This window comes from Larus michahellis, chromosome 4, assembly GCF_964199755.1.
Source record: "Larus michahellis chromosome 4, bLarMic1.1, whole genome shotgun sequence".
Classification (NCBI taxonomy): domain Eukaryota; kingdom Metazoa; phylum Chordata; class Aves; order Charadriiformes; family Laridae; genus Larus; species Larus michahellis.
In genome coordinates, this window is record NC_133899.1 from 42,515,187 (window position 1) to 42,803,544 (window position 288,358).

Consider the following 288,358-nt stretch of genomic DNA (forward strand, 5'->3'; position numbering starts at 1 on the left):
CCTGACCTTGTCTGCTCTGTCAGCCTCCCATAGGCTCCCCAGGTGCTCTGGGAGTTAGCAATTAACTCAGTTTCCCTCTAGAAGCAGATAACTTGGTCCAATTTAAGATCAACCCAGTAAGATCTTGATGGCTACTCCGGAACCAACGGCATTTGGGAGAGCACAATGCCCTGCAAGATCCAGTTCTTCCTTCTGGGTGCTGACAGACAAGTTGGATCTAGGTCTACCCTTGGTTCCTGGGAAGAATGAAGAGCTCTCCTAAAAATGCTGAAGAGACCAGGTTGGACCTAGAACAGACCCCATGATCAGCTTGTGTTATTCCTTTTTATCGAAGAGTTTTAAATAAATGTGTAATCCAGACCACCTCTCTCATGGAAATACTGTCTAAAGCAGCAAGCATATTTAAGAGAGGGATTGCATCGTTTAGGAAAATGTAAAATTTTCATCAAACAATCCAGGGTGATTGCTTCACCTGTATTTTCTTGAAGATCTTACAAGGAATGTTTGATTAAAACAGGGATAGGATATGTGGCCGTCACGTCTGCCTACGCGGATGCTTTAAACCCTTTCTACAACATCAGTTCCAAACTTGTATTTCTGCACAGTTTTTTTCTCATGATAGGGATGTCTTTTGTGTGTCCTTTGTCAACAATAATAGCCTCTGTACCAAGTAGTTTAAAGCATGTTACCTGGGATATTATTAGGAGACAATTACCCAGTGCATCTTTAGCATATAGAAAAAATGCCAGGCAGGGACAGAGGTCATCCTTGATAGGGCTGATCCTAATTACTCTTTCTGTAAATGAAGGAAAGAAATCAAATCCTCTGAGAACTTTGTTCTGCCTCAGCATACACAGACATCAGGGTATTTTGTAAGCCGGTAGTTTATTTTATGCTATATTAGGCCATTAGCCAACAATTATTTCTTAGCCTTATTAAACAATTCGAGGTTCTGACTTCTCTGGTTGCAAGAGATTTGATTAGTCAAATACAAACCCTCTGGATAACCACAGGCACTGACTGGTTTTCCTCTGAGGAGGGGAAAAGAATAAAAAGGCGGCAGGAAAAACGCTGCTCTGGGCTCTTGCTTGGGGTGCAGTTCCAGCTGTGTGGGAGTGGGTGACAAAACTCTCATTCCTTAGGGGGCTGGCAAGTATTGTACAAAGGTGTTTTGGGGGTGGGAACCTAGGGGAATTAGGGGTGGGGGGAGGATGCAGTCACTGAAAGAGGAAGTAAGAGAGTGAAATTTCTGTGCTCTGCTGCAAAAGTCCCTTCAACACCCCCAGGACTTTGGCACTTGAATGTTTCACAGCTCTGAGAAAGAAAAAAGAGTTGGCCTTTTCCTGTGAACTCCCCACCTCCAAGTCACCCTCTACATTCAGCACCTCATTTGCAAACTGATTTTGAATAATTTTCTCCTGGTAGCTTATTTCTCATTATTACTGTGCCATGCTGCATGTGGCACCCACCAACACCATGCTGAGAGTAAGCAGCTATGACCATAAGAAACGAGAGGCAAAGCGCAAATTTAGCAGAGATGAGTAACAGTGTCTTTTGTACAGCACAGAGACTGTAATTTTTGTCTTTCCTGTCTCACCCATTTGGAGTAAGGTTAGCAACAGCAAGTTTTCAAGAAGATTTCTCTTCTTGCTCATCTTCCTGTTTTTAAAGTACCAGACTTACAGCGGCATCCACGTAGGTCAACTGTGCTGCTGCACGGGATTTTTTTAAAAGTTGAAATTGAAGCAGCAGATCCATTGTCAAAGAAGCCCCTTTGACCTCAAAGGTGCTGATTATTGTTAAAGCGCAAGTAAAGGAGAGGCAGTGAAAGCTTCATATGTACTTCAAACACACCCTTCTTTCAATTTTGTCTGGATGGTTCCAGCAAGCATTAGAAAGGCTTTGCCTGAGCAATACCTTCCAGGAGTCTCAAACGTTTTATTAAAACTTCTTACTCTACAGGGTTTTGGATGAATAAGTTGGTGGGTGAAACCCATGGTCATACATTCTCTGCCACACAAACTTGTGCATTGAACGCTGATGTGAATGTAATGAGTTTTGTGTTTTCTTTCAGAAAAAAAAAGAAAAAAATTAAAATGACGACGTTTTGGATCACAAGAAGTCCACAAAGACTGTGAAATGAGAGGATGACTATTTCTTGTTTTCAGAAATAGACATAGTTTTAGCTAATTCTAATATCCCAGATAGAAGATCTAGCTGTGCAAAATTACTTTATTTTTTGGAAGACTCACTACGCCTAATACATAATATAGCTTTCCCTTTGTACTAAAATAAAATTCTTACAAGTCATTTATTTTCCATTGGAAAAAATGTCTTTGTAAACTTACAGTAAAATAGGATCTGTCAAGTCGAATAGGATCTGACATAAATTTAAGTTCATCTATTGGAAAACCCTCAAGCATTTTTAAGAATGTTAGGGAGAAGTCTCACTCTGAAACGCTCACCTAAGTTAGACTTCAGCTCACCAGCAGCTTTTTTCCGGTGCTAAGGCTGAGGCAAGAGGCCGCCTTGTAAGCGATGCCAAAGGCACGGCTGAAGTTAGGGACCTGTAGGTTGACAGTGGAAAAATCAGCATATGGCAGTGGGGGCTCGAGGTTCCAGGTCTGCTGACTTAGTCCTGAGCTCCTTCAGACTCCCAGAGCAACCCATGACAAAGAAGGGTGTGATAAGGCGTTTTTCCATCCCTTCTCCAGAGGCTGTACATTTTGTAGCCGGCGCCGGAAAGCCTTGCCTTAGGCCATCAGGGTGGGGTCAGCTTTAATGCCCGTATGCTAGTCCCATGTTGCAGTGTATAAATGGCTTGGTTACAGCAGAGTTTTAGCTTTAAATCTAAATTTACTTGCCATCAAGCTTTAGCTTCTGGCACCACATACTCAAAAGGCTTTTTTTTGTTTTTTTCCTCTGGCTTAATCTGAAAAAAAAAAAGCTTGGATCATTTTCAGTGACCACATTTTCCTCGCAGGAATCGAGACTCCATGCTTTCATTATACCCAGAACAAACAGTAATAAACTGGGTAGATTTTGCCTCATGATTGGATGTTAAGTCTGAGTTTATATTCACCACTTTTTATCAGTCTCCCCTTTTTAGTAACAAGCACCTGGTCCAGGGCTGCTGCTGCGGATTGGTAGCAGCACCCTTCCTGTAACGAGATCAGAGAGTCAGTGTTGAGTAGCTTTCAACCTGAGCCCGTCTTTCAGCCTGAGTTTTTCTAAGATGAGCCTGTCATCGCTGAGTCTGGTATCCAAGACACAGGAATCTCAGCTGACAACAGCACAACAGGGGAGAGAAATGTATTCTGTGAGTGCTCTGGACTTCAACTGCCAATGATACCAGCCTCACAGCAAATCTTAAAAAGTCTTTAAAAATCTTGAAAATCTTCAAGATCTTTCTTTAAAATCTTAAAATGAACCCAAAAAGTTATTGGGTGCGTTTTGATTTTTGGATCTCCAAATGATTGACTGTTTTGTCTTTGTTCAAGCACTGGAAACTTGCGTCTAACTGCTGCCTTTCTATCTGTAGCCTGGTGTGCAAGTACATGGGGGTTGTTTTACTGTAACACTGGTTTACGATGATCCACTCAATTAAGTATGTTTTGTTTCGCAGCAGTGGGTCATTACGTTCACCAGCAAAGACAAGTTCATAGTTATCGGCGACTTCCCTGCAGTTATTTTGTGGTTCATTTTCTAATTAATGTTTCTTTCAGTCATCAAGAGAAAGTCTGAAATGAACACTAGATAAGGACGCTTGTTTGTTCAGCTAGTGACTTAAAAACCAAACATACCCTTTGTTCAAGAAGGGTGACTTCCCTCCCTGCGCAGAGGACAGATATAAAGCCTACCCATCGGTTACGTGACAGTCAAAAATAGGAGAAATGAGGTTCAGAGACAGCTCAGAGGGTCGGCCTGCTGCTGATTAACAGCAAAGGTGCCGGTCTTCCTCAGGGGGCCTTTTTTAGAGCAATCTTCATTCACGTGGAATAGTGCCTTCAAAAATCATTGCTAAAAAGTATGCGAAAAAGGTTTATTTGATCCTGGCAAGTTAGGTAATACCGGTAGCATAAGGTGAAACAGTTGAATGAATTTTGAGTGAATTTCCTAGCCTGGTCCCTCTTCTTTCCCCTTCAGAGTTGGGAGTCAGCCGTCTTTTCTCACTTGCACATCTCTATGGCAGCATTTCTCAAATGGTGTCTGTGGACCACAGGAGAGTGATCGATGGAGCACCTTAGGGCGCCCCAGTAAGAAAACGGCCAAATTGAGGTATATCAGTCTTATAAATGACTACAGGAAAGGAGAGCAGACCTTAGGCTGCTTTCTTAAATACTTGTCCGTGTACTGCAGAAGCACCATAAACAGTGTGAGGTTTAATTCCTTCAGATCCCATCCCTGTGAGTTTTGGTGGGCAGCAGTCAGCTTTGTAATTTATCTGCCTACACAGACACGTTTTGCTTATCACTGCAGAACCCGCCTGCCTTGCTAACGCCCCCACGACCGCAAGACCTGATCTTGCACGTAATCTAGTTTCCTTCCTGCACCTGCTGTAGCGGCAGAGTGCTTTCATTGCATGCCGTCCCCGCGACAAGCAGACAGCCACCCGCCAAAGCGGTGAAGCCGCCTCAGCTTTGTATGCCTGCACAGGGCTCTGCACAGCTCGGAAGAGCTTCAGCGGCACCGTGGCACTAAACCCTGCTGGCGCGCTTCCTGCAAATAACTCTTGCTGGCCCAACTGAGTGTCACTTTTAATGTTGTTTTCCTTCTAAAACACTGTCAGTTGGGGCCACCTGTTTCTTTCATATCCCTGTCCTGTTTACATGTACTATCTAATACAAAGAAGGCTGTTTAAGCTTTAGCAGCCCTGAAGTGTTCTCTCATTTTTTTCTTTCATGCCTGAGAGGGGATATAAAAATATTTCTTAATATGGGCCAATGGTTCATGACTCACTGCCTTTTATAGCACCTTATAGCAAAAGTAGAGAGGGACACATTCCAGATACAAAGACACGCCTGAAATAATATTTTTCTTATAAAAGAGAAAACACAAGGAGTTTGCGGGGGCTTAGAGGATCAGCCTTTGGGGTAGGTATTTTCAAAAGGGACAACTTCTCATAACTGCAGAATTGGTTCCTGCATGTGTTGGGTTTTTTTTAGGTCATTTTTGCAGAAACATTGCTTTGAAAAAAGCAACAAACATAGGTCACAGCGTCAAGCCTTCCATTTCAAACTTTTTGGCATGATGTGTAACAAAAGAATAACCATCTTTTATGGAAGGAATTTGAATGTACACAGGGCGCACAAAATATGTAAACAATGGGGAATCCTGAGCACAACAAACTTCAGTAGCATGCACTTATTAACAGCTGTTGTTAATGAGGCCAGATCAGGAAGTTTCCACCTCCGGCAGAAAGCGGCAACATGGTACAGAAATGGCAACAGATAGCCAGGGCCTCAGATTTATCTTTTGCCCTAAGATCTTCCTAGCACGGCATCAGGACTTGGTTCGTTACTGACTCAGAGGGCGGATCGCCAGGTGAAGTGCTGCCAAAGCCACTTCCTGCCATGCCTGGATTTTCTTTGGAAACTCCTCAAGTGGATGCTGGCCTTGGTTAGATTAGAAAGAAGTAAGCCCAGGTTTGTGCAGACTGTTAAACCTCACAAGATGGGTTTTGGTTACGTGTCTTGATCCCACAGCGGTAGTTAGGCTATTTCTGTACCGTGTGCTACTCTGAGCATAAATGTTGGAGCATTCTCTCCATACCTAGCAACCGCCAGTCCTCTGGGCACTCCATGAGCATCTCTTAATTCAGGTATTAAATAGAGTTGATTTCTCTACAAAGTGTTCCAAGGGCTCAGCTACAGGCTTTATTTATTATTTTTTTAGAAAGGCTACGAGGAAGAGATTTATTTTTTAGCAGCCAGGAGAGTGAAGTAGGTTTCCAAAGCAACTGCAACCATTGCATTGTATCCTCCTCCTCTTCTTCTAACATCTCTTCCCACTTCTCTAGACTTCATTGCCCAGAACTGTAGTTAGTGCATCCTGACCTTTGTGGCAAATGAGCTCAGTTGCAGGCAGCACCCTGGAATATTTGGAGGATACAGTGGGGGGTGAGATTTTCTAATGCTTTGGCAAAGTCAGGTCCATCTTCTACCCTGCCTGCAGTTTTCAGAAGAGGCAGCCTCTCACAACAGACTGCTGTGAGAGTGTAACTCCTACCCAAAACTAAACTCCTACCCAAAGCATTCCCATATTGAGCCCAGGCTGGCATTAAAACTCACAGATATAAGCCATGAAAATTATGAATCAACATTTATTGATGATATGTACATAAGAGGTACAACACTTAGTGAAATATTATATTCACGACTATTTCCAGCATAGAAAGAATGTCTAGCTTGTTTTATACATGAAAGTTACAAAAATCTGTTCACACTGTAAGAAAGCATTAAAAACAAATGACTACCAATCGTTTTAAGGAGGAAAGGATCTGAACTACAAAAATAGACTCAGTTTTCGAGGCATTCCAACTAACATATACAAGAACAGAGCCCAGAGTTGGGAGACAATTTATCATCTGCATTCACTAGTTTTGAAACAAACTGTGCTATAGATACTGTACAGTCTGTCATTTCAAAATTGCGGAACTTTTTGAGTGTAAGGAAAAGACCAACCTTATCCCTCTTCCTTTTTATTCTTTTTACACGAAACATGTCAAAACAATCCAGCTCGTGCCTGGTCACTTTCAAGAGGGGGCAAGGGCTGGTGGATAAGTAGTGTGCAATTCATACTGAGGCGTCGTAATGCGGCTCACGAAGCAGGATACGCCCTGGGCTTTGGGACCTGATTTTGATCTCTTTCAGCTTACACGGGAGGATTATATTTATGAGATCCAGGCCCAGGGTATTTAGGAATGAATCAGCTGCTTCTTGCTGCCCCGAGCTCTTTGAGAACCACCTTCAGGTTTTGCCCCAGAAAGGTCTTATTTTCTCACAGAGCTGAACTGTAGCCCTGATTTCAGATTTTTGTCACTGACTATACAGTTCATATGTCTGTTTCATGATCAGACATGCTTTATGTAAATTACAGGCCTGTGCAACAACTACAGTCGCTCAAGAAACATTTAGCTTTGCATTTAATTTCCACGAACTATTAAGACCCTTTTTTACCAATGAAAGAAACAGCATACCAGGAGCGTATTCATCTTTCTCAGAGACTGTTCCTGCCAAAGGGATGAAGCAGAGGTTCCTACTTTGACTTCTCGGGCACTCTGTAGAGAACTGGCAGCCCCCTGCTGCCTGCAGCCTTGCCCAGTCACAGCCCTGTGACTGCACTTGCTTTGCTGGCGTCTGTGGCAAGGAGGAACTGGAAGTGACTCAGAGATATCCCCCGATGCCATGATGTGACTAAAGGCTGAATGGTACACGGTGCACGAAGTGTCAAAAGCAGCCGCGGCATTTAGCGGGAATGAAGTTAGATCGATCTCCCCTTATTCATTTTGCCAATTTAAACAGTGACGTACTAAACTTCTGGTGATAGAGCGTTCCAACATTTCAAGCAGACAAGAATAAAACAAACCAGAAACTAATCATTCTAGGTGAACATTAATTCTTAATGTCATAACAACTGCATTCACAAGGCAGCAAATCTATGCTGGGATCGCTTTCACTCACTGCCAGGGAACTATGCACATGCAGGTACTAACACATACCACACTGGTTAGATAGCTGAAAACTAAAAATAACATATTTACAAGAAGCTGGCTGCATACATGATTCTGACTGTTATCAGAACAGGATACTCCGTAACAGACAGATAAAGCGGTTACTACGCTGTGGAACCTAATCAGTTGAATGGCCAAAAGGAAACAAATCCAGATACAAATGAAAAACAGAAAGTAGAACAGAACTTTAAAAGACAGTCTAGTTTTCTACTATGGCTCAATACACAGAAATCAATTCAATTAAATTAAAGCACTGCTACACATACTGTATACATCATTTCACTGAAATTGTTGAAAATGTTGATAGCTACGTTATCTACACTAAGTGCAGAGAGGCACTGGACATCATGCTTCAATAAATTGTCAAAACTAGTATCAAGAAGGTTTTACAGCTATTAGTAACTCAGCACTATTCTACCTGTGGTTCCTATTAAGATAATACCTGGTACATCTGATTTAAAATACAAAAAAAAGAGATTAAAATACAAGGATATATCAACACTTCCTACATGTATATCTACTAGAAATTTATTCTCCAAAACCTCAGCAGAATAACATGGCCCCATAGATTTCTGAATAGTTGAAGAGATACTCAGTCACACTGGGACAGCACTACTTGATATTCAATGTTTTGAATCACAGTCAAAGAGCTAGTAGGACATAAAAGATATTTTGTGATGTAATAGTTATGAATATTTATATTAATTTATTTTTATTCCTCTAAAAACAGTTCCTTGTTAATTAAATAGAAATTATTATAACCACAGCCTTAATGCCAACAGGTATTTGCCCAGTGATGAACAGATGACCATAATAGAGAAGCAGGTCTCACTTGTCCAGGTCAAAAAATATAGTGGTTGTTCTCCTCAAAACGCATAAAAAAGCAGGAGGATGCTACCCAATTACACTGGTCCCATGGTGGTTGGTCCCTTTTCAAGAAGGCAAAGGTAGGTGGCCAAATCATGAACTCTTTCCACAGGCTGAACTCACATACGCTGTATTGTAGCAAGGCAGACTGGGTACCTGATAACATATTTTTTTGCCTACCCAGATCTCCAGTTTTCTATAAGCTCTATTCTGAGTCAGTCAATTATGCGTGATCCGATCCTAAAAAAGAACTGCAGGATTTGGCAAAGGTAACACCAGGAAAAATGAGGGACGATTGTCCAAGACAGTCAATCTAGAAGATTGTTCAGATTATTATAACACTGTTCCATAATGAACTGCAGCATTTAAGGACATCTTGAAACTCCTATTTGCTTCTCACATTTTGTGCTTTGTTTATAATTCATCACTAAACACAAAAATATTTCATCAATCCTAAATGTTATAAGAAAGCTGGTTTTGTTCTAAGGTACAGGTCATCATTAATGGATTATCCCCCTACCTTGTATGGTCATATAGAAAAAAGTATAAGAAAATATTAGTGTGTCTGTAAATTACAGGCACGAGGTAATTTAGTTCAGTCTACACTGTAGTTTCCAGAGAACAAGTACAAATCCCTAAAACCTGTATTAATGACTAAATCAGTATTGAGCATATAATGTTTAACAATACAAATACATATGCAGCTTTGTCCTCGTGCATTCTACAAGCTAGAATTCACACCAGATCATAGGAAATGGGATATATTTAAGAAAGGAGCAGGATACGTTGGATGGAAGTGTATGCAATTGTCTTTAAGAAGGAAGGACAACCTGTAGTACACAAGAACTCACAAGCCTAAAATCTACAATACTGACTGCAAAATCAATTTGTAAACACAGTTTGCATACAGTCTTTGAAAAACTGTAGAAAAAAAATTAGAAAATAATGATACAAAAATCCCTGCAAACTATACTATTCATGTAGAAAGCAATATACAGATACCAGGCAATCCAGGATGTGTGATGCTGCCTATGACAGTTTCCCTTTGTGTAATGGTGTGCAGCACAGAGCATCATTAAAAACAATTACAGAACTCCTGAATTTTGAAAAATGAGACTAGAAGGATTGGACACTGGCATTGATCAGCATTGGCTCTGCAGCAGAATGTAGTTAGAAGCAAAAGGGGAGAAACAGTTGGATGAAGTGAGAAATCTCACAAACCTTCTTGCCTTCCCAAATCCTACATTAGCCTACATGTTGTTTATTTCCATCCTGCAGTAGTAGAGACCTACTCAGTGCCTCAGTCATATGTTCTAGGTTTTTTCAATGTTTGGAGCCTGTGTTTTCCGTAAAACTCATAGTTGCAAGTGCACAACCATCTTATCTGTTAGCAGTTGTATAAACTCAGTAGTGGGAAGTCACCAGGCTGCCCCTGAGCAGGGGGAAGGTGTTTCTGGGATGGTGGGCACGTGCGAGGGATGGTTCCTCAGAGCCTTGTGCCAGGGAGCCCACTCATATAAGAATTACCAGCACCTCAGCATCAGCAACGGTTTGACTCATTCATAGCAGCAGATTTCAATTTAACATCAAACATCATTAGGAGGAAAAAGTGAGGGAGGCACCCATTGTGCAGTCTGTTCCCAGGCACTATTGCTGGGGACTTTATTGGGAATCCTGCCTTAGGTATGCAGAACTGCAGAGTCCGCGCTTTGTCTGAGGACCACGGAGACACACAGCCTTGGTGTCTATGTGGGAAGAAAGATCAATGACTTTGGAAGGAATATACATCAAATACATTGTTTCAGGTAAATTGTGAGCAAGAACGTAACACTTCCAAAAATAAGGCGAAGCTGAACAATGTTTACAGCTGGACTGCCTTCTTTGACACTTCAGTATTGCAATTCCTTTTTTTTTTCTTTTTTTTTTTCAGTACTTGAAGCTACACTCTATATATCGTTATTCAGACAAAGGAAATTGGGTACATATTTTTCCTTCAGAGTCATCAATATGATTGGAGAGAAGAAAATAACTCATCTTCCCAAGAGTGCTTTCTGCTGGGAACAGGAGCTTCTCCATAGTCTTATATGGTGAATTACAGCCGAGGTGAATTGTCCCAATGGACTACACACCTAATACTATACACCACAATAAATTGTTGTGAATAGGAAAAATATCTTAATTGTGGCCTTAGAAGTCACAATAATAAAATCAAGCATAGTCTTCTGGCTCATAACAGATTAATATTACAGTACATTTTTATAAAGTGCTCTTATTTATCTGTCTGTAAATTAATTCAAATGCAGCAATAAAAATAGACGAATGGAACTGAATGAAATGAGAAACAGTTATACCTTTACATCTTCACAAAAGGGTTCTTCTAGCGTGGTACTAAAGCTCAGAGCCCTTTTAAAGATAATTACAGAAGTGACTGTCAGCGGTGAGGTTTAATACTGCCTGTGGTTTTGGGGATTTGTGCCATTGCTGCTGTATTGCTACAATGCTGCAACACAAGGGAAGGCGAGGAAGCAAAGAAAATCCAGGCAGTTGCCAGAATAAATGTGTTCAAACACTGTTGCTGCAGCTTCTCAGATGAACAGTTTGCTCTTCTGAGTATCTACTGATGGAAAACTAATGATGCTGGGAGGATGGAAAACAAATCAGAAATCTTTATTACTCATTCATTTTAAAGTGGCAAAAAGTTTGGAATTCCATGTGCTTTGAGAAAGAAATGGAGATCAGCTGTATCTCAAGGAAGAAATGGAAAAAAACATACTGATAGTGATCCTTATTTTTGTGCTGAGTTTTAAGTTCATTGCTGGACTTTCAGCATAGACAAAATTAGGCAAAAAAGAAGCATCTTGGCAGAAATCTTCTGAATGTGAGACTCAATATCATTATAAATAGTAGACAAAGACTATTCCCTAGGATAGGATTGTGAAATGTCTTATTTCACAATAAGACAGAGACAGGAAGGGACTTGACCTTTCCTGGAAGCCTGTGACTCCCATAGATCTCAGTGAGGCTTTCATGTAGTCAGAGCATTGCAAGCACAGGTTTTACTACAGCAAACACAGTTTTTCAGAGACATACTGAGTTTCACACTGATTCAAAAGGAAGGAGCACATCCCATAATATGGTTCTAAAGGCTTATCCCCTACCTATTTGAAGCACCTTCGTGTATAAGACCCACGCATGCTTCTTATAATGCTGGTGTAGCCTCTGTCTTCTAAGGGAAGCAATGAAGAAACATTCAGTGGCAAAGGGCTCCACCCTCTCCTACAGTTTTAACGAACAGTGTGCTTTCGTTTCAATGAACAGATACTCAGAGCATGCCGACCTAGCTGCAGCAGTAAACGCATAAAGCAAATGCATAAGCATGTAGTTAATTAAGCGTGCAATTAACTGAGTCTTTGCCTGGTCTAGACTTTTCCACGTGCTAGTGTGCTGTGAAAAGGATATCACAGTTGAACAGACATGGGTGGGGGGAACTGACAGAGCAGCAAACAAGAAGAATGTAGAAAGAAATGTTAATTTGTTTAGAACTACAGAGAAAACAAATCACTTTCCACTGTGCTTTTCCTTTAACTTTGCCACCCCAGCACTGCGAACAAATACAAAAGATTTGCCAGGTGCAAATTAATGCATCGACACTCCTGGTGAAACTAAAAAGGGACTGGCCAGTAACCAGCGCTGCCTGCTGAAACCTTGTATTAGCTGAAGTGGTCAGTCCCTGGGTTATTTTCTGTTTATTTAGTTAAATAGCAACCCAGCCTCATGTGGAATGAGCAAATCAAGAAATGCAAGCCAAGAGTGACTTAAATTTTCCCAGAGAAACTGAAAGCTTTTTGATGGTTAAATATAGTGCTGCGCTGGAGTAACACTGTATTAAATATTCATTCAGGCTAAAAGCAGAGGAGTACACCAAAACCAACATTTCTCCTTCTCCCACATCCACATTTAAATAGAGAAATACCATTGTAATTATCTTGTGAATCGTCCCTGAGTTACTGTATCTACAGAATTACTATTTTAAAATCACAGTCTGCTATTCCAGTCCTATCAAAAGACCCAAATTTATTCTCCCTTATGTGGGTGGGGTTTCTCTAGCATCTCATTCCTTCCTCCCCTTGTCTCCATCCAAAGAAGCACTCTTCAAAGGACAGTACGTCCCAAGTGGATAAGTATAAGCATATGCTAAGTGTTTCTCAACATGTAATTTTGTGGAGCTGCCTAGTCACATGTTGCTGGCATTCCTATTTGTTTCCAACTGCTAAATGGTTTCAAATGACAGCTAAAAGTGTGCAGGCCAGTTTTCTAAAGGTACTTTCAAGGCAAGAAAGTGGTGTGGCTAATCCTAAGAAACTGCTACAATGAAGAGGATGGAAAGTCACCTATCAGTGGGCGAGCTGTGCCATGAAACAGCTCGAGAATGCTGGATATAAACCAGAGTAAACACTGTGTGTTATTTTTGGATATAACTACCAACCAAGTCACAGCAAATTTCACTTAATGTGAGCCAGCATTCTCGGAATACGGAACATTTTGGAGTACCTACACACCGTCTCAGGCACATTTCTGGCACATAACCCCATGGTAAAAATGTCTTTGAATGCAAACCGGGAGAAGCAGCAGCTAGCTATAGGTTAACTCTGGGTATGCTAATACCAATTACTGAAGAAAAGAGAAGACAACCTGCCTATCACTTCTCTGAATATCCTATAATTCCATCCCTCAAAAAAAAAGCCTCAAGATGCTTCAGGAGGCCTCTGGAAATGTTCTCCACCTCTAATAAATGGTAGAGGCCCATAGAATTCACAGTGGTTCAATATTTGTTAATTTATATAGGCCATTTTGCTTAGGATTGTAGCCATGGCATGCAAGTGAGGACAAAAATACAATGGCAAGAAAAATATTCCAGAACAACAAATGCTTAAATGAGGGATACTCTGACAACGGACTTGATCTTTCACATCATTAATCATGCAAGTAGCCTTGGCTGGTTCAGGTCTATGTGCGTTTTTGTAGATATTTATATGAATGCAGATGAGCAAAAGCAGCTTATATTTATATTTTAATAGCTTCTACAGAGCCAAACTCTACAGTTAACACATTATTCCTGTTTAAACCCCTGACAGGTCTAAGCACAGACACTGAATGGCCTATGTCCGTAAATGTTTCGACTCCACTTTTAAGTTCACCATATGCTCATATTCTGCTTCATTCTCAGAACCTCTGAGAGCTCCCTCAAAAAATGCAGAAAGCTTGTTCTGTGGGTAGAGCCTCCCAAGGCCATGCGGCTCAGCTTTGCTACAGAACATTGCTAATAGTACAATGGCATTCACCAGTGTCTTAAAACTGCTGAGTATTAACAAGCACCTTTAAAAACATTTCACAAGATGATTATTGTGACTGTAATTTCTTCTGACAGGATGAGTCAGCCATATTATGTTGACAAAACACCATCTCATTAATTCAGACGCCATGTGCTCTAAGAAACTCTTCTCTGACATTAGAGAGCTATATGAATTGTTACTCTGTGAAAGAGAGAGGGAGAGATGTATATTCAATATACTGATCTAAATCCTGAAATTCTGGTTTATTCTTCATTCAGTCCTAACCCTGGCTAAATTCTATTAACCTTACATGGAATTTGGCTTTGCAATGAATTCAGGATTTAGCCATTCTCTGAAATATGACGCATACCTGAAAGATGGCTTTCACTTCATAACAAATGCAACTGATGATCACATTCAAAAACTCTCCCTTTCTTAGAGTAATGGATTCAGAATTTGTTTATAAGTCATTATCAAGTACCCAATCATGACATCCGTGATCAATCTTAGTCGTGCCTTACTTGAATAGTCCCATCCACATAAGGAAGCCCTCTGACATCAGTGGACAGGCTGAATAGTAAGGTGCTACCTACTTTGATTAAGAATGGCATAACTGAGCCCACGGTATTCTGTATTTTGTACATCAGGCACAGATTTAATGAAGGAACGACCACCCCTGCAATAATACTGTCTTGTATTATACGATGCATTGTGGTCACAAAGCAGCACAGCCCCATCGTACAATAAAGGCTGCACCTGCCCTGGGACAGCTGATAAAAATACATCCCATGCACATACAAATCTAAGGTCTTGTCTTGTTGGCAAGTATTAGTTGTACTGATGTAACAAAATGTCTGGGATAATTTATTGACTTCTATACATTAATCTTGTCCCTGGATCTAAGCTCAGTTTAAAGTACAGCTAGGCACAAAAATACAGTGCTTGTTATTATTACAACAAATAGAAATCTTTATGGACATTTTCAAAAGATATTTTAGCCATACAGTGCTAAATAGATCAGGTATGCCATAAGAGTCACCAAAACTTGAAAGTTTATGTAGTACTATATTTCTCCTGTATTTGTGACCCTGAGTCCCTGTAGTGAACCGTACTGGCACTTTGATCTTCCCATTTTGCAGCATTTACATTCTCTGTGTCTTGAATGAAAGGGGAGGTGGGTGAGAGCACATTGCACTGCATGGAGAATTCTCCAGCTGGATCATCCAAACAGTAACACAAGGGAGACAGATGGTTATGGATCATTGCTTGGCAAAGACACTACAATGACTTGATGAGATCTTTGCTAAGTTTCAGTTAAGAAATTAAGTGAGCAGGAACTGTAGATGTTAAACAGAAAAAAAGAGAAATCTTCTTCAATCGTGGTATCTTTTGCCAGGAGATAGCTTCAGGGCTTATTAAAGATGGAGCTAGGAATCTCTTCCCTTAGTTTTCACGTTTCCAAGGCTCTTCTTCAACAACACTGAAGTCTGCAGATTTGCCATTGGTTGCCAGTGTTACCTGCAAGTAATTACCATCAACAACCAACTTAAAGGCCAAGGCACTTTGACAAAAAGTCATGAATTTTATATGGAAGATCATGATACTTACAGGAATTACATACACCGTGGCTTATTATACATGTAAAATGTATTTATTCAGAGTTCACAACACTCCCAAATAGTGAGACTCCTGTTCACTTATTATACTGACTAGAAAACATTAGCAGTAGAAAAAAAAAGTTCCATATTTTCTTAGCCTTTGCTGTAGGGGTTTTTTTAATAAATATTTCAGATTCTACTCCTTTCTCTCTCTTATACATTTCTCTGGATTATTTCAAAAACAGATTACTTTTTCTTTAATGTAGAAAGTCATATTTTTTTCAGTCGAATTCCTTAGCAAAGCAGGATAGCTGATGCAAGGACATGAAAAATATGCAAGGCTAGAATAATCATAGATGTATACCTATACACTCACCTAAAATTACACTACTTTGAAAGAAATGGAGGAAACGATATGCTGTGAAAGTATTGCTCATCATACTGCTATTTCTGACAATGCAGTGAAAGATTTTGACTCTAGTCAGATGAAAAATTCACAGTAATACTATGTTTGTCTCACAGAAGGTACAGCAAAACATCACTTTTGCCCATAAAGATACGTGAGATATGTGCTAAAGTTTTTATGTTTTAAGTACGGTAGAAGACCTGTAGTGATCTACCAACTCACAGTAAACACTGGCCAGTATGTTGCATCACAGAAATCACTATAAATAAACCCATGCTTCAAGAAAGATAGCTCCATTTTTAAAAGGTAAAATGTCAATTTAACTTTACAAAAGTGATCTAGATTTTTATAATTGTGAGAGAACCTTTCACTTTATTCTAAATGGACGGCTCACTCTTTCCTAACTTACCTTGTAAGTTAACATCCTCAGCTTCAAATGTAAACTTAAAGACAGAGCTGAAATTCCCCATGCTGGATAAACTGGATGCATGGAAGCATTGGGACATGGAAACATGACAAAATGCACTGATTTTTGAAACAAAGTAAAGGTTTTTCTTACATAATTGAAAGGGAGAAACATGCAAATGCAGGAATGAACAGCTTAGAAGTGAAAATCACAGAGCCATGTGAAATAAGATAATAAAAAAATACAAAAATATCATGCAATAACAACCACTCTACCCCCATATAAAGGTAAATGACTTATTAAAAATATACACTGACCATGCAAAATTATAAACTACTAGCATTATACATGGAATATATTACAGAAAGTAAATAGAAAGGACATGTTAGTAGCTTAGCTTTTCCAAATTATGACCAGAGCTTCTGCAGTGAGCTTTTCAACCCACCAGTGCGTTTGACAGTATGAAGAGATGTCTCTTCAGATTTAACAGCTGGCTATTTTGAAGTCCCAAATCTTCACTCTGTTGCTTTTGCTACTCTAACAATTGGGAGCTGTAGACTACTTCAACATGATCCAAATGCTCCACAAATGTCAGCATACATTCATAGCTTGTAAAGTAGAGTGTAACATCACATCCTTTTGGCAGCTTCCAGACAGACCCACAGACAAGACAAGTGACTGCTCAAAGTCAGTCTTGTGCTCAATCCCGTAAACCTTAGCTCTTTTCATGAGTTTAAAAGTGCAAAATGAGATCACAAGCATAGCAATCCTAAAACAATGAAAAAGGACAAACACTTCTAGCTCATAAATCACTGGTCCTAAATTTTAATTAAAGGGTGTGCTTAGGATAAAATACTGCACCATTAATCCATGTTTTTGAGGTAAGCTAATGCCTCAACTGCGGCAGATGGTAAGAGAAACTGAACGAGACAAGAAAGCGTGACAAGTATCACACCAACGGGCTACTACTTTCTAGCCTGACTTGGATCTCTGTGCAAATCTGAAAGACTGGAAGGATATAAAATTATCAGTATTCAGTTCCACGAACCTGATTCAGGCTGATATATGGTAGCTGAATTTGTCTTGAACACACTGAAATTAGCATAGTCTATTTCACTGAAAAACAGTTTTCCAAAAGTTCCAAAAGAAGTTAGCCAAAGTGTGTTGGTGTGTGTATGTGCAGGTGCTTATTTTTAATGAAAAAAATATTTTCTTTTCAGGGAGTTTCTTTTTTCCTTTGAATTTTTACCTCTCCTGTGTCCTTTCATTTTTTTGAGAAATACAAATTAATGACAATTTTTCTTTTTGTATAAGCATGTATTCTCTTATCATTTAAAAAAAATTCTTTAATATTTCTCATGGAAAAAAGTGTGTTAGAAGAGGAAGGGGAGAGCTGTATCAGAACAAAAAGTTTGTTTTCATTTAAAAAAATCATTTTATTAAAAACTTGGAAGATTCAGGGAAAAATTGAGGGGATAAGATGAAAGTTTTTTTCTTTCCTGAATTCAGTATTATTTTTTCCCCTGAAAATTCAGGTTTGGCCTGACATTATCTAGAAGTAAGCATTAGAATAAAATATATTCTAAAGAATATTTCTAGCGAGGCTGGAGACAGGCAGAAGTGACAGAATAGGACTTTTATTTTCAATATATAAGGTGATCTGCTAACGGACATTAGGCATTCACAGTTAGGTACTGGCTCAGTTGTAGAACTGGAAGATGCAAGAGAATCTGTTTGGTTAAATGGCTAAGGTAGGCTCACTGGCAAATTCACTGTGTACAGGATCCAGTCAGAGTATTAATAAATAAAAAAAGACTATGAAATTAAAAGTTTCAGCTTATTTCGCTCTCTTTCTCCTCTTTTTCAAAAACTCTTGATTTTAAACTGTCCCGTCCTAGTGATGGGTCCTTAGTAAACTTTTAACCACTAGCCTCCCCAACTGTTTTCTCATTCAACTGGTGGGGTTTCTCAAGCTCACTTTGCTCTGGTCAAGACTTTAGCATTACTATTAATAATCCACGTTAGTTACAGCAAGGATTAGAGACAGAATACAATGTTTGTGCCTTAATGACTCAGGAATGATGACGGAAGCAAAGCGTAAGCATGCTGTATGAGTACAAGAACATTCTGACGCTAAAGTGCATTCAACATGTCCATCTCGGAACAGCATATCATGGAAGGCAGTCAGCAAATGACAACACCTGTATCTGAATCGCAGCTATCGTTCATTTGAGTTGGCAATTAAGTTCTTTGTTGCCATAGAAAATTAAGTAAATGTCCATAGAAGGTGATGCCATATTCTCTGCATCTTGGCATATTCCATAATACGCTGCATCTTGCCTTTTGATATGTAAACAATGTACATGATTTTTTCCCCTCAAATGACAACTTTTAAGAAGAGTGCAAAAAACCATCTTTTGAACTGCTCAAACTCATTCAAAATGTCTGGAATTCATGGATGTTTTTGTCACATTGTTATTTGCAGAACGATTTGAAAAATACATGCAGGTTAAAAAATAAGATGAAAAAAAATAAAGCATGCAGTGCTATATACATGTCTCAATATCCATAAATGTGAAAGGTACCTTGCACTCATCTACTATGACTGAGTTGTGAGCTGCAAAAACACATTGGTTTGAGTTGTTTTCCCTATGATTTTTCATGTCGTCATAGACTGACTGAGTCTTGGTCATTTCAATGTCTTCACGCCCTTTATGATGGGAATCAATGGTGTCAAGTTCTGCCTTGGAAAGGTGGTAGACAATGCCAGCACCAAAAGAATCCCCCACCACATTGACTGACGTTCTCATCCGGTCCCTACAAAAGAAGCAAAAGGAAGAGGCTGAATGTCATGACAGGAAGAAAAAGTAGGGCACGACAGCCCTGTTAATGTTATAGTTATTGCATTTATTTCAGGAAGTTTAAGGCATCTTTAGAACAGAAAGATGGGAGCTTTCAAGTGAAATTGAAAAAGCCTGCTTTCCCAGAGGACTTGTTCAGACAGGGAGGATGTGCAAACTCCCATGTCACAGCTGCTCATACTCATGGATTTTGGCAAAGAACTTGTGCTAGAGACACAACCGAACTGCAGAGCTGTGCTTAACTGAGATCTCCCCAGCATCTGCTTCTGGAGCTGGAGGTTTCAATGTCAGGGTGCCAGGCTCACATCATTGCCCTTTGTTTAATCTGAACTTATCAGAGCACTGAATTTAATGCAGCTAGAGAGAAGGATTTTGGACCTGATGAAGTGCTGTCATTTTTGGGGTGGATTAACAAATGGCTTTATTCTCAGCGAGCAAACTATGGGGGAAAAAATGCCTGAAATATCTCCATAAGGCTCAGGCTATCAAAGCTCCTCTCCTGGCACCATCTTTACAGATGGTCATCTGTTAGCATGGCAGCATGCCTACTCACCCTACTGTACGCCAGAGCTTGGCATATGATCCAACCAAATATAGGTCATGGCCTACAAAATGATGACCCTGTGACAGCATTTCAGTAATGAGAGCCTCTCTTGTAGAAGGGTGCCAACAGAGGCTCACGTGCTTCATTACAAAGAAACATGGTTTTTGGCACTTCCTGGAAAGGATGCCATTGGACAGACATGCCACTTTTCTCCTGTCTTGTTTTTGGAGTGTGGCGCTCTCTGTCAGCAGGGAATTGATGGTTGCGGATTTTCCCTGATTTCAGAATTCTGCCACAAGCCTACCCAGAATTCTGCAAAAATGGGAGATGGTCTTACAGAGCACTGCAAGTCTATGGGCTCCTGCTGTCTTTCCTACTGCAGGTAGGCCGGCGTTACACATATTGAAATCATTTAGAATCTAATTTGCCTCTTCCTATCTGAAATAAATATAAGACTCCTAAAAATCTTATCACCAACGGTTTCAATGTAAACCTACTGCAGCAACTGAGTCTAGCTTTGTCAAGTAGGTCAGAGAAGCGATTACACTGATTAATTCTCAGAGGTATACCCATGAAGACTCATTTACATAAAATGGGCAGGTTGAACAGCGTGGACATTTCCCAAGGGACAGACAGGCCAGCATGTAAGACCTCATTTCCTGTGGCAGTGATTAATTAGAAAGACCCCTTTCTAGTATTTCTACTACTACATTTATGTGATTAATGTGACATCTCCTTTTCCTGTAAAGCACTGAGAAATAAATAAATAAATAAACCCCAAACTGAAAAACATTCATTACACATGCCTATTCATGGCCATACAGACTTTTGAGCCCTTTTTAACATCTTTGCTCTAAATATCTGTAAACCTGCCTTTCCCAGCTGTGAAACTGTGTTCCCTTTCAACTTTATCCTCTCCCTATCTACATTATCATCCAAATATGTAAATATTTGGAGTTTGTGGAGTAATATCTTAGTTGAAGCAGGTTTGTGGAGTAATATCTTAGTTGAAGCAGGTTTTTTTTGTTTGTTTGTTTTTGGTTTTTTTTGGTCATACAATCATGGAATGGTTTAGGTTGGAAGGGACCTTAAAGATCATCTTGTTCCAACCTCCCTGCCATGCGCAGGGACACCTTCCACTTAGACTAGATTGCTCAAAGCCCCATCCAGTCTGGCATTGAACAATTCCACGGATGGGGCATCCACAACTTCTCTGGAAAACCTGTTCCAGGGTCTCAACACCCCCACAGAATTTCTTCCTAATATCTAATCGAAATCTACCCTCTTTCAGTTCAAATCCATTACCACTCGTCCTATCACTACACTCCCTGATAGAGTCCATCCCCAACCCTCCTGTAAGCCCCCTTCAGGTACTGGAAGGCTGCTATAAGGTCTCCTTGGAGCTTTCTCTTCTCCAGGCTGAATAGCCCCAACTCTCTCAGCCTGTCCTCATAGAAGAGGTGCTCCAGCCCTCTGATCATCTTTGTGGCCCTCCTCTTGACTGACTCCAACAGGTCCATCTCCTTCTTGTGTTGGGGACCCCAGAATTAGATGTAGTACTCCAGGTGGGGTCTCACCAGAGCAGAGCAGAGGGACAGAATCACCTGCCTTGGCCTGCTAGCCGTGCCTCTTTTGATGCAGCCCAAGATGCGTTTGGCTTTCTGGGCTGTGAGCAACCATTGCCAGCTCATGCTGAGCTTCTCATTCACCAACACCCCCAAGTCCTTCTTGTCAGGGCTGCTCTCAATCCATTCTCCACCCAGTCTGTATTTGTGCTTAGGATTGCCCCGACCCATGTGCAGAACCTTGCACTTGGCCTTGTCGAACTTCATGAGGTTCGCATGGGCCCACCTCTCAAGCCTGTCAAAGTCCCTCTGGATGGCATCCCTTCCCTCCAGTGTGTTGACTACTCCACACAGCCTGGTGTCATCAGCAAACTTGCTGAGGGTGTACTCAATCCCACTGTCCATGTTGCTGACAAAGACGTTAAACAGCACTGGTCCCAGTACTGACTCCTGAGGAATGCCACCCGTCACTGGTCTCCACTTAGACGTTGAGCTGTTGACCGCAACTCTTTGAGTGAGGCCATCCATCCAATTCCTTACCCACTGAGTGGTCCATCCGTCAAATCCATGCCTCTCCAATTTAGAGACAAGGATGTTGTGCAGGACAGTGTCATCAAAAGAATATCCAGAAGGAAAAAAAACACCTCCAATAATCCCCCCAAAAACCAAACAAACTAACAACCCATTGGAGGAAAACATCCTTCCAGTTTTGCTTCACACAGATGAAATGCTTTATACAGTTCTCATCCCATTCCTGTGAAGAGTGTTTTAAACCTGGTCAGAGTGGCAGGATAGGAAAATATGGCTTTCTGAGTGTAATTTTTAATTAAGATCATCAAATATACTGAACGCGGCAATATAGCTCCACGAAAAGAACATCTGCTTAATTTTTTTGTATGAGCGGTATTTAATTTTGAAAGGATTCACTGATGCCAGACGATGGAAGGATAGCATAGGATGCCAAAAAACAAGGTGGAGAAAAGACATAAATCTAATTGAGGCACAATTCAAATTCTGAAAGGGGTATTTGAGGAGATGTTTCAGCCCATATGCATGTACTACTAGCCAAGAGATTCAGCGATGCAAACTGCACACTGCTGCCGAACATGCTAAACTGCGTGAACTGAAGTAAACAAGTTCCTTACAACAGAAAGGACAAAGTCTTGGCTGTCGGGAATCAACAGCAAAGGGTCACTGACCACTTTTGGACCAAAGAACACCCCAAGAAGAACAAAGAAGACAAGAAGACTGTACTTATTCTTTTGTTAAAAACAATTGAGCAATTAATTCCAGCTATGCTAGAATGATGTAAACAAAATCAATATAGGAAAGTTGCAGTCTAGTAAATGACTTGCCCCAACACAGCTACTTCTGCGCTGTCCATAACAGCTACTGTGAGGAATCACGGGACTGAAAGTCCAAGTTCTCTCTCAAAAGCCAAGTCAACATCTAGTAAGAATGGGCTTTGGAATAACTGGGAAGTAATTTAACTCCTAGTAAGTGTTAATGCCTAATTTCCTCAAACTGGCATAAATCAGAAGAACTGGAAGCTTAACAATACAGATGAAAGGAACAGAAATGAGAAGAAATTAATTAAGTTCTCTTGTTATTAATGTCATAGTACCTATATAGCATGCTAGTATGAAAAAAGGTTATTTCTGTTCCCTGAACCCAGTATATCAACCTTACTAGATTTTAGAAAGGAGATTGAAATCTTAGCACACCTGCTCAGTCAAAGACCAGGTGACATGTTTAACTTGCCTTACCTCTTTGTCATTACAGGAAAGAGCTCCTGTTTTGTATAGCTTAATTGGATTTACATCAGGCCTTATCCAGACATCAACTGGGTCTGAACATTGTGAATTTACATCTAAGCCAAGGAACAGAGTCAGAATTCAAGCAATCTTTTTCTGAGCTACAGAATGAAGGTTTAAATACCGGATCAGCCATCCAAGCTTATTTTCTCTAATTCCTCTCTCTTCACTGCAAAATACCACTGTATTTGAGGTTGTGTTGTGATATTTGCTAAGCCTGTCAATCTCACATCTGGAAAGTAGCCAGCTTCTGGCTAGAGCAAAAGAAGCTAGTTTTATTCCAGCTGTTGGCATATAATTACTGTCCTATTAAATGTCAGCGCTGTGTTGTGCTTAGTTTTAAACTGAGAAACTATGAAAGTTGTGAAATCTTGGGAAGCTTGCCTGATGAAAGAACTCACACTGTGTATGTACGCATGGGAGGGGGAAAGTTTAAGAACCTAATCTCTAGATATTGGAGGGGCTTTAGAAGAAATCAATACAGAAACCTTTTGGCTCCAATTTGAAGGAGAGAGTGACAAGTTCAAGGACAATCAAAAGTCAGCTTTATGTTACACCATGACCAAATTGTGCAAAACTGGTTTTGGTAAGACCACAGTTTCAGATGATGGGAGTACTGTAAAATCAACTGATATTCTGATATTTTCTTTCATCAGAAATATTGAAAAACTCATTGACTGCAACATTTTTTAAAAGCTTTCATTATCTGGAATTGAAATGTTATAAAAGAGCTATTTCAAATATTTCTGGTTGCAATTACACACTGGTTCCAGAAAAGTGGCTAGAATTGGGTCTTAAATATTTTTATTAACTTTCTCTTCTACAGTCTATTAAAAATACTGATGTAACGTAATATGATGATCTAAAGAAATGAATAAAGATAATGTTTGTAAGTAAAGAAAACATCTTTCTATGAACTTTCATTTCAGATATTCTTTAGGTCTGGTTTATGTGCCCAAAAGCTTGCTAAAAAGTTGACTTGTGTGCCTTTTCTTAACATCAGCAGTGTCAGCAGCATTGTTTTCCTTATCTCATTAGATCATTGTGGCTACCACAATACAACCACTGGAAGATGGAAAATAAAGCTATTAGCTGTTGACATATGTTAATTAGCACAATACTTCCACCAGCAAAATTTGTCTTAACTTTGCAGCACTAGTGGCATGACACAGAGCTTTCATCTCCTTTTTTATCTCGTTTCCCATTAGCTTTCAATTCTGAATCATGCTGCAATTGCACTGTTTATTGCTAGGCCAGAAGGATCCAAACCCAACCATTTGTGCTGAAAGGTTCTTTTGCCTGGCATTTCTTTTGGAAAGACAACCTTGAAATATTTCTTTCAGAAGTACTATCCTTCCTATACTTACATTTACCACCACTACAGCTCCATACATAATGAGCCAACCATCCTGCAAAGAGACAAGGAGTTAACTGGGCTGGAAATCAAAGCAGTGATGGGATGGAGCCGGGAGATCGCTGGCACATCTGAGGCTCAGGGATCAGTTACTTGAACAACACCGTAAATCCCTCAAATAGCCCCAGAAGCAAAAGATGGTTCTCCCCAGGGATTCAGCTGAGCAGCTGGGAACAGAGAGCCTATTCCAGCCTTTCCTGGCAGGATGGACATTTTTATTTCCTAAGCAGGGTTGGATGAGCCAGCAGTAACAATGCTGCTGAAGCAAAGCCTGAAATGCAACTCCTACTAGTGGATCTGAACTGCTAGCAAACTTACAGCTCTGAGGTTTGATAGTGTGGGCAGAGCTTCTCAGTTCACAGAAATATTTTAAAATGACATTTTCCTAAAAAAAACCCCAACTATGGGCTCCTTTTGCACATCCTCCTACCAGCTGCAGAAACCTACCTATTTGCCTCACTTTGACAGCCAGTAAAAACATATATTTAAAAGGAGTATGTGCCTCTCTTTTGCTCTCCTCCTCCCAGCTGCAGATTCATATACTGCTTTCCTGTTTTCAACCATGACCTCATAAATATAATAAACCCACAGAATATCACATTTTTCCCTATACCAGCTGTACTCCGACTGCTGAACCCTGCCTCATTTCACCATTCTGAGTCATGATACCATGATATTCAGTTATATATAAAATATATGTCATCTTTTCCCTTTGCCTTCCCAAACTGTAAATTCCTCTTTCGTTGTTCCCTGAAGCAGAAATCAGAGCTGCGTGCTATTCTTACTCTTATTGCCTTATTGTCACTCTTAGTGGCAAGATAGGTAATAACAGAGTACAGCAGTAGATAGATACACGTCAGCAGGTGTAGCTAACATAGAGCAACAGCAGATACATGTCAGAGGACTGACCAAGTTCTTGAATTCTTCTCAACAAGCCAAAAGATAATGACAGAAAATTAATTTTCTAGTTTATCTTCACATTCTCGACTCTGCTATTCCTTCTTCCATAATTTTAGTAGTGTATCTGGGACTGAAAGCTACCACAAGCAGGCAGCTGAGACTGCTAGCCTAGGAGGAAACGCATAAATAGTACAGAGCGGTACTCACATCTCTCATTCCAGGCACTACCACTGGCGTAACAGAAACATATGTCTTTACCACATAAAAGAATATACTGTGCTGCAGCCATACGGGACAATGTAAAAGCCTCTAGAGGCCAGTACAACTTAGAGGACCACTGAGTCCCTGTCAGCTCTGTGCAGATGACAGAAAGATATCCACGTTGTCAAATGACAATATGAGAAAGGATATGGCTTGGCATATGTTCTGTCTACATTTACAGCTTCGATATTCAAATGAAGAATAAAAGTATTGGGTTAGCTATTTCTTGTGAAAGGACCTGAAATAGCACTGAAGAACTTCGGTCTCAAGTCCTTGAAAATGAAAGTCAGTCTTTCCAGTTTGAGGGATCTGTCAGTAAAATCAAACTATGGAATGACCTTCTTTCTTTCTGTTTCCTTTTTATTTGTCTTTGGTTTATATCCTGCTCTAGAACAGTTTCGTTCTTCAAAGTATTATACTTTCTTATGTACAAAAAGAACAGACTTTCCCCACTACGAGCATAGTACATTTGATACCACAAATGCCCAAATCACCCTGTAACTTGCTGACAACATCCTGATGGAACATGCATTTTCAGCATTCATCCTAAATTTTAGACCAGAACTGTAAGGAACAGAAATATGAAGGCAAAGATCAGAAAACTGCTCTTGAGCTATGTCTGTGATGGAGAGGCATCATTAGGAAGGAAAATATAGGAGTGTGAGCCCAGGGACCTTACCAGAAGATCCTTCGCTCATAGAAAATGACTTCAGTAGCTCTATAACCAGCTCAGAAGCTCCTTTCAGTGTCTCCTACTTCATCAAATAGCCTATTTCCTCCTCAGCTTCACCTGCAGAGGAGAGTCTTATAGTTCTTTAAGATCAACAGCTGAAAAGCACTACGGATAAGCATTACTTCACTACTTTTTCTGCACTGAGCAGTGGAGTCAGCACAACTTACAAAAGCCAGTCAACTGCAACAAGCAAACTGATGTCCTGGGTAGGGAGACCCACTGCAGTAAGGATCAGAAGCATAGTGACAAGTCCCGCGCTGGGAATACTGGCGGCTCCAACACTTGCAAGGGTGGCGGTCAAACTGCCAAAAAAATCAAAACCAAAAATCAAATGAGGGTAGCAGGAAAAGTAACATACATTTTCATTGCATACTCATATGATCATTAGGAAGGTCTTATTTTTAACGAGTTCTTCCCAGAAAACTAACTCAGGCTCAGGCCATGGTTTTCATGCTTGTTTCTCCAAAAATATTTATTAGTGGAGGTCAGATCTATGGGGTTTGTTCTGAGAGTTGTAAGAGAGTTTTCTGAGAGTTTTAAGTTCTGTAAGTTGGTTATGACATTCACATCTTAGGCCTGGTGCTGTTTTCTGAACTCTACTAACACATTCAGGGTTTTGAATCCCGAGTTTTGATCATCCAGACTTGCTGAAGTTTGGTAGCTACAAGTTCAATTTTGAGGGTGGTTCATTTCTGTTTATTTATGTTACATGAAGATTGAATTGTGAGGTAATGGCTGCAAGAAAATGGTTGTTATCAGATACAGAAGAGTAAAAGTCTTAGTATCCAAAATTCCTACAGTACAAGCCAGAGGTGTACCAAGCCTAGATACATTTCATTATCTAGGCTTGGTACACCTAGATGAAAAAGCAAAATTCATCTGACTGTTTCATAAAAACAAACCTGTCTTTGTTCTTGCCTCTCATTTTTTGATGAAGACCAATAGAGTGAATGTCTGTGCTCTGAATGTTTGTAAGAATACAACACAGACTATAACAAATATCAACATTGTTGGGCAATCCTATGAAGAATGGAAAACAAATTTGTCAGAGAACAAGCCAAGAGGAGGAAAACAGGGAAGAGAAGGAGAGGGAGAGAGAGGAGGAGATGGAGAGAAAGGAACAAGGAAAGAAAGAGTTCTCTCTGTCCTCTTAAACACAGAGATGAATAACACGGTTGTACTTCTGTGGGTGTACCCAAAATATCTGAAAGCGTTTCCAAAACAGAAGTAGGGGAAAAAGGTCTCTGTGGGGGAAATCCTCGGCCGTTAGCCACAGAACTAATCTGTGAGGATATCAGTCTGATTTAGAGCTGGCAGATGTCTGGGTCTGACCCAGACAATCCAGGTTGCAGTGTGTTTGTCAGGTGTCTGGGTTAGAGTGCAACCTGGTCTATGAAATACCCAGATAGGTCCAGCAGGTATGCACGGAGGATGCTCTGCTCTGCCATCAGGCTCTGCACGTGGTGCCAGAGCTCCTCAGGCACTTCCAGCCTGAGCTGGTAAGTGATTGCTTCCAAGCTCTGTAAGGAAATGCTCCTGCCAACCTTCCCACAGCTGCAGGGGAATGAAGTCACCACTGTTTGGGCCTATAGTTCCACAGATCTTCCTTTTTCCCTTTTTTAAAAATGGGGGTTATGTTTCCCCTATTGCAGTCAGTGGGAACTTCACTGGACTGCCACGACTTCTCAGATGTGATGGCTAGTGGCTTAGAAGTTTCATCTGCCAGTTCCCTCAGGACCCATGGATGAGTCTCATTAGGTCCCATGGAATTGTGCACCTTCAAATTCCTAAGATGGTGTTGAGCCTGTTCTTCTCCTACAGTGGGCGTTTCCTCCTTCTCCCAGTCCCTGCCTTTGCCTTCTGCAACTTGGGTGGTGTGGCTAGAGCACTTACTAGTGAAGACCAAGGCAAAAAAGTCATTGAGTACCTCAGCTTTAATTCTATTTGGGCTTTAGCTCTCCTAACCTGGTCCCTGGCTGCTCAGACAATTTCTCTGTATTCCTCCCAGCCTACCTGTCCTTGCTTCCACCCTCTGTAGGCTTCCTTTTTGAGTTTAAAGTTTCTCCAGGAGCTCCTTGTTCATCCATGCAGGTGTCCTGGCATTTTTGCCTGACTTCCTCTTTGTTGGGATGCATCACTCCTGAGCTTGGAGGAGGTGGTCCTCGAATATTAACCAGCTTTCTTGGGTCCCTCTTCCTTCCAGGTCCTTATCCCATAGTACTCTACCAAGCAGATCCCTGAAAAGGCCAAGGTCTGCTTTCCTGAAGTCCAGGGCAGGGAGCTTACTGTGCACCCTCCTCACTGCTCTAAGGATCTTGAACTCCAACATCTCATGGTTACTGCAGCCAAAGCTGCCCTTCAGCTTCACATTCCCCACCAGGCCCTCCTTGTTGGTAAGAACAAGGTCCATCATGGCACCTCTCCTCATTGGCTCCTCTATCACTTGGAGAAAGAAGTTATCATCAACGCATTCCAGGAAACTTACCTAATTATTAGGTTGTCCCTCCAACAGGTATCAGGGTGGTTGCAAGTCCCCCATGAGGACCAGGGCTTGTGAACATGAGGCTGCTGCTATCTGTCTATACAGGGCCTCATCCACTTGGTCTTCCTGGTCAGGTTGCCTGCAGCAGATCTCCACTGTAATGTCACCTGTCGTTGCCCTCCCTTTAATCCTGACCCATAAACTCTCAGTTGGCTACTCATCCATCCCCAGGCAGAGCTCCATGCACTCCAGATGGTCATTGACATAGAGGGCAACACCCCCTCCTTGTCTCCCCTGCCTGTCCTTCCTAATGACCCTGTATCCTTCAGGAAAGCCTGTCTTTCCTAAAGAGCCTGCAGACCCTATACTTCATGAAAAGAAGAACTAATGGTTTTCTTACAGATAGCCCAAAGTTGCTGCCTGCTTAGTAAATGTGAGTCACAAAGCTGACTACACCAGATTTGAAACTGTGAGATCAGGAAGAGGTAATGGGCCAGTCCCTCAGAGGAAGAGAAGAGGCGTAACTTGGGTTCAAGCCTACTAAATCTCTTGGACAACAGCTGATTCCTGACTTCAGTTTCCCTGGTCTCAATTTAGTTTAATATGTGGCATCTGTGAAATGACTGATTTCATTCTCAGCAGCAAATATGCATCATGCAGATCTAGCATCTGCCTTCATTAGAAGCAGCCCTGAGCCTTTTAGAAACCTTGGCTTTAAGATTTCAGGGGTTGGGGCAGGAGGGAAAGAAATGGAAAATGTGGAACTAGTATAGCTGGGCAAGAAATATAGAATTAGACATCCCTTTGCAGGACTTTCTTTAGTGTTAAAAGGGTTTAGTAAAAAAAATGGTGGGAGGGTGAAAACTACAGGAAAAAGGCAAACTTGGCAGCCTTCACTTGTGGTTTCCATTTTCACTATTCAAAATATTGGTCCTGGTGTCTTCATCAAGTTTTCCGTTTTAAATTAACTTTAGCTGCAGCAGTCATAACTTTGCCATCGCTTTTTTTTAGTCACCCTACCTAATAAGTCTTAAAACTCCATTACAGTAAACAAGTTTCAATCACTCTTATCAGTTTTTAATGGGTACTTTCCTTTGTCCTTCCAGATAATCAGCTTAGTCCTAGGTAGGACAATTTGATATGAAAAGACCAGAGCTAATATTTGCTGGGTTAGAGATAAAAATCTGAGTATCCAGACCATGCTGCAGGCAATCTCACCCTCAGGCTGGGATATTTTCAGTCCATTTTGTTCACCAAAGTCACAGAAAAAGAACAGGCGAACATAAATACATGGATACATTTTTACGGTACAGTTTTTCCATCCAATGTATATAAACAGACACATTCTAAAAAGTTAATGCCCCATATATCACTTGTAGCGGCCCTCTATACTGAAAAAGGCATTGCACTCGACAGAGAATGTGGTACTTCACATTGTATTGTCAACTGCAAAACTGCTGTAAAACATTACCAACATGCACTAAAGCTGCACGTGATAGAAAACGCATGTCACCAGAGAACAAGGACCTATGTATATGACATTCCTTTGCATATCACTATTAGAAATCCATGGATTTCACAGTGAATCCCACAGCTACTGAGAAAACATCCAAGCCAAAGTTTCCCATTTTACAGTCTGTAGAAACAAAGCCTACAGTACTGACCTCACAGTAACTATCTGGCCTCCGTCCAGCTCAATCCCATTCATCTGTGCTATGAAGATGGCAGCCACAGCTTCATAAAGGGCAGTTCCATCCATGTTAATAGTTGCTCCAACAGGAAGAACGAACCTTGTTACACGCTTATCAATGCCTAGATTTTCTTCAAGACACCGGAATGTGACAGGTAATGTTCCAGCACTGAAGGAAAGAAAGTAAAAAAGTAGAGAAGACATAACTACAATATAATGTATATATGTAAGGGAGCAAAGTCAGAAATTCTGCTATCATTGTTTAGATTTCCTACTTCCACTTTCTGCTATGATTCAAGCCGGTTTTAGCCAATTTTTAAATTAAGCCTACATTTAGCTGGAGGTGGAACTGAGGCTAAGACATGAACATGACTTAAAGTAGGGATTAGAGCTTGAGAGAGTATAGATGATTTTTTTCAGACTCATTTATGAATTATTTCTTGCATTTTGTTCAAAAAAGATGAGTTCCAGATGTTTTCTGATGGACAGAACTATGAATGTAGAGACAAATCCTAAATTTCTTTGATTGTGAATTTGCTCTGGACAAACCAGTGTTGCATTAAGGAATGAAAATGCCAGGCAAAAAGATACAACCCATGGAGTTCCCAGATACTGGAGGACAGGAAAGGACACGAAACACAGCTGGAGGACAGGAAAAGATGAGAAAGACGGATGGAAGAGGGGAACAGCTCCTTGCACAGATCCACAGTGACTTGCCTTCGTGGGAATACTTCAGGCTATTACATTTACTTGCTCAAAATAAAACACCTTTGTCAAAAAATACTGATGAAAACAGAACATACCCTTTCTTCCCTGTTGATGCAAATATCTTCTGCTTTTTCCCTTCCCTAGCAGGTCTGCCTGCCTTGGGCAAAGGACTTGCCACAACAAACATGAAACCCAATACAGGAACATGTTTTGGTTCCTTAGTTTTCTGTGTTATCTCTGAGGTCAAGTCCACCAGAAAATGAAGTTGGTTGTTGCCTGAGAAGCTGTTCTGAATAGAAAGCTAACCTGGGGATATTCCTTTTAATTGGTGTTTCATACAGACGCAGATGGAGCACATATGTTGTGGTTTATTTGCTTTTCTTCAGCTGAAGTGGCAAATTTCTCAAAGGTCTTCGCTATTGTGTCCCACTAATTCTGGTGTCACTGCCCCTACAAAAATACTAGCTTGCTCATAGAAGACTAAAGGACTCGACTCAGATTTTCTCAGATAAATATTCGCAGCATAGTGTTGCTAGTGCCTTGCAACTTCAGGGCCTTTCCAACTCATTCATTCATCCACTACCGTAGAGATGCTATTGGGTACAAAAAATGTAATCTTTCCATTTTACCAATAATTAAACCATGGAAAATGGTGATTAAGGAATGACTGAGATACCTAACTATAAAAATGTTGTTTCATAATAAATGTAGTTTCATAATAAAAGTCCTAGGATATCTGGAACAAGCACATGAGGCTGACCTATCTTGCATGGAATCTATGGAAAACTCAAACCCTTCTGGACTGGCAGATGCCTGAATCACTTCCTAAATGACTCCTCTTGTCCCACATCTATGGAAACACGAGTTAGAAGATATGAGCTTTTAGATCCCCACCTTGTGCTCACATGACCGTACCATTCTTTGTTCACAGAGGAGATTTTTTTAACAGATGTTGATAAGCGAGATACACAGTACCAATCATTTGTGTTCTAGCATCTTTACAAATATATTTGTAATTATGATTTATTTTACTAAGGTTTTAATCAAAGGTAATCAAATGCTTAATATTCTGTGGGTTTAGCCACACCAGAGACAATTAATACTTTGTAAAAACAATGTAGTAGATTCTCTTGTAAGTTACTCTAGCAGCTATATTTATAGCAGACAGTACAATATATCTAGTGAGTCATTAACCAATAACTACTATGCAGTTTTCAAGTCAGTCCCAGGATCACTTTGCCTCCTACAGCAAAAATATTCCCATATCTTATTAAAAGAAAAATAGAATAAAAAATGTAGTTCACTTACACACATTGAAACTCAGTCAGCTAAGATTCTTTTTCTTCAGAAATACAAGTCCCACCTTACCTTTATTGTTACAAATCAGATCATTGGCACAAGATGTGTACCAGCCATTGACTACCATTGTTGCAATGAACCCCAGTGAGCTCAGCAGGCAGGGACTATGCAAATATCTTCCCTCTTCAGCTCTGCCACCATGAGGAAGGACAGGTGGGCAGCCCAGGGAGACAAGGTTTCTTTATTAGAAGAGCACAACGTGTAGATGCTTTCCATGGTTCCTCAGCCTGGCCAAAGAGCTTTAATAAGTCCCTGAATAGGAAACATTTGCAATTTCCAGAGGTACCACATTAGATCATATGATGATGACTGTTGTCATGCGGTCACTTGTCTGTGTTGCTATGAACCGGTCTACTTCTGTTCAGCCAGTAATTTAGATCTGGATAGCAGTCAGGTGGTAAAGCTAGTATCCAGGTAAATCCATATGCTGGACTCACTTAGAATCCCCTAATTTTTTCCACTTTGGTACTCCAGCAGAAAAACATTACTTCATGCTAAAAAAAAATGTTGTGTATGGACACTGTAAATTTTGTATTGAAAATCTAAGTGGAAACTCAAACACTTCAATGAACAAAAGCCTTAGGGAAAATTGTGGTTTATTGAAACTCCTGGCCTGACTATATCTCCTATAATCCCACATTGTTTATCACAGAGCCACAGAATTGTTGAGGTCCTCTGGAGGTCACCTATTCCAACAACCCTGCTCAAGACAGGAGCAGATAGGGGAGGTTGCCCAGGACCATGCCCAGACAGGTTTTGTTTATCTCCAGATGGAGACTCCACAACTCCTCTGGGCAACCTGTGCCAACATTCAACCACCATCACAGTAAAAAGATTTTTCTTGTGTTCAGATGGGATTCTTGTCTTTCAATTTGTGCCCACTGCCTCTTGTCTTGCCACTGGGCACCACTTCCTTCATCTTCTCTGCACTGTCCCATCAGATATTTATGCACATCAGTAAGGTCCCCCCAGAGTCTCTTGTTCAACAGCGAAGAAGTTGTCCAGCGGAATCATTTGGGTTGACCCAAAGAGGCAGATTAATTACAGTTCTTTCAGGGCATTCCTGAAATCAAGACCGCTCAGTTTTCTGATGGTCAGTTTTGAACTACGTTTTTTTTGTTTTCACGTTTTTAATTAAAATGGAAGATTAAATTTTCTTCAGAAATAAACATTTATTGAAGAAAAAATATCTTTAAAATTTAAATGAAAACTATTTTCAGTGGAAGAGCTGACTGCCCCAGTGCAAAGCATCAATTTATTACTGAGAGCTGCCTACACACTTTGTTGAGTCTGTTCTGTGCATTAGCATCAAGTCTAAAATGCTCAGCTCTTCAGTGAAGTCCCCTTACTCTGCCAAACTGGATGAAAGAATAAAATGAGAGGTTTTTTCATTTCTTTCTTGAAACCTAGCACTGTTTCATTTTTTTTCCCCAATGCAACGAGACTGCTCTTACCATGCTTTCAAAATAAATAGAGTTATCATTGTTTCCTAGTTGAGGAAATAAGTACAGAGGTAACACAATTTGCACAAGTCATTTGGCCAATGTCAGAAAAGAAAACAAAACTGGGTCTCCCAACTCTCTGCAGCTGTCTGTACAACCTCTCTAAAAGATACCAAACGTGTGGTTATTTTTATTTATTTCAACATGGCTGAATTAAAAATAGTTTTTATTCAATGGCATAAAATGATTTTGCAGTGAAGGTCAGAACACCAAATGTATTATCTCTAAACAGCAGCTAATAATCTGCTAAAAAATAAAGCAAGCTGTTATTTCGGAAGTGTACCTGGAAGCTGTGCCTAGTGCTGTGATCCATGCCTGGAAAATCCCAGCAAGGAACGAAAATGGACTTTTCCTTGTTATCACAAAGTAGAGCAGAGGCAGGAAGATCCCTCCATGGATGAGAAGACCCACAATCACGGTGACCATGTACATGCCAAGTTGCCTAGCAACTACCTCTAAGTCCTTGATTGCAATGATTTTTCCACAGATGAGGCAAGCAATGCCCAAAGGGGAATACCTGGAGAAAAAGAACAAGCATAGACAGAACTAGTCTCTGCAGCGTACTCATAAAAATTGTGCTCAATTGAGTATAGACTGGAGAAGAGTAGGAGGATCATCTTTTACAAAATAATGGCCATCTCCAGCAACTTCCTCACCTACTTCATTTTATTCCATTCCATCAAATGGAATATGCATTTCCTGAACAGATTTTGATCCTGAAATAACATCATACAAGATGTTACACAGGCTTGGATCATTATGAAGGGTGGTGTAGTATTTGTTCTTAATACATAACTCTTGCAGACCGTTGCTTACACATTTTCAGAAAGTTGCATTACTTGTTTCATTTAAGCTATTTGTTAAATGAATTGCTTTTATCTTGAAGGCTGCAAATGTTTCCATTATGTTCTTTCAATAATTTGGACAAATTCGTTTTAGTTTATACAATCTTCATTAATTATGTGCTTTCCTACTTAGGGCAGGGTTTTTGTCATCTCAGCCATGTGATTCCCTGATGGCATAAATGGAACTTTTAAATAGGATGATAATGGTAGCACAGTTTGATAATAAAAAAAAAAAAAAAAGAAAAATTGAAATGAAGGGATATTATTTAAAAAACTTAATAATCAGCTATAGTGAAAAATGCCAGACAGAAGACAATATTTATACTTATAAGTATAAATAATTTTAAGTGACATTAATTTTCTCTATCTGTTCTATAAAACTTAAATTGGGAGAAAGTAATGTGTGTAACATGTGGAGAAACAGTAAACAAAATGCCTCTCTGAAAATAAATGGTAATGTATATTTTCAAAACTGATTAGTGATTTGGATGCTTAATTAAAGACAATACAAAGGTAACTGACTTTCAGAACAAAAGTGCTTCATGTTTTCTGTAAGAAACTCTCATGGTCTCTCAAGCAACGTGCCCAAAACCTGGAGAGCCCTTAGTCACTTGAAATGCAAGGCCAGCTGTTATACCAGTTATCATAAAAAGCCATGTTCCAATGAACTTGACGATGCATTTTTCTTATAAAGAATTACATGGTGTCAGAGCCAGATGTCTGATTTGTTTTATGTTTGTGTTGCAATGCCATGCTCCTGAGAGTCTGGAGTTGCCACAGGAGTTACAACACTCTGTGCAGAGAAATCACAAACCAAACAAAATGTGACTGCATAAAGAAGTGCATTTGTCTTTATAAACACACATAAAAACCCCGCTGCTTCTGGCCACAATAATTCTTTAAAAATTGCACTCAGAGATGAACAAGTGGAATTCCCAAAATCAATGTCCTTTCTCACAAAAAGAGAAATAAAAAGCATGTCAGTTACAAATAAAAATTTACAGTTAATGTCTTAAACTTGAATGATTTCCTGACATTGCAGCACTGACTACTACAGAAAATTTATACTCTAGGCAAGGTATTCTGTCTTGGGTGTACCAACTGGTGCTAAGTGAAGTAGGAGTGAATTCTAGCTCTTGGAGTGTTATGAGAGTATAGTCACCATCTCTCTATAGAGTCAATAGCAGCAGGTTACATTAACTATTGAAAGCAGCAGTGAATAAAAAAACCCTGTGTTTTTATGCAGCAAGATCACCTACCAAAAAAAGCAGAAGCATAACAGGAATGCAGAGTCATTGCTTCAAGTTTTTTCTTTGGTTTCTACACATTTTCACATCGCTGCTGCTATCTGCATCACTCTTGTGTAACAGTCTCCCTTTGAAACACTGATAATGCTGAAGACTCGTGCCTCAGGCACCCTGCTCCCTTTCCTATAAACTGTGCCTATCTACAGCCTCAGAGAAGAGGCATACTGCAGCCTTGTAACTCAGGAAATCACTTCCAGGGACACCAGGGAATCACGGGCAGCAATGAGCCATGATACGTGTGTTTTATTGGAGTAGCTATTTTTGCTTTCAAAGACCTAGGAGCTACAAAACACAGTTGTACAGTGCCAAACATAGCAATGGGTTTTTATGTTCTGAAAAACTGGTTTTGTGTGATATGGCCATGCTTGGCACTGCATACAAATAGCTCTGGGGAAGCCCTTGGAAGAAAGATCTCAAAAAAAAAAAATAAAGAAAAAAAAAGAGAGAATCCCTTTCCATCCATAAATGTAAACAAGGGCTCAGTCTTAATTGGGTAAAGTCACTCCCTTGAAGGCACTGCTATTACGAATAGGTATACTTCAAAAACAGGATGGATACCTTCTTCCAGTGACCCCATTGCAGTGAGGCTGTAAGACACAGATGCTGCAGAAACTATGGGTGGAGGGACGACACGTCACTGAAAACCACAGGAATTTTATTTGATGGTATTTTTATTACAGAAGACAGTGAATAAAGTGTGTCTCCAGGCTTCTTTGTAATTATACCTCCTAGCTAATACGGTGTGATTATGCAAACCTCCCAGGAAAATTTAGATGTTCTTATGTAGGGACTTGCTTGCTTAGCTGTCCTTCTATGCAATGAACTTCCATAATCAATGTGGTATTTGAACGCCTTTGCTGGTATCTGCATGCCTTGGATTTCAGTAAACAAAGAACAGAATACCTTCAGAAATACTTCAAATTGCGTCCTAAATAATCCTCACCAAATAGAAATAATGCTGCTGTGGTTCACAGAATCACAGAATGGTTTGGGTTGGAAGGTACCTTAAAGATCATCTAGTTCCAAGCCCCCTGACCTGGGCAGGGACACCTCCCACTAGACCAGGCTGCTCAAAGGCCCATCCAACCTGGCCTTGAACACTTTCAGGGATGGGGCATCCACAACTTCCCTGGGAACCTGTTCCAGTGCCTCACCATCCTTACAGTAAAGAATTTCTTCCTGATGTCCAATCTAAATCTACCCTCTTTCAGTTTGAAGCTGTTACCCCGTGCCCTATCATACCACTCCCTGATAAAGAGTCCCTCCCCATCCTTCCTGTAGGCCCCTAACATACCTGTAGGTTCTAACATACCTGTCACGGCTTTAAAAAATGAACTATTTAATTACATTATTTACTAACAAACTGTGGTCACTATATGCTATATTAGGGTTTTATGAGGTTTTTTGAAATCTTTTTTTGTTCTAAAGGTTAGAACTTCAAACTTACCACATGATCATAGTCACTAACTTCATTACAATCTCATTCAGGATGTTGAAGAAATCCACCATCATCTTGGCCTGTTCTCCCATTTTCCCCATAGCAATGCCAAAAGCAATAAAGAATCCTATCAAACCTATTGGGAAAAAATTGTAAGACAAAAAAACCCCAAGTTAAACCAAGTTTTTTAGGATGTTTTTGTGCCTAGTCAATCTCTTGATACTACCTGCTAATCCAGTTTTCAAAACTATAGTGTATTATACATCTCTTGGGACTTTTTAATATGGACTCACTCTCAGCTTTCATGATCACATTCAGAACATCTTTTATTCTTCAATATTTTACTAAATCCTAATTTCACAGCACAACTATGGTTTTTTTTTTCTTTTTTCCTGAATTGATCTGATCATCAAAAAAATACCTATAGCGTAATTTTCTCAGTGCTATGCAATTATTAGAAACCTCATAGCCCCTGGCAAGTGGGAGAGGCCGCACAGCGCCATATCATGACTCTGCTTTGTTGCTAAAACAGTCACTAGAGACCAGGAGTGTTTTTCCCAAGCTTTACGGAAGTCCCTTGACAGATTCAGCCTACAGACTAGTCAGTCCTGGAGTACAGAGAAAGGCAAAAGTTGCCCCAGAACATAACTTTTACAGGCCAGGAGTATTCCAGTTAAATGAAGAAGGTGGGGGTGGGAGGAGAAGGTGGGTATTGCACTTTAAGCTAAACCACAGAACTCCCATTAAACAGACTAACCACACTGAAACCAGCTATCAGTGGATACATAATCATAGAATTCAATGTGGGTAACATTTGGCTCCTAAATTTAAATGCTAAGGTGTGAAAGTCTGGAGTATTGGACTATCAGTGTGAAAAACCAATTTAGTGCATCTGTCATGTATTATTTTGGAGCTGTGTCTCCAATGCTAAGCTTTACTATCCGGCAATTTTCAGTGCCCAGAGTGGGATTATTAACTGATAGTGATAGATTGTTTGAAACTTCAGCCATCCTTTGAAGCTAAACTTCCAGTCATGATATGAGTTCAGTAACAAATGTGAACTCAGTTGGGTAATTCCAAAGGAAAAACCCATGAGGACACAAAAGCATTCAAGCGAAGGGAATTTCAGCTCTGGGAAAAGACAGGCTGTCCCATATCCTCACACTGGGCTTAGCAATTTCTTCCTTTTTTTTTTTTTTTAATCCAATCTCCTGGATATAAAGTCATTCTCATTCTATAGCATAAAGCTATCTTTGTTGAGTCCCTTGAATAGGGAAGTGAAGTGTATGTTTGTGTGCTGCAGAGCATGGAGAAATCATAGTATGATGAGAAGCTTTTCAGTCAAAGACCAAGTAACTTCCTGGAATTCAGACTCTGCATCAGAAAATGTTAGTAGGTGGTTTTGTTCATTAATTCCAAACGAGCTGCTACATTAGTCATAAGAGTCGGGTTGGTTCACATTTGCAGGAATTTGCCCAACATTTTCACTTCTTCATTCAAAACCAAACTACACCAAACCAAACGAAATAACTCTGCAACATTTGAGAGTTAGTGGTTAAAATACTACAGCAAATCCCCTACCAAAACTGTGTATTCCCTTTCTGTAGGAATTGTATTCAGCCTTCTAGTTCTTTTCTTATCCATGACAGAGCCTGCACGAAACCAGTCGAGTACTAAATGTAATGCATCTCTCACATTAGAAATACTGTTTCATTTTCATGCATAAGCAGAGCTCCAGGAGAGAAAAAAGAAGGTGAGGGTAACAGCATGAGCAACCAGCTGCTGCCTCACGCAGGGTGCAAAATGCCAATTTGCAGCTTTGAAAGGAAGTGGCTCCTCTGCCCACAGATGTTGAACGGAAGGAGGAGTTGTGGAGGCAGACAGAATACAGTGGCTCCTGGCTCTTGTAGATCAGGCTGTTTCACAGAGAAACAAATCATCTCTGATCAGCTTACTGATGCTATCTCCCCTACATATAAGCAAAGCAGCCACTCCCAACCAACCCACCAACGCCTGGAAAAGTTCTGCCCGCACAGCAGCCACTGCGTCAGCAGGAGCAGCTCATCAGCTGTAAGGAGTCTATAAGGGGCCGTTTGCTCCTAAAAAGTGATGGCCTAGTGGTTAGACAAAGCAGTGGTTTAGATACTGTCCCAGTTTGAGGATGACACCTATAAACACAGGTGTCAGCCTGGACATGCTATCACAGCGTATGTGTATCTTCAAGCATAGGCGTGCCAATGAGGCCACAAATTGAGGGCTAATTTATGGCTAACTTCACCAACGTCAAGGAAGTAAGAAGGTGAGGGGGTGCACTCCCCTCTGGGCTGACAAACAGTGAGTCTAGGCACAGAGGAGAAAATAAAAGTGGTGTGGCAGCTCTTTGCTCCCCCATGCCCCTGCCCCAGTCCAAACAGGTGCTTCAGGAAGGGGTAGGAGATAGGCAAAGCCTTCGTACCACCCCCACTTGCTGGCTTGTCCAGACAGGATGGCATGATGGCAGTTATTCATAATTTGTAGCTGGTAAAGGTCAGCAGCCAAGATGAAAAAATGAGGGAGTTGTGACTCAGAGCTGTGTCAAGCCTCTCTGGGATTTTTTTTGGGTGGTGCAGTTAACACCCCACCTCTCACTTCAGGCTCTGCCGCAAGCCAAATTCTAGTTCACCATGCATGAGACACCTACTGGAAACAACTGAGCTCGAATTCGTCGGGGGGTGGGTAAAGCACTGGCCCTTGAAGCTCTCCCCCATACTGTTTTGCCAATATGTGTTAGTATTAGTCTAGGTAGTCTGCTTCTAGGATGAAAGGATATTTTGGGTACCTCCTACGTGCCTCCCCACCGTACTCCAATTAATACCTGCAAAGGTGCCAATCCAGAATAATTCACTTGATTGTTTCTGTGATACAGTCATATTTCTAGTAAAACTATTAGATTTTCACCTCAGAGACCAATGGGCAGCCAATAATTGATAACCTTTGATGATTATTTGGGGAGACTAAACTTGAACTGAAGAGCAGATCATGCAACATTGGTTACCCAGTCACAGCCAAAACTGTGTCATACATATAACATACATATTTGACAGGCAAAAATTTTTCCTACCCAGGACATTCATGCCATCCTTAAATTCAAGTCCCTTCTTAATGACCAGCTGGGCTTCCGGTGGTGCTTCACGCACTGTCTCATTCATCATAGCAAAAGCAGAGTCTGTGACATTAGGCGGTTCTTCAATGGGTGGTGGCACCAGCACTTTCTTGGTGACAGTCTGGATCTGAACGCAATAAAAAGGGAGGATGAGAATGTAAACAGAGTGAATCTAATCCATAAGGGAGATCAGGAAATAATAAGAAAAAGAGTCTTCACTTGACATTCCAGGGAACTATATTTTTAAACAATTAGATATGCATTCCACTACGTCTTACCCCCTCCTCCAAAAATAAGTTTGCTTTTCAATATTTCCAAGTGTCACAAAGTCCTGAGAGTATTTCTCATGATTCTAGTATGAAAACGGCAATTACTTGTTCCTTACAACTACAATGTAACCTTTTGCCGATCATTAGTCCCTTTATACAGATGGTTCACAAATGGTGCTTCACAGATTGTATGTTACATGTTGATACCATTTATTTAGCACCAAAAGCCAGGCACTTCTAAGATCAGTCACAGCGTCAGTAAGGCTTGTTATTCAGGATGGTCTGCCCAGCTGAAGTTATCATAGTTGGTTTGATGGTTAACTTGAATCCAACACTTCACTTGGTGACTGAGAGAGCTCAAAATGGAATACGCACAGTCCCCTGAGCTCTCTAATTATGAGCGACAGATAACAGGAAAATCATCAAAGCTGCCAGATACCTATTAAATCTGGCCAATTCAAAAAAGAAGACATTAGCATCTGGATGGATCTGGACCCCTCCTGGCACATGAAAGGCAGGGTAAAGGGAAACCTGGGAAGGAATGGTAGGGGGAGAAATGGACTTGAGTTTATGGCTAGGAAAAAAGGGAGGAAGGAGTGGAAAAAGAGAGATCTGTGACTTGCTGCTTTTAGAAGGGATGTTTTCCTCTCACTTCACACCTTGAACCTTTCCCCCTTCTTCATGGCTCTGGAACAGGGAAAATAGTCAGGAAGCTATGACCAGTTTGCCATGGTTTTCCATCTGCTCCCTACCTTCCTTGTTCCTAGAAACATGTTTGAGCAAGGCATCAGAAATGGTGCATTAGCCTTTCAAAGAACATTTGCACCTCTTTCCTCTTGCGATGGACATTGTAGTACTATGGATGATGATCCAGATTCAATCCATATATTTTAAAACCATAAGATTTTAAAGTACTGTACATCTTTTCTCTCAAAACCTGCTGTCTAAATCTAGAGAGGGGGATGTAGAAAGAAAACTTAAATAGCTTTGTATGAGAAACTCTTTAGTTGTCCTGAAACAACTGAACATTCCTGCACATTTTCAGAGTTAAACTTTATCTGAGCGATGCTGTCAACACAGTATTTTTTTTATGTATGTGAGGTATCCAGATTGTAAGAACAGAGTCATAGAAATTAATAACATTAGACTACACACTCACAAATTCCACTACAGTCACTTAAGTCAAAGGTCTTCAGCCCTTCTTTGCACAAGGCCACAGTCACTAAAAATGCTGAGCCTAAAAGCAAGTTTAGATTCTGACAACAACATCTCAGGCCAGAAAACAATTTAAATGTCACTGTCATATTTATAGACGATAGTGTCATTCTCTTCCATGGCACATCTTAGGTCTCTGCTGGAATAGCAGTTTTCATTATAAATTAAGACTTTCTTACGGACCACACAAAAATTCAAGAGATCCTGAAATCCCATGATGGTTCAGAGTGCAGTTTGCAAATGAACTGTCTCAAAATTGCAGGCAAATCTCATCATTGCTTTCTGCCTGGTCAAAAGGGAATGCAAGAAAACTTCCCCACAGACCATGGCTACACAGTACCATTGCTGTGCACCCTTCAAAATCATTCTTCACAGGATTTCTGCAAAAAATTGCTTCCTCCCAAGGCAACGTGGAGACACTGAATGCTCACTGAGAGAGTCTGTATAAATGTAAGAAGAGAAAATATATGCTGACACCATTAAAAGCAGTCAATTTTCCTTCTAAATAAAGAGACAAGTAAAGCCTAACTCTCTACTGAGGAGTTAAGGGATAATAGAAGGCACAAGTTCCATTTAGGAAGGAGCATGACTTTGCAAATGAAAGGTGGCTTTGTGGCAGAAGCTTTCACTTGCAATTAGCTTGGAATCTGGTAAAATCACACACTGGAAAGCAAAAAGCTCAGTACCTTTTTTGACTAAGTTTAAAAAACAATCAATGGCATTGGTGATCCATAACTAGTGAAGTGACCTGAACATTGATATATCACACCCTGGAAAAGCAATATTAACGTCCCAAGAAAACTATCTGACGTGCGTAGCTTAATTCTTCTTTCTTCCACTTTCTGTCCCTTTGTCGAGATATATGACCACTTTCAACCGACCAGTAATCTAATTCTCCTCTCTTCCACAGTTCAAACGAGGGAAAGGAAGAAAAAAATACAAGCACCCTGTTCTCCCCTCACTTAGTTTTGCAAAAATACATTTCACATTACATGTGATGTTTAGCCACCCGCAGTTTGATCACATGACTGACATTCCCATGATGATTTGGAAACACTGAGAACATTCTTTAATGTTCTCTCTTTAAACCTCCAAGGACTATGTGTTTTTATGTGGAAGTCCATGGAATAAGTGAAGCAATCCAAGCACTTTTCACAGTTTAGGTTGCCCTCCATTCTTCCACCCTGCATGGCCTCTTCTCCCTTCACTTCACTTCATTCTTTGGCCGTAACCCCAGCTCCAGCTACAATGCAATTTCACATAGGAACACTTAAGAACAGGTTTGGCAACCAACGCTGTTTCACCAAAATAATAATAATAAAAAAAAGGTCTGCATTATTGGCAAAAACTTTAGCTGTATGGAAAAGCAGCTTACAGAAAAGAAATATGCTTAAACAGAAAATTGAAAGCATGCATTTTTCATTTATTTTACCCCTCAAAGTGAAGCTGTTTTGATTAAGCATTGGTAAAAAGTTTTTAGACAAAAATATCTACCTACAGAGCAAGAAACACACGGTGCAAGCATCCTTCTTTCCCAGCATGCTTCAAACCTGGCCTGATGGGGCCACCTGTAGGTGGGTCAGCCACTTCATGGTATTATCCCTACCTAGTCTGGACTCCTAATACAGCAATAGAAGTTATGAGAGGTTTGGGTTTTGGCTTCCACTGTCGACCAGCTGGAATTAAGATCATCTATATATTACAAACGGGGCATTGCAGAACCATCAGCTCTGTAACTAATAACCAAGATCAAATTCAACCTGGGTGAAAGATCCCATAATTCATCAGCTGTTCAGCCCAAGCCAGCATTCATGACCACATATATTGTATAAAAAGTGAGGAAAAAACTAAAAACCCTCTTCTTTAAAAAAAAGTTATGAATTTAAATAATAACTGCAACATAAACCAAAGCAGCTATAAATAATGTTCTTTCACTTACCTGCTCAAGACTTAAGACCTGTATTTCTCTTAGCATCATCATTTCTGTCATTCACCTAAACAATGGCATTAACTTTATAGACATCCCTGGTAAGTAAAAAATTTACCAAGGAGTAGAAGTATTTACCTGCTGAAAGCATGCTTGGACTAGATTTTCAGGAAACAGGTTTCGGATCAAATCCAAGAAAGCATCCAGACTAGATACTTCATCATTCTTCTTCCCTTGACCAAGCTGTTTCTTGAGTTTTGGATTCCCTGGATGGATGGCTAAAACTAAAATCACACCCAGCACAGCAGCAATTATAGTGGTGGACATGTAGTAGATCATGGCTCTTGTACCCAATCGGCCACTTGCTTTAGCATCTAAACCGGACAGTCCTGCAGGTGTTTTATTTTAAGAAACAAAAAAATACATTGAGACTCAATATCCAATTTAATAATCATCAAATAAAATCCTTTATAATTTGCAAAGTTTAATGACTGCCTATAGGTGCCTACTTTTGTCCTTGTGACATGCTCACCGCTAGATAGATTCCTGAAGCTTCTGTCTCCAGTTCTTATGTGAACAATGTCTGGTGCTACTAATTTGAAGAAAACCATTTAAGATTCCATCTAATTGCAGAGGAGGCATTGAAAAATAGAGAAGATATCATAATACCATCTTTTGCCCTTGATTGCTGCAAACAGGTCATAGTCTGGCTGACACCACAGCTTTAAGTAGGCGAGGCTCACTAATGTCATGTCATCTTATTTGCAAGGTCCAATCCAGGAATTAAGTAAAACAGCATAGTAAGAAATTTCTGATGTTCAGGAAGGTAGTATATGGGCATGTGTCTGAAAATAAATTCACTTGACCATCTACATATCAAAGCCAATGAAGATAATCAGAAATTAACTCTGAAATACACACTGCAAGTGAAAAATCCCTAACAGAATCACACTATTATTCTTCCTACATCACAAAAAGCAAACCAGGCGATATCTGTAGCAAGGATCTTAAAGTATTTATGGCTAATAGATCATACCTGTGATTAAACTAGATATAATCAAAGGGAGGATCAGCATTTTTAGCATCCTCATAAGTATATCTCCTGGGAAAGCTATTAACATGATGACATCAGGGTCAATAGGTGATGCTAGGCGAAGAAGACCCCCACACAGTGCACCCAGGATGACACCTGGAAGAAGAATAAAAGAGAGCAGGTAGGTAACATAAATACACCTGAATGCACGTTGATTACACATAAGAACAGCCTAAAAGAAAAACAGTTGCACACAGCAGCTGACTTCTGCTAGAGAGACACATTTTTGGAAGGCTTAGCCTTCTGATTAATACAAGACTGTAACGTGCTTACCACGTATCTCATGATTAAGAGAAGTAGTCCTGATACAGAATCTTCTGACAGCTGAGCTTACACCTAATGTACTATTTTGCTTCTACAAATACAAATTTGCTGCAAGCCACAATGTTATTGAGGTTTACTAGTACTGTATAGGCCTTGCAATACATTGAGGGATAGTCAAATATAATTCATATCACTGTTCTACAGCTGGCAAAATTGAGACAGCAAGAGTCGAAGTGATTTATGTAAGGCCATCCAGTACTGACAGCAGAGCCAGGGTTAGTACCCAGGTCTTTGGAGCATAGTAGCTAGCTCTCAGCGTAAGAATGGTACCACTTGAAAACAAGGTCAGCATAAGTAGATATTTTACAGCCTAAGAAAAACCCTGCAGGAAAGCTAGAATAGTCTGTTAGGGAAAACAGATTCAAGGTTGGTTTTGGGGGGGGGTTTTGGAAGGGACTGCCTGACCTGGAATACGGCACCTACCATTGAAGAAAACTTGATTCTTAGAACTCATTTATTACTCCTTCCCTTTGATGGTCTGCCTCCTTCTCTTTGTGCTAACGTTCTCAAACCGCAAACAATCCCTTCATCGCTTATTTGGATTTGTACAGTGATAACAGCTAAACCCCTCTCTCAGGATTGAAGCTGTTAAGGGAAAAAAAGGCCATGTTTACTTTCATAACATGGTCTTTGTGAATGGATATTTTATGTTTACATTCAGGATGTCTTTGTTTTTCTGATCCCAAGCCCAAGTCTCAAATGTAATAAAAAATTGACAGCAAAGCCTGAGTTGCCATTTGCAGCAACTATAACTCTTTGAAGTATCAGTTTGATACAATGGAAAATATATGTGTCTTTAAAACTTTTTCTGGAACTGCATCAGGCACCTTCTAAAGATGATTCAAAGCAAATACTATCTAAACACTTCAGCAGTATGGGTTTTGAAGGCTGAAAAATATGGATGTGAAATTTGCAGCTCGAGACCAGTTGCAGCTGGTCTTTCAAACAATAACAAAATAGAGTATGTCTATGAATTTGTTGCATTTGGCTGTTAGGCTTTGAGTGAAAAAGAAACAGGCAAAGAGCCAATAAACCACAATAAAATGTCAAATTGTTCCATATTTGGAAGCTGCTAAAGCCAGAGGCAACATTCAGGATGAGATCATGGAGCGCTGGCTTACAGCTACAGAGAGGGGGATAAACCTTAAAAGCAGCGGAGCGTGAACTGAAAGATAAAAGATGAAGGAAAAGAAATTTTGAAGAGTTTTTATCTTTTTTTCAAGTAACTGAGAGGAAAAAATGTGTAGTGTATTTCGTTCTACCGAATGACATTGATCTGACTGGCCTTGGGACTTTGATCACACTCCAATCAAAACCAGGTATAGAATGTATCTCAGTGGCGTGTTGCTCTGTGCTGTGTCAGTAACAACCTGCACACCTGAACTAAGGCAACAATGCCTATGGGAGTCCTCTTTACTTTCTGGCTGTTCTACTGGAACAGCCGATGACCACAGACAGGGTCTGTGGTACTACATGAGCAAATACAGATAAAGACAGTATGTCCAGACCAGCAGACGTATCTTACCGAATACAGTAAGAGTCAGGAGCAGATTCCTGTGGAGCGACTGGCAGAACTGCACACATATGTTCCTGGATCTGTGCTCCGCTGGACTTAAATGACTCTCATGCATCCGCACTTCTACTTGCTTAGGCATATTGTTGGCACTAGAATGAAAAATTAAAAACAAGTAAAAGTTATAGCACAAGATGCCAGAAGTGAAAGGAAAGTCTGGATTACTTCCATCATCTGTAAGTGGGGAATCTGATGCATATTCCATTGCTACCCACATTTTACAAACACTGTATATTTACTGCTCTGAAGAAGTTTCTGAAACAGCAATAGTTTCTTTTTCTAAAGGTGTTGCCTTTAAAGTATTTTTTGTGGTTATCTCTCAAATGCTGGAGATGTAAACAGAATGAATGACATATCATCCCAACTGTCTCATGGGCTAAACTATTAGTCTTGAGCTGGAAAATTCAGTTTCCCCACAGATCATGGCTGTCTACTTAAGTAGGAGAGACGGCTGAAGAACACAGTTTCTATTAGCAGGAAAATGCAGATTTTAATACCTTATTTAATTCCAATTCAGGAAAAGGTTTAAAAATGAGGATTTATTTGCAAAATAAAGCATTCCAGAATATTTTGTTTAATCTTCCCAAAATGTTTCACTTCAATATTAACATTTTATTGTAATATAGTCAGAATGCTGAGGTCAAAAGAATCTTTTTCAACTTGGTTCTAATGAGACTTGAACAACTGCCACTGAAAATTAGTGAGAAAACTATGCATTCCCCAAGAAAATCTTTGGTTTCATTGAACTGGCAGTGTTTAGAGGAAAAAGTTTTTTGACTAACTCTATTTTATATTTGGGTAAGTGATATGCACATAATGCAGGACTTTGAAAGCCCTACCTCTAACTTTCTCAATGCCTGAGAAATCATTAGGAATAGACTCCCTTTTCATATACAAAATATTAAAATGTACTTGAAAAAAATACTAAAAATATGACTACAAGTAAAACACAGTTTCCTTAAAAGTTAAGGCTGTCTACTTAAATATGAGAAATGGGTAATGAACAAATTTTTTATTATCAAGAAAATATATTTTTTGAGATCTTGCCATACTAGGGCAAGATTTTAGAAAAAGGAAACCAAATCTTCCTCTACAACAGTAGTCTGAGGTCTACAGAACTAAAACAAGTCTGAAAAGCTATATAAAGTTTCGATGTTCTCAGTACTAAACCATTTCCAGGGAATCAAATTTTTTTTTTTGTTATATACAGTGTAGCTTGTTGTCTTCATAAAGTTTCTCAACAGAAAGTTATGATTAGACCCGTGACAAGAATTCAGACATTTTGATGCAAATAATTTAATGATTTTCCCTTTCAAAGTGAAACAGCATTTCTTTCCAATACATTTGGTTGTTAAAAAAGGATTAACCAGGGGACAATGTGTATAGCAGTTATTTGAGGAATTATGAGAAAGATGAGATGTTTGCATTTTTCACGCACATGGGCCACAAAGCCGTGAAATTACTGATGGAAGTGTGTCACAAAATCAAGGGACTTGGGATCCAAACTTTGCAACCGGGGATTACATCTAGTTTCACTTGCATTCTGAACATGAATGTATAACTTTTTTAGACCTATTATTCACCACAGGTTTGTTGATTATATATTCCTCTGAAACTTTGAAAAATGGATAGCTGAAAGAATTTCAAAAGAAAATCTTAGAGACTCTGCCATTAGGAAATGATTGGGCAGAACCGGAATGGATCAGTAAACAGAAGCACTTGATGATGTTACATGTCCTTCTAGGATTTTGCTTTGGGCTACATTTTGTCTGGTTTCCTGGACCCTTTCCCATCTGATGCCATGCCTATAGCTTCATACCTTCCAAAGGAAAGCCACCTCACAAATACCTGCTTCCCCATCTGCGGGCCTTTTCTCTAATTCACAGACAGTGGAAGCGTATCATTCCACTGACACCATTGCTGAAATAAGTCCTCCTATACAGAAGCAGGCCTCTGGTCCTGCTCTTGTATTCATGCCTTATTTCTATTCCCATCCACTCCTAAGTGCTGCCTGATGTGGTCAAACAACACAGAGCTTTTGCATGGTAACAACCATCTTCTTCAAAAGTTCAGCCATGTAAAATGTAGATATCTAAATACCCTCTGAGAAGAGAAGGAAATGAGGACATGAAACTCTTTAAGGACATTCCTAAATTTCCAGGAACTCAATACCATATTGTGTGCTTCCCTCAAGTGCAAAATACGGGTTTTACACTCTCCAGTTCTTCAAGATCGTAAGTGAACCTTCAGCATGGACTGAAATTCTGCTTGGTATGTGTTTTTTAAAGAAAAAGACCCAATACCGAAATATGCTAACCATGCAGATCTGTTACAAAAAGCGTTGACAGATTAATACCACATGAAAAATGTTACCACAAAGGATAAAAATCTAAGCATTTGCATTGTTAGCACTGCTCTTAGCAATGAGATTTTTATCACAGACCAGAGACAAAGTACTGTTCCAGGCTTTTGAGTGTGTTGTGGTGGGGAAGAGGAGGAAAAACAATAATGAAATAAAAACCTTCTGCAAAGGATAAGAGAAGCTTCTTGTGTAGCACATGACAAAACCAATATTTTGCATGAGAAATTTTCTATCTAATTACTTGAAGATGAAAATCTGTTTGACCTCTGAATCATATAAATGAACTTGTGCCTTATGGACTGAGTCATCCTCCTTGTGCTGTTTTTGTGCCTCTATTCGCATCTTGTAAATGATATTTAGCTCTGTCAGAATGCAGAACGTTTTGCACCTGAAACCTGCAGTCACATAATGACATAACCGCAAGAAGTTCCTACTGAAGTCAGTGGAAGATGCACAGATGTAAGTTAGGGCAGAATCTGGGCCCTTATGTAGCCAGATTCCCCGGAATGTGTCCCACTCCTCTGCCGACATTAGTGCACATTAGTGCATGCTCACATGCACAGCTTACCGACACCATGAAAGCCACAGTACCATGTTAAAGCATGCAGGGAAGGAGTTTAAATATGTATAAGGCTTTCTTGTGCTTCAGATTTTCTTGCTGAAGGAAAAAATTAATGCATGACAGAGTGGAGCTTGACTGCACCCCAACTCATGTGCAGTGCTGGGACTCAAACACAAAGCCAGAAGTGTACCAACAACGTGAGCTCCTCCTACGCAACCGAACACTGTTAATACAATCTCTATGTTAATGGCACCTCTGTGCATAGGTAAGTACCACAAAATCGTGCAGAATGCATTTTAGCATTTGCGGTCTTTCAAAACTTGCAAATTATTACCTTGGTTAAATAAATCATTGTTCCACTACACTGAACTTCTACGGCTATTGAAACAAACGAAGCATTCTGAATGCTCATCTGAAACCCATGAGACCAAAACCTCTTTTAGTCTAACTTCACTGGAGCCAGAAGATGATAATATAAATTAATTCTGCTCATTATTTTCATATGTCATAGTGACAAGAAGCCAAACAGTTAAGCTCCAAAATAGGCCCACAGAGAGCTTTAAGAACTGAGACCTTCAAAGAAGATAATATTTTCTACCAACTACAGGCACTTGAAAACACTGACAGGATTTACAAAAAAATGAACCAAATATTGGAGAATGTGTAGTCACATGAAACGGCACATACCAAGAACTAGATGTATGTGGTGGCTTTTGAATGATTGAGTATGATCTTCTGCCTAGCCCAACATCACCTATCCTTCTCCCTTTTGAGGCAGCACTTATCCCTAGAAAAGGAGAGGAACCCTTTTGAGCCCAGGAGATTTATTTTTATCCACCTTAGGACAGTACCGTAGTGTCTCAAAGTGAATACAATCTGTATTTTCAACAACTTCAAATATGCTCTACTCTGCCAAGGCAATTACGTAAGTGCACTAACAGAAATTAAACTGCAATTTTACTGCCTTTTAAGCAAAGAAACAACCTCTTGCCTGAATAATCAAGAAGTTAGCTACTTGCTCTTTCCACTGTCCCTCATCCCCACACTATGCACCAGGTTTTTATTATATAAATACATATATATAAAAAATATATATAATGTATAATATATATAATATATTATAAAATTATATAATAATTTTATTATTATTTAGATTATCTAAATATTTACAGTTAGTTTTTCATGTGAGATATACAGTGCTATATGAGTTAATCTGCAATTTTGAAGCTGTAGTCTGTTTCTCTTGCTGGTTGCTACACATAATGGTGTCAAAATGCAGGAAAACAAGTTATTAAAACACCAACATCCCTAGGACTTTTTGTTCCTATTTCCTCCAAGCATTTTTCTTACGTTTTATTTTACCTCCCTCTGGGAAAATCTGCTGTTCTATTTCTTTTCAACTGCTTCTTTCCTTCTCGTATTCCCACTGAAGTTTCTAGGCCTAAAAGGTTGGAAAAACTGTTTGCTTCTTTTCCTTGGTTACCAAATATAACTCCTTTCCTCACAAAAGTTAAAGGTTAACAATTTACATACACAGTGCTTGAGTGACAATGGCCCTTTCTTTTCAGTCAGTTATGGGGAAAGAACTCTGCATCTCTCAAATACTCACCCGGTTTGGCATAAACCTAGAGTATAGACTAGAGGGAAAAAATAATCTTGCATCTAAATGAAAAATGTAGGCAAAGATCATGGTGAAAACAGATGCCGTGGACAGGGTAAATTAGTAGCGACAGTGTTTAATCTGTATAAGGTATTTCAGCTGTGTCAATTGATCAAGCAGGTAATTCTCAGTATAATAACTCTGCTTTGGTTAGTACTACCTGGAAATTAATTTGGTCTTTAGTTCTGGGAGATGGTGAGCTGTTTAGAGGAGGGGTTCTTGTTAGCATAGCAAATGCCTATTTTAGAGTAGGACAGTGAATAATGATACATTTTTGGGACCTGGCAAAATAGCTCTTTGAGGTTTATTAAGGGTTATTTAGTAGAGAGTCAGGGTTTCAGCAAAGTATTTAGGGAGGATTTAGGGAAATAGCATTTTCTTCCTGGAATACCATGAATCACAGAATCACAGAATGATAGGGGTTGGAAGGGACCTCTGGAGATAATCAAGTCCAACCCCCCTGCCAGAACAGGGTGACCTAGAGCAGGTTGCGCAGGAAGGCATCCAGGTGGGTTTTGGATGTCTCCAGAGACGGAGACTCCACCACCTCTCTGGGCAGCCTGTTCCCGTGCTCTGCCACCCTCAAAGTAAAGAAGTTCCTCCTCATGTTTAGGTGGAACTTTCTATGCTCAAGTTTGTGCCCATTACCTCTTGGCCTGTCACTGGGCACCACTGAAAAGAGCCTGGCCCCATCCTCCTGATACCCACCCTTTAAGTATTTATAAGCATTCATAAGGTCCCCCCTCAGTCGTCTTTTTTCCAGACTAAAAAGACCCAAGTCCCTCAGCCTTTCTTCATAAGAGAGGTGTTCCAGTCCCCTCATCATCTTGGTAGGTCTCTGCTGCACCCTCTCCAGCAGTTCCCTGTCCTTCTTGAACCAGAGAGCCCAGAACTGGACACAGTACTCCAGATGAGGCCTCACCAAGGCAGAGTAGAGGGGGAGGATGACCTCCCTCCACCTGCTGGCCACACTCTTCTTGATGCATCCCAGGATGCCATTGGCCTTCTTGGCCACAAGGGCACATTGCTGGCTCATGGTCATCCTGTTGTCCACCAGGACTCCCAGGTCTCTTTCCACAGAGCTGCTCTCCAGCAGGTCAGCACCCAACCTGTACTGGTGCATGGGGTTATTCCTCCCCAGGTGCAGCACCCTACACTTGCCCTTGTTGAATTTCATAAGATTCCTCTTTGCCCAACTCTCCAGCCTGTCCAGGTCTTGCTGTATGGCAGCACAGCCTTCTGGTGTGTCAGCCACTCCTCCTAGCTTTGTGTCATCAGCAAACTTGCTGTGGGTGCACTCTGTCCCCTCATCCAGGTCATTGATGAACAGCACTGGGAGCAGTACTGACTGAAAAAAACACTGGTTTATGTTTTGTAGCAATTACTTCAATCTAAGTAGCAAGAGAGAAAACAGCTTTGGACAGATTGGCTTAGGTTTCAGTTCAGAGCCTAAGAACATATCTTGAGTTAGATGTTTACTGTCAAACCAAACACTGCTCTCTTGTGAAGCAATGAGTAAACAGCAAGCACAAATGTCAGTACTTGTTCAGTTGTGCCTAGGAAGACTGGCCTTTCTAAGGAAAAAAAAATAAAAAGGGATGTGTGTGGGTGTGTGTGCGTGTCAGAAGTTGAACTAGCTTTCTTGGCCTCAGACTAAAAAGTGAATGAGCTGCAAATGTCTTCTCGACAACCACCTCAGACAGGTGGTTCAAATGTAGTCACAGTTGAAAATTCAAATTTAGTAAAAAGTAGTATTATGAAGTTTGGTGCATAGTAATCTTGGTGAATCCTCATTGACAGAGGTTGTCCTAGCAATCAGTGGAATTGCATGGGAGTAAATGAGAGCTTAATCTGCCCTGAAGAATATTTGTTAGCAGCATGACTTGGATCAGGGTTGTATCTCTTCCCCTTTCCCTGGAGAGAGACTGTAACACGTGATGATTCAAGATCATGTGCTATGTTCAAGACAGAAAGAGAGAGTATGGATCTGCTCACCCCACATGATGAGCTTACTCCTATCCCATATTTAGGAAAGTGTCTACTTCATCTGCAGCAACTCTTGTGAAATTAGGGCTAAAGCATCAGTTTAACAAGAAACTTCTAGTTTGAGTTGAAATAGAGTTGTCTGCTGCTTTAATTAATTGTATCAAGACAATAGCTGCTGAGCTTCTTTTGGGAGACAGTCTGGGACTATATTGTTCCACTGTGCTGTGGCATGTGCTGTAGTGTTGGGGTTTATTTTCTTAGATTAGATATATTTTTCAAACCACAGTGGAGCTAGTAAAGCTCATGATATACAGATACAATATGACAGGCCATGCAGGGGAAACAGCTAAAATCCTTCTATTGTGCAAAGTATACATTAGCTTTGGCATCACTCCTGCGATGCGATGTCCAGTTGTTAAAACACTGTATTTTACATCGATAAAATATGTGGTCAGGGCTCAGCCTCTCCACAAAAATAAAAAAGAAATTAAAACAAATACACAAAACTACTACAAACAAGAGTAACATAAGCTTTAGTTTGCATTAACAAGGGGTTTATTTTAAGCCTCTTGCTGCCACTAAGCCCGTCTATTGAATTTTAACTGCATTATGTAGACTTTTTCTTGTAATTTGTAAGACATTAATGAATTCTGAGTGGAGATTTAGTCATTTACCATAGAGCCTGATTTGACCTGGGGACTGGTATTACAAGCAACACCCTGAAGCATGACTTGCCTTTTTGCAATAGGAGAAGAACTTTTTTCCCTGGATCATCTTAAAATCATGTTGTTTCCTCTGAGTTAGCATTTAGTATACGTTCTGTGAGTTTAACATTATCATATGAATGAGTTTAATCATAATCATATCAGGACAACCAGGTCATCAGGCCCACTCAGCACGGGTTTATGAAAGACATGTCCTGCTTGACTAACCTGATCTCCCTCTATGACAAGGTGACCTGCTTAGTGGTGGAGGAAAAGGCTGTGGATGTTGTTTACCTGGACTTTTGTAAAGCCTTTGACACTGTTTCCCACACCATTCTCATGGAGAAACTGGCTGCTCCTAGCTTGGACGGGCATACTCTTTATTGGGTAAAAAACTGGGTAAAAAACTGTCTGGATGGCTGGGCCCAAAGCGTTGTGGTGAATGGAGTTAAATGCAGTTGGTGGCAGGTCATAAGTGGTGTGCTCCAGCGCTCAGTATTGGGGTCAGTTCTGTTTAATGTCTTTATCAATGATCTGGACAAAGGGATCGAGAGCACCCTCAGTAAGTTTGCAGATGGGTCAGAGTGTCGATCTGTTTGAGGGTAGGATGGCTCTACAGAGGGACAGGCTCTGGACAGGCTGGATCGATGGGCCGAGGACAACGGTATGAGATTCAGGAAGGCCAAGTGCTGGGTCCTGCGCTTGGGTCACAACAACCCTCATGCAGACCTACAGGTGTGGGGAAGAGTGGCTGGAGAGCTGCTCAGTGGAAAAGGACCTGGGGGTGTTGGTCGACAGCTGGCTGAATATAAGCCAGCAGTGTGCGCAGGTGGCCAAAGCGGCCAACAGCATCCTGGCCTGTATCAGAAGTAGTGTGGCCAGCATGACTAGGGGAGCAATCATATCACTGTACTCAGCGTCAGTGAGGCTGCACCTCAAATACTGTGTTGAGTTTTGGGCCCCTCGCTACAAGAAAGACATTGAGGTGCTGGAGTGCATCCCAAGAAGGGCAACAAAGCTGGTGAAAGGTTTACAGCACCAGTCCTATAAGAAGCTGCTGAGGGAAGTGGGGTTATTTAGTCTGGAGAAAAGGAGACCGAGGGGAGACCTTTCCACTCTCTACAACTACCTGAAAGGAGGCTGTAGTGACTTGGGGGTCAGTCTCTTCTCCCAAGTAACAAGTGTTAGGACAAGAGGAAACAGCCTCAAGTTGCACCAGGGGAGGTTTAGACTGGATATTAGGAAAAACTGCTTCACTGAAAGGGTTGACAAGCATTGGAACAGGCTGCCCAGGGATGTGGTTGCGTCACCATCCCTGGAGGTATTTAAAAGATACGTAGATGTGGTGCTTAGGGATATGGTTTAGTGATGGACTTGGTAGTGTTAGCTTCACGGTTGGACTCAATCATCTTAAGGGTCTTTTCCAACCTCAATGATTCTATGATGCTATGATTCTATATTTAAATAGCTGACCAGCAGCATCCTTACTGAACCTGCAGGGAAGAGTGATCTGTGTGAATCCTCTCCTGTCTCCGAATTAGTTAGCAGTTATATGCATCTCTTTATTCTTATTTTTTAAAATATTGTTGCATGAGGCCATTTAGGAAAGCAACTTTTCATTATCTGAGTTTGCAGTCTTTGAACTTTGGCTCCACTTGTTTCCGTTTTTAAAAACCTGTTAGAATTGGCAGGAGGTTTCTGCTCACTAAATGCCTTCTTTAACAGTTTCTCCAGCTTCTGAGTCTAGGTCCAGAGGCCATTTGAAACCAGGATCAAAGGAAAATATTTTTTTAGAAGCACATGGTCCCTTTTTGACATATCTTTCCACAAATACTTATCACAGTGGAGCAGAGACTTCTCTTTTTTTTTTTTCCCTGGTGTCTCTTTATGTCTGATTGATTTATGTATTGACTTATGTATTAACTGGGCTGCAGCAATACATCAGAACAATAAGAAAGAGAAGTAAAGGTGATGGATCTGCTGGGCAGGAAGGAATTGTTTTCTATTCACAATCACACACCCTGTCTATGTCCCCATACATGGCTTTGAATAATCTCTTTAGACAGACTGCAGTGTGTGGGTAAAGCCTCTTCCTGTGCAAGATTTCTCCTATTAACTTGCAATGTAGATTTTACATAGCATATTATAGCATATGTCCAGAAGGACATGGATCTCTTGGCACAAGTCCAGCAGAGCAGGCACAAAGATGATCAGAGGGATGGAGCACGTCTCCTGTGAAGACAGGCTTAGAGAGTTGTGGTTGTTCAGCCTGGAGAAGAGAAGGCTCCAGGGAGACCTTATAGCAGCCTTCCAGTACCTGAAGGGGGCCTACAGGAAAGATGGGGAGGGACTCTTTATCATGGAGTAGAGTCATAGGACAAGGGGTAATAGTTTCAAACTAGAGTGGGGTAGGTTTAGATCAGACATTAAGAAGAAGTTTCTTCACAATGAGGGTGGTGAGACACTGGAACAGGTTGCCCAGAGAGGTGGTGGAGGCCCCATTCCTGGACACATTCAAGGCCAGACTTGATGAGGCTCTGAGCAACCTGATCTAGTTAAAGATGTCCCTGCTTACTGCAGGGGGGTTGCTCTAGATGACCTTTAAAGGTCCCTTCCAACCCAGCACATTCTATGATTCTATGACTCTGTACCTGTTTGTGTAAAATACAATTATCCTCTTTCTAACAAAACCACTGTGATTCAATGTGATCTGCTGGCTTCATGTGGTTTATGGTGCAGGGTTCCATGAACAGTGAACTTTAGTCTGCAACCTCTCCATAGGGACTCATTTTCTTTTCCATATCATATAGAATCATAGAATAGTTTGGGTTGGAAGGGACCTTAAAGAGCATCTAGTTCCAAGCCCCCTGCCAATGGGCAGGGACACCTCCCATAAGGCCCATCCAGCCTGGCCTTGAACACTTCCAGGGATGGGGCATCCACAGCTTCTCTGGGCACCCTGTTCCAGTGCCTCACCACCCTCACAGTAAAGCATTTCTTCCTAATACCTAATTGAAATCTACCATCTTTCAGTTTAATACTGTTACCCCTCATCCTATCACTACACTTCCTGATAAAGAGTCCCTCCCCACCTCTCTGGGCAACCTGTTCCAGTGTCTCACCACCCTCATTGTAAAGAACTTCTTCCTAATGTCTAATCTAAACCTGCCCTGCTCTAGTTTAAAACCATTGCCCCTCAGCCTATCGCTACATGCCCTTGCAAACAGCCCCTCCCCAGCTTTCTTGTAGGCCCTCTTCAGGTACTGGAAGGCCGCTATAAGGTCTCCCTGGAGCCTTCTCTTCTCCAGGCTGAACAACCCCAACTCTCTCAGCCTGTCATCACAGGAGAGGTGCTCCAGCCTTTTGATCATCTTCGTGGCCCTCCTCTGGACCCACTCCAACAGGTCCATGTCCTTCTTGTGCTGAGGGCTCCACAGCTGGACACAGTATTCCAGTACGTAACTGCAGAACTAGAAATGCTTTGGGAGTGTCAGGTAGGCAAGGGAGAAAGCAATCAGGATAACACCTATGTGTTTGAAAGGAAGAGAGATGGAACTTTATGTACTAAATTGCAAAAGTGCCAACTCTCTACCCACCAGGTGGTGGGTCTGATGCTAGGGATCCACAGGGAAGCTTTACAGATATCCTTCCACTGGGCAGCCATGAACTTTTGCAGGCTCCGGGATCCCACAAAGGAGTGTCTTTGGCCATCTCTTACCTGGTCATATGAAAAACTGATTTTAACACCTCAAAGACAGTGTGCATCAGAGTGCCTGTGTGTAGGCACATTAGCAAGTTAACTAACTTTCTAATTTCGTGGCATGACAAAGTATGTTACAGTTCCTAAGAACAAAGCCAAGGCAGTTATCCAGACCTCACACAAGACAGGTGTCCTGTGGACTTCCATGGTCCTTGGTAAGGAAGATCCCCAGCACTTTACTAGGACAAAAGTTTTTGTGATCAGAAATCCACTCCTTACAGAAATACCTAAAAGACCCAAAGGTCCTTCTTGCATTTCCATGTGCTGACCAGCCTACCAAGCGGAGTGAGCGACCAAAGACTTATACTCCTCTCCTTGTGAACATCTCCAGGGTGAAATAACACTGCCTTGGTAGAGATTTGCTGTTGTTTGTAGGAAGACAGAATTTGTAATATTGCCCACATTTTAGCTGACAAAGAAAAAGCTTCCATAATTTGCCAAGTCCTCTGGTCCATATCAGCTCAGGACCTGGACATGAACTTTTTTTTTAACAAGTCTTTAAATTTGGCACTGACATATTTCTGTGAAGTTCTGGCTCTGACTGTTCACTATCTCTGCTTTTCTGATCCTGAATCTCAAGCCTAATCAACCTGAAAAAGCAAATCCTGCTATGACATCATAAAGATTCAGATTTACTCTAAATTTTAGACCTTAAAGGGATATCAGTTCTTTGTGGAAGGAGGGCTGCTGGTTTGTATCTTGTTTGGAATAAACAAGGGGCATTTCCATCTACAGGGATTGTATTCTATCCATCATCCAGAGCCTAAGGAAACAAACTATGTTTTTAACCATACATTATAATACCTACCATAAAGATGATAATTTATGTAATGATGCATACGTGGAATACCGTTTTTATCTGACAAATTTCTGATAGGGCTTTATAGTGGTATAACAACCTGGGAACTTGCGTGCTCCATTACCCCAGAATTATGTACTGAGGCTGAGATGAACAGTAATAGAATTACTGGATAAATCATGTTATTATTATGGCAACGGATATAATAACGATGTGCTTTGTGCAAAAAATTATTATACTTACATGCTCAGAAACTCAATGACAAGTAAAATCATGATCTTGCATTTGCTTCTACCCAGGGTGTGCCAGGTAGCACAAAGAAAAAGGCTATGAAATGACTGGGAATTAACATAGTTTTCAAGGGCTCTGAGCAAATACTAGGCCAGCGAGAATGTGAGAAGACCAGAAACGTAGCAGCTCCTAGACATGCTGGCTAGGGACAAAAAAGAGTAAAAGTGTGGGGGTTTTTTATGTAATTCAGAGTAGTTCACAGACAGGCAGACTGAACAAGGAGCTCTGAGACAGATAGTAAGAATTAATTTCATTTTCACAATGGGAAACAAAATGCAAGTTCTCCTATGAATTTATTTCTTGAGTGATGGCTCTTTAAATTCTTTTCCCTGCAGTAAATTCTCACAGGTTTTGTCACTGAAAGCAGCTACACCAGTGATTTTGGACGACATCACTTGCACAGAACAAGCTTCCAGTGGCCACATAAACCCTCATGGCTGAATTGGTGCACAGTGTTCTAAAAAAAAAAAAAATCAGAGCTCCTCTCCAACTTCCAGTGGCTAAAGTCTGAGATAGCTGACCTTTCACATTTTCAGTATTTTCCTCTAAACACTGCAAAGCGCAGAAATAGATCCAAGTTTGACTAGACTTCAGATAACCTTCATAAAAAGCAACCAATTCACTGAAAAATGCATTCAGTTCCATGGGATGTTTGCCAACGAGCCAGCGCATAACATTGAATCCAGCACTAATTCTGTTCTAAAACATTTCTCAGTGCTTCCTGTGGGGGAAATCTCTCTTCCAGAAAGTATTGTGGATAGTTAGAAACTGTTTGCACAAAGAGCGACTACTAAGGAAACTACCAGAAAACAGTTGAACTTCTATGCAGAAAATGTCAGAATTTGGATTAGTGTATATGGAAACTCAAAGTCTCAATTTGCTCCTACATACCCTAACAGATGTTAATTCTGCCTTGGCTATAGATAATGGTGTTTCTCAGCTGTTCTCCAAAACCTGACTTACGAGGAAATTTTAAACAACTATAAAGCTAGTTTACCACTGCAATCTCTGAATGCCAGAAACCTCTGTGAAAGTGCAGAGGTCTCGTGGCAGAACATTAGGAACAGACTGGTGTTCACCAGTACAATGTTATCTCATAAGCTGAAAAAGACATTTTAAGCTTTTTCTCTCACCAACCATATGGCATATTCTATCTTAAAATGCATCCTGCTCAATAAACTTCTGGTCATTCTTTTCTCTTGCTCATTTTGTTAATTTTTTTTTCCAGATCCCCCGCTTCTCTTTTTATGCCAATATGCTTATATTATAGCCAGACATTTAGATTGCTTTAATCACAACTATTGCTCCAACAAAATTGCTTTGGCCAAACTCTGCTCATGTTCCTTGAAAACAGTCTCAACAAAAATTACTTGGGCTGAGCCCTGAAACAGCAAAGAAACTTAGTTTTGAAGACATATTAACTTCCTGTAGTATGTTAAAGAGATTATAGAAATCAAGTGTAGCATAATAGAATCACTTGTGACATTATTTTAGCTGTACAGCTCAGCATCCTCGTTGGATCAGTATTTATGATCACACAGAACAGGCTTTGATGAGTGCATGCCATCTGCTGGAACCAAAAAGGCTTCTTACAGAGGAACTCCTAAAAGGCAACAATAATTTTCACCAGGTGTAAAGCATCTCTTCATTTTCTCACGTGCCTTCGTAATTAAGGTTTGGAGCATTTTTTTCATACTGTGCCTTTAAAACAAATGAAAAACAGTAGTAAACACACCGTGACACCGTTCTTGGGAAAGAAGGGAAAAGTTTCCTATTCATATGGACTAGTAATTTATTCTAGTAGCTGTATGAAATGGAATGGACATTCAGAGAAATAGGCTGCTCAGGGGATCTGTTTATATTGTTCTCTCCTTATCAACACATCAGAGATGTCTGCTAGGAAACTACACACAGAAAACTAACAGTGTTAAGATGGGAGCTCATAAATACAAAATAGCTTTCCCAAAGAAGTGTATATTTAGGATTCTGGCCTGAAGACAGATGATTGGGTTGTTTTCTACCTTATATATAATACATGTGATGCCCTCAGGGCACACACCACTCTGTCAAAGGATCTGCCTTTGTCTCCCTTAGGTCTGTTCACACTCATTTTACAGATGCAAAGGAGTTGAGAGAATTGCATCACTGGCAGGAACAAGATTATTTTTGGCATTCCATAAATCTCTGTCCTAGCAAGACATTTTCTTGAATATTTTATTTTTGCTCCTTATTTAGTATTGTCCACTTGACTGGAGTATAACACTTCGAGTAGCCTCAGCTGACCTACTTCAGTTCTGCTTGGTGGTGCCTTCTTAGGGAGATGCTCCACTTCAAGACAGAGCAGCATAGTTAATATATGTGTTGAAGACAAATCTTTCTATCCAAAAGTTGTGAGGCTCTACAGCAGGATGCATTGCTCTGAGCTCCAGCAGTTGGTTTTCTGCATGATACAACTACTGTCACTGCATGAGGATGTAATAGCTTCTGTGAAAACTAGGATGGATTTTCTAACCTTAGCCAAATTCAACCACGGAAACTTGAATTTTTCAAAGTTAGTGGAAATCAAAAGAGATTAATCTTCCAAATTATCCTGTGCTCCTCACCCTTATGGCTTTTAGTATGAAGACTGAAGCTGGTCAAACTAGAGGGCTGATTTAACCCACTTTGAAATCTCTGACAGTGACCAGCTCAAGACACCCAGGACATGACTGTAAGATGATCGTGTAGCACAGTACTTCCCAAAGTATTGTCCTGATATTCATCAGCCTGTGTGTTGTGGATTTCAAGTGTTATCCAGATATAAACTGTATGGCTCCTTCAATACAAAGTTAGAAAGAGAAAATACAAGCACACACCAAAAGCAATTTTTCCCATTCTTCCTTGTGAGACATAGTCCAGACTGCTTAAGGAGACCAAGCCCAGGATGGCACTGGGAATCTTTGTAGAATATGCCACACAACTAGAAAGCTTGTAGAGTTTTAGCTTGAATTATGCTCAGTTACATCCCGAGTCATAAATTACAGAATGATCTTAACCCCAACCAGATTTACTATGTCTGTTTTCCATGGTAAATTCCAAAGCATATTAAGTAAACATAATCTCCAGCAAAATGGTGACGTATTGCAGAATGCTTTAGCCCAAGGAATAAAAAGTCTAAACCAAATAATGAACTCCATGAGCTAAATCCTAAGGCTTTTACTGAGTTTATACCGAGATTTCTACTGAAGTCACTTGAATGTCCACCCAAAGTTGGAGCTCCGGAAAATCGCATTCACTTTTAGATTAAATCATTGCCAAGAAATAAAAAAAGACCACACCATGAAACATCTAAGTAATGGATGTCTTCAAGTGTGTTTGAAAAGGGCTAGTAAAACTGTGTGAAGGGTGACACCCCTCAGTGTTGACTGGCCTGTCCCTGGGCCAATGTCAGAGTAAATAGAGAGAACTAGAGGTTCACTTTACAGCACACTGTCACACCCAAACCCAGTCTTCTGGACTTTTAATCTAATGAATAGTGATCTCCTGGGACACAGCTGTGTGTTAATCAGCAGCTCTTACACATGTCCTTAAAGTTAAGTATATGTTTATTTGGTTGACTGAACCGGTCCCTAATCAATGACTGCAGGAAGATACAGCCCTGGAATTCACTAGGCTGTTTCTTGTAAAAAGAATCTTACAGTAGAATCGCAAATGTAAAGCAATCGCTGCCTAAATAATGATCAAGGGAAATACAGTTTTTTGACTAACAGCTGTATGTATCCTACCTTATCTTTTTAATGCTGACTAAATATTAGGCTTCTAAGTACTCAGGGTCTTTGAAGCCAGTACTAATTTAAAAGACCCTGATGTTTTTTTCATTATATGCAGATCATCTAGAAAATTCTGACTTTTAGGACTATGGGAGGCTTTAGCTTACATTCCTTTTATTTACTGCATTTGTATTTTGTTGTTTGAAACCTTTAATAGCAAAGCACACTTCAAACAATAATTTGCTGTCATATTGTTGTTTGTAGCCAGAAGTGAGCAGGAATCACAGCTGCTTCTGACTCCTGGCACTATCACTCAGGCTCTGGCTGTCAATACAGTGTACCACAGGCGTGCTCAGTGCGAGCCAGCAGACATTTTGATCATTTACCTTTACAGCTTATTCCTCAGCACCAGAGTTTATTCTGTCAAAAACAACAAAGTGGGGAAGCAGCCAAAACGAACACACTAAAAATACAAGGGACTAGGTAATGCTATGGTTGTGCCCATGTTGTAGGGCAAGATAATGCTCAGGTTAGGCTGAACTTATAAACAGGCATACATCAACAAGATCATGTGCTGGAGTTACGATGCAAAGTTTTATAGTACCTTACAGCACTTGCATGTTGCTTTCAGATTAGCAAAGAAATTTATATTTAAAATCCACAGAGTACATGACTTAGCTCTGTGTCGCTGCAAACAACACAGTATGTGCTAGTTTAATTGCTTGTCTTCAGCTAAGTATTTAGTATACAGATTTAAGTGGGAAAATACGACACTTTCTTTTGCTTAACAAACCTAATTGAAGAAGCAGTCTCTTCAAATGCTCTTTAAAACTCTGCTGCCCTTTGCACATAACCTGCAGTAACAATGAGTCTCTTAAACTCTTGTACTTTTCTCCCTGATTAATTAGCAGGTAACATCAATCAAAGGTCAAAACTTTGTACCACTAAAATACTTGAAAAGCTCTAGGAACAAAAAATCTGTGATTGTGTATTTTTGTGTCTTTCCTCAGGCATCATACCACATATTTTTCTTCAGTTGTCTTCTGTCCAACTCAAGTCTCATACACTAACCTCGCTACTTTCTGATTACTCAAAACTATAGTTTTTCATGGTTGTATTTATTGTAACAGAATTAAACAGGCTGCTCTTGCCATTCTTGAAACACTTAACTCAGTTCTTCTGCTGTTACTGCTTCTTTAGGCTGTTGGGGCATCCCAAATACCACCCCATTGCTCTGTGAGTGGCCCATGACTGTACGCCTTTCAGTCACAGCTCCCTTCATATAGCACTGGTTACAGTGTGTTTCAAAATACACAAGTGTCCTTGAGGACATTTACAAGAGCACTGTGGTCATCCCCACGTGTATTAAGCTAGCTCCTTCAGCTGGTGGAAAGCAGCAGATTCATCAAAATAAAAATGTCTGCCCCAGAGAAAACACCAGAGGATTAACTTCTTGAAAAGGTGCCCTCAGCATTTTCTCTGACCAGTTTCTCTCTGTTTCTTGTCCCCTTCATCTGTCCCCATTCCCCTCCCCCACAGTATCAGGTGGCCATTCCCCACTCCTTGTTGTCCCCTGCCACCTGCCTGCAGAGAAACTCCAGCTGTGCCATGCTGCATGCACAGGTGGGCTTCCCAGCACTCAGGTAAAAGCCACTTTCTAGGAGTGTATGAGAGCAACATTTAGGAAATTTAAAGCCAGAACCAATGCACTGTCCCTCTTACAGTAATTATTACATTTACTATATTTCTTGACAGGTTCATTGACTTTTCAAGGGGCAAAAGTAAAGTTTGTTTCAACTGGCCGCAGTGAACTCTCCTGCCAGCTTCAGTAAGGATAAAGCCCATTGGAAACAAAACTGTCCTCAGCTTTCCTGGCATGGTATGAAGTTTTAATTCTAGCAGTCTTCAGAAGGGTTTTGCCTGGCAATCATGGCACCACCTACAAAGAAAAAGATCTTGTCTCCCTCTTGCTACACAGTAGAAATCTGTTGGAGAAGAATGGGCATATGTTTTGCTGGTAAAAAATGACCTGTTTCTTCTAAAACAAGTATTTTATGCATTGATATGCAGTCCAAGAAGGCAAACTGGGCTAAACCAAAATCCAGTTTCCTAAGGACTGCACAGAGCTTGAATTTTGGCCCAGAAATATGTAAATTTGGGGACACTCAGGATTTCCTGTATTTTTCTTTCAGTTCTGGGCTTTAATTGCCAGGTGATAATTAAGTCATATGTTATAATATAATTCACTGTATTGTAAGCTTGGATTTATTCCTATTCTGCCTCCTTCTTCCTTATTCTGCTTTAATCTCTCCAGCAACTGGAGCTTAAAGTATCTGAGCAGGAGGATGTGATTCTTTCTAGGAACCTGAACAGCACAAGGGCTCCATTTCAGAGGAAAGAAGACTGATCTGAAATAGCCTGGGTAATCTGACATGTCAATTTTTAGAGTGACAGGAGCTAGAAAACATGATTTATGGTGAAGGTATACTCCTTGCATCTTTCTTGATGTACCTCCACGCTTGATTCCCCATAGTGGTTTGAGAGCTGGCGCAGAGTTGCAGAAGGCAGCAAAGGCTTGGGCAGAGTGGCACTGGATAGCACCTCACACCACCACAACGTCTTGGTGTCATACAAATCCAAGTGACCCAACAAGTAACCTTGCCTTCACAAACCAGGCAGTGACAAAGGTCTACAGCTAGTGAGAAGGACAATTAATGAGCTCTGCATTTTTGCCTCTAGCTCTCAGTTTTAGTAATTTGATCCATTTCATGGCAAAGACTAACACAAAAGATTTTTATACCCTTAACATTTTCCATGCATTTCAATACTGCCTTGCTTGCAAATTTATTAGTAGCACAAATAATGACTCGCAGGTGTTCTGCAAGTGATTATTTGCAACAGAAAGCATGGGTGTTAGACAACAAATACAAAAATTCTTCACCTATGCTTAAAAATACACATGAAATGTGACCAGTAAGAGTAAACACACATGCTATAGGCAAAGGTACAAAACAAGGCCTTACCCTGTTGTATTCATGTACGAAATCCCACCTTTGAATGACAATATAGGACATTTGCATTTTAACTGTATATTTTTATAAAATAAAGTGCTTCTCAGGATCTCCTTCTTTCAGCTATGCATCTCTAGAAACATGGAGCTTGACTATCCACTACACTAGAATAGCTTAGCACTAACGATGGAGAAGTCAAAGGCCACAAGATGGTTGCTAACAACCCACTCCATTAAACAAGACCACCAGAGTACCTCGGGCTCCTCCTTACCACTGACATAACGCTGGCAATTCTCTAGGCTTCCCCTGATCTCTCTTTGGGTTGCAGACTGAGAGCCGCTAAGGCCTCTCCAGGGTACAAAGCGATATGTTGGGGGTACAGGCCAGCCCTGTACCAGATGAGGATAGACCATGCTCGGTTCTGACAGGGGCCTGCTCAGTTGTTTCCTTAAGGTGGCTTAACCTAATCTTGTTGAAGGTGTGGCCATGCTACACCCATTTAGGTACATGCAACTCCTTGTGAATAAGTCATAAGCCAAAACCACTCAGAGAAAAAGAATAAATATTCCTGAAATAGAAATACATTAAGCAAAAAATCTTACTCTCTCCATGACTAATCCTCTCTACCTCCATAGTCAAATATTTGCATCTTGCTCACTATGTAATACAAAAGGCTCTCCAGCTAATACATTCATTTGGATTCACTGGGTCATGTTCAAGGAAGGTATGAAAATGCTCTGCAACCCACACCTAGCCTTGAACTTATCTGAGAAAACAAAGCTTTAGCCCTGTTCCAAGAATGACCTTCCCATCATTCTTCTTTGCTTTTGAACACTTTCATGTCTCCAGGTTCCAGAAGACAGCCTTGAGAGCCACAGGAATCTCTGGGCAATGCCTGAAGTAGCTGGTTCAGACCAAGCAGCTTCAGCAAACATCACCCCAGTTTTCTTCTAACTAAACCACCTGACAGACCCAGCAGGATTATTCATAACCTTGACAATTTCTATTGCCATTTATATTAGTGTGAGGTAGGTGCAAACCATTCTGGGGTTCACAGTTCTCCATAGATGTACCCTGGCAATACCATTTTGTTTGTGCTGTGCATTCCCTGAAACCTGACTGTGGACTACAGCAACCAACCTTTGTGGACTCTAAGAGCATCGCCACCACACTAGATCTGATACATTAGAGCTCCTCCTAATGTATACAAAACTTCCCCAGAAGTACTTCGTGTTGCCACGTATCAGGGAACTATGGAAAGTAGAGGAACCTATGCTAACCTAAGCCCCCACAGATATCCTTGCCAAGAGGTTCTGCCCTGATTTTACACTAACTACCATTAAAATCTTTGCAGAAGTTTGGGCAAGAAGTAGAGCACAGAATCTGCTTTTGATACCTGCTTTATCAAGATTTGCTAAATGCCAGAAGAACCAGAACACCTCATAAAAGTGCAAAAGTTTTAAAGGTAATCCTTACACTTGATTGTTGCTGGGTCTTGCACCTCTGACTTTCCTAACAAAAATAATTTTCAAATGCTGTTTCCCCCTCTCTCTCATGTCCTAGACCACTTTTGTCATGATACCAAGAGTCCAGATTTCAGTACTGGGTTTGCTAACAGCTGCTGCCGCAATCAGCAAGAACCAGTTTGCTTTAAGCAGGTGCTGCTGTTTCGAACAAAGTAGGCATGGACAGACCAAGTACATTTATCTTGTGAAGGCTATCCGGACTTCTGCCCTGATATGCATTTGTACAATACAGGGCCCATTAGGCACCAAAAGAGTTTAGCTAAATTCCAGTATTTTGTGGGATCAGACTGTGCCCTGAATGCAGTTTTAAGTACTCTAGCCTCAGAGAATCTCCTTAGTGTTAAGTACAATTGAAACTGTCTTTGGTCATTTCCTAAATCCTTTCTTTACTCCCTGTTATGGGTGATATGGCTACATGTAATCTTATAATAAGCCAGAAGACTCTTCATTGGAAGCACAAAAGATTCTTAAATGGTACCAGAGATAGAGGATTTCTTATACAAAAGGAAGCATCTATCCTAGCTGGAAAAGGAAAGCTGACTACAGAGAGGCCCCTTTTGTTTAATTTGTAAATGGCCATTGTGTCTAATTCAATTACTTGTGGTACACTGATATAGTAAGACTACCAGCGAGATGAGTTTATCAACAGTAAAAATAAGAACAACTGCTAAATAGCAGAAGCTGATGTTTGTGTAGAAAGATTTTAAGTCCAGCACACCCTTGTCTTCAACAGTAACCCAACATATTTCATCGTTTTCCAAAGACCAACTCCAATGTGCCCCATGGCCTGAGCATTTGTTCCCTAGCCAGTTTCCCCATATGACTGTTAAGTCTTATTAGAAGTCTTGTTAAAAGTTGTTTACACTGCATTTTATGTCATTTGAAGACGAAAGGCACTGGAAATCAAAGTTCTTAATCTAGCCACAAGATGAGCGTGCAACCAAAAAGCCACTGCAGCTCATCTTAAACAAAGTGCTTCAAATATCTTCTGGACTAAAAGCCTATACTTTAGACTGCATATAGCCAATAGAAATTAGTTCATTATTAGTTCTTCTACATATCAGCTATTCCACCAACACTTTCTATCAGCCCTCTCTGCTGGTACTACGTCTGGGTCACTGCCCAAAGTCTGAATGTTATTCTACAGCAGCAAATTGATCACAATGACTACCTTGTGACATAACCTCACCCTCTCTGTATAAACCAGTCCTCTGCCACCCATTTCAATACCTCTGATAACATCTACTTGCTTTGTATCTCTTATGGTTTCCAGTTCCATATTTAACAGAAAGAAGTGTTACTGTCATTAAGACTGTATAAGATGGACACTGTCTAATTAAAAGGGGAAGCCCCTTACTTCATTCATGTGTATGTCAAAGATCATATTTCAACTCCCTTGGGATATAAAAGGTTGATCCTCCACACTGCCCAATGAGAAGTTTTTCTGCTTAGAAGAGAGTCTAAGAACAAAATTATTCAGAGGTTTTCTACAAAGTCACTGGACTGGCATGTTACAATCTAGACCTACAGCCTACTTCTACTGGAAATAATAGCTCCTCAGACTAATATCCTGTAAAATAATGCCCCAGACTGTTAATAAGCATCAGGTAAAAGAAGTTCACCTTCATGCTGAATCCTGAACCATGTTTTTCCTGTTTATTAATTAGCTTTTCCAAGTTAACCAAGGTCAGTACATCTCTTTCTTGTCTCTCACTGGCCTGCCCCTTTAATCTCCTTATGTTTCATTCTTTTCCGAGCTGCCACCTCTCACACCCTGACAGAGACATACAATTTATACGAATTTTTTTAAGGCCTCAGCCCACTAATGAATTGTCTTGGGTTTTTTCTTTGTTGCTTTTTTTTTCCTGACACTTTACAGAGGAAGAGATGATTTCCTTCTCTTGGTTGTGTAGATGTGTATGGGACAGAAAGACCTAGCTCTATGCGTGACCACAATGAGGAGTACATAAAAATCTGCAATAATCTCTTTCCCCAATGCAAAGGAATTTATTAGACAGGACTTTACCATGTCTCTCAATTGAGTGCCTATCTACTCCTAATTCAAACTCCTTAGTCAAAATTCAGGTTGTGAGAAAAATCCAGTGAGAAGAAATTCCTAACATACTCCCAGAACAAATATTTCAGTTCAGATATGCTAAATGAAGGTCTCTTGGGTCCATATATTTTTATCTGCGTAAGGGACATTAACGTGATTCACTCCTCCTGTCACAAGATATAATATGACCTTTAGCCTAGCCTATTTAGAAGAATAGGAAACCATCTGGCTCCCCAAATTACAAATACTACGACAAGCAACCGCATACCACATTGCAACAGTTTGATAATTCAGCCAAGGTAGTTTTGATACAAGTTTAGTTTGAAGTTATTAGATTTCCACAGGGGCAAAAGAAAGCATGCCTCAGGATCTCTGTCTACACATTCCTTCCTCATACAGACTCTCCAAGCAGTTTTAACATCTGCTATAAAATCATATTCACAAAATTACCCCAATTTTCTTAATCCCTGAGACGATATGAGCCACTACTCTATGATAAAAGAAATAAAGCATCCTAGAATTCTGGAAACCCTATGTTTTAGTTTAGTTGTGACTTACAACATTATTGACGCAATGTTATGCTTTCCTCTTTGAATCATAACCACATCAGTTGTCCAACACAAATAAAGCAATACATATGTGCCCTTGATGCACTCTTTGCATAAAACATAAGCAAGAAAAATCCCGGGAGGTCTACTAAATGCAAACATGCAAAACCAAAACAAATATGTCATCACTTCTTGCCAGGAGACATGCTCATAACACCACTCTTCGGTGTATATCCCCAGTGAGAAGTTAAATTAGCAGTAGATTTACAATTTCTACTCTTCAGATTCCTGACTAGGGGTCACATGAATTATGATGAAGGTCAAAGTGTGGTGGATCTTCTTACTGAAGCCAAAAAAAATTACAGCTGCTGATTTTGCTCATTCTTGGTAAAAATATATATATATAGGTAAAAATATATATAGAAAAATATATATTTTATATATATATTATGGGCAACCATATGCATGGTTGCACATAACATCTAGGAATTTTTTTCCCCTCAAAAGCAAATCTAAAAACAATTCAAAATAAAGTTATAGTGAAAAATTTTTAGCAGCCTTAAGTGTTACTGTCACTATTGGTCAGCATTAATATTAGCATTCCTAAACCCAAAAACGGTTACATTAAAATGCTGCATCCGTTCTATGTTACTTAGTGGATTTAACCCATAGAATAATTATGAATTTAACACAAAAATCCCAACAGCAATTAGGCTTTAAAAATTAAATATATACTAATAAATTTACTATGCTTTTTCTGGTGTAAGTCCAGTAACTTGAAATTCACATGGAAAATTGTGTTGAATGTAAACAATCAGAGTTTCAAAAAAACCAGAGCTCATTGTTGCTATTCAGTGTTTACTTTTGTCTGTCTCCTTATGTCCAGCAGCCAACCTACAGGCCACAGGTCTGGCTCTTTTAAATATGAAGTGCTTCTCTTACTTCCCTTCTATGTAGAAGGGAAAAAACTTCTAACGAGGAACCTTTACAACAGAAACATCCACACATTAAATATGTTTTTCTTAATGTAGTGTGAATGGTGCTGTGAAAATAGACCATAACATAATGCCTGAAGTGGAATTTGGTGAGAACATCGCCTATGCCCGTGTCTCTCATTTGCTCATGGCTTCAGCACGCATGTAACACACAGGCTCCAGCCCTGTGGTATGAAGAAAAATTGTATCATTAGATATGTGAAGGAATAACCAGACATTTCTTGTCTGTTGCTATTTTCAACAAGCAAATATTCAGCTTTTTCACATCACCCCTGTGTGAGGTGCTATCGGGGTAGGGGAGCTTATTCCAAAAACCTTTGGTGGAAGAGGATGTAAGGCATGGCAGTGGTGAGAAAGGTGTTACAGAAGCGTTGCAACTGTATTGCCCTGGAGAGATGCAAAGTCTGTTTTCCTCTGCAGCCACTTGTCTTCCCTTTTGTCTTGTCCGGCACTGGCCATGAGACACCATTGTGCTACAGGAAACAGCAGGGGCAGCAGCTCACCTGTGCTCCCTCTTCCCTCTCCATTCACCTACAAGCAGGCACGATGGGGCTTTTAAAATTAACCTTCTTACTAGGGCTTAATCCTAAAACCATGAGTAATGCCTGGTGAGACTCATTCACCTGACCAGTTTTAGTGTACAGAGTGGTATCTGAAGCAGGAAAAGTGACACGTATGGCTAGCGAGGGCTGCAGCACCTGTATAGGTCTGAAGGAAGACGGGAGCCTGGTTTAGTCCTACGCTCTCTGTAAGCTTTAGAAGGGCTGTCTCACAGTGCACGTGTATTTAATTCTTCCTGCTCCTTGCTAGAGATTTTCAACCTTAATCTCCCTACAGACTGAGGTAACTTTTTTTTACTGCAATTGGTAATAAAAAAGAGGGGGGGAGGGATTATTTTTTTTTAACAGCCGAACTTGCTGTACCTATGCCAACCAACCTGTAACCAAAGAGAAGTATGAAATGTGGGATAAAGATTCAAAATGAGAGATTAATAAAGAAGAAAGCAAGAAAGCAAACAACACGGACAACTTGAATTAATGCCACCTTTGTTCTTTCTAAGTGCATGTGAATGTCCTAACTCCAGTTTCACGTCGTCGCATTCTGATGTAAAAGGCGTCTATACAAGGAAAACAGAAAGAGGGAAATTGTAATGGGAGCCATTAACTCCTAAAGATAAGGACAGGACCTCATGAAGAAGGACACTTTCTCTTACTTGACTTTAATATACAAGGAAAAAATTCCCCCCCAAAAGCAAACTTTGTCATGCGTACACCCAAACCTCAAATCTTTGAAGGGCACAAAGCTTGTACTACTGTGCAATTAAAAGTGCTGGAGTGAACAAAATGTTGTTTATGGATGTAGCTTTGGTTCAGACCCCGTTTCAATAAAGTTTTGGGAGCTGCATCTGTGACTGGCACTTACGATAAAGGTTAGCAGACCGCAAACAATATGCTGTGGTCACTCTCTGCTTAGTTGCTGGTTTTTGCAGATTTCTCTCTTAATTGGTTACTGATGGACATATAGGTACAACCTAGATTCACACTTCAAAACAAACAACAGGAAAAACAAACATGGAGGGGGGGGAACAACTGTTTCAAAAGAATTTGCTAGGTCCTGTGAAACCTCTGAGCTGATGGCAAATGATTGCAAGTACGAGTCTGCCCTAGTCCAGACCTGGTGAGCTCTAAGACTGTCATACTTTGCTCTTCCAGACTTCCATGGGTTTGTTCAGAGGATGAAGAGAGGACAACATGGATGTTTACAAGGATGCCTTTGCTATGTGATGTAGTTTATATGCTTCTGCTCATGCTTGTAACACAGTTTCACGTCAGGTTGCAAAGGAGCAAGACACTACCTTGGAAGATCTTCCTTACGCTCAACGATTAGAGGCTGAGCTCAGCAGGTGGAGGCTCAAGTGCTGAAGTGCTTGGGCTGTGTGGTTCATGCAGCTTCCTAGTGCTGGGTCACGTACACAAGAAATGGTGTCATGATCTCATGGGCTTGTCTGAGATGATAATGCCAAAGTTTTTTAAAAAAAAGCCTGTTTGATTACTTAGCCTGGCCCAAACTACCTTAAAGATCACTCAGCTATCACTGAGTTGACTCAGGAGCCCTTTTTCCACAGCCAATAAAAAGGCTACAGACAGGAAAAGTAACTGGGAATCACAACAACCAGAACCAATGATTGTAATGAAAACTGCTTGGTACTTGGAGCAGTTGGTATCTTTTAAAATATTATAGGAGTTATAGTAATTATGCCACCCTGGGCTAGTATTATGGTCCTTCCCTCTAAGGCACATCATATCACTGCATGACCCAGTTGATTTCTCTTCTGAGTCAGCTGCATGATAATTATCATATTATATTTTAATGAAAAATCCAAGGCTAAAGTTACACAAGGTGAGTCCTTTGCAAGCAGTAACTTCTCCAAAGGAAGCAGAAAGGGACTGGAATGAAAGCTCCCATTATTCCATATCAACCGAGATGACCAGGTGCAGAAGGCACACCACGCATCCTCCTACATGTGTGCGCAGAGCATGTTTCCCTTGGGTACAGTTCTATAGAACTGCACAATCACTTAGAGCCTCAGGGCTCTAATGTGAGCAACTTGCTAGAGGTTAGACACGTTGAGACAAAACCCAGATCTCCTCTCTTCTTCAAAAAGCCTTCTTCAAAAGACCCCATGCTTTTGAACCTGAACCAAACCATACTAAAGTTAATGGAGGATTCCAGCTTCTTTTAATGATTTTCAGAGAAAGCACTCAAACCTCAAGGCTGCCTGATAGGAGGATGTGACCTCCTTGCTCTCTGAAAATCTTGAGCTGCATGTCAGGAAAGAGATTTACCCGAGTAGGAAGGAGAAGCTATCCCGTTCTTGCTTTTGTAAATATAAATATCATTCACTCATTCCTGGTTTTACGTGCAATCTCCCCTCGGTTGCTAAAGCAGAATGATGCAGCCAACAATAGATTTTGCTTTAGTGGAAAAAAAAACCCAGATGCAAGCACATCTGGAGAGCACACCATTCTCCCTCTGAACATAAGAGAATAACTGATGGTGTGAAGAGTGCTCAGAGGTTTGGCTGTGCCCTGTAGTACATTTTGTCACCCTCAGCAGTTGGGTTCTTTCTCAGTAAGCTACATAGGATGGCAACTGTAATAGCCTGGCATCTGTAATGAAAAACGCGACACTTAAAGCTGAGGGTACACAGAACAAAGAAGCCTCCACCTCACTTCTTACACTCATCTTAAATACTGTGTAACAATTGCATTCAATGTACGTTTGTGCCTTAGCACTTCCTTACACACAACAAAGAATAAGGATGTGGAAAAAAATCCAATTTCTTTATCCCCTTTGCATGTTATTGGCTTCATTACATAAAGCTCTATTCAAAAAGGCAGACTTACTAAATTGTTAAGAGCAGCGATACTGTTTCTGTCTAGTATGGAAGTTGTTCCCCGCAATCTCACAGAAACTAACCCATTCTTTCCCTCCCTCCAACACCTCTTCCAAAGACTTACACTATACTCTCAGCTCAGTTTTCTCTAGCTCAGCTATAAAGCTTTCAAGTAATGATAATAATAAAAAATTCTATATTGATATACTGTGCACGGGAGTTTCAGATCTTTTTTTTCAGCAATTAGAGTGTGCAATGCCATCAAAGAATACTCCCATCTCCAAACTTTTGTACCTGAAGCATGGAAATTATTGGCTATGCAAATTCCTTTTGGGGATACTAAGCCTAGATGTGCGATCTCTTGGGCAAAAAAGGGTTCCATACAACACTGTCAAACAAGTACCTAATTTTTTCCTTAAGCAGAACACCCTCTGACTTTTTGGGAGCGTATAGCTTAGCTCCAAATGAAAGAACAGATTTATTTTTAAAGCATGCAATATTAGTGTGAGCTGAAATAAACTCAGAAGAATAATCAGTCCCCTTGTTTCAGGGAGCATTCTTGTGAACAGAACAAGAGAAAAGTGCCCTCAAGATTTACTACCAGGCCACATACAGTGAAAGGATCCTATTTAGTTTTACACATGCAGTGTGTCAGTTATTCAAAACATTTGCCTTTAGAAATGTTTTTCATCACAGCTTTTTGCTCTTTCTTTCTAAACTTTCTTTATGCTCTTTCTTTCTAGACTTTCTAGAAACAGGATCTCTGCATTTGTTTATTTCCTTTTCATTGAAAAAATACGAAGTTCATGAAAATCTGAAAAAAATATTATTAAAAATATATATAGTTGTCAGCTTGAAAGAGAGATAAAAGCAATCAGTCCAAGGAAAAGCTAAGTTCCATGTTCTACATGGACATGTTTTAAAAGTGCTATAGGAAATTGCAGAGGAGTTACATTCCTGAGCACATCCTTTTTCCTTTAAGGTTAGTGGAAGCTTTGCCCATAGGCATAGCCTTTTTAAATTTACCCAAGAAAAAAACAACCAAACAACAAAACCCCACAACTGATGGACCATGGGAAAAAGTATCAACCAGCCAGAAAGAAGTTCTGCGGCAGACTTGAAAGAAGGAGTGATCTTGGCCCAGAAACATAGGCAGGAATTTTATGATACCTGGCAAGTATTTCAAAGGCCTAACTGAAGACAATTCATTGTAGGCATCACCAAACGCTTTGTAGGAGACAAGACAGCTGCTGAAAGACAAAGGAAGATATACAGTCCAGTTCTTTTATCAGTGTTTTTCTTCTACTGTGAATCTGAATCAAGATATGAGTTACAATGACAACTGTTAGGACAATTTGGCACTTTTAAGGGAAAACTCACAGTGTAGTAAGCTACCTCAGCTTTATAGACCCTAGTGGAGATAACCTAGTTAATGATGAATTAGTTCACTAGCATTTTTTGTGGTTATAACTCCTTTAGACTTGTCCTTGACTCTGTCATGGGTTCACTGTTACTTTGGTTATCTGCCAAACTGCACCTCTGTTCACCTGCCAGCACAGTAAATCTAATGCTGCCCACAACAGCGTTGTTAAGACGCAGAAACATGTTTGAAGGCCACTACTGAAACACAGCACTTTTATTACTGTTTTATTTCAGCTTCAATAAGGAAATCTGACTGAAGGGGCACAGGGGAAGCTGCTCCCTAGCAGAAGAGGCCATCAGCGCACGCGGCGGGGGACGACGCCAGAGACCCATCAATGCAGTGACTGAAACTAGCTGATGCAGCACTCAACACTGCGAGACTCGTAGCAGAGCCTTGAGGCTTCTGCCGCTTTATGCTCGTTGACAGTCTCCTGATCCTGGAAATCCACACAAATAACTGCCTCAGAAGAGAAACCTAGGAGAAAGCCTCACAGCTCAGCAGCATAGTCTTTCTCTTGGGCTGGTGGTAGTAGACAAAGTACCTGTTTTGGTAGTCCTTATATAGCCCAGAGCTCTCTGCAGGCTGTTTTCCACTGCTCATTACCATATTCAAGGTCCTTGCGTAGCATCCCTTAATGGTTCTAGCTATATAAACTAAAAGCCAGTGTGTTTTTTTACCCTTCCCTTCCTCCTGGTACTCTTACAAAGAGCAAATCAGTCTGTAGTGCATCTTCCTCATTTCAAGCACAGGGATGATCTCTGCAAACTTGTATCTAAATCCTTTTATGCTATGCACCTTTTGCCTTGAGAGGGAAAAAAAAATTTAAAGATCTGTATGGAAAATGCTTAGGCATCACTATATTTCTGATGTTTCTTAAGAACATTTTTTCCCTTCTCCCCTGGATTTGACATTGACATCGCTTCTAGGCAGCATTTATTTTACAAAGTTAATATTAGGACTCACATTCCTTATATCTCAACGATCATCAACATGGGAAGGTCGTGTATGGTAAGCTAGTGTGTGAATGTGAATACATCCTTTGCATAATTGCCTGTGTAGATGTAAGCTACTCTTGGTGCTCTCTTCCAAAACAGAGTCCTACATACAATACAGAGAAGTCCGTGCAAACCTTAATGTACTTCTTAGTAACTGTATTTCGTGACAACCCATCCTGTGCTTAATGTTTCAGAATGCTAGATCCCAGTCACCCCAATAAAAATGAGAAATGAGTTGCAGAAACTATGTTACAATGATAATAATACACAGGTATTTTCCATAGAACAGACATCTAAATCTCACTCATACGATGACATTTTAAAATATCTTCCTTAGAAAAAGTCTATAAATGACCCGATCCTCAGGTTTATTACACCAGTCTTAGAGAAGTCTGATTTTACTGAGTCTAATTCTCCTTATGCTGGCATCAGGCGATTTGTACTGGAGTCAATGAGAACTGCAGTGAGAACGTAGACCATCAACTGGTTGACTCTCAGCATTGTAGCAATGCATGTGAAATGAAAACTAAGGCAAAGTCCTGGAGCACTCTTGGGCCAGAGTCACCACAGGTTTTATTCCTCCTGTTTCATTTGTTATACCACTCAGCATAAGAGAGTTACAAGGCTATAAAACTAAACTGACCAACAATGCAGCATTTTGCTGTCTGCTCAATTAGTTTACTTAGCTGCCAATGCCTAATCATCTAAACCTTTTTTTCTCATGCTTTACTACTTCCTTAATAAACCATTGTGCTTTTATTTTCAGATTCTAGGAAAAAATTCATCAAAAAGCAGGGTGCTTTAATCCAGACAATGTACTAAACTCTTATTTTGTTCTAATTACGCTTCCCAAATGGTGTCTTTACAGAGGGAAGACAAAGAGGAAGCTAAGAAAGCCTAGCAAATTAAATCCCATTTGTGGCTAAGCAGAATAACAAAAAAGAAGCACATTATTAGAAAAGTGGAATACACCACCTAAATTTGCAACAAGCTTATACTGAGCTAGACACTGTCACCCTTACAATGAGAATTGTCAGGTTTCAACTCAAGACTCTTCTCAAAATGCAGCCAGTATTATGATGTAGAAGGACAAATAAAGTAGGATTTTCTAGAAGGAAAACAAATATTGAAAAGTAAGATAGACATCACTGGCCTTACTGTCCTAATGACAACACTCCCTTATGAGAGCATGCAGAACACTTATAGAATCGTAAAATCCTAGAATGGTTCGGGTTAGAAGGGACCTTAAAGATCATGTAGTTCCAGCCCCCCTGCCCTGGGCAGGGACACCTCCCACTAGACCAGGCTGCTCAAAGTCCCATCCAGCCTGGCCTTGAACACTTCCAGGGATGGGGCAGCCACAGCTTCTCTGGGCAACCTGTTCCAGTGCCCCACCACCCTCACAGTAAAGAATTTCTTCCTAATATCTAATCTAAGACCCACTGAACAGTGCAATTGATTCCATCTTGCAAAGTTATTTACTTTTCATTTTTCCATATCCAAAGGCCAGTGTGTGATTTTGGGAGTGTACACTGAGATGCAGAGTACAGGCTATCTGTACATTTGGCCCAAAGTGCCAGACACATAAACAGCATAACACGGCAAACTGAGGCTAGTCCCCAAAGACATCTTCCTGACATTCTTCAGTAAGAAGCAAAATAACTTCCATTTATGATCTCGGAGTTAAAGTAGGCTCTCTGAACAGATGTAAAAAGGTAGAGTTTTCATAAAACAAAGGTTCTTTTTGCAAGGTGTATGCAAGAGAGGCCCTGAATCTTCCCTGTTGGTGAAATGGAAACAGGTTATGCTGAATATACCAAACCATCATTAAAATACCACATTATAAAACCAAGAGACTGGTAGCTTTATTATGGTTGGAACAAAAGGCCAATTTTATTCCATGGTTGTACAGTGGGAACTGAGTACTGGACTGCATCTCTTGTAAGCTTTAATACAATAAATGCCACTCTTCTCATAAAAAGTTAGGAGTCTAAGATATAACACCAAGTGGTGATCAGAAAAGCATTCCACTATGAAATAGGCTGCTCTATGAGACAGAAACCATTTTCTATCTGTGGCTGTAGCAGATAGATAGAAGGAAAAGAACTTAACGTTTAGCAAGGAGGCTAAAGTTAGGTGTTACAAAAACTCATCTGTTCTGCAGAAGTAACCTGAAGAGGGTCCTTCACTAACAGTTTGTGCTGGATGGAGGAATCACACTACTCTCGGTGAACCAGGCTTGACATGCTAACTCCCAAACAGTGGTGTCAGGGTTTTCTGGGATGTAAAGCACCCTGCCACTTTCCAAATATCAAGGCCTTTTTAGGCACCAAAGATTTCAGTAATGTTCATTAGTGGGAAGATTCCCACTGACATCTATATCTATGCTTGTTTAATAACATGGTTAAATGGCAATTTAACCATTAAAAATAATGCAGAATTTCTGTTTCCTTCAAAAACCCAGGGTACCACCATACCACACCTAGCGCAGAGGTATTAAAATTCATATTTTACAATTCACAAAACAATATAGGTGTTTATTCATTCCTGCATTGTGCTTCCATGTTGGTTTAAGCACTAGTGTCTATTTATAGTCCTTGTACCTATTCATGGACAAAAGCATGACAGTTTATTTTTAGTGAACTTTTTTTCCAAAGGGTTTTATTTTTAAGCCTGACTAATCTTTGCTGCACCACAGACTAGTCTTATCTGTTGATCAATCTTAGCTTAGATTGATGGTGAGCTGCAAAAAGACACCAAATGCTTTTTCAATTAATCCTCTTTTATATCTACCCTTAGAAGAGGGTGAGAAAGACACAGGGAAGAGCCAGAAGGCATGCAATGCTTCCCTCGAGTACTAGTGCAGCCTGGAAAAGGTGGGGGAACCACAGTTGTCTTCTGTTTCTTACCATGGACTTTGTAGCAGTTCTACAACACATAAATTTGTCTGCTCTGCCTGCAGTTAATGACTGCACCTCAAAGAGGCAGGAAAACACGCATCAGATGTGCTTGCTCCTATTTTCTCACTTTTATCTTAGCCTCTCTAACTAGGACATGTTGGGAAAAGAGAAGGGCTGAGGGAGAAAGGTATTTCAATTTACAGAATGGTGCGTTTTTAGCTACATGTTATTGTTAAATTTTAATACATAATAAAAACAGTGCCAACGCCATCAACAGTCTTTGAAGCCTTTCTACTGGAGCCTGCGATTAGCAACTCCACAGCCTCAGCGTGGGAGACAGAGAGGAAAAGGGAGACAGACAGGCACACCTCTTTTCTGTTCACAGACTTGCAGCTGCTAATTCTGAGTGTCCCCTTCCCTTGTACTGGGAGACACAGTGGTATGATTATTGCAGGTGGCATAAAACGTTAAGGCTCACTTGGCCATCATGCAATAATTAGGAGGGATTTCTCCAGTGTGAGGGAGGTCCCAGAGGCAGAAATCCACACATGTGTGCACAGCGGCCATATGGCTACAGGAAAGGCCATTTCACACACAAAAGATTTGTGACAAGGACAAATAGCTGATTCAATCTGTCCTGAAGTGGCAACCTAGACCTTGGATTGCTCTCAGCTGGGTAGAAATAGAGAACCAAATAAGTTTTCCTAATCTGTGCTGGAGTAATGGCCATGTGGAAAATGGGGGAGCTCTGGCAGGCACCCCCTCATTTCACCATGTCTCAGGCACAGACCTTAGTCTGATTTTATTCAGTAAGAAAAAAATACATTGGCTTTAGCTTCCTGATGTGCTCTGCAGACAGGAAGAATGCAGCCTTTATTTTTCCAAGTAACCTCACAGGCACTGCTTATGAGAGCAGGCATTGCAAAACCAGGCTTGAACTCTTCTGCCCCATGCTTAAATAATCCTCCTTTCATTTCAGGGAGGGAACTAAGAAGATACAAAACACTGGGTTAGTCACATTTTTTGGTGAAATGACACCTAGATGTACTCTTCAGCTTGAGATGTTTACTGAACTCTGGGCAGTGGAATGCCTCCTAAGTGTAAGTAAATGTCTCTCAAAATATTTGACTAAATCTTATAAACAAGACTCTAGCTGTAGCATTTTGCACTTCTTGAGGCATGAATTTCAGCACTTAAATCCCCTGGCCTATGCCTCTAACACATCTGCAGGGAAATCAACTGAGTAGGGTAGGGCTTAACACAGGCCAGCCTGCAGAGAGCCTGGTGGCCATCAGCTTTCTGCATAGGCTGGCTTGCATGATGGAGGGAAACATACAAATGTTAGGGATGGGTGGGGAATAGCAAAAAGCAGCATTGCTCTTGTTACAGTCAGACCTTCTGGGGTTTCCGGTAATTCTCTGGTTTTATCTCAGTCATGAAGCAATGACTGTGCTCAAACCATATCATGTTACGCATATCAAAGGCTTGGGCCCGTCCCATTCACCCATATACTACTGCACGCCAGGCTTCCTTCGGGAGGTCTATTACAGCCATCCCCCATGGGCTGAATGGTAATCAACACAGAGCCAGCAAAAAATACCTATTATCCCTAAGCCTTGTGAATTTTCATGATGGTTTACTGATTTTTATTTTTTCCTTTTCTTCTGCTTTATCTTTTTCTTTCCCTTTTTCCTCTTATTATTTCTTTTTCTTTTACCTTCTTCTTTTCTTTCCCTTTTATTATTTCTTTTTCTTTTACCTTCTTCTTTTCTTTCCTTTTTGCCCTCTGATTTGTAATGTTTCTTTTTTCAGTTACAAGCAAGAGAGAGATGCCTTGAATATTCCTGAATCATTATTCTATCTGGGTTTACTGAACAGTTAAAATATCTAAGGACAACCCCACTGGTAATGTCATGTCCCTGCACATTCCCCACAGGCCACCTCTCTTCCTCCCTGATGTCTAGTTTTCAGTAGATTATATTTCAGGATCATTGCTTGGCCTTAGTAAATAGATCATTTCCCACCACAGACTGCACGCTACATGGGAAAGGAATATTTTCTTTCCTGCTAAAATGCAGCTTTTGTACAGGGGTGCAGATGCTGCAGTGATGAAGAAACTGGAGAAAAAAAAGTGCTCTCCTTCCTATTTTGCACACTGCATGTATGTCCAGAATGAATCTGAGAGAAGGTCTCAAAACTTCAGAGGACAGCAGGATCCCACTGTAAAAAAAGGAGGGCTGCATTTTTTTTATTTCCATTAGAGCCTTTCTCCTCTGAAATAAAGCTCTAAACCAAGTATCTAGTAGGTCATCTGGGCACTTCCTAGGCAATTCAGGTGGTGTGCGTTGTGATATATTAGAGTGATTTGTCCAGCCTGCTCATTAAACATTTAAAGAATTTATCTTCCACTACTTCCTCTGAGAATCTCCAAAACCGTCTAATGAATCTTGTCACTAATACATAAATGCATGCATACATTTGGATTTTTTTCAGTAAAGTCAAGTTCATTTTTGCTGTGTTTTTTTTCCATCTGAATATTCTTAATTGTATCTCACAAGGACTAAGCAAATTAATTTCCTCCCTTTCGTGATGGTACATATAATTGTCTCAACCTGCAGCACTACATCTCAGCTCAGAGCCCAGCAGAAGAATGTGCTCAGATAAACACAGGCAACTTACTTAAAACTTCCACTAAAATCACTGTTTCTCCTTCCCATGGCAATAATGGTAAAGGCTAGCTCTGCTTCTCCCTCTAATTTCAGTGGCCTAGTGCAGAAAACTTACTTTTAACAAAAACCTGACAAAAAGCAAGAGCTTGTGCTTTGAACTTCAAGTTTCTCCAAGCAGCCTGCTGTGCTGCCACTCTTTTGAGGTCAGCTGTCTGGCCTGATCTGCTCCCAGCTTTGCTGAACAGCTTAGGAATCCCGATCCCTCTGAAATGGGATCACACATTTACCTCTATAAAATTGCACTGAAGGGGAATTCAATCTGGCTTGAACAGTTGTCAGAAAAGCTGCCTACTCTTCAGTTTATTGCTTTTCCTAGAAATGATCAATGCCACCTGCCAGGTGTCTCAGCAAAGCGAGGCATTCTACAGCTCTGATTTCCTGGTTTTATCCTTTTTCCAAAGGACTCACTAAGGGCCTGTGATGGACAGCCGGGCAGATACAGCTCTTACCTATTTGGCTGATGAGATTATAATATCTGTCCTAGACCATCAGCTTTGTATTTCAAACCCCGCACATAAAACCTGTCTGTGGTCTCATTCCTGCATATCAAAGCCTAGCTGGTGTGTAAAGAGAGGAAGAGAAGAGCTGCAAAAAAATCTGCACTAGTAAAGATTACAACAATAATTGTCAGTGTACAGCAGTGATGTCTGAGTATACCAGCCATCACTACAGGAAAAGTTGGGCTTGGAAGAAGACATCCATGGACTTTGGTTAAGCTGCATAGCCCTACAGCAAGCTCTGAATGTGTCCCAAAGATGCAAGTCCCTGCTCACAAGGCATTGAGGGCAAAGCTATGCACAGCACCCTACCTCAGCCACCCATTTGGGAAAGAAAGGTCTCCCTCCAGCCAGAAGCAACAGTGTAGTGAAAGACCCGCATACAACCCTTCCAGATATAACATGAAAATTCACCTATCTGTGACAGACCATTTGGGGGGCATATTAGTTCTAGGTGCAAAAATTTATGATGCAATTGATATTTACTCAATTATCTAGTTGTTTCTAAAAAAAAAAAAAAAAGGTAGGATCACATCTCCAGTATTTTTGAGCACAGCTACATCTACTGAATTTCCCCCTTGGTATATCTGTTAAACATCTATATTTTCCTAGAACACATTCACCATGAATAGTGGAGGATAATACCTATGTATTTTTTAAATCACATTTTAAAGACTTTCTGCCATTTGAGACAAATATTCAACACTACCAGAAACATTATTCTTATCTGGAACCACCAATCAAATCCTTTGAATAAAGACAATCTGAATAACTGAAGAAAACTGATCGTACATACAGGAGAAAAATTGATAAGCAGGATCACATCTTTGAGTAGTTTTAAAGCCGTAATGTAAAGTCCAACAACAGCAGTTATTCAGAGCCTGTTGAAAAAGTAAGCATTGCGTCAAACAGTTTTGTAAGCTTGAAGGAGTTGTGTGACCCTTTGGAGAACAGCGGCTGTCTTTGCCAATACCAGAACACAGAAGTGTACGCTGATCTTGATGTTAAAGATGGAAAATATTCTGCCCTCAAATCATGCCACTGGTATGTTTCATTTTGCCCTCTTATCCTCATGATGCTTTTTGTACTAAACCCTAAAAAGAACTTCCAGGAAATTTTCTAAAAGAAAATGTTTGAAACATGTTGGGGGACAGGGTAGATCTGCACAAGGAAAATCCATTACAAAAATTCTTAACAAATAGTACAAAATAGTGCAAAACCAGAATTTCAGAGCTCATCAATTTAGCTTCTGTTTTCTTAGAAAATTAGAACAGTACAGTCTTTCTCTACGTAGGTATTGGTCAGAAAAAAGTTTGTGGATTACCGAATGTATTAAAAAAACCTTAAAATCTTCTGCAATACTTTTACAACCATGCTATTTCTGCAAAAAAACAAACTAGCAGGCATCAGACACATTTTTCCCCCTAAATTTTGATTTTTGTAGTTAACACCCAGATTTAAATTTAAAATAGCAATTTATTAAATGTCAGGAGGCATTTTCTATACAAATTTTAAAACAAGTGAGTTTTGAATTGGAATTTTGAATCTCAGGAAGAAATTCATGTTTAAACATAACACATTCTGCATGTCTGTTAATGGTTAGATAAACTGCTAGAGCTGCTTAACTCTTGAGAGTAGATGACAAAGCTCCAGGAAAAATATATAAAGAAAAGAAAAAAGATCTAGCTTACATAATGTGCTATGAAATCCCAGTGCTACAAAAGTCTTGCACTATTTTCTCAATAAAACGCATGACACCACAGCGCACAGCCATTAGGAACAGGATTTTGCATTTTCTGCTGCTGAAAACCATTAATAATTTACTCCTGACTGACAGTATTAGGTTGCCGTAGTAATGTCTGAGATCTGTATTCATAAAAACATGTTTGGGCTGCTTTGAACATGAACAGTGCATGTCTTGACAAAGAGTGCGTATACACTAAAGCCGAGGTTGCTCCACAAAACACACAGTGTGCAACTGACTGAATGATGGACTGTCTGTATAAATTTCAGGCAAGCAGGTCACATCTCTGCTGATGTACATTGACAGAACTGCACTGAAGTCAGTAGAGTGATGACCAGTGAAAACAAGCAGAAAATATAACTCACTGTCTGCAAGATCTCCTGCCTGAGGGAAAGCAACAATAAATACTCTTCCTTTCCATTTTCTTTCTCACTGCACTTCCTGGAAAATAGTTGCTGGGTTTCATGTTCACATTATAATAGGATCTATTTCTCCTAATGGAGCACCAGTTGTGCGTGGGCATACGTCCACATGTGCAGCCACCCTCAATGTGGAGTTAGAATGGCTCCAGTCCTTTGGACACAAAAGTTTTGTCGCATGTTTGCGTAGTTCCTTCAGTTCCCTGGAGCATGTTCATGAAAGTAAGCCAGGAGGAGCGGTGACACATGCATGGGATGCTTTGTGGTGCTGTCCGTGATTTCAGAAGGAGGGTCTTGTGGCTTACCAGCTTCAAGTAATTAGTATTATTAACAACGTGTATTCACTATTGTATGAGTTGCACACGTAGTCAGCCTTGCTTCTCTAATAGGGCCACTCTTCTATGATGGTCATAGCAACAGCACAGTGTAACATCGTGAGGACTTTTATTTTGGGAGAGGTAGAGTGAATTTTACATAGCAGAAGGTGTTGGTGTTGCAAGCAAGTGGAACTGGATTCCTAAGGGAGGGCAGCTAGGTTTATCCCTGGACCGCGTCCAGCCTGGCTCGGCTGTGACTGAAATGTGCAACCACTAATGGCAGTTTTGTGATATATGTGAAACGAGTGATTTCAGCTCCTAGGGAGCAGTCCCACAAACCACGAAAACATTACTTGTGGTAGACACAGCAGGGAGAAGCCAAAGGATAAACTGTCTGTTGGGACTGGATTCCCTCCCTGCAAGAGACAGGATGAGATTTTTCAAACATACTCAAATCAGATGCTTGAATATTTGGAGGCCTCTCTGGAAGACCGTATTGAAGTAGCACTGAGACCTTCCTACCCATGGACAAATACTGACTGAAATCTGTTCTTATGGGTTGCTCATTTAGCATCGTTCATGAGCCCTGAATTCGCTCTGACCTACAGTAGACAACAAGCATGCTAACATGAAGTAGAGCCATCAGGTAGCTATGGTTCAGATTAAAAACTAAGGCTAGGAAAGAAGAAACCTCAGAGAAACTGCACCGTTACTAAACTCTGAAAAGCAAGCGAAGAGAATAAAGAAGCTCAGCATGCATGTATTTGGGATGAGCTGTGAGTAAGGTAGCAGTGAGAAGAGGGTGAGAGAACAGTGAGAACAGGTGAGAGAAGGTTAATTCGTACTATGTTGCACTGGAATATGACTATCCACATTAAAGATTTGTATTAAACGCACTAAGAATTGTATCTAATTGTCTAGGCAGGATTTTAGTTTCTCTAGGAAACTAAATGGGTGCTGTTGGCGGATTGTCCTTTGCGTTCAGAGCCTTATCTGGAGACCCGACGGATATCGGATCTCAGCCCTGCGACAGCCGTGTCCTTCCTGCTTCACCAGGCAAGGCGCTCTGAGGTCAGCTTGCAGAAGGGCTGACTCCCAGGGCTTGAGCAGCGTGTCAGGCAGAAACATACTGTCTCTGCTCAGGCTGGCCAGAAGGGTTAGGATGATACCAGACACAGGCTAACAATCCCAGCTGACAGACAAGGTACGCTAGCTCAGCCGCAGCACTGGGCTAATGCAGCCGCACAACTCTCCTCAACCGGAGCTGCCTCACATCCCTCCGGGACAGAGCACAGGGAGAGCAACCTCAGCACAGCAAGGGTTTGAAAGACTTGCACCTTGAAGAGGCAATAACAAAGTTTCAGCTCTCTAGGTATGCTTCTGACCAAGCCTCTTTCTCTTCCTCAAGCATCCACCTGCATGTCCTGATCGGAGTTTTACCAGCATGTTAACTCTAAATCCAGATACAGCAGCATTAAGCAAATAGGGAGGCGCAGAGACTGATCTTTCTCCGCTTCTTAAAAAAATGCTATTAGCTGTGTTTGATGATATGAACCACCGCTTCCTTTCCTCTCCGCTTTGGGGAGCACCCAAAGAATGTAATTTTCAAATGTAATTTTCAAAATACATTATATTGTGTACTATAAAGCAGATCCGAGTATTATGAATTCTGGTTTTTTAATACAGTGAGTCTTTGCTGTCCATCTGCTGGCAGAATTGAATTCCAGGTTTGTATTTTTCTAAGGCAGGAAAAGCTGTTACTCCACAACTGCAACTTGGAAGTGGTATTGTCAGTGTATTGCTAAACAGAGTTTCATTAGCCTATTTATGGTATTTCATTAAAAAAAAAAAAGTCCACTTACCATCTGTGAGCACTTTCCTCACAGCCTCATTAGGGAAGCATCTACTTGGCTTGCTTTGGTATTCTCAAGTCAGCTTTTTTTAGTGCTAATTACACCCTCCTATACAGCCTTGTTGGGTCCTTGTACGTATGTATTACATACAGTAATATATAAACAGTTATATACAGTAATATATAACCGTTTAAGCATTTGCCGTTAACAAAATGCCCTGTGAATGGACAACTGGGAACGTTAGCTTTTTAGCCTCCATTTCTGCATATCACATAAATATTTCTGAGCTCTACCTGTTGTTTTTTTTCTCCAAAAGAGCCACGAGCAATTGCACACTACTTGTTTCATGAATGTTCTGCTCCTTTTACACCCACAGCACAAGGGAATTGTGCCAGAGGGAACAAAGCAAAGTTTGCAACAAGGAGAGGCCTGCTGCTCTGACAGCTGCATTATATTTCTAAGACAAGTAAGTATGAGTCAAATTCATTTTATGCATAAAATACAGCAGTTTTATTAGCTGCCAGGCTCAAACTTGCAGAGTGTTTGTGTACTGCTAGCTGGTAGTCATAAATGAGCAGAGTCAAAATCAATTCTTTAACCCCATCTTCTGGCCTCATCTGGGCAGTCACATTCAGAATCCAGCCAAAGAAAACGAAGCTGCTGAAACTCGTAGTGAATTCAAAGACGATGTGATTTTTTTTTTTAGGATGGCAAAGCCTTTAAAACTCTAAGGCCTGCCTGCACTGGGAATCTATTGCAGTGCAGGCAAAGGTATCGTGCTGGCTATCCTACGCTTTCAAGGTATAGTCAGCTACTTCACCTTTGCTTTGGGATAAGTGTATCTGTGTGAGGAATTAGCAGGTAGTAGCTAGTACACAGCCAATTAGCCAAATAGCTTGTTTCACAGTAGGCAAGCCCATGCATTTCCAGACAGAGTGCTAGCATGTTTGTGAGTAGCTGTGGAGGACTTCTAAAGAAAGACTTTCAGATCAACAGGTAATCCAGCAAAGCATAGGATTTACGTGTGACACAAATCACGTATTCTACGAAAGTTTGGACTTGAGCAAAAAGATCTGCATATTCCACTGACACTGCTTTCTTCCTGCCAGCCACACAAGCAATAGGCTCACTGAAGGAAGAGTAAAACAGGAATATTATAACTGACAAAAAGTGATTGCCAGAACACAGGCAAATAGTCAGAGCAATCTGTACTGGCAAACCCGAATAAACTATGCATAGTTTGCCAGGACAACTGCAATTAAATGTGTACCACCTTCCTCACATTCTTTTGTAGCTAATTTTTATTCATACTTGCAAAGAGTAAAGATTTAAAAAGTAACAAACAGGCAGAATACCTACCTTTCACCTATTAAGTATTTGGACAGCACTGTCAAAATCCTACAATGCCCTTTTTTCCCCAGTTCCTTTTCAAGAAAAACCTGACATCTGTATCATGAATTCGTTCTAGCAACTATTAAGTCTGATACTAGTTCAGGTGACCAACCATTCCCAATAGTCTGAAGAAAAAATATGATATTGAGGCGTATAGTATAAATAGAACAGAGAAGATATCATCATACTTCAATTTTTGTCAGGGGCTTACTATTTGATCTGTTCAAAACACAGAGTGAAAAATTTTCAGGTCCAAGGCATGCTAGAATGTATGGGCAAACTTGTGGGATGCTGCATGTGAACACTGCTATCCACGTGAATGTGGATATTTGCACTCACAGTCACTGAGACTACAAGCTCCCACAAGGGAGTCCACTTACTGAGCCTGCCAGGGACCATCAAGGAGTGCAGTGCATGTAGGGTCTGTCGTACAAGCTCTATTCACACAGCCACTAAACAAGCTGTAGCAAACTCCCACTATGTGTGTGGATGAGTGAACAGGGGAAAAAAGAAACAAAACATAACAACAGTGTTATAGGCAAATAATAACTAGATGGTGAAATACAACTTTTCATTTTTCATTTTTGCACGGGAAAACTCATAATGCATGATCCCACTGACCTAGAAGGATGCATTTTAAACAAAACTTACAAACTCTGAGATCTTCATATTGAATGTACACCTGTGCATCGATTTGAAACTCACTGAAACGTATTTGAGTGGTGTCACTGATACGAGTCCATAGATAAAGATGGAGACTACTAATGGTTGTTACCGATGTTGAACAGTACGACAAAGGAGGTCCCTCTCCCTGCTGCGGGAGTTACTGATTGTTATGCTTTGCTGAGCTGTGAGTAGATTTTTTTATGTGAAATCAGATTCAGTATTGTCCACAAAATAGATAAACTAACCATATTTTTTTTTACAGCGGGTATTTACAGCAGTTTTTCTAGCTATACACTGTAGGCCTGCATGGGATCTGATGCACCTTTTTGGCTGCCTTATTATTGTTTTCTGACTTTGTTTCTGCTAATCCAACTAATCTTTATGTGACCTCACGGCACTTGAAAAAAACAAACATGAGTCACTATGGCAAATTAATCCTGGTGGTTTGAAAACACTCATAGTGGAACAACTTGTTAGGGACTACTGTTAGCTACACTAAAGGATTTTAGAAGAGGACTAGATTTAAGGCTAAAATCTGGAGTCTTTTCTGTTCCACATACATCATTTGAGTATTTCAAAAGCAATTAAGAGTGTAATTCTTGGACAGAGGGATGCTCATCTGAGAAGACACTCAAAGATATAGATACGGCTTAGCCAACTCCTATACCACCTTCTCCAGAGACTGTGGACAAAGGATATGTTGAGGATGAAATACAAGATAAGGATATCTAGTACACTCACTAACCATTATAAATGATCCCAAAGGCTGAAAAGTAAAGCACCTGCTTGAATATTCTAATTTATACTGGGATGGGACTGTGAAGATAACTTCTACAGAGCCCAAATACTTCTTTTACACTGAACTCAGGACATGGTGAAACAGCGGAGAGAATCTGTTGATAAACCTAAGAAATGTGTTTTGAGGCCAGTAATACCCAGACAGACAAACCAGATGATAGCTACGCCATCTCCACTTTAATGTAAATTTTGCAGTATATCAAATGGGGCAATTTAAAACTATGCCATGTTTGTCAACTATGTCCTAAGGACACCTGGCAACTTGGTGGCAGATCACTACTTGGACATAATAGTGACCGCGTGTTTCCATGTGTTTCTTCTAGTATGCCTCTGTATGTAAAAATATCTTCCATTGCTCAGTAGAAGTGTGAGCATCTTCTTTAAACAAGGAAGACCCTTGACGATACTTGTTTATGGCCAATTTCAAGAAAACACACTGTTCTCTTCTTTTTTTACGCTTTGTCATGTAAAAGATGCCCTAGTGGGGTGTTACCTTGCTTACCTAATTGCTTATTCAACTGATAGACTGTTTTTTCTGTCTCCTGCTATTCTGTCCTGCTAGGCAGAATCTGGAGTTATGTCAAGAGCATAAGCCATGAGAAAGAATCTACCTGTTGAAACATGACACATTATGCCAGAAATTGTTAAAGAAATCAGCTTTAGATACGTTTTGACTTTCTTTTCCTGAGTACTTCTTGGTCATAGTCCACAAAACAAACAGTAATGGAAGGTTTGTGAAATGCAATAAGCTGGCCATCTACCAATAAGGATCTTTCCATTCTGGCTTTTGATGTACATTTGGCACTAGTGTATTTCCCGTCACTGGTAAATGTCTTGTCTATCCTTCAGGTATGTACTTTTCATGTCTAAAAGCCTAGTTTTACAAATCAGCCACCGTTAATAAATACATCAGTTTCAGAACAGTGCTCAGAAACAGCAGTTCTCAGAAATGCACTCTGTCTCTAAAAATAAATAGTTGTTGTCAGGTTTTTGGATATTTTAAGCTTAAGGGGAAAATAAAAACGGAGAGAAAGTGAAAGGAGAACGTAAGCATTCCTATACAATTCCACAAATCTAAATAAGGCAGGGAGCTGGTGAGAATCCAGATCGCCAGAACGGGATTCCTTTGGTCTGAATTTAGCTATGAGTAGTCTTCTTTTCTTTTCCACAAAATCCTCAACCGCTACTGATAGTAACATCTCATTGATAAACATTATCAAGGAGCCGGCTGAGGAGGCACAGGCAGAGACAGCACCCCCGGCGGCAGATCTAAACAAGGCGTAGACACCCCCCTGCCCCCAATAAAAGAAGTCTTTTGGGACCGCAGCAACCTGGTCGCTGTGCACTGAGTAAGCAAGCAGCGAGTGGGCGTCAGCCAGGGCATCACCTGGGAGCACCACGACAAGCGCATTCATCACACGCTCAGAAGGAGTTTAGCTATTGTCTCCACCCGGCAGAAGGTCGTGCTCTCAACCTTAGCCAGAATGGATGTGGGAACCCAGAGAGAGCTCCCACAGAATCACACGGCCGTCCAGGTCACAGGCTGCAGGGAGTGCCAGAGCCTTTCACTGGTAATGGGGGGCAGCCACGAGAACTGCTGTGTGTGTGGCGAACAGGGGAGCAATCTGCGCAGCCTGGTGGCAGAGGTGCGAGAGGAAGTCAAAAGGTTAAGGAGCATTAGGGAGGCTGAACAAGAAATAAGACCTGGATGGAGCCAGGCTCTGCCCTCCTTGAAACAGAAATGGGAGCACCTATCAGAAAGTAACCGGGATCAAGGGGCAGAAGGCAGAAGCCTAAATGAAAAGAGTGAACGGAGACAAGTTCATGGTCGGGGCAGCAGACGAACTCCCTCCTTGCCCCCGCCGGTACCTCTGAACAATAGATATGAGGTTCTGGATGAGGAAGGCAGTCAAATGAGGATGTGGATGATGGGCAGTCTACACCAGGGATGTCTCCACAGGCAGAAAGGCATATTGCCTTGGTTGTTGGTGATTCCCTCCTGAGGGGAACAGAGGGTCCGATATGCCGGGTGGACCCCCCTCATAGGGAAGTCTGTGTCTTCCTGGAGCCCTGGTTAAGGACATCACCAGGAAACTTCCTAGCTTGATACAGTCCTCAGACTATTATCCATTACTGATCTTCTATGTAGGTGGAGAGGAAGCTGAGAGTCGTAGACCAAGAGCAATCAAAGGGGACTTCAGGGCCTTGGGAAGGTTGGTGAGGGAGTCTGGGGCACAGGTTATTTTTTCCTCACTCCTTCCAGTTGTAGGCAGTGACATTCGAAGGAACAGACAGGTCCAGTCTATTAATACATGGTTCTGTGGCTGGTGTCACCACAACACTTTCAGTTTTATTGACAATGGAATGGCCTACACGGCACCGGGCTTGCTGGTATGAAATGGGAGACACCTTTCTTAAAGCGGGAAGAGGGTCTTTGCCCAAGAGATTGTGGGTCTGATCGACAGGCCTTTAAACTAGATGTGAAGGGGAAGGGCGATATCAGGCTTTTCTGTGGCAAGTTGTGGGACAATACATCAGGATTAGAGGGATGGGGTGCTAGTAAGGGCCTCTGACCTGTTGCCCCGGGCCATGCTGGGGATGCTGCATCACAGTCGAAGTCTTACGGAGATGAGCCAGGGGCTCCTGAGGTAGTCAGAGTCAACAGGGAAACACTCGTGAAGCACCCCAAGGGGTGCTCCTCTAAGAAGGTGACACAGCCAACAGCCCAGCTGAAGGGCCTCTACACGAATGTACACAACATAGGCAACAAACAGGAGGAGCTGCAAGCTACCATGCTCCTGCAAAGCTACGACATAGTGGCCATTACTGAAACCTGGTGGGACGAATCCTATGACTGGAGTGTGGCGATCAATGGCTATTGGCTGTTCAGAAAGGACAGGTGAGGAAGGAGGGGTGGAGGTGTTGCCCTCTATGTTAAGGAATGGATAGGGTGTGAAGAGATGTCCCTAAAGAATAGCCAAGAGGAAGTCAAAAGCTTATGGGTAGGAATTAAGAGACCGAGGCAAAAAGGGGAACCCTGTGGTTGGTGTCTACTACAGGCTGCCTGATCACAGGGAACCTACTGATGAAGCTTTCTTACTCCAGCTACAGGAGGCATCACGCCCAAAGGCTCTTGTCCTGCTGGGAGATTTCAACCACCCTGACATCTGCTGGAAAAGTAACATGGCAAACTGTAGACAATCCAGGAGGTTCCTTGAGTGCCTTGACTGTAACTTCCTAAGGCAGGAAATAGACAGCCCTACCCAAGGGGATGTGATACTAGAACTCATGGTCACCAATGCAACTGGTGACATCAGGGATGTCAAGATTGGAGGCAGCCTGGGCTGCAGTGATCATGGCACTGGTGGAGTTCACAGTCCTAAGGGACACGTGTCAGACAAGGAGGGTAGTCAGGACCCTGCATTTTAGGAAGGCAAACCTCCAGCTCTTCAAGGAGTTAGTCAATAGGACCCCCTGGGAAACTCCTTAGAACAGAGCTGGCAGATATTCAAGGATGCTCTCCATAGAGCACAAGAGCTCTCGATCCCCAGGTGTAAGAAATCAAGCAAGAAAGGGGAGAGACCGGCATGGCTGAGCTAGGACCTGCTGGTCAAACAAAAGGGCAAGAATGAACTGCACAGGCAGTTCAAGCAGGATCAGGTATCCTGGGAAGAGTATAGGGACGCTGCCTGGTTATGTAGGGATGTCAGGAAGGCCAAGGTGTGCCTGGAGCTGAACTTGGCAAGGGATGCTAAAAATAACAAGAAGGGCTTCTACAGGTATGTCAACCAGAAAAGGAAGGTTAAAGAAAGCATAGCCCCACCTGATGAGCAAGAATGGCAAATTGGTAACAACAGATGAGAAGGCTGAGGTTCTCAAAAACTTTTTTGCCTTGATCTTCATTGCCAACCTCTCTTCTCACACCTCCCGAGTTGAAGGGCCATAAGACAGGCACTTGGGGGACAGTCCCTCCCACTGTAAGTGAAGACAAGGATCGTGACCACCTGAGGAACCTGAACATACACAAGTCCATGGGACCTGATGAGATGAGATGAGATCCTGAGGGATTTGGCTGATGTAGTCGCCAAGCCATTCTCCATGACAGTTGAAAAGTCATGGCAATCAGGTGAATTCCCCAGTGACTGGAAGAAGGGAAACAGTGCACCCATTTTTAAAAAGGGTAGAAAGGAGGACCCTGGGAACTACCGACCTGTCAGCCTCACCTCTGTGCCTGGGAAGATCGTGGAACAGATCCTCCTAGAAGCTATGCTAAGGCACATGGAGGACAGGGAGGTGATCTGAGACAGCCAGCATGGCTTTACCAAAGGCAAGTCCTGCCGGACCAACCTAGTGGCCTTCTATGATGGAGTGACTACATCAGTGGACAAGGGAAGAGCTATAGATATCATCTGTCTGGACTTCTCTAAGGCCTTTGACATGGTCTCTCACAACATCCTTCTCTCTAAATTGGAGAGATATGGACTTGATGGGGGGATGAGGAATTGGTTGGATGGTCACTGTCAACAGCTCGATTTCCAGATAGAGATCAGTGAGAAGTGGTGTCCCTCAGGGGTGTGTACTGGTACAAGTACTACTTAATATCTTCATCAATGACATAGACAGTGGGATTGAGTGCAGCCTCAGCAAGTTTGCAGATGACATCAAACTGAGTGGTGTAGTTGATGTGCCTGAGGAATGGGATGCCATCCAGAGGGACCTGGACAAGCTTGAGAAGTGGGCCTGTATGAAACTCATGAAGCTCAACAAGGCCAAGTGCAGAGTCCTGCACGTGGGTTGGGGCAACCTCTGGTATCAATACAGGATGGGGGATGAAGGGATTGAGAGCAGCCCTGAGGAGAAGAACTTGGGGATATGGTGGATGAAAAGCTGGACATGAGCCGGCAATGTTTTCTCACAGCCCAGAAGACACACTGCATCAAAAGCAGTATGGCCAGCAGGTCGAGGGAAGTAATTCCACCCCTCTACTCTGCTCTCACAAGACCCCAAATGAAGTCCTGTGTGCAGTTCTGGGGTCCCCCGTACAGGAAAGACAGGGACCTGTTGGAGTGGGTCCAGAGAAGGACAACAGAAATGATCAGGGGATGGAACCCCTCTGCTAGGAGGACAGGCTGGGACAGTTGGGGTTGTTCAGCCTGGAGAAGAGAAGGCTCCTGGGAGACCTTATTGTGGCCTTTCAGTACTTAAAAGGGGGTTATAAGAAAAACGGAGACAGATTTTTTTTATCAGGGACTGCAGCAGTAGGACAAGGGAGAATGGTTTTAAACTAAAGAAGAGATTCAGACTAGATAGAAGGAAGAAATGTTTTATGCTGAGGGTAGTGAAACGCAGATTGCCCAGAGAGGTGGTAGATGTGCCATCCCTGGAACCATTCAAGGTCATGTTGGATGGGGCTCTGAGCAACCTGATGTAGTTGAAGATGTCCCTGCTCATTGCAGGGCAGATTGGACTAGATGACCTTTAAAGGTCCCTTCCAATCCAAAGTATTCTATGATTCTGATTCTATATACATTTAAATGCCTACAGGAATAGCCCAGAGTTTAACTTGTGTTGAGAAAATAGTGAAAAATACTACAGAGCAGAAAGCAGGCTGGAAAAAATACTTATTTTTTACTTGGTGTTTATATTTTTAAAAAGTCAAGAAATAGATCGGTTGTAGTCACACTAAAAAAGATAAGTTTTGAGTTTGTAAACAAAACTTAAAGACAAAAAACAAAGCAAAAAAAGACAAATATTTTTTTATTCAACCCAAAATCCTTCCTTAATACACAGTGAAGTGTTTTCCTTTGTATTGGAGCCCCTACCATTTCATTTTAGTCTTCCTTTTGTCATTGACCTTTTTTCAATTGAAAAATAGGTTTGAAATTAAAATGTTTCAGCTGAGACTAAGCATTTATTTTTGAAAAGTAAAAATTAAATGTTTTCCAATTTCAAATTCCCTTTCCACCTTCTTTTCTTTAAAACACTTCAATGAATTCGATTTCTCAGACATGTCAGCGGACCTGAAATACTGCATTTTTGTGAATTTCATGCTGTTCTCCTAAAGGCACCTGTGATTAGCAGGAGTGCTCCTTAATTCTTTTATGCCTTGGTTCTTTTTTGTTCTTCCTTGTAAGGATCCCCAATTTGGAATTGCTTATACAGAATCAAATATGTTCTAGATGAAAGTTAGAAAATACGATGATCTTTGCACCTAGTCTGTTATCTTCCCCAAGTACCGAGACATGTATTGTAGCTAATTGTCTTAAAGCTTTAAGTACACTGAGAGGCTTTGAAATTAATATAGAAGTAGGATTAAATATATAAAAGCACACTTTTATAGGGTTAGTGTGGGCTTCGCATCCCCCTGCGTTCACAGCCCCTGCGCTCCCACTGCCATGTACACTGAGAAGGAATCCGCATGCCAACCACACTGCTACGCAGGTGAAACAGGACAGAGTTTTAATGACAGCCTTTTTTAACTGAAAAACTGTGACGCTTTAAACACTGCTCACAAATTTACAGTTATTAGCGATCTTGGTTGGGATAGCCTGGAGATCAAGGGGAAACAGGAAGACAAAGAATAAAAATTAAATGCAGTAATTTGCTAGTATAGAAATACAGTACTGCTTTGTATGCTGAGTTCTTAGCACACTTGTACATATACATCTGCACGTATGTTCATGGAGGAGGGTGTACATATGTGTTTATCTCATGGAAAGCTACGGTAAAGCAAGACTTTTGAAAACTTTAGCCATTCTTAAAATAAGCACCATTTCTCTTTAGCCTTTGTATATCTAATCCGATACTATAACCTGCTTTTTCCAAAAAGTTCAGAATAAATAAGTCCCTGTAGATTTTATAAGAAGTATTTTAATCCCTGTGCATCTATATAAGGATCTGGATATGTATAAAAATGGAGTTAACGTCTAGGTGACAACTTCTTTTTGAAAGTGTAGCTCAAGGCCAAACTGAAGGTTGAAACCATGAGAACTTTCATGTCATCAAATTAGCTTAAGGAACGTGAGTGTCATGGTATTATCTTCTGTAGAGCCTAATTCTATTTTATTGAAATCAATGAGAGATTTGCAATTGACAGCAGTGAAATGAGGTCAGAGCCCAATGTGATATGTCTAATTAATAGGCTACATCCACTCCATCTGTTCCACAAAATGTCTGAGAAAGAACATAGGATAAAACATCTCCATCCTGAGTCAGTGCTGTTCAAATCCTGGACAGAAATAACAGTGAGAGCACTTGGAGGATTTCATCCTCTGAAGTATCTAAACATTTGTGCCAGCACATTTCATCAAGTTTCCATTTAGAGGAATTTTGTGGGTAAATTACAGAGTAAAAACTCAGATGAAAAGAAATCTGTGGGTGTGCTTGTTGTACATATTGTGGCAGATCTTGAAAACCCACTCTCCCGTGTAGGTGCCTGAACTCTACCATGAAATGCAAAGCTAGTTTTTCTGACTCAACTAGGTGTATCCCATTGTCTCTGGGCTAGGCATATAATATGTGTTGGCAATCTCCCTTTCAGGCTTTGTCTTGACAACACAGCAAATGGCTTTAGGACTCCTACTCAAAGATCCAAAACTACCACAGCCTCATACTAAAACACTAATCCTGTATAATAAATTAGTTCCTAAGGTTCAGATTTGTTCAAAAAATGTTGACAGGTTAACTTGCATCCACAAGGCTTGATGCCAGGTATTTATTACTTGTGCCTCCTGTGTTAACTTTATGTTGAATTGACAAATAATCACCTTTCTACACCTAGTATAAAACCTGTGTGAGTTCCATACTATATGCTGTGGGTAATTTTAGAGAAATCAAATAATACGCTCGTTGATTTGGATGAAACTCGTATTGTTTGGTGATCAGGTAGTACAGACAAACCATATGCATGACAATGGAACTGTAGCTTCAAAGACAGTGAAACTTGGGACGAAGACAGGCAGTATCTATAGAAGAAGAATGTGGAAACAATCACGTTTGGAGAAGAGGAGTGGACCACAGCTGGGCTTTTGGGGTTGTTGGCTGGTGTTTTTTTTCCTGTTAAGTGAGATATTGATGAAGTCAAATATCAAAACAGGGATCTCTGTAGCTTGCATGCAGAATACCTGCTACTCTGAACAGGATGGGAGCTCTGCATACGTGCCATTTCATATTACATAAACACCATTTATATTAAGTGTACATAAAATTGTGAAGCACTTAAAACTATTTCACTAATCAAATCATGACACTAAGCAATTACACAGACTTCTGTGTTTTCAAACTTAATAATGTTTCAGCGTACTATTGCACTTCACTATGTTTATTTTGTAGCAGGGTGCATACACACACGCACACACAGACTTGCCTGTTAACTGTGCACCTGTGCAAGGGTAACATCTTGGTTCTTTTCATAAACAAGCCCTGGGACTGTTCTCTAGAACCAGGATGGAAATGGAAGAGCCCATACCAGGATTATTAAACTTTCCAAAATATAGTGATCACATCCAAACTGCCCACTGTGAATGGCCGCTGGCCCACACTGACTCCCTAACCATGCCTGTGAACTGGGAGAGGGCTGCCTGGCCAAAGCCACGGCGAGACTGCTCTGAGGTTGACCTACACACAGAGGGCTGAGCTCCCGGCTCAGACACCTGCTCTGCCTCTCTTTAATTTACTACCACGGATGCAGCGATAGTGTCTCCTAGTGGCTATATTCTTGAAGGAACAGACCCAACCCCAAACTTCACACCTGAAACTCCCACTCTTCAAAGGTATACAAAATACAAATACGTCTCTAGATTTTTAGAGTATCTAAAACAGCATCACTCAACTAGATAAAATAAGTAATTTAAACACTTGAGGTTTAATATCTAAGTTACAAATTCTCATGCTGATTTAACATCTAAAACCTATCGCCAGAGTATCAAGGTATTGCATTCCTTCTCTTTTGAAACAGTAACACTAAAGAGAGAGATGAAATTCGTAACAAAACCATGTGAAGCAAGGTGTTCAGGACTTTTCTCAAAGGTCTGAAGGCAAGCATGGGCATCAACAGGGTCAATCTCATTTAACCTTTAGGTCCTTTCAGACCCTGTAAAAGCAAAGGAAATGCTTAAATCCTCTTCTATGGTAAGTCTCCATAGTTTCAACCTACCACATACTGAGCCCTATCCCAGACACCGCAATGTGTGAATATGAGCTAATGTCACTGGATCTTTGAACCACACTTAAGGACTCACGAAAGGCGATGTGGGCATAGATTGGAAGGCCACTTCTCCCAGCAGCACCCTGTCTGCAGTCATGGCCAGCAGAGGACATTTAAACAGAGAACATAAAAACAGGCAACCCTGAACAGTATCAATACTTGGTTCTAGCCCTTCCTCCTTGAAATAGCTATCTCCCATTTTCAGCAGCAACTGAACACCAAAAATCCATCATAATAAGATCCATAATAAGGGGATTTTATGAAAGGAAGACTTAACAGTTAAGATACAACAGGATTCAATAGTAAGCCACAGCCCCATTAGCTGGAACTAGACATGAACCTAAAGACATGGACGTGTTGCAGAGGGTCCAGAGGAGGGCCACAAAGATGATCAGAGGGCTGGACACCTCTCCTACGAAGACAGGCTGAGAGAGTTGGGGTTGTTCCACCTAGAGAAGAGAAGGCTCTGGGGAGACCTTATCTCCTTATCTCTCTGAGGAGGCCTTCCAGCATCTGAAGGGGGCCTACAGGAAAGCTGTAGAGGGACTCTTCATCAGGGAGTGTAGTGATAGGACAAGGGGTAACAGTTTTAAACTGAAAGAGGGTAGATTTACATTAGATATCAGGAAGAAAATTTTCACTATGAGGGTGGTGAGGCACTGGAACAGGTTGCCCAAAGCTGTGGCTGCCCCATCCCTGGAAGTGTTCAAGGCCAGGCTGGATGGGACTTTGAGCAATCTGGTCTAGTGGGACGTGTCCCTGCCTATGGCAGGGGGGCTGGAACTAGATGATCTTTAAGGTCCCTTCTAACCCAAACCATTCTAGGATTTTATGAACTACAGCAAGGTAGACCCAGAGGATGTACCGGTCTGATTTTGCCATGTTGGGGGACATTTCCTTTCTCATTTTCAACCAATTGAAGTTTCCCTTTGTCCACCATACTCTGGGCAGCAAATTTCCATACATGGATAAGCTTAACCAAATAAGACATTAAAAGAAAAAAAAAAAAAGACTAGAAAGGTGCAGAGAAGGAAATCTTTCCTAGCAAATCCCGGCTCTAAGTGACCACTACTTCGTAACAATGGAATACAGATTTGCCTTCCTCTGTGTCCGTATCGGGGCCTTTTGTTGTTTGCCAAGTATCCTGTCACACCCCTGACATCCCCACTGTGGAGATTTTACGTAAGCTCCCGTTAGAGGAGAAATAACACACTGCAAAAATGACTGTGGTTGGAGTAGTTCTATCACAAGAAAATAGAGCCTTTATGTACTCCAGATCTTTAATAACATACCTATCTGAACATCCCAAAAGCCACCAGACATAAACCTGGAGTGCATACAGTTTGTCCCCACCTCAAGCAGAGCTTTCGTCATGTACCTGTGTGTGCTTGAGAGATACTGCTCTGCTTGCAGCAACGGGCACTTTCTGCTACCTTTTTCCCACTGTGCCGGTGCTGGTGGAAAGCCTTTCTTGAACAAGGTCTGGTCAGTATTCACTTTGCCTGATGATCCTTACGGTGCCTGAGTTTGCTGACCTTTAGGACGGAGTGTAAAGCTTATCTCCATCCTCAGCTTTTTACCTGAGGGGAGGGAAAGATGACAATTCAGTTTTGGAAGAGGTTCTCACCAGTAAAAAGGGATTGACAAGTGAAATGCTTCCCGCTCAAATTGTTTTCCACACCTCCTTCAGCTATCACTGAGCACTAGTTGAATTATACCAAGTAAACAGTTTCAGCTTGTTTTAGTCTAGGTAAGTTTCCTAAATGTTTGAAAGCAAAGCCTAAACTTTTGTTTCTTTTCTCACCCTGACAATTCAGCTTTGTCCAGTAAGGAAAGCAAAAGCACACATCTGTTGAAGCCTTCCTGTTTCTGGCGCTCTGATCCTTTTTAGCCCAGCTATTCAACCTGTTCTTTTAAAAGCACCTCTCTTTCTACACACATTTAGAACCTCCTTTCATCCAAAGTTGACAAATCCCCCTAACACAGCCACTTCTCATCATGTCTCCTCTTATTAAACCCCTGCACAACAGATCACACATTCCCCCAACCATCCAAAATAAGCATAGACCTCTACAGCCGCCTTATGAGGGAATGAAAACAGCAGGTAACCGGAGCACCCAGAGGGAAGCAAAGTCCAAGGACACAGAAGGGACAGCGAAGACAGAGCTGCAACCCTACAGATGTAAGCTGGTTCCTCCATCTTCAAGCTTCTTCCTCATGGCTCCAATTATTTGTTGACAGTATCTAGTTAAGTGATTTCATTGTCAGAGGAAATGCTACAGGGCAGATTAAACTGCTGGGCTGCTACCAAAACCAGAATGTACTAATTTGGAGCAGAAATTCCCCATGAAAGTAAGGCAGTAGCAAATGGTAAGTTAGTTACCTCTGTGACAGTCCCGTGAAGAGCCAGAAGAGCCCCACAGATTTGCCCTCTGTCAGACCTGGGGGATCGTCCTTTTTCTAAAGCAAACAAAGCTAGGACTTTCTAACGTTCCACTCCTCCCAAGCCAACTGCTTGGGGGCCATTCTGCAGGGGGCCAGGTCCTTCCTTTGTCCAGGTAACGGGGCACTTGTGTGCACACCCTCCCAGACAAGTGTCAGGTTATTTAAATCAGCTCAGCAAGTCTTTCAGCCTGAGAGACACAAAAGCAATATAAACAGAGCTTCCTTTTGCACTCTGTCCTCAGAGAGTCCTATCCAGAGCAGATCATGCTGATACAACCTGACAACATCCAGGGATAAAGCGGAGGCTCACACCAGATGCAGTCTAATAGTAGCTAGTATTATAAGAGGGCAACCAGAGATCAAAGAAACATTTTCGTTTCTTTCCTACTACCAGTCACTCTGTAAACTGAACAAGCCCCCAGCCCCATCAGAGCAATGAAGCGTCTGATCCTCGCAATCCTGTCACGGGCAGGGAGAAAGCACCTTCCAAGAGATGCTACCAGGGCTGAACTGCATTTGCTTTTCTTTAAAGCCTCTTGTATAACCCTTCACCCTTCCTTACATTTCACTGTAATACATTTGGCACAAAACTGAAAAATTGCAAAACTCCTCAAGAAGTTGGATTTGTCTGCTGCCTTTTTAAGGGGCAAGTAGGGGGACAGTTCCTCGATTATTTTTGAACTATTGATTTTTATTGTTATATTTAGGAGGCTGCTCCCCACTCCACCTCCGACTTAACCATTCACTTGGACTCTTCTTTCAGGCAGGTGGTTTAAGCTTGATCTGCCCTCCGGGGGTTAAATAAAGAAGTGACGGGAGGAAAACCAAAACCTTTCCAGTGGCTCATATTTGAAATTCTTTCTTCGCTCTCTCTCCCTCTTCTACATGGGGCTCCTCTGCTTGTGGTTGCCCTAATTATTCCATTAGGGAATGGCGAGGGGCAAGGATTAACAATGAAGCAGATCACAGGAAACTGTTACCAAAAGCACAATGCGGACACCCACCCCCTCCATCCCCCCGTTCCTCCCTCCCAAGAGACGGTCCCCCTCACCCTTCTGTCGATGCCATGGTCCCGAAAGCCCCCCTGTCTTCTCAAGAGTCCAAGGGATTATTTTGGATAGTAGAGCGCAAAGGAGGTTGGCTCTTTGGGATAACCCTTGCTCGCGTCTGGGAAGGAGCACGCAATTCCTTGTAATCCTGGGTGCTCCGCAGGGCGAGGATCCGGCAGCTCCGCTCCGCGGCTCTCTCCCAGCCCGCCGCCGCCGCCCCAGCGAGTGCTCTCCGTGCCCCGGGGACGGGCGCTGCTGCCCCGCGGCCGCCCAGCAGTGGCCGGCGGGGCGAGGAGGCGCTGGCACCTGGGCTGCGATCCCCGGCCCCCTCCCCTCGCCGTGGGGTGCGTGTGTGTGTGCGTGTGTGCGAGAGGTGGGGGCGACTTCACATCGGCGCGGTGTTGGCTGAGGCTGGATTGGAAGGTTTTAGCCCTCGAGCCGTGGATTTGCAGTCTATCCCTCTCTATTTTAGGCACGGGCTGACATCACGAGCCGTTGTTACTCCTATAAATCCCCCCAACCGCTCCTTGACAGAAGCTGGGGGTGGGGAGGGGGGGGCGGCGGCGGAGCCCCTCATAGTGGGAGGGCCGGACGCTGCCGATCGCGACCTGCTCCGCTCGCCGCCGACCGCCACCGCCTCCCCGGGGCAGGCCCGGCCCTTCGCAACGTGAGGGCCCGCCGGGACTTCGGAGAGCCGGCCGGGAGCGACGGGAAGGACCGAATTTTCCCCCCGTAGCTCCCCTACACACACACCGTGTGTGTCCGGCTACCACCTCATGCCCCTCGCCCCTGCCGAGCCAGCCGGCACTCCAGCGGGAGAAGAGTCCCGCTGCTCGCCCGGCCGAGGGGCAAGCCGCCGCCTCCCTGCCTGCCGGACCGCGCTCCCCGCAGCCGAGGCACCTGCCCCTCCACGCAGCGGCGGCAGCAGCCTCCCAAGGCTGCACGGCCCGGTCTGTTCAGCCCTTCGTGAGAGCGGCCCGGATCTGGCTGCCGGCCTCGGCAGGACCGAAAGGCCGTGGCTGGCGGCGAGCAGGGCCGCCCGCCCCCAGGGCCGAGCAGGGCGCGGGGCTGCCGTACCGAGCGCGCGGCGCCCGGGCCCGGCCCCGGCCCAGCGGCGGCGCGGTGCTGCCCCCTGCCGAGCAGGCGGGGGCGGCGCCGCAGCGGAGCTCACACCTGCCGGCGCTGCGGGACCCCGGCGGGGGCGGTGAGGCCCGGCAGCGGCGTCCCCGCCGGCTCCGCCTGACCGCGTAGCAGAGCCCAAGCGCGCCGGGCCTGGCCCAGGTGCGCGCAGCCGCGACCCCTGGAAGAGGCCGCCGTCCCGCAGGTGTCCGCAGCACCTCCTCGCGACCTCTGCCCGTTCGCACCGCCCTCGGCTGGGCCCGGGCCCGCCCCGCGCCGCCTGCCTACCTGCACCGCCCGCCGCCGCCGCGCCCTTCAGCGCCGCCCGGCCCCGCCCCGCGGGGGGGCGCCGCGCGTGGCCGCGGCCTACAGGCCCGGGGGGCGGGGGAGGTTGAGGCGCGGGCGGGTTCCCCTGCCGGCGGGGCCACAGAAGGGGTGCTTACAGCAGCTGCTGGGGCGCGGCTGAGCCTCGCTGCAGGGCCCCGGCCGTGCCGGGGGGTGAGCCACCGGGAACGCGGGCGGGAGCGCACTGGCAGGCAGCTCTTCAGAGCAGAAAGGGTTGTACGGGCACTCACAGCAGCTCGGCTCACAGGACAGCACAGGTATGCCCTGGTGCGACCCCTCCTCCTCACCTCATTCCTCCTGGGAACCGCAGCATGGTTTAGGCTGGAATTTTCCAGATCCTGCTACCAGCCAGAGCCTGGCCTGGCAGCCCACTGACTGGCCTGCGAGCAGCAGCCAGGCCACGTTTGCAGAGTAGTGCAGGAAGATCTCGTCCTGTTCGGTAACCACACTCCTGTGCTGGGGCAGGGGGCACTCGTGCCATGTCGAGACACTGCCATGCACCCTCACTTCAGTTTTCCCCAGGTGAGGCTCTGCCTGCCAACCTTGATGCTGTCTTTCCATCCAAGTCTGATGTCCCGTTTCACAGGGAACAAATGTTTCTGACGTAGCCTGTTCCTTCTGCACCAAGGAGGCTGCACACAAAGCCAGCAGCCATGCAGGAAGCTCCCTGCCACGATAAAGAGCTGTGAGGCTGCAGGGGACGCACAGCCGAGCAAAGGCTGCCTGACCCTGCACACTGCTCCCACTGCTCCAGTACGCCTTTCCTGCGACTGAGCAAATTCCAGTACCTGTCCTTAAAAATGGCAGGATGCAGCTTAGTATGTATCCCTAGTCCTAATCAAATACACATTTTTTCTTTTAATCTTACCATGGACTTAGGTTTTCAAGGGAAACAAGTTACCAGGGCAATTCCATTAGAGTCACTGCAGGTATGCCTGACAAGAATGTGTACTTCAGTAAGTCTGTTTCTTTACAGTGCTATTTTTCAGCTAAGCACCCTGGCTTTTGGAAGTAATGTAATACATCCCGAGCCCCAAAAACATACAAAGGGAGAAGTATAAACCCATTGGAGTGAGTAAGCATGCAGAGACTGTTTTGCTCTCTTTTTTTCATAGCGACATCTTTATGGCCTTTCTAGGATGCACAGCTCTTTTACTCAGAGGGAGAATGTGTTGCTATACACGTTGTGCTATTTCACACCCTTTCTCCAACAGATGGCATAGATCCTCACCTGCTTAGAAAGAGATGTTTGAAATAGTTTTGCATCTTAAAAATAGATCCTAGCTATCAAAGGCATTAGTGATGCCAGCTCACAGGTTGTTTTTTTTCAACCATTCATCCCCCGTTTTTCCTCATTATTGGCATTAGACATTAACCCTTGTTGTGCTCAAGCTGTAAGTACGGAACTCCTGTGGGTCAGCCTGCCAGACAGGATGGACAAGCTGATTTGTAATTTCTATGAATACTAGGCATGGTACAGCTGCTTAGATATGTTGATATGATTGCCTATGAAAGTGAACAAGTCCATGGGACCCAATGGGATACACCCACGGGTACTGAAGGAACTGGTGGATGAAGGTTGCTAAACCACTCTCTATTATATTCCAAAAGTCATAGCAGTCTGGTGAGGTCCCCACTGACTGGAAAAGGGGAAACATAATCCCCATTTTCAAAAAGGGAAAGAAGGATGAACCAGGGAACAATAGGCCAGTCAGTCTTACCTCCGTGCCTGGTAAGATTATGGAGCAGATCCTCCTGGAGGCACTGCTGAGGCAGAAGAATAACAAAGAGGTGACTGGGTACAATCAACACAGCTTCACCAAGGGCCAATCATGCCTGACAAACCTGGTGGCCTTCTATGAGAAGGTCACAACATCAATAGACAAGGGGAGAGCAACTGACGTCATTTGCCTGGACCTGAGCAAAGCTTTTGACACTGTCCTGCATGACATCCTGGTCTCCAAGCTGATAAAATATGGGTTTGATGGACTGACAATTCAGTGGATAAAGAACTGGCTTGACAGCCGCACCCAAAGAGTGGCTGTCAATGGGTCCCTGTCCAAGTGGAGGCCAGTGACGAGTGGAGTCCCTCAAGGATCAGTACTGGGACCGGTCTTGTTTAACATCTTTGTCAGCGACATGGACAGTGGCATAGAGTGCACCCTCAGCAAGTTTGCCAATGACACCAAGCGGTGTGGGGCGGCTGACACGCTGGAGGGAAGAGATGCCATCCAGAGGGACCTTGACAGGCTGGAGAGGTGGGCCCGTGCCAACCTCATGAAGTTCAACAAGACCAAGTGCAAGGTCCTCCATCTGGGTCAGGGCAATCCCAAGCACCAGTATAGGCTGGGCAGTGACTGGCTTGAGAGCAGCCCTGAAGAAAAGGACTTGGGGGTGCTGGTGGACGAGAGGCTCAACATGAGCGGTCAGTGCGCACTAGCAACCCAGAAAGCCAATCGTATCCTGGGCTGCATCAGGAGAAGCGTGGCCAGCAGGTCGAGGGAGGTGATTCTCCCCCTCTACTCCACTCTCGTGAGACCCCACCTGGAGTACTGCGTCCCATTCCGGAGCCCCTACCACAAGAAAGATATGGATGTGCTGGAACATGTCCAGAGAAGGGCCATGAGGATGATGAGAGGGCTGGAGCACCTCTCCTATGAGGACAGACTGAAAGAGTTGGGGTTATTCAGTCTGGAGAAGAGAAGGCTCTGAGGAGACCTTATAGCGGCCTACCAGTATCTTAAGGGGGTCTACAAGAGAGCTGGTGAGGGACTTTGTAGGATGTCGGGTAATGGTAGGACTAGAGGGAATGGATTAGAACTAAAGATGGGTCGATTCAGATTGGACGTTAGGAAGAAGTTCTTCACCATGAGGGTGGTGAGACACTGGCACAGGTTGCCCAGAGAGGTGGTGGAAGCCCCATCCCTGGAAGGTTTTAAGGCCAGGCTGGATGGGGCTCTGAGCAACCTGATCTAGTGGGAGGTGTCCCTGCCCATGGCAGGGGGGTTGGAACTAGATAATCTTTAAGGTCCCTTCCAACCCTAACAATTCTATAATTCTGTACCTGTACATATGAATACATATGTCATATAACAATAGAAATAAAACACTATGTTTGCATTTAGAGATTAGCCAGAATTTAATCTAAGATTCAATCATTGAGGTCCAGAAGTAGAACAAAATTCTACAGCTAATTCATCTTTCTGTAATGGACTATGCTAAAATCTAAATCCTGGGGGTTGAGAGAAGCCTGGCCGTTTTCTTGCTTCTGCTTTCTTTGAAGAGCATCATGACTGCAAAAAGAAGGGAGCTTGAATTCTTCTGTGCATGCACAACTGTAGCAATCCTCCTGTGATTTTCCATTAATTCCTTCAAGTTTCTCTTCAAGAGGAAGTTTCACTTTTGTGTGACATACAGCCAGCGAACAGCTATATTGTTGTTGCCTGAGCCCAGAAACTTTTGGCTATTAGTTGCCAGATCTGTGAGGGATTTGAAGTCAAATGGGGACAAGATTCAACACGGAGGAGGAGTTAGAGGATCAGTAAATACTAGGCATAGCTGATCTTTAGTAAAAGGGGAAGAGTGAGGGCTAAAGCTGGAATTAATGCAGACTTTTGCTGATCTGTGTGGAGTGCCTAGTTCTCTACTGGACAAATCTTGGAGAAAAGAAACATTTAGGGCCACCTCTTCTCTTTCAGTTGTAGCAGTGGAGAACAATAATTCTATGGAGAGCAATGCAGTCACAATGTCATAACTGAGAAAAAAACAGCTCACAGACCTTTATGATTTCTGTTTTAGAAGATAATTTTTCTTACCATTAGTGTAGAGAATGTCATTTAATGTAATCATGGAAGAGCTCTGACTGGGCAAGCCATGCTCCAATAAACAGTTCTATTCCTTTCTCATTTCATTCTTCGTCGATAGTGTTAGGAAGAAACATGTTGACTTTCTGCAAGTTTGCCCTTCTCCAAAATTGTCACCTAATTTCCTCTAACCCCTTCTGTCAGTGGGGGAGTACCAAATGTTCACTGGCACGTGTTCCTCCTAGAAGAGGAATGAAACACATCTTATTTTTCACATTTAATTAAGAATTTTTGTTGCTGCTGTTGTCAAGCAGTTTGTCAGCCACGCATAATCTCCTGGAAGGAGGAGACAAACAAGATAAAAAGAAGCAATATACTTTGGTTGTAGCCCTTAAATTTTTTGATTCAAGCAACATCACCTGGTCCTATTGCCTGTAAAAATAAGAAAAGTGCAAGAGCACAACACATTAACTTGGCCCAGGAAAGCAAAAAATAAATTACATCGAATGACATCCAATACTAATTGCCATTTTAGCAGCAATTTTCAGATTCAAAAGTAGGTGGAAACTACTGAATGCTAAGAAACTCTTAACATGACTTGACAGCATCAGAGAATCAGAGCTGAAGTCCAACTTGTTAGCTTACAACTGCAGGATCCGAGTCCTTCTTGGTGAGAGTACTAAGTCCTTTCATCAGATTCACAGCCTTCACATCCAACTATTGCTGTGAGCTGGTTTGGGCACGGTAATAATTTGGAGGTCCTACAAATTCCAAGGTGTCATAGATGACTTATCCAGTAGTCATCACTGATGGAAGACATTCCCCTGTTCCTCCTCCCCAACTTTTTCTAGGGCTCGTCTCTAGTCTCTAGCCACAACTGAATAGAGAATTATTTAGTTAAAGATTAAGGATTAAGGACCATGTGAAGACCGAAGTCTCTCCTCTGGACAACATGCCCAACGGGAGAACCTTACACTTTGATGTCAAACAGTCCAGTCAAGAAAAGCCTCTGCTAAGTGTGAGACCTGGACATTATTCTTCACCCTGAACAGTTACAGAGGAGTTATTTTGCCACAAAAGTATGTGAACTGATGGAAACCAAAAGTTTTCCTGAGGTATTCCTGGGTCTTTGAAATACTCCACATGGAAAAATGTTTTTGAAAGTATGTTTCAGGTTTTCATCTGTTCAGAATAAAAGATGGGAGAGAACTCCCCTGTACATTTCATTGCAATGGTTCATGCACAACAATAGCAGCACTGCATATATTAAGAAAAAAAATCTTGTTATTTATTTATATAGTAATTGAATTTTATGCTAATTCTGCCTTTCAGCATACCTGAAGAGCCCCAAGTGAGAGTCACGTGCAAACAGACAAGGGCAGTAGAGAGTCCTTAGAGTGTGACACAGATAAAGCAACATGGAATCTAGATGATGTCAGACATGAGTATGTAGGTTAAAAAAACAAACCATGGTTTATTTAAATGTGTAAAGTACTTGGAAGGGAAAAAGATTACATTGTGCTATGGCAATACAGACAGCACATACCATAACAAGCTCATTCATCATTATGAACTCAGGCTACTCTTTCCAGCCTCCTAATCCTCTCAGTCCCACGGATCTTTGGGAGAGGCTCACCGTTGATTTCTCTAGGGAACTCTGCACTACAGATTAATTTCAGTCAGAATTTGCTGTCCTGTTTCTGTATGTCAGACTCAGGAGCAGAGCATCATCCTCCCACCAGGGGAGACAGGCTAAATATGGCAAAACTTCTCATGCACTAAGACCCTCTGTCATGGGTTAAGTACAAGTAGCCTGATGGAACACCTGCTCCTAGGACAAATTACCAGGCTGTCTGCCTTAACCTTATCCCAGACATGGCTCATCACTGGGATGAGAAGCCTAAAGCAGCAGAGACTGAGAGATATTATGATAGTTATAAAATGCCATTTCCAGACACAGCTTTTTATTTCAGGTTCTTCTCAATCCAGTCTTTGAAGAGAAGAGCTTTGGTGTAGCCACTGTAGAGTTCTAGGCTGCAAGTTTTATCATAACCCCAGCTCACTAATCCCATCAGGTGCCACCTTAGCTCAGGAGATGCTTTTCCTGGCAAAATTATGGCTGCAATCCCTCCAGTTTCAGCAGGGCAGATATTAGAAAAGGTTGTGTGGTCTTGTTTGGCGCAGAACATGCTGTCAGTGATGCTGACTTGTATCCCATTATCCTCATACTGTTGCTCACACAACAGTGAATCCACCATCCGAACAGCTCCCATGCGGATTGTGTCATTCTTGTATCTGGGATCTTTAATGTCAGCCAATACCTTCCAGCCAGTAACCATTATTTTTAAATCCTCTGTAGATGAAGTCAAGTCTTGAGAAGATGACAAGCAAATGGGTTGAACACGACTGCTGATTCTGGCTTTGTCCAAGAGTTTTATGATAGCTATGTCAGAATCAAGTAATATAGGATCATAATTGGGATGGACTATGATGGCAGAAATCTGGGGAGGAAAAAGAGTAGGAAGAATTGTAGAGTTAATAGCAATGATAAGTCAGCAGCGTTCTTTCCATACTACTATATTACATGTTAGTTTATTTTGCATAGTACTTCTCTACCATCCACTCCCAAACTGTTCTTTCACCATAGTGCTCACTCAAATGAGAAACATGCAAAGAGATCAAGCATCTTCTGACTTTTTTTTTTGCTTGTGTTTCAGGAAAGCTTTTATTGCATGAAACATTGCAGTCAAGAACATTTTCAGCAAAATGGGGAGTTAATGTGCAGTTCAAGTTTTCCCACTGTTTACTGAAAAGATCTTACCTGCCATGTCATCTTCAGCCTGTACAATTTGGGGGGGGACAGGACGGGACAACAACTTTGAATTAAAATGTTATCTTCTTATTGAAATTCAGCCACCTTCCCACCAAAAAAGAATGCTAGCAATACATCACATAACGCAATGGGCCAAACTGTTAGTGCTAGTTACCTTGATGAAACACTACAAGAACAGATTAGCTGAAGAAGCAGCACTATGTCTTTGATCAAGCATACTATATACCAAAAAAGCTTCACAGAGATAACTACACAACTCGCCTGCAAAGTCAGAAGAAAGAACACAAAGAGAAAAAAATAAAAAAAGGCAGTGCAGGCAAAGGTGTATAAGTTTTCAAATGAGGTTTAACAGTAGAGAACTAATAAGCTGGCGAAAAATAGGAAGTGTGTTCCAGAATGCTGCAGAAGTATTGTAAAAAATAATATATTTCCTTATAGGAAAAAGCTGGAATTAGAGAAAGAAACTAAAAGAAAAGGGGGGGGGGGAAGGAGGCAGAGAACCAAATTAACTTTGATTTCTTGGATAAAATCCATTAATTAACTCACATAACACCACCACCCCCACCACCCCAAAAAAGAGACACACACAGCCAAAATTGCTGTATTTCTCCTAATTTTGACATCAGCCTTTCTAGTTCTACTTGAAAAAACCAAGTCATTCCATTGAGTCTGAGGTGCTATTTTTAGAGCTGCAGCCAGACGGATTTGAGCTGGAGCCTCAACTTTTGAGTTTAGAGCTATACAGCCTTGGGCTTGAGATGTGAAATGCGCTCATGATGTCAAATCAGGATCTAGAGCACAAGTGTTTCCCTCATAAATTATGCTAATCACTTTTGACACTAGCTGGCATCTCTTCTACTTTTTTTTCTGGCAATATCACTCAAGGCATTATGGCCCACGGAACCTGAGCTATTTTCTTAGTCATCTGTGTTAGGGGGTGAACATATGACTTGGACAGTGTCAGGGGAATTTAATGAACTACAGCATGTGCCCTCCTTGTGCCATGACAGTTCTGTCAGTTGAGGCCCAAAGATGCATTTCAAAGAACAGTGTGTAAAACAATATATTGCTCAAAGGATAACCTTTTTCTCCCCATACAAGATAGACGTGATCAGCATCTGTCTGTGCTCATCATTTTCCACTCCCAGCAGACTTACTCACCCGCAGGTTCTGGATGGTCTTTTCATCCCTGTCATCATCTCTGTAGTATTTCCCCAGAACCACCTTGAGCTCTGCTGTCTTGAGCACAATGGTCTTGCCCAGGTCAGTGACGCAATGAGCTGCCACCACCACGGTGCGCTCATTCACCAGGGCCCCGCTGCAGATAAGGATCCAGGCCCCTTTCCGGAGACTGTTCTCCTTCACCCCATTGGCCGTCCGATAGATTGCTGCTTGCCAGGGCCACCTGGTAGAGGTCACTGTCTTCTGAAGGGTGATGTTTTCTGCTTTTCCACAGACTGAGAAAACAGGAACCAAGAATGAGATAATGCCTTTTCCCCATCAAAGAATCTGAATATCACTCTTGATTCCTGCTTAGGATGTGCCAAAAGAAAACAAACAGCAATGGTTAGCATGAGGGATAGCTTTCTAATTAAACTCTGTCTCCAACCTGTTAAATTATAGTATAGAAATATTTTATATAGCTTTTTTTAGAAAACTTCCAATTTTTCCATTATTATCTGAGTTCCTGGCTGAAGTAGAAACGTGGATTTAGTGCTTGAGCAGGTGAATTTTCATGACAACCTTATCAAACTGCACTATAAGGAGATGACTGCATAAAGAAATGAAAAGAACATCCCTGATTCTTGCTTATAATAAAACACCATAAAGCCAGCAGTGCACTAAACCTCACCCTGGGCAGTCACAGAGTAATTGCGAGGTCCTCTCCCAGAACTGACCTTAGCACAGGTGAGTTCATGCCTATGAGAACAGACTTGTCTTGCAACAAGAACCTTGAAGTAAATGCATCTAAATTAACAGTCATCCTGGGGAAAAGAAAATGCTCTGCCCTGTTCTAGGAGTATAATACCTGGGCTCAGACCTGGGGTAAAATCTCCTGTATTAGGAAAGGTTTACTTCAGTTGAAAGAGTTAGATCATGTGGTCACATTTTTTAGTCTCCCTTAGGACATTTTCTTTTTCCTGGGATGTAGTGTGTGCATGCCCATAGTGAAAAGGATTGAATGAAATACTTTTCAATACATGAGATTATCTCAAAGCAAAACCACAAACAAGAACTCTAAAAATTTGCTTGATGTTAGGATCTACTTCTCACAGTTTGCCTGATGGCAGTAGTGGGTTGTACCAACTCTTGTGATGTTCCTACCCTCACTTACTCTGTGCACTAGCTCTGTCTAAGATTTTATCTGGACTTCCAGTTTGCAATATGTACCCTTCTTTACCGGGGTATATTAAAGGAAAAGCCTCTTAAAATGCAGACTCTCCATTCTATTGCTTAAACTTTGATGGTTTTGTCAGCTGTGTGCCAAAGTACAGAGACAAAAGAAAAATCACATTTGCAGTACATAATACAGGACAAACATGAAATTATAGTAGGAAAACGTTTTCAATTCAGCACTGAAACTCGCTACACTTTTTGCTAATAAAAGAGTAGAAAAATTGATGGCAAACTACAGTGCTGAAAGCTTGATCCCTTTACTATCAACTATACAAGTTCTGCTGGTGAACAAAAAGAGCCATATATCCTGCAAGCTTTATTGCTTCTGTCTCCCAGCTGGAAGCATAGGCAGCCTACACCGCTAATTATCTAAGATGAATACGCATCCTATTCCCCCACCCACCCAAATATGTATACTTTTTTTTTTTCACTTGGAGACTCACTTGGAATACACACAGGGGCTCTCCCACTCCATTTTCCTGTCTTCAGACAAGTCCTCCTGCTGCTACCTAGGCGGCGGTAGAAAGGAGAAATGCACTCATACTGAAGTTGTGTGTGCAGATGCTGGTACCCTGGAGGCAGGTCTCCAAATGGAAGTGCTGGCTTCTTGGTTGGATAGATTTCAAGCTTTTGCTTGCTGAATGCAGATGAGTAAAGTTGATGCAAAGGTGTTTCCCTGTTTCAAGGCACAAAACCCACAAGGTAATAATAACACTACGAAAGCGATCATTACCATAGCTTTATCACCAGCCGTAAGTATCATTTAAAAGCATATGAAGTTTGCTTGCAAAAGAATAAGGCAAAAATATCATTCCAACATAGTTTAGCAATGCTCTCATTTACATCCCAGCTATTTTATTTACATATATATACATATGTACACTTACACAAATACACATATGTTTATGAATTTTCTATTTGTGTCTCTTTTTCTTCATTTTACAGTTTCTGGAGTTTGCAGTTTGCAACCAATTGCCTCTGAATGTGGAACGGTTTTTGCGATTCACAAAAGGACTGAGATACCACATTTTTAAATAAAGAAACTGCACTGTAAGTTGGCATTGCCATAATTAATTCTCACTAGAGAGGAGTTAGGCACATCTTTTCTCTAGTGAACATTTTAATAGACAGTATTAGGAATCGATTCAGATTAAATCATGTTGATAAAGTTGCTTGATTTAGCAATTAATAGAGATAATTGCCTCACCACAGAGATTTCATAATTGTAATAATAGCTCAGCTTCCATTTAGAAATTGTACTGATTAGCTGAAACATGGCGCATAACTAAAAAAATAAGTATATGCACCAACCTAGATATGGACCATAAGCTTGACTACAGTCATACTTAAATCTTCATCGCTTAGAACATGTCCCTTGCTGTAATGCTTAAAAGCACATATCTCCAAAAAAAACCTATTTATGTCTGAAAAATTCAGCAGGAAATTAATTTCCCTTGAGAGTTCTGGTACTGCCTGCATCCAGAAAAGCCACAAGAATGTTTTTTCATGTGGTAATTCAGTTTTTGATCACAGAGAGACACAGACCTCCTCCATCATATAGAATCTGTGAGGCAATTCATAACAGCACTCAAGGAAAGTAGTTATTAAGAACAAGAGCAGTGGTGAGTTTCTTGTATTTTAGAAGAAGGATGAGAGCTGCGGTGGTCATGTTTAGACAGCCAGGGGCCCTTTCCCTACTCACATGTGACCTTGCAATATTGCATAATCCACACTTTGCCTCACTATTAATCTATGAAATGGAGATCCTACTTCAAGGGACAAAAACAGTCCACGAACATGAGACGCCATCATGATGCTATGGAGGTGGGGGCATGTATGTGCTGTCATACAGCTGGTGTTATTATCTGAAACTTTTAGCATAAAAAGACCCATGTGTTCAAAAGTGAATTGAGAAATTTAAGCAAGAAAAATCCCTTGATGGCTACTAAAGCCTCCTGATGCCTTCTCAGGGCCATCTCTGCAATCATACATCACAGAGCGGGAGAGTGGGAGAGTATTTGGGAAGTATGTGCTTGCCTTGTTCCCAAAGTCTTCTCTAGGCATCTGCTTCGGGCCATTGCCAGAGACGGGATATGGCTTGAGCTGGACCTTTATTCTGACCTGGTATGGCTGTTCTTAAAACGAAAGATGAAGACAGTTCTTGCACTACATCTAAAAATAAATGACTCATGTACTGAAAAAAAAAAATCCTGAAATGAGAAATTACTACTTGGAAAAAAATGAACCTGAACATTGCAGCATAACTAATTCAGGTTGGTCTTATTTCAAGAAATAAGCAGAAGGCTAAGCCCAGACAGGGTCCGATCTTTCATTCCTTCCTCCCCTCCTACGCTACTTCCTCCTCTCCCCCATGCCCACCTCAAATCCAACTTTATATCAATTCTGCTATATTGCTTTCGATGGTGAAACTTAATGGGAGCAGGTTACATTGCTATACCCCCTTGTCTCCTTGTGCTCTCTCCACTCATTTCTTCACTAAGATGGCAACGTTCATATTGTTAGACACATCATTAACCCCAAGGAACTATTCTTAGACTGTTCTCATAGCCTGTCAGAAGCTTGCAAGCCTAATTCTGTCATCGTCCAGTAGTTTGCACATGTCTAACTGTGCATTTCTTCCTGACTGCTTCCAGGCGTTTGCTTTATCAGACCTCCCCTCCCAGCAGCTCTCATTGTTTGGTTATCAGTGGAGTTGCAGGAAAGGCTGCTCAGGCAGGCTAAACACACAGAGTGGAAAGGAGAGGAGGGGAAAAGCAATCACAATTTTTCTTTAAACTGCTCAGGCAGGCTAAACACACAGAGTGGAAAGGAGAGGAGGGGAAAAGCAATCACAATTTTTCTTTAAACTGTAGTTGAGATATTGCATTCTTACCTTGACTGAACCTGCATTGGAAGCACTTTCTGTCTCACCAGGTCAGAAATCTTTGGCTCTCTGCAGGCTAGAAAAAATATAATGTTGCACAGTACTTTTCCACATTCACAGCTCAAGTGTTATGATTCATACACATCCCCACTCTTTCCTCTCACTAACTATAGTGACTGGATTAAGAAAAGAGGCCGTAATTTACACGCATTAAAATAAAGACAGGCCCTAAAACGTAAAGCCTTGGAAAAATCTTCCCCACAGATTGCCAGATCTGTCCCATTTACAACAGTGGAAGCAACTGAGCGTCTTCTGCACTGGCACTTTCAGCCATGGAGGAAGATTTGTCCATCAGTGTGTCTGCATGCCGAATGAAAGATTTACACTACTACAGTTGATGGTCTGGAATCTGAGCAAACCTTTGCAATAATGGATTTATATAAAAAATACTTAATTTCCATCTGTGTAGCCACACACAGATAATAAGACACACACTCTGCGTACAGAAAAGGCTGCAGGATATTACAGATTTCTAAGAATCTGTTTGTTTGTGCACCCATTGGAAGGAGCTGGAGACTGATTCAAAGGAACACCTCAGAGTTACCTGAATATGCACAAAATAACAGAAGGGAGATTCAGGATTTCTAATTTTGCATATTCAGTTTATTTACTTTAAGAGCAGTATAAAATATTCAGGTTTATCAGTTCAAATAACTCTGCCAGGATCTCCTTCCTGCTGTGCACAGTGGAAGAAAAGGAATCTTGCAGGATGGATTTTATCTGTATGTGTTAGCACTTGTGTTCTGTGGGATTTAACAACATCTAGTTCTTTGTGATTACTGCATATGTTAACCTTTATGTCACTATCAAAATTAACATCAATAAAATGCTTTCCACAAATGATTATCATCAGTAAAGATGCTTTCCACAGATGATTATGTGCTTCACGGAGAGAGTATTTCCATCTAAAATAACAGAATAAAGCAAATTCCCCAGGGACAGACGTATTTCCTTATATTATCATTACTTTAGTTAAAAAAAAATTTTCCATTAAAATATGTGTCAAACAATTGCTTTAGGAAAATGAATTTGGCAGTTCCCCAGCCTAAATTCATTCATCCGTTCAGGGTTTCAGACATGCTTAGAGTAGCTCCAGGTCAACAGCATAATTACCTTTCTAGCAAAGTACTTAAAGATGTGTATCTGATGAATACCAATAGCTTAAGCATGTCCTCAAGTGGTTTTCTGAACCAAACCTTTTACACTCATGACTAGTCCCATTGACTTAAAAGGATTGTGAGAGGAGAGCTGGGCCCTATGACACATCTCCAATGAGACAATTATTTCTTTCTATTTCAGTTCCCTCCTGATTTTTTTTTATTTTGATCTTACTCAGGTTTGATCATAGAATGAGGGTAATAAGGGTCTTAGGGAACATTCCTTTCCGTGTTTAATGATGGCATCTTCTCTGGCTGAGTTTAGCAGCCAGTAGAGCTAGCAAACTACCAATCTCGGTATCAGGTGTCAGTCAGACAGTTTGTTCTTAGCAAAAATGATTGTTTGGCAAGTGTAAATTACATAAAACAAACTCCAGTAAAACCATAGCAGCTTTTGTGAGTTGTGGTAAAAAAGATGGTAAACTACCTTTTATGCAGATTGGCTGCTTCCCTGACCATTCTCCATTGTCTTGGCAGGTCCTCTGTTCGTTCCCACTAAGAACATATGAGTTGTTACAAAAGAAAGCAATGACTGTGCCAATTTTTGCATAGCGTCCATTCAAGAGCCCAGTGTCTTCCACTACTCTTCTGTAGCCATTGAGTGGGCCACCAGGATCTGAGCAGTTTTTTTCATCCAGAACTAATGACGGGGAAAAAATAATAACCATTTTATAAAGTTCACAGCGTTATTTTCACTCATCAGATTGCTTGGCATTTCATTAAGATGTTACTACCTAATCTACACTTCATTAAAGATGCCTTTTCAAGACGCATCTGGGATCTCTGTCTTTGAAAAGATCAAATGTTAAAAGAGAAATTATAATATACAGATGTCTGTTTATAATACACAGTTTATTCTTCACTGAGAGCATAAGATTCTCAAATTATTAAAAAGACCTTAAAACATATGTTGACAATTCTGAAAAAGAACCTTGACTTTACATGATGTTACGGTCCCATTACAATTAACAGGGCTACTTCAAAAGCATAAAAGGATGCACTTAAACTATTTACAGGAAACAGGCCCTTGGCATTCTTTTCCCTTTTATGTACTTTCAATACTTCACTGGACTTGGATAATAAAACTAGACTACTTAATTTTACTTCTGTGTTTGGTTGCATTTTGGTTTCTTAGCACTGAGAAAGAGATCTCAATAATCCAGGGAAATAAGGGAATTGAAAGACAGCATACAGACATATGTTTACTGATACTAAAAATTTAATACGGAAAGCTTACTCATGCTAGGTTCTGCCTATAAAACCTCTTTTACTTCCTCCTTCCCAGTATTTCCCCCTTCTTTTTATTTGTTGTTGTGGTTTTTTCTCTCAATAAACTTAAATTTTTGGCCTAAATCTAGGTGACAGTATTCCCTATGTGATGCTAATAAATGGTTTTTTCCTATATTTTTCACTCCTCTGCTCTTTCTGTTTAGCATCTGAAAAGGTACTTTCTTTTTCTTCCCCTTTGGATTTCATCTCGGTTTTCTTGTCAGGCTGACAGTAACACACAATTCTGTTTAATTCCTCTGTCTGATGTCTCATTCCACGATAACCAGTGAACATCTCGTTTAGACAGCTAATGTTGGTACTGCTCTGTTTATGGAGGGCTGAAAAGACTGAGACATATCAATTGACCAGAAATGACCACTTCAAGTCATTGTTTCAGGCTCAGCTGCCTGCTGAGCCTCACTTCAGAAAAGCACCAACATGTAATATATTACAACTTAAATGTTTCTTTAAATCCCATGTAAAATCAGCACAGTAACAGTGCATAGGTATGGCCCTGTCCTGTTCCCATATCCTCATGTCACCAGACAGAGCCCAGCTCAGCAAAGCATGGAAGTACATAGCTAACCGTAACAGTACAAGTTCAATGAAGAGCATATGTTCTTATCATTGGGCATATAATACAAGATAAGCATGTATTTCAGTGCTTTCTTTAACAACATTGGATTATAACATATGCCGAAGGTTATATATGTACTTAAATACTTTTCCTCATGAGTAATATTCAGTAAAGAAAGAGGACGTCTGAACTTTCAACCAGTAAGAAAGGGAGAAGCAGAGCCCTGTGTCCTTTTAATTTGGCTCCATTTTTGTTCTCTGTACCTCACAGCTTCTCACATGTGAACCACAAGTGACCGATAACACGATAGCAGCTAAAGACTACAGGGAGTCACCCATAGTATAATGCTTTCTGCACTGATATCTAGCCTAGAGGCATCATCTGATGAGTGGAGTGCATGTTTCCAAGGTTGACCAAGTAAGTCAATGAAAGTCTTCTCTTATTTCATCCTATGCCTATCAGTAACTTGAACAGTAATTCTCTTCTTTCCTAAGCTCAGGTTTATGACTTTTTTGATGGAAAAAAATAAAGAGAAGACATCTGGGAAAGAGAGACCCAAATTACACCACCTTCAGTAGCAGCCCAGTCTAGAGACAGATCTTTGAATAGATCTTTAGACAGGGACATCATGAAGCAGGGACTTTAGCACAATCCTGATATTACATCTACTGCAACTGGAGACATTCTCTCTAGACAGAAGAATCCCTATTGCTTGCTCTTTCAGATGAACTTACATACAGCTATTTCACAACACTCCCTCTCCAATTTACATTGTTTGCCACAATATACTTGTAAAAGCACTTTTCCAATTGATGCAAATTGTTCTGGAATATGCAAATAAAATTGTGCAATACAAAAAACCCTAAAGATAAATTAAAAGTCTCTTTGGATGAGAAAAAGGGGCTTGGAATTTCACAGCTGAACCAATGTGAATGATAGGCATCCCAACTTGCACAGCCAGAATGAATGGAAGTTTCTCTTTTATCAGTTTTTCTCTAGGATGGGAATTCTGCTGAAATAAGAGTCTAGTCGTCGTGCAGTAAGCCCCTAGTCACCTCCACAGAGTGTACCATACTTCTGCAGAGAAGGTATCAGAGGTACATAGTAATGGAAGTAGCTATTCATTGTTGCACAATGTCCCTCACTTGGTTTTGGTCGTCGACATTTTCAGTCTGTGTGTAAAAGGACGTACGACTAAAGTCTTTGAGGAAATTATTTTTCAGTCATTTGATGTTTCAGTTAGACATTTATATAAACAAGTCTTGCAGGCTTGGGATCCAGCAGAATGAAATAAGAATCCCTACTGCTTCTTAAAGACAGGAAGAGAAAAGAACGTCATGTTAAGCCATGGATCTACCAAATTTCCAGTGAGATTTGGACATTCTAGTTTCATGTGAATACATTGGCCAAAACATATGATAAGAATCAAAACTTAAAGTGACCTTACCACATTCAGGATGATGTGTTGACCAAATCCCATCAAGCTGACAGTAGGCAACACGGCTGCCTTTTAAGCTGTAACCTGCGTTGCACTTGAAGTAAACCTGGGCCCCGTATTTAAAGTCATCTCCTTCCACAATACCATGAGCGGGAGCACCTGGAGTCCTACACATCACCACTGACAGTTCAGATATTTCAAAAAAATCCACTTTATTACAAAAACAGGACTGTGTTAGGATGATTCTTTATTTAGAACATTGAAAAAAAAAACAATTAAAATGGGCACAGGAGTCAAAATTACAAGACAGGTATATGTCGATCTTTAGAAAGTTGTTTAGACGTCAGTCTAAACGTCACACACTTACATATACACCACTTTTCAAAACATATCTACATCCATTCAGTTCAGTGGGATTACTCCAAAATGTGAAGTGATCATGTGCACAAGTATTTGTATCATTAGGGCTCATTTGCTCAAAATGTTAGTACTTGGAGCACTTTCCACCTTAACAGGGGTTTTGAATGAACTACCATGCTTGGTCAAGAAAAAATTTAGATTCTTAAAAGCCTTATGTTGAAATTCTTTCAAATTCTTCTTTCAATCTTTATATAGTTTTACAGATAACCTCACTGAAATATTAAAGCATCATTATTTGTGTAGATCAAACATTATCATAATGACATTAAAAAGGAACATTGATATTCACCAAACTGTGATATTTACCAAACTGTGATATTTACCCTTTCTACAGGGTAAATATCCACCCTTTCTATTGGGAAAATACTTACAGACAACGGTCTATTTAATTACTGTAAGTAGTGAGTATTAGAGTAAACATCATAAACAAGATCTCTCTGAGAGCATCAAACAAGACATACTAAATCAGAACAAAGGTCCATCCAGCACAGAAACCTGTCTTCAGCAGTGGTAAACAGTAGATTTGATGCAAGGAGTATAAAACCAGAGCAAGCCTATAGAATACTTCCCTTGCACATTCTGGCAGCATTCAGCAACCTGGGGCCCAAGAGCTACCTGAACTACAATGGTATGCTTGGTATAACATACCCTGGTGATCTTTTTTTTAAAAATATTAATTTGTCTGAGTATTTTCTAAACTCAAATACATACTTGGTGTCCACAATGTCCTGTAGCAATGAGTTCTACAGACTAAGTCTTGTGTGAAAAATACAACGCCTTCTTTAGTTTGGTTTCTAGCCTTCCACCTGATAATTTCATTTGATGCTCTACTTTTTCTGCTATGAGAGACAGAGAATGTCCATGCCCTATTCGCCTTCTCCACGTCACCAATTTTCTCTATGTAGAAATCATATTTATGTATTTCTGTATGTAGAAATTAAAACAATGTGTGAAACACAGGTTTCCATCTCTCTGTGTGTCTTGGGCTTTGGCCGTTCATTGTGAAAAACTGCATAGGAAAGCATTCAGTGCAAGATTCAGATATGGATATGGGTTTTTTTACCTAGGAGCTGTGGTACTCTGCTGAAGATGGATAGATAAATGCTAAAGAGATCATCCCTAATTTATGCTTTTAGAATTTGCCTTTTTCTGTTTTGCCTTGTAGCTAGTTGCTTACTAACCTACAGCCAAATTTTGACCTTTACACTTCCAGAGAAAAAGCGTTTCTAAGGTCTCAGCCCTGTAATCTTTACACAGAACACACATGAATGCATCTATTTATATGGATTGTGGACCATCCAATTATTCATATAAGGAAGAGATTCTTGAGTAACAGTGCTAAAACAGCAGCATTTGCAAGAACAAGGCTCCACAGAAATTCCCCTCATTTTACAGATTACTACAAACATCAAACAATGACTCATCAGAATCATTTGTGCACTAGTAAACACATGTCTTGGAAAGAAAAACTGTCTAACATTTTTAGAGAAGGGCCTAGACTCACTGCTCCAAATCAAAACTCACCCAGTTAGGGGAGCTCAACATTTTCTTTTGGCTGCAAGTGTTCTGCATCAGTGTCATATTTAGTGAAAAAAAAATGACAAAAATTCAACAAAATACACTCCCAGTCCTTCACATTTCTCATGTTTTGATTAGATATTAGGAAGAATGACTTTACTGAAAGAGTGGTCAGGCACTGGAACAGCCTGCCCAGGGAGGTGGCTGAGTCACCATCCCTAGAGGTGTTTAAGAAACGTCTAGATGTGGCACTTCAGGGCATGCTCTAGTGGCAGACACTGTCGGTTGTTTGGTTGGACTCGATGGTCTCAAAGGTCCTTTCCAACCATGAAGATTCTATTGATTCTATGAAATATAAGCATGCATACATATACATGAATATATAGGTGCATATGTGTACACAAAAGCACATACATAAATGAAAGGGAAACAATGGGAACATAGATATTCTAGGTGTTTTAAATTCTCGGAACACTTGTCTTCCCAGTCATGGTCTTTCTATTCCCAGTCACTCCCTCCATATCCTTTTGTGAACAGCAATTTATTTCACTACATTTATATTTCTCTTTTTCTATGTAAAGTCATGCTCAGCTTGTCAAATGAGAAAAGATGATTAGAAACATCTGTGCACCACTCAGACTTCTTTTTATCATAAATACAGGTTTTCTGTTTTGCTTGTGGTCCAGTTCAGCTCTGCAGAACAAATGTTTTGGTGCTTTTGTGTTCTGGGTCCATCCTGGAAAAAATGTCACCAAGCTACACTTACTGTTTTTTCCACAAACTATAAGTATTTGTTCTTGTTCACTCTCCTAAGTGATTAAGATATTTAGTTTCTAGTCCTTTTGATTTGCTCTGGTTGCCAACTTTCTTTACATTCTCTGTGCCTCTGCGACCCAGATGGAACAACTCTGGGTTTATTTATGATTGTAAATTCAGTGTTTCATGCACAGATTCATTTAGTACTGTAACTATGGCCTAGAGTAGAGGATATGGAGGCAGAAGGTCATGAGATCTAATCATAGCTATTAAACTGTGGCCATGGGTAAGGTGCTTCATCTGCTGTATCTAAGAAATGAGAGCACCCCTTTCCTCACAGGGATATAATAAGCATTAGCTTGTACCCACTTGTGTCACAGAGTCATCGTGGGGTTTCTCTGATGGCAAAACAGCAAAGTATTATTATTAGACATATTCCTTTTGCTACCTATGCCTCTACCTACTGGCTGTCTGTTCTGTTGTAACACAGGATCTTCCCTCATGGTCTGTCCTATTCTTTAAACTTTGCCACTAGGGGCACAGCCACTCATTTTATTTTTTGTTTGGATCATTTTGTAAGTTCATTCTTTCTCTCTACAAAATAAATGTGCCTTTGAATCTTGAGATGTTCCCTGCATGCGAGTACCACAGCTTAGCTCTCTGTTTTCAGCTATATTATCTAGCCTGAAAGTCACATACAGTTACTCTAAGTACTTGCCTCTACTGCTTTGATTTGAGCTCTAGAGCTTTTTTCCCTCTTCAGTTTGACTTGCCTTTTATCCCTTTCACCTAATATGTTTCAGGCAGCTCTTCTGCACCTTTTCCCTTTATTTGTGAACACTTCAGGCAATGGAGCTTTGAACAGTTTTTGTGAAGGGAATCCTAGCCCCTGTGTGCTTCATCCAATTCTCTCTCATCTTTTTGTCAATAGCTTGCCATCAGGAGTGTGAATTTGACTGGTTCTTTAATCTTTCAGAATATGCAGTATATTCCATTGAATTTTAGGACAGCCTCCTTTGTTTAAGATATTTTATTGAAGTCTTTCAACATTCTCTCCTGATGTAAGACCATATCCAACTCTCCAACAGATGTTTCTCAGAAGTCAAAAAGGAAGGAAAAGAACACTTTGTAAGTGTCATTCATACCTAGCTCTGCCCTTATCCTCTGGATACACACACTAGCCATAAAATCCAACCACCTTAGCTGACCCAGTTCTTTTCAGTTTCTAAGCTCTCTAAGATATTTGATATCTGACATCTACTGAGTATTTCTGAATACCAGTTCTTCTCTGCATGGTCCAGATTTCACAGTCATGCGGGATGGATCCCCTTCACAACCCTCACCCACCCACAGCCATACACATCCCACCTTTTATCCATCCCCAGCTATATCTGTGCCTGTGCTGTGTTTGGCTATAGCATTACTTGTCCATAGCAAAATGAGAGAGGAAGGAGTAGGAAAATCTGTCTTGATAACTCATAGGAAGACTTTCTCACTGACATACCAGTGGTTAAATAAAGAATTGTCATCCATACGTCTTACCCTACTTAAAGGCGATGCCAACATTTCCCTAGTGTTAGTACAATACCCTCTGAATAGCAATCACTGCCTAGCTTTTCACAAGATTAATACCTTACCTTTTCTCTCAGTGCACTTTGCAAAGCAGACAGAGGAAGAAGCAAAAGACCAGGTAGAGAGCTTCAGACAGAATTATCTATGAAATGTACCATGAAGTCAGCAATACTCACTCCAAACTATAACGTTTGAGACAACCCTGACAAAATGGAACTAAGAGTGTCAGAATTTCAGGTTGTAGTGCTCGGTCTCTGCACCTTTCTCTCCACAAACAGAAGACCAAAGCCACTAGGAACCCAGAAAATGGATTAGGTGGCTGCAAAATTCTACTGTGAGATGGTAGTGGACAGACAGATATGAAAGACATTCATTCAAGGTCTGCCAAAAAAAGTCTGAGCAACTCAGAGAATCCATGAAGGCCAGGCTCATCCCATTCTTCATGCCATGGTGTCATCACACCTATAAAGATTCTGGTGAATTTATATCTAGAAAACAATAGAAAAACTGGAGAGATTTCAGAGAAAGGTGAAACCAATGTTAGGGAAATATAATCTTGAGAGTGACTAAGAGCTAAGAGTGATGACCCTGGTCATACAAAAGCTAAAAACTACAATAATCTAAAAGATAAACCCAGAAAAGATAAATAAAATGTTTAAAGCAAGACAAAGAGATATATTCAGGCAGGATAAAATTAAGAAAAGGAGAATTGTTATTTAAGAAAAACTCTTAAAAGTCTCCTTGACAAATGTTTGAAAACCACAGTAGGATGTAAACGGAAATGATAGGAGTCTCATAATTTGAAAATTGAAATTCCAGCTACAAAAAAAAAAAAAGTACCAGACTTTGGAGAGAACAGGGTGGCACTAGCAAGCTGCTAGTGACTTTTTTTTTTTAATTTTTCCATATTTTGCTACACAATGTTGTTCCTGGGAAGTTCCACAATTAATCTATACAGGCATAGAGGTAAACCTTGTCATTTTAGGGTTGAAGGCAAGTTTTGGCCTGATACAGCTCTGTGCAGTTCATAAGAGATTAACACAAGGTGGCTACAGGCACCTCTGGCAGAAATGCTCAGTTGTGACAGCCCAATTTTTAGAGAGAGAATAAAAACCAGAGCTGCCTCAAGTGTCTATATAATAAACTCAGAGATTTCTGATAAAACTTATTACCCTTCTTGCCTCTTACTTTGGTGTCTTGGAAAAAATAAATCAATATTTCTATCCAATATGGAACATTAAAATGGCTCCAAATTTCACAGACAGCTTTCCGCAATCTGAGAAAAACTAGACTGGAGGAACAGTAAGTTCCTGAATTTTTAAGTAAAGTGCTCCATTATTAATAGTAACAGTGCAAATTCCTCTCCCTTTTAAATTATATGTAAGAGACATTCCTCAGATCTGAATTTTCTGCCATTTAAAAATAGTTTTCATGCTCATTTAATCACCAGTGAGATAAATTAGATGATCTCTTTAGCTACACCTTTGTCTCTCCAATGTCCTTCAAATCCTGCCTGATGGAATTATCATTTGCTTTTGTCCCAGGGTCCCTTCATTAAATGAACACCATTTTTTACTGCTGCCTTCCTCTCACCCACTTCCTCATTAAATAATATATAGCCCCTCACACATATCATATATTATATCTAAATTCTGCATAACCTTTCAATAATATATTGCATGCCTGAAATAAATCTCATTTGTCACTGCTGGTACTAATAAAAGGTTTACGTTTCCATTTTTGTCCACCCTGAAATATTAGGTGCAAGATCTTGTAATTGTATGGAGTCTTGTTTTTAATTTGCTTACAGGGTTTTTTTTAATACTGCTACTGATAAAGAAATTTATCTTCTTTCATAATTCCAAGTCAGAATTTGGCTTTCAGGCTGACCTATGCTAACGTATACAGCATATTTTGACTATTTAGTAGTGTCTCTGGGGAGCATTTTTCTATGTACTTGTAATATTGCTTTCGCATAAATTGTGCTGGCATGCTCAGTGGAGGCCAAACACTGAAAATGGCCACAAAAACTGCATTTGGTAACAAGTAGGGGAGCACAGCAGCTTCTACTGTATGAATCCTAGCATATGTCTTCTGCAGTGAGAGCGAGCTATGGACTTGCTTTGGGACCCTGGGTGCCTAGACAAACCAGTCTAATGACTGTCAGAGAAAGCCTGATAGAGACTGAAACTGAAGAAATTTAAATAACTATCCTCAGAAAGAGGACATTTTTTTTCAGGAGAAAGCCTAAATTACATTTTCTCCTCCAGTGAATGCTATCATGATCCAGCATGCTGCTAAAAGCTACAACAGCCCCTGAGCCAGAGAAACGCTGCACAGGGAACATCAGCATCAGGATTTTGAACCCTGAGCTTTGGGGTTTCCTGGCTCTACAGCAGTGGCTGGCAAGTGCTATGGAGCCAGAGAATTTGGAAGACCCAGAAATCACAGCTCCAAGATGCTGTTGCTAGAGGGAGCATAACATGCAGAGTATGTGGAAGTGATTTTTTTTTTCCTCTCTGATTAAGAAAATAGTATTTTTTTTAAAATCCACAGAAAATATAAATTTCTTTGAAAATTTACTGCTAGGAAACCATTCTAACAGAAAACTCCCAGCTAGCTCTACCCACATGCGCTTCATGTAGCTCACTGATATTTACAGTTGCTGCCTATGGCCAAGCCTGCTAAAGTCAATAGTGGTAAATCCCATCGGGTTTGGCTTTTGGCTTGCAAGTCTCTGATTGCATCAGATTCTTTTTCTTGCTTTAACTTTTGTTTTGAGGGCAAGTCTGATTACATGACTACCTGAGTATCATTATGTAACAGTTCTTAAAGTTTATAATCTCTGTATTTCCAAAGTTTTTTATAAAATTAGTGTCTGTCTGCATTTTACTGCTGGGGAAGCTATAGCATGGACATATTAAGAGCTAGGAACGCTCTTGTCATCTCCTGATATTCTTATTGTGTTTACACTTAAACTGACCTAGCTTTGTGCAGAAATCAGCATTAAATAATTATACCATTACGTAATCCACACCTTATTCTCAGCCGCAGTGTTTTGCACAAAGGTGATAGAGCCATTTGGGAGCAGATAGTTCAGTGTGCCTGAACACAAAGCACAGCGGTTAAGGACGGAACCAGCCGTGAACAGCTTAGCACTTACTGCTGGGTATTGCGATGCCCGTTGCAAAGCCCTGTGAGTAAAGAGATTTTCTGAATTCAGACTTACAGAATTCGTTGCCTTCACTCATGACAGAGCTTATTTCCTAATCTTCGTCCATTAGCCCTGTCAGTCCATGTAATCTCTGATACTATTTATTCCTACACTTATCCCTTCTCTCCACAGCATGTATCCACAAGGTGAGGACACCCCACGTTCTCACAGGGTTTGCTGACAGAAAAGAAATTATATGCAGGAGGACTCAGATGGCTCTCCTGGGACATCGTCCCTCTGCAGCTTGGCATACCAGCCCTGAGACAGTTAATGCCTAACACATAAACCCACAGAGATTAACTTGAACCAAAAGCATAAGTACATTGGCTGTCAAAATGTTTTTGGAATGGCTGTGTCCTCAAGAAGGGAATGAGGTGAGGATTTTAAGAAGGCTGTGGCTCAGAGTGCTCAGGAGAACTACTTTTTTTATTTCTTCTCATATGCAGTGAGCAGGGCTTTCAAGCAAGCATCTGAGTTTGGCAATGGATTTGACGAAATAGCCTGCCAGCATCAGGAGGCATCAGGCCATCCTGAAGCAGTGAGGCTCTGCACTCTCCTCTGCACAGGGCTGCCAGACCTTTACCTATCAGGTCACACACACTATGAGGCAGAAGCCCTGACTCCAGACTTATGCTTTAGGAGTCCCAGCATTCTTGTCTGGCTCCTGTCTGCCTTCAAGGTTCTCTGCGTGCTGGGATGATGGGCATGTCATAAGTCTGCTGATAGCAACATTGGATTCATGAGGTCCTGCAGCACCTCATAGAGCAAGATATGTAAGTGTGCGGGACACTGCTGTGTCACTGCTGACACTCTCCCTGAGCCTGCAATCATTTTAGCATAGGCTTTGCTCCTACAAGGAGCTCAATTCATAGTGATGGTGCTTCCACTCAGAAAACAGCCTGGCATCTTCTGATGCTGCTCTCAAGATCAAATGTCAGCATAAATGGTAGTAAACACTGTGGGATCCACCATAAGGATATTAACCTTCTTGCCACCACCTCCCTGAACCTCCCACCTCTCCTACATTGGAGAGTGCTGCTGACTAGGAAGCCACACACTGACAAGTAGCCCAGCTGTTCTCCTCCAGACCCTGGCAAGAGCTGAATGTGAATGAGAGCAGGAGAGGCTTGATGGCATTAACTTTGCTATGTGATGATCATTCTTCCCCACAGCAGGAACACACTGCTGGGAGCTGAACCACTTTGGAGGACAGGTGGTCTTGGTCAGGACTCTGAAAGAAATGCCTTCCAGGGGTGGTGTGTGTTTACATGGGCCATATCTGAGGGCGCGGTGATGTCTAGCATACCTGCTTGTCTTGTTTGCTGCCCCTCAGAACTTTTACTTTTTGGACCTGACAGGCTCTGCACTTTAGGTGAAAGAAGAGTGTGGTCACAACTTTTACAACCAGAAGGGATGAACAAGGAAAGCCAAGAGCTAAGGTTTGCATTGGAAATTATTTTTTTTTAAAGCAAGACTCTCAAAGGAGAGAACAAATACATGCAAACACTGCAGCAGATCCTGTACAGAAAAGGACAAGGAAGCCACTGTGATAAAAAGGTGTTCACAGTAATGTTTTCTGGAATAAGGAGACTCTTGGACCTCAAAGAACAAGGATGCTCTGAACAGCTACAGGCACGCACCCAAGGAGCACTGTTCTGCTTGGTCATGCCTGTCACCACAGACTCAGCAATGAGTGGGTGAGACTTCAGGTGGGGCTGTCAGAGGTACCTCCAACCTCTACGTTGTCTAGGCACTTTAGCCATCAAGGCTAAGATACTAATATCCAGCTCCACAAAGGTGCCCATGTCATGGTGATTTCAGTAACTAAAAGAGCAAATAGGTGCCTAAACGTCACTTAGGAACTAGCCTTCAGTATCAAGTGCAAGTCCTGGAGGGGTAACAAGGATTATTCCCCAAAAGCGTCCCCCTGCATTGCAGTAGCTTTCCATTCAGGTTGCTAGCAAGGGAGGATTTTGGATAAACAATTTCTGCCCTCACTCACTTCTGTTTCAAAAGAAAGGAAACTATCCACCCTCCCTCATGCCTCCTGTGATGCCCCCGGACACATTTTCCCAGATCCATGCCCAGCTCCAGCCACAACTCATCCAGAAATGCTGGGACAGACAATTCACCACAAAGATTTTTGGCCTTAATTTATCCCCAAGAAAGAGTCCTCGAAGTTCAAATCTCCTCTCATTGTTGCATTTTGCCACATTATCCTGGAAATGTCAAAGAAAATCATAACAAGAGCAGCAGATCAGCCAACCCCAAGTACCAGCAATAGTAGATTTCCAGCCCTGCTCTCTGGGCCTTTTCACTTTTGCAGTGGTTCCACCAGCTAGGAATAATTACAGAAAACTATGACGTAATCTCTACTGAAATCCAAATCTTTTCATTCCATTCCAGCCAATTGGAACTCACCCCTGATGTTTTCCAACTCCCTGGTTCTGTGAATGAGACCGTATCCATGTGAAAATATGCTTGGATCACCCACTGCGATTTATTCATCCGGAGGCAATTTGGAGGTGGTTGCTTACAATTAGCCACTTGATCTTTATCATTATTGTTCTTAGCGCTTAGAAAGCTGTGTCTCTGGATACAATCTTTCCGGTACTTGGATGGCCTATTTAATTATACAACTGGACCTGTTTGTGCATGGGATACTGGAATGAGTGAAATCCTAACGATCCTCAACATTAACTTTCGTAATCAGTGGCAAGAACTAATATTTAGAATAAGTTCCCCAATGTGTCCCTTGGAAAACAGCACAATGTCACACTGCAGAGGAGAGCACTTTCTGCTCCGGAGCAAGATTGTAGGGCAACAGAGAAGCTGATACGCTCATTATTATGCCAAATTACAAAGGAGAGTAAACCATCTTGACAGTGTTTTATTTTGGAGATGTCAGCTTTGCAGCTAAACATGGACAAGCCCAGGCAATGCTGGATGAGAAAGACACTCTAAAGAAATATACGTTGCTTTGAAACAGTGTTTGTGAATGTGCATTAACTGTTAACAGGAAAACACCATTTAATTATACAGATTCACTCTAGCATAGCTGACAGAATAGTTTATTCAGCCCTTTGCAGGCATCTGAGCTGGATTTCAGAGAGAAAGGAAGATCTGGCATCGCCTGTTTAAGAAAAAGAGATGGCAGTTACCAAGTGTTGAGATGACAGTGTAGGGAAAAAGAAAATGAAGGGAACTAAAAAGCAGGAGAGTACTAAGGAAGTAGCAGGGCAATTTGTTTGGCTGTGAAATGTGCAGTTCCTGAGCTCTTGAAGTAAGTAAAGAGCAGTATGGGAGCCATAAGAAAGTGGGATGCTGCCTGGCTGTTTGTGTCGTCATTCGTCCCACCTGGGGCCATTCTGCCTTGGCAGTGCTCTGTATCAGCTGCAAACAGCATGCAAGACAGTGAAATCATGCCCATGAGCGCAACAAAGGGAAGTGGGCAAGGTAGCTTGCCTCAGAGATGTTTGAGAGTAAAATCCTCAAGCAGGAACAAAGCCTTTGAATGGAACTGGGCGGGGGGGGGGAGCGGAAGAATGAAACTGTCAGCATTTAAGCGTGCTGGTTACCCCAGCAAACTTTCAAAGTATTTTTAAGGTTACCGCAAAGCACTGCAAGAACTTGCAGTCTGTATGCTTGCACCCCAGAAGCTATGAACAGTGTATCAGTAATCTTCAGAGAGAACAAGGAGTGGTTAGAGGCAGAGACCCCAAATCTATAATCTACTCTCTCATTTCTTCTAGCTTCAAAGAAACCAAAAGATACATCTTCTCCCCCTTAGCTAGGAGGCAGAAAACATCTCCATCAGCAACTTATAACTGTATACCAACCCCTGCTGTCACCTGTGACCTTTGCAAATGGTTGGGGTGAGCCTAAAGTGTGCCAGTGATGCAGACTGTTTTTTGGCCTGCATGCAGTTATTCTGTGCTGAAGAGCGGATTTGCAATGCCATACATTAGAGCAGACTTGTCAGGAAGACTTAGTCTCCTAAGTGATTCAGTGATGAAATGACAGGGAAAAGTACCTACCTTTGTCCCATCCAGTGTGGCAAGAATACCTAGAATGTAGCTTGGTCCAACCTGTCCTCCTGCAACACTGATTCATCCTTCCACAGGGCAAGTCATACCAGGGAGAATCCTGTGGATGGTTTTATCTCTAAGGCATGTTAGCAGACTGAGGAAAAAGCTCAGGATTGTTTTGGGGTGGTGCAAGTGGAGATTCCCTATGAAACCATTTAATGTGGTTTAGAAATACATCCCTTTTCCTATGGCAGGCCTATCTTTGAATGGATTACGTTAACAAAGAGACAATTTCTGATTTATTTAGATGATAGCAATGCCTGGGGCTATGCTCTAGGCAAGATACCATGATTTTTTTACCAGATGTTTCACTTTCTGAAAAACTAATAGACACTGAAAAAATAACACAGGGACAAGAGGAGTTGTCAATAAAGCAGATGTCCTGTCTCTTTCAGCCTTGCTGTCAGCTACACTTAACTCACTGGAGTTTCAAAACAATATAAAAATATTACAAGATCAAACACTGCTAAATGATATAAAGCAACTTCCTCACAGAGACTGCATGACAAACAATTGATTTGACAGAGTTGAAGGAAAGAGCAGTCCTAGGGAGCAGTTTTCTGCAGGCTGATTCACAAGCAACAGTTGTTTATTGATTGCTTCAGATGTTCGTAGCAATTTCCATCCTTAGCCATCAACCTTGTTTTTCTATTAGGTGTTTCTGATGGGGCATCTTGGCTGTTTGTGTAAAGCCAAACAGCTAAAAAAGCCAAACAGCTTTAGTTTATTGGTCAGTGAATTAAGACAACCCAAAATTGATGTTAGCTTACCTTAAAGCACCATACATAACATTTGGTGGTTTGACAGTTGCTCTGTGAACAGTTCCAGCATCCTTCTAACAAAGGGAGAAACCTCCGGGAAATACACTGAAGTGAAAACTGAGAGCAGAAATCTCTACCTCCATCTTAAGCCAAGCCCTTCAAATTCATGAACTAGGCACTAAACAATACAGATCTTGCCTCGTGGATAACATCGTAGCAATTGTCTAGCCAGCATCACAATGCTCTTCTGATGAGCTCAGGAGAACAAAAGAGGGCATTATTCCACCAGAACAGAACTCTGAAAGTGACTTATTTAAAGCCTCTCTGAGGACTGCAGTACCTAGCTTTGCAGAGACATGTGGGTAAATGTAGCTTCCTGTATGACTGCATTGGCCATGTCTTCACTGCAGGATTATCTCACCCTGTCTGAACTAACTGTCCTTCTGAACAGCCTTGCCCATAATGAGCAGTTTAACCAAGTAATAGTGCTCAAGGCGCAAGTAGCGATACTACATTGCCTCTCAGATGGAGCCCCAGGAAAGTTCTGGAGAACAAGTCACCCCTGAGAGCATCCTGCCTGTGTTCACACTACAGGGTTGCTGTATGACAGGCTGAAGGGTGGTGCTGGTTTAAGCTTTAGCCTATAACCCCTAATGGGTCTGCAAAGTTAAAGGTTTTTCTAGTGTGTGGGTCTCAAGGCAGGTGAACTCTTGCACTGTGATAGTAAAAAAGGCTACTAGCCTTTACTCCTTAGCAGCTCCAGATATATAGGTACTTTGGCAGGAGCAGGAGTTGGGTTCTTATTTCCCACTCTATACATGCAAGCCTATAGGGAGGACAGTAGAAATGTGATGGAGAAAGAGTGGCATTAATCTCATCCCTTTGACATAGCCACGAAAAAAGCCACCTTGACACAGGTGAGGAAGAACTCTGTCCCTTTAAAAAAGCTGTAATAGGCTATTTTCCACTGGAAAAAATATGCAAAACCCAACAACCAACCAAAAGAACCAATGGCAGGGCTAGGAGTAGGGAAATTAAGAGTCATATTTCTTTTCAGAACATTTTCCCTAGCTGGAAAAGGACTGATTTCCAGGCCAGAGTGGCAAGAAAGGGCTCACAGACAGTGTACACATGGTCTAACACATGTGGTCTGCAAATGATAAAATATATACCAGTGATTATAGACAGTGATTACAGCACACCTTGAAACCTATTACTGAGAATCTTTCTGACAAAATTTAAAAAAGCTCCAAGCATTCCCTTAGAAGACTCTGCATTACATGTCCATGGTTAGGTAAGGAAACTAGGTTTAATGGTCTTAACCTTTCCCCAGTGCCTCATTCTAGACTCTGCTGGGATTAAAACTCTGTCTAACCTATGCCAAGCCCTGACAACTGGGATCACTTCTCCCATAGCAGAACAAGGCAGGCGGTGGGGGAGTATTAATGCTTTCTACCTATCTTAAATATCAGTCAATCAGTCCAATAAGGGTGAGGGCATCCCTAAGAACCAGCCCAAGTCACAGTTGTATAGGGCCAAAAAGGATGGAAGGGGATTATATCAGCAGTGGGGAAGGGCCTGAAAGCTACATTCAGAGGCCTGTTGGAACATAGTAAGGCCAGCCATAGCAACATCAAAGGCTACAGCAAGGAGTTAGTTTATACAACTTAGTCAGTTGGATTAGACCCTTCATTAGGATGCAGAACAAACCTCTCCTTCTTGGCAGACAGCAGCAAGAAACACAATAAAAATGGAAATCGAATCTAAGCCCTGAATTCCCCATTCAGCACGAGTTCCTCTTATTTGCATAGGAACTCTAGTTCGCCTGGCTTTGTTTGAAATAAAGGTAACAGGAAATTTCAGGGCAGGATGAGGTCAAGGTCTCTTGCTCTGGGGCCAGCAAGCCCTAGGAGGACTCTTGAGTCAGAACACCCCGTCCTAGGAGGAGGACAAGCAGAGGGGGAGAGCAATTTCCATGGGTTACCAGAAGTACTGGCTCTCTACAGCTGCACCTTTAGCAGGCAAACTCAACACTGAGAATCTGGAAAAGATCTTTCTTAGTTTGAGTTGAACAAATAGTTGCCATGCTGTACAGTCATTGACGGTATGATACTTGAGTGGTACTTGGCTGCAGAGAACCAGGATGAGGTCACTAGTCAGCTTGTTACTTTTTCCCCAATGTACATCTTTTGAGGAAGTTGTTTCTGTGTTCAAAATATTGCAGGCTAAGAGAACAAGATGATCTGGTTTAGGGTTTTTTTAAATGCCTCTGATTGCAGGATTATTTGCATTAAAATTCACAGAGGTCAGACAGAAAAGGCTGAGTTTGACCTCAGTCGTGTCAGCATGGCTAAGGGGTCACTGGGAGGGGTATGCAGGTATACTGCAAATTCAGTTTAATATCAGAAATAAGCCCAAGTATTTAAAATAGGAATTAGTTTTCTCTGCTTCCTCTATCATCATAACAAAGCATGCTTATGTGTAAGAAGGCATTTGTTGCTGATCTCTATGACTTTTCTTTATTGTGTTTTAGGGCAGACGAAGGAAAGAGCTCACTATTGGTTGGCATTTGTTTTACAATTTTATACAGGGTTTTTTTTAAAAAACAGTCTCTGGAGTGAAATCAGACATATTTAGATAAAATATTTCTTGTCCTGAAACCGCACTGGCTAAGATATTAACAGCTGTTAGAAAGATACATGCCTGCATTTCTCTTCATGCTGTTGAAGTCTTTAAATCACTGTATTAGCCTCTCAAATTGTAAACAAAAAGACAATTTCCTGGCTGCCATAGTAGAAGAGAAAAGAGACTGCTAGTTATAAGCAACCTGTGCCTTTAATTATTTTATTAATATTGCAAATTGTAACTGACAGTAATTAAGAGTTGAATATTACCGCAGGGAAGCAGCTTGACCAATGTTTATGATCCTATTATGGAATGGATGGAATTTAGTTTAACAGAGGAAAAAATAGGTTCCTTGTGGTTTATCTCATTAAGGTGATTTCCATAATTCTAATGGTGATTCCCACAGCTTTAAAACTAAACTTGGTAACAGAAAAAGACACAGCTGCATTGGGATGGTAAGGGACTTAGAAAAATTCTGATTCTGTCATGAAATGTCCATGCCGAATTTGCTTAATTTGCCCTTAATTTATTCCTCAATGACATAGTCCCACAGTCTCCCGTCCTCTGAAGTATATCCCTTGGATTTCTTTAAAACCCTCATGTCTCTCTGGTACCTTCTGTTGCATCACCTCAAATCTTCTACGTGCACTTAACATTAAGGGGCTCTAATTTTCTTCTCTCTTACACCTATTTTTCACCAACATAAATTCATTGACTTTAATGGGATTATGCCTGACTAGCTCCAAGAAAACCAGACCGAAAGAATCAGCCTCGTAGTGTCCAAAGTCATATTCAATATTCCAAAAATGACCATTTTCTGATTGTTTTCTGCAGAAGTAAATTTATTTCCCTTGGCTCCACCTCACAAGACAGCACAGTTGCTGCAAGACCTAACAGACAGAAGATTCTGAGCATGACATGATCTCCCTTTAACATTTAAACTGCAATGCTGTTCAGGAAACTACATGACTAATTTTTAAAAAATTACAGCCACAGATATTTTTTCCAGTTCTTCCTTTTCTATTAAAAAACAAATCAAACTTTAATTTTCTGCCTTTTCCCCCCTATACACTGGAAAATACTTAGGATATGTTTTGGCAAAACTGAAGGAAATGTCTTAAGAAAAAACTTCTTTTGGAGCCAGAGAGAACAGAGATTTTCCATGATGTTTTCCACTGTGGGGTTTGCTATTCACATACAAGAAAAAAAAAGTCAACCTTTAGCTACGTTATGGAAAGCAGCAATATAGGCGCTGGGAAAAATATTTCCTAGCATAAGCAAAAGGCAAGCATACAGCCACAAACATCATTAAATAACAGCATTTTATCCACCCAAACTGTTCTTTCACAAATGAAACTACAGGATTCCTGTCATGTTTAAAATCTTACTGTATGTATTTTTATGTGTTTCCTCCCTTTTATTCTGTTACTACCTATACTCTTCATTGTTTACAATAAGACAAAAGTCTCATCCTATTGTTTTTCGACTACCTCTGTTTTTTGCTCTGTGTGTTGCATGGGTGAAGTTTCTACGCTGGAAACTAGTTAAAGAATGTGAGCTTAATTTCTTGCCTTGACTATAGTGTAAAGCCTGACAAAACAAGGGTTGAGGTTTGCTGGAAATTTAATTAATTTGAAATTTAGGTTGGTTCTGAAACAGACAGGAATCTTTTCTTTTTTTTAACTCTCTCCTAAAGACAGGAATGGAAAGTAATGGAGCAGTTTCAAAGAGCTCAGGAGTTTCCAGTCCCTAAATGACAAGCTAAACAACTACTCACAGAAAAGAGGCTGTTAGAAGAGACAGACACATTAGGTCAGGAACCCTCGATTTTCAGCAGCAACATCCCTACAGAAAACATATCAGGAATCTATGCAATCTGGCAGAATGTAGCATGCTGTTCAGAACGAAAAATTTATAGAAAATGTAACACTCTCTCTCTTCTGTTCTGCTGGGAGAAACATCAAGTTTTATGAGCTAGTTCTGGATCTGTAGAAATTGAAAGGTCTTTTATCTCAAAATGATCCATGCAAGGAGGTACTATGTCACCATAATTTAACTCCCCTGATGAAGTAAAAGCAATTCCAGGAGAGAAATCCACTCCTGACAATGGCACATGTGGGGAAAAGATTTTTAAGTAGTGAGGTTTGGTGTACATCGGCTGCTCTGACATAGAATTGAAAACTCTGGAAGTCGGCAAGGTATCGTGTGCCTTACAGCCAGAGTAATGCCACAACAGGGCACAGTAAGCGATGTTTTCTTTCTTGTGCCAATTATGATCCCAAGTGGATTTCATTAGTATTACTGAAATCCTCCAGGGTCAGCTGGAGCTCTAGCTCAGTGACTTTAAATATTGCACAATGTTCCTTTCAGCTAGCAGCGATGATATAGCCTTTATCATAGCATATATTGCACAATTCTTACTCCTCCTTGCTCTTTCAAGCCCTGTTGGATGAAGACATTTGCTCAAGCATGAAGAATTAAATCACTAGAACAGATCATCAATTTGAACTCATTTGAACCCAGCTATTTCACAATTTGCTTGGCAGGACAAAACCAGGATATGACTATACATACAGTGAGGACCACCAACACAGATAGGGACAGAAACTACCCTTTTTCATTTGTTCCAATCCCAAGTCTCTGTCATTCATGGTGCCAGAACTCTACCTTTCAGATGACTGTGAGGGAGGACAAACTTCCTAGGACTGTCTCTGGCTAGAGCATCAAGCACAAGGCTCAGCTGGGGTATCTGCTTTTAGAAGAGAACAGCTGATCCACACGATGAAAAATAGCAGGTAGGTATATCTCTGTCTGATAAGGCTAGTCCATTACAAGATTTCTTGTGTGTTGTTTCCCAGCTCCAATTCTGTTTTACCTTTTTACACATAGATATAAAGCTCCAGAACTATTCAGAGGAAGTCTTCATAAACTGCAAGCAACGTGTCTTAAAAAATGCCACAAGAAGCTCAGTACATTCTCTGGCACTGTGACTGACCTAATCTACATAGCAATGAGACTGCTAACAATTAATGGCCTGCATCAGTGACAACCCTGGAGGCTGGTCATACATACAGTGCGTATACTCACAGTTTTCACAGCGATTCCCTGTATAGCCAGCCAGACAGGCACATTTGTAGGTACCGCTTTTGTCTAGAATGCATGTTCCATCATGAAGGCATGGAGATGAAGAGCAAGCTATAAAAGAAAAGCAAGAACGTTCATGGTCTCTCACAGGATTTTTTTCCTCTTGATGGTGTCTTGGGGTAAATTACGTATTCTGGTTAAAAGTTTGGAAGACACAGGCAAGAGCCTAATGCATGTCAAAAAGCCTTCTGCTCTTCTTTCTTATTTACTGGAGAGGTGATCTTATAGGGATGGGCAGTTCTTTTTTCACAGCATTCATCACTTACTCTTACCATTTTCCTTTAAATATAGTCAAGTGGTGAGAAAGCTTTGTGGAAGAAAAGTAATTTACAGCAAGGTCCAACAGTGTTTAGAGCTTAGCCTAAACTAAAGAAGTTTATTATCAACCTACATGTCTCCTGCCATTCAGCCCAAAGTTTAGGGGTAAGTTTTGGGTTCCATGGTTCTGGCATTTGTTTTAGGTCTCAGATCTTGTCATCCCAGGCTTTGGGAGTTGCTTTGCTGCTGAGGAGCACTTATTTGGTGTTGGGTTCAGGAAGCTCTGAATGGTCATGATGACCCTAAGACTCATGGGAAAGCTCTCGCACACCACAAATCTAACAGTGATAGACATCAAACTGTACATATTAGGATAAATTAATATCAGAATGTGTAATTGCACCATTTAATATCAGAAAATTCTACAGGTACAATAACACACACTTTTTTTTTTGTGCCTGCTCTAAGGGGAGATGAGTGAGTAGAACATTATTTACTGTCAAAAATATAAAGAAATCATTTAAACTTGGATTATTTTCCAAAATGAGTGCGGGTTTTAGCAGACAGAAAGTAGAGCCAAAATCTCAAGATTTAGATCCAATTTAAGATTCAAGTAACTCCAACACCTGAGGAGTTCAGGATCTGATGCCCTGCTTCAAGTCCATCTTAAACAAAAAAAGACTGAAGCAAAGTTCACATCTGGATCCATACCAGAAGCTGAGTTCAGTTTCAGCTCACATTGACTACGAAACATATTCCTTGCCATCTTAAAGAATTATCCAAACATGCTTGATAACTTATGGATTAAACTTTGAAATCATCATTGCTAGAAAGGTCTGCATCCTAATTCATTTGCAGATCATCTTTGTCCTTCCATACTAAATACAGTGATTATTTCAGTTATTATAACAAAAATATGAATCTGTACCAGCCATTGAGTGTTGCAACCATGAACAACCAGCCCTGGGGGACCTATGGTGAGGTTGTGTAGTATTACAGTTAAAGCATTTGTTTTGCTGCAGTACAGAATGACAGATATCAGAATCAGCAGCTTTCCTTGCAAAGACTTCACTTGAAGCATAATCTTTGAGTCTGTTATATCCAGATGGCAAGAGGCAAGAAATATATAGATGCCACATAGGGATTTCTGTGGAGGTTTCATGTGGTGATGATGTAACAGCAATTCATACATGGCTGGGCAATGAGCATCTCCCAAGTCTCACTGAAGACTAAGGTCTGACTGTGGCAATTGTACTGCATCCAACTAACGTAAAATATCACTGAGAAAGGGAGGGAGAAGCAGAAGATTGTAGTCACTGGTTTGAAGACAGTGAACTTTCCGCTTTGTCCTTGTCCCAGGTTTGTCTCATGGTTCTGTAAAAGCATGCCAAGTGAACAAGGATAAGTTCCACATACTTGCCCTTGAAAACACCTGACACTCAAGAACACTAAATATTTTTCTTTTTAAAGGAGTCTTGATTTCCTGGCTTCAGTCAAACAACGTGGGACAGTACTACAAAAGGTTAAATCCCCTATGTTGTGTCAAAGATCACTAGCTTGGCGATACAGAAAGTAAAGCGTTATTGAAATTCAGTAACAGGCTTTCATCTAACTAGATCCAGCATATGTCTAATCCCTAAGAGACCCTGATACCTCCCCATCCAGCCCCCCATCCTTCTCATCTGAAGCCTGTTGAGTGAATTCTAGTGACTCAACTCTAGCCAATTACTGGTTACCATTTGACACTTGGCATGGGATGGGACCTAACACCTGCTTCCAGACCAGGCAGCCTAGCCGGTTCTGTGGTTTTGTCTTTTAATAACTACACATGCAGTGACCTTTCCTAAAGGGGATATAGGCTTTGCAGTTTACTTCGTATCAATCAAAACCTTTCTGGCAGTTGAACCAGTGATCTCTGTGCAGTCAGTGCCACTGCTTCAGCACAGCTCAGAGGAAGGGAAGACAGAAAGGGAAGGAATTCAGTTCTGACAGCACAAGACACTTCTTCATTCCCCTCCATTACACCACTAAGGTGCTGGGGACATCAGATCACCTCCATGGCCCGGTCCACATCCTGTAAGTGCATGTGCTGCTGCTGCTGCTCTCCCCTGCAGCATGGAATTGCTCTAGCAATCCTCATGCAATCTGTTGCGGGGACCTCAGCTTTTCCACAGTGCTGTGTGTTTCAGAGGAAATGCTTCAGTTTGCAATGTGCTGCCAGAGCTTTCGATCCTGTGCTGCCCCCACTTTCAATTCTACGCTACCCCGTGCACGTTGTATTCTTCCCCTAAACTGTGCTGCTGGCCAGGTTAATGCTTCACATAAAAAGACACTGGGAGTGTTTTAAAAGCCTTTCACTGCAGCTACACATTAGGCCAGAACAGCCTCATAATAAAGTACACAATAAGACCTTCTCACAAATTCTAAGAAGCCCTTTGCAATGTGCTCTGTGTGGATTACCACACTTGCAGCCACCCAGCCTCAGAATAATTACCACTAAAAATGGGGCGGAAATAAAGTGCTCAACAGTATTCGAATACCAAGTATTCCCTGCTGGGCAGAGAAAACGGAATCAATTCAACTTGCACCATATGGAAAATGTTAGTTCCCTGAGTGTAGGCAGCCCTTATGCAACATAGACCACACCACATTCATTTGTTCTATATCACCTCTCCTGCTGTAAGCCCAGGAGAGCTATCAATAGCTAACTGTTCCTGCTATGTTACTAACAGGTACTAAAGGTAACATTTGAAGAACAGCGCAGGCTAAGGAATGGCACAGGCACTGGATCCAGTGGTATGCACCTTTCAGATTGCTAGTTACATCCCTGATCATTGTTAACAGCTGGTCCACTGTAGGTTTCTGTATTTATATAAAGATTATACAGACTAACTAAAATTCCTGAGCCAGATATACCCTGGATGACCTAATGAAATTCAGTCACCAGGGTGTGCGGAAGGCACGTTATGGCGTGTCATAGATCCTGTAGGGTTTATGGCAAAGCAGCACAATCTGATCAGCCTTCTATGCCAGGAGTACTGTGGATATATTTGACCAAAATTCCCTACATAGCTAAACAAGGAAGATCCAGGAAGAGCACAGAGGCTGCTTTAAATGCAATGGCAAAATGAGGAGCCAGCTACATTTTCAATGTTATTTTGCAGCCAGAATGAAACGATGGAAAGCAGTGTGGGGGGACTCTAGCACTGAGTACTAACAAAAACACAGGAATTCTGGAGCCCTGCTTCTGTCATTGATAACACTGAGTTCATGACAGAATGGGAAATGCCTCTTTTTTCTTTTTTTTCTTTTTATTAAAGAAAATATTTTTTTTAAAGCCCTAATGGTATGATACATGAGCCAACACAAGAGTTATGTTAGGGCATTTTCACTGAGCTAATTATGAGACTTTGCATCAGGTTTTTGTTAATTGAGACAGTGACTCTGTTCCTGCACGCAACACTGAGTAATTCTGCAACTGCAGATATACATGCCCCTTCCTCTCTTTCCTTCTGTGCTCTTCATTCTCAGATTCAAACAGAAAAGTCTCACAAAATGGCCACTTTTCTGTACTGGCTGATGTGCTTGTTCTTTGTACAGGTAGAAGGAATTCAGTCTTTGTTGGAAGAACCTCACATTCGCGTGCCATCTGACAGCTTTTGAATCTTCACTGCACTGACTTTGTGTAAGTTGCTGTCAGCAACACAGCATGAAAGTTTTTAATGAAGCAAAACAGGGAAAGAGATTAGTGAAATTGAATTAATGAGTGGCATGTTCCACTTTCGGATTATTTTACCTGTAATTTCTTCAAAGACAGCAAGAAATCCATCAAAGTTCTTGGATCCATCAGACTGGAAGAGGACATGGAGTGAAGACCCAGTGCTCCGGATAGGAGGTGGCCTCTCATTTCCACAGAATTTCTTAATTATTCGGCTGTCCAAATTGTCCCCATCACGGACCTCCACATAGTCATACTGGCACATATAGTCAAACTCCAGGCTCAGCATGGAAAATCTTGGGAACAAGGACACACAGTCAGACTGCATACTCTCACCTGTGCACCGTGACTCTGATTTATTTGGATGTTTAGTTATGTTAGTGCCTCCCCGCCCTCAATGAATCAACAAGTCCCTAACCACATGAAGTCCCATGCAATTCATCTCAATTTTTGCATCATGATCTTTGGAAGCCAGCTCATCTCTACATAGATGCTCCATGAGAGCATTTAAGTGGCAGAACAGTGAAGTCCAAATTGAAGTCACACAGTCTGTTCACATGCATCAGGTCCATAACCACATTACAATGTTAGAACTTTCGCCTAGGTTCAGACACGCTAGGGGGCATATTTCTATCATGGCTGTTGGAAAAAATTGTTCTGTTTCCCCTAAGTAAAGCTATAAGTACTGAAAGTAACAGTATCAAAGACGAAGACTCAAAAGCTGTTTACATTGTAATGTTCTGAAGTCAGCAATTAGGGGTACAAGGAAAGCTCGGGGATGTAACAGAAGCAGAAATAGGCAGAGAAAGGGAATCCAAAACATTACAGCATGTTTTGCATTAGAAAGCAAAATGGTAATAAATCCCCAATGTCTGGCACTTGCCCTTCTTTTGAGAGCAGAAATAAGGGAAAGGAGCTAATGCAGAAGGGAAATACTTAAAGCCTTTTCCCACAATGTCTGTCTTTCCTAGCTTTGATCCAGCCACTGCACGAGGCTCTTGTTCGTTAACAGCAATGTTATATGCTGCTGTTTGAATTCAGTAGGGCACGAAGCCAAAGCATCCCACCAGAATATGAATGAGAAACAGAGTGAGAAACAGCAAGTGCCTCTGGAGAATAAGGAATGGCAAGGGGTGCTGGGCCCAGCCTTGGTACAGCAGATAGGAATGAGAAGATGTGGGCCTGGGAGAGGCCATGCTACTAACCGTTCATCAGAATATTTTATAAATGAACTGTTGTATACTTAGTCTTCCTGAGAACTCCTAGCACTGCAGACGTGTATTTAGGGTTTGGCTAAATCTCCCATATTGCATATTACAGCGTGGGCCTGGTGGTTTGCAAAGACTGCATTTTCACATCAAAGAGGTGAGACAAATAGACACATTTTGTATCTGCTGCTGGATCTCACCATTTGGAGAGGCAAGAAAGTACTGGAGCCTATTTCCTTCTCTTCTGTTCGTGGGACTCAGGCCCCCATACTAAGGAGGCCCCCATGTTATGTGGAATGACCTTTCTTTGACAACTTATGAGCTGACTTAAGAGGCCTCTTCACTCAGTCACCTTTGTTTAGGTCATATGATTGGTTTTAGAGCATAAGGAACACACTACATACAGAGAAATGAATGATCAGTTGTAGGAAGCTATACCAATGGAGCAGAGCCCCTCATTTTTTAAATCCTCTGGTAGAATGTAGAATAAGAAGGAAATGACATCTACTTGTCATATGCATTAGAGAGAGATTAATTCAACTAAGCTTTACATAAAATGCACAAGTTGAATTCTAGTTCTGTCAGGTTTGCCAGAGATATCCTCACAGGCATCATGTTATACACTACATCTTCAAAAATTTCTTTCACTGGCAGACCATACCCCAGGGATCTACCCTTATGGAAGTTATAGAGCAATACAAATTAACCCATTTATCTTTGTCTCACTTATCAGGCTACAGTTTATCCTGACTCAATCCTGAAATTATTTACTGGTTCTCTGAACTGGTACATTTCTGATTAAAAATAAGTATGTGTGTAAGTACAGAAAGAAAATTCCTGGGATCCTCACCATATAATGGGAGCAGTCCTATTTATAGATGTAAACTGTCTAGCAGTGTGTTCCTGAACAAAGAATATCAAGAGATACTCACACAGAGTGAAGGCACAGAAGGAGAGTGCCATACACAGAATATTGTTTTTAATTGTAGAGAAAAGCAAGAGAAAAGCAGAAAAAACAATTCTCTGCTTTAAAAAATCATGAAAACGGTGGCAGATGTGAAAGGCATAGGGGGCTCTGATTTGCATTTTATTTAACTTAGCACAGAAGCAGATACACTGTACTGATGACACAGGATCTCATGATTAAGACTCAGAATTGGCAGGTCAGGAAACCTGCCAAAGCTTTTCAAAAGTTCTTGGCTATGGCTCAGTTGACGGGACCCTTTACAGACCACGAGGTCTGTTGCTGTTTAAATAACAGGTACAGGCAACGTAATGAACCTCAGTTCCCTCACCTGTGAAACTGTAACTGTATCATAATTCGCTTGGATATTATGAAACTAAGCATGCTAATTTAGTGCTATAGGTCATCAAATACAAAATGGAATGCAAACTATTGTCTTGATTTCATCAGTTTCTGCAGCGTGAATACATTCACCAACCCATCTAAGGAAAGCTTCTAGACAAAGGAAAATACTTAAAACTGCATCTCTGCTGAGACATTAAAGAAAATGATTGAAAGTTATGAGCTACTTCTACTGTGGTATGACATCCCTAAAATGGCTTGGGCTGAGGGAGCCTATACATCACAACCCAAAGAAAAATAAGGCTGGAAAAAAGCAGAGAAAACAAACTATCACCACAACCTGGGTACCATTTATCAAAATAACCCTGCTTAGCCAATCCCCAAATAACTGTGTGGCACAGCTTGAAGCAAGGGAAGATTTGTTTATGCTCCTGAGAGTTTTAATCTCCCTGCCCTATATAAGCAGAGACAAAGCACTTCATTCCTCTCTATATCACACTGTCCCTATCCCTGCCCTCGCAAGCCATCAGAGTAGCAGCAAACAGGATTTGTGCACAGAGAGAATGAAGAAAGGAGTTGTTTTGTTATCAGTTGTGCTGATTCAGCACAACGTTGGTGGTGCGTTACAACTCTAAGCGGAGTTAGCACCCACAGAGGGGATCAGCATGTTTATATGAAAATGCAGCAAAGACAACAATTCAGCATGGATGGCAGACCCAGGAGGAAGACTCTGGTAGCCTAAAGAAGGAGCCTTAGGCTAAATATACCTGTTTCCCACAATATCTAACTGCTGAAGTACCTCAATGGCCAGCTTTGGCCATTGGTGGCCAAATGAGGTGGTCCACCTTGAAAACCTCAGCTGATTCAGAACACATGCCAGGGTTACCTTGTGAGGTAGATACAGGTCCTCATGTTCTGTGTTTGCCCTGGAGGCTTCCTCCTATGCCTCCTGACTTGCAGGGTGGCAGGATTAAGTGTGGACATTCAGGACACTTCCTGATCAGTTCCTAGAAGTGCCATGTCATCTGCTGGGATCTTTAGGCACCCCGACATCAAGCTCAGCTCAGGCTGGGCACTGGGGTTTAGGCTTCTTCAACACTACCTCAGCTCAACAACCTCACCTCAACACAAGCTCAGATAAATGTAATTGCTGAAAACAGAAAGTTGGTAGCTCAGGCTTCGCTCTTGGAGACTTCCACAGTTGGAATGTAATGTTATGTCACAACAAGGAGACGCCTAGTATTGTGTTTGGTTGCCTGTAGGAACAATGGATACGGGGAGAAAGAAAAAGGTACTCTGCAGGATGCCCCTCATATTGAAGTTTTACATCTTCTGGTAATAGCAAAGGTAAATGGAGTGAACTGTACAGATCTCACATGACACTAACATCTTCCTAACATGCATGTAGGTGGTCCTCATGGTCTAGAATGGAGGTCTGATTTCTCCAAAGAGTTAGTACATCTGTTAGCTTACTTTACAGCACTCCCCATTCATCTGCCTTGAAAACAGATGAGAATCTCCTTAGCACAGCCACAGCAAGTACTGCTGTTATGTCTGCCTTTCCTCCCTTTCTTGTACCTTGTCCCTGGTGCCACCTGGCTGTCAACTCTTTACTCAGAGTTGGGTGCTTTCACTAGTGATGTGCACGCACAGGATCCATTTCACTCTCACACCCACCACCATAAAAGTAAAGACAGGGTGACACCTGTAGCTCCTGAAGCACTTTTTAAGCCTTACAATTGACAAAGCCGTATTCAGAAATGCAAAAATTACCAGGTTACCACCTCTCTGAGCTTGTGCTGTGGAAATCATACACCTACCCAACAACATCTTTTAAAAACAAGGTATGCACAGCTCATAGCTGCCGAGACTGATGCAAAATTGTGTCACGAGAACACAAAACTGCTCCTCACAGCACTGCTCCCCTGTCTCCTAAACATTTCTCCAGAGCCAAGATTCTCCAACCCTATCCAGTCAATAATTGCAGCTGCTCATAACTACACAATAGGCTGGCATTTGCAAGTCTGAAAAAAAAATATTAATGTGGGAATGCCACAAGCTCTTCTTTTCTATTCAATTGATTTCTCTTCCTCTTATTAAATATTAAGTCTTTCTTTAACCATATAGGAAAAAATCTGTGTATCTAGCATAGTTCTTTTGCCTGAGTTCCAAAGCTGGTGAAATACCAATGTGAAGGCTTTAGCTACTCTTTTTACTAGCTAGTGGGTTTTGAATACAATCCCCTGCCAAGCTTTCTGCTCCATGTGTCAGCTCCCTGCTACACACATGTGAAAACAGTACTAATTACCCCAGTTAGGGGCTCTCCTGCACTATGCAGGATACCCAATAAAGAACTGTGAGCTTGAGTCAGCAGCGGTGGGTTAACAGGTCTAAGTATACACAGGTCAGAGGAGCAATGACTTGCAGGAGAACCAATTACATAGGAATGGTAAGAGGAATAACGGAGGCTGGTAAAGGACAGGGCTGGTAAAATGAGTGAAAGAAAAATAAGAGAGGGAAAATGTAGGATAAATGCAAGGTAGGTCCCATCGGCAACTCTCCTGGCATGAGACATCACATCAAAATGTTCCTACAACTTTTCTTCAAAGAATGTCTTAGTTCAGCCCAGTACACTCTTCAGAAAATATTTGGTGCTTTGGTGTCAAGGTCTTGAAGACACCTCTAGAGAAATGCATTTTGCCCAATATCAGAGAAACTCTCCTTATCATCCAGCTGTCCTAAAGGGAAATTGAAGGCATAGTGTTGATGATTTGTGCAGTGGCTGCCTATCACAAACTAGACCAGGGAAAAGAGGTGAGGTACCAAATGCAAAGTGGTGGCAGTACCTTCACTGCTTCAGAGCTCCCAGCTGTTGAGCCTCATTGACTCTTGGTTATCCACATGCCCCAATATCCATCTGAAACCAGCACTGGCTAAAAGTCAATGTGACCTACCTTAATTCAATGTTAAATCCATCTTGAACATGAATAGTCCATTCGCATTGTGCATTCAGCGGGTAACCCTCTAGCAAAATCTGACCTCTAGAAGCCCGAAGAACCTGCCCGCACCCTGAGGAGCAAAAGAAGAAAAAAAATCTGTATAAGGGACCTTCAAGAGGCATTTGAAGAAAATACATATAGCAAAAACACTGGAATGAGAAGACAGAATGGCTTAGGAAGATACACACTTTCTTACAAGGCAGTATATGAAATAATGGGACAGCCACACTATGGCTATAAAGAGTTATGACTCAGAGTATTGTCTAGGTGAAGAGCACCCTTAGAAAAGTTTTAGTTGATTGCTGGTTTGCAACACAGCCCCATGAAACCATTTCTTACAGCTTTTGTCCCATGCCTCATTAAGCCCACCCACCCACCTTGCTGACACTCCACCTCAGAACAGTTTTGATGGATCTCATGTTGACCTGTGTAATCACTGAAGCTGAGGAAGATGGTAGGAAAGCACCAAAGGTACAGTAAACATTTGAATTAGCTCAAGTGAGTAAAACAATGAGAGGAGGAGCCGTTGCACCCAACATCATAGTTTCAAGTCCTTCACAAGGAGATTCTTGGAGGAAAAACAGCTGATGTATTCCTAAAGAAGACATCTGTTTGTCCTCAGGATTTACCACATCATCCTTCAATGTTAATGACACCATGCCAATGGAGACATATAACCATCACAGCTCCTCCACCAATGACTTAATGTAACACATATATAATACACAGTCCGCATCCCTTCTCTCAGGTTCATTCCTATCCTTCCTCTCCTCCTGTCCCACTCTGTCTGTGTCACTTTCAGCATTTCACCATACTATGAAATGTACTTCAGTGCCCAGTAACAGAATAAGATGAAATACTCTGGTCATTTGAGCGCAGTCTGAGAAAACCATCTGAAGATAATGACCTGAACAAACAGCAGATAAGGTCACACATTGAGGAAGCAATATCTTTTCATGACTATCCTGCAGCTGTCCCTAGGCAACTGTCAAAGGATAGTTGTCCTAATTCCTCATCTTGGATGCTGAACATTTTTAGCTCAGAGAGTTCTCTCACCTTTGGTAACCTCTACCTTTCCCCCAGCTATAAAATATAGCTAATGGTATTTTCCTCTGTGCAAGAGGGAAAGTTGTTTAGTGATCTTTGTAGAACCTTCTGTGATCTGTAAATTCAAGTGCTAGCAAAATTATGCACCAAACAGAGATAATTTCTCAGTTTCTACTTTCCTGAGTATGTCTTTATGAACGGCTACATTCCCTGGTAAGCCTGGTTGCTTTGCTGGGGGATGAGGCTGTATCTGTAAGCCAGAAATTGCAAATGAGTCTAACAGCATCGCCAAACCAGGGAACTCTGACAGGCTGCGCACCACAGGTAATGAGGATAAGTAAAAAGACAAATAACCCAAAAGACCTCCACAGCAATTCTCTTGCTTTTTTTGCCTCTTTAGTCCAACAGGAAGCCCTGCTCCTTCCATCTGTTTCCAAAGAGGGACGTTAAACTTTTAACCACTAACACAGGATGAATGTTTCCTACTGAAATGGTGGGTTTTAATACGCACCTCAGGGCCCTTCCTTCCTCTGGGAAAAGAGGGTGACAGTGACCTGATTTGGTGAAGTACCAATTTGCGGTTCTCATTGATCTCAGTGTCTGGAAATCATTCCTGCTGCATCTGGTCTATGGGGAAACGTGAAAACTGCAGGTCAATTACTCCTCTTTCTTCTTAAGAATGTGTTGCTCAAATGAAATATTCTTTGTTCATTTACCCTCGGTTACCCTTAATTAAGCAGGACCCAAGGAAACAGAAATCCTGCTCAGAAGAGTTCCTCAAAAGTGTTTCATTCTCTGTGGCTCGCTTAGTTCCCTCTGTAAAAGGCAAGGATTAATGACTGTGCCCAACAACCATATTAGGATTCAGTGAGTACAGCAGGATCCGCTGTGGTGCACATGATAATGCTCCTTCCCACAGTAAGAAACAGGACCTTGTGCTGCTGCTGGCTCCTGCCTCAATAACAACCTGAGACAAAGCTGCTAGAAATCTTTAGATGGTTTGACAGGGAGCTTGGACCACCTCAAAGAAAGTTACCCTTTCATCCTGAAGGGCTTTTGAGTTTCTGATGCATTTAACAAAGGAAAGCCAAAGAACTGGTGCAATGAGATACTTGTGTGCACAGCATACTAAATGCATGTTTCTGTTTGCAGTTGTACAGCCCAAACTCTCTGAACACTGGTGCCAAGGAATAAGGTTTGGCCAGCAAAGCACGTGGCTCAGAGGCTAAAAAGGAGCCATTCAATGACCGCCTCCAAAAGAAAGTTCTCAGATCTACTGCCCTTCGCCACACGAAGCACCTTTGCAATCACATCAGATCTGTAGTCTTGTATCTCTAGCCCTTCTAGAAGTTAGGCTGACTCCCCAGACCAAGAGTTCAATCATCTGTTGATCAAAAGGAGTCTTTTCTCTTCCCATTCTGAATCCGCAGGAGACCTGGAAAGCTATCAAAAATAATTTACATCCTAAACACAAATGCTGGCAATTTCTGCCTCATTTACAAAAAAATAATCCACTTTGGCAGAGTGTCGACATCCTTGTTCCGTTCCTGTTCCTGAAAAAAGGCGGCTTTCAGGACCACAGTAAGATTTCCTCTAAGGCTTGTTAGTAACAGAAAAGAAAACAATTCAGGAGACCTCTGAGTTGTAGCCCATGGAGTGGGATGGAGGGAGATGTCCTGAGGAGACCTCCAGTAAGAACTCATTATCTGCTGTTCAAGTGCTACAGCATCGATGTGGGGCTCCTTCAAAGGTCAAGAGGACTGAACAGAGGAGAATGAGAGTAAAAACGTTACTGGTATTCAGAAACAGGCTGATACGGGAAGGCAGCTATCACTTGTCATGCCTTGTTGATCCCTGTTCCTTGTTGGCCATGTGAAACACTCATGTTTGCAAAGTCTTCAAAACAACAAGTACTGTTGTTCATCGCAGGGACTGCATGAAGTAGGTGTTCTGAAGCAACGTGACAATCGGAGGTTGACAAACGCTGTTGGGAGTGTAGGGTATAGAAGAATGGTTCCTGCAGGGTCATTTTTCTTCCAGTTTTAGATTCTGATGTGCCTTTTAGAGCACGATAGTCCAATCCAATAAACAGTCCCATTAGGAAATGTCCCCGTACCCAATTAACTCTATTCAGCGTGCTTTTTCCTCATAACATTCCTCTGGACTACCCTATACCATTTCCCTTTTTACCAAATGATCTGGTGTCTTTTGGCTGTTTTTCAGCCATGTCCATATGTTTGGCTATGCCAGCAGACAGTACAAACTAGATGGCTGCGCGGGCTGTCCCATGATACTTCCTTGCCACAGCCCTCCAGGCACATCACCATTTTTGCTGGCAATTCCCAGAAACGGCTCCCAGGGCCCACCCTGCCCTCACAATTGCAGGCTCCCCTGGGGGTAACCAGGGCCTGCCCACGGCTGCCCTCCCACACCACTGCAGTATTAAATAGGCATTAATCCTGCCCATAGGCTAAATCGCGGCTGCGTCCTGCATCCCTGGCCCTTATCCCCTTGTGCCTACCCGCGCGGCCATTTCCCCACCTGTCTGACAGGAGCGGGCCTGGGGGCGCGTCCTCCTCCGGAGCCCCCGTGCGCCACCTAGCGCCCGCCTGGCAGCGGTGCCGCGCGGCGCCTGCGGGCGGGCCGGGGCGCCTGAGGGAAATGGCGCGGCGGGAGGGCTGAGCGGCGGAGGCTGCGCGGCGGGAGGGGAGTCCGGACCGTGCCGTGCAGTGCCCAGGGTGTTTTGTTACGGCGGTCCGGTAGTGAAGGGATGGAGCTGGTGGGGTGCCTGCTCGCCCTCTTGGCCGGCCCCGGCGCACTTGGCCCCGGGAGCAGGAGGCCGAGGCCGGGGCCGGTGCTTCGCGGCAACGTCTGCCGCGCCCCGCGAGAGGGAGACAAAGGCCGGCACTCCCCGGGCGGCAGCGGCGGAGGGTTGGCCCGGAGCCCTGCCGGTAGCCCGGGGGCTGCTTGCCCACACCCCCGGCTCTCTCCTCCGCACCGGCCCATGCTCTGGGCAACCGCCCTAAAGCGTTCAGGTGTGGGCGGGGAGTGTGCAGTCTGCGGGTCGATTGCTTTCGGCGCAAGGGCAGGGTAGACGCGGGCCTCGCTGGGCAGGAGAAGGTAAAACGTGGGGAAGAAGCTTCAGCTGGGGACAGCTCTGCCCGGGGGAGTCCTCCTTTCTGGCCACTGCGGCAACACTGCTCCCCGCAGCTGCCGACCTGGTGTGGGGTGAAGCTTTGTGTGCGGCTTGTGACAACGACCAGCTTGGTCAGTGCAGGTCCTGTGGGCCATCCGCGCACTTGCTCGCAGAGGGCACCGGCATTTGCAATATAGGATAAAGTAGACAGATTACATCCCCCAGTTACTGTGGTTGCGCTGCCTTGTGTTTCTGAGACTTATTGGCACTCTCCCATTGGCAAGGCACCTGGGGCAGGCTGCAAAGTTCCAGATGTGATCCTGCCTGCCAGGTGGCAAAGAGAGATGGCTGTCACTCTCCGAAATGAGTTGTGTTAGCACATCTACTGCTCCAGCAGCCAATGCGCGCCGTCGTTCGAAGGCTACTCACTGGCCACCCTCCAGACCCAAAGCCACATAGCTGTGAGCCTGCAGGCCAGCACTCTGCATGGACATGCAGCCTCTGCATGCCTGAGCTAAGGCCAAAAGTGAGATAGCCACGAGAGACAGAGCAGGGGAACTCAGGAGTGTGCTGGGAACACAGCTATCCCCTGTGCTTCTCTTTAAGAGTGGAAGAGACAGTAGCACTATCTGCCCATCCTGCCATGCCTTTGAAGTACCAAAGAACCACACAAAAGAGACTACATCCTCGGTGTCACGCTGCTTCCCTCAAAAGAGCAAGGAAGGAGAGTAGGAAAAACACAGCTCTGCAAAAGTTCAGTATTGCAAAAATGTCAGAACAGACTACAGCATGAGGGTGTATTTGCTTTAAAAAACGAGTTGGCAGAGCAGGCTGAAATAAACTGTAGGTAAGGGATCTATTTGGGCAGAGGAGGAAGCTAATTAGCTAAGGATGGGCTAATGATTCTTTCTTGGCCCTGCTCTTGTAAAAAGTGCCAGGGGAGCTCTAGCATCAACCCAGAGCAAACTGGACTTTAAAGTGCTATTAGAAATCACATCATAAACTGCAAGGGATTCAACTTTCGGAAGTTTATCAATTTCTGAAGCACCAAGGTTGAGTTAATCCTGTTGCTGAAACGTTGATTCCTCATATTCTGCCATTTGAAGCAATGATTTTATTTTTTTTTTGCTTTCACCTCCTGAATGGTCATGGGCTTTGTTGGGAAATCAGGTTCAATCATTGCTTTAAAATCAGTGACTAAGAGGAGACAAAACTAAGGTGTGTAGAATAATGGACAGAACAGAGTAGGGAAAGCAGACTCTGCTTTCATCCCTTTCAGTGAAATGTGAACAAAGAGACAGCCAACAAAAATTGAAAGAGGGTTGATGAAAGGCTCTACCTTCACCGGTGGGAAACTGGTAAAGGAAATATTAGTCTTAAACTGCATCCAATTAGCTTATGGAATTCATAATTGAAAGATAGCATTGGGACCAAAAGCTTAGCAAAATCCAAGAAGCAGGAGCTTTTGTATGCTGTTGGGAAAAAAACCTTCAGATATTGCTACCAGAGCCTGAAACACTCCTGGTCCATCACGGCACTGTTAGCAGTTGCAAGACACTGTTTTCCAGAGCTGCCTTGGAGTGCATTGGAGCTGTGCGAAGGAGGAAGAGAGCACTGGGACTTCCTCAGGGCTAGTTCTGCAGCCCAGGGGTTGAAGAAGGACAGAGCAGAAGCCCTTTGATATAGTGGTTGCTCTTGTAAATGTTTATGCTTTGGTGAAGGCCTCTGGGGAATCAGTTATGCTGAAATATGTCCAAGAAATGCTGAGAATGGAGATTTCCAGAGGCACAGTAGTTAAAAGTTTTAAAATAAACCCAAACAAACCAGAAATTTAGTAGGGTCGTAACCTCCTGTGATTTGGGGCCCAGGTCAATCCTTAGCATATGAGCATTGGGAGAGAAGTTTTCCCCAGTGCAGATCTGCTTACTGCCTGGTCGTGTTAGCTCTCTCCTGCCTGTGCCCCTTGAAAGACTCACCGTACAGGACTAGCTGGAAAGGCACAGCATGGCTCTGGCTTTGTCCCACTGCTCGCTATCTGTGACATGCCTCCCTGCCCATGTAGGACACTTACTCATGCAGTCCCCTCCGTACCAGCCAGCTCTGCACTCTGCACAGTAGATCCCCTTGATGTAGAAGTTGTCAAGTGTCCCTCCCCAGGAGCCATTGCGACAGGACTTGCAGTTCTCAAAAATGGTGCAGCCTGAAAGGAGAGCCACTGCATTAGAGGAAAGCCAAAGTGGATTGTCCTGTGGGCAGAAGAGCAGCCTGTCTCTCTTTCCCACAAAAAATGCCAATGATGTTAGTGACTGCTGTGGTGCTGACAGCTTCCCCGCTGTGAACTGTACCCAACCTCCACCCCCAAACCCTAGGCAGTTCAGACTCTGAAATTTGGAGTCAAACTCCCAGCCTGACTCGCCCAAAGCTCTAAATCTCATTGCTCTGACTGTAAACGCCTCTCTCAGGAGTCTGAATGTGGATGCTGGTGCCACTCAGTCCTATCCTAAGTGATTCTGATGTCTTCTAACCTGGTCCTGTCTCCTGCTCTTGCCTTTCACTTTGCCCTTTCCTCCTTGCTAGTCGGAGTTCCAAGTCATCTCTCCTTTCTTGGCTTGGGGATGCAGATCATCCCAGAGCACCTATGAAACATTCCTTGTGTGAAGCCAGCTGCAACATCACCCTTTGGCAGCTCCCAAGCCTGTCCAAGACACCCTGTGGACAACACTGCTGGTAGAAAGTGGTTGGTTTTTTTCTGGCGATGATGCTAGCTGCTGCACGGGCACCTGGCCAAGTGTCTTGCTACTGTCAGCAGAATGACAGAGGGAGTTCCTGAGGAGACGTGGGGCAATCCCATGCCTCAGGGAGGTGTGCCTGCCCTCACTGCTCCCCTGCCCAGCAGCTACCATTATGTGCTGATGCCTTGGCCAAAGATCTGCTGTGAACACAGTGTGGCCCTAAGCATACCTGGGTGGATTAAGCAGGAGTCACACTCGTTCTCCTCGTTCCTGCAGCAGGGGATTGTGTAGCCCACTCTTTCTTTCTGTCCTGGGCAGATGCACTCAATTTGGTCGTATTCGCAGCACTCCCGACACATGATATTCCACTCGGCGCCTGGGCAGTTTTCATTGATCACTGTGTACTCTGCAAGCAGGGAACAGAGAGGGGGACACACGGAAATAATCCATTATCTGCCGAGGATTGACAGGATCTATTATTCAGCAATTGTCAGATCATGTGTGGCATGAGGCTGGCCAAGGTCTTTGGCCCAGGAAATCCTAAACTACATAGTAACATGTGGCCAAAACATTAGCTTGGTTTGGGTGTCTAAAGGACACCCAGGCAGCTTTGCAGTGCCAGCCAGAGGAGGCAAACAGAAAAGAGGGAAGGAATATGTTCACGTCAGTCTTTTGACTGCAAGGCCTTCCCACTTCTGTGGTGAGAAAAATAGTTTAAAAAAACTACAGAGGATGACGTCACATGAGAATCTCTTACTCAGATTGCAGTATTGATTTACAGCCTTATATGCAGTATAGATTATTTAAACTATAACAGCATATTTTAGTTGTATTTCTGTTTGTGAATTTGCTACTCTTGAAGTCTAGAGCGTCCACGAGGAAAAGCCACTTTTGAGGCTGGGTTTTAGCTGGTTTAACTTCCTATTTTCACTCAGAAGCACGCAGTGTTACACTCGGCTTCACTGCCAAAGGAAACAAGATTTTTCATTATTTTAAAAGTTTGGGTTTTCTGGCATTTCTCATATGGTAGCATTATTAATATCTTTTTATTATTTAGCATAACCTCATATGATCATATTTAAGCTATGCTGGAAGTGCCCTTTTAGGAAATGACCTCAGATTGTGACTCCAGACTGCCACAGTAAGTGCAGATCCCATCTTTCTCCAACAGCATCCTGACTAAATTCTACAAAATGAAATCTGATGAGTGCACAGTGCTGTCAGTGTGTCTCCTAATCAGCTGACAGACCTGATGGGTGCTTTTATGGAGTTTGATGATAAAAAGAGAGAGTGCAGACTAGAAAGATGAGACATGAAGGAAACATAATGAGATGTCTCTTTCTTCTTCCCTTTCTCCTCCCCTGTTTTCTTTTTTTCTTTCATTGTGGTTAGGTAACATCCTTTTTCCTTTTGTTTTAAACTCTGAGTAACAGGGCTGCCTTGTCATTGCAACAAGCCATACATCTCTAAGGTGCAGCACTCCTGTCCGTGACTGTACCTGGCTCCCTTCTCACACTGCTGCTTTTTGTTTCATTGCGCCTCATAACCTAATTACTGTGTCTGCTGGAGCTCCCTACCATTGAACCTTGCCCCACTGTCTCACTTGATTCTTCATGACCTCATGAAGCCTGGTTCCTGGAAGCTTATCTTTTCTCCTAATGATATTTACTGACTACATATAGAAGTGACCACCAAACTGTTTCTTATTGTTTTTCCTTTTGGCTGGGAAATGAAATTCAGCCCTTCATGCTCCTCAGAACTGAGCCTTTCCCTTGTGCCTGGTGTACTGACTGGGGAGAGTCCACTGCCACTCTGAGTTTGGAAACCAGGAGGCGGTTTGTGCTAATCCTTACTATTCCCCTGTTCCCCCTCCTCGCCTCCATAATCATTCCAAAAAGAAAAAGAAAACCACCTCTGTCATTCAGTAAGGTTCTGTAATTTTTTATTCCAATAATAAATTCTTGCATAAAAATAGCCTTAGTGTTTAGCAATTATATAGCCTTTTGCCTGTAGACCTACAAAGTCCTTTTTCCAGATGGGAAACTGAAGCAACAAGGGAGGTGAAGTGACTTTGCTCAAGGTCCCAGAGAAAAACAACAGCAGAGCCAGGAATCAAACTCATGCCTTCTAATTCCCAGAACAGCAGTCAATCAACTTGGCCAAGTTGGGACTTCTTAACCTATGGCTATTATTCTTTTTTAATGAAGCCATTTATCTATGAACTGTATCTGATTCAGATTCCAGAGCAAATTGATTACACGTGTCTAATTATCTTATTAGAACTGACACTCAGTTTGACACATCTCACCATACATGACTGAAAATAGCTCTTTCTGTGATGTATGGGGGTGGAGGTCTCACTTCTTGTTGAAGGAGGATTCCTCAAAGTCCAAGTAATGAATAACTGCTCAACACTCAGGAGCTTTTGCAAAGCTTCCTTCAAATTCTCATGTTTCCCAACTCAAGCTAGAAATCTAATTTCTCTCAAGATTGCTAAAGCTTATTAATAAAATAGCTATATCCATTTGGGTTGTATGTATAAATTCCCCAAGAGAAATTGCTATCTGTAAAATGATCCAAATGTTCACAGGCAAAGTTGCACTGGGGTGACTAACGCATGTCTCCATCCTTGCAGGAATTCAAAACCTGGCAAGGTAAGGCTGCTAACAACACAACTCTGAGAAACGGGCTGGACCAGGTCACCTCCAGAGGTCCCTTTCAACCTAAATTTCTCTATGCTTCCATAAAATACTACACGTGTGTTTGTCTGTGTGTAGAGGGAATGTGTGTCTGCTTATAGATATTTATTTTTACATGTGTAGCTTGTGTACACAGTGGGGCCAAAAAACAGATACCACACTTATTCTTGGTGAATCAAATGGGTGTATTTGTAGCGTAAGTTGACTTTAAGGTAATATTTAATGTTAAGATGGGAGCAGCAGATCTTGGCCCTTAAAGAATGTAAAAATACATTTGCTGCTTCCTAGAAATGCTGTTTGCTCACTTCTTGCCCTTGTCTGAACCAAGACAATGAAAATAAACTGTCTTTTGGTTTTCTGACAATGTAATTGCCTTTCAGGTTCTCAGGTGCTGCAGTTTGGGCAACACATATAGCCTCGACAAGGAAATTTGTGGATTTGAGATTTTTTTTAAGTGTTCCTCTCTGGGATTTTCTTCACAGAAACCATTAAATCTATTATTCTGAAGTTTTGTAAAAGCTATTCTTTAAAGAAATTTGTGTGAAGACTTTATGCACCTCTAATAATGACAGGATCCCTTTTGTTTTGCATAAGTATCTTTCCCTCAGAAGTTTAAAAGGCTGATGCACAGAGACGCTAGCGTGTGTAATGAATGTTTGTTTGTGTTACCGAGCTTAGCCTGAACTCCAGGGAGGAAGAGACATAACCCTGCTCCCCCTTGTGCGTTTGGGGAATGGTAACCGCTGGCAGCTCCCCACACCCACACTTGGCCATTATTAACCCAACAGAAGAGAAGGAGGCAGAGAAGAGCAGGGAGAGATTTATTGACTGACTAAAATACTGTAAGCCAGGCCTTGGCCAGCTGTGGCAGAGATAATTGCGGGGTGCTTTGTGAGCTGGACTTTGATAATCCTCCAAAGCAGGCAGCCTGGCTTGTAGACAGTGGCTGCATCTCCCAGCATCAAACATAGTCCAGAAAGTGGCTTTACTTTATTTTGGGAGAAGCAGGAAGAAGCTGCTTGACAACCCATGCAAAATATTTAGCTGAAAAGAACAAACAAGTCTCTAGACAGGCAAATAAACCGGTAATTAATTTAGGGGATTTTAATCATGGAAGAAAAGCTCATTAAATCTAGGCATAAAAAGCACACATGGAAGCAACTCAAGACCATGGAAACCAAGCAAGAAATGTCTGTGTTGGGAACAGACACAAACCTCTGGGGAGGTGCTAGAGGGAACACCATCTTGGCTCAGGAGCCTGGCAGAGCACACCACAACATTTCACCCAATGCCTTCAGTCCACCCTGAGGGACAAGTGAGGTGGGAGACGAAGACTGAGGCATACATGGGTGGCTGGTAATTCTCATGCGTTTCCAGGTTCAGATGGCAACACATTCATACTTTTTGCCGACATCTGCACCTAGCGAGACTGCCTACTCCCTGTAGCACATTTCAGATCCTCAAGTCTCTCAGTGATGGATTTTGTAAGACAGCAGTAGGAAGGGATGTTTCCAATCAACGTCCTCCGTGTTTGCAGCATCACTCCGAGGGTTGAGTTACAGTGATGGCAATTCACCAAAGCGATGCTGCCATCTCCCCTGCTCCCCAGTGGTGAGCTAGGGCTTTGGAGGAGCCAAAGGCTCCTCACTTTGGGGAGCCCTCCTCACTAACAGGTGGGCCCTGAGCTTCCTCTGTTAAGACCTGTGCATGGGTGGTAAGTCGCAGCAAGGAGAAGATACAGCAGGACCACATGGGACCCCTCCACACAGACGGCTGATCCTGCTCTGGTCTCCACTGAGCGTGCACTGGGAGCTGAGGTGCTGAAAAGCAGACGTGAAGAACATCTACAGAGAAGCTGGCACCGAATGAAACGCACAGCCAATTTGCTGAGTAGTTTAATGCTTACTGACTTCCCCTGTCAGTAACAGGACTTCAGTTTCTCCACAGATCCTCAAAACTGCAAAGGCAAAGCGTTTGCTCTTGGTTTTGACTTGAATCAGTGTTTTTGCATTTTTAAAAGTGATGCTTGTCTGCCTGCCTCTGTACCACGAACGTGCAGAAGCCAGTGAAGGGAAGGAGTGCAAGTAAGTTATTCCTGGTGCTGCAATAGCTTGAAGGGTAAATAGTTTTAATCTGATGGACTATCAAGCTTCTGCTGTCATTCACTTTACAAAGTTGCAGCAAATCTAGCTCTGATTTGACTTGCCAGGCTCACCCACATCCCTCAATTTCTCTGGCCCAGAATTCCCTTTTAACTTCTTATTTTTGCTTCACCTTTTCAAAATGTGCTGACTTTCTTGGCCAAGGTGTGCTTGGTCAGCCTGGTGTGCAGCAGGGGGGCTTGAACAGTTAGCAATGTGGTCATCATCTCCCTGACACAAGTGTGTCTGTTTTTACTATCACCCTCATTGTCTGGGCACACATATGACTCAGCCATCTCCATCCTCACTAAACCTCAAATACTTTCCTGTTCCAAACTGTAGGACTTCAGAAAATGAGGTGATAAAAACCACACAAGAAATTCTTCTGTTAGTACTTGGGAAGGTTCATGACGGAAGTTTGACAGGAACACTGTTTGAAATTGAGTGGAAATGCAACCTTCCAAAAGGCTAGTTTTTACTGCACCATTCTGAAAAGACAGAAGTCTCCTTGTAAGATAAGTGAAGGCTCCACTAGCACTCACCCTGAAGACTGGAAACGTGTTACTTGTTCTTATGCCACTGAGTTTAAAAAGCATGCCCAAGTAATAAAAAATAGCTGCAAGGATAAACCATCTTAAAGCACTAGTTCTATTCGCTACAAGGTTTGCTGGAAAGGATAGTGATGAATCCTGTGGCATATACAATGAGCCCAGTCAAGGGAAAAGCAGAGACCTATCAGGGATGGAAAAACAGACTGATCATCATAACAAGCTATGCCTTAGAGCTCAGGAACAAAGGAAAAACTGCCAAAAGCCAAGCTGAGTTTGACCTTCCAAAGGAAATTAAAATAATAGCAAAAGGTTCATCAGCCATATAAAGAAAAAAGAAATAAGGGAAGAGGAAGAGAGACCCTTCATGTAGATAAAATGTAAGACAGTGGTGGAGAACGTAGTGAGTTATTAGCTTTCATTTTCAGGGAGGTTGTTTATGGGGAACCTGTGAGCAAGGGTTTGAGGGCGTGGAAACAAATAAAGTGTGATCTGCATATTAGTGAGCTTCTAACCAACTGCAGTTTGTACCTTGGGATATTCAAGTAAACCAACTTCAATTTTGGTTTATCTTACTAGGTCAGGCTTAAAGCTTTGGTGATTCGGGAACAAATTCACAAGCACATTGCTGCCTCAGGGGTGGGTTAGGCAGCTCATCATGGTAAAACTTCAGCTTCAGCACACTTTGCCATGGTGAATTTGTCAGTCATAGATACCTTGCTAGAAAGAAAGGGGATTTCTGTTCCAAAGGTCTGAGAGCTGGGAAAATTATAAGGCTAATAACTAAGGTAAATTGAAGCAAGCCTGATTACACCAATTAACACTTCTTTGGAAGAATGACTGTTTTAGGCTGCAAGTCACTTCAAGCCGATATAGGCCCATGCTGCTGCTGAGATGGGACACCTTCCTCCTTTCTCTCCCTGGCTTCCCATACCCACTTCTATCTTTGTGCTGCCATTAGTTGCTATGTGGAGGGATCAGAGGACTGATGCAGCAGAAAAACAGTTTGCCATCTCCATCTGTCCTTGGGGGCGGAAAAAATTTACAACCTACATGTGCTCTACAGCCCTCCAAAAGTAAGAGCACCTTAGGACCCTGAGGGATGTATATATTTATCATAACTCCTGAAAGATGAAAGAAAGTGCTTTATAAGGACATCCATATCTTGGTCTAAACTGATGTAACTTGCCATCCTACAAGTCCATTCTGTTATCCTGCAAAAATGAGTTCTCCTTCCCTGCCTCAATTTATCCATCAGCACATTGGTAAGACATTACTTAGGCTCAAAGAAGCATTATTTCAAATTGCTTTGAAAAGTGCTGTACGAATTAACAGTGCATTGTAAATAAAAGCAGATATGAACAGATATGTCTCTAAAATTAGAATCGATAGAGTATGGCTTTTTCAAAGTGATTATTCAACCAGTCCATATTCCTCTGATGAGAATATGCCCCTTTTTAATTGATTGTATTTTAATTTTTAAGCATGATGCTCAATAACAATTACTGCCTTCTGCAGAAGAAACGAGCACTTGATTTTGAAGGAGCAAATATCTTAAGGCTCTTATTAGGGCGTGTTGGGCCATGTAATAATTTTGAAATGAAGCTTTCTCATTTAAAGAAAAAATAGCTCCAACAGAGGTGAAATCTAGTAATAGCTAACATTTTCTTTAGGTCTGTCTCCTGTTTATTACTGTTTTATCCTGCTCCTTTCTTACTCAGCTCTACTGTCATTGCATGGATATGAAAGCTGGGCCCCAGCCCATAGGTATCATGTGTGTGGACGTTAACATTAACAACAAGAACTCTGAGCACACAGGAGATCTAGAATTTGTCAGCTGGAAATGAGAAACATATTGGGTGAAACTGACTCTCTATTGTGATGAATAGTAAGACTCTTCTTTGATTTCACTAGGGCCCGGAGAAATAGACTTTGGAAGGGAAGGTTTGTTCCCTTTAAGATGCATTTACTGGGGCTCTTGGAAAACGGTGTACCCCAAACCATTAACAATGAAGGAAACTGCAGGTTTCTTAACCTCTTTTTGCCTCAGATAACCTATTGTGCAAATTGTGCCTTTTTTCCTAATAGATGTGTTAATAGGATGGAAGGGATAATGCTGTCTCTAAAAACACTTGCTTCTCTTTAGAAATCATGTACCTATTATTCTTTTTAGCAGCTGGGATAATTAAAGGAGGAGCTAAAATACATCCCCGTTTTAGTTTTACTCGGTGTGTTTTCTTTATGGGTTGCAGACCTTTGCTGCATAATTAGACTGCTTCTCCTAGAGAGTCCATTAGCATCCTTTCCTGGCCATTAGTGTATGCTTTCACACAGCAGTAGGAGTTGGGGGGGGGGCGGGGAGAGGGGAAGAAAAGGAATTCTATTTTAAAAAATCAAAACCAGTGGATGAACACAGGGGGAAATCTACTCTACTAAGGTGAATGTGTCCACTTAATAAATGTGCATTAACTCAACTGTCCTTTTTAAGTGCCAAGTGCAGGATTGTGTTGAAAGCAGACTAAGCTACTACAGAAAATATATTCTGTTTAAGAAGTGCATTGAAAACCTGTCTAGTGTAAGTACAACCGTGCTCTGCTGGATAAGGCCACTCTTGTCTTAAGCTCTACCTTTTTAACAATTCAGATCATTTTTCACAGAGAAAAAAATCTTAATGCACATTCTCCTTTGATTCAGGAATTCCGGTCTGCCTAATGTTTTCAAATAGGAGGGTCTTTATTCCAGGTTTCCTGTTGTCATGTAGTGTTTAGTAGATATAAATTCAGAAATAAATAGTCCTGATGTTGTTCCTGATAGGCCATAGGTTTGCTTCATTGTGCTTTTACAGTAGTGCCTTTTTTACATTTGTAAGCTTCTATTCTTAGCTATGCTATGACAATCAAATCATAAACTCACAACACTTCTCCTGCAAGGAGAGAAAAATTATTAGTTCAATAAAAAAATTATTTCTGAGGTCTCCATCAGGTCCTTAACAGGATTTCCCATGTGACTTCCAAAGCTTGTATCTCTCTCCACACTGCCTCATTTTGCTGTGTCCATGTTAAAAATCAAGTATCTTGGTGTAAGTAAAAGGAAAGCCAAATAAAAATTGTGCTTCCTCTTTGTGAGGTCTAGACTTTGCCCATCTAAGCTGTATGACGGTGGATTAATGCAACACCAGCATTAACACAAATAGCTCTAGGATTTTCTGTTTCCAGTCTTAACTGAAAACAGGATTGTCAATTTGGTCGTTCTAAGACTGTTAAAGCCTCAGTAATCCCACTGCCCCTCAGCCAACATTGCCTCAGTTGTGATGCCCAACCGGTTGCGTCATTCCTGCCATTTTCCACTTTCAATAAACCTGCGTGCCCTGCAGCCCCTCCTCTTGGCTGCTCTACCCACTGCTGCAGAGAGTACTGACAGGTAGCTCTAGGGTAGGATGCTCGCTCCTATTGGAAACTTCCCATTCCCTTTCTCCCTACATTTCAGCAGCCCTTGTTCCCTGATGGTAAGCTGTAACATGCAAAATAGAGGCATACTCCAAACCTCCGGAATCAAAAACTCTACTCCTTTCCCCATTGCCTTGTACCAAGATGCCCTTATATCCCCTCCTTTCCCTTTAGGCACAGGCTGGTTGAGCCACGGGCCCAGAGAGCTGCATCGTGTGTTCATGCTTTCACCACATTTCAGACCCAGTTCCAGTTTAAACCCCGTTCTCCTCTGCATGCATCTTCCCCTTGCCTTCAAAACACCACACAGCTTCCTTTTACTCTCTCTTTTTGTCATAGTTGGATTTAAATTACAGGCCATCTGTGCCACTAGCCAAGATGTTTTTAGCATCTAAAGCAACCTGAAGAAGTCTGCCCTAAACATCCCCCTCCTTCGGTTTCTTCTCTATAATTTTGAGCTGGCATTTGTGATCTTATTATCAGCACTGTGGCCTTGTGTTTTTATCCGAGAAGGGCTGTGACAGGATAAGGGCAAGGCTAAAACTCAGAGATTGTCACATTACCCTTCAGGCCTTGATTTCTTTCTGGGATAGAGGAGTTTATTCCGGCTGGAAAAATTATACTAGTGTGATCAGGAAGTGATTTTGTTTTCTCTGTGCTGCAAGACAAGGAACAGGAACAGGTAATGAATGTAGCACTTTTGAGTTAGTGACAACATCAATGATGTTAGAGAGCCCAGCCATTGCTAATAGGGTCTGGGGGGCAAAGCCGGACTTCTGCAATAGGGGAGAATATTTGGGCATCTGTGGAGAAGCAGCAGCAACGGTATTGAAATTCATGACCACATAACATGAAAATGTGCTTGTGTTATAAACATGGAGGAGTGGTGCTGGACCCATCTTGAGTGCTTGCTTGCTGTAATGGTGTGAGACCTGGGAACATATTGGCGGTTTATTTGCAGTTCATGTTGCCCAGATAGAAGTAGTCCACACAGACAGGAGCAAAACCCCTGAGCCTGCATCTCAAATGTTACTCCTCGCAGCTCCTCCGGGGTGTGTAGTCCAGCCCTAACCAAGGACTGCAGATACCCTTAGGCTGCCAGCCCTCCGTCCCTGCTGATAGCTTGCCACCCTGCCCTGTGGCCTCCCTCCCTGTATGCCCCTGCACTCTGGTCCTGCAGGAAGGAGAGGTGCATCCATGACCCCAAGGGAGCTCATGCTGCCAGCAGCACCTGCACGGCGCTGCAGTGGTGAGGGCTCCCTCTGAGGTGATGGAAAGCCAAATCCTGGGCACCAGCAGGCTTGCAGGGACTCCTGGGAGTGCCCTTGAGGTGACCTTGGGGTCAAGAGTGAGGAACTTCAGCTTTTGTCCAAAATAAAAAGCAAGTCTCTTTCCCATTGTCCATGCTAGGAACCTAAACATGTGAACTGAAGTAACCCATTTGCTAAGATTGAATGCATCTGGATGCGTCTGAGTGCATCTGGCCTTCACTTCTCTAGACAGAGGCTGGAGGGGGAGGGGAAGAGAGGTTGGGAAGGGTTTAGATAGGCAGAAACACACATATATTTTTAAGGAAATATGAGTCACTTGCACTTCAAGTTTATTCCAAAATCAATTCCCAGACCTCCCCAACTCCTGCCCCCAACTCTTGAGGCAGGCCCTGTGCAACTGGGTGTGATAAATATGGATAAAAATTGGATACATCTGTGGGGAGGAGGCAAAATGTTATTTTCCAACCTGCCCTGACATGCTAAGGCCACAGCACTTTTGAATTGCTACCCTGACTCTGAATGCCCCTCCCACCACTGCTGGAGGGGAGCTCCTAGTCCCCTCCTCATGCTGCCAGCTGTGTGCTGGGCAAGTGCCTGTGCCACCCCTCCACCAGCAGCAGGCCAAGGGAGGCACGAGGAGGAAGGAGAGGGATTGAAGGGGACAGCTTTTTTCCATGTGTCCCCCAGGCCCTTCTTGCACTGTTCCTGGCACATGAGGAACTGATATTGGAGGGGACCAGCATCCTCCCTCCCAAGCTCGCAGACCCACAGCCCTCAGGTCCTATTGCCCATCATCGTCCCTCCTCCTGCCTCCCCTCATCACTGCTTCCGAGTGGGCTCCTAGCAGTCCAGTGCCTGCCTGCTCTGCGGGCCAGCTTCTTGTCATGAAAGAGATGTGCTGCCCCCACAGCAAGAGAGATTTGTTTCCCACCTAGCTACAGCTGACAGCCCATGCCTAGGGCTGCTTTGCCACCAGCAGGGCTATTTCTGTGCCGCTAAGGCAGGTGTCATGGAGCCACCTTGCCTGGCCAGTGTGCAAGGTGGCACATGGCTGTGGACAAGCCACCATGGGCACAAGTCAGTTCAGGTGGGACAAAAGTGTGGAGAAACTGTCTGTGCTCGTGCCCCAGGGGGAAACTTTGTCAGGAGTTTAGTCCCCCAGTACAGTTGCAGGTGCTGGTGGCCAGCCTGATGGGCAGATGTCCCTGGTCACCACCTGTCACCTGCACGCTAGGCCCTGAGGGGCTGGCAGGGAAGGACACTGCAGAGGCAGGCAGACCCTCTGCTGTGGCCCCTGGAGAGGCAGACTCTGAAGTGCCGTCCTTGACACTGATTATTTATAGCCATTGCAATCAGAGGGCCTGCATACCTGACGGCTCCCCTGGTAAGAGGTGCCTACCTTGCGAGGAGAGCCACAATCTGTGGCAGCTTGAAGTGTAAGTGATTTGAGGGCACCTCACCTCCCAGTCCTTAGGGCTGCAACTCCCAAGAAAGCAGCCTGCGATGCTGACAGCAAGCTACTGCAAGCAGCTTCAGCCACCTCCAGGTGTAAACAGACCGCATTCGTGGCCATAACAACAGCAAATTTGCACTCAACAGCAAATGCTTTTTGCTTAACCTTATCAAGAAGTAAGCATACATGCTGGTTCAGCAGAAACTAGAGCAAGGCTTGAGTATAAAAAAGATCGTTCTGCTTTAACAAGGCTTCCCCTTCGAAAGAATAATATTGGCAGAACTAAAGCTCAGATTGGAAACAATGCGTGGCTTTTGTTTTCTTTTTTTCCTTCACTTTTTTCCTTCCTTGCCTTCATTTTTGGTGTTGGGGCTGGAGAGGAAAGTCTGTCTTGCCAAACTAAACAAATTGCGCTTTACAATTCAGAGACTTAAATGCCTCTTTTTATCATCATTTCCTTAGCACTGAGTGTTGAGAGAAAAAAAAAGCAGTAGTAAATGAAGTGATTGCATACCATTTTCTTGATGGCCATTGGCAAACAAATCCAGCCAGTTGTTTCTCTTTAAGGCTATTAAGTTTTCCTGGAATTCATCCCTGGGCAAACCTCCCCCACACACACTCCATGCCGGCAAGAAAAAAATAAATAAAACAGAGCCCCTTCTTTCTATTATTACCATCCCTGCAGATCTCTCTGCTTCCCTGGCAGCACATGAGATCAAAACCCTGTGACCACACTGAAGGAAAGAGACTCATTCGTCCGTGCCGGTAACGCACACGCTCACTTACTGTACCTCTTGGCAAGCAGGAGATGAGCAGGAACTGGAGGAGAGTGAGTCCTACATGTGTCCAGGGGGCTCGCTCCATACTGCCCAGGCCGGTGCAGCGATGTGACTGCTTGGGAAGGGAGAGCAGGCAAACAGCTTTTACTGGGACCTCACCAGCTCCAGGCTGCAAGGGATCTCGGATTTCAGACCTCAGCTCGCTCTCATCCTCACCAGAGGGGAACTACCTTCAAGAGACTTCTCAGGCGTCCAGAAGCACGACGTCACCCCAAACCTCTCCAACTGCTGCCTTAACCCTTTCTGGACTCTGGCAGCCGATCTGTTTCCTGATGGGTTTATTGGCTCAGTGCTCAGCTCTGAGATAGCGATTTTCATCTCAGAAAGAAAGGTATCATAGAGGAGGAAGAAACAGAAATGCGAATATCTATTTGTATGAGTCATCCCGGTTGCTGTGGGTGAGCTGAAGTTACGGACGTCTCCAGAAGGAGGCACTTTCTACATGCTCCCTTTGGGCTTGCAGGGGTTGATGCCTCCCGGAGGTGCTTCCCCTGATGGTGGGGCTGGGCATGAGGTGGGTGTAGAGAGGGATTCTTGGCCCATGCTCCTGTGACCGGGCAGGCAGCCTGGCCGAGTGACCTGTTCCACTTCACAATGTGCTTAAAATAGACGTGCATTTCTATGGTGGGGCAGATGAATGAAGGAGGCTTACTAAAAGTTTGCTCCACAGTGGATGAAAACCACAAAACACAAAAGGAATCACTTGGCATACACGCACTTGAGCTAGTCAAAACATTCTTACGGAGTCCATTTCTGCCAGGAATTGCAATTTTGGCAATATTGAAATGTTTTGTCGGAACATGTTGATATTGAGGAACTGTTCAATCCAGACAAAGACCATTTAATTTGGATTTTATCTCTGTATCATATTTTGGTTTGCCTTTTCTATTAGCACATGCTACTGATCTTATCTGGTCTTCAGCCCACATTTCATAGCAGTATACTTTTTTTAATTATTTTCTTGCACAATTTTTCAATACTATTCAAAACAAATGTTTCATAGTTCTAAATCAGACTTTCTGATTTCTTGTTATTTTCTGTAACAAGTTTTCAAAATTTGCATATACTGTGAGGGGGAAAAACTGGAATATTGGCACTTGCTTTGGAGTAGAAACTCAAGTATCTCAAAAAGCTTTAACAAATACCTACAGCTGTTTGTAAAGCTCTTAGACATGTTGAGCAACCTCAAAAATTTGAGAGCAGTAGCCAATGGAAACCATGAGTAGTTTACTGCAGTGGAAAATCCATTACACCTTCAGGTGGTCTTTCACAGCGTGAATTCCTTTATCCAGACATCTCTTTAGGTTATGCTTGTCCGTCTACCAACCTATTGACTTTTAACTGTGAACAGTCTTCCTCGTGTTTGTGCGCCTTCCATACAAAACAATACCAAAGTATTCATGATTGTCTTTTTTCTCTAAATCTCTTAACACTGATGCGAACCCACCATTGAGAATACTAATATAGGAAGACTTGAGATAGATGCCAAGATTTTAACCATTATGGCACATAGTGCTATTCAGAACATGTCAACATGTCAACATAACATAACTCGAAGGACATTTTGCACTCAGCTGCTGCTTGACTTTTTGCATAGCTCCTAACAGTGGCAACGATGCTAACTGCAAATACAGTAATGATCAGTCAATAAACATATAGTTTCCACTTCTCAAACACCATTTTTTCAACTATTTCAGTGTTGATCTATAGATATTAATTGTGGTGGGTTAACCTTGGCTAAGGGCCTAACTCCCACACAGACACTCACTCATCCCCCCCATTCTCAGCAGTACAGTGAAGATAAAGACAGGAAGTTGGTTACCAGTTACTGTCACAGGCAAAGCAGACTCGACTCAATTTATTGACAAGTAAAATAGATTTAGATAGTGAGAAACAAAAAAGAAAAGTAAACCAACATGTTTTCTCCCCTGCCTTTCCCAGGCTAGACTTCACGCTTTCACTCCTGACTCCTCTACGTGTCCCCCCGCCGAGGGGTACAGGGGGACAGGGAACTGCGGCTGCGATCAGTCCATTGCAGCTCCTCTCTGCTGCTCCTTCCTTCTCACACTTTTGGCCTGGTCCAGCATGGGCTATCCACAGGCTTCAGTCCTTCAGAAAATACCCACCTGCTCTGGTGTGGGGTCCTCCAGGGGCTGTGGTGTGGATATCTGTTCGGGCGCGGGCTTTCTGTGGGCTGCAGGGGGAATACCTGTTCTGCCTGGAGCACCTCCTCCCCCTCCTCCTTCTCTGACCTTAATGTTTTCAGGACTGTTTCTCACTTTTTTTCTCTCTTCCTCTGCCTGTCTGGTGGTTTTTGCCCTTTCTTAAACAGGCTTTCCCAGAGGTGCCACCAGCCTGGCTGAGGGGCTTGGCTGTGCCCTGTGACAGGGCTGTTGGAACTGCTTGGAACGGGCTGGAACCAGCCACATCGGGCATGGGGCAGCTCTGGCTTCTCTTCACAGAAGCTCCTGCAGCCCCCACTGCCAGCACCTTGCCAGGGACACCCGTACAGTAATTTAGTAATTCCACACACCCCTATATTTCATAGTAGATCCTGTTCTCCCCCTATGACATCACAGGCAAAATGTTCACAGCTTTTGTAAAAGGTGAAGAAACCAAGGCTGTCAAGTGGAAATCTTTCCCTGGGCACAGGAATCATTGCAATGACAGTCCGTAGCAATCTGAAGTCAGAAGTCCTAACAAGCAGACTAAAGCTTGACTGCTGATCCTGGTGTATGAGCCATCTTCGCTGAGCCAGCCTGGCTGGTGCTCCGGGTGCTTGGCAGCTCAGGAGGAGGCTCCCAAAGCTCTCCAAGTCCCACGGGGCCCTATTATAGGCCAGAGCCCCAGAGCCCTTGATGGGTATCTTGTGCCCCAGAGCCCTGAAATCCTGCTTTAGTGGCCTCCTGCTCCTTCCTGATAACTTGCACATATGGTCAAAACTCTTTCATAATTCCAGCTTTGGGTTCCTCTGACAAGTCATTGCTGGCCAGTGGCAGGAGGAAAAAAAATAAGAAGAAAAACCAAAGCCCCCCAGACCAGATGAAAATAGTGAAAAAGGGGAGCCCTTACCTCTTCACAAAGAAACACAAAACTATTTTAATGTCTGTGGAATCATGATTAGTTTATTTCCTAGCCCTTATTTCTAGTAAACAAGATATTTAACCTAGTAAGTCCGTTTTGGACCGAAAGTTGGCTTACATATATCTGAGGCTCAGATATCTCTGAGGGGGAGCCTCATGAGGATGTAAGAGAAAATCTGGTTTTGGTGTGTGAAGTGAAGGGAAATCCCAGAGCTCCAAATGATACTGGACACAGGGAAACAGAGCATTAAGGCCAGATATAGAGGACCTAATACTTAGGTTTCTCATAAAGGCCAGAACCATTGGGGAAAACATACCCACAAGGGCGACAAATATTTGTTTATTTGAGCCAGTTCCTGTGGCAAGACTTTCAACATGGTAGAAATGGAGTAGCTGAAGTTGTGTCTTTGACTGTGCAAAGAGCAGCTCTGCAGGGACACCTTCTGTTTTAGGGTGGAAAAGTGGTCTTTCTGTTTTATGGAGGAGTGGGCTAAAGAAGGCGAAAACTGATAGATCTATGATATCTTTTTGTTTTTCTTGTCTCTGAGGGAAGGTAATTATGCCACCAGGAAATACAGTTGCGCTCAGCGTTACTCTACAGTGCTTAACTTAGCTTGGCATTTCTGCAAAATCAGTTTAGTTGGTGAATCCACTGCCTCCTCAGAGAACGGCTCAGCAGCCAAAGAAGTGAATTCAGCCATGATCCCACAGATTTGCACGTGGCCTGTTTACACAGGTTGTCTGGTGGGATGTAGCTTTAGCCCCAGGAATGACTCTGGGCAACTTACACAGTGCTCCTGAATGGACTTCTCACATTCCTAATAAGAGGCAGGCACCAAACCAGGCAGATCGCACTGTCCAGATATTTCAGGCTGTATGTAATACTCCATGAAAGAAAGCTAAAAGCTCTTAACCGTGTGTCTGTGCTGCTGAGGAATCTCACTGTAGCATTTGGTTGCAATGTTTGTATCTGCCTTATTGCTGAACATACTTAAGTACAGGTTTAAAAATTACATTCCACTGAAACTGAATTGTAAAACAGAGTGCTGCAAATATTGATAGAGTTTATTTTAATAGTAATTTTAAAATACCTAGCAATTCATTTCAACCCAGAGTAAAACAAGCCCTGTGATAATCAATAATTGACCACTGAGTGAAAAATTAATGTGTAATTAATACCACTAACTTTTACTTCTAATAATCTGCCATCAAATCTGAGACATGAAAACACTGTGTGGTCCAGTCTGCGAGAACAGAAGGAATGCCACCATTTTATAGTGGGGAAAAACTGAGATTCAGGGAGATGAGCTGAAGTTCATATCCTGAAACAGTGGCGGGTCAAGAAGGGAACACAGTACCCTCACCCTCATTTGGTACTTGAAGCTCTGGACTGTCCTGCTTGAGAAGACTCAGTGAAGAATAATTAGGGATGAATGTATAGTTCTGAATAAAATCAATTTTGACTTGAAATAAAATCACTGTCTCAGAGCCAGAAGGCCTTTTTTTTCAGTCTTTGAAATTTTAGTGAACTTTTTATTTTCCCCTGTTTTCACAGACTGATGACATCTCTTGTTTCTGTTACTGGAACATTATTAGAAAACTTTCTTCTTCTTTTGTGACTTCTGCTCAGATGATTCCATCCCAGACACTCCTAATGATCTTCCAAAGCTCCAGAGATTCTGCTGGAAAGAAATCTGTGATTTTCAATGTTATTCATTTACACTACTACAGATTGGATGCCTTCACAGGACGTCCTTACAAGAACATTTGGACCCCATTTCTCTCTCTTCTCACAGGCAAGCTTCCCACTGAAACTGGTGGAGTCTTCTGCCAAAGAACGAGTTTGAATCATCTAAGCTCAAACACGCTCTCAGCAGGGTTGGTGGAGTTAGGTCTTGAACTTTAGTGACTGCCCAATAATACCCATCACACTCAAACAAAATCTGAAGAAACCATTTGAAAAACATTGTAAAAGAAAATGGACCTATTGAGAGGCTGAAAATGGCTTGTATCTCAGAGGGAAAATAAAGTTCAAATGAGACTCAGACCTAGAGCTCTAAGAGTAGCAGCAAGAGCAGTTAATGAAAGATTAGCACTAATATTTTATTCCTCCACTCAAAACATTATCATCAAATAAGGGAGACCTTTTAGAGGAGAGATCACAAAGTGTTTGCCCTTAAAACACAGCTTTTAAAAGAAATCCCAGACAATACTGTAACACCTGAGAAACATGTTATAAGTTTCTAGGAGCATTAAGAATATACTTTGCCCTTTGGGCTTCAAGTTCTGCCAAATGTGTGCAATGCAATATCCAGCATTTATGAACCACAGTAGAATTGCATCAGTCTACCTACACAGGCGCCTACAGGCAAGGGCACTTTGTGCAGCTTTTCCTGGCCTGAGCTCTACAAATTATCCCCATCTCTGTGAGGGGTGTTAATCCCCAGCGACTGAGGCATCACAGTCCAGGAAATCTAAACAGATGAGCATGGGAGAAGCCAAAAGAGCTAGGAACTGTAGTGCTAATACACATTACAGCCCCTGACCTAATGGGACTTGTAATGACAATGGTAATGCTTATATTTGTTAAAAAGATTTTGTCAGGAAAATCGAGGCAGTTTGAAGTTTATGATTCCAATTACATTTCTGGGCAGGTGATCAGCAAAATATGGCCAGAAAAATATGACTGCTTAATGGCACCATCAAGCGATACACTTTTTTTCAGTTGTTAGTTCATGTCTTAATCTGTCTCAATTTTTTTTTCAGTGATCCTTCTGTGTTTCACTTTTGTATACAGGCTATGACGATCTTCACCATAGCAACATGTAAGAAAAGAAACAGGTGGAAGATTTGGTTTGAAATTAAAACTAGCCAGTGGTCAAGCCTTCTTAATAATCAGTCAGACACTGATATTACAGTCTAAGGGGGCAACAAAGAAGGTCTGCAATTACATATTTCCCTATGTAGATATGAACAACCTGTAGATTCAGACATTCTTATGATGTACATTTTTGCTTTGTAGGTTAGTAAACAAGGCTTTCTAGGTTCATGAATAAAATATTTAGTGTCTATAGCAGATTCAAACCAATCACCAAAACAACAGAGACACAGAAATTTCGCAACTGTTTTGGTTTTATTTAAATTGGGCTTATGTTTTATGGTCTTGGGTACCTGTGAGTCATCGTGGAAGCCAAGAAGAGAATAGGATTTTGAGACAGGAACCATTCTCCACCTAGAAGGCCAGCCTAGCACTGCAGCATGAAGTCCAGCCAGATGAATGTGTGCATGAAATGAAGGTCAGAAAAATGTATGTTGGAAATAATTGGTGGAAGGTCAACTTTTCAGAGGTGCTGAATGTCTGATTTTCCAAACTGGACATGTAAAACTATAGCACTTCTGGAAATATGATTCACATGAGCTGTAACTGCATTGCAGTTAGATAATGGAGTGATGTCAGACTTGAGCAGTGCTGTCTAACAAATTAAAAGCTTAGTTTGAAGTGCAGGTTTTTTGTGATCTCCTTTTCTCCTTTCATTCATTCCCATAAAAACTGAAATTAAGGCTCACTTTCCCTGTCCCTGTAGGTCAAATTTGCCAAAATGTCCTTATGAATGGTCTGTGAAAAAGTATGGTTAGGAACAACTGTGAAATTCTACTTACAAGGAGTAATGAAATAATTCACCTTTTATACAGTTGTCTTACATGTCATACAAGTAAATAATCCGGAAATGTACAGTAACATGCCATGTATCTTCCCAATGCATCTTTGGGGAGTTCTGCCATCCATCATTTAACACCCTCTTATGCTAATCATTTCCCAGTTTTCTGTCCTTCTCCCTTGATTGACTTGACTGACCTTGACAAAAAGGAGGGGGCCTGAATAAGATGATGAAGACAATAAAAATATAATGATTCAGAAAGAGAGAGCAAGATTGCTCAAACTAATAGATTAAGTGGCTGAGATCTTTCAGAGTAGTATTCCATTCCAAGAACAATTGCACAAGGTCACCAAGGCATTGCAAAATTTGATCTCTTGATATAAAAACATATACTGATTAAAACCTCAGACCAATATGCAGCCATGTCTTCAATTTTATTTAAAAAGAAGTCATCCACATCTTCAACTAGTGCAAAACTATGTGCTGAAAAACGAGTTACTGAAAAGTAGCATCTTGTCCACCTCTTCTGTCCCTATCAGACATTGATGTGGCACTTGGCAGTCCCGATGATCCTGCTTCCGCATATTTCACAGATTTTCACAGAATTTTTTGGAGCTGGAAGGGACCTCTAGAGATCTAGTCCAACTCCCCTGCTAAAGCAGGATTCCCTAGAGCACATCACTCAGGACTGCATCCAGATGGGTCTTGAAAGTCTCCAGAGAAGGGGACTCCACAACCTCCCTGGGCAGCCTGTTCCAGTGCTCTGTCACCTTCACCATAAAGAAGTTTTTTCTCATATTTGTTCAGAACTTCCTATGTTCCAGCTTGTGCCCGTTACCCCTCGTCCTGTTACTGGGAACCACTGAAAAGAGTCTGGCTCCATCCTCCTTAAACCCACCCTTTAGATACTTGTAAACGTTAATAAGGTCTCCCCTCAGCCTTCTCTTCTCCAGGCTAAAGAGTCCCAGCTCTCTCAGCCTTTCCTCATAAGGGAGATGCTCCAGTCCCTCAGTCATCTTTGCTGCCCTACGCTGGACTCTCTCCAGTAGTTCCCTGTCTCTCTTGAACTGGGGAGCCCAGAACTGGACACAGTATTCCAGTTGTGGCCTCACCAGTGCAGAGTAGAGGGGGAGAATGACCTCCCTTGACCTGCTGGCCACACTCTTCCCTATGCAGCCCAGAATTCCGTTGGCCTTCTTGGCAACAAGGGCACATTGCTGGCTCATGGATAATTTACTGTCTACCAAGACCCCCAGATCCTTTTCTTCAGAGCTGCTTCCCAGCATGTCCGCCCCTAACATATACTGGTGTTTGGCATTCTTCCTTCCCAGGTGCAGGACCCTACACTTGCTTTTGTTGAACCTCATTAGGTTCTTCTCTGCCCAGCTCTCCAGCCTGTCCAGGTCACGCTGGATGGCAGCACGGCCCTCTGGGGTGTCAGCCACCCCTCCCAGTTTAGTATCATCAGCGAACTTGCTGAGGATACACTCTGTCCCCTTGTCCAGGTCGTTGATGAATACGTTAAACATTACTGGTCCAAGCATTGACCCCTGGCAGACACCACTGGTTACAGGCCTCCAACTCGACCCTACTCCATTAATCACAATCCTCTGAGTCCTGTCACACAGCCAGCTCTCAATCCACCTCACTGTCCCCTCGTCTAGTCCACACTTCCTCAGTTTCCTAAGGAGGATGTTATGAGAGACAGTGTCAAAAGCCTTGCTGAAGTCAAGGTAGATGACATCTGCTGCTCTGCCCTCATCCAGCCAACCAGTTATAACATCATAGAATTATTCTCCATGTCATCGTTGTCATCTTCAAACTCTGGCATGCCAGACCACTATTGATGTTTCGTTTAAAAACTTGGGAAAAAAAAATGAAAAAGGTTTCCTAATAATTTTTCTTTTATTATTTTTTAGGCATTTTTTATCAGGATATGAATCAGAAATATCATATTGTTGTAGCATACTGTCCCTCAGTATTTAAACTGTGTGTAATTCTGAACCACAGATCCCACCTACCACTCTTACATTGATTCCTATGGGAAAATCTGTTTTGCTATCTGTTGAATTACTAACTCTTGCACTTTTCAGGAATGCATGCTCGGTGAGCAGTAGGATCTGTTTGTATCAGGAAATCCTCTTCTGTGTGTCTAAAGCCACAAAAAAAATGCATCTTAATATAATTCTGTTACTTACAGCTATATCAGCTGGGAAGATTTAGAAGACTTATAAGCTGCTAATCAATGAAAAAGACTATACACACAAAAAAATTAGCCAAAATGTTCATTCAAGTTAATGGAAGATTTTGTATGGGTCATAAGACCTCTGTTTAAAATATCCATGAAGATACTACACAATACTGATCACAATGGTGTTTTAAGATCTGACCTAGCAAAAATTTAAGTGTGTGCTTAATTTTAGTTAAATCAGTAATCCCACTGAATTCAGTGGGGCTAAATGACACTCTTCTTTTAAGTTTTTGAAGCCTAAAAGTCTTAGTGGATGACCGTGACTGAAACTGGTAGAAGAGACAACATCAGGGGTCACACAGAAAGCTTTCTGCTCGAGTCCTGGGCTGGCTGGACTTCCTACACTTTCAGAGGTGTGGAGTATTGCTGCCATTACGGCAGTTGCCACCCTCAGCAGCAAACAGGAATGAGGCTCTCATTTTGCATTGTGCTCCCTGCTTTGTACAAGAAATAAAAAGAAATATGTTCCGTCAGACCAGATTTCCCACTGGGATTACCAACAGACTAGCACCAGACCACTACTTTGGAAACATTGAAAGAGTGACAGGAGTTTCTAAATAGGACGGCTTCAACATTCATTGTTAATAGGTGTATCAGATTTTTTAGTAAATATTTATGTAGCAGCCTCCAGGATTACAAATCAATATTGCTGCTTCCCTTTAAAGATTGAAAGAACTCAGTTGAAGCAAAGCACCGTTGTTGCTTTCCTTGACTGTTAGCATTCGGTGGCGTGCTAGCTGACACAGAGGGTATTGATTTTTATTACTTTGAACATTTTCTTTGTAGAAGAGAAGCAACAAAAAGGAGTAGAAAAGAAATAATAGAAACTTGTTTTCTCCAGCAGGACTTCAATCTTACAAGTTTAAGCAGTAAAAAAAAAAAGAGTACTAGTCTATTCCATTGCACTCGGTCCTGCTAGAAAATCCAGATTTCTCCTTCCTTGTTATTATTTCTCTATCTTGAAACCGGAATGAGAGCATGTGTCTCATGACAGCATAGCCTTAAACTTCTGATATCTATTAATGGCTCCTTGAGACCTTCCCGAACTCCCATTGCAGTATAACACATAAAATTGTGCAAGGGAAGAGAAGTCTGCATGGAAAAGTTTGGTTTGAGTAGTCTAGGAAATGCTTTGAGTCAGGAAGGACCTCAGAAGTGCCAGTCTTGGATCCAGTAGAGAATTTTTAGTTTGTGCTAAATGAGTATTGACGAATGTGGCAGTTTTTCCTTTATATTTGGTTCTGTCCATAATTCCATTGTTTGTATTCAGTCATTGTCTTCTATGTGAAGAATCTCTTGGCCATTGACGTTTGTTTTAGATTTTTCTCCATGTATTTTTAATCCAAAACAACTTGATCCAAAGCCACTGAAGTGAATGGAAAGACCTTCCATGGTGGCCTTCAGAGCAGGTCCATAAGGATCCTGATGATTATCTGATACGAATTTGGCTGAAATTGAAGGCCATGTCTATGCTACATTGAAACAGAAACCTCTGGGAGTGTTTGTGAGCCTGGTTTATTTCCTTTTCTGCCTTTCTTGACTTACCTCTTGGCTGGTCTGGGAACATGGTGATGGAAATGGTGCTCCATTTTTACCCCAGGCCATGTCTGGAAGGTCACCCTATGGCAGATAGCCAATTCGTGTCCTGGGGCACTCATTGGACCATACTTTTCAGGCAATATAGGCATAGTTAATATGAGTGCACTACTTCAAATAACTTTACCATCTAGATCCATGTGTTTATAGGCAAAATTGTAAATGAAATACAATATTTCCTCCTGTATTAAATGTGCTCAAGAACAAGGATATTCCCAAACACCGTCAAAACAAACACTAAAGAGAAATTTCCTGTATGAACTGTTTATGTTGTGACTATCCAAAGTTGGCTTTTCCATGCCTTCAGAAGTAGTCACCGTCAAAGACAGGCCACAACTGAGTACATCCAGCTATTTGATCTCTGAGGGAAATTCTTCTCCTGTTGATGCCTTTAGCTCTGTTTTCCAAATGTTTTAGCATGGTAAAATTTCTAAACTATGTATCTTTCCCAAGTCACCTAGTAAGGATTGGCTTTTAGATGATTATTTTGTAACAGCAATATCTCAAGGCTGAAGCCAGTACCAGCGCCTTGAAATGTTTAATTAGTTTTCACATGCGGCTTTTATCTCTCTTCTCTAAACATACAACTGTCACACACATCATTATGAGTAAGAGATCTTAGGCAGAAGCCTACAATAGCAACTCAATGACCCACTTAACAGGATTTTTGCATGTGGTGGAATATTACAATGCTTAACCAAAGTAGACAGCAATCACTTTCCTTTTCATAATATGTGGCATTTCTGCTCTTTCAGTGGGAATCAATCAGTGAAAATTGGTTCTCCTGCTTCATCTTCTATTCCTGATCTAAGGTGTTCAACCGACGTGTCTCAGTCCTGGCCTCTAGCATTTGGTAGTCTTTCAAGGGTCTTCCATTTCAGACATGAGGATAGCATCCATCTCACCAAATGGTAGATGATTGTACATAGATATCTGAGATAGTGCTTTAGGTGCTCTTCATTATAAATGGAGAGAACTAGAAAATTCTGGTATGTCATTTATTAGTACTCTTTTAAAAATCAGCATTAGGAGGCTTTCTGTTCTTCTCCACACACTAGAAAGAGGTTTTAGATGACTACCTTTGATGTAAACACTGAAATTTAGGATGGCTGATGTTAGATAAGGTGAACCCAAACCCACTCTGGTGAATTTATGTGAGGACCGCATGCCACATAAAAAGGTAAAATGCAATGTTGTCTTAATCTGCAAGCCTGTATTTCATGAGACAGATTACCATTCATCGTGAAGCAAAATATTGTCTGCTTCTGGAGAGTACAACTGCCAGAAGGATGGCAGATAAGTACCATGTGAGGATCTAGCCTTCAGTGCTAGCCCTTCTCTGCTCTTTTAGCAGAGTAAAACCTTACTGGCCAGCACAGATAAGCTGCTTTAAATGTTTTAAAATTTTCTCAACTGAAAGAAGCCACATGTGCCACAGTGTGAACAAATAAGATGCAGATGACATAGATCTGCATATTCCTGGCTATCTTGAGTGTATTTAGTATTATATCATCCCCTTCCTCCGTGTGATCACAACTAAGGTGGAACCACTGCTTTCTTTTACAGCTTTTCTCTTTGAAGTATGACTTACCAACTGCAAAAAGAGGATGGAAACATAAATCACAATGCCCTAATAAATAGTACTCCAAAATAAGTTGGTGAGACTTTTTTTTTTTTTTTTTGCCTCTGTGCATAGGCACAGACTAAGCAGGTTAATCAGTTTAAGGTTCTTTTATAAGGTCACAGTGCTCACTATGATTAACTGAAGATGAAGTTTGGCAGTCAATACATTCATAATATGATCCAATGATGTTTGTGGGGAGGGAAATAAAAAAATTGGCTGAGGGAGGATTGCTTAAAAATTGGCAACCTTGCAAATACTGAAACTTCTTTATGGAAATCTCATCAGAATGATGAGCCAGACAGCTTTTCTGAGCCTGTCCAGAATTTTTCCTTTCAAAATATTTGTGCCTGAGTGATAATGGATGACTTCTATTACTGGATGGTTCTTGTGGTGCACTTCAGGACTGACCTGAAGTATCCCCTGTTATTTCATTGTTGGACTACAAACTAGTCTGCCAAAAAGCCTCACTCCCCATTCCCTGCTTTTCTTTCAGGCCTAGGGTTCATAGGTCTGTTGGAATATTGTCACAGTTGGGCTAGACAAGATTGAATATCTTCTTTGTATAGTGTTCTGCCTCCAGAAATGACCAGGACCATATATTTCAATAGACAGAGAATCATAGAATCATAGAATCACCTAGGTTGGAAGGGACTTTTAAGATCATTGAGTCCAACCACCAACTTAACACTGACAAAACCACCACTAAACCATATCTCTAAGCACCATGTCTATCCATGTTTTAAATATCTCCAGGGATGGTGGTTCCACCACTTCCCTGGGCCGCCTGTTCAAATGTTTGATAACCCTCTCAGTGGAGAAATTTTTTCCTAATGTCCAATCTAAGCCTCCCCTGGTGCAACTTGAGGCTGTTTCCTCTTGTCCTATCACTTGTTACTTGGGAGAAGAGGCTGACACACACCTCGCTACAACCTCCTTTCAGGTCATTGTAGAGAATGATAAGGTCTCCCCTCAGCCTCCTTTTCTCCAGACTAGACATTCCCAATTCCCTCAGCAGTTCCTCAGAAGACTTGTTCTCTAGACCCCTCCAGCTTCGTTGCCCTTCTTTGGACACACTCCAGAATCTCAATGTCTTTCTTATAGTGAGGGGCCCAAAAAGGGACACAGTGCTCGAGGTGGGGCCTCACCAGTGCCGAGTACAGGGGAACGATCACTTCACTAGTCCTACTGACAACACTATTCCTGATACAGGCCAGGATGCTGTTGGCCACCTGGGCACACTGCTGGCTCATGCTCAGCCGGCTGTTGACCAGCACCCCCAGGTCCTTTTCTGCCTGGCAGCTTTCCAGCCACTCTTCCCCAAACCTGGGGTGCTGCATGGGGTGGTTGTGACCAAAGTGCAGGACCTGGTACTTGGCTTTGTTGAATCTCATACCGTTGGCCTCAGCCCATTGATGCATCCTGTCCAGATCCCTCTGTAGAGCCATCCTACCCTCAAACAGATCGACACTCCCACCCAACTTGGTGTCATCTGCAAACTTACTGAGGGTGCACTCAATCCCCTCATACAGATCATTGATAAAGATATTAAACAGAACCAGCCACGATGCCGAGCCCTGGAGCACACCACTTGTGACCTGCCACCAACTGCATTTAACTCCATTCACCACAACTCTTTGGGCCCAGCCATCCAGACAGTTTTTTACCCAGCAAAAAGTATGCCCATCTGAGTCATGAGCAGGCAGTTTCTCCATGAGAATGCTGTGTAAAATGGTGTCAAAGACTTTACTGAAGTCTGGGTAAACAATATCCACAGCCTTTCCCTCCACTGCTAAGCAGGTCACTTTGTCATAGAAAGAGATGAGGTTTGTCAAGCAGGACCTGCCTTTTATGAATCCATACTGACTGTAAACAGTACAGACAGTAAACTCATTGGGACAACCTGTTCCAGATCACTGTTCTCCACTAATAAAGACTAACTCAACTCCTGAAGTGCTTATGGTTTAGCAATTATACTCCTTACCTCTTGCTACCTACACGTCTAATACGTCTTTTAAACTTGATAAGATTTTGCTCCCAGAGGTATGCAGTGGAAATGATTAACTATCTAACCACATAGAATGGTTTGGGTTAGAAGGGACCTTAAAGATCATCTAGTTCCAACCCCGCTGCCATGGGCAGGGACACCTCCCACTAGATCAGGTCGCTCAAGACATGTTGCACCAAGAATCATTTCTCTGGTCAGATTTGAACTGGACATCTTCTATTTCATTAAATAACCATTTGGTTCCTAAACACAAAGGCAAACACTTAAACCAAAGCTCTCTGCCATTTTCTTGGTTCGGCAGGTTACTATTTTTTTTTGGTAAGACGATTCTTGTGGGTTTTTTTTTAATTTCTACCAAGATACCAGTTTAATGATTTTTCTCTGCCTTTCCTCTTTTCTTCACCATCCTCTAGTCCCACGATATCCATTAAAAATGCAGTGATTGGGATGAGGTGAGCATCGCACAGGGGCCATCCCGCTGATTAGGTCAAAGAATCACATCATTCTCTTCATCATGCTCTCCTCTGTCCATACTTGCTGGCTTGCTGGGATGTAGCTGCCACTGCAGCCACCACCTCTTTGGCCTGCCCAGAGCAGGACCCAGCTCACTTGCCTGGGCTAATATAACTAACCTATAACTGAGGAGTGCAGAGTAACTTACTCTTCTGATGCTGTGAAAGACTGGAACTTTAAAACAATTGTCTCAAAGCTTGCTTAAGCTTCTGCAAATTGACGGCAGGCTTTTGGGCTGATAAGAAGCTTGCTTGTATCTATTTAGCACCTTCTGCAGACCATCCCCTTGCTTGCCAGTCACCACCCAAGGCTGCCATCAGCTGAAGGGGGTGTGCTGCTCCCCCAGCTGGAGAGGGTGTAGGCCGCTGGCTCTCAGAGTGGCCAGGCCCGGCCTAGCCTGGGGCCCACCCGAGCCTCTGTTGTTAACTCCAAAATTGATGAAGCCAAGCGCTGCCCAAACAGCAAGGGGACAGGAAAAGCTTATATGGCAACCGTGTAAAATGACAATAAGCTGGGCAAAGGCCACCGTCACGCTGATTGGTCAAGCTACGGACTGACCTGGGCTACCTGGACTATAACTGGTGGGGTGACCCACTACAATTTGGGACTGAGACCCCCGCCACCACCAACCACGGATCAAGGGGATGCTGCTGAACTTCTGGAGAACTGCTGAGATGTCGTCAGGCCTGTGGTGGTGACTATGCTCTTGCTACGCTCCGTAATACTGCTTCTCTTTTCTGCCTTTCCTCTACTTCTGCCTTTACTCTATCACTTGTCTCAGTGACTTTTGCTGGGGAATAACAATAAACCTGCAAACCTGCAGTGAGCGGCATCTGACCTCGTTTGCGTCTTAATTTCACACTTGGAATCATTGTGAACCTCTCCCGGGCCTGACGTAGTCGGACTGGGATGTAACAGATGCTTATATTGAACTCTGCTTGTCATGGTGTCTGCTTCCCTATACCCTTGCTTAGACTGTGCTTGGACACTTTGCAAGTTCCTCGTAGACATTCCTTGGTCTGGACTGATCAACTTAGTCTTATGCTATCATCTGCCACAGTTGCTAGATCTCAGCTCACCCCTCTTTAATATATGTGTCAAACTACATCTAAACACCTCGCTACACCTATGTTGTCAGGAACGAAACAAAAACACTTGTTCCTGCTCTTTCTGCCTCTCTCTCAGACACTGTTGACCCATATACTTTGTTTCTCGGCCATGGTAGTTTAAATTTATTTCTGTCCTTCTATAAGGCACCTCAGAAGGAGCTTCAGGGAAGTCTAACTGAGCTATAGCAACCAACTACCCTCTACCTGCTGCTTTACTCTCATGTAAATTCGCTGGATTTCTGTCTCTCAATGCCCATTGCTATTCTGAGCCCAGAGCTCCCCACAGTTCAGGCACAGCTACCACTGTCCTCATCTGCTGCAGCCTCAGATGGTTCCTGCTCAACTTCTGTCTTCACCTGTGCAATTCCCCATTATTTACAATGTGGATCTCACTGTCAAGTATGCATGCAGCCCTACTGGTATGGGCGATCAGTGTGAGCATTGCCTAACTTTACTACAGGAATCATGATTTGTTTATATGGCTTCATGCTCTTTTTTCCCCATATGCTCAAATACGCAGGCGTTAGGTCCCATTGCAACATCACTATGAGATGTCTGAAATTTTTGCACCAAAAATATTGCTTATGTTACAAATGTGAAATAATAGCACTACTGTCACTAAAGAATGATTCATCTTTCTCTAAAGCTTTGGCAACGTGACAAAGGGCAAATGTGCAGGAAAAGAGAATATTTTCCCAGTGTTAGTTAAATGTTCAACAAAATAAATATGAACTCCCTGGAGTTCACAAGCAATGAACATCTAATTTCAGCCTCCCCAGAAATGCATCATTGTTTCTGTTATTTTTTGTAGTTCCCCAGAAAAAGGAATATACTTATGGAAGATTAATCTCTGGATAGAGGGTTTCCCATGAAAGGCATTTACCTTTTCTGTACTCTCTTTTGACTCTTCAGAAACTGACACATGGATGTTCTGAGTATTAGTAGCCTGACAGTTATTTGGTTGGGGTGCAGCCTTGGGCACACACTATTGGAGAGATGTTTTTAGCATTGCAAATTGACTTTGATTTACCCGTCTTACCTGTTACGTAAAATAACACTTTTAATTTATGAAACACGGAACGAAATAGGTGCTGGTCCAGTGTAACAGCAAACTCCACAGCACACTCTGCGAATACCTTTACTCAAGGCAGAAACCCTGCTTTGAAGCAGGTGCTTTAGTCCCAAGCACGAACCTTGGTTTGCAGAACTACTCTGCTATGGAAAGTGAGCTTGTTGGCATCTCAACAAGTGCCTGCCGGAAAGGGAAGGTGTCAGTCACAAAACCTTACTGACAGCCTGCCTAAGGGAAACACTTTGGGAGGCTAGGCTAGCTACAAGTGTTCATTAGCTCCTCCAACTTCTCTGCAAGAGAGAAAGGGGAAGTGGAAAATGGAAGATGCCTAACATCAAAGCAAAAGGACCAGATATTGGTGATGGGCTGTATAAAACTAAGGAATTCACAAAGGACAGGAAACTTTAGCAGGTGAGAGGATCAAAGAAACGTTTTCACAGCAGAAGTTTTAATGTGTGCGAAAGCAAGCTATTCTGTAGCAAGGAAGAAGAGAATGAGAGAGAAACACCATGACTGAAGAACAAAGTAGTTTCCATTTGTTGTTGAAGTCAAATGCCTGTCAGAGAAACTAAGAAACAGGCATTTTTTGCTACTTTGTCCACTACTTTTTTGTACTTTTGCTTTTATTTAAGTGAATGATTGTATTCTGCAAGATTTTACATCCAGAGTGTTTAATTTCCCTGCCATGGGAGTTACAATATTATCCCAAACACCCTCCAGGCAGACATGCAAGGAAGAGATGCTCCTATTTCTGCACCCCACAGGATGTCAGCAGCAAAGATGCCACAGTGACACTTCCATAAGGGCACTTTGGGCACAGTGGCAGCCTGCTGAAGAGGGTAACCCAGCATCTCTACAGATGCTGCCCTCGGACAACTGGGAAGAGAGGGCACCTTATAGGGAGGCCCGGTCATGACCTGGTGGCTGACGGTTATGGAGAACTGCACCCGACACAGGCAACTTCATCCTATGGTGGAGCATACACAGTCAAAAAAGCTCTCAAATAGATGCTTATCTTCATAAGGATAACGTTTACAATTGAATGGATCCTTAAATCTTTTCTTAAATGAGGATGGACTGAAACAGGTTCACTAGCCATTTGTTGCACTGTCCTGAGGGGTAGAACTGTCATATCAAGATCATAACCTGGTTTAAATTGACCCATCGATTGTGAGGCTTACACAGTTTTCAGATATCTCCAGAAGTGTAATTACCTTATATTCCTGGCATAAGGGATTAACCACTGTTTTTTTCTCATCCTTTGCTTTTTCTGTCCTAACTCAATCTCTTTAAACATACTACCCTTGTGTAATAGAAGGAAAAGACATGATTAAAATCACATGACTATGGCACAATAATATGGTCAAGTGATATAGCTGGAAAAAACAACAAGCTTGAGTGACCCCAGACACTTGTCGATTTTCCCAAGCCATATCATTTGGTGTAACAAGAGCTATATCCTCTCCCTGTGAACTGGCTTGCATGGATTCTCTCGGGTCACAGCATGGAGAAGGCACTGGGAGCAAGGGAGCCCACTGAAGTATCCCTAGCATCCCACTTTATAAATTGGCATAACCTTGAGTCAAAAGTGCCTTGTTATTACCCAGTTGCCTTGAAAATGCTTTTATTTCAAGTCAGGATAAGATCAGTTACAAATAAAAGTATTTATTCATGAGATCTAAAATAGATAATGCTGTCACAAAATTGATAAAAGGTAAAGGTGAAGCAATGGAAGGAAAAAGACATTTGAGATTCAATAGGGAAGGACTCTCTCTTATGCTCTCCCTCCCTTTCTCTCTGCATTTCTCCCAGCAGTTCACTGCAGCCTTTCCCCACGCTCACCTGTCAGGGGTGTTCTCTGTCTGTATGCCTTCCACCTCAGCCTTAACCTGCAGGAGGACTCGGCTGGGCAGATCATGACAGCTCTCAAGCCTGGTCTCCTCTTGAAGCCTTCCAAGGGATGCAGGCAGGTGTGATCCCTCTCTCTGAAACTAGTTTACTTCCATTCTATCCAGGCAGGAGCCTGATCATTCTTCATTAAAATATGGGTTGCTTGACTTTCCTGGGGACTAAAACATCTCTGCAATGGACACAATGTTATATTCCATTCTTTTCTGACCACTTGCCCGTGCATTATCCTTCCTTGCACGTCCTCCCCCTGCCATACATGTGTGACTCTGCATTCGTGACCTTACGCTAACCCCATACATCATAGTAATCTGTACCTTAACGAGTGTGCTTGGTACTAGCATCTCTGTTGGATAACTGCATAAATCTCCTGATTGGATTTTAACTGAAAGCAGACACAAAGGTAATTAACCTCTTTATGGCAATAGTGGATTTAGGGTTGTTGTCTCTGAATATCTTTCTTCTAAACATACTCGAATAGGTATCCTACACTCATGCCTCATAACAATTAATGAATGCTTTCTTACAGCTCTGAGTAAGGAGGTGATGACTGTATCTCATTTTTCACTTGGGGGGCTGAGACAGATGGTCTGACAGATTAAGCTCAGGAGTGTATTTGTTTCCATGGTCCAAAATGAAATGCTTAGACAGACTTTTTTGTTTCTTTGTTGTTTGCTTTTAAATTCTGTTGTTTCTTCTAATAGTACCAGACCAGACTCCCATTGGCTTCTGTTACTGCTGTCAGCGCCCGCTCTCTCAATAGTCACAGATCTTGGGGTGGCAAGTGAGGAACTTGGAAAAATCAAATGCAAATAGCTGAAAAGCTTGGCCTAAGGAACCAGGATGAGATGTTTGGGTCTTCTCTGCCAGTCTGTAACAGAAACGTGGATAAAATCTGCAGGATTCTGCTTCTTTGAGCAGAAGGCAACCTCCTTTTCTCGTATTCCCTGATTTAGTTCTCCACAATACTGCTAATTTCTGCAGGATGTAAAGCAGAGGTCTGAGTACTTCCCACCCCTGGTAAAACACCATAAGGTAACGTCTGGCAAATCTTTCCCTTTGTGTCATTTTGTACAAGATAAGCAAAGCAATTGCTAGGAATGGTTGTTTGGATGATACACCTTTGTTCAGGACTTTCAGTGCTCCCAGAAAACCCTGTTGTTTGTGCAATCGCTGTTTTGTGGGGTTTTTCTTTCCTTTAAACATTTTGTGATGTTTCAAGCCCAGAATCAGTTGCGAGGTCAGCGTCTCAAGGCTGAAGGGTAGACACACAGCTGGGCTGCTTGCCACTTGGTGACTCTCCAGCCAGAAACTTCTGCCTTGACTGTGGCTCTTTTCTGACATTTCCTGAGCCATAAGGAGAAGCAGAAAGTTGAAAAGGCAAAAGGAAGTGCAAGATGAGCCTATGCTCTTCTTGTTCCTTTTTGAGATAGATAAAAAAGGCCTGAAAAGTGGGACTCTTCTCCTTCTTGAAAAGGCTCCATTCTCATCTTGTTTTTAACTTCGAAGCATCAGAAAGGTCAAGGCTCGTCTTCACTGCTTTTTCTTGTGAAACTGCATGGATATCAGTGATATTGGCTGTACAGAGCGGACTGAGCTGAATCTTTAGCAAATTGATTTATTTTTTTTTTCTCCAGCTGTCTGTAGGGGGAGTGTATTAAACATGTACTACTAAAACACAACATTTTGAACAGTCTAGATAAAATTTACTTCCTCTCTCAGCTATTCATGTTATACCTTTATCATAGATATCATAATCCTATTAGTTCTCAAGCTGTTCAGAGAGTCTACCAGGAAAAACAATAGAGACAAGATTTGAAATTTTCATATACAAAGTATCTGCTGAAAAGTTCTCTCAAAATATCTCTGAAATAAAAACTTTTTTAGGCTTTCTTTATAGCTAGAAAAAGAAAGAAGATACATGAACCCATTTGTTCCTCTCTTGAGATGATCTCCAAAAGCTGGGAAAAGAGCTGAATGTAACTAAAATAAGCTCAATTTAATTTAACCAGGATGCCATGGCCCAGGCTGGCCTTACAGTCCACGACCACCAGTTCACGACACCGATAACAGCCCACTCACTGCAGTACAAGAGCCAGAAAGACTAAGCGGCAGGTCCCGCACTTGGGTCACAACAACCCATGCAATGCTCTAGGCTTGGGGAAGAGTGGCTGGAGAGCTACCAGGCAGAAATGTAAACAGAAATTGATCAACAGCCAGCTGAATGAATATGAGCCAGCAGTGTGCCCAGGTGGCCAAGAAGGCTAACAGAATCCTGGCCTGTATCAGGAATAGCGTAGCCAGCAGGACTAGGAAGGTGATCATCCCTCTTATCTCAGCACTGGTGAGGCTGCAGCTCAAATACTGTGTTCAGTTTTGGGCCCCTCACTATAAGAACGACATTGAGATTCTGGAGTGTGTTCAGAAAAGGGCAATGAAGCTGGTGAGGGGTGTAGAGCACAAGCCTTATGAGGAGCTGCTGAGGGAACTGGGATTGTTTGGTCTGGAGAAAAGGAGGCTGAGGGAGACCTTATCACTCTCTACAACTACCTGAAAGGAGGCTGTAGCGAGGTGTGTGCCTGTCTCTTTTCCCAGGTAACAAGTGATAGGACGAGAGAAAACTGCAAGGGTTGTCAAGTGCAGGAATGAGCTGCCCAGGGAAGTGGTTCAGTCAACATCCTTGCAGGTATTTAAAAGACGAGTACATGTGGTGCTTAGGGATGTGGTTTAGTGGTGGTTTTGTCAGTGTTAGATTTACAGTTGGACTTGATGATCTTAAGGGTCTTTTCAACTTAAATGATTCTGCGATTCTAAGAGTTTGCTGGTTTCTCCTGCTCTGGGTCTGTAGGCAGCTTTCCAGATACAAGAAGCACACAGCTTTCAGTCTCCAATGGACATTAATCTGAACAATAAAACCTGTGATCCCAGTGACTATTATTTCAAAAATGTTGAGTTCTATCTAAATGCAAAATGTATCAGGGTTGCATCAGGAAATAGTGTCACAGAGGTTTCCATTGCACCTTGAGCCGTACTCTACCAATGCTTAATACAGACAGAAGCTGTTCACATGTGTACAAAATAGGGAGGCAAGTGAGGCTGAAAACATGGCATTATGTTGTCCTCGGCATAAGGTGAGAGCCCTAGTCCTGAAATGTGCTCAGCTGAAACACAAAACTGCATGAAATGAATATTACACACTTGAAACAGAACAGTTTGGTCAAAAAGGATCCCTTCATTTGGAATATACCTGGCACCAGTTCTAAGGAAACTTGGATAAAATCATGAAAACCATAAAGTGTTTGGGGTTTTTTTAACTTGGAAATTGCTGAAACTCAGGGAACACAAATCCACTGAGACAGAAGCCAAAGAAAAAGTTTGTCATTATTCTCATTTACCCTAGTACCCACTTGGCCTTGCCTTGCCAGGACACACATTGAGAAGTTTAACAAGTCCTTGAATGAAGGAACACAACTCTCTTTCTTTCTGTACAATGAAAACAGATATATTTCAGTGTGACACCAGAGAGAGTTATTCAACGATGGTGTTCTTTGTAAAAATGAGAGACTTTGTCCCAGAGGAAGATGTCTCTAGCGCTGATAAAGCTAATAATCTGTAACTTCTATATGATGTTTTTCCTCCTGGGATATCAAAGGACTTCATGAAGGAGGGTATTCTTATCCTGTCATTATAGAAAAAGGAGGGAACATACAACAAGAAATGAAGGAACTAGTCCAAGATCAAATGGTGTATCAGTGGTAGAGAAATAACCACTGTCCTGTTCCTGTCCCCCATGATTAGCCTGCCCTGTGAAACATGCTGAAGGTGAGAGTTGTTTCCTCAGTCTGCTCTTCAGAGGGAGGAATTCACACTGATGAAATTTCATCTACTCCCTCTACTGCTGCTGCTACTCTCTGTCCCCTCTTGCCACCCTGGCACATGTTTTCTCCAAACCCTGAGCAGCCTGGACACAGAAACACCATCACTAAGAGAAGGCAGGTTTTCCGTGACTTCCCTTGCTTTGCTGCGCTGCACAGTGCTCTTAGTACATCGTGTACCACACACACATGGGGACAGTTCGCATCCTGCAGGCTGTGACCCACAGTGGTCTCGCTGTGTTGCAATAGCCTGTCCTGTACCCAGAGCAGCAGATGTTTAAGCCATATGTCTCCTCCATACAACTCCTCACAGCCTAGGACAGGCTCACAGCAAGGGCCTTGAGGTAAGGGCAAGGACAGTGGGGAAATGCAATATCGCATTACAGGAGGAGAAAATTAGCCAGGGAAAGAGATGCTCAGAGCAGCTGAATAAGAAAAAGAGTTGGAGTCACTTGCCTAAGATTCAGATTTCATTTCCATTGGATGCCGAGAAGCAGAGTCTTGTGATGTCATTTTTTAATATTAAAAAACCAGTTAAACACACAGTAGAGAATTGCTCCATTTTTTACAAGGAAATATGTCTGTTTCACAAAGATGACTTCCAAATTATTATGCACACATCGTTAGGAGGTAGCAGCTCCAGCAGTCCAGAAATCCAGGCACTGAACTTTGCAACATGGTGTGGCTGCAAGGGAACAGCCTGTCAGTATCTCACACAACAAGTTCACCCGGTGGTTATATGGAAGTAACTTCACCAGGTCTCAGTTCAGGTTGAAGCCTTATTATGGCAGATGCTGTACACGCACACAGGAGAGATTCCTTGCCCAGGTGGGTTATGGTCTCTCTAACATAGACACTTCAGATCTTGAAGGCATAGTGAAAGGGGATGCCTTGTCAAGGATCTCAAAGGAAGTTTGTGACAAAAGTACAAACACATTAAATTCAGATCTACTGAGCTGAAGCCCGTGTCCCAACTTCAAAAGCCCCTGCCTTCTGCTAAGCACTTTCCGACTACTTTTTACTTGTCTCTCCTCCCAGATGTTTACTGGAAACTACTGTGCCATGATGGTTTGAGATTCAGATCCACAAAGGAAATAAAAGAAACAAGAAAACTCCGTTGGGCTACTCTGGATAGAAGTCAGAAAGTTTACGTGTGGAAATTATGTGTTTGCCAGGGATTTAGGGGTTGAAGGGAGACCTGTGAAGTATAGTCGCTAGGGCCAGGATAAACTGGGACAAAACCCAGCATAACCTGAACATATGCACAATTTTCAATAGGGAGCTGTCAATTAGCACAGAGTGAGTCAGACGTCACTGAAGAAAAATCTCTGTTCTTTTGGGAAAGGAGGAATCTCTCTGTGACTCAAGAGTGGATGGTTTGGCAACAGCAGCTCAGACAACTCCTATCACTGGATTAACAAATTACACAGATATGTTCCCTCCTTTGTATTTACAGCACAACTGGAAAGAAGGCTCAGCAAAAAGAGAGAATGAGAGAAGAGCGCAGTTTCCACATGTAATGTCAGCTGAGCGGCCAGAAGGGATTCTGATGAAACCCAGCAGCCTGCAGCAGGACACTGCCTGTCTGTCTACCCCTAGCACATATACATTGCCGTTTAAGGGCATAGAATACCATGTCCTCATCCCAGATAAAACACAGCATTATAAACTACTGATATTTCCCTCTCTCTAATTCCCAGTGCTTAAATTAATGCTGAGCCTGTGTCTTTAAGCCCTGTTTGTTGTTCCTCTTGTTGCCATAGCATTTAGTGTTTCCATGTTGGAGATTTCCTTTTTTTTTTTTTCCAGACATTACCCCATCAGCACAATTCCAGACCTGGGATTCCAGCCACTTTTGGCTAAAGGGAAACTCATTTTTTTGTTGCTATAAAAATATCAAGCCATGTTAATGCCTGTGGCTCAGATTTAGGTCCCTGTGTCTAGGAATAGCAGCACAGCTGAGAGTGAATGAGAGCAGAGAGGAAGAAGCAAAGAGACCTCTGTGCGTCTCGCCTCATTCCTCTGAGTATCTCATCTCATTCCTCTGAGTCTACCTGTCTTCTCAAGGACAGGGAGAGAAGTGGGCCTTTGCCATCCTCTGGCACAGTAGCTATTCTCTGTGGGGTTTTTTTTGGCGTGAAGGATGCTTTCCTCCAGGTTGCACCTGCAAGAGAGATGGCCAAGGCCAGTGTGCTCCACCTGAAGTGCCTGGTCTGAGACATAGCTGAGAGAAGGTGTCACTCACTCAAGAACACTATGACTTGAAAACAAAAGAAATTGCTCTGTTTAGGCCTGATCCAAAGACCAAGGCAGATGCTGTACATGCACACAGGAGAGATTCCTTGCCGAGGTGGGTTATGGTCTCTTTGACACAGACAGCCCTGTATTTCAGACGGCCTTTTAAGAGATGCTGGTCTGTGGTTAGACCCAGCTTGTCACTAAGGTCTTTGCTGACGTGCACTGAATATGGGAGGAAGTGTGTGACACCAGAGGCATCTCCTTTGCTCCATCCCACCTTTTCAACCTGCATAAAACTGGAGTCAAGTCTGCACTCAGAGATGGGCTAGATTAAGGGTCCCTCAAGAGACCAGAAGTAGCCAATGGAAGAGGAGAGATAAGCTGAGCCTTCTGAAGTGAACTAACTTCTCCTGAATACCAGAGAGTTCAGGGGGAAATTTTGGCTGGGTAGAGTGTAAGTTCTGTGTTGCTTCTTGAGCCGGACTCCTGTAAAAAAAGCAAAAGTGTGGAAAAGTTCCGGCAGTACCTGCAGAAGGCAGATCGCAGATATTAACGCTGCACAGAAATCATTGCACTGGTCTGAGCCTCCGGTTGCCTATCTGGAAAACAGAAGTAACAAATGGATATTTAATTGTCTTAGTAAAGTGTCTGCTGATAAAGGGATGGAAAATATGAGCTAAGCACAAAGGACCACTAATATTAAACTATTTATTACAGCATTGTTAACACTGCTTTCTGCAAATCATTGCTGTTGACTCACCCTGGCACTCAAATTAATTATGCTACACAAAGTGTCAATCTGTTACATTGCAGCACAAATTGAAAGAATAAGATAAAATACTCTTGGGAATATAGCATGAAGTTTTAACTAGCTCTAAGTAACAGCTACTAATAATTATTAACATTATACATTTCACTAATTTGCATTAAAATAATAAAGCATTTCAGCTACTATATTATGTCGTAATATATCAGAAGCAGCAGTGCATGCTAGTAATGTATTAGGAAATTACATTAAAAATTCAAATAATTTAAAAAGCGGGAAAAATTAAATTAGATTAAATTTTAAGTAAAATTGTGATGCAAATCCAAACATTTTCTACAGTGCTTTTTAAATTTTGAACACTTTTTTCATTCAAATGCTATTCATGAGCCTCATGGGTTTTGAGGAGAAGCAAATCCAAGATCATTCCTGGAACTTTTCATGAGACTAAAATGGGAAGTGTGATGCCAAATTCAAATAATTTTCCTGGTTTCTACCCACTTGTGTTTTCTTGTGGTTTTGGATTAATACTTCCTGTCTAATACTCATGGGTTATGTTGCTGTACAGGGAAAACCCCTGAAAGAAAGGCATTTCAATACAGAGCTTGTTGGCCATACTACCGTGATTTGTTTTTATTACCACTAGAAGTAGTAATTTATTTTTTTTTACTTTACACAGGAATTAAAAAATGTTTCTGGCAAAGGAGAAATTGTTAAAATCCTCAGGGTGAAAGTCTCTCATTTGGACTTTCTTGAAAGCCCAGGAGAAAAGTGTGCTAATGTCAGCAGCAAGATTGATGGAGCTGGATAAATCATGGTTAGGGAAGTAGAAAATGTTGATCAGCCATGCCATTCCGCAGCAATTGTGAATCCCCAAGCCTTGCCTGCCAGAGCACTGTGTAACCATGCAGAAACTCGTTGCAGCAGCAGTGAAGAGACACTGCTCTGAAAAACCACATGCAAGTGTTCCGGCTTCCCTGTGGAGACTCTTCAGTAGAGGCTGATGCGCCCTGGCATAGCACAGAGCCAGTCTGCAGCAGAGCAAGGATTACAGATACATTTGGTGGGCAGCCCAGACAAAAGACTGGTGGACAACACCTGACCTTCTCAACAGATCGCCAGCTGGGATTTCTGTTACCGGAACAGTTCATATCATTGTATCTCTCTAGCTTTGCCAGGATCTGTAATGAAGTCTATTCAACTGGCCAAGGAGGAGTATGACAAGTAACTAGTAAAGACTGAGAGCTAAGTAAGGCGATCTGGATCTTCTCCTTTTCCAGGCTTCCTGGCTATTAGTGAACCTACCCATTTCTGCGCAAGTCAAGTTAGAGCCTGCAGTAAATAGCAAGGGGGATATAAAAATATTTGTAAAATCAAGATGCGCATTCAAGCAATGCTGTCTGATGCTCCACAGCAGAACTACCATTGTGAAAATCAAATCATGGCTTGAGAGGGGAAAAATTTAAGTTGCATCTAAACTCCTAAAGAGGATTTTAAAGAACCCTACAGAGGATCCTAAAGAGGATTCTAAAGAAAAATCCATGACAGATGGAGTTTCACAAAGACTAGAGATGTACAACGATTTACTGAAACTGCGCATAGGAAATCCTCAACTCAAGTTTCTTATTAGTGCAAAGCTCCTGACTTACCCTTGGGTAAATTGCAGGGGGGGGAAGCCCTAGATACACCTTCTCTTCCCTGAGCTCCTTTCTGTATGTGCCAGGTTACAAATGATTTCTGTTCCTACCTCCTCATCAGCCAACCTAGTTGCCCAGCTAATTGCCCCCTCACCAGAGAAGTTAACAGCCAAGCTAAATTCAGCGTTTGGATTTTCACCACTAGAAACATCTTGGAAATTTCATAGCACAACTCTTCTCCTACCGAGGCTGCCTGAAGACAGGTTGTCCTGAAGGTTGCCCACAGGCAGCCAGCTTTCCTGGAGCAAAGATTAATTCTGCATTCTGTTGTTTTGTTGTAATGATCCAGACCCTAGATGATGTCATCTTTTTGCCAATTACACCCCTGTCAGCACAGTCAACTGCATCCAAGAATACAGGGTGTCAAAGGCTCCAAGAAATGTCTCAGCTGGCTCTTGGCTCCCCTTGGCTTCTGGACACGGAGCACATGTGCACAGAAGGCAGACACTATCTCATGTCAAAGCTGACATCCCAATCTATAGAGCTTTCATCACAAAGATTAATTTTGATTGTGTGCTTTTGACTTTCCCACACACAGCGATAGCCCCACATGCCACAAACACAAATCCTGTGCAAGCTGCACGTGGCGGAGATACGATCCAAATTCTTGTTCTGCTTGTTCACAAAAGAACCTGATCTCCCTTATTTCTATGTCTCCTTTTAGCTCAACGCCTTGTTGATTAAATACTTTATTTTCATATGGCTTTTGCATCTTCAACCTCATTTCATCCAGGGTGGGGAAGAAGTCTCATACAGACAAGTCTTGAGAAAGCTGAGCTGTTTACTTCTGTGTTGGTATTCTGACTGTCAAGCCCTACTAAAACCAATAAATCATGGAATAACTTGCATTTGAGTAGATACTCTTAGTGGTACATTGCCAGCATTTTAACTACTTTGGACACTTCAGAGCATTTGACCATGAGCAGATTCAACCTTGACATTTTAAGATAATAAAGCAATTAAGATGGGTGTTGGACATTAAATATTATTTTGTTTCTGAAAAAAATTCATAATATGAGCCCATCTAAGCATGTCACAGCTGTAGTCCCAAGGACAGCATCATCGTCACACTGCACATTTAACCTAGTGAATATTTTGCTTTCTTTGGTTCTGGCAGCAGGAGACAGGAAACTCTCAAAGTCCTCATGTGGGCTCTTGAGTGCTGCAGCTCCTGATGAGAGGATACACAGAAGGAAAGTCCAGGGTCTTCATATAGTCTTTGTCCTTGTTGTCCTTCACCCCAGCAGGCAGAGGAGAGCACCGAAAGTCATTTTACGTAATTGCTTCAGATTGCCCTTCCATACAGTGGCATAACCCTGCAGTGCAGAGTGCTGAGAGGGTTCGTCACAATGCAAGCCCTGCAAAGCCGAATTGCTCCATGTTGGTGCTTAATTTGAGGAACTGTGTAAAAGGACAATTAGAGAAATGCAATGTATTTCTTACATGTAGTTCTGTCCCAGAATAAAAAACACCTGGTATAGAGCTTGTGAAGGGACCTGTGACACCTGTATCTGCCTCAGTGATCCAAAAATCCTAATGCAGACCTTAAATACAATCTTTAATGTAAGGACAGGGAGCCAGAGAGAGGTGTAGGTGGGTCCTGGTGATCTGAACAGAGGCGGCGATGCAGCACACGTGCCCACGTGGCTCCTTTTCCAGCCAGGAGACACCCAGGACCAACTCAGCTCCTCTGCACCACTACTTACCACTTCTTGTGGGGTAGATTACACTAAGACATGCCTCTAGTGCCACTCTGTATCTCAGAAAGTTCAGATGTCTGTTCAAATCCATCTCAAAGCTTAAAAAAATAAATGTATATTTTCTCCATGATGTTTTTGTTTGTTTATGCTGTCTCCTGTTATCTCCCTGGTCTGTTTTTTCATGAATCAGTGGAAAATCATCTCCTGTGGTGGTTAACAAATAGCAGGAGGAAGAGAGATCTCACTTCAGTAACTCATGACTATGTTTATTTTTCTCTTCTTTGAGGGATTTATTTTATGACTCTCACTAAACTGTTTACAGAAAGTTTGACAGCTATACAGAAAGTCATTTGCAAGGAAACTGGGCTAAATTAAAACAAAAATGTTGGTCGGTTTCCCAGGGAAAAAGAGCTCTTTTCTGTAATGTCTGTGCTAATCTTCCTCTCCACCCACATATTGGGGAAGTTCAGATGCAATAGCGGGGAGCTGAGCAGGGACAAAGACTGAACAAACTGTAGCTGGTCTGGAAGATGGAGAAGCTAATTTATGCCCCAAAACTTTTTGGTTTTTTATGATCTTTAATTTGAGATGAATGAGAAGGACACAGTCTTACACAAATTAGGAGTTATGTGAAATGACAGTGCACAGCAACAACAAAAATAATAAAATTCTGCTGCATTGATTTTCTTGAGCGTCAGCCAGCTCTTCCCGGCTTTCAAGGAGCGCTCAAAGACCTCTTTAGACATTATTAAATAATTTATCTTTCCAGCATCCCATTCTGCAAGCAGAGAAACTGAGGCACAGGCAAGCTAAATGTCTCACCCAATGTTGCAGAGGGGAAATGCAGTAGGGCCAGTTGTAGAAACTAACACCTACATTAGCCGTTTTGCCAAATTATTGGATGCAAGAAAGGCTGAGGGAGAGACTCGCTGTTATGCTTTTGTATTTCATCACTCCTGATAAAAGACGCGCTTTGTGCAGCATGTGGTGAGCACAACATGGAGCCTCTTACACGGCTCTTAAATTGTCTGCCAGGAGTCCTAAACCGGTCTCAGGCTTTTGGAGGAAGGTGAGCAGCACCTCTTCCCTCAGCGAGGTGGAAGAGGTGTATCCTACCAGAGCACGTGGTAGAATGTACAGCCCAGGTACAGTAGAACTGTAAATCATATCTTTATTTTGTAGTTTTGCAGCCTAAAGCTCCAGCCACTAACCAACGTTAGTCCTTAATGCCACACTGTTTAGTGGCCAGCCGTAGTCCTTGCAGGCTGAGAAACTGTTGCTTTGAGTCAGTCAAGCTATGCGATAATTGAAATGCTTTCCAGTTTCTAGATAAAGTGTTTAGATTTCATTTAGAATTAAAATACATTTTGATTTAACAAAAGCATTATGGTATCTTTAATAAAATCTATTGAATATAAAAATGTTTATGGCACTTAGATATTGGGCAGATTCCGTTCCTGACTGCAGACCTTAACCTCTGAAGTATACTTTCCCAGTTCCTTTCAAATCACATGCAGTAACCATTGCTTGCTTCTGATTCTTTATTCATTGCTAAAGAGAATGCTAGTTAAATACCAGATAAGGAAATACGTAATCAATGAGACATTTATTGAATGTTAATGCTGCATTTAATAAGGCTTAGAAATTTAAATGGGTCACATTAAGATGTAGAGTGCACAGCAGGGAAACTTCTCGATGTCACCAATCACAATCACAGAAAAATCATGAGCTGGGACCTTCAGAACTGGGCCACCTTCATGACTCAGATGAGGGGGGGTTCTTTTGTTTGCTGCTTCTTACCCTGTCGGTCAGGGAGGGCTCCTGACAGGGAACATCCCCAGTGCAGAACAGACTTTGGTGCAGGGATCACTGCAATCACAGAGACCCAAACTGAAAGTCCGCTCGAGCCTTAGTTTAGGCAAGCCATGCAAGTGTAGCAGGTATTTCTGTGCTAATAACCTGAACCCAGGCTTCTGAGCTCAGACAGGGAGCCTAGGTCACATCCAGGCTCAGCTGGCTTACCTTCAGGCAGTTTGGCTGACCTTACGTATAGCAAGGTAGACCCTATTTATTTTCTTCAGTGAAGACATTGTCAGTCAATAACTTGATCCCAACAGCTGGAATGTGTAGCAAAACTATTACAATAAGAATTGTAGCCACGGTCGATGCTCCCAGCAGAGATGTCTGCTAGATAGAGTTATGAGGCGTGGAAATCTCATCATTTGAGAGACTTAAAATTGGACAAAACAAAACCCTAGAGAATGTAGAGAAGGAAGAGTCCTCACGAGAGAGGAGAGAGCCTCAACGTGGCCTGATGCAAAAGACTGTACTGTCACCTGAGATGGGACCATATCTCAGTAGTAGACTTGCTCCCTGTATGTGGCTGGAGGTCACATCCTGGAGCCCGTGAGGTGCTGCCTATGCTGATGTGTATGCTGCTGGTTCGGCATGCTATTGTACAGTCCTAAGTGACTGAGCGTCAGGCCAGGGATGCCCCTATGGGCAAGCTACAGGCTCCCTGGGGTGCCTGGTGTGGCTAAAAGACAGGCAGAGATGAGAAACCCTGCCCCATGCAGGCACAGTGCAGGGAGGACCTCCTCTGGCAGGACCCATGGGCCAAAGGAGAGGGACTTGGGGCACTGTTCCCCATTTCTCACCACCTCACCTCACAGCTTCATGCAGGGGCAGAGGGCACCTTCAAGGAGGGGAGCGGCTGGGGGAAGAAAAGCAACGGTCCAGGGAATGCATACGTTTCTTTCTTCTGTGTATTCCCCCTCCAGCACTCTTGGCAGCTGGAGGGGCTCCTCTGTCCTTGGAAAGAAACCAGCTGACTCTCCAGACAACACAACAGAGAGAAGATATTAGGGGCCTGGAAACTGTGTCTGTTATTTAAGCTGGTCCTTTTCTCTGCTTCACTTAGAGAGAACTGAACAGCTGGCTTTCCACTGGTGCAGACGAGGTTTTTACCTTAACACTAATTAAGTGCAAAAGCTGCACATCTTTAGGACTTGCTGAAAATTTTAAGATGTGTCCTGGGTGTATTTTTGCAGTAGAAGCTACATTTTAAGACCTTTTTTTTTCCTTCCTGTAACAATAGTAACTCTACCTTTAGCCTGGCCTCATTTTTCTAGTCAACTCAGGTCGATCTCAGTTTTTAACTCGTCCCATCACAAGGCTGCCTAAATGCCTGGAGAACACATCAAAGTGAGGACATTTTTAGTAGTGAGGGTATTTAACCCCTGGCCCAGCTTACCAGAAGGTGTTGGAGAGTCCCTACCTGAAGGCAGTATCTTTCCAAATCATACATACTTCTTCAAGTACAATTTCAGGGGTTTGCAGAATGGGTCAGGAAGAAAGAATGTCTGTGGGTTATTGTCAATGTGATTTGACCTTCACTCTTCTGGAAAGACACTGAGTTTGGATTTCCTCTCTCTTTTCTCTTATTCTACACCAGGGCCTGGAATTACTTACTACAATATATTCTTCACTCATGTTTAGGCAGGCAGAAGAAGGAGAGGATAAAGTTATTGATATATATGACACGAATATTGTAGGCCATGGGATCTGACTCTTCAGGAAACCCTGTTTGAAAGCAGTGGTTAGTACCTATTGCATTATTTATCCTCATGTGGTACTTGCCTTTTGTCTCCCTAAATCACCTCTTGAAGAGGTTTCTTAAGCCTCTTTACTTCCAGACCTAAAACAATGTATTTTTTGTAATGGACACAAATGGCTACTCTGTTTCCCTCCAAAATGGACTGTATTTCAGGGTGAGCAGGGAGCAGTGACCTCCTAGAACTGTTCTGATGTGGATGCTGCAAGTTTCAGTGAGCCGCTCACCACTGTGCAGCTTTGCCAGATCAGATCAGCCAAAGATCTCACCCCAAGCCATGAAAAGCAAGGCCGTTGTGCCTGATGTTGCTTGTATGGAAAATCCTCCCAGCTGAATTATCAGCTATCTATCTGAAGAGGCTGGTTTGTATTTGTGTAATGGGCAAATGCTGACCTATCATTTCCATAATTTCTTTCATGACTGTTTTGCCGAACCTGATTGTTGGAGACCCTGAGAACATCAGCCTGAGCATAACACAAATTTCTTTCTGTCCTTGCAGTTCACCTTTAATAGGGATGAGAACAAATCCCCTAGCTGACTGAGCATCATCAGGCACCTGACAAGACTTAGGAACGTTTTCAAGAGCCAGGCAAAAGAGCTCGAGCGCTTACTTATTTATTACTTTGATATTAAAAGCAGAGAGTCACAGATATTAAAAGCAGAGAGACCCAGAGTACAGGGGAGATAGGATCCATTCTGGGTATAGAAATTGCTTAGCTTCATGTCCTATTTGGTGCTTCAGATTAAAAAAGAAAAAAAAAATCCTTTTAGAGTCCCATCTGTCTGGGAGTTTTCTGCAAAATCAACTATCAAGTCAAAGCAATAGAAAAGCTTCCAGATTTCTCTATTCCAGGTTGAAATGAGTTTGTAAATACTTCCAGAAATTGCCAACATGCCTGCAGGACAAGGTCTCTAATGTTCACCTCCCTGCTATGAAATGCAGGGCACCTTAACTTCTTCAGCCCTCCCCCAGTCACAACCAGCTATAAATTCTGCCCGTCAGTTGCTGAAATATCTCATCATGAGGGACACTTTTTTTAGGTTGAGAAATACAAACCCATCTTGACAGAGCCATAGTCAGGCATATACATGGGCTGTGTTGCTGATACGTTTGTACAGAAATAACTGGAAATAACTTGGAAATAACTTACAGTGACACTAAGCAGGTAACATTTTTGCACACTAACTTTTTTGCCAGTAGAGTTTATTCCAAAATTTTCACCCTTCACAAGAGAAACAGGCTGTATTGCCAGTAGGATTGTTTTGATGGTACCCCTGCATCTGTACTGCATGCCTTTGCAGGCACAACTCTTCTCCCCCAGCCAGCTAGTCTAAGTAATTTGAATTGAAACACACCAGGCCACATGGATGAGGGGCTCTGTTCAGGAGCTACCCTTCCTCCAGGAGGCCTCAGGTTCAGGCAGTGTGGAAGGGCGGTGTAAGGTGGTCTCACTGCCAAGTGAGCTGGCACTAGGGAGGCTGCATCATGAGGAATCTGTCATCAGCAGAAAAGGAGTGCTGTAAATAAGACAGTATAGGTTATTGGGATGTGGACAGCTGATACTGCCCTGATGTAAGGCTCCTAAGACCCACATTTTCACTGATACAGTGTCTTAAAACCCAAGGAGAGGAAATATGGGGGGACAGGAACATGCAGCAATGAGGAAGCAGGGGCAGCATTTTGCTACAGCCTGTCTGCAGCAGCTTTCACATCCCCAGGGCGGACCTCCATTCCACAGCTGCAGGCACATTGCACCATGTGCTCAGTGCTCCTCTCCTGACAGCAATCTCAGGTGGTCTCTTTAAAAAAGGCTATCACTTGTTTAGGAGCTCACTGGTACCAGCTCACTACCAGGAGCCAAAGCTGCTAAATAGGGTTAGGAACAAGCTGCTCAGGAACAGCTGAGGAAATGCTGGATAGAAATAGAAGTGTTTGGTAACCTGATGCATAAAGAAGAAAGAGTGCAGACAGAGCTGGAGAAGTTCTCAAGATGGGAACAAGCTGTCTTAGGAGTGTGAAATCTAGAAAAATTATGCTGGATTGGAGTAAAAAGCCCCTATTCCCAGTCCACCCAGGATCTTGAACCACAATTCAGAGTAAATGAAGGACTTCGTGTGTTGTGGTACTAAGAGAGATCTCCATGAAGCAATAGCTCGGGCTCACCCACTGCAGTCTCCAGGGAAGAAGGTCACAGCCCTGCTGAGGTTAATGTGGCAGCCACCAGACTCAGTAACTTGGCCTTGAGGTGAGTTAGGTCTCGCATTGCGTATATACCAAAACCAGTTATGAACAGAAAGTGTCTGTCAGTACTCAGTGAAGGGAGAGAAATTTCCATGAGCCTGGGAAGGATTTGGGGCCCGAATCTTGGTAGTCCAAAAAGGTCTGTGCTGGGTAGTAACTTCCATGGCGATGCCTCAGAAAAGCAGGGGTGTACTGAAGCCTTGAGCTGTGGGAGAGTATCAGGTGAAGATGGGTGGGACAGAACTTGCCTGAGCTAGAGGGTGCCTACGTGTAGCTGGGGCAGCTCTCCCAAGCTGTCCTCCCTGCACTGGGCTGCCGCTGCATGCCCTCTGCCAGCTGCAGCTCCAGCCATGGGAGGAGGTTCCATCCTGCTCCGGAGAGCACTGGTGGATCTCCGGGTGCTTTGGGGCTGTTGATAGTTTTGGGCTCTGGTGCAATGGAGCCTCTGTTTGTGCCTGCCTTCCTTGCACAGCGGAGATTGTTAGCAGAGACAGGGCCCCTCAAGTCCAGCATAGGCAAGCTACATCCATAAAAGTAAAGCCCCCATCTGCTTCCCTGTGATCCTAATCCTATCAAAGCCCATTAGATTTTTGACTTGAGTACAAAATAACTTTCACTGCAGGGGAGAAATCTTGAAGTCTCTATTCAGACCGCATTTCTTCTACTTTTGATGGGAGGAATCACTGCTGCCTGCAATGACAGCTACCCCACATCACCAGGAAGCTGGGCACTGGGGATCAGGGCGGAAAATGCGAACAAAACCTTCATGTCCTGGTTTGAGGTAAAACAGAACCAATTTTCTGTTTTGTAATTCTACTTTTTTGCTGGGCCTCTTCTAACTGGCTAAACTCTGAAATTAGCAGCATATTGTTCAGAAACTGTTCACTCTGAGAGTGATAAGATCTGATTATACCAAGGAATGGTATGCACAAAGGCTCTTGCTTATACTTATTGCTATACAACCAAGGTCAGATAACTTCATTATTTGTCCCGTTAGAGGGTCGGAAGCGGAGAAGCGTAGAGGGGTCCCACCTGCAGGGAGGAGCGGATGGGATAAGTGACCCAAAACTGACCAACAGGACATTCCATCCCATATGCATCATGCTCAGTATAAAAGCTAAGGGATCAAAAAGACAACTCTCTTTCTTCAATGGCCGACATCTGAGGAGGACCCTGTCTGTTCATCTGCCTTTGATCCCGATACAAGTATTCCTGACTCCAGATCCGGAATTCAACTCCTGTCCGTCACTGACTCCAGTCTGGGACATTCCCTGTGTCTGCTGGTGAAGCGATCGTCATCCTGGGAGCTGGATATGGTTTTGTATATATTGTATACTTTATAAAAATTTTATTTCATTATTATTTCTTATTTCCTTATTTATTATTATTTTCATTAAAGTAGTTTAGTTCTTTTTCTAAACTCATAAATCTCCTTATCTCTTTTCCTCTCCTCTCTTTGGAGGGGCGGAGTGGGGGGTTCTGATTGGCTAATCTGTGGTTCTGATTGGCTAAGCCGGCCAAAACCATGACACTTCGCTAGGCTAAAATCAGTGTGAAACACTGGCAGCTAGGTGTTCTATGAGCCTAGCTTTGTCAGGCAGCTAAAATGAAGCTAATATAAGAAACAACATAGGGAAGCCAGAAATCACTTCGTTATCTCTTTACTTGCTAGGATTCTGGGTCTGGACAGTGGCCAGCTCTCCCTTCCCCAGTATAGGTCTGAGAAGCCTGGAGACTGTTCTCCTTTATCTCCAAGCTGCTCACTGCAACGTCTGCAAAGCAGTAACAAGATATCTGATTGACCCAAATATATCAGCAATCACAGTTTCAGGAATGCTTAACATGCTATAAATTGAACAGCACATCAGCTTGGCTGATGTTTAACCCAATGAAATGAATGTCATGCATAACTTGGAGCTTACATTCACCTTAATAACAGGAAATATAGTGTCCTTCTCCATGGCAATGGTACTTCTCCAGTGGGACTTCACAGGGCAGGCACTGGCAGCTGGATGCTCACTATAAGCATAATTCATCCTGAAAGAAATGCAAATAATTCATTTAAATAAAAATACATGTCCAACCTATGTATGGAATCAAATTCGTTTTCCAGTTTTAGTCCTTTTCCAACAAGCTATGAGTTGGCTTAAAGCTATTTTGAGATGGAAAGTGGCAAAGAACAGAGACAGCATTTTTATTTGGTAAAAATGTTCAGCCTACGGCTGGATAAAAGCCTCCTGCTCAGTGTAATGGTACTGTTCTTACTGGCCACTGCAAATTGTAGCAATCACCAGCTCCAAATAATACACACAGTGTTCACCTTGCAGCTCATGTGGCTTCATGAGCTTTCACCCTTCAAAGGGTGAAAGTGTAAAGCATCATCTGGCAATAAGGCTTTGGGGTCATAATAGCATGAATTGATTGGTAACAAGAGGAATGATTACAGCTTGTATTGCGTTTGAGGGAAGCCAGGCTGGTGACTATTTCTCATTATTTCAGCAAGTCCCTAAGTGCCTGAGGGACCTAACAGCACTAATGCTCCCAGTTACAACAGTTACAATTAGATGCGAGGTCGTCTTGTTAGAAAAGGCATCGGCCACAATTTTTGACATGAGTTGGGTGTCCCTTTCGTGCCTGGCACTACCGTTTCTTGACAAGACACCACTCCACCCAGGAGCGAGCCCTTCACCTCCGAAAGGCTTCCTACAAGTCGGTCTCCTCAGCCTGTCCCCTTGCTGGGGTCGGGGTGGCGCAGGGGAGCCGGGGCCAGGCTGTCCGGTGAGTGCCGGCGGCGGCTGCAGCGCGGCGCCGTGACCGGTGGGAGGAGCTGGTGCGACACGGCGGCTCGGCTCCCCCGTGGAGCGCGGGGGGAAGCGCTCGCCTTGCTCTTCTCCCGCTCCGCCCGGGCTCGGGGGCAGCCGCGGCCGCCCTCCGCCGTGGGAGCGCAGGGGAAACGCCGCCGCCCGCAAACTGCGGGGCCGCGGGGCGTGCTGTTGGAAAGCTAGGTTAAGGCATTGGCGTCTTGCAGCCGGAGCTTCCCTAGGACGGCTGTGGAGTCCCGGTTTAAAGGGGAATTTGAGGCAAAAGACAGGGAGTTCAGCTTCTGGGGGAGGGAGGGGGTTGTTTTCTTTTGTTTTCTTTTTTGTTGTTTGTTTTGGTTTTGGTTTCTTTGATGTGTTTTTTCTTTTCTAATTGTTAAGATGGATTAGGAGAGTTTGAATGTTTTTTTTTAAGAAAACCTGGAAAAGAGATAATTCCCTTTTTCTTACATTAAAAGAAAATAAATTGGACCCTAGTCAACCTGGAAGACTGGTGTGGTTGGAAAACTCGGAGTTGCCGTGGTATCTCAAAAGAGCAGGAGGAGTTGAGGAGGTGAGAAAGAGAAAGGGATTTTTTCATTTGCAATGTTTAAGATTCTGTATGTGGTGGTTTTGCTTCGCTCATGCAACTCCAATAACTACTTTGGAGGATAGCCATGGCACTGATTGAAGAAGGGAGAGGTGTTTAATCTAACTTGTCTCACAAACATGTTCTTCCCAAGAGAGGTCTCCAGTAAAATACAGAAAAAGCAGAGCTAAGTTTCCTTGCCTTGGGAAGGCAGGAAATTGGAATGGGCGGGGTGGGGGTGTGTGGGGGGAGAGACACATAGAGAAATAGCTGCTCTTCTAATCTTCCAGTGTGCACCCTAAAGACTTCAAAGGGACAAAACTTGAAGAGAAGGTCTGGCTATCGTTCCCTCGGGCAGGAAATCCCGCGGGGCGGGACTGTGCCCTGCCGCCAGCTCCGCAGGCTCGAAACTTCCTTTCGGGGGCGTTAAAATGCCAGGAAAAGCCGGTCCGCACGGCACACGCCGTGACACCTCTGATGGGCGAGCACGCCGCACAAACCGGTGTCTACGGACGTGAACGGTGCACCCCTCCGTGCACACGAGCTCCGCACCGGCTGGCCCCTGCTCCCGAAGCAGGAGGAGGCGGGGGAGGAGGTGATGCTCCGTGGGGTCTCACGGCCGCGCCTCGCCCATGGTCAGCGGCGGCCCTACCCGGCAGGGAGACTCGGCATCACGCCGCCGTGTCCCGGCTTGGTCCCGGGCGTTACGCTGCTCGAGCGGGCGGCTCTGTGTGTCTGTATATGTGCCCATACGTACGCACGCTGCATGTGCACCGCGGCGTATGTGTTTCGGGCGATCCCTTTGTGCAACCATCTGCCAGCTCCCCGCCCCCGCTCCCGGCCCCACAGCGCCCGGGGGGAGCCGGGGGGGGAGGCAGAGAGGGTGCCGATCCACCAGTGACCGCGGCGCGACCCCGTTCGTGTCGGCGTGGGCGGGAGGCGGCGCGGCCGAGCCCGGGGACTCCGCGGCAGCCCGTACACCCGCGCGGGGGGCGGCCTCACCGGCGTGCGCGCCGCCTTCCCCTTCCCCCTCCCTCCCTCGATGTGCAGCCTCCTTTGTGCTGCCGGCAGCGGGGAGGAGGAAGCGGCGGAGCCGAGCGCCCCCGCCGCAGCACTTTCCCTTCCCGCGGGCTGGCGGCGCGGCCCCCACGCCGCCCCCCACCCTTCCGCCTCCCCGACGGGGTGCCCCGCCGCGGGTGGGTCCGCTTCACCGCCGCACGGGGTATCACCGTTTTAAGCGGCGGGCCACGCCGGGAGACGGGGCGGGTCGTGCGCGCCGCCCCCCCCCGCCCCAGCTCCCCCACGTGGTGCGGGTGCCCGTGCCTGCCGGCCGCCGGCGGAGCGGGGCGCACACGGCGCGGGGCTGCTGACGGGGCTCACCAGGCTCGCCTGCTCCCGCTGCCGCTCCCCGGGCGGCTGGTCCGGCCCGGGCCGGGCTGCGGCCATGCGCCAGCGCCGCGCCGAGCGGCCGAGCGGCGGGGCTGCACCGCCGCCGCGTCCCGCGGCAGCGGCGTGAAACGGCGGGAGGATGAAGCGGGCGAGGCGGGCCGCGCCGGGCCCCCTGCCCCTGCTTGGGCTGCTGCTGCTGGGCGCCCTGCCGGGGCTCTGGACGGTGCTGCTGCGGCGGGAGGCGGCGACGCGGCGGGAGCCGGATCCAGAGCCGCGCCCGCCCCCGGGGCGGTGGGGCTGGGGGAGCTCCCCGGCGGCGCGGGGCGAGCCCGGCGGCGGCGGGCAGAAAACTTTCCGGGCGCTGCTGGCGGTGCCGGCCGCGGACCAGGAGGAGCGGGACGACGAAGGGCGGTTTGCTGCGGCCGGCTTGCCGCCGCCGGCCGCCGCCGCCGCCGTCTCTCCGGTGGAGCGGGGCATCTTCTGGAGCCGTGAGCTGGAGGCGCTGGTGCCGCCGGGCTTCGCGGCGGAGGAGGCGGCGGCGTGGCTGTCGGCTGCCCGCGCCGCCCGCGTGGCCTCGCTGGAGCGGGGCGGCTGCGGGCGCAGCTCCAACCGGCTGGCGCGGCTGTCGGACGGGAGCCGCGCCTGCGTCCGCTACGGCATCAACCCGGAGCAGATCCAGGGCGAGGCGCTCTCCTACCACCTGGCCGGCGTGCTGGGCATGCAGGAGCGGCTGCCGCCCATGGCCCTCGCCCTGGTGGAAGCCCGCGGGCGGCAGTGGGAGCCGGTGCGGGAGGAGCTGCGCGGCTCGCACTGGGCCGAGGGCGCCGTGGTCAGCCTGACCCGCTGGGTGGACAACCTCACCGCCGTGGTGGCTCCCGCGCCCTGGGGCGCCGAGGCGGGCGCCGGCCGGCGACTGCAGCCGCTGTCGGCGGGAGAGCTGGGCGGCCTGCCGCCCTCGCAGCTGGTGGAGCTGGTGCAATGGAGCGACCTGATCCTCTTCGACTACCTGACGGCCAACTTCGACCGCCTGGTCAGCAACCTCTTCAGCCTGCAGTGGGACCCGCGGGTGATGCGCCGCGCCACCAGCAACCTGCTCCGCGCTCCTGACGGCGGGCTCGTCTTCATGGACAACGAGGCGGGGCTGGTGCACGGCTACCGCCTCCTCGCCATGTGGGACCCCTACAACGAGCCGCTGCTCCGCTCCGTCTGCGTCTTCCGCGAAGGCACGGCGCGGCGCGTCGCCGAGCTGCACCGCCGCCGCAGCGCCGCCGCCGAGCTGCACCGCCGCTACCGGGCGCGGGAACCGCTCTGGGCGCGCCTCGGCTTCCTCTCGGAGCGGCAGGCCGAGCTGCTGCAGGCCCGCGTCGACTTCGTGCACCGCCACATCGCCCAGTGCCGCGCACAGGCCGCCGTGCTCTGACGGCCGCGGGGCGGACGGAGCGCGGTGGCGGGAGCCGGAGACCCGCGTAGCTCCGCGGTTTTTTTCCCTCCGAGGGAGCGGGACTTACTCGCTGCGGCGGCCGCCGAAGGCTGGGGCGGACCCTGCCTGCCACCTCGGTGCTCGGTGCTCTGTGTCTGACCCTGCCGGAGATGGGGAGAGGGAGGGGTGACCGCCGGGAGCGGACGCTCACGCTCGGGTGCGAGCAATAACGGGCTAGCTGCCTGCCGGGGCTGTCGAGAGGAGCAATTAATTCGCGTTTGTCAAGATCTCAGAAGATGCAGAGTGCGATCGGTATAATTACAGACGAGTTCTACTCCAGGGCTCTGCTCCCAGAGCTTGAAAAAATGTGAGGGTTCAGCATCTTGAGTGCTTTCCTTAACTATCTTGGTGCACTTGCCCTCATAAAAGACCCTGTAAAAGCTGTCGTCTTTGTCTGGTTTGGGGTCGACTACCTTTTCCTTCCAAAGGAGGCAGGCGGAAACACTTTTTTATATGTTCTTCCTTTTGCAATAGCATATTTAAATATGAATGTTGATATTCATAGACCAAGAACTGATTGCACAATAGGGGAGCCCCTAACTAGCAAAACTGCCCTATTTATGAAGCTCATTTCCCTACCGATTTTCTTTAACGAGAGTGAAACTTTCTGCTGATTGTTAAAGCTTGTCAGCGAGAAGTGTGTAAGAAGACCATATTCCATTAGTTCTTAGTCTTTGTTGTGGATGCATCTGGTTAAAATATTTTGATTCTTAAGCGTTTGTTTTTAATCTTCACCATCATTGTTTCATCTGATGAGTACAGTAACTGACTAATGGGTGACAGAAGAGGATCTCCCAGGTTTTAAAAACATTGCTATGTGCTAAGACTTTGACGCAATAGTTAAAGTGGAGGAAAAACTGTCATGCACTTTACTTTGACTTTTTAATTTTTTATAAAAGAAGACCTTTTTATTTTACGAAGTCTGCCTTTTATGTACATTATATATGTTCATAAGCTTTTCTGTAACATACTAAAGAAACTGATATTTCAGTAAAGTGTGTTAATGTTTTACCCTGTTTGTCCTGAATGCTTGCCTGAGCTTTGACAGGGAAAGCGCGCACCTCATCAGTCTTCCCTGGTGGGTGACAGAGATCACTTCTTTCCAGCTTCTCATTCCACTGAACTGAACCGAGTTTTTCTTGTTCCCTCCGAGGCAGGGAGGGGTAGAGTTAAGCTTTCAAACGCTGCTCTTCCTTCTCTCTCTCTCTTTCCTAGCTGTTTTGTCACTGAAAGGGCAAAAGCTCTTTGTGTGGCTAAAATAATGTGACTGTTGCATACTTTAGCTGAATAGACTTTTGTCTGTGTTTTGAAGCCTGAAATGAACTGCCTTGACTAGCACTGAGATAACTGAAGCAGTTAGTTTCAGCAAACTGATATGGACGGTGTGGGCTTAGCAGCTGCAGCTTCTTCGGGTGCTGGGCCTGAGTACCAGCCTCTTAATACAGGTCATGTCAAGTGTTACTCTACCAGAAACATCCCTGGAAGTGGCGGTTGCTTTCAGTGGTTTTTTTATTCTGGTTCTCAATCTTCTCTTCCCATTTTGGCAATCTGTGCAAATTGAAGAACAGGAAAACTTTTCAATCTTGCTAAAATAGTTGGTGGGTTTTTTTCCTACACAAGTTTTGTTCTAGGTAGGGTGAAGTGGTAGCAGTGGATGTACAAAATAGCTGCATCTCTTGTTTGCTTTTTCACATGTACCAGTATTCATAGAAGAGGCCATTGTGTGGCTCAAAATACAGACAGAATAAGGACAAAGGACAAACTAATCCTCTTTAAACCCCAGATACCGGTATATATCCTGCTATAATCAAACAGCAGCATAATCTCTTCTGCATCTAGACAGGCACCTCTCGATGAAGGCAGCAGCAAGCTCAGTGGCTGCTAAGCAAGTAGATGGTGTCTTCACTATGTGGAGTGCTAACCTTCCCCTGAACTCAGAGAGGACTGTGCATTCATACCTGCTGGCAGAAGGTTTTGGTCTGTTAATATTAATTTATTTAAATTAGACTTCACATAAAGACAATTTTCTTCCGCCATTACAGTGTTTTCCTTTTTTTTTTTTCTTTTTAATAGGACTAGACAACAGTTTTACAAATAACTTAAAATTAATGGTCGATTAGTTAGCTATGTTAGATATTGCAACTGTGTATATGAGTATTTATTTTAAAACGTATCAGCAGCCTCCAAGACTAGCTTTCGTTCAACTGCTTCACTGACAAGGCTCTCTATTGAACTTGTATTTATAGTTCACTGCATTTATCTCTTCAAACAATGCACAGAATACCATGTGACATTCCCTTTCCATTTACATGATAATACACAATTTAACTGTGTGATTCTTAATTCTTCTTTAGCATTTCTTTGTAAGTCGAATGCAGCAGCTCTGTCACATTCATCTAATGAAAATACATTCAAATAATGAACTGCTGACATAAACTTTAAACCACTGTGAAGAGCAAACTGCTGTGCCACAAACAGCTAAGGTTTAATTTCTGTTTAAGTGGCACAACTGTGGTTTTGATGGCTAATGAGAAATAAATCTCCTTTGCAACATCATTAGAGCCAGAGCCCAGATAACTACACCTTTCGAGCAGAAACACGGTTTTCTATTTGGTGACTGCTAACTACCTCAAGTTATATATAGGTTACGTGTTCAAAAATGGCATAGTTGTAGGTCAGTGTGAAACTAGAGATGCTGTGCTAGTGAAGATGTGCCCTGCTGGGAAATAGGTTTATTCAAGAAGGATGGAGAAAACTAGCTTGCACAGATGATGGTAAATCAGTTCATTGCTGCATTTTATTCTTCTGGTGCAGATCATCTGCTTCTGTGCCAGACAGTGTTGAATTACCATCACAATAAGGAAAACTTAAGTTCTTCCAAGTGATTTCCTTAAGGCAAACAGTGCTTTGTAAATTAGTGGTCTAGTACACTTTTTGCATGCCGTTTTAACTGTATATGCTGTCTGACGTTTGACTATCTTCCTGCAGAATCAAGGGGTGAAACTCTCTAGGACTTTTTCTAGTATAATTTCAATGGCTCTTGTCTAACTCTGATTTCATCCAGTGGAGTTTCCTTTGAGTTACAGTTAATTGGACAGGCAAAGAAGACCATTGCTTGCTTGAGAACAGGAAGAGTTTAGGACCTGGAAGTTGTGAGCAGGAGACTGTTTCAACAGCAGGATCAGCCAGTTCTGGTTGTGCGTTGCCGGCAGCTCGGCAGCACTTCACCTGAGACTCAAGGAATCATCTGCGCGACTTGTATCGGAATGGGGCTGTAGGGCTTTAGGCCTCACTCAGCAGAGCACTTGAGGATGCACTTAACTTCCCACACTTTTCACAGGCTTTCTGTGAAGTATGCACTTACAGGTTGGCTGCACTGGTGCCTTGGTCAGATGTGAGCTGTTGCATATCTCAGAAGAGTCTTGAAAAGGCTGTGTGGAGTTGGCAGCATGCTCTCTGGCCCAGATGCAAGACAGGAGGCCTGGTTTTCATCTCTGTGGAGACTCATCCTTAACAGATAGCGCTAGCTTCAGAAAAAAAACAGCAAAAAATTATCTAGAGGATGTTGTAATTTGAACACACGTCATTCAGTTCCATATTTCTGTATGTTTCCCTGATTAAATTCAGAATGCCTCCCCCAGATTTTTTCTTTCATTGGAATCTAAGGAGGTGTGTAGGGTAGAGGGTTGTTGCTACTCCCAGCTTGAGTTCATAGTCACTGTGATGCTCCCTCCAAACGCTACTAATGTGAAGGGAGGACAGAGTTTACAGTTTCTGAGAACTCTAAGGGGTATCTAAATTATGCTTGCAGCGTCTACTGCACCTCCAGAGAGCACTGGACAGCAGAGCCTGGGTAAATTCAGTGGGGTTCCCACATAGTGAAAAAAGCAAGGCATTCACAGCGCAAATCTCCTTTGCTTTTGTTTGCTTGCATCTACAGTAATTTGCAATCTGGATTTATTTTCATTGTGGGCTTCCTGTTGAGAATTCCCCTTGCTGCTTGGGAAGCTCTTCCCAGGCATAGAGTCCCCTCCCCTTTCACACAAAAGCAGCTGCCCTGGAGATGGAGCCGAGTTGACCACGGGTGCCACATTTTGCTGCCTGAATGAGGCCATGTCAGCCCATTCAAAGATTTGGGAACTAACTTGAGGCTAGTGGAAGACAGTGAAAATATAGTTAGTTACACTTTGACTTACTGGGCGTACAGCACACTCATAACGTCACCAGCATAGTTTTTGTGGTTTGCTTTCCCTTTGAAGTTCAGTGCATTTTTTTAAATGGTAATAATACTTAGAATTTTCTCACTGGCGTTACTAGGTGGTCCGGGACTAGCTTGGATATGGGATCATATTAAGACTTAATCCCATCTTGCATGTTACTCCTACTTTGCAACCACAGCATAAAATTTAATCGCTCCTTCAGAGCTGTGCTCCCTGGGTTGAACGCAACGAAGCTCCCATGAGAATGGGCTGGGCTGCACAGTAAGCAGGGCCTGCCAGGCACCCACACAGCTCCTGTGACTCTCAATGACCTAGAAAAACTTTTACCTTCCCACCTCAGGCGCTAATCTATCTCTCCCCAATGGAGTAATGCGCACTCATCTGGGCAGAAGTTATTTCCCAACATGGTGACTTGCATCCACAAAGAGTATTTTGTTGTGAATCAACTGGCGTTTTAACGAACATTCTCAGTCCCACCCTCAGGGACTGTTTAATATAATTCAATGTACTTTGTGTATGGGGTCGGAACAAGGGGTTATACCTGTAACGTCTTATCCCCGTCTCGTGCTGTGGCTTTCCATGGCCTGCTCCAGGCAGAGGTGCAGGATGAGCTTACAGGAAAGAAGCACGCACGCAAGCCTGCGCGAATCAGGATCACTGCTGTGTGCAGGTGTGAAAGGAGCTATGCAGACAAGGGAAGGAGAGTAATCCCATTTGAAAGCAAGCTAGCGCTGCACTGAAGGAAAAGAGCTCTGGCTGGATTGTTGGAGGATGAACAACAGTAACAGGACAACAAAGAGGGTCTGACATAACAATCGGACTGGCTGTTTTTGAGCGGTCCTACTATTCAATCACTTCTTGTGGGGTTTGGGTTGTGGGTTTTTGTGTGTTGTGGCATTCAGACCAGGAAACAAACCCAAGGGAAGGCTGACTGCAAAATGCAGCTATGGCCGACACAGGGAAAATTGCGCAGACATCCTGAAGACCCAGACCTGTCCAGTTCCTATCCCAGGAAGGGAAACGCAGGTAGTGGGATTTCAGGTAGGATACAAGCAGAATGCAGGCTGAGGAAGAGTAAGTTATAACGTATTGTAATACAACCGATGCAGGCAGATTTAAATTGCACTGTTATGTGTACTGCTAGGATACCATCACACTTGTCCACCATCTGTCACCTGGACTTTTTCAAGTGTCACACAGTGTCAAGCCAGTCCTTGGTGTAAAGCCAGTAGAAGGTATTTTTGTGGAAGCAGTCAAAGTTATGAAAGTTCCAAAAAATAAATACATGTTGAGGCACTTAAAAGTAGGTGAATTCCACTCCACTCGCGTCTGCAGCGATGGGATGTGTTCGATGAATTCACATGTGCTACGTGTGAATTATAGAAAGACACAGGAACAGAGGGGAAAGCACTCCAGAAAAGGACAGAGAAACAGTCAAATCCTTGCAGGTGCTGGCGATGGCAAGCAGGAAATATCCTTTGAGGAAACTGCATGGGTGCAGAGGCAGCGTGTCCCCTACAGCCCTTTTCTCCACCTTCTGTGACAGGTTTCCTGCAACAACCTCTGAAATGGGTCTTTTATAGGCAGCCTGTGTCACAGAAAAAGGAGAAAAATGTGTGTACAAGGAGGCCTTTGCACTGGAGTACAGGGGACCTTCCCTTGTGTAGACCACTGACAATTTGTGATCTTGAAAACAGGCTCATTTTCAAAACCTGTCATTAAATGTTTCTGTTATCTGATGGATTTCAGCCTGCATAAAATTATGTATCTTCAATAATTTTTACTGCCCTCAATATTTTATTCAACCCATTCAATATTACTTACTCATAAAATGTTGAAAATGTTTTTACTTTCCCTGCTCTGAGCTGTGAGCATGTCATGAAAAAGCTCCCTTTTGGTGCCATAAAATCCATGTATATCGTTTAATATCCAAGTATCTAACAGGCCAGGGTTTCCCAAACTATTTGGACTAGGGGATGCTGTCAGCCTTGAGATATCCTCAGAGCTTACACCTGCGGCTGTATGATGGTGAGGATTCACAGCGGTTTGGGGTCAGCATGGTTTTGGGTGAGGAGAGGGGCTGGGAGGGCCCCCTCACTGCTGCCACTCGTTGCTCCTCATGTTCCCCAAAAGCACGTGCGGGAGTTAAAATTACTCTTTGTCTGTATGGGATGAGTTGAAGTTGACTGTTCGCTTTTAACTGAAATGTAGCTGAAGGGCTTTGTTCCCAAGGTAGCTCACAGAAAGCAAAAAGCAGCTGTTAAACTGTCCGTGTCCGTTCCGTGCCCCCTAACTACCCCTCCCTTAAAGTTCCTCTTCTGCAAAAAGCCTTTTCCCCTCATGGCTGTGATCTCAAAAAATGCCTTGCAGTGAGGACAGGCAGGCACTTACCTCAAGTGATACCAACACACTAACGCAACCTGGTAATGAGGTAAGGAACGAACACATTTTATATCAGTATCTCCAAACCTAACACAAAAGAAGAAGGGTGTATTTATGCATATCATATGTTTCAGTCAGAGGAGTCATCATTTTTTAATGTACCTGTCTTGCCAGTTTCCTTTTTGTGTCCTGCTGTGGGGGAAAGGGCATTAATAAACCATGATTTAAAGCTGCTGTTGTCAATTTTTTTTATCCATACATGATTTCTTGTAGGTGAGCTAGGAGTCCGCTCCCAGTATAGATTTGTTTAAGTGATTGCAGTTAGTCGACTTGCTTTAGTTTAGCTGGGTCACCTTCATCATCCCCATCATCATTTTCAGTGCCCTTTCAAGCTAAGGAAAAGTAATCGCTTCCTTTGTTTTGTTAAAAAAATATAGGATTTTCTCATCTGACAAAGAGTTATTTTTTATTTCCTAACAGTGCAGTGCAAAATCAGGTGTCATACATTATGGATGAACCTGGAAGCAAGGATCTGGAGGATATTAATGGTATTTCCTTTCATATCTGCTACCCAGCAAGGCAACTGCTCAGTGGAGATATTCCTGGTTTCCACCAGAGATCAAAACCAGGCCCTCCGTTTGCAATATGTTAAATGCAAGTAACAGGCTAAATTCTTTTCTGATTTAGAGCCCTGCAGGGGTAAGAGCATGAATTTACCTGCAATTTGGATGCAAAGCTGGTGACGAGTATATCCACGATGAGTATTATTTAAGATATGGCTTCATCCCATTTTTAGAGATGACGAGGGGGAGCGACAGTGGTGCTTCTTGCTCCTCTCTCTGCTGACTGAGCCAGCAGACTGCCAGGAGCCCAGCTAACCAGAGCCTGCTGTGAGAGTCAGGATGACAGGCGGTTTTATGAGCTCCTCCGTCAAGGAATGTTTCAGGTTGTGCCAAAAATGAGGCAATCGTCTTCTGGCTCATAAAAACAATTACCTGTATGGAAATTTATAAAAAGTAGCAGCAAAGAAGAAAAAGAAAAAAACGTTCAAACTGGAAATGTCACAATGAGTCCAGGTACATTATTTTCAAGGCTCACTAAAGTGGTTAGTAGATAGCGTTGAGTCATTCCCTTCCCAAAAACGTCGCACAGTGCAGAGGGGGATGGAAATAGCCTGGGGACCAGCATTATGTGGGATGCCGTCCAGTGACGGAGTCTGAAGCTCCTGAAATCACAAATGACAGAGCCCAGTGCTGTCATTTATCCCTCCATTCAAGCCAGCACAGAGGAACAGCTAACCAGGCTCTTCAGGTGTCTGTCAGCTATCGAACAAAGGACCACAACTGATGACTGACAGTTCTCTTACCAGTTTGATATTTATTATGGAGCTGAGGAAATATCTGACTTTCTGAAGATGAGTGGTTGGAGCTGATATAGATCGGCTAAGTGGGTGGTCCTGGGTTAAGTCTCCTGTTTTTCTTTAAGAAGAGAACCAAACCATTTCCCTTCCATTTCTATTAGTGCTTCAGATGATTAAAACTAAATTAGAAATGTAATTTCCTTGTCAGTGAATAGTCTAGACAGTTATTTTACTTGTATTTTGCTCCTCCTAATCAAGGCACATAAATGAGGCACTTTTTGTCAATAGTGAAGCGTCAGGCAGTTTCAATTTTCTAGACTTTTCCTACACAATCAGGTCACCGCAGTAAGCATACTTTAGATTCTGCAATTGGTATTCCTTGAAATTAAGCTGTTCCCATAAAAACAATTAAAATTATTTCTTCATATATTTTGTAAAAGAGAATATTTAGGACTTTTTCCTTGTGTATCTTAACAAACCAGGCTACAATTTTTTCTCTTTCAAACTGTCAGATTTAGGTCCTTTATGCTGAAAGGAGAGCAGACAACTGCTTCATGTGGCAACATATATTTCCTATAAAACATCACAGCAATCCCATCTGTCTTAACACTGCTTTTGGTGACATCAGGAAAGTGGTCTCTGATCAACGAGGCACAGGACATGTAAGTTGCATACTGAAGTAGTTATCAAAAGCTTGGTTGCTTCATGGGTGATGTACTGATGCTTTGTAAAGGTATGGGCAGATTGGGTTAAATCACGAGTGCATTTGCAGTGTCAGCAATTGATATGGAGCAGGACACTGGTTAGTGCAAGAGGTAGAGAGGCTTTGTTTTGTCCTGGGAGAAGAAAACCCTCAGGATCAGCCCCAGTGCAACTGTCTCCCTTCCTCTTCCCTCGCCTCCTACCCTCTTCGTTTGAAAATAGATCTTTAAGCTACAGAGCAACCCAAAGCACATTCAGACAGGATCAAAACAGGTGACCCAGGAAGCTGCAAATCTGTGCTAACACCACGGGTGTAAGTGTAATCCGGCATTGGCAGACTGGCAGCTGGTGCAGGGGGTGGAGCCGGGCCCCTCCAGGAGCAGTCACCCTGTCTGCCACAAGCACCGTACTATAGCTCTGTGCTCTGGCTGGCCCCAGGCACAGCTGGCCCCATGGTTGTGGGGCCACATGTGCCATGTCACTGGCTGTGCTTGGGGCTAGGACAGGCACGGATCTCATCCGACAGAAGTGGGAAACTTTACATGTGATTTCTAGCAGGTACCGAGTGTCAAAAAAGATGGATGTTTCTGTATATTTGCTAACAAAAGGTATTGCCTTGCTACAGACGTGGTGCTTCTGCCTGCCAGGATCATCCTCAGCACTTCAGAAGCTAAGGCTGCTCTTAGTATACAGGGTTCGACTTTGGAGCTGGGGAGCAAAAGCAGAAGGATCCATCAGGAAGGAGGGAGAGGCATCCTGCAAGCTGAGGCTGCAGCGGTGTGCCGCTCAGCTGAGGTTCATGGTCCCTGCCAGTGGAAAGGCTGGGACAGGGGAACTGCCAAAACGTGGGGGTGGGATGGCTGCTTCCTCAAGAGACTCAGCAGAGTCTGGCCAGCAGGAAGGAACGTGCTCCAGTGAACTCATCTCTTCTGATGGCACTTAAAACGCTTACATCCTTGTTTGTGACATCCTGGCTCATTTGAGTGCCTTGCCACGGGCTACATGGTAATGAGCAAATGCCGCATCTGGAAAGGGAACTTGAGCGTATTGACCCCTCACCCTGTTCAAACTGCTCAGCTCCTTCTCTTTACCACCTTTACCATTTTTGCTTCTGTCCACTCTTTGCTGCAAGTTCTCAGACACCACTGATATTTGCACATGCTGGTACATGTTATACGGTTTACAGACAAGTATAAACGCCCTCTGGGGCATGCTGCCTCCTCTTTGCTACTCTGGGCTAGGAGGACCTACCCATACTTACATGCAGTGCCCCAGAAACACCAGCTAGGGTGGTATGGAACACATGATGTGTTATTTTATGATGAAATGCAAATAAGTGTTTTCTTCATTGTAATTTTTCAATTTGCTGTCAATTTAATGATCTCCATCAGTTTCAATTGCAGCAACTATATATGTATTCACAGTCATTAAGAGAATTTCTTCTCAGAAAGAAAGGTGTACTCACTGAACAACTTTAAAAAATATCCTGCCTGATACGAATTACTCACAAAACTCATTAGCATTTCAATTCTCAGTTTGCATAATAGCTGAAAAAATATAGGTGTGCCAGCTGGAGCCTTTTGTGCATTAGAAATGGCAGAATTTTGACTTCTAACATTTCAGACATGCATACATCTTCTTGAAATTGTTGGGAAAGGGCAAATACAAGAAAAGCATTTACAGCATCTCTGTACAACTGCCAAGGAGCTGAGATATAGCATGGGTAGATACTAAATAATGATATTCATGCTTAATGATAATGACATGAACCATTCAGAGACAGAAGTATAATAAATACTGTGGTAATACTGATGATGTTACACTAGTGCTTTGGTCTTATTCAGATCATTTTATGATGGATTCAAAGCACTTCACAATGATGAGTTAGGCATCGCAGTACTCTTGTAGCAAGTCTCTTATTGCCCTTGTGTTACAGAGAGGAAAACAGGAATGGGGAAGCCAAGGGCATGTTGCATGGTGCTGGCAGAGCCAGAGCACCTAACTTGTCCGGGAAGCAAGGCCAATGATGGGTGAGCTCTAGCAAATATTGCATTAAAGGTGGAGGTAAGCTAAGGCGAACCTTTCACCAAAGCCACCAAGACGTGGGCACAGGTTTTCTTCTGCTAGCCATGCTGCACGGGCAGCACTGTGCTGTCTCTTCAGAGGTGCTCTTGACACTGTGGGCTGGCGCAGAAGCCTTCATCATCTGCCGTGGGCAGGAAGGGCCCTTGTCGGTGGCCCTGCAAGGAACCCGCTTCCCCCAGCTGACAGCTGGCGGCTCAGGCCGCACACACTGCCACCGGCCAGCAGAAAGCTTGCTCCTGTTGCTTGGTTGCCCCTGCACCTCTGCCCAGTGCCACGTTGCTGCCCTTGCAGGAGCAGCACAGCCACGTTGCACAGCTCAGCTTGTTTCCTGACAATGCCAGGCAGGCTTCAGAGTAAAGAAAAGGTAATGCAGTCCTGGGATTATAGTTACAAGCCTCAGAGTCATAATTGCAAGTAAAAGAAAGCTGTGACATGGTTATAGCCTGTATTTAATGTGACGTCTTTGTCAGTCTCATATTTCTCCCGGAGTCTTTGTGTGACACGTGCCTCGAAGGGCAGAGATGTGGATTTAATGGAATAACACGACTGCAGGCACTCCTAGGTATCCAGATTAATTACTTCTCTTTTTCACCATATTTTCAATAGATCTTTCTGTTCTTAATGAGCACAAACATTACATCAATAGCTTACATGCCTCCATCTTTTGTCTTATGGGGTCCCCACTGTGGGCAGATGTTTTAACACACAACCTTAAAGTATGCTGAAAATCTGTAAGGTTTTACCCAACAGTGCTGTATTAACCGTACAGGTTCTCTGTTGAGTCCACGGCCTTTGTGCCTTCCTGCCTCTGCTAGCAATTGTGGATACATTATTAACAAGAGACCAGGAAGAAGCTCTGTGCTGGTGAAGCCTTTCAGACCAAACTCCTGCTCCTTAGGTATTGTTGACTCAGGAGTGGCAGGTTTGCAATGTACAGGTGTGGGTTTGCATGGTGGTCACTCTGATGTGACACAGTGACTCCTTTGGGGTTGTCTCCGGACTTGCTTGTAGGAAGTGGCACCTGCTACCACCTGCCAGCTGGCCTGACCCCGAGCTTGGGTGCTCCTTGCCTTAGGAGGAGCACACGCAGCCCCACAGAGCTCCTGGTTCAAAGCCGTTCCTGGCAGAGCAGAGCTTTAAAACTGAAATTTGAAACTGCTTGGTTGGAGGAGTCAGTGCAGCACTGGATATTAGCATAGGTATGTGCACTTACTGGGGGCACAGTAATGACTTAGAAAGGTTTGGGTTTTCAGTGCTGTTTTTTCATGCTGATAGACACACAACTAGGAAATTATTTTTCCACTGCCTTGCTGTTAGTGTAGGAGTTTGCGCTTTTAAAAGTGCAGATCATAATCATTGTAAGATTAAACCATACAAGAAATGTATAGTTTTATGCACTTCACTCACTCTGTGGTTGTGTAAATAAAACCCTAGGGACACAGCAGAAGAAAATCAGGCCATTTTATGCTGTTGATTATCTAATTACTGTTCAATCCAACTTCAGAATAACTGGGTTTGAAAAAAAAAATAAACATACCTTTATTAAGACAGGAAAGTAATGAACTCAAATCATTAGATGTAGGTGAGGCTTCTGTAGATCATCAGATATCAAACCCAGTGCAATCACAAATGCCATCTAGTATTAGCAACACTTCCAGGGTTCAGGAACACTGGAAGGACTTTCTTTTTATTTAAACCACTGCAGCTTGAAAACTGATTTTCTATATTTCTGCCAGCAGAAGTCAGATCAGAATCAGGTTTAGAATGTGATTAGTCAAAAATGTGAACTTTTGATCTTTCTTGGTGTTGTGTGTTTTTTGTTTGTTTTTTTTTTTTTTTTTGGGGGGGTACCTTTTTTCTATTATTACTTTTTGAGAGTTACTTGTTTGCATGTTTTGTCTGTTGAGGACTCGTGATGGTTCCGTTTCAATTAGACCTGCGATTAGTGTCAGCTGAAATAAGTCTGACATTCATATGCTCCTCACAGAGCCTCAAGTTTTGCACTATCAACACTTTTCTTAAGTGAATTGCATTAAGGATTCTGTATGACAGGTTTGCACCTGGAGGCAAAGTCAGTTCCCCCCCCCCGCCTCCCCACTTCCCTGAAATCCCAAGTCTTTTCACATCAAGTATTTAATTTTCCGTTGTTCAGGATAAAATGATATGTAAAGTATGTGTTGCCATGGATGCAAAACTGAGAGCTTATTGATCCTCCCCTTACCCAGGTAGATTTCAAGCAGAATATTAAACATCAGAGGGCACTATGGAATTGATGGCAAGACAGAGACAGATCGGGGCATGGAGAAAGAACTTTAAAATTGAAGTTCCTGTAGCTTGAAAGTGTCTTATTGAAATAAATCAAATCTTGTGCCCTCTGGGGGATTGGTTGGCTTGTTCTCCATGTGCTTGGCAGCATTCCTCTTTCCGTACTGGGTTTTCTCCCTTCCTTCCTCCTTGTGCCTCCCACCATGCAAATGTCATGGATAATTTCTATTTCCCACCCAAACCCACTCAGATTTGAGCTGTGGCCTGGATAAGTCATTTTTTTGTGTATGCTGCAGATTAAGGAGCAATGGCACTTTAAATACTGTGGGAGAGTGGTGTGAAGATGAGTGTCTGAGAGTGAAGCAAGGGGATCCACGACTGCTGAACAACCCAGCAGGGTCAAACTACTCATCCATCTAGAGCAAACAGGTAGGCAGTGAGGAACATGCATCCGCTCATGGCTCAGGGACTTCTGGAGACGACACCTCTGCCTCCACATTTTCCTTTTGCAGCAGATGAAGCCATGCACCTGGTTTTCATGGACAGCACACAGGGTAGTTTTGAGCCATGGGCGAGAGGCTGTCATCTCACAAGAGCACTATAGTGCCGGAGAGGGACACAGGGGGCGTGTAGTATAAATAAATACTTTTCAAAAGTGATTTACAGTGTTCCCCTAACTTAAATTCAACCTTATTTTTTGTACCTATTGTATCTGCCATGGCTTCATATCCTTTCCTTTCATCAGCAGCATCCTTATATCAGAACATCAATTTGCCATTGTGATTATATTGGACTGTGGCCTCCACAGAACTCCACTAAAATTTTTCCATTTAATTTTGTCTAAAAAGGGCATTGTCTCCATAGACTTGCACCAAAATTAGCTCATTTTGCTTCAGATTACCTTTTCCCAAAGGATTGCATTATTATGGCCTGCACTTGCTCCTTGCTGCTGAAAGCACACACTTTAATCCAGCTTGGGACATGAGTTAAATGCCTTTTTACGGTTTTTTGTATTTTTTTTGTGGTGCGAGTTCTGCATACTTGTGGGCCGGGCACCACCAGAGACCTGCTCAGTGGTGCCTGCCACATAGCAAAGAGGGCCAGGGGAGCCTGCAATTGGGTAAGCACAAAGCTAAAATTAGCTTCTTGTTCAGGCAGCTTGGTGTCCCTGTTACTGGGGCAGGGGAGAGGTGAGGGCATCTGCAGAAGCAGTGGGGACCATCTCTTCCCTTGTTTCCAACAGTCACCCTATTGTAGGGCCCTCGCTCCTTTTTCATTCATAAGAGCTAGCACAGCAGAAAAGCAATTTCTTTTTTCTAACTGAAATGGGCTTTAATAAAGCTATTGTATTTGATCACTGGCTAAGGAAACAATAATTTAGCATAATAGGAAAAGATCATTAATGTTCAATGAACCTAACACTCTGCTCCAGTTTTTGCTGCCCTAGAGAGATGGAGTAAACTCTTCTTCCTTAATTGAAGACTAAATAGAATACATTTCATTTTTCATTTCCAGCGCTTTTTCCGATAGGCTTGTGATGTTTGCTAATGTATGCTGAAAGGGGTGGTCTGCCTGGCAGCAGGGGAAAAATTGGGTGGGAGGGTTTAGAGCACACAAAAACTTGCTTGCTCTTCATCAGATGGCTCTCTAGGGCCTTTGACTTATTTCTTGACAGGCCTCGTTTCAAAAGCCTTCAGGGACCATGCCAAGGAAATGTGGTGGTCTGTTACATTGCAAAGTAGAGAAGAGCGGAGAACAATGCTCACGTCCCCTCTCCCACAGCCATTCCTCCACAGGGTAGCTGCGGCAGAGAGACGCACTGCTGATTTCTCTGTTAAGGGATTCCCTGGGGCACAGAGGGGTTTTCTGAGCTGCCAGGTGAGTGGCTTTCCTCCTGACAGGGTCAGGTGGAAGGAATAAGGGCTAAAATTGGTGTCTAGATGGCAATTTGACTGCAACCACAATTTTGTATGAAAGCAAGTTGATAAATACTCACAGGTGTAAGTTTTGCACCGTGGCAGCTCCAGATTCAAATGCCAGGGCTTGCTCCCAAGGAAGCACAGCTGGTGTACTTTGCACTGAAGGAAGCTCAGGGCCGCATCTGTCTCCACTGATCAATTCCACCACTTGAGCATCATCATTCACAGTCATCTCACCTCCCCTACCAGAGCCATGGCACAGTGCTCCCCTCACGTGGTTGGGAAGGTGCCTCTGCATCCTTGTCAGTATTTTTGGCTGTGAGGTTGTATGTCAGGGTGTCAGGTTGGCTCTGGCTGACATGTCTGGTGTGGGAGAGAGCTCTGGCCACACTCACCTGTGCAAGACAAGGTGAAAAGCCCCAGGCACTGCTGTTTCCACTCTGCCCACAGAGACGCTGGGTCCCTCACTGCCTGCAGGCCACTGGGAGCCTAGGCACTGGGCTGGCTGGATCTGATTGAATAAAATGCATGAGCGCAGCTGTGATGAAAAAAAAAATCATCTCCACAGCAAAGCTGAGACACAGCTAATAGCATCACGGTAGTCTCCGTTTAGTGCAATAAAAAAGGGCGCCGCTAACGACCGTTTTTCTCTGAGAGTTTTCCTTGATGGGTTTTGCCGTCGGAGAATGCACCATCCGCGTCACCTCCTGTGCAAGAACAGAACGAGAGCACCCGATGGCCAGGCGTAAGCCGTTAGAAGCAAACGGGTAGCGGCGCTGCAGCGGGAACTCGCCCCAGGTAAACCACAAAAGATTGACAGTGCGTGTGGCTACACTGCCTAACGTCCGCGTCACGCATCACTGATAACAACCGTGCCAATTGTAGTGATAATTAACAACAAGATTAAAGATAATAGCTTGTTCCGCAGCAACAGCGAGCCCCTGGTGACGCGCAGAGTGGATTCGTTGCCACTGAGGAAACGCTGTGTGTGGGGGGCGTGCGCACCGCAGAACACCGCGTGTTTAGGCCACCAAAGGGCACGTTTTTGGAGGGGAATGTGTAGGGCTCTGCTGGGCCGCGGCCCCTCACCGTCTGGGGCAGCTCCTCCTGCCGACGCCAGGAAGGCGGCATCGCCGCTTTAAGGCGCCGGAGGCCCCGCGCTGGAGCCGAGCCGGGCCTGCCCTGGCCCGCCCCGCCCGCCCTCCGGCAGCGGCCGCGCCGCCCGCAGGTGCCCGGTGGCGCCCGGCGGCCCGTCGCGCCCTCGCCTCGCCGCGCCGCCCGAGGGGTGTCACCGGGCGGGGAAGCCTCCGGCGGTCCGGCCGCCGCGCTGGGCCCTGCCCGTCCAGGCGGCGCTTGCCGTCCCGGCAGTGCTGCCGCGCCGGCGGTTGCCGGAGCGAGGAAACCCCCAGCAGCCAACCCCCTGCTGCCCGAGTAGCCGGGGAACGCTCAGCGGTCGCGCAGAACCGCTTGCGCCTTGCGGCAGGCACGGCGGGGTCTGACAGGACACGCTCGGACCAACCCTCGGGAGCCATCACGGCGCGATTTCTTTGCCTGTTGAGGGGCGCTTGGCGTTGGTGTATATGGCACGGAGGTGGCCCGGGGAAAGGGACGGCTGAGGCCAACGTGAAGATGAGGTCAAGGGTGGTCAAATGTAGAGCAGCGGCCTGAGAGGGAGGGGAAACTGCCAGCAGTCATGGGCAACAGGCGCTTTCCATGAAGGAAATATGTGGGAGCTCCAGGCGTTAAGTTATAATTGTTCCTGTGGCTCTTGATGTCTCCGTCAGCCATCCGGCCTCCCCTGAACACCTCTCCCCTCTCCCCCCAGCCTCCTGCCGTGTCCCTCCAGGAGGTGGTTGAGTGTGCAGTCCTCTTGCCCTCTCAGGTGGAAGCTTCAAGGCTGCTCAAGGAACCTGCTGGCACAAGGTGCCCTCATGACCCTGATGGGTCTCATTGTATACCTCCCCAGAGTAGCCTGATGGCCGCTTTCCTGCGAGTCCAGTAAAAGTGCTATTTTGTAGCAGTGGGAGGCTTTTAAATCCTAGGGTTAATTTTGTAACTACTAAAATAGACGGCACGTGGGGGGGGGAGGCGATATTCAGATGAAGCCCTGGGGATTGGGAGTTCATTACTCACTTGGCAATAACGTTGTTCGTTAGCAGACAAAAGAATCAATGGAAGAAGCAAACACTCCCTGTGTTTTCCCATGCTTCTTCACTGCTTTGGGAAGTTCCTCCTCAATGCCTGTGCTAGTTAGGGAGGGGAATGACTGGTTCAGGGGGTTTTGTTAGTAAAACATCAGTCCTCTAACCTACAAGTTGCTTCCAACTGTGATGGAAGGCTGTTGCTATGTGACGGCTGTAGAAGCTATTGGTAGTGCACGTAGCACAAGTGTTGTCTCAGTGGGCAGCATTGTCAAAAAGGCTACCAGTGAGGTGGTGTTTTTCTTTTTTTTTTTTTTTTTTTCACAAATGCTAGATTAAAGTGTGGTGAGAAAAACTTACATACTTTTATGACTTAGCATATTTTGTTTGTAAAGTTGGGATTTCAGTCTCCAGGATTTACAAAAACAGCTCCTGTTTTGTAACCAGAGTCCACTGTGACTTCAGTGGAAATTAGGCATATTAAAGTTTCTGAGAAATAAGAGCTATTACCTAGGGGAATGGAAGAAATGTAACTCGAAGGCTCCTTCTAGGGAGTAGCCTGTGGTCTTTCTTTAGGGCTTCAGGCTCCTCCTGAAGATCACGGCTTTCCTCTTTTTGACAGAAAATGTCATACAACATACCCACTCACACAAACAAGGTTGCTAGGTACCTGTGGGTGTTCTTTTTTTGTCCATGTCTGTCTTTAGACATTAAGCAAACCAAGAAATCCAGAAAGTCATGAGGAAACACAGCTAGCTGAGTTTAGTTTGGTGTCAAGCATCCCTGCTTTTGGAGGATGCAAGAATCCCTTCTTTTATTTTGTGCTTTGGTTTAAGCTGCTACTAAAAGAAAGTACAGAAGCCCTTGAGACAACCTCACCTTCTTAAGGTCTTTCCTGGAGTCTGGTTTGGAGCAAAGTAGTCTCTGTCTGGCTTGGTGTTGCAGTGAGATTACTGACAGTCTTTTCTGTCACTGTGTAAGCCCCCTGCTCCCCACAAGTTGTGCTGAATCTGCCCTTGGCCCATGCTGACTCTTAATTTATATCATAATGTACACAGCTTAAATTAATTCAATGTTACTGATTTATATTTACCCATATCTAACCATGATGCTCCCATCTCCATTACTGACAAGATAAATATGTGCTAGCTAAAGCGTTAATTTCCTTGAAATGAGCTAGTTTGTGTTCATCTTGTGTCCTGCTGACGCTCTCCCTGGCACTTGGTACCTGGCTGCACCATCTGCTTGACGTGGGCCTTGGCTGAGGGCACTCGCACAGGTAAAATTGTTATGAGTTAGAAGTGTTTTGCAGGAGAGCAAACGTCTATGTGTCAGCAGGATTCCTGATGCATGGAGGGAGCTTGGCTCAGGTGGAGGTTGACTAAAATGGATTAGTATTCCTGTGTACTTCAAATTGTTGGCTTTGTCCAGACTGAAAAGGCTTTAACAGCTAGCATTTTTTAGCACTGGGATAGACCACACTGACTGTGATCTCTGTGTATAAGCCTAAAGGACTCACCTCCCACCCCTGCAAAGAAGTTCCCCCTGTGTGTTGCCATTGTGCCCACTTATTAGGTTATTAATGCTTCCTTAAGAGAGAACAGTGACGCAAACCAGTTGAGACAGTAATCTCATCCTGCAGAAGAGCCATATAGCAAGGGAAAACAAAAGTGCAGAAAATGCCCCACACTGATCAGCGGTCAGAGCCGCAGAGCTGCCAAAGTGGACCCTGGTCATGGCTGAAGCTGGAGTCAGGTGGAACTCGTACGTAAATTTCTCTGATTTCGTGTTCAGTGTCTGCAGTGTCTCTTGAGACATGAAAAAAAAATGTTCTTGTTTTCTGCCTCTATTGGTCACTTCAGGGGGATGTTAATGGACTATTGGGATGCCTCTTGGCTTGTTTAAGTCATTCTGCCTTCTGTCTTGAATATTACTAGTCCCTCAGGACAGTTGATGCTGATGCTGCTTGGAAAAAAAAAGTATCTATTTGGAAGCAATCCTGCTAGCATGCCATATGTTATTAGTTTATGGTTTCCTTGTTTGGCGACTTGGGGCACCTGTATGAAAACATTGTTGCTTTTGTTTTTTATCTCTTGCTGCTGTTTGTGCTTGTTATGTCACAAGCTGATTGCTCAAGAGATAATTGTGCTGTCCAAAGTGGAGTACCTAGGAAGTCTAGTGATTGGTGCTCCATAAGCATCACGAGACTTAGAGCGAGAAAGGAGGGTGAGGAGCAGGGGAAATGAATTCATTTCCATGCACCAGAAACCAAATATATGTGAAATAGCATTTGGTTTTGTTTTGTGAAGGTCTGGTTCTGTACTATCGTAACCCACCCTTGTCAGTGCTGTGATATGTCCCTGGACTCGAAGGTTGGCACCATGGCTAGGGAGGATATCTACACCACTTCTATGTTTCCAGTTGGGAATGGAGAACAGAGCCCAAGCGTCCGATACCAGATGGTGCTGGTTTGGTGCAGCTGTCTCTCATCTCTGGTGGGCTGTGGTGGAGGGATGGTATCAGGATCAAGGAAAAACAGCAGCAACTTGACGTCAAAATCCACTAGTTTCACTAGCGTGTGGGGTGGATGGCTGGGCAGAGACACAAAGAGGACCTCCTGCATTATTCCGACTCTTCAGTATGTGAACAAGAGGGAGTTTGTCAAGAGCGGTGTCTGTGAGGGTCTACATCTGAGAAAAGAGCCTTAGTCTAAGCATCACATCTTCCAGCTTTGGAGTAACCAGGCAACTACTGTAATATGAAATACTCCTCTGAGTTAAGGCATAGACTTCCCCTGTTATGTGTGAGAACAGTTAGTGCCTGAGAAGGTGATCTAGGAAAGCCAAAACATAGATCCTTGATATTGACAGATAGAAATGTCTTCCATGCCAAGGAGAACACCTGTTTTAGCTTGGGATATACAGCAATGAGTCTTTTCCTTTTTCTGTATTCTGCCCAATGCCTGATTATTTATGCAGAGAGGAGGAGATACTGAGATATTGAGTCCTGCCCCAGAAGGGTCAGGAGACCAAGAGTTGGAGCACTTCTCTTGAGACCCGTCTTCAGGTCTATCAGGCAGACAGCGTCACCGAACCTGATCTTTGTTAGAAACGTGCTGGCTGTGCAAGACAAGGGAATCATGAGAACATTGCTTCATTTTGTTTCACATGTGGCCTGCCTGTGGCAAAGGCAGAAGAATGGTTTAGTGGGTGAATTAGATGGAAAACAATGTGCAAGGCTGCTGCCAGGCTGTTTGGCCTTTGAGACTTAGGTGGTCTCCACACACTCCACGCTAGAGGGGGGAAAATGGTATCTACAGTATTTTGTTGGCAGACACTCAAGTGTCTTTAGGATTAGGGAAGAGTTTGAGGATTGACATTTTGGGTGTTGGGCATTTGAAACAGGGTTTAGTTATCTGAGCCTCCCTCTAGCAAAGTGTCAGCACATTTTTTGGATTCTTTTCTGTTAAATGACGTAGGTAAAACCAGAAAATGCTTCTGGAAAAAGCCCCCATTAGACTCTGCCTCAACTCTTTCTTTTGGCAACAAGCTGCTGCCTCTCAAATAAAAGCAACATTTTTTTTTTTTTTTGCGGGGATTAGTTGAAGCAAAGGAAGCATATTTCAGGTATTCCTTAAGTGCCTCACATTTCACTTTTTCTCTCCTGAAGCATGTATCCTTGATTGCTTCCTTAATTAATATTTTTAAAATCTCTCTCTATTCCCATTTATAAATAAATCAAAATAGAATCAGAGTATTAATTTATCAGTCACTCAATATGCATTCTAGAGAGCAAATTTAACACCTGTACGTGTAAGGACTGAGTGCTCCCCACAAGCTCCTGAGCCACTTGGCTGTGGAGCATCCAGGAACATCTCTCATAGCCCAACTTCATTAATAAGGATGCAAAAAAGCCGTAAGAAAAATGAATTGCCTGTGCAATTGCATTTAATTTGCATTCTAGCAGGTTTCCCAGTTCACCTGGCAGCTATTCTTTCTTCCTTCCTTCTCTACCACACACACACACCACCCCCACCCCCCTTCATGCTTTCTTTCATTCTTTCTTGGTCCTATTGACTGAACAAAAGCAGTCCCACAAGGGCAGGCTAATGTATTCATAGTTTTGCTGCAACTTGGCTGATAGAATAAGCTGAAAAAATTGCTGCCTCCCATTGTTTACTGAGAATCTTTGTTGTGCTTTGTAGAGTTGAAATAAGTGCTGTCTAGTGCCCTCTGCTCCCCTTCCTTACAGAACAGAGCCTGTTGTGCTGAACCTGCTTAGGCTGGAGATGATAGAAAGGCTAAAGTTCAAGTTCACAGACCCAAAAGTAAGTTATAGAAGTGATCACTTGTTTGAGCATTTGCTTGCTTCCTCTTGCCTTTCCTTCTCCTTGATCTAAGTGCAGTGTGCTGTTAATGCTTATCTGAACATTGCATTAAGCTCTAATTAAGCCTGCCAATCAAAAAACCCAGAAAGCATGCTTCTGACGTGCCTGGTAGTAAGTCATATTTTCCCCCTCAGTTTTCTGACTATGAACATGTAACTGGTAAGTGTGGTTTTGGGTTTTTTTGTTTGATTTTTTTTTTCCTCTGACCTTCAGACAAATGCTTAATGAACTTGTACCACAGTGCTTACCTTAAGGGCTATCTTTCATTTTAAAATGTCTTTGGAAAGCATCGCATGACATGTCTGGGCTTTGCCAGGCTGTAGCTAAGGTTGTGCTGGAGCATCATAGAGAAGTCGAAGATGTTCTCAGCTTTTCATGCAATGTCAGAAAACACACTAGATGTTAACATGATCGGGAGGAGTGAATATGACAAAGCTGCCTGGAAGGGCTTTCTGGAAGTAGGAGAAAAGGTGCAACATCCAGAGTACTGGATCCTCTATCAGATCTTGGAGCAAGAGCTACTGATGGTTACAGCTAGTGTAAATCCTAATTTGCTAACCGAAATCAAAAAATTGAAGTATCAAGTGATGTGGCTTTGAAGCTTCCACTGAGGCATTGGGACCGACAAAGCTAGAGGGCAAAGCCACAGTCTAGTATTACCATTTTATAAACAATCATGAAAGAAGGGAGGTGGCTTCTAATCCACAGAATATTCGTAAAATAAAGCATATTGGTAGGATTGAAATTACAGTGTTTTGTGCAAAAAGTGTTTCATGACTGTAAGGAAAACCAAATTGGGATTACACATCTCAAAGTCAGGAAGACTTTTCCTCTTTTCAGGAAGACACCAGAAGTTTAACTGCCTTATTTTGATATAGGTTGAGCAGGATGAAATAATATTTTGATATAAATTGAACAGGATAAAATAAAAACATAAACCAGAGACTAGAGCAACTAGTCTTTCCTATCTCTAACCCTCAGCATTTATTTTCCTGTGGAGCATGATGATGGTTACTGCCCTTCTCAGCTGCTGAGTCACATACGTTAGTGCTTGTGAAGTTTGCATCAAGTGTGGAAGTTGTATAGCAGTGGCAAGCCAATGCTAGACGTCTGAAAGGCCATGGAAGAAAGTCGTGACTGAAGATATGCAGCTCCCAGATAGGCTATCCTAGCTTGTGGACCTTAGTAAGAGACCTCAGACTAATTAAGCTTTAATACTGTGGGCAGGGAAGGCTGACAGCTCTGCTCTAGCCTGACCCATTTCTCAATGTGCTTTTTGTGGCTGCCCGATTTTTTTCCCCTTACTTCCCCTGCTGTAATCCTTATGGAACATCTGCCCCAGACAGGAACAAGTGGCAGCTTGTTCTCTGAATGCTGCATCTTTGTCGGTACGCTCAGGTCCTGAAATCCTTTGTTTCTCTGCTGCTTTTTTCCCTCCTCTAATGCCGCAAGACCTGATTAATCCAAATGCTGAAGTCCCGCAGGCACTGTAGTTATTTTTAGCATTAACTTTAGAGCTCTGCAAAGAGTGGATGAAGATTTATGATTTTGTCTCCTGCAAATCTCACGGCCTTTCCTTTCTCTGCTACAACTTGGAGGGATTCCAACATTCCCCCCAATGCTCAAAATTGCCTTTTATATTTTTAATTAAAGAGCTGCGAGGGCCAGCAGTCTTGGCTTGTGACCATGGGGCAGGAGGGGTCCTGTGTCCCTTCTGGAGTTCAGCACGTTTAGAATTTCTGCTCTTGTTTGTCGTCATTAAAACTTTGTAAATCTTCATCCTGGAGTGAGCCTTTTTAGCGCTTTCTCTTGCAAGCTGGGAGAAGAAAGGTTGCCTAAGCATGTGAGCACCCAAGCAGAACTGTCGTGGTGGAAACTTGCTTTATTTTCTACTTTAATGCTTTCATTCACTCTTCCATTTCTTCCCGCAGCTAACATGTCCACGCTTGACTTCAGAAAGCACTGAGCTTGCCCTTGCGAGTGCACGGGGAAAGATTTTTTTTCAGTAAGAAATGTCAAGAATTAATTTGTGTGTCTCCGCACTTGTGTCTCGTGTGTTACTCTCCTCCTTGGGCTCGCGTGTCCAAGCACAGCTGTGGTGTTACAATCTGACTGGGATACAGTCGTTCCCACAGATTATTTTTTTCCCCCAAGTCAGGCATGCCATACATCATAGCTGTTTCCTGGCACACCTAAATCTAGTTTCCAGCTTACACCACAAAACCCCACTTAAAACGAATTTAATGCATAAGGGCCGCAGCTGTAATTACCATATATTTTCCAGCACATGCAAATGTGCCCACTTGTGCCAGGTGGGAGCTACTGTTTTCTCTGTGTCCTCCCCCTGCTTGCAGTGTAGCTCCCCATACACTGGGAGGTCTGCGCTCCCGGTCTGTGGGGGCACAAGATGCTCTTTGTCGACAGAATCAAATGCTTAGGAAAAGTTACTACTGTCTAAATTATTCTGCTTTTCTGAAAGCAAAATTCCTCTTTGGTGCAACATTTTCTAAAATCTGGGTGATTATCAGCAATTCCTAGTAATGCGCCTTTGCAACAATGCTGTAGATTTTGGGAAGTGGGTTTTTTGTTGTTTTTTTTTTTTGTGGTTCTGGACACAGCAGCAGTTGCTGTGTTAGAGGATCCCACCTTTTCATCCACCAAGCAGCGTTTCTAGCGCAGCAGTGAGCAGCATGGTTGTGCCGCGGTGCCAGCCGCTGGAGGGCTAACCAGCTAGGGGTGTCTCCGGCTATACGTTTCCCCATACAAACACGAAATCAATACGCTGAAGCAATTAACTATACTTCATAAACTTCAGCTGACAAGCTTTCTGGAATCTATTCAAAAAAGCAGCAACAGTTCCTGGGTTGCCTGAGAGGGAAATAAGCTCAGGGCATTTCTTTGGTTTAACTGGTGCAGAGGACACAGGCAAGCTGAAAGGGAAGAAGATTTAATGGCCTTGTTTCAACCTCAACATAAAAAAAAAAATAATAATTTGAAACATCTTTATATGTTCTTCTGTTCCACTGTTGAAAGTGGCGAAATCAATCTTTTCAATATCCAAATAGGATTTAAAAATTGCCCTTAATCCCTACCATCACCTCTTTTCGGTAGGCATTAGTAAGTAGATTCTGGTAACTTTGTTCGGCAAACGGTAAATCATTTTCTTGAAGAAGTGAAGGAGGCAACTGCAGTTCTGACAAGCAGAGCAAAGCTGTGAGGCTTCTTTTCCCTGTAGGCGACTATCCTTCATGTTCCTGGTGCCAGATAATATGACATTTAATTTAAGACCCCCAGTGCCTGCATATAAAACTTTACTATGATAATAGTGGTAAAGAGGCTGAGTGTTGTATTTGATAGTCTTTTCTTCCCTTCTCCTAGTTCATCTCCATGCACAGTTTGGGCTGAAGGATCTGACTTGAATTAAGGAGAGGAGGAGATTTAACCCTGAATTTTTATGAAACGAGGAGGCCTGACTTGCAGATAAAGATCTAATCATGAATCTTATTCTGGCTGTCAGATCTTTCACTGGCTCACTCCTAAGATGCCAGGCAGAATTTATGCAGAGGAGAAGGAATGGGTGAGGGATAGTGTCATCAGAAGAGAAGGACCTTCTGTTCATAATTCATCCAATTACTCATCTTCTCACAAAGTAGCACATACTGTATTGATCAGTAATGCGTTTCCCACAGAAAAAAAAAAAAAGCACTAATAGTATCTACAAAACTGTGTTTGTACTGAGGAGGAGATAACTGGATTTTTCTGAAATCGCATTGAGCTGCTGTAGTTTATCCTGTAAACGAAAGTAGGTCTGGTGGCCCCTGGGAGGAGAGGTCAGTGATGCCATGGAAGCTTGTCCCTGTTGGGGAGCACGGGCTGCACTGTCCTTCAGGGTAAGATGGAGGAGCGAATGACAGGGACAATATGTCTGTCTTTCATAAGCAGTTAGACTTGGTAGATCTGAGGTGCTGATGCTGGGGCCCTGGCTGTATCAAGTCAGTTGTGCTTTTGTCCATGCAGTTCCCCTCCCCGGCGCACTTCCACAGACTGTCGTATCCCACTGTGCTTTTCTGCAGCAGCAGGAGTTGCACCTCATGGTGTCAGTGCCTCAGGATCTTAAATGCACGAGGTATTTTTCGTGCCTAATGCACACATGGTGGATGTCCTGCCCTCTGGCCATACTCTGAGCCCTGAAGAAGTCAGGCTGACTCATCTGGCAGACTTTTGATCCTAGACAAGGTGTCACAGAGACAGTCCCTGTCTCAGCAGGTATAGGGACACAGTGGAAACTTAGCTACTTTTTTTCCTCCTTTTGCCTTCCTCCATTTAAAAAATACCCTGTTACTGGGATCAACACCAATGCTTTGTCAGTTTTGTTAGCTGAATGGTGAGAAAAAGCCATGATGAGTCATGTTTTTAATGTGGAGATTAAAATATTAGCTGTGAGTGTGTGTTGGAGACAATACTTGTGCTGCTGCTGGTAAAAAGCAACTGGGAGGGAAATTCTTATGGGAAGAAAAAAATCTTTTACAGAGTATCTGGGATCTAACGTGCTTCCCATGAAGGAGTCCTGCAGCAGAGACTAGAAAGAGTAGATGGATGGTGTTTGAAGTCTTTCAATTTAAAGTGAGTGGGCATGGCACAGTATATGGGAATAGATTTTCTCTGAGCAGAACAAACATTCCACATCAGGGCTTAAAAATAGTACCTGCCTGCAGAAGGCCCCCAGCTCCTTGTGTCACTTCCAACCACCCACTTCCTCTGTAATTGTCTGGAGTGCACTTGTTCCTCTCCAGCTTTTAGCAGTTGATAAGATAGCTGTTTAAAAACAAAACAAAACAAACCCACCCAAAACAAAAAAAAACCCCACAAACAAATAAACGCCAAATTTCCCTGTTATTCCTGGAGAGTCCTGGGGCTGCTTTAGGATATATGTGATGGAGAGGGTATGTAGTTGTTTGTGATGTGGTTAAAGCATGGTGAAGAGACAGCTCACACAGAGGGGATAAAAGTCCACTGATGAAATGTAGCTCCAGTGCATACATACATCCTTGCAATCAAGAAAAGCCGGTGGAGACTAGCTGCGACCCTCACCACCAGTTCACATGGTGAACAGTCTGTGTCCATGCTGATGCTCCTTTCTTCTACATTTTCTGTGTCGAGATTGCTTAGCCTGGATTCCAGGGCTTTTCATATCTCAGCAAATAGAGATGCTCAAGGGGTGTCTGGCAGGGCTTTTTCCACCTTGCTCAAACCTCACTCAGGAGTTGGTTTTGACCCACCGCCAACTTTTTGCTGAAGCTGTCATGTGGCATACTTTGCAGTGCTATGGAAGAGTAGCTCTTGGCTGTAGCTTAGGTGTTCACACTTGAGAAATTGGCTCTGGCTAGAGCAGGAGCTGAGATGGTGGGTCTCAGAGGGGGCTGTCTATGGCAGGTTACAGCCACTGCCACATCCTATTGATGCTGCCAGAGTAGAACATAGAAACCCACAAAAAATGCAGTTGGAAAGATGCTCCAGGGAGCCTCAAAGTCTGCCCTTCACTTAGGGCAGGATCATTTGTATCTGCTGTTTCCAACAGGTATTTGTCTAACCTTGTAGTGCAAACCTTCAGTGGTGGTGTTCCACAGCCTCCTTGGGAAATCATCGCAAGTCTGTTACTACCCTGACCATTATAAAGCTTTTCCTAACATCTATCTTAAATATTCCTTGCTGCAATTTAAACCCACTATTATTAGCTCCTGAGTACTCCTACCACTACCACCTTCCATTTTTTCATTAAGAATAACTATTGCATGTACGTATTCCTTATTAATAAGTGGCTTGTTCGGTGTTCCCTCTTACAAAAATGCTTCATACCAGACGCTCTGACATGAATTTCAGATTAATTCATTAGGTAAAATGGGGAAGAGTTGGTGGGACCTGGCTGAAGCCCTCTAGAATAATCAGCTGTGTTATTAGTTAGAATATATGTCAGGCCATAGAAGCACTGGATGATAGCACCATTTATGAAACAGCAAAGCAGAAATAAGACATTTGCCAGTTTTTGGTGTAATTGAGCAGACTGCTGCAAAACTTTTCATTGCCTGAGCAGGGAAGCAAAAAGGAGGTGAGGGGGCTGATGAGTTGCAGGAAGAGGCAGTTTTGGGAGGGTTACCTTACCTCAGGTGCCTGCTGGTCACTCTGAGTTTCTGCTACTAGAAGAGTACTCCAGCACAACACACAAGTTGCAGGAATGCAAAGACGGTGATCTGCTGGAAGGCAGAGACTGCCAAGAGCAGACGATTCACGTGCATCTTGCTTATTTCTAGCTCTGCAGCCAGGATAGAGTGCCAAAAATGAGTGAAACCAAAGATCAAGTGAAGAGCTCTACCAGGGTTTTTTACCACTTGAAACAGCCACTGGGAGCTATGACTCATGCAGTCAGAGATGATGCTTTAACATTTGCTCCAGATCTATGTAATTCTGCTGGTGTGACTGAATTACTAGCAACAGCATTTGCAGAGAGATGCATTCAGTTGTCTTAACTTGCACCCCCACTCCCTTTTACTCGATTGATATGTGCAATTATGATAATAAAATACATAGTTCTTAAATTTTATTTATTTATATTATTCCTTTTGGAACAATCTTGAATCCCCATTTAGTGAGAAGCATAAGCAAGGAGGGAACAAATGAAGGGGATGCACGGTGTTCTCACTTGGAGCTAAACCTGGTTAGGAGGATGTAATATACTCTGTGGCAATCACTGAATGGATTATAATATACAAATGCCCTTGGTTTGCTACTGCTTAAGTTGCTCTAATAGGCAAAATGGTGGAGGACCCACCATTTTGGGCCTGTTCCCAGGCAAGATGGTTAAAGTGACACCCAAGACACCCACTAGCCTATTCACCTGCACTGCTAGATGCTGAGTTTACAGCTTTGTGAACTATGACTCTGTCTTGTTATGCTGTAATCTCTTCTGCTTCCATCTCTGGACTTTTCTTCTTGTTCTCTAATCTGAAACAGTCACTGTCTGTGTTCAGGATCTGCTTATTCTTAAATAAATCGCATGGTCATAAAAGGACCTTATCTCACCCTTCAAAGGTAAGGGAAGTCACCAGCGTGGTGTCCCTTTGAGAAGCTTAGGGTCGGGTGGATTGTCTTGTTTTTCTAACTGATCTTTTCTATGTTAACCCGACAAGTAAGTAGGAATCCATATGGGGTTGTAGCCCTCAAAGAGTAGGCTTGGGGGAAAGCAGCTCACTTTTTAGCAGAGCTAAGGGTAAACGGTACAGGAAAATAAATTGGAATTTGGGGAATGAAGTGTCACAGAAGGATGTGAAACAGAACACACTGAAAACGGATCCGAGGAAGTAAGAGATAAGAAAGTTGTTGTGGGGAGATGCTGAGAGCACGGAAGTAGAGGGACTGTGGGAAAGATGCTGGAGAGTTTCTCACCGCCAGCACAGGACCCCATCCTTTTGCTGCAGCTGCTGTACACCAGAGCAGGAAGGATTAGGTACAGCTAACCCCACATTGAACTCCAGACTGTTAAACTGCATGGGTTTGACATGTGCATTTCAATGTTTTGAGTGTTAATCATAAGATGGCTGGGAAACATCACACTGCAAGACTGCTTGGCAGAGTTGCTCTTAGGCTATGTGTTTCTTTATAATTTCCTTATAGGGGTTTATTATTTCACAGAGAAGAAATAGCACCTGCGCTGGGATTCTAAATAAATAGATATGCTCTAGCAAGGCACGAAGTGTTATATGACTTTTTATAGAAAATTAAGTATTCTTCAGCTGTCTTGAAAATGGACTATTGTTCATTAACCCTCCTTTATATTAGGCAATCTACCTGGCACCCCAAGCAACCAGCCATCAAAAGGTAAAATGTACATTGTGCTAATGAAATGCTAAGCTATTGTCAGAGACATCATTCCTGAGGGAAGTAAACTGCATGTTAAACAAACAGATGAACTTGGATATTTGTGAAGGACTGTTCCTGAAATTGCTGAGAGGGGAAAATGTGGTTTTAATTGCCTGCTTTTTATGCTCATGAGTGTCTGGACCACGAACAGAGAAGTGTGTTTGTCCTATCCTGTCAGCTGCCTGAAAGAGCAGACGGGCTTACCCCGTCCTCTGTCAAGAACTGCATGAGGTGCAAAGCAACAGAACAAACTACAAGAGTCGGGAGACATGAACTCAGCGTCTCGTTGGCTGTAAACTTCATCTGACCCTGAGCAAGTCGCTCATACTGGGTGCCTGAGTTCCCCTCGGCTGCTCAGTGCTGGTTGTTTCACAGCACCGCTGTGGAAGTGAAGGCCTGTGGATGAGTCCTCTCTAGTCTTGCAGTTGCTTATGCAGCTGCTCTATGTATCGCTCCCTGTATTACGTGACCTGTTGTTTTCAAGTGAAAGCTTTCCTTTTTGTAAAGTACATTGGTTGAAATCTTACAGTTTCATGTTGAGTATAAACCTCCCTTTATGCAGCCAACATTTTTTTTTTAGAACCCAAGGGAATCGTTAAAGCTATGTTTAAAAAAATGAAACAAAACAGCAAAACAAGCTAAGTCAAATATCAGCCTGCACTTTTCCTCTTTGAGCACCCAACAAGTGTCTTGCAAAAGGTAGGGACAGTTTGAGAGCAGTCTTGATCACTTGCTCGTGCTGGTATGTTCCCAGTAAGGCATTTTCCGTGTATTTTCAGTAAGGTATTTTCAATGTATTTTCAGGGGCTTTTGGGCAAAGGCCGAGATCTTTCTGCCCTCATTAATTCCTTGGTAGACTGAAGAGCTAAGACCTTTTGAGAATTTTACTTGGTGTGTGGAGACTGTAGATCAATGTGGCTGTGGCAATGTGGCATTTGGTATGGCATGTGGATTAAAATATCTCCTGCCACCAGTGAGTACGGTTGTTACCCAGAGGGCAGAAAGGGGACCCTTAGCTCCAAGGGGGAGTACTCTCTTGTCATCCTTCACAGCAGATGACTTTCCCCAACTGAGGATTCCCAGTGTGGGTGGTGAGCAAGGACAGATATGGATCTGGTGGGGAGGGGGCATCTCCTCACATGCTGCTGGCGTCTGCCTGTCTTCCCAGTGGTGGAACACAGAACTGCTTTGGCAGGACAGACCCAGCTCATTCCAATCTTTCTTTTTTTATTTTATTTTTACATTCAGTGATTACTTGACAGACTGCTGTTGTTTTCTGAGGAACACATATAAGGGAAAGGAAGTTGCATTTTTTTCTGCTGTTTATAAAGCAATAAAACTTGGATGGAACTTCAAGGAGTAGGGAAAAGGCTCTTCATTAGCTTAAGGGCTTTTCTCCATGACATTAGAAAGATGGATCCTTTCCAGGGAGGCATCAGTGCCAGACTTTTCCTAACAAAGATTGGGTTAATCTCTCATTCTGGAAAGTCCCACTTAGCCAGCATAAAGGGAAAAACTGCCTGTCTTCTTTCTGTGAATTTTGTTGTAGGTGTGAATACTCTAATTTCCTAAGGCAGTGCTGAATTTAACCATGCAGCAGTTAGTGAGTTGTTCAAAGTTGCAGTAGTTTGACTGTAGTGTTGGAAGTAGGTAGCTCTAAACTGTAAGACATGGTGCTGGCATGTTGCTGCCATTCCCTGACTTCTCAAGAAGCTGCTTTACAGCAGTCTAACTGCTTACAGGGCCTCCTGCAAGAGGCACATCAAATTTAAATTCAGATTGGAATTGTGTAGTTATTCTGCTGTCCCCCCATGCAAAGAAAATTTCCAGATACGTGCCATTGGAGCATCTGAAGCTTCAAAAACAATTAGCTGACGAGCAGATACCCAGTAATTGCCACTAAGAAATACCACCATCTGACTGGTCTCTCCTTTTTTTTCATCTCCCCAAATGGATGAAGAGAAAAGCTGGACTGAAAATAATGTGAGGATTGCAAATTCTCTCAAGATATGGCCCTTACTTACGGTAATCAGGTTTTATTTTGGGAAGAACTCTGTGCAGAGGGTATTTTCGGCACTCAGATCCAGTCACCTAATTAAACTTCTCCAAACAACAACAAAATGCATCACCCCTGGAGCAGACCAGAGGTTTGGAAAGCAGCCGGATTAATCTACCGAGAACAAATGGAGAAATTCCCATTCCAGGCTTATAAACTTCAAAATCCCGATGGGGTAGCACTCCAGACACTGTTGTTGCTGTGCAGGCAAGGCAGGGCTGACTCTTGCAGGAAGAGGACGGCCCCTTGCTCTTTTCTTTTGCTTACCTCTCTCCTTCTTCTTTTCAAAACAGTGACGACATAGATAAGCACCTGAGATGATGCTCCTGCCTTGGATTTTATTATTAGACCTCCACTTCCAGTTCCACTGTCCTTTCAATCGTTGCCTCATAAGGTGAGGCACAGAGCTTTTGTACCTGGCAGGACAGCTGGTTAATAGGATAAGTGCATCCGCAGCAAGTGTGCTGGTTCTGCTGCCTGCCTGTGCTGCTTCCTTGCCCTTCACCCTTGTAAGTTTTTGCTGGAGGATGCTCTTTGAGCAGTTTTGACGAGAACTTTCCGTACAGGCTTCCACTGATATCTAACCACGTTAATTCAAAGGAAACCTATAGCGTAGAAAGCTACTTGCTGGTACCAACCTTGCCTGTCAATCGGGGTTAACCTGTGCAATTTCAAAGATGCTGCCTGTGGATGGTGTCTAGCATGAACTGTAAAGCACAAAAACATATCTTTTCTGTCTCTGTTCTAATGGCAGTAAGAAATCTTGGTAGTGCAACTATTAAGATCACCTCAGCTACTCTGTCCTAAGTAGTTCTCAATTGATTATAGTGTTATCAAGCCATAAACATTTTGGCTGAAATTTTCTGTCTGGGATATCTATCTCACTATGTTATTATTTTCAGGTTTTCATGCAAAAAAAACCGTCCAGCCTTTTCCAGGAAGAAGGCTATGAGGAGAGCATTGCTTTACATTAAAACAAATGAGCAAACATGTCCTGGCAGCTGTCTTCTCTGAGCTGGAGTGCCCCAAATGCCTGGAAGCCAGTTTTGGGATTTGACTCGTCATCTTGGGCTTCTGAATGAGTGTTTCCCCTCCTGTGAGAAGTTGCATTGTTTTAAGCCATATTATGTGTATGCAGCAGTGACTTCAAAGTTTTCTTGCTGAACATTAAAGTTTTCTATTCATTGAAAGGCTAAACCTGCCCCATAGTTTACAGCTGACCAGCTTGCTGGTAAGCAGAGCAAGTGAAGACGGATATGCTGTGCACTAGTTAGAGACAGGAGAAGAGACAGGTCAGGAGGAGTCAAGCAAGTAGGAGGAAAGGCAGGATGGTCTGTGCCCAAGAAATGGGCAAGATGGTCTGTGCCCAAGAACCTTATCCTATACCCTCTGGAAAGGGACCCATGATTGCTATCAGCCAGGATCTTGGTCTACTCTGCTGCCCGAAATGGCAGCCTGACTCTCCCTCACTCCTTTTGCATGTTCCTACTCAGCAATACAGGAAAAATAACCCAAGTTTTCCCCTGGATCAGCTGCCTAACCCAGCTTCCCATGAGTTGATGAGTGTTCATAGCATTTGAAAGGAAGCAGGAATATGGGACAAGGAGGGCCACACTTCCCTGCAGGCAGATGTCCTGCAGAACTTGCTGACAGCTAGTACATCTAAACCCCACTGGCAGTTCGCTTTGCTCCTTCTCGGGATGATCAATACAAAGGCTAACAACTGTTACCCCTGTAAGCTGCTGTGTTTGCCCAAGGCCTGCGAGGCAGGTTGGCAGGCTAAGCGTTGCTGTTAATCCCCAAGGGTGACAATGTCAGATCACTTTATGGCACTTCTTTTCTGTTGAGTTTTTCTAGAATTTCTTGTTGCAGTTAATTTCAATTTTGACTTATATATGAAACATACGTGGAAAAGATCATTATTGAGACTGCAGGTAGTTTGGACCATGGTGGACCTGCTCTGAGAATGAAAGGGGTTATAGAGGGATGAAAGTTGCTACATCCCTTCTTGTTTGTTGCAGAGGCCATACTGTATGTAGTGGATGGAGCACGCAGGATGAAATAATCTAATAAGCAATTACATAATTAATAATCATAAAGCAATTACATTGGTGGGTACAGTGACTTTTTTTTCATTTTCTCCCCCCCCAAAAAAAAACTCTGTTGGATGCTTAAGAATATCCTTTTCTGATTAATCTTAATTGAAGCAATTCTATTATTTAAACATCATAGTCCTCTTTTTATATTTCCAAACTGCTCAGCCTTCTCAGTACCTTCTTTAGAAGCTCACACAAAGATGCTCCTTTCATTTGTGTCTCAGTTCTTAAATGAGAAGGGGACTCTGCTGGGAGGTGATGTCCTTTCATCCAGAACACTGATTCCTGAGTAGACCCTGAACAGATGAGATTTTACCTCATGTATTCTGCTTGGCTCAAGTGCGTGTAGGTATAGGAGAAAATTAGATCAAAGCTTCTATTTTGGTAAGTCTTTGCTCTTTGTACATACAAGACATAAATAAAGACAATTTCTGCCCTGAGGAGCACTGAAAACGCCTCTGAAGCAAGGTCACACTCCTTTTGTCTGTGAATTTTTCCCGGACTTCAAGTATCTTTGCAAAATGCACAAAACACTATAAGATTGCTGCAGTGTGCTCTTTGTGGGGTGACCCATGAAGGTAAGTAAAACTTCATTGAGGGAGAATGGTGGTGTTGCTTCCTTAGTAGTATTTCACATGGAATATATTGTACCAGGGCCTAGTAGTGACAGTTATCTGAATGCTTTTTGGATAAGAGGATGGTGTTGACTTGACAGAGAAAGCCTTCTGGGTCTGGATTCCTGGGTTCTGAGATGACTTTCATTCCGATGACGAAGAAATAGAAGACGTCCACTTTGGTACTGTTGCACTCAAATTGCTGTAGTCATGCTACTTTTCCCTGAAAGTTGCCCAGTTTTGACCAGTGAAACAGAGTAGATACTGGCAAACTTTGTCCCACCACCTGTCTGTGGATAATGTGGATGACAGCCTCTCCAAGTTTTCATTGATTGTCGAGGACATCTGATGTAAGAATCTTTTGACAGAGATGTTTGAATTCACAGAGTCCAGAAGAAGTGCTGTTGCCTCTGCAAGCTCCTGTTTTTCTTACAGAGGAGAATCTGAGACTGTGCATTTCTAAGGACATGTTTTAATGCCTGCGGGAGGAAAGGTGGGCATGGTATATAGGCACTGGGTGGAAACTCCCCTTCAGGGACTGGGATAAATGAAAAAAGATTTCAGAGTGCGCGTCACGTTTTGTGCTGAGCAATTTGAGAATCTGTCCGTCGGAGTCATTACAGGAACTTCTTGGTTAGAAACAGTTTTACAAATAAGCGCTAAGTCACTTACTCAAAGCCAACCTCGTGTTTCACTTTAAAACTTGAACTGTTCTTCAAATCCTCTTTTTGCCACCATTTCCTCCATGGATAAAAGAAAAATATTTGATTTGACTGTTGTAAGACACTTGTCACTTGTGAAATGTTGGTGTTTAATTAATGGTGTTAATTGTTCACAGAATCTAGTCCCATTAAGTCACAATAAAATTAAAAACAGTGAGGTTAGATGTGAGGGGAAAAATAATAGCATTGCTGCCCATCAGCTGCCAATGAAACTTTCCTTGGAGTTCAGAATTGCCAGCTCCACAGAGGTCACCCTGCTTTGCAGGACAAGTATGTCTCTCAGGTAACTTCTTGGTGGAAAGGTCACCTTTTCGTGTGTTGTGACAGAGTCCTGTACATTGTCTTTGGCAATTACTGTTCTGTAACTGTCCCTAGTGATCCTATTTTCAGTTCCCACCTTCAGTGACTGGTATTTGGTGATCTTCTTCCTCTGGTAGAAGATCACAGACAAGAAGAGTTTTGTACTTTAGCCTTAGGATTTTCTGGATAATGAAGATGTCTGTCACTTCAAGTTTCCACGGTAACAGTGAAGACCCACAGGATTTTTGCTTTATTTTTGTGGCTGCCCCAGGGCGTGGGCTCTGCATTGCCCCAAAACCTTAAGGGGTACTGGCTGCCCATTAAAAAATGCTAATTACTTGCTTGTATTTCCCCTAGAATGTTTGTTTTGCCATCAAATGCAATTAATTATAATATCTCAAGGAAGTGTTTTATTGCACGAACAGTGTATGTTGAGGGGAGAAAACTACTTTTTGTTCATGGGCCAGTGGTACGTGTAAGGCCTTGGTACTGAGGCCTGAACTTTGAGAACACAGTGGTTTTCTTTGCTATGTACATACAGTTATATGCAGGTAATATTTAATGAATTGAAATACGAAAGACAACAAGCCAAAGTGGAAAACTGGGTGAAGAATGTTGTATTTTGATGGCTTCCAAAAGATGTCCTATTTGAGAGGTGTGAATTTATGCATTGCATTGCAAGCTCCTGCTCAGAGGGGAGTGAATATTCATGGAGATTAGCAGCATCTTTTGCATGAGAAGTGTCAAACTGGGCTGTCAGCGTAATTAATGTGTTCCTGTTGTTCTGTGGTTTGAGACTCATTCTGTCAACTAAACGGACCTTTAAAAAGCTTCTTATTTATTTATGCGCTGCCAATTATCAGCTGAGGTCTGTAGACACAGGCTAGATCCAAAAATATGGACAGTGATTTCACTGTATTCAGGGGTAGTTTGATACTATAAGCAGCATTACTCAAAATTTGCCTCTGGCAAGGGCAAATTCCCCTCTGTCGGTCTAGGGCAAAAGAGGTTTAGCTTGGCAATGCCCCTGTGGCTTTCATTTCCACAAATGTCAAGACCCAGACCTATGTCTCAAAGACCTCTGTTTAAAGTTAAAGGCAATAAATTAAAAATACGTATACTAGTCTTGCATACTCTGCCTTTCATGAGGAGGAAGGAAATAATGAATCGATAAGAAAAGCTGTTTGTTTTTTCATATCAATCACTGTGGTGAAATCAGAAAATCAGTCATGAAAAAACTTAATGTTCCTAGGACTTTGTGACCCAGCATAGAATATACTCTGTCAAGGAGAAGAATCAGTTTAACAGGCTTTAAATTTGGGAGTATCTTACTACTATCCAGTTTTTGAACATGATTTGTTTTGATCATTGATTATTTTTGTTTCATGTGTTATGAAAGTTGTGCCAATCTAAGGACACAGGCAATCCAAGGTTTGTAGAGATAATGTATTGTATTAAACCAGCAAATATAGCTGGAAAAGTCAAAGACGCTTTCAAGCACACAGGCAGCACCTAATTACAATTTGTGTCCCCAAAACCGCCTCTGCTTCTCCCAGCTCCACTGTTTGGTCTAATCTGATACAGTCTGTTTGATCACAAACCCAGTCCTACCCAGACCTTTGCTGGTACCTACAGGCCAGAGGAACGCTACCAAGTTCTGCCGGTTAAGGTCCACAGCCTGCCTCTGCTCACTCGCGTATTTTTTCTAGGAACAAATGCACAAAGGAGTTTTTTTCACCAAACAATTTCTTTGTAGGTAAGGTAGGAAGCCTCGGAGCAATGAAGGAATGATACAGTTTTGTTGGGAAAATAGTCTTCCACCCTGATGCTGTAGCTGTTTATAGATACTTTTTACTATGAGCCCATTTTTTAATATTAGTTTTTGAAACCTTCCTGGTTGAAATCAAATTACTTTAATGAGGTTTCTTTTTACTGCTTTAGCCTAATTGTTGGTGATTGAGATAAGACATTTGGAAGTGGCCACTATTTGACTGACCATTTCAGTTTTGTTAAGCCTCCATAGCTTTATCTTATCCCACCTCTACATCCACCAGTCCCAAGTCATATATTAGTTCTTAGAGGGGATTTTGTTTTCCAGAATCTCTTCAGTACAATGCTCATTGGACTCTACACGTGGTGATGTTCTTCTGAGTAGGAACAGAGACTCAGGACTACCCTGAAATATTATGGGTTCTGTACAGATAACAGGGGTTTGCCGCCTTCTGTGTCGGGTAGCAGATCTGTGCTGCTAGAGGATGATCAGGATTCTCTCAAAGAAGGGGTGAAAGAGTTTCAGGGTGAAGCTCACCCCTTCAAGATACAGTCTGGTATGGACTCTCTTCTGAGGCCATGCCCAGGAGTATAGCCAAAGTTTAGTTACCTTGTTTCAGCTACACTTTATCTGCACCCAGGCAGTCCTTTGAGGATGAACAGAGTAGACTTTATAAAAAGGGGTTTTTCTCTCCTAAAATCTACAGGTAACATGGAGAGGCAAAAACAAGTATTCATCAGGAGTTTGATAAAGCATGGCAGCTGCTCTGGCAGGAGGAGCAGAGCGCGCTCTGCCTCGAGTATCTGCGGGAAGCAGCGGCTACCGCTTGTCTGACTGCGGGGCTGGCTGAAATTCACGTCCACATGGCAAATCTGATCAGCAGAAACCTAAAGGCAACTTAACACCTGCCTTCAATGAGCTGGCCTTGCTCAAGCCTGAAGTAAAATATAAGAACAGGTAAAATGGGTTACTCTGTCTTATTCTTCTGTTGCTTATCTCAGCATTAAATGTGTTCATAAATGCCACTAAGTATCCAGGGTGATAAGCCACGATGTGAGTAATAATGCAGGACTTGCAAAAGTTGTGCAGTTGTATTTAGTTGCCCACATATTTTCAGTGGTTATGAGGGGCAAAAAGCCAAATGTCTTCAGCCACTTAATACTGGATTTCTGGTGTATCGTACATAACGTTCTTGAGAGATGCTATTGCTTCATAACAAATGAAAGACTGCTTTATCATTTTATAACTCAGCTGGACAAATAGGGACACCCAGATAGTCAAAGCTCCCTTATAGTACAATCAGTTCTCTGCAATAATGCTTTTTGGAAGAGAGAAGTGTTGTAGATGCAAGATATGTGTCTCTAGAAAAAGAAATTTCTTACTATTACAGACACCATTCCTAAATCATCTAGATCCCCAAGAGCCTGTGCATCTCTGAGCTTTCTCCTTGTTGCCTGGGTCCCGGATGGCTGTGCGTGGAGGGTAGATCAGTGAAGGATACAAGCCAGATTTTGGGTGTGGATTTGCTCAATTATAGTTTGAAGTCTTCATATCCAAAATTCTGCTTAGGCACATTGTAGAAATGAAGGACAGCAAAGACGGTTTGAGCAGTCCTCACTCTTACTTGGACAAAGCAACCTCGATGTTGAACTCCTTTAATATTATAGCTCTTCACATGGAGGATGTAAGTCATTCTGAGTAGTTGCGTGTCTAGAAACTCAGTTTCTGGCACAGATGCACATATGGAAAAATTCCAACAAACCCAAGGAAGACAAAAATGAAATTGGTCCCTTAGAAAACAGAGCAAAACAGCTGGGAGGGCATAGTAAGACTGATAATTCTGACTGCGTGGTGATATGAGCTGCTCTTGATTTTGGGGAGCTCTGTCTGTATTTTAAAACCCTACCTTTCTGGATTTGCTGCACTGAATGATACTGGGATGTCCTAGAGAGATTTGTGTGAAGGATAGTTGAATTTTCTCTTTAACTCTGTACCACATAGGAGGGCTGGCAGAGATGTATTGAATTTTCTCTCGAAAGAATTTGGCAGGGAGCAGCAACACTAGTGTCTGAACCAACTGGGTTTCTTGTTATTGTACAAATAGGCATACCTGCTAATCAGCTTCCATTGGTAAACTTGTCCTTCCAGCTAGCAATCTATTCCAACAAAAACTTCACATGTCCCAGTGTTATCCTTAACTATGTTAAGGCTTCCACATGTGTCCTAGAATGTATTTGTTGTTCTTTCTGTTTCCTGAAGGGGAAAAGTTATGCTTTCATTCCTTTTTAGTGTCTGCTGATTTTGGTGCTAGGTATCAGGTAGCTAAGGTTTGGGTTGGATAAACTGTCATTCAAAATTCATTTACAGCCAAATTTCACAGCACATGCACCTGAAATAAGTCTTATATGGCACCTCGGGTCGTATGGTCCTGGTCAGAATCTGAAACGTAAAGATGTGTAGCAGAAACTGTGGTTGTGGGAAGGAGAAGAGAAGCCTATCCGAACATTTAGAAAATGTACAAATTGTATTTTTCTTGTAAACTTGAAAAACCTGTGATGCGATTTCTGGTTTTTTTCGCCAGACAGCTTTGACTTTTCCACATTTGCCATTTTACTTATCAATTTGTTTTACTTTGTCCTTTGCTCAGCATCTTCATAAAACCCTTGCTGTTTATAGTTTCAGTATTTGTTGCAAGATGAGGAAAATTGCTCTTCTTAGATCATAAAACAACACAAGTGCTGGATACACATGTAGCAGTTGGGGTTTCAGGTTTCCAAGCCAGAGCTGTGGAGCCTGTTCTTCACATGGGGCTTCTAAATAGATGTTTAAGTTAGTGCTATCATCTCAAATTATACACTGTTAATTCATGTAATTCTTTTAACTCAGTCCCAACTCAGCTTTGCTGAAATTCAGTTCATTGAACATTCAGTTCATTGGTTTTACAGCAGGGAGGAATTTTAAAGAAACTCAGATTTGAAAAAGCCTAGCAAGTCTGCACTGAAACGTTAACACTTTTTTTTTTTTTTTTTTTTTAATGCTCATGGGAGAGACTAATTCTGCCCAATCACTTTTGATTCAACTGCAGCATAAAGGGAACTGCGGACACTTTAATAGCTGAATTGAAAAGGTGTTGAGTCTCCATTATATCTCTGTAGTCTTTGTTCACTTGCTATTTTGCAGCTGCTTTTACCGTTATTCATTGAGTTGCCACAGAAATCTCTGATAGTGGTACTATGAGATTTTTATTTCCCTGGCAGTGAGAAAATTGCAGTGCTAATCCAAACCATCACTGCTAGCACCAGGGGGCTTTGCATTTAAAGTGCAGGTTGTACAGTAGAATTTGTAGCAGCAAGCGACTGTCTCCAAGTGTTAGGGAAGGGTGTCTTGGATTTTGAGTATGAAGGTCCCTACACTTTTGAATCAGGCATTATAGGACTTAACGTGAAATGCGCCTTGTCTGGGACTCGGGACCTTGGGTACTACCACGTTATAAGTCGTTAATAACTCGGTCAGTACGTTGTATCTCTGTATTTCAGCTACATGAAATGAACTCTTATGTTCAGGCTGCAATTCCTGAGTAGCACCAGTGTTGTCCTGTTTGTTTTTCAAAGGTTATCACGGAAGATGACTGCATGGGTCCTTAAGTACTTTCTAGACTTTGGAATGGTACACAGCCTGGAGTGCTGAGGAAAAACAGAACTGGTATTTGCTACCTTTACCTCACTACATCTGTACTGTAGGCGCATGGGTTTCGAGTCATGAATGGCTTTGCCACACGGGCCACAAGGTTTCCAGTACAGATGCATGGGCTCAGCTGTTCCATTATAATCACCTACAGTGCACCAAAGCCCTTATAGCTTGCCATGCAATAAAGAAATGATTAAAATAAAATATTCTGAAAATATTCTAAAAATAAAATATTCTGAAAATATTCTAAAATATTCCGTATCATCTGACTAAAACAGTAAGGAAAAGTTGATCCTTAATTCTGCTCTTCTTCCCAGTGTGCATGAAGAGGAGCAAATGAGAGCAACCGTGTGCTGCGCAAGGTCCCCAATTACCCATATGGCTGCAGGGAACCATTGCAACAGGGTTACACAGTAAGTTCAAAAGACACTTCAAGCAATTTTTTACTGTTCAGATGAATAAAATTGGATAAAAAGGCCACCATTCTGATCTAGGAGTTTGTTAATTAGTGTATTTCATCATCACATTTCATTTAATAATCTGTTTGTGCAACGGTGAGAGCTTAAAGCACGTTGTATCAAATCAGACAGACCTATGCAGGTTTCTGACAAAGCAGGTTGGTATGCTTATACAGCAGCTGGCCTGCTCTTTCCAAAAACAAATGAGCAAATCAGTGCATGCTTTAAACCTAGACACTTCGGAGTAGTTATACCAGTGTCCCACTAACTGGCCCCAGATGTGTTAGGAGTTTGAATTCCCTTATGTTACACATAGCCTTTGAACAGATATTAAACAAATTTGTATCTGATGCCTCCTTTCTTCAGTGTGCAACTGATGATGCACAGGATTACTCTTTTTATTACTTGAGGGGAAAGGAAAATTATTTTTAGAATGGTGTGTGTGTTTGGGGGGGAGTTAGAAGAAACAATTTTTTTGTATTTTTTCCTCTTTGTTCAAATAAGTCCATCAATGTGATGCTTGAAATGATGCTTGTGACCCAGGCTTGAGCATCTCCGTGTTAGCACAGGCAAAACAATTAAATAGATTGCAAGCCTGGATCTTACTTGTGCTATCCTCTGAGTTCAGAATTAAAATGAACAGTAAACAAAAGTAACAGTGTTTCTCTTACCCCTTTCTCCTGAGGGAAAGGGAAATAAGAAAGAGACAGCATAATAATGAAAAGAAAACCATGTTTTTAAGATTCTGTCTCATAGCCAGCAGTCTGGTGAATAGGCTTGGGAAAGGGATTTGCTTTCTGAGAGCCTAACTGGTTCTTCTCTTTGTGTTTTACTCTGTATCTCAGGCCTTTTGCAAGCTTACCTCTCCTTGTTGACTGCAAGGGTGATAGACAATGGGTGAAAAATAGTAGGGTGTGTGAATATATCCAGCCAGATTTCTGTACTTGCCCTGATGGATGGTGGGGAATTAGCAGGAAGAGAAGAAAGCAATCTACATTGTCATAGTTCATGTAAATGCCTAAATAACAATAAGAAAATGATCAGTAAGCAAAAGTGTCTTAATGTAATGTCTTTCAAACTGCTGTCCACAAGGCTTCAGTTGACCTAGAAGACAAATGCGAGCGGTCTGAGGTGTGCTGAGATATGCTGTAGATGTTTAGTTGCTTGGTTATGCAAAGCATGTTAAACTGCATGACTGCTTTGATTTATGTGACATAATTCCTTTCTAGACTGTCCGAGCAATTACAAATCAAAGCTTGCCCAGCACAAATCTGTCCCTCTGCTTTTCTCTGAGTGAAAGTAGTGGGGAGCCAGGGGACAAGATGGTTTTTGGGTGTGCCCATTGCAAAAGCTGCAATCTGCACAGACCTTGTGTGATTCATGCAGTTACGATCACCTGACATAAGTAATCTTGATGCCTTCTGTAACATGTATGACCTCGAAGAACAGTGATTCTCTTCCAACACTTGTTTTACACGTCTATTTTTGTTAGCTTGACTGGAGTTTGTTCTTATTGCAATGGTCTGTGACAAGAGAGAATCTGTCCCCATGTGTTTTGCAGTTTAATTTAAACTTTGCTATGAAAAAGAAATAGAATCTCTCAAATGCTAGGTATCACTAGGCTCATGGTATTGACATGCCATCTGCTTCAGTACACAATGGGTAGCTGATCAGCTGCTTTCTGTAGCAGGAGGTGCCATGGTGTTAGTGTGAGTGGATAATATTTATCCCAGTTCTCTACTAGTGTAAAGGGAAAGAAAACAGGGTTTAAACAGGGTGTACACATATTTTAATCCTTCATAAACTGCTGTGATCATATATTGTTGTGCTATGTAAATGCAGTAATAAAAGCATTTGGCCCGTTATCTCCTTCTTGACCCAGTGATATGTGAGGATGATGCCCTCAGCCATCAGACTGTAAGGTCTTGTCTACCCTAATGACAGCAGGTGATAGAATCTCCGGTTGCTAAGTGTTTGGTTCAGAAACAATTGTTTTCTAAAGTGCAGAACCTAACACCCTCATCTGTCTCTTTTTCATTTTCATTTTTTTCTACCGAGCTAAGATGAGGAATGCAGGCAAGACCATTTCCTCCCCCCTACTTTTCTAATCCTGCCGCCTTTGACATTTGAAATTCAGTTTTGAGAGTGGATGCTTTTAGAAATTTGTGCAGTTCAGTAGGGACTGGTCACAGCATTAATGTTGAAAAAACTCCTTCTAATCAAATTTGTGCCAAAAGGTGCTTGTTAAAATGCTCAAACACATGAATCTAAAAGCATACTGAAATGGTTTGTTCTCTGCATGTGTTACACCTCCACCGCTCCCATTATCTCCCATTTTACTGGACCTGTACTTCCACTTTTGTTTATTTAGGAACCAGTTTTAACACTACATTCTTTTATGCCTGTCAAGCACATTTAGGCTGGGATGGAGAAGAAAGTTCTAACCATCAGATGAGATAGGTTCTTGACTAAAAGAAGTAAGAGGACAAGATACCAGAGTTCTAGCACTGTTGTGCTTATTAAAGCAATTACGTGTTTGAATCAAGAAGGAGCTTGGGCTGCTGGCGGAGGGAGATATGAACTGGTGGACATGTAGTGTTTTAAATAGCCATGGTACAAAGGGAAAATAAGGTTATTGAAATCTTAGGTGTTTGTGGGTATGGGTTCTTCAGCTTACAGTATTACTTTCAATTTTGTAGCTATAAGTCAGAAGCTGGGGAAACCATGAATGCTGACCCATTGGTTACTAGTATTATGTATAACCTGTATTCAGTCTGAAAGATTTTCCCTTAAAAATGAGGAAATTAATGAGCACAGTAGTGTGAGAAACAAGCATTGAATATGATGCTTTGTACTACTTTCTGTTTTATCTTATTTTTTTAGCATATCCAGTCTCTTATTTATCTGCTTACAGAATTACTTGTGCACAAGTTCATCTGCTAGGTTGCATCTGGGAAAAAATGGGGATTCATCTGGAGAGCATCTAATGCAACACTTAGGGAGCGTTTTTTTTCTTGACCAATGTCAGCTAGTCAGCAATATTTAAGCTGTAAGCTCATAAACTGACATGCTAAATGGCTCTTTCTCGTTCTTCTTTTCCCAGATTCCTGCTGGGCTTTTTAAAATCCCTTGCTGTTCTGCACTGAAGCTGTCTAGTTTAATTCTGCATTGACCCCCAATGTTCTTGGATTCCCCAAGGAAACTGGTAGCATTTCTAGACTGTCAGTCAAGTCAAGACTCAGGAGGGATGTATAACTTTCTGAGGACGCACCCTGTCCTGCCTGGGCGAAATCTCGAAGATCTTTGACTTTGCGGATAGACTGAATTGGATGTTGTGGTGAGAATGAGTTGATGAAGGTGATGAACTGGGTGATGGAGAAAAAGCAGATCTTCCCTCTGTATGGTTGTGGGACTCTTGGTCCAGTGCCATATGTTTTACTGTCATTTTTGAGACTAAAGCCAGGAAATAGGAAAGAATTTCAACTTCTTAGAAGCCAGCGATGGAGTGCTGCCTCTGCAGAACTGCCCTGCTGCACTTGTTGGTGCTAATTGGCTTGTATCTGTTGAGCTTCCTGGTGATTCAGTCTCTTCTAATCAACTCTTCCCTGTAGATTGCTGATGAACTCCAGAAATCTCATTTGTGACGCACATTTCACCATCCTGGGGAGGCAAATATATTTCGTTGACAAAGGTGTTGATAACACTATCACACTGCGGTTTAATGTGTGTGTCTCAGAGATGGAGAGAGGTGACAAGACAGCCTGAGTGGGAAAACTGACTTAAAAATAACACTAAGAATTCCAGATGCAGTTTGTCTACAAGTTGGAATAGTCTGAGCCCTGGACTGTGTGATACTCTATCTGCTACAGACAATTATAGGCAGTGTTTATTCCTTCTATCTCTGCCTCTTTATCCTATGTAGTAACATCAAAAGATACAATTGTTAGAATGAGAAGCTTAGGAATTACATATATACTGTGTATATATTTATGTATAAACACACGATATACAGATATAGTCTCTGTCTATGTAGTCTATATATAGTTTGCTCTAAAAAATAAAAAATCAGGAGCTGCTCTATTAGTTAAACGTAATCTTTGCAAGTAGGATATACCTGAAACTACTGCAAAATTTACATCAGAGGCTGCAGCATCCAGGGACCTTGCAACAGGTTTTAGAAATAATTTGTAACTGACTGTGAGAGACCTTTTTTACTTGGGCTGTAGCAACTCTCAGTGAGGCTGTCTGCTGCAGCAGAGGAAGGAGTAATTGCAAAAGGCAGTCTGATTCCACAGGGACTGATGAAACAGCATTGGGCATGGGGACCTGTGACATTTCCATCCCAGCAAAGAACTCTGGAAATTGTGTAAAGTTCCCCTGCCACCGTAACTTCTCCTGCACCTTCTCCGTAGACACAGTGCATTTCCTATGAATGCCGTAGTCTATGTGAAAGTGAGAAGTGCCGGTCTAAGAGCCAGGGAATCTGGTTCCTTCTAGTAGGAGGAGGCATCAACTAGAAGGCACCATCCTTCCAGTTTACATGGTCTACTCTATGTAAAAGTCCCTATCTTATAGTTAAAATCTTTGAAGTCAGAAGTTTGTATGGCTGTTAATGTGTGTCCTTCATGAGGTGGCCTTTTTCTTGATGTTCTTGGTCTTTCCCCTTCTCTGCATCTTATATCATTGCCTTCTGCATAGGCTTTGTGTTTTACGGCTGTTTTGTAGCATGTCAAAAGCTCCTCTGGAAATGCAAAAGGCATTTTTTCTGCCTTAATGGCTAACTCAGAATGACTTTGCTTTTGCCATTTATCTTCAATCCTCTCTACAACATGACAAATAGCTCATCCCATAGTGTTGATTCCTTTAACCATTTCTGTGTTGGCAATGCTAATATACTGCAGTATACAGCAACTATACTTTCTTTCCGTATTGGTCATTTTCCCAGGTCCAGTCAGTAGTTATTCTCAGCATCACTTACATTCCTAAGAAAGCTGAAGAGACCAGGCTAAAATTGACGAGGACAAAATGAGCCTTGAACACTCTGGTAGAGCACGTGATGTATGGAGCCTTCATGGAGTTCTCTGAATTTTGGCGATGTTGGACTCTAATTCTGTTTTTTATGGCCATGGGTTGCTTTTGCAGCCTCACTTACAAAAAGCCTTTCATGTTATGTATCAAGGACAATTTCTGTTGTTAAAATAACTTCCAAAAGAGACTTTGGGCGTGCATTCAACCTCAGACTGCCTTTGGGGAATCCAAGCCAAGCTAAAGCTGTCTCCATCACAGTATAGAGATGTTAACAGGATCCCAGCAGAAGAATGAATTACAAACCAGAACAATCTGCTCACCTTGCACGGACGGATACTGAGCTAATAGCTTAGCTTTGCCACTGGGGAGTAGTTGTCTATTGTCTTTCCATCTGCCCTTCTTCTGTCTCACCTTGATTAGAAATGGCTTGAGAGGGGGCATGTTAATGTGTCTGTAAATGGAGATTTAATTAGTGCTTCGCCATTTAAAAAGAGTTTTTGCAAAGAATAAGTTTGAAGTGTGGATATTTAAACAGGAAGCTTCCTGTTTTGAAGAAATATTTTTCTATCATCTTTCTCTTTTCTCAGTTTCTCAGAACAGAAAGAAGTTTTCTTTCTCTTCAGCTAGTCTTTACCCTTCCCCTGCTTAATCTGAAGGGGATATGTTAAACTATGGCAAATGTTGTGGAAAAGCCTAGCAGCCCAAGCACAAAATATTCCTGGGATGATGAAAAAGCAAGTGGTTTGCTTGATTTGACAGGCAAGTATTTATTTACCCTATCTTTTATATACCAAAAAGCAATATTACAGTTTACAGGCTCCATATAATGTTCATGTCGCTTTCCCTGCCCCCAGTATAAGCCATACTTTGCTTTAGCAGTAAGTTGTATACAAAAAAAGGCACAAAATAATTGGAAACTTGAGTGATAACATCTTTGCAGTTTGCAGTTGCTAGAACACAGACCTTAGGTGCCAGGACACCTTATGGAGGGATAACCGAGCTTTAAAAATACTGCTCTGCTAAGGTGAGAACAGTGTAATTCAAAAATTAATCAAAATAGTTCCCAATTTCCCTAGGTATACATAACAGGAGATTATGCCTTCTGTTTTCACTTTAAAAATAGCATTTTTATTTGAGATAGTTGGCATTGAGTAAAGCACCTGTACATCTGTTTCGTTAATCCTTTGCCCTCTGCTGCATGTTGGACACACAAAGTGCTTCTCCAGCCACCTTGTGGTACAAAGAGCAGGAGCATTACTTCAGACACGTCTTTCCTTTTTTCAGTTACTGGCCCATTGCTCTGTTGCATTTTCTTAGTTTCAGTGCACTTGTGAAGAAACACAGGCATGTGGCATGAGGCTAGGGAAGCATGGGATGTGGGAGCATATAGACATTCATAATTCAAAGAGATGTAGAGGCATTCATGTCAGACTGATGCATGAAGTCATCTCACAGAGCAGATAACCTGAGTCCTTTTCCTCTTCTCCTCTCATGTAAGATGAAAGCGTTTTGTATAAATTTAGACAGTTTTTCTTTTGGTTTAATTCCTAATAAAACAAAGCAGTAATTTGTTTTTAGAATAAAGAGCTCAATAATCATGACTCTCACTCTGTAAGATTCAGTATGTTTCTGATAGATTCTTCTCCAAAACAGAACATGTAAGTGGTCTGTTAATAATTGCTTATTGCATTGATTTAAGGAGACCATCTTAATTTATTATCATTCGTATTTAACAGCAATCTTCTCCATAAATCGTCATGCTTTCATTTTCTACTAGTATCTTCCTAGCAGTCCAGTGGACTGGCCTACAGATCACCTACTTTTTAAGCATACTTTTTGCAGATTAATTAAAAAAAGGGAAAGAAGATCAACATTCACAACAGGCAGCAATAAAAACCCAAGTAACAATACTTTGCTCTATGTTCTACATATGACTCGAGGCACTTCCTAGTTTCTATTTCTCTGTATGTCAAATCGATGAGATTTGTCTTCTGGGAAGTTGCTAAATTTTTAGAGGTAACAATGGTAGAAGCCAAAACAAGATTTGAGAGTTTCTTGGCCAATTTCTCAGTCCCATAGCCATTTTTTTAATCCTCTGTGTTCTTGGTTATGTAGTTCAGTACGGTCTTTGAGGAGGAGAGATTTTGAAGAAGCCATAGCTAGTCAGGTGGCCTTCTCCAAAGTGAAGGACCCTACCCTGGTTGTGGTGGTGTTTTTGTCGTGAGGAGGTGAGCAGGTTGTTCAGAGCAGCAGGCTGCCAGGCAGTGCATTACGCACCTTTTTGGGGAACAGCAGAGCACACACTGAATGGGAATGCAGCTGCATCAAAGGGTTTCAGTAAACACTTCAGTGTAAATCCCTCTGGCATGTGTGGGCTGTCTTCCTTTTTGATGTTAATTGTTTATCAAAAGCAGCTCAGGTGTTGGGAAACCTATAGGTTCTTCTAGTCTGTTTTGTTACAGAGCTTCTGCTGTCTGTCTTCAGGCCATGCCTACATCATCTAGGCTTTGAAGCAACTTCTTCAACATCCTGAGACCACCCTAGTTAGTATGCCATGGGCAAACCTCAGGAGTGTTCAATCCATCCCTATGCAGTAGCCTCTGACATGGTCTGGATGACCCCACTCCAGGAACACATGTGGTCTGCAGATGTACTCCACACATTGCTCATGCAAATGTGCCAGACCTCCTGTGTCCGCCCACAGAAACGCAGAATATTACAGAATCACAAAATGGTAGGGGTTGGAAGCGATCTTCTAGTCCAACCCCCCTGCTAAAGCAGGTTCACCTAGAGCAGGTTGCACAGGATTATGTCCAGGCAGGTTCTGAATATCTTGAGTTGTAAGGGACCCATAAGGATCGATCATTAAGTCCAACTCCCTGCTCCTCACAGGAGCAGGGTAGTGAGATATAATACAATTAATCCAATGAGCTTCCCCATGTCGATATTTCAGCCACCCTCCTCTACACCAGAGAGGCTTTAGCCACTTGGCTGTTTGATTATGGCGCATATTTTGCATTCATGGATTGCCTGTGCAATGGTGTCAATGGTCAAGTCCCTCAGTGTCCTTAGGATGGAAAACAGGTCCAATAACTAAAACCAGAATAGAGCCTTGTGCTGTCCCTATTCTGATCTTCACCAAGGTCTCTTTGGTATTGCCAAACAAATACTGACTTTTTTGCCTGGACCCCTGACCTGCCTGGTGCTGAGTTCCCACACAGCTCTGAATGGCAAGAAACAGGTTCATGAACATGTTCAAAATGCTGCTGAGAAGAGGGTGGGTTGTTCTAGAGTGGCACTTACCCCAGGAATGGACACAACACTGTGTTTGAAGGCATCACAGGCACATGTTGAAGGCACAGGGTGGGGGTATCCTTCTTAAGGAAGACTGAGGACTGTGAAGAGCCAAAAGCCACTGACAAAGGGAAGCTGCTGCTTGAAGGATCTTCAAGCAGTGTTATGTGCTCTTATTGATCTCAGCAGTGGCAACATTGCCTGTTTGAGTGTCACCTTTCAGAGTAAGCCAGGCTGAGAAACGAGACAAGCTCCTCACTCTCCAGTCTGTCTATGGTAGTCTGTTGAGGCAAGTGCTTTTCTTTGAGCAGCAGTGACAATGACCTTTTCTTTGCCCGTAGTTTACGCAAGTGGGGATAGACAAAATATATTTTTTCCCAAGCAGCCATAGCAGTAGTTCTGTGATCTTTATAGAAACAACATGTGAGACTTCAGGGTATCTCAGCCCTTAATCCGACAGCACTGAGGTGATGGAAGGGGTCTGCAAGACACGGAAATCAGTATGTTCTGGTCCTAAGGTCTTTGGGAACAGACAGCTGTGCTCCACAGTGGTGTTTAAGTGGACCAAGCCTATATAGAGAGCTATGGGTTTCTCTGGCCCATGTGAGCTCCTAGAGACAGGTGCACACAGACCTTGGGAGAGCAGAAGAGAGCTAGTGTAGGGGTTCGGCTCCTGCACTTGTTCCCTCCTGCCCATGGAAAGCACCGATCAGGCAGTAAGCCTTACTCAAAGCAGTGGGGCGAGTCACTGGGACATGATGGAGCAGGTAAATATGGGGTAGGGTGGCTATTTGGAGGTGTCTCCTCATCTGTGCTTCAAAGGTCCGTGCATATAAGGTGGAGTTTTGGGGTGCCTAAGCACTGCTCTGGGAAGTTTGGAAGACCTTGCTGTGTGGAAGCTCTGGAGGGGCTGCTGGAGCATCCCTCCCTTGTAGAGGGTTTCCATCACTCACTGGGGATGAGGCTGAGGAGTCAACAGTAGTGGCTGGAGGGAGAAGAGAGGGGGCATGGGGAGAAAAAATTCATGGTAAACTGCTGTCTCTGAGTATGTACAGTGATTTCTCCAGGGACTTAACTTATGTCAGAAAGCATCTGATAGTTATTTATGAAATCTGGGAATTCCTTATTAGTTAGAATGGCTCAGTACTCTGCCACAGTATCCCCCTGGAGTCATTGAATTCAATACCTGCATCAACTGTCCTACCATCCCTTTCAGAAGTGCTGGTGGTGCCTTTTGGTACTATTGGCATTAATGTCTGTTGTTTCACCATAGAGAAGCAGCAGGAATCAGTGAGCTACTTTCTCAGCCTGATTTAAAGGTACAATTTTACTGAGGAGTTATAATGTGGTGCTCCTTTCTCACCTAACAGATGGTTAGCTGACTGAAGCTATTTGCTCTGACCTACCTTTCTCTTTGATATATTTTCATTTTAATAGTTGAGCATAGTTTTAGCAATAAATGATAAAGCATTTCATCCAAAAATGGTCAATACATCAGCTGGGAACTGAAAGCCGCAAGTTCATGCAGATAAGTGAAAGTTCTTGGAGAGAGACATAATTTTATCATTAATTTTATTTTTGCCAGAGATGTAATTGACTCTTCAAATGCTCAAGCAATTTTTTCATGACCATATCATTTTCACTCTTTGAATGTCGCTCGACCCACTTTGCACGTAATTAACTAAGAGCATTGTACAAGGGCTCTTTCAGTGGGTGACCTGTCAGTATGGATGGGGCAGAAATGTGTAATGAGGGTCTGACAGATTTTAGTTATTGGTCAGTGGACTCTCTTGATTTGTGTGGGTTTGGTTGCGAGGCTGTGGAGAAGGCTGAGGTACTTAATGCCTTCTTTGCCTCAGTCTTTAGTAGTACAGTTGGTTGTTCCTTGAGTACCCAGTCCCTCCTAGATAGGGGTGGAGAGCAGAATGAAGTCCACCTAATCCAAAGGGAGATGGTGAGGGACCTGCTCCAACACCCAGACGTACACAAGTCTATGGGGCCGGATGGGATCGCGCCGAGGGTACTGAGGGAGATGGCGGAAGTGCTCACCGAGCCACTTTCCGTCATTTACCAGCAGTCCTGGCAAACAGGGGAGGTCCCAGTTGACTGGGGACTAGCAAATGTAACACCCATCCACAAGAACGGCCAGAAGGATGATCTGGGGAATTACAGGCCTGCCTGACCTTGGTTCCTGGAAAGGTCATGGAACAGATCAACCTGAATGGCATTATGCAGCACATGAAGGACTACGAAGTGATTAGGCCCAGTCAGCATGGGTTCATGAAAGGCAGGTCCTGCTTGACAAACCTGATCTCCTTCTACGACAAAGTGACCCACTTGGTGGATGTTGTTTACCTGGCCTTTAGTAAGGCCTTTGACATGGTTTCCCACAGCATTCTTCTGGAGAAACTGGCTGCCCATGGCTTGGATGGGAGTACTCTACGCTGGGTAAAAAACTAGCTGGAAGGCCCAGCCCAGAGAGTGGTGGTGAATGGAGTTAAATCCAGTTGGCGGCAGGTCACAAGTGGTGTTCCCCAAGGCTCAGTATTGGGCCAAGTTCTTTTTAATATCTTTATCAATGATCTGGACGAGGAGATTGAGTGCACTCTCAGTAAGTTTGCAGATGACACTAAGTTAGGTGGAAGTATTGACCTGCTTGAGGGTGGAAAGGCTTTGCAGAGTGATCCAGGCAGGCTGGATCAATGGGCCAAGGCCAATGGCATGAAGTTCAACAAGGCCAAGTGTCGGGTCCTGCAATTGGGTCACAACAACCCCATGCAGCGCTCTATGCCTGGGGAACAGTGGCTGGAGAGCTGCCTGGCAGAAAAGGACCTGGGGGTGTTGGCTGACAGCTGTCTGAATATGAGCCAGCAGTGTGCCCAGGTGGCCAAGGTGGCCAACAGCATCCTGGCCTGTATCAGGAACAGTGTGCTGAGTAGGACTAGTGAAGTGATCGTCACCTTGTACTTGGCACTGGTGAGGCCCCACCTCGAGTACTGTGTCCCGTTTTGGGCCCCTGACTATAAGAAAGACATTGAGGTGCTGGAGTGTGTCCAGAGAAGGGCAATGAAGCTGGTGAGGGGTCTGGAGAACAGGTTTTACATGGAGCGGCTGAGGGAGCTGGGATTGTTTAGTCTGGAGAAAAGGAGGCTGAGGGGAGACCTTATCGCTCTCTACAGCTACCTGAAAGGAGGTTGTAGAGAGGTGGGGGTCAGCCTCTTCTCCCAAATGATGAGTGATAGGACAAGAGGAAATGGCCTCAAGTTGCACCAGGGGAGGTTTAGACTGGATGTTAGGAAAAATTTTTACACTGAGAGGGTTATTAAGCATTGGAACAGGCTGCCCAGGGAAGTGGTTGAGGCATCATCCCTGGAGTTATTTAAAAGACAGGTAGACACAGTGCTTAGAGATATGGTTTAGTGATGGTGTTTGTCAGAGTTAGGCTGATGGTTGGACTAGATGATCTGAAAGGTTCCTTCCAACCCAGGCAATACTATGATTCTATGTTAATGGGGCATCATTGAAGTGATTGTCAGGCTGGGTAGGCTGAGAAAGATCTCAGCTTTAGAAAAGCCCAAAAATATAAATAAAAGAGAAGGGGAAAGTGTTTTTCTTTGGTGTCCAGTATTAAACATTCATGCAGTTTTCAACTTTCTCTGCTCCTGCTGGTATCATATGTTTCACAATAAAATTTCATATTCATTTTATGATCCAGCCCAGCTGGTGGACTTTGTGCTGAGCAAAAAAATGAAAAATCAGATAAAATCACTTAAGTTTATCTGGGAACCTACACTGTGGCATCTTTGTCAAAGTCCCATCATTCTGTGTTGCAGTAGGTGCAGGCTTGAGTGAGGTCTTAAATGCAATCATTTTTTCTCACTAACTTAAAGTAATCTGATCCTTCAAGTTTTCACACCTGATATAATATGGTATTTAAAAGCAAAAAAAACCCAAACCCCACAGATTTATCTCTAAGTAAGCAGTTAATGAGTCATGCACAGGGAAAAAAAAGGCACATTCAAAATACTTTTATGCAGCCATGGTGATGCAAAGCTTCTGTGAGTGCCCCCCTGCACTGCGCCAAGTCCCCCTGAATTGGGAGAATTTTATTCCCCAAACAAAGAGTCTGTACTCTGGGCTGGAAAGTGTTGAAGGACTCTTAGAGGAAGGCTGTCATTTCTCATACCTAATAAAAGTGCTGCTGAAAAATAAAAAATGGTGACCTGCATTCAGCTTTGCTCCTGTATTCAAATCCTGCTCCAGACCTTGTATTGGCTGAACTGGGGCCTCTGGCCATATCAGCATTACTTCTGCAGTATCTTTTTTTTCTTTAAAAAATTGACTCAGCTATTTAAAAAATAAATAAGATTTGCGTGACAATGTAGCTGTTAATGTTGCTGACCCTTTTTTTTTTTTTTGAGAGCTTGGTTCTATTTTCTCTGCTACTGAGTCTCTCTGGGCTTGGGAAAGTCTCTTAAAATCCCAGTCGTGACTTGCGCAGCTCCCTTGGAGCACATTCACAGCTCATCAGGAGGAGTCTCAAAGATGCTGCTGACAATTAAACATCAAATAGCAGAGGGAAGGAAGGTTGCCCTGTCCCAAAACTGCAGGGATTGACCTGTTGTTGCTGGGGGCAGGAAGAGCCAAATGTGTGCAACATCTGGGGAGGAGGTGGCATAGGTCACTGCTGAAAGCTCTCTTGGTCCCTTGGCCCTAACCTGCCTCATTGGATCATGAGCAGTTTCCTGCAGCCACAAGAAGCCGTCTACTGCCACACTTATTCAGCAAACAGAGGATTTGTTCACATCTTCCTAGCTGAGTTTCTGTTTTCAGCTACATCCTAGAGGCTCAGTAGCCAGGGACAAAGGTAAGGTCATTTGTTACCCTGTTGGTGCAGGGTTTTCTTTTTCTCTTTCCTCTCCATGGGTTGTATTTCATGTGTAGTGTAATAAAATGGGATATTCCAGGAGAAGTTAATGGGTGGGTCAGGTCCTCTCAGTGAGAAAGCTGTTTTGATTAAAGGCTGCTGCTGAGAAACCTCTTGACTCTCACCCAGGTGTACCCTTGCTATCAAGTCAGTCAGCACCTGGGAAAAGGGGCCATAAAATAACAGAGGTGGGAGAAAATTGGACTGGTGGTGTGACCCCCAAGGGGGACTTGTGTGTCTTCTGTCTCTGCAGCTTCTTTACTAAAAATGGTTGAAGTAGAGAAATTTAGCATCCTGCAATTGATGCAGTGTTATGTATCTTATTGAAGTAGCTTATTTGCATGTAAGATGCACAAGGATCTCGTGTGGTAACAAGGCAGAGACATTGGGAAGGCTGCCTGCTACTCAGCTGTAGGTGTGAGCAGTCAGGTCGGTTGGTCAGTTTGTTTTGGTGGCCTCACATAGGGCTCACAATGCAGCCAAGACTTTGCTGCTTTTCCTTCTTCAGTTGTTGATCTTACGTGGCAAACTTGCTTGAGGTTGCTGGCAAAGACCATGTGGCACAGACAAAGAGGAGGTCTGGGTACATCTCTCTTCTGTGCGGCTGCATTAAAGCCACATAGGAACCCCAGGAGGTCTAATTGCAGGGAGGGGAGTGATTCCACCTGTGATGTGCTGCTGGGTGGCACTTTGGGTTTTTATGGAGAGTTTTTACAGGGTAAACTTTAATGAAGAACAACCCCTCTGCTTTTGGTAGAACAGAACCTCAGCAATTAGTCTAGTGGACTGGAAAACTCTTAGCTGGCTCTTTTGTCCCCATTCAGAATAAATCTGTTCATTGCTGTGTAATTTCTCTTTCTTTTTTTTTTTTTTTTTACTTGTTCCTTTTCAAGTGTCTCGATGGTTAGGTGTCCCTTTATTTCTTTCCTCTCGGGTGGCTGTTTCAGGGCCCTTATTCCATGGACTTCCCTGCAGGCAAGCTTTTTGTTGCTAAGTTTTCTGTTTGTTAGCATTTTGCAACTGTTTCACCCTCAGTGAAAGCGATTAAAAAGGCATAATTCAATTTCTTATTTCCTTCCTTCAAATACCTTCTTGCTCAGATATATGGGGGTTTTTTACCCAGGAATCTTACTTTTTTCTGCTCCCACCTTTCCTTGTCCATTAGGAAATAAGTATTTGTTAGAAGTATGTTCTTTCTTGTGTACTGTTTTCCAGGCTTATTGGAGTGGGAGGGAGCTTGCTGCAAGGCACTAGATGTATACTGGTATATTATTTCTGCGTATATAGATATACTATTTCTGCAATTACCCAGTCTGGGGAGTTGGTGTGTGTCAGCTAGAGCTGACTGATGCTTCTCCTGAACTAAAAGTGATGCTCTGTCAGTTATCCTTAAAGACCTCTGGGATGGGGAAAAGGAGAACCCTCTGCAGTTTGGCAGCAATATACAGTGATAACCACCTGTTTTTCCTGCACAAAGCGCCTGACAAACTATCACTGACCCAAAGTTGTTAATGTTTTACTAGGGCCCAAACTCTGACTTGCGTGTTTGCATAAAATCTTCTGGTGTAAGCCCTATTTTCTGATAGAGGCTGTGGAAGACCAATATTTTATTGTTTTACAATGTTTTAATTCTCAGACAAAATGTTATGCTTTTGTTGCAGATGAAAGTATGGAGAAGTTATGACTGTATTTTTCACAAGCAAGATGTCAGGTTTAGCTTCCTCATTCATGCTTACCTATGTTTAGTTTCTCAAAGAGATTTTTCAGCTCCCTTTTGTTACCAGATGGAAAGGCCCACCACCTTTGAATTTTATTTATTTATTTAAGACAAACTGGAAATGCCTTAAATTTAAGAAGGGAACTGAACGCCCTTACTGAGCGCAAGCAAGTTGGTGGCATGGTGGCAGGGCTGCAGGTGTCAGGTCACCCTGCTGTCCTTGGGGCACAAATTCTTTTGCCGCAGTAGGTCTTGCTCCTGCCTTGACACCTCACCTCCCACCTCTGCCCACCCTCCCTCCCCAACCCTATGTCTGTGCCCTCCCTGCACCTCTCCTGCTGCCCTGTCCCAAGGGGATATTAAACTCTCCAGGAAGCACCTTCTCTTGGTCACATCTCTGTGTCTTATCTAAAAGAAACCAGCATGTAACTCCCTCCTTGTTGTTGCCCCAGTCCTTGTCTTAAGGCTGAGCAGAAGGACATGGATGTCACCTTCCAACTTAGCACACTCCATGGCACCAGTTTGTCTTGGCCAGCCCTCTCAAGATACAACTGGGCCTGACCCTGTCTCATCTATGAGACTTGATGGCTTGCAGGCAGACCGGTTTGGCTTCATAGGCTGCTGCTGGGGATGAGCTCTGCTACGTGCCACTGTGGTGCCCCAAGTGCTGTGGCTGAGATGGTCTGGACAGGAGAGGTTACAGACAGGAGATGTGGCAGAAGGATGTGCCCTAACCAAGTAAGTGACTTCTGACCCACCTGCCAGGACGTCTGCAGCTCTCACTGTTAAAACAATAGACTCCAGCTAGGCAAAGCCTCCCAGAGCCACTGTTGGTTTTACTTAAGAAGATGAACCAGCTGGGTTTCTTTCCCCCTCCTCTTTCTGGAGTTTTAGTGCTTGACAAGAAGCTGTTGGAATCTGGAGAAAAGCAATTAATGATGGAGTTGGGGTTTTTGACTGACATAGTAATTATACTGGAAAATGTAATTTTCCCTGCACATTAGAGATGGGATTATTTCAAGGAGATCTCATTATTGTGCTGTTCACCAACAAAGAGCCCAGTAACCTCTCTCTTAATAAGATTAGTGTGGAGGTCATAATGCATAAGGCTGCTAGGGTGATATATTCAAGTTTCTGTTCTGAAGAAATACATTATCTTCTGCCATCTGGTAAGGGCATCCAGGAGTAGATTTCATTTAAAAAGATGGAGACCTGACATTTACTCATTTCCTGATAGGTAGCGGGTAACCTCTGTGCCCATCTCCCTTTGTCCAGATGCTCTACATCAGCAGTGAAACCCCAGGATTTGAGAGGGAGCCTGGAGCAGAGGAGCAGTGGACAGGCAGGTAGCTCCCCTGGCATCCCTCCTTAGATCAGCAACTTATCTCCTGTATCACTGTAAGCATGATCCTCTACTGTCTGCTTTTTGTCTATCTATAAAATGTGAATAATAATTGTCCAGAGATCATCTAAGGTTAATGGCTGTTTGTGCTGTGCTCCAGCTTCTTTGGAGCAAGGTCTGCATCCCTTGTCAGGGAGCACAGGTGCTGCCATCGTCTACAGCTTGTTGTGCTCTGAAGGGGAGGAAGTGGTAATACAGAGGAATGGGAAGAGGTGCTGCCTGTTTTGTTGTAGTTTGATCAATGTGTGAAAATTCAGGCCTTTCTGTGTCACCATGTAGACAACGCAGATGCTTTTTCTGGTTGTGCAAGAGTTCCTCCACTCCCTGCTGATGCCTGTGGGGAGGTTTTGTGTAAGCCAGAGAGTGACAATGCTAAAAACGTTTCCAGGCAGCTTTCCCCTTCCTGACTCCACTCACATGTGTCTACCATCTGTTTTGATTTTGCCTCTGCTGTGCTACTTGTAAACATCCTCTTGAAATGCCCATGGCGTGGAAATCTTTGGAGCTCCCCCCTTCCAGCAAGGGCTATGAGGGGCAGTCTTCTGCTGCTGCATAAAATGTGAGGGTGCTGACTAGTGCCGAAGAGGAAAACCAGCTGATATTTATTATCCGCACTGCTGGTCTGCAGAGGCATCTCAGTTACGGATCAAGAATCCCTGTCATTGAGCTAAATGTGCAAACAACAAGAGAGTCCAGTCCTGTGGTGTCCTGTGCTAACCCTTCTGTAGCAAGCTCTACCACTGTCTAGAAATATTTTTAAAGTTAAAACCACAAGTCAACTCTGACCCCAAAAGGGAGATGCATAGTCTTGAATGTCACTATTGATTTTTACCTGAAAGGCAATGGTTTATTGTAATGGGGTGCAGTGGTGTAAAACCCCTTGATATTTTACCAAGGGAATTCAGAACTTCCCTTGCATACAAGCTGTTTGTTTAACCCCTTTAGCATTAAAATAAATAAATAAAGCATTGCTTATCCTCTCAGTTTCATGATATCTCACTTACCTTTCAGACAATATGCAGCAATAGGAGTAGGGAAACGCTACTTCAAATTTCTGTAGGTTGAGAGCTTTTTAAGTACAGTGGTAAAGAGCTGCAGCTGGGAAGTATATTTCGATGCAATTTGCTTATGAGCTAGATAGTGCCAAGTTGTAACGTTATGTTTGCTGTTCTCATGCATCCATAAGTAGAATGGCGCAGTAAATTGCGGAGTCATAATGCTTTCACTTCTGCTGCCTATGCTACTAAAGTACTCAGATATTTGTGCAAGATATTGTGTGTTTAATGTTATAGATTTATGGTTTGAGCCAGGGGAAGAGCGGCATGCCTGAGAACGTTGCTTTGGTGGAGTTCATGAAAACTTAGAGCACAAGATTGTCCCTATGCCCAAAAAATGTTTTTGAAGGGTATCTTATATAACTTAAATATCTTACAGTCTAAACAGATAAGCACGTTCGTGATGGGGCAAGTGAGCTCTGAGGTGAGCAGAGGAGGGCTTGCAGTTATCCTGTTAATGCCACAGTTACATTTCTTTGGCAAGAGAAATAGTTTCTCTTTTTCCTGAAAATACCTTTTTTAAAGGCCATAAGCAGTCACGTAGCTGAAAAACGTCAATTTTTTTTTTAGTTTTTTAATACACTGCTGTGTCTCAGTTGAGTTGCAAATAGGATTTTCATACTTCTGTAAAAAAGCTCTTTTGGCCTTGCAATATTTGATTACTTTCTTTCAGACAGTTGCAAGCATACCGGAATACCAGTTATGCTGTCATATGTGCTCATCCTCTCTTTGTTAAAACAGCACTAAATATCAAAGACAGATGACAGGGCGTTCCTTGGTGAGTGTGGAAGGAATTGATAGCCAGTATAGCTTCTCACCGCTTCAAAACCTCAATTCCAAATTTCAGAGGTCCTCAGTTTCTTCCCCCTAACGTATTGCTGTTATGTCTGATTTTAAAAAAGTCTCTCTTGCCAAAGAGTAAGTAATGCAATTGTGTTTTAAATGTAGACAAATCAGGTCAGAGTCTGTGTCAGCAGAGATAGCACTCCACTTCAGTAAGTAAACAAAAGCATTGAACATATTTCTTTAGTTTGAAAGCTGTAAACATTGCTTCGCTGTCTGCTTGAAGACCAGCGTGTTATTTATGGCTTAACCTATGATTTCAATGCTAAGGCCAATTAGCTCTGCTGCTCCTTCCTAGGCAATACTTCCTTAGAGTAAAGCGAGCGTAAGGGCTCCGCTGGATTACAGTCATAAGAAGTCACTAAGGGAAATGGCGTGATTTCAGTGAGTGACCACAAGTTACGGTTGGAAGGGACTATCAGATCATCCCTTCTGGCACCCCCAGAAGCCAAGGTTGGGAATTTCGTCTAGTGCTGCTGCACTGTACCCATAACTTGTGCTCAGCCAAAGCTTATCTATCCAGCAAGATCTCTGTGTGGGGCATGAGGGTTTGAGATACCTGTTCAAATTCATTCCAGACTAGTCAGGACTCAAAGCTGTTACACGAGGGTTGGTAATACATGATGGGAGGTGGTGAACTGTTTCATAAGAGAAGTGATTTATCAAACTGCCTGCCTGCCTTCTGCTCTTAGGGTCCTCTGTGTGTTAAACTGGCAGTCACACCACCCTGATCCCTTTTGGGTTTAACCCTTTCTCTGGTTTTCACGGTATCACTTTTTTGCCTGGCAGGCTCTTTGGAGACATTATTTTTCTTTTTATCTGTGTTTCATGTATTGTCGGGTGTTCTGTTATTGGTGTGTTACTGTCTGCTTGCACACAATAAAGCAGAGGGAAGGCCGTTACAGGAAGGATGCGTGCTTAGTGTCTAGATATTTTTTTTCATTTGTTTGTTTTTCTGTCACAGTGAGACAGACATGGGGGGAAATCTGCAAAATGTATGCTCAGCCCCTGTTGTAGTTGGGTTGTAGTAAGACTGTAGAATATTCTTGTATTTGAAAGATGGAACTTTTCAGCTGATTGCAATTTGTCATCCAGCTTGAGTACTTGGCAGTATTTCTGAATTGACTATTTTTTCTTTTTAAACTTCTGATAACTTTTTTTTGCAGTTTGACTCTGCAATATCTGCAGTTTTACTGTGACATGCTACCCTTGGTGCCTGCCTGTGGTGAAGTCTGGCACTGTGCATTTTTTTGTTGCACTTAGGAAAGAGCCCCTCTTGCCTCCCATTCATTTGTCTCAGTAGTGGAGCTGGCCGAAAGATGGAAGATTGTGTCCTGCAAATGAGGTCTCTCTCCAAAGAACAAGAATTTCAAGATTCTCCCTCTGCATCCAAGAGCCCGGCACAGACAACAGGAGAAATAAATCGTAGTGTGGAAGCCCCACAGTTTGGGCTTAGCTGGACATTCAGGTGCTTTCTCAGGGAGGTTGCCATCAGCCTCTGCCTAGGTGAAGCAGAAAGCCTGGCTCAGGTTCTTCCCACTCACTATGGTGTTCAGAAATGGAGCAGGGCAGCTTCATGGCTGTATTTGAAAACGTACGGTGAGAACTGTGTGACACATTTTCCCTTATACTGGGTTTGGTAGCCAGCAAAAAATCACAAAGCAGGATATCCTTCTTATACGTTCACAGTAGCAGTAATTTTGTATATTATCAAGCAAGAGCAGCCATTCCACAGCTTGCAAGTGAATTTATTGGTTGCTTTCTGGTTCCCTTTTCAGAAACACACAACTGTGTCTCTTTGGGCCTGATATATAGCTTGGGCATAGTGTGACATTTTTCTACAAAAACGTTGATGTTGAAGCAAAGTGAAAACACAAATATAGAGCTGCTGAATGAGAGTCTCTTGTGTATCAGCACCCTGTAATAAATGTGAAAGGGAGATGTTTTCAAGTTAGTTTAACGAGTTCTTGTGAAATTGGTTGTAGATTGGAGTAACATTTTAAAAGCACATAGGAACAACTTCTTCCTAGTCACCTATTTCCAAAAGCAGCTTAAAACATAAAGACTGCAAACTTTCATGGAAGTTTAAAGAGACTTGTACATAGATATAACTTTTGTGTACGAGAGCTCAAACCTATTTGTTCCTAGCATCTGAGCTTTTAATTTTTTCAATAACATTTCCAAGGTTATAAATGCTTTTGCAATCAAATCATTCTAAGGAACATCATCTTAAGACAGCATCAGCAAATGGTTCCTCCCTTTTCAAGGACAAAAAGGTAAAGAGTTTCTATCTTTTTATCAATTTATGGGACAAACTTAAAATGTAACTCCATCACCTTGCTGTGGCCTGTCTGTATTAAAAATGAAGTTTTTCATCACAGGGAGGAGGTTAGGGACAACATCAGAGGAGTAGGAAAAAGAGCCATTTTATTGTGTATCGTGAGTATCTCACAAAGCCGAGGAGGCTCACAGGAGAGCTGACTTCATGTCCTCTGTGGGGAGGGCCACAGCATTTTCAATTTTCATAGCATGCTGAAGGCGCTGAGATGAAGTCAACACCGGTGGTACAAAGCAATGCAAACACCCAGTTTTCAGCGGCACTGCATTCATTTACTTCAGTAATTCCATGTGCCCTGCTTCCCGTTGGGTATTTTTTCCTTGAGTTGGTGTGATGAATAGCTAACTACCTGAGATGCTTTAAATTTTTGATCACAGGGATGAGGAAAAAGAAATTGCCAAATGCCAGCACAACTTCTGCTGATGATGAAAGTTTTACCACCGAGTACTTGTCGCATTTCCGTTCCATGCTTGAGGGCTGTCACACCCTGCACTGCCCTTGTCATGAGTGCCAGCCCGTTGGCACAGACTTAAAGGCAGTGCAGGTATGGGGCAGTTCTTCATAGGCTTTCTTTTATTGTTTCTTGCTGGAAAACCTAAAAAGGTGAGCCTGTGTCTGGGCACTCGCCCGTGAGAGCCATGTGCTGCTCCCATACCTGGAGAGGAGAAAAAGAGGAGACAGAAAGATGCAGGATCATTCATCTTCCCTGCCTTTTGTTCTGAAGACAGTTGTATGCTGCTGAGATGGGGTGGTACAAGTACTACGTGCTCCATGCCCTGCTGGTGTACCTTTCCCAGGGAGACACCTACTAAGGTGGGCTTTCGATAACAGAGTTTAAGCGTTTCAGGGTGTGAAGCTGAGACTTCCCCAGATACGGCATTCACAGGGGAGGTTTCGGATATCTGTCCCAGGGAATGTTTCTGGCCTTACCAGTCTGTACCTGCATGCTCATACACTCCCCTCGCATTTTTTGCACTTAGGTGGTCTTGGTAGTAACCAGTGCTTTGCTTTCGCTAACTTTGCTCTTTGCTTGCTGATTTGATGTAACAGTGGAAATGAAACTGGTGAGCCTTATATGTCTTCCAGATCTAATCCTGACTGTAGGTGAACAAATTAAGAGAATAGATTTGGGTTCAGTTACAGGTGATTGTTCCAATCCTTAACCTTTTGGAGATGGTGTGAAATTTTCCAGGAGAATTGTCGAAAGCCTCTCTTTTCAGATGTCTGAAAATTAGATTTGATTAGGCAGTATCAAGTATCCTATAGGGAACATTTCTGCTCTGGAAAGTGGTTTAGATGGCTCCGATTCAGAGATGGAAAAAGATCCATTACAGTACAGAGCAACAATAATTTTGCAGCTGAGGTGCTAAAAACTACATGCACTTTTATTTCTCTTTTGAGCCTTTGAAGCAGCAGCTTGACAGTGCCTGCGCTCCTCTTAAATTTATGTGATGCACCCATTTCCTTATTATCACTTTTATAGACAAGGGATCCAGCAACTCATTACTTCTTAAATGTCCTGCCATTATGAATGCATTTGCTGTTCATTGTAATAGCTCCAATCATGATGAATTCATTTTGCATTCATGTAGATGTCATGAGCACTTTGGTTTATTCTTTTTCTAATTTAAATCAGTAAATGGGCACTTAAAAGCACTACCCGTACTCCCATTTTTCTGCCAAGGGAGCAAGGGAAAAGCGTGCCTGTAGATTCAGGCTTGCATAATTCCCTGCATAGTGGGGAATTTTTCCTTCTGGCTAGAAATTAGCAACCAGTTCTTCTAGATTGATTGACTGTTCCTTGTGACAGCATGGACCTTAATCAATTTGTTGCATACACAACGGGCACATCTGTTCATGCCGTAGGCATTCCACTGTCATGTAGTGGCTGGCTCAATTTAATGGACCGCTTACTGTATCAGATACCTGCTTTGAGGGTTTTTTTTGAGCTGGGGAAGGGAAGGAACTCTCTCTTTTTTCTTTTTGCAGAGTGCTCTGGGTGCTTCCCCTCATATAAACACACTTTAGCTGTGAAAGATTGGCACTGCTGTGATAAGCCTGTTGTCAGTGGATAAACTCTAGTTCAGCGATGCAGAATCTCTGCTCAGTGAACCGGGAGAGAGAAATAATTTAGTGGCAGAGGTTTGGAGTTCAAACAGCACTGAACTTCCAAGCACTGATGTGAATTATAGAGTGTGTGGGGAGGGTGCAGAAGGGCAGAAGCTCAGGGAGACCAGAGGGCTTACGTGGACCCAAGTACAGAGTGAAGAGTGCCAAAGGGAGGCAGTTAAATGTCTCCGCAGCTCTCCTACTTGACCCAAGCCCTACTGGGTCTGTCACACCACCGAATAAAAACATGCAAGTTTTTATATACTGTGAACTCACATTGTTTCTTAATGCTTTCTAAATCTTTTGAAGACCTGACTGCTCCTGGTGGCTCTGGAAATCCACCAGAGGTATTTTGTGTATCACCGAGCCTGTAAGGTGCTCAATTTTCCTAACGCTCTTGCGAGTCTGCTGAGAAAACAGTGGGACTGAGGAACTATGTGATCAGCTAAGAGTCATCGATGAGGTAAGAGCAGGAAGGACTGGAATGTGGAAGCCCCAGTTCTCAGATTTCGTAGCCCTTTTCAGTCTCCTCTGTTCTTTCCCCATGTCTTGGTAGGTAAGTCTGAAGGTGGGAGTCCTTGGTGCCATTTTATCACATCAGATTCAGCCGGCCCCAAAATATCTGTGACTTCACACCATGACTGTACAGTTCAGGTCAGCGTCCTGAGCATTGAGTCACCAAATCGAGCATTCAGGTCTCAGACTGGTGGGCTTTGTTTTCAGAGGTTGGAAGAGGAAAGGGCTGAAAGGCTGGAAAACCAAAGAACAGGAGACCCAATTTGAATCAGAACAGCAAAATCAGGAAATGCTGAGTTGAGACCCGTCGGCTTTTTTGATAATACTGTCACGATCTCATCATGAATAAACCAATATGTTTCACTTGACCACTCCATCTAATAAGGACTCACCTCCACTGGATTCTATCATTTTCAAAGTAATGAAATCTCTGTATCACCTTGAAAGAGATAATTTGACCCCTGTGTTCATATGCATGTACATGACAGCAATTTCTAGGGGGCACCCGGTAGGTCCATTGCTGCTTACGTTTTTGATGCAGGAGAAAGGCTTCTTCTCAGGTTTATTGGTTCAGACAGCTAGCTGGGAATCACGGTTTTGAAATGACTTTTCTGCCTCCGCCTCGTTCGATGCTCTTTTTCCACAGTAAGAAAGCTGTCATGTGGTTAAGGCAAAATCGCTTTGGAAGCTAAACTGCAAAGAGGAATCCTTAATGTGAAAGGGGAGTGTGCAGATAGGGAGTGAAAGCCAAATAGCCCTTGTGCTTCAGATGTAGATTCTTAATTGGTTTTGAAATAGTTTTGAAATATTCCCTTATGGATAAGCTCTTAGAGGTACTACGACCCTTTATTGTTGGGTTTTTTTAGGTAGAAATTTATAATGGTTAATATCTGCTGCTTTATGTCTATGCTGGAAGATGTTGTGGGGGGCAATAAACTGCCCAGCTGCCATGGACACTTGTTTATGTAGTCTTAGCATATTAAGCCAAATTAATTCCCGGTGCAGAGACTTCCATGCACTATTTTTCATAGCTAAATCTGAGAGCTGTGATTTTGGGGTACTTTTCACTTTAAGCTGCGCAAACATATGTGAAGTTAGAATGGGAAGCAGTTTCAAGGGAGGTGTTTTTCTAAGCAATTTATATTCTAAACAATGTATATTTTGCAAAATGTGTCGTCCTCACTCTGCATGCAATAAATGTAAATCACACTATAGTAGTGAAATGATGCACGTTTGTATAGGAGAGAATTTTTCCATTTTAAAGCTGCATTTAACCCTTGCTTTATTTGGTATAAAACCTTTGCATTAACTAGCACAGTGGTTTATTAAAGATGTTCTCCAGCTTGAGCATTGGTGGTAGGCAGGCAAAGGCATGTGCCACTGTCAGCGCTGAAGAGGGCTATTCTGCTCTGGCTTCTTGTGAGTGGCGGTTCCCGCTCCAGTCCTCTCTGCCTGGAGCAGACCTGGAGAAACCTTTTTGCTTCAGAGGAAGGTCCCCACCCTGCTTTGTCTTTGTGGCAAGACTGCCGAGCAGCTAGGGCATATTATCAAGGAAGGGGTTTTACGTGGAGAAGAGAAGGCTCCAGGGAGACCTTGTAGTGGCCTTCTAGTACCTAAAGGGGTCCTACAGGGAGTGCAGTGGTAGGATGAGGGGTAACAGTTTTAAAGTGAAAGAGGCTAGATTTAGATTGGATATTAGGCAGAAATTCTTTACAGTGAGGGTGGTGAGGCACTGGAAGAGGTTGCCCAAAGTTGTGGATGCCCCATCCCTGGAGGTGTTCAAGACCAGGCTGGATGGGGCTTTGAGCAGCCTGGTCTAGTGGGAGGTGTCCCTGCCCATGGCGGGCAGGGGGTGGAACTACATGATCTTTAAGGTCCCTTCCACCTCTAACCATTCTATGATTCTATGTGCTATGTGGGAACAAAGACAGGTTTTAAGGCATTTGGATGCTCAGTTCCCATTAAAAATGGAGGGGAATGGGCATCTGCATTGCCCAGGCAGCTTCCAGAACATCAGTCTTAGTGGTAGTATTAATTCTAATCCATTATAGATTATTTATAGACATGGTTCCAGAAATGAGAGAGAGGCCTAAGAGGCGAATAGTCACTCTTCGGCAGACCTTGGTTAGCCATGTTTGCACAAGAGTCCACTTGACCGCAGAGGGAATTTTGGTTTGGTTTGTTTGGTTGTTTGAGAAAATGTCAGGATTTGGCCAGCGTAAGAGTAGGCTCTTGCTGGAGTTTCGCTGTCAGTTGCTTTTTCCAGACATATTGGAATACATATGCCTTTTGAGCAGCATCGCTGGCTCACGCAAGCAGTCATGCTAACCAGCTGTCTCCTGGAGCACTCAGGGGGAGAGCTCTGGTGGACACATGGGCAGCAGGATCAGGCCTGGGCTAACTTGCCGCGTCTCCGCTTTGTGCCTGCAGATGTGTTGGATTTGCCATTTGTAGTTGTAGTAAACTATTGTTCTTTTTGCAGGCATGCACTACCAATTCTGTCCTAGCTACTGTCGCGTAAACTGCAGCTCAGTTTTGATAAATAATTATTAAAGATGAAGATATTAATAGCTGGTTATTGCAGTCAATTACCTTTTTCCATTTTGGCATCTAATGGTTCTGGGGTAGGTAATTTTGTTGCCTTGTCTAGAAATGGAAAATTTTTGCAGCGCTGATTTTTTATTTATGGTCCCAGATGGAAAGCACTCAGGTCCTGAAATCCCTCCAGGTTTCTCTGTGGCACACTTTCCCTAGTCTTCTGAAGGAACACGTCAGAGGGAACTCTGTATCCTGCCTTTAGATATAAATGCTAAGTGCTTTCCACATTTCTTAAACACATTTCTTAAACACATTTCTTGGATACTTAATAGTGGAAAAAAGTGAGGTTCAGTTTTTCTGCCCAGTTTACTGTACGATGTGAGTTGTCAGAGGAGACATTTGCTGTTGCAAAATAATCTCCACTGAATTCACTGCTCCAGAGGAGCCTGAAGAAGAGCAGGCTGAGAGCCTGGCACACCCCCTGTGGGGGTGTGAGGCAGTTTAACTCTGACGTTGGAGCTGTTGCCCACTAGAAGTGATGGAAAGCTGTGAGAGCTCAGGCTTGCGTGGGAGCACCTGGTAGACAGCGGCCACAGGGTTTGGCCCAAGCTCCCTAGCTAAACGGAGGCCTCACTGCTCCAGTGCAGTGTGGCACCAGAAGCCCTCTGAGGACAGGGAATTCGCTCTGACATAAATACCTCTTTGCCCATTTTGTCCGATGTATCTGGAAGGGAAATTGCTAATGAGTCATGGTAATGGGTGTGAGCTCCCAAACATTTAAGTAGATCTAACGAGCAAGCAATAACTGTAACCTTTTTTCTTCTGTTTTTCCCATCTCTTCCAATGTGTATTTAGTAGTAAAAATATGTTCTGGGACCTGTCATCTTTTGTTATTATTGTTCATTATGGGGGATCCCTGGGAGGCATTCTTGTCTTTAATGTGGGTCAACATACTTCTTAGTAGATAATCATGCATCTCAGCCTTGGCAAGTGAGGGAAAGTGAAAGAGTTACTTATGGAGACAGTCAACCGTTCAACTTCTAGGACTGAAACAATATCAGAATGGGATACTTAATGAGGAGTGAAGCAACATGAATGGGTTTTGTTCTGGGAGCTTTGCTTGTTCTTCTCAATCTTTGGGGCAATTAAGTTGGAAAAGTCTTATTCGGGATAGATGTTTAAACTATGGTGAACATGATTGTTGAAGAATCTCAGCCTCAATATTTCTCTTATCCCAGTGGGCGATTCCCACATTTGACATTAAAAGGTTCTAAAAAGCAGAAACAGAATTTTTAAGCCCCAGGTCTAAAACAGTGGGATAGCTTAAATAAGCACAAAAGTTTAAAACTAAGAGGAAAATATCACACGGTTCCCTAGAGAAAAAATAAGAACTGTCAAAAACTTGCAACCAGATGATTAGAAGGCGAGGAAACAGTGAGGCGTTGGGGGGAGATGCACAATGCAATAAGGATGGGTTACAATTAAATTTCATGTAAGTCAAATTCCAAAACTAAGAAACTGCTTTGCCTTTCTGTTCAGGAAAGGTGATTCGGTTGGACCCGATCAAGACAATACCCTCCCACCCTTGTTCAGTCCCTGTGGTGAACAAAGGGAAGATGACTAGTAGCTCTGAGATGCGAAGGTGAAGCAACTACCACATTCAAGGTGGATAGAAACTTTGAGAGTTTAGTGGACATGCTTGAGGGGTTGGTTATATCTTTCCCAGAATTCTGCTACAATTTTTACATGAAGTCCCAGTGTGGAAATAAGCATTTCATTTTTTTTATAAATAAAACTGTGAAGTCTGAGTTTATACCATTTGACTAAAGAACTGGAAATCTCAGGGACAGGCAGACATGCTAATCTAACCTCAGTATGTATGCAGGACTAGAGACCAATTTGGGAAGCAGACAATGAGCAGGAATAAATGCAAAATAGACCAAAAATGCAACATAGGGTTTTCAGAGATTGTGCCAAATTTATATGATCCCTTTAAATAATGAAAAAACTGACAAAGAAAGGCAAGAAACAGAAATTACTTGATGCCGTGATTCACAGGGAGTTAGATAAACTAAAGAAGACAGGGATTAGAAAGCAGTACAAGCACTTGAGTAACAGGGAGATGGCAGGAAGAGGGAGAAAGGTTGGAGGAAGGTTAATAAGGCTTTATCAAGGAGCCGTCTCGGGCCCAATCTTGCTTAATATTTTTATTAGTGACATTGGCTCAGAAGGTGGAGAGAGTTAATGAAATAGCTTTCTGTTACAGACACAAAGTTGTAAGACACATTAATAAAAGGAAGATCGAGATATTGTGCAAGAAGAATTGGATGACCTTGAAGATTAAGCAGTAGAAATGTTATAAAATTGAATGGTACCAAGTTCAAGGTTATTCATCTAGAGATTAAACATAATCCACTTTGCTGTAAACTGGGCTCCTAACTTAGAGACGAGTACAGCAGAGAAAGATGCTAGTGGTTTGGTCCAGATAAGACTTACTGCATTTGCTTTGTTTACAAATTCAGTTATTTATTGCAGAAAAGGATTAGGCTAATCTTGTGCAATATGTTTTTTGAAAACCTGTATTGTATTTTGCAACATGAGATGCCAACGCGGTGCATCTGGGGAAAAAGTGCAGAGTCGATTAAAGCTGTTGTGCATTTGGAATCAAGAGCGCAGCTCTGGTCACTCATGTTCAAGAAGGATGAATTTAGGAATATGTTCAACGGTGGTTTGCTTTAATGAAAAGATAATACAAAGGGAGAAGAAAATTTGTGTCACACAGTCAAATGCTGGCAAAGAGGCAATATGGTTGCGGTCAGTAAAACCAACAGCCCTGTGTATTAGAAGGAATAAGTTAAGCTAACAGACAGTCTTGGCACAAGAACAGCAGGGCATAGACTGATGATGAATACGTTTAGGCTAGAAATTAGAAGGAACTTTTTAACTGTAGGAAATGTGAGGTTCTGAAGCAGACTTACACTTACAGGATTTGACACAGTACAATTTTGTTCCTGTGAAAAAAAAACCAGAGGGAAAAAATGGTTAGTTCAAGATGGAACCTAGTCTGGACAGGATATATTTACCTGTGGTAGGAGGAAACGGGGCTTGAGCAGTTCAGGGGGAGTCTTTGCATCCTGCGTTCTTTATTTTACCCCAGGATGAGTGAAGAGTGAATGAAGCTGCCCTACGCCCCTGGAGATCTCAGTTTTACATATATAAAATAGGAATCACTCCACATTTGGGCTAAAGAGTACTTGACCATACTTGGTGCTGCACTTTGAGAGCTTGAGGGGAGAGGAAGCCATTTGGCTGGGGAGATGTTCGGTGAAGCAGGTGGGAGGAGCGTGCCAGCAGGTAGGAATCTACCGGGCAGCAACGAAATGACAGGATTTCCATCGGTCTTTTTAATGAGAGCATTCTTTGAGACCTCGAGGAAGCACATGAATGCATGATAAATTGCAACGGAGTTCTCTCTAGAGAAATGGACCTGTGATGAGCCAGGGCATCATGGTGCGTGGTGTGTTTCTGGAGAGGGATGGCTAGGTGTGCTGGAGGGGTTCACCTCACTGTCTTAATTATGGGGGGTGGTGTGTGTGTGTGTGTGTGTTTATCTTCCTTATCCCTCTTTCTGTAGTTTCCTGTCTGTCTAGTTTTCAGATCACATCTTGAAATTTCACAGCTCCCCATTTGTTAATGGCTATATTTATAATTGCTATAATACAATGTATGGGTGTTCAGTTTGATAAAAGGAGGCACCTAAGCATCGGCAGGCTCAGTACTTTTCTGATCCGAGGAAGCTAGGTGATTGTTCCTGGGAAGAAGACCAAATATTTATGATTTAGGAAACAATCTATTTTCCGGGCAAAGGGCTTCAAAAAAAATTTCCCATTTATTCGTGAACAATTTTGAGATAAAAATGAACAACCTATAGAAATAATGATCACAAGTCATGCTTCTGCTGCCGTTTTTGAGCAAAACCTCACTTTCCTGTGTCTTTGTCTACCACAAAGTGATTTCTAACCCACTGCAGGCACAGCATCCTCTCCTACGCTGTCAATTCCACCATTTTGAGGAACCAAGTAGGCTGACATTTGATTCAGAAGCACAGTTTGGTCATGTCTATGTGCTGGAAATCTAGCAGGGTCATGAATATTGCAGAAACAACAGTATCAAGCAGTCAGTTGGTTGAGTGCCTGCATCTTTCCCTTAAACTGTAGAAATGGACAAAGATGCCACCATTGTGTAATGATTCATTTTTCTGCCAGCCCTGGCACTCCTGATCAGAGGCATCATTCCAAGATGCTGAGTGCAACATTTGGAACAGCACACTCTTGTTCTTGTGAAAAATCAAGCTTGAATGGCACAGGATAGGGCCGTCTTTCATGAAGCAAAGAAATGCCTGCTTGTCAGCTACTTCTCGCAGGATGCATCTGTCAGGCAGTGAGAATGAATTTGAACTAGCTTGATATGAACAACGCAGTGAAATGCTACGTGGTGCTGTGAGGCAGAAAGCACCCCTGGGGGAATGTGTGGGGTGGTGGTTGCAGCTGGGGCACTTGTGGGCATCCAGAACCTTCGCCACCCTGCCTGTCTCCTTGCTTCTCCTTAATATGCCACTAGTGCAGACAGTTGTGACTGTTCCAGTCTCTCCTCTTTACTTTTGAATTTTTACATGCACCTGTGATACAGACTAAAGGCTTTCATGATTGTCCTGGAAGTTGGCTCGGTTTAAAGGAAGGTGCCTTTGCAAGTCATTTTGCTGTTGCGTGTGGCACAGAAGATGTTTCACATTGTTAAATGTGGTGGCTGTCCTTGTCCTGCTGCAGTTCCAATGCAAGTAGCTAAAAACACTCCTGCACAGGTTGCACAGGAGGGAACGGTGGCTTTCACTGACTCTGCAATCATGTTTCTTGTGAGATGCTGTGACAATATTGAAAGAATACAGGTAGAATAGATACGTTATTTGTACAGTTTGCACTACAATGCATGCAGTGGTTCAGAGAACACAAATAGGAAGGAGGCAAGAGGTCTGACTTTTTAATGATATTTTGCAAGTACTTTGAAAACATGGTAGCCAGTCTTCATACAAACAGCTCTAGCACCCATATTGTCTGCAAAGCTTTACCTGGAATACCTATTTAACTTGCAGAAACAATTAAAAAAGAAAAAAATATTCCATATTAAAAACAGAAATGTGGGCTTTTAATTACTTTTGTCCCCTCTGGTCCCCTGGAGCAATTAACACCACCAGCGCAAGTCCAGGGAGTCTATTCCAGCATACTTTCATATTCCCCTGTAATGTGTCCTCCAAAAACTTTTATCACCTCCTTAGCAAGCCCACTCGAGAATTCTTCCGTGTCTCTGTACAGAACAGTTAACATCACATCCCTACTGTCAGTATTTGGACGCTTCATCATGTAATGATGCTCTGTAGTGCTCTTGGGAAGTCAAGATTCCCAGTCCTGTGATGTCCAGAGGTTTTTCATAAGCCTGGTCTTGTGTTCACTGGGCAAATGAATCACTTTCTCCCAATTTTTCCTGGTCCAGCCTCAGTTTAGGCTTTTGTAATACTTAGGAGACCGTGTCTTCTTTGTATTAGTAACTATTATTAATGATGCATGCTATTGATGCGTTCGCCATCAAAGTTGGAGCTAGTTTCCATAGCTCGGATCACAGTGCACAGGAGAGTGCAAAGTTGTGCTGGCCACCTCGCTTGCTGGGGTGGGGTCCAGGTCTTTCAGTGTCCCTGTCGACAGGTCTCAGGCAGCGATGCGTCCATGGCCTTCTGCTGTGGACCAGGGTCTGGATTCTTAAGTCCTGGCTCTTAAGAATTGCTCTTCATGACATTGGATGATCCAGCAGTGCTAGAAGTGTACTAAAACTACGGAAGTTAGAGCTGATTTAACAGGTTAATAAAAACAAACATCCAGCTTGCTACTTTCTGGCTGTGTATTAATCAAACTTTCGAGCTTTTGAATCGAGCTTTCCCGCTCGAGCCCGATTTTGAAAGGTGTAGATTCATTATGCTGATTTTTATGGTCAAGTTGCATTAAAAGCAGCAAAATAGGATACAAATTATTTCCTGTGAATTTCTGTGGTTTTTCCTTTAAGTAGTTTGAATATAATTTTTTTTCCTTTTTCTGAGCAAAATGATTTTGTCTCTCATTTATTCTAGTGCCACGTCCCTCCTATTTCTGCTGCTTGCTGTGATGAAGCACCACTTGGGTATGTTCTCAATGCTGACTCCACCAGGAGGAGACCAGAAATCTCATTAAGGAATTGCAAAGACTTTGTGAGGCTGAAATGTCTCCTGTAAATCCATTAGTGTCCATATATAATTTACTCTTTGTGTTTCTCTTTTGGAGCTGTCAAATATCTTTGACAGTACCCTCCTTTCTTTAAAAACTTAAACGTGACCTGCTTGTTCTTAGAACAGTGAAACCGTTTGGTCTTTCATGAATTTATAAATGTTTTTAATTATAAATCAAATGATGAATAATTTCCTTGGCAATCCAAGAGAAGAATCGGTCAATTGACCTCATGCACTTGGTGAAGCAGCATTCAAAGGAGAAGCAGCATCCTTAACTTAGACAGCACCACTGCATATACTTGCTGCTTGCGTGTCTACCAAACCATCATCTTTTTGATCAATGGCCTAATTGAATTTCAGAAGTCATGGTGTCACAAAGGTATTGATCTCTATACTTTGCTTTTCTACCTAAAATTTCCCTCAAAGGAAATGTTTTGTGTGGTAGCAGCAGTGACAGTTTTGGTAGAGAACAGCTGCTACTCCTGAATGGTGTACGGGCCAATCTGTCAAACTGAGGTCTTAGCAATTCTGGCTTCCTCTTTGTCCTTCTTCGCTGGGCATCTCCTCCTCCTCAGCAGACCATGAAAGAAAGAACAAACCCACAAACCCAGGTGCAAGTAAGCAATCAGTCTAATGCAAACAATGCAAGGGGTTAACCAGACCCTAAAGAAATGGGGCTTTATAGATCTTTGTAAACCTTAGGACAACCAACAGGTTGGTTGCATAAAATGACGTTAACTTAAAATGAGAGATGAGGATTGTCTCTGGGAGAGAGCCTGTTAGCTATGACTTCTTCCTGTGATTCATATGAAAGGAGTCCGTGGCATCCTTCTTGTTGCCAGTGAGGTGCAAATCCACATAGTAAGAAGAAAGTGGTTCTAGCAGACACAGCGTGAGGCAAAGGGTAGATGCTCTGCATCACAGGAAAAATTCCTCCTGGCCAAGTTGGAGGTGCATTATTGGAGAGTGCAAGCCTGGTTGCTGAAATTGTGAAATTAACCATTTGGAGACTTTGCCCTTTTTCCTCCCCTCCTTTCTCATTGTCCAGTCCTAATCCATTTTGTGGTATCTGCGCGCACATCGTAGTCTCATCCCAAGAACTTGCTGTCCAGCTGTAGAGAGCCTCTAACATTGTCTGTCTATGTGAGGAGATGGTAAAACTGTGCATGTGTACTCAAACGAGTGCTGCCACATGCCACGTTTATAATGCGGCGGCTTATAATAAGGTAGACCTTAGTCATCTATCTGTCTGTCACAGAGGATCTTGCATAGCTATTCTCTTTTCCGACAGAAAGCACAGGCAATTAAAATTATCCCAAGTCTCCCTGGCTTCCTGCTTCTAGTTCTCCAGAATGAATCAAAACTATAAGAGGAAATTGTGTTTGGTCCTATACTTTTTAGAGACCTGGAGCCGAAGACCTGGGAAGAAAAGAAAAGATACATATAGATATATCTCATTTCTTTTTTTTTGGTCTTACTTGAGCAGACACACTGATGTGAAGAATCCGTATGTGTGCATAGTGTCCCTTATTCCTCTTTCCTAAATAATAAAAGGCTACAATGTTGTAGCTGCTATTCCAAGTGACTTTAATATGTTTTCTCCTATTTTATCTTATTCTTTTGCTACAGTGTTTTGTATGCAGTTGTTTTTGTGTTGAAGCATATATTTTTGTAGTTCCTTTATGGATTAAAAGAGGGAAAGTGCAAGGGAATAAGTTGCTAGTTTAGGCTAACGCAGGTGGTTTTGGTAGGCAGTCACCATCTCTGCTGCTGTCACTGGGCAGGCTTTTACCCCTGAAGGCAAATGAATGTTAACAAAACCTGGTGTAGGACTGTCCACCACTTGAGATTGTCCCTCTAGAGGAAAAGAAGCTCTGGAAGTCAGGTTGCCTGTGATCATTTGCACTGCTGAATAGCCAACAACAACAGAAAAAGCTAAGGAGGGACGTTCAGCTCACCTGGGGCTTTGGACTAGGAGTCCCCTCTCCGGACCTCAGTTAACAATCACATTCTGTTTTAGCTGCGGAGGCTGAAATGCTGCTGCCTTAGCCCTCCTCCTGCCAGAACTTCATGATAAAACAACTGCTGGATGGGTCACATTTCTAGTCCACGGCCCTCTGTTTCAACACAGACAGAAAGGTAACTGCACAAGCCGCATAGATAGAAAGGTAACTGCATAAGCTGCAGCAGCTGAGGAGCATATATATATGTCCCTCTCAGCCATCTCTGCCGGCAGCAAAGCTTCGGAGAGTGCAAGACAGAGAGCTGAAATTAGAAACCACTTTAGGCAAAAGGCAACTCCGCCTTTAGCCACAAATCCTGTGAAATGGAAATGTCCCTTTTGTTTATCCCCCTTTCAGGCTTCTTCTCCAGGCCTTTGGTAGGGTTTGGGTCTCAGAGTAGGGGACTGTTGTGTAAGTGCCTTAATACAGCAGAGCCCTAAACTCCTTAAGGACCCTTCAGCACAACTGCTGAACCAGCTGTCCTATTTAAAAATACTTGTAACAGGCTCTTGGGTGAAAAAATAGCCTATCTGTACTTTTATGTAAAATGACCGTTGTTTCCGGGGAGTGTGCGTGTGTGTGTATTATACATACTTACACAAAGGTGTGTAAGTGATGCATGAAACCAAGATTGCATTTCATCTACTGAATGAGAAGCAACTTAGCTATTTGTGCGGTTTGGGGTTTTTTCCCTGATACTGACTGGACATTAAAGTAAGAAGGAATACAAAAGAAACGTAGCTAGCTTCCTTGGTAAATCATGCCTGATGTTGTGATCAGGGAAGGTGACAGAACCTGAATTTTCTCAAGCAAGTGTGAAACCTCTGGTAAACGAGGCAGGTAATAGTAACAATTCTGGGAGCTGATGATAGCGATTTTGTTATTGGTTTGTCCTTGATGATACCTCTCCCGGTGACAGTCTGATGAGTGGCACATGTGTTATCATTCCAGCCACTTTTGAGCTTGTGTGCAAGGTGTAGGACAGCTTTGAGAGGCCTTTGAGCCACTCGAACCACTCCTCACCTGCTTTCAGACATCCATGTTTTTGCTGCCTCCAACAGGATCACGCTGAAAATGTCCCAGATTATTTAATAGAAACAGGGAACTACTGAACCTCAGAGTTCTCTCTCTCCTACAGGGCTATCGGGGCTTCTTGGTTTCTCTGCAAGATAAATAATATGTTCTCTTCTTTTGATATTTCACCTGTTCTTTTTGCTGTTTTTTTGGTCTGTGATCATACTGTGCCAAACATGATGGCGTTCAAGCCAAAGTGAGGAAATTGTGTTCAGCAGTGCTACCTAAGCGTAAAGCTGAACAAACACATGGGGCAGATTTCTGTTAACCCTTATGTCTCCAGACAAAGTTTTTTATCTGAATGGATGAGAGGGAGACCAGAGGTAATCTTTTCTTGGACTGCCAGATGGAAAGCAAAAGTTTGTACTCTTGGAAGAAATTGCTCAAGCTTCTCCCTTGCAGCTATGCGCGCATCCATCTGAGAAAGAGCAGCGTGTCTGACAGAAGTGAAAAGATTAGTCCTGGATGAGATTTAGCACAAAGCAGTTGGGTAGATTTATTAGGCATAGTCTCCAATGTGAGACTGTCATGTAAGCTTTGGAAACGCGTGGCTGGCGCGGGAGATTTTGGTACTGTGTGCGGGTACTTCTGCTTCAGGCTTGCCCATCAATTAAGACTGCATGCAAGCTGATTGAAATAAGGCTTGACCCTAAACAAATGGGGGGAATTTCCACCCCAGCTGCCTTGAAGGTGATGGCCCCTGAGATGCTCTTCTCAGACTCCAGCTCGTAAAACAAAGGTTTCATTCACAAATAACCAAAGTGGCCTCCTTACTCCCCAGCTGCACACCCCAGCAGCGCTGCCCTATTGCCTTCTCCCTTTCCCCCTGCTCCTGCTGGGAAGCTTTCTGCAGCTCTGTCACTGCATCCCCTGCCCTCACCCCCTTGTACAACGCATAAAATATAGGTTGCATGTTTGTGTTTCTTTTCCTGCCCTCAGCCCTCCTTCACGCCCTCCCCCCCTTGCGTCTCAGATGATGGATGGGCTGCAAAACAGACACTGCGGAAGATAAATACACTGGGGAAATTTCAGCTTGTGCCGCAAAGTGGAGATGACTTGCAGAGATTCCCCAGCAGAGCAGTGAGCCACTCTGCTGCCACTCACCACAAGTGGTCGGGACAGGCTTCGAGCTTTCCCTCATGACTGCCCATAACCTCCCTTCGGACTCGTGTGCTGTCTTGGCACTCGTTATTGCTGCAGTCATCCCTGCAGTAACTGTATGTGCGAAGCACCTGAGTGCCCTGTTGGCAGCACTGCCACCACCATTAAAAGATATGGCTGACAATAAAAATCTCCATATTAAAGGAGTGGGAAAGGCAACTGAAAAAGTAGCATTGTTGTAAAACAGAGGATCCCTTGTATATCCAGATGGTAATTAAAATGCAGGAGGTTTCTGGAAGCAACTCTGTTTCCTAAACATGAATTTGCTTCATGTTGAATGTACTTTCTACGGCAGTAGTGACTATAACAGTTGAATGGAAAAGCAATTAGCACCCTTTATGTGCATGCATTTAATAGATATGTAATAGTATTGAATACAATAGGCAGGTTTTTTTCAGCAGAATCATGCTACACAGAGATACTTCTCTGAACGTACATATATATGCATGCAATCGATATTTTCTGACTGTCCCTTACCCAGAACATAGTGTGGTGTGGCCCCACGTGTTCGCCCACAGTGGACTCTTGGGTCTTGGGCTTTTCTGAGCTCTGTGGCTTAATGAGAAGGGCTGAACTGCTCGCCAGGATGGCAGAGCCTGAGCTGTGCCACTAACATGGTTTGTGGCCTTAGGAGGTCAGTTGATCTCCTGCCACTTTGGTCCCTTTTGCTGCAAAGTGGAAATTAGCATGCCTGCCCTGTCTGTAGTGCTGTGGTGGAACTTTGCTAATGTGCTCACAAATCTCCTGCTGAAAGGCCTAGCAAAACTGCAAAAGCTATCTGGCTTCCATGCCCAGCGCCCCCATGTCCCCAGATACCCTGGGGGTAGAGCGGACAGGACAGGTTGTGGAAACTTGGAGGGCAGGATAGCTGGATGCCTCAGTATCTCACCTGGTGTTCTTTGTAGAGGTCTGAACACCCTTTCTTGGCAAGACAAATGAGAGAAACTGCTTTGAAGGGTTTCTTCATCACACAGGGACATTTTACCCATAGCTGCATGATTGGAAAGAACTAAAAGATGCACAACGTAAGATCTGTTTTGCAGAACTTGTGATTTTTGCTGTCAAAGTCCCCGGTGGAATATTAGATGCATAGCCATTGTACCAGCACTCTGGGTGACCTTCATCAGCTCTTGATAGCTGCCCCAGGAGAGACTAAGGACTGAAAAGTCCTGGACACTGGACCCAGCTCTCAACAACAGGACTTTCTGCAGGGTGGGAGGTGGTGCCTGTTTTGAGGCTTAATGGGGCATCAGCCTCCAGGGCTGCATCAGCAGCACGTTTCAATGGCTCTGAAGTCAGGCATCAAAAGAAACAAATGAATTTGTCATTGCAAATTAGAGATTGATTTGAAGGGTACAAATTGCAACTAGGTATGAAAGGTACAGGTCAGCTCTCTCTTCAGTTGTTATTTGGGACTCTGTCCTTACCAGCACCTTTCTTGCTTCTGTTACTTTCCATTTTCTTTCGCCTGCACATCTTAATTAGGCATGTAGACACATGTAGATGTGCAAGTGTGTTTGCAGCTGAACAGGAGCCAGAATGGCAGATGGGTTCACGCAGGCTGGTGAAGCCGGGACGCATACTGGGGGAGGTTCCTATTGATGCACAGAGTGTCTGCGTATGCCTACTTCTCTCCTTCTTTTTTACTGCTGATTTTTTCCTAGCAGTAATGCAGTATTCTTTATTATCAGGCCATCACCAACTTGTGTTGCTAGCCCTGCTTCTTTATGAAAACAGATTTCTCTGTCTAATCTCCTCCTTACCGTGAAGGTCAAGCTGTTGTTTATTTCAACATGTTACTGACTACAGTGATTCGGTAGTTCCTGTTCAATG

The 288,358-nt window shown here is 42.9% G+C and overlaps 3 protein-coding genes across 6 annotated transcripts; 1 reads left to right on the forward strand and 2 right to left on the reverse strand.

Annotated features, from left to right (window-relative positions):
- Positions 1 to 10,526: 10,526 nt before the first annotated feature.
- SLC1A2 (solute carrier family 1 member 2) lies at positions 10,527 to 104,593 on the reverse strand. 3 transcript variants are annotated; one of them, XM_074584275.1, is made up of 12 exons: positions 103,149 to 103,588; positions 101,031 to 101,232; positions 47,261 to 47,400; positions 45,355 to 45,507; positions 44,457 to 44,707; positions 40,866 to 41,034; positions 37,775 to 37,901; positions 34,459 to 34,692; positions 30,581 to 30,775; positions 26,602 to 26,736; positions 18,928 to 19,159; positions 10,527 to 15,450 (listed from the first exon to the last, which is right to left on the reverse strand). In XM_074584275.1, the coding sequence occupies exons 3-12, from the start codon at positions 47,388 to 47,390 to the stop codon at positions 15,376 to 15,378; spliced, it is 1,701 nt and encodes a 566-aa protein (XP_074440376.1). In that variant the 5' UTR covers positions 47,391 to 47,400; positions 101,031 to 101,232; positions 103,149 to 103,588; the 3' UTR covers positions 10,527 to 15,375. The 3 variants fall into 3 exon arrangements, with proteins under 3 accessions (XP_074440376.1, XP_074440377.1, XP_074440374.1); XM_074584276.1 differs by lacking the exons at positions 101,031 to 101,232; positions 103,149 to 103,588 and adding an exon at positions 104,554 to 104,593; XM_074584273.1 differs by lacking the exon at positions 101,031 to 101,232 and having other exon boundaries at positions 103,149 to 103,664.
- A 5,270-nt stretch (positions 104,594 to 109,863) lies between these two features.
- On the reverse strand, positions 109,864 to 168,304 carry PAMR1 (peptidase domain containing associated with muscle regeneration 1). 2 transcript variants are annotated; one of them, XM_074584270.1, is made up of 12 exons: positions 167,880 to 168,304; positions 155,760 to 155,936; positions 154,870 to 154,998; positions 148,571 to 148,685; positions 143,181 to 143,398; positions 139,070 to 139,177; positions 121,038 to 121,208; positions 118,172 to 118,384; positions 116,537 to 116,603; positions 114,087 to 114,319; positions 112,408 to 112,703; positions 109,864 to 110,914 (listed from the first exon to the last, which is right to left on the reverse strand). In XM_074584270.1, exons 1-12 carry the CDS (start codon positions 167,950 to 167,952, stop codon positions 110,378 to 110,380), a joined length of 2,337 nt encoding a protein of 778 aa, XP_074440371.1. In that variant the 5' UTR covers positions 167,953 to 168,304; the 3' UTR covers positions 109,864 to 110,377. The 2 variants fall into 2 exon arrangements, with proteins under 2 accessions (XP_074440371.1, XP_074440372.1); XM_074584271.1 differs by lacking the exon at positions 121,038 to 121,208 and having other exon boundaries at positions 167,880 to 168,086.
- A 38,954-nt stretch (positions 168,305 to 207,258) lies between these two features.
- Positions 207,259 to 210,142, forward strand: FJX1 (four-jointed box kinase 1). The gene has a single exon (XM_074584272.1). It carries the CDS (start codon positions 207,791 to 207,793, stop codon positions 209,069 to 209,071), a length of 1,281 nt encoding a protein of 426 aa, XP_074440373.1. The 5' UTR covers positions 207,259 to 207,790; the 3' UTR covers positions 209,072 to 210,142.
- The last annotated feature ends 78,216 nt before the right edge of the window (positions 210,143 to 288,358 follow it).

Excerpts from the sequence above, each read along its gene's own strand:
- FJX1 (XM_074584272.1), top strand. The coding sequence starts at position 207,791 with ATGAAGCGGGCGAGGCGGGCCGCGCCGGGCCCCCTGCCCCTGCTTGGG.
- SLC1A2 (XM_074584273.1), bottom strand. Across the intron at positions 30,776-34,458 it reads GCACTAGGCACAGCTTCCAG|TGCTGGAACATTACCTGTCA; the intron begins GTACACTTCCGA and ends TCTTTCCTTCAG. Across the intron at positions 26,737-30,580 it reads GGCCAGATAGTTACTGTGAG|TTTGACCGCCACCCTTGCAA; the intron begins GTCAGTACTGTA and ends TTTTTTTGGCAG.
- PAMR1 (XM_074584270.1), bottom strand. The coding sequence starts at position 167,952 with ATGGAGCGAGCCCCCTGGACACATGTAGGACTCACTCTCCTCCAGTTC. Across the intron at positions 143,399-148,570 it reads GGATTTAACATTGAATTAAG|ATTTTCCATGCTGAGCCTGG; the intron begins GTAGGTCACATT and ends CTTGTTCCCAAG. Across the intron at positions 116,604-118,171 it reads GCAGCCAATCTGCATAAAAG|CCTGCAGAGAGCCAAAGATT; the intron begins GTAGTTTACCAT and ends TATTTTTTCTAG.